At 38.9% G+C, this 288,358-nt stretch overlaps 1 long non-coding RNA gene and 2 pseudogenes across 1 annotated transcript; 2 read left to right on the forward strand and 1 right to left on the reverse strand.

The window, feature by feature from the left end:
* Nucleotides 1–22,400: 22,400 nt before the first annotated feature.
* On the forward strand, nucleotides 22,401–157,576 carry LOC149119677 (uncharacterized). Its single transcript, XR_016228020.1, has 3 exons — nucleotides 22,401–22,563; nucleotides 151,825–151,895; nucleotides 157,157–157,576. It is a non-coding gene; the product is annotated as an uncharacterized LOC149119677 (long non-coding RNA).
* Nucleotides 126,627–127,329, forward strand: LOC100350781 (ankyrin repeat domain-containing protein 49 pseudogene; annotated as a pseudogene).
* A 119,433-nt stretch (nucleotides 157,577–277,009) lies between the features above and the next one.
* Nucleotides 277,010–277,123, reverse strand: LOC127485077 (U2 spliceosomal RNA; annotated as a pseudogene).
* Between the last annotated feature and the right edge of the window lie 11,235 nt (nucleotides 277,124–288,358).

The raw sequence follows: 288,358 nt of genomic DNA on the forward strand, positions 1-288,358 counted from the left end.
TAGTATATTTTGAGTTTTTAACAGATTCAATACAGTTCATAGGACAATTCTAGATATGATGATATTCCCTTTCCCCTTTCCCTCCCTCCCCTATTTTTCCTTTTTCCTGTCTTTTTAAAATATTTGAGGTATGGGGTTAGCACTGTGGCTTACTTGGTTAATCCTCCACCTGTGGTGCCGGCATCCCATATGGGCGCGGGGTTCTAGTGCAGGTTGCTCCCCTTCCAGTCCCGCTCTCTGCTGTGGCCCAGGAAGGCAGTGGAGGATGACCCAAGTGCTAGGGCCCCTGTACCCGCATGGGAGACCAGGAGGGAGCACCTGACTCCTGGCTTCTGATCAGCGTAGTTCCGGAGGTAGCGGCCATTTGGGGGCTGAACCAACGGAAGGAAGACCTTTCTCTCTGTCTCTCTCTCTCTCTAACTCTATCTGTCAAATTAAAAAAAAAATTTACCTTACAGTCAAGGACCTATGTTAAAAACTTCAACAGGAGGCAGCATTGTGGCTTAGTAGGCTAAGCTTTCTCCTGCATGCTGGTATCCCATATGGGTGCCAGTAGGAGTCCTGCCAGCTCTACTTTGAATCCAGGTCTCTGCTATAGCCTGGGAAAACGGAAGATGGCCCAAGTCCTTGGGCCCCTGCACTGACGTGAGAGACCTGGAGGAAGGTCCTGGCTTCTGGCTCCTGGCTTCAGATCAGCCAAGTTCTAGCCATTGCAGCCATTTGGGGAGTGAATCAACAAATAGAGGAACTTTCTCTTCCTCACTCTGACTTAACTCTATCTCTCAAATAAATAACATTAAATCTTTATTAACATTTAACAAGTAAAATGCAAAAAGACCCTAGTTTATCAAGAATATAGGCAAGGTCTATAAACACTAATCAAATGGAAAGACTATTTCACCCACATCTAGCCCTACTTTAATCCCTCTATTGCATTTCTTTCTTTTTCTTTAATTTTGCAAAGACATAATTTCACTTCAATCTATAATTACAGGCTTAATGCATCACTAACCATAATAGTCAATAAGTAAAAAGTAGGAAGACCATAGTTCCACAAAAGTATAAACAATGGTTAAAAATAAACAATCATTTCATTTCATTTCATTCCCATGAATTTTTTGTATTCTATATTAACTACAACATATCATAATTTGATTGGGCTCTCATTGAATCTCTAAGTTGCTTTAGGTTGTATGTACATTTTATATTAATTCTTCCAATCCACAAACATGGAAGATTTTTCCATTGTTTTATATCTTCTTCTATTTCTTTCTTTAATGTTTTGTAATTTTCATATCTTTTGTTAAATTTATTCAAGGTATTAAAAAATTTTGAAAACTATCAGGAATGGCACTGATCTAAAAAGTTCTTATCAGCCATGGCACTGTTTGTGTATACAAAGGCTTTTAATTTTTGTGTGTTGACTTAATATTCTGAAATTTTATCAAATGCTCTTATTAGTTTGAATGATCTCTTAGTGGAGTCTTTTAGTTCCCCTATATATAGGATCGTGTCATCTGCAAACATGGATATTTTGACTTCTTCCTTTGCAATTTGTATCCCTTTGATTTATTTTTCTTGCCTAATGGCTCTGACTAAAATTTACAAAACTATATTAAATAACAATGGTGAAAGTGGGCATTCTTATCTAGTTCTGGGTGTTAGTGGAAGTGCTTCCAACTTTTCTCCATTCAATATTATGCTGGCTGTGAGTTTGTCATATGCTGCCATGGTTGTGTTGAGGAATGTTCCTTCTATACCCAATTTGCTTATGGTTTTCATCATGAAAGGATATTGTGTTTGATCAAATACTTTCTCTGCATCTATTGAGATAATCATATGGTTTTTATTCTTCAATTTGGTAACGTGATGTATCAAATTCGTTTATTTGTATATCTTGAACCATCCCCGTACACCAGGGAGAAATCCCACTTTGTCCTGGTGACTGATGTGTTGTTGGATTTGATTAGCTAATATTTTGTTGAGGATTTTTGCATCTATGTTCCTCAGGGATACTACTGTACAGTTCTCTTTCTTTGTTGTATCTTTTTGAGGTTTTGGAATTAAGGTAATACTGACTTCAAAGAAGGAGTTTGGGATGATTCCCTCCCTTTCAGTTATTTTTAGTAGTTTGAGAAGAATTGGAATTAGTTCTTCTTGGTGGAATTCAGTAGTCAATCCATCTAGCCCTGGGCTTTTCATTGTTAGGAGGGTCTTTATTATTGATTCAATCTCCATCTTGTTTATTGGTCTGTTTCAGTTATCTCTGTCTTCTTGTTTCAATTTTGTTACATTATATAATTCAGGAACCCATCCATTTATTTTATATTTTCCATTTTACTGGCATATAGCTGTTTGTAGTAATTTCAGATGATTCTTTTTATTTCTGTGGTATCTGTTGTTACATCTTCTTTCTCTTTTCTGATTTTATTAATTTGGATCTTCATGCCTGTTTTGGTTCATTTGGCCAATGGTATTTCAGGTTTTGTTTAATTTTTTTCAAAAAAAAAGCTCTTCTTTTTGCGCATCTTCTGTATCTTGTTTTCATTTTTTAAAATTTCAATTATTTCCTTCCTCCTACTAATAATTGGATTTGGTTTGTTCTTGTTTTTCTAAGTCCTTCAGATGCATTGTTAGATCATTTGATGTGTTTTCAATTTCTTCCTGTAGGCACTAATTGCTCTAATATTTCCTCTTAGCACCGTTTTTGCTGTTTGCCATAAGTTTTGATATGTTATGTTATCTTCTTCATTCCTTTCTAGGAATTTTAATTTCCTTTCTGATTTCTTCTATTGCTCATGTGCATTCAGCATCATGTTGTTTAGTCTCCATGTTTTCTAGAGTTTCAAAGATTTATCTTTAATCTTGGGTATTATTTCTCTGCCTCCCCATGTCTGTTGCTAATACTTTGAACTAGGGGCCAGCTCTGTGGTGTACTGGGTTAAGCTGTCGCCTGCAATGTTGACATATCATTTGGGCACCAGTTTGATTCCTGCCTGCCCCACTTCCAATCCAGCTCCCTGCTAGTGTGCCTGGGAATGAAAGGGAGGATGGCTCAAATTCTTAGGCCTCTGCATCTTCATGAGAGACCCTGAAGAGCTTCCTGATACTGGCTTTGGCCTAGCCCAGCTCTGGCCATTGCAGTCATTTGGGGGGGGGGGTGAACCAGTGGATGCAAGATATCTCTCGCTGTCTCTCTCTCTCTCTTTCTCTCTGTAACTCTGCCTTTCAAATATAATAAATAAATTTTTAAAAAATAAAGACTTTACATTATAGTTTTTGTTTGACATTTTGTAATCTTAATTTCTAATATTTCAGTTTAATTTCATTTCATTATCTATCCCCTTGCGGAATATTTAATTCATGTCATTTGTGAATTTCTTTAGCTCATATATTTGCTTCTCTGTGTTTTGAAGTGATAATCATTCTTTTGAATTCCTTTTCAGGCATTTCCTCAATATCTACACATTCTAATATCGAAGCCTTTTTGCCTTCCATCTGGGGAGTCATATTTTCTTCCTGGATCATGTTTCTTGTATTTATATGTGGTGTTTTAGGCACTTGTAGAAATACTTGTTGATTTTCTCCTCTGGTGGCATTTACCTTGGAAATATGCTTCAGTGGCTTAGTGCTCCTCCAGTGGATATCCAAAGCCATATGTTGGATTTGGACATGGAGCTCAGACCAGAGCTTGTGGGTCAGGCAAGAGCCCAGGGTGACACCCAAGTTGGGCATGATTAAGCTCATCTACCTTCAGCTGAGGCAAGCATATGATCCTGTCATCTGGCATGATCACAGTGTCAGCCCCTTTCTGCCAAGGTGAGCCAAAAACACAGGGTGATCCACAGTGCCCAGGCACCTCCCCCATGCATGCACATGAACTACTCTAAGGATATGTGAGCTCCTTAGTATGAGCACAAAACCCTCTGTCTCTGAAGCCATACACAATGATTGCCCAAAAACCCAGCCACATCCTAATGTATGGTCACAGCATTCCCATATTCACAGGGCACAGGTCTCCCACAGTCACAGGGAACAGAGTCCACTCTCAGCCCCGTAATCCTCCCTCATACAGTGAAAGAGCCGTGGTATACCCTGAGCCAGCTGCCTGATCAATAGAGGTTGGTTTGTGCCCCACCTTGGCAAGTAGAATCTGGGTGCCTTAATAGAATGAGGAGGAAAGTGCTTCATGGGCTTAAGTGGGCACCCTGCAGCCTGCCAACCTGCAAGCCAGACCTAGAATCAGGGGGTACCGAAGATTTATCCCTCTGCTGAAATTCTCCAGTCATGTACAGACCACAGCAGCTTCTTTTTGCTATATTAAGCTGGCATTTCCTCTTGGCTTGTTGCTGTGTGCCTTGGTCCAAGAAGACGGTATCCCCTGCAGTTGCGAGCTGCGGGAGTCACTGGCAGTGTCCTGCTTGCTGCTGTGTGGTAGAACTTTACCCACTGCTCCACAGCATCTCTTCTTTTTTGTAGAATTTCCACTGCAAACTACTCTCTGTCCCCTGGGAAGGCAGTTCCTACTCCTTTCTTTTGTTATCTTCCTGTGGTTGGAATCAGGATATCGTTTCCCTATTCAGACAACTTAGATTTCTCTAGAATAATGAAATTAGATCCATACTTCTCAACATATGAAAAATCAACTCAAAATGAATGAAAGACCTAAAGTTAGGACCTGAAATTCTGAAGTTGCTGGGAGAAAATGTAGGGGAAACACTCCATGGCATTGGTGTAGGGGATGACTTCTTACACAAGACTCCCACCCCCAAAGCAAAGGCAACAAAAGTATAACCAAACAAATGGAATTATAACAAAATCAGAAGCTTCTGTGCAGCAAAGAAAATGATCAATAGAGTGAAGAGACACACAAAAGAATGGTACAAAAATATTTGCAAGCTACCTATCCATCAAATGATTAATATCCAAGATATATCAGCAACCTAAAAAAAACAATAATAAATCTACCAATGCTCTTCAGCATTACTCTATAGCACAGGCTGTCAAAACTTCCTTCAAAGGACCTAACAGAAAATATAAAATATGTCACCCATACAGTCTCTGCCAAACGTACTCAATTTTGCTATTGCATGTGTATATGAATGGCTGTGGCTGTGGTCCATTAAGACCTTATGGACACAGAAATTTCAACTTCAGATAATTTTTATGTGTCATAATATTTTTTGATTTTTTTTTACCAGCCATTTAAAAATATTAAATGCTTCCCTATTTTCTGGGTGTATAACAGACATTGGCCCTTGGATAGACACCTTCCTTTTTTTTTTAAATCTTGTAAATTTTTGTTTATTTTTAATTTAAAATATTTTTATTTATATAAAGTGAAATTTCATGTATTTCATATACAGTTTCAAGAGTATAATGATACGGCCCACCCTATCCTTCCTCACTCCCACCCTCCCTCTTCCTTCCTGTCTAATTTTTCTTTCAATTTTTACAATCACATACTTTGAATTTACTTTGTAATCACAAGCTTAACCCTCCACTGTTTAAAGACTTATGCAAGTAGTAAGTAGAAAAACCACTGTTCCTCAGGAGTATAGAGAAGGGTGAATAGACTACTTCCTATGCTGCCACTTAATATAATACAAGGGTATCTTTTAAAGTTTTCAGGAAAATGGAATTGAAATGTAAGTCTACTTTAGTAAGAAAATGAATTCATGCATGGATTTATCATAATTTTCATTTTCTATGAAGTTTTAAAAGACCCCTCTATGCCTAAAGTTCAAAAAATTTAGAACTGAAATAAGCTTCAATTCTGTTTTCCATGATATTTGAAGTTTTTTGATATAATTAAGTGATCAATAAACACATGGAAAGATGATCAATTCACTATAAATAAAAGGAGTATGAATAAAAAAGCACTGAATACTCATTAAATTGAAATATGTTAAGGTAAGAGGACAAATTTGTGTAAACTTTCTGGTGTGGGTCAGGGAAAAAATTGACAGTTCAAATAGTTCAATGTGTTTTTGTTTTTGTTTTTTGTCTTTTTTTTTTTTTTTTTTTTTTTTTTTACAGGCAGAGTGGACAGTGAGAGAGAGACAGAGAGAAAGGTCTTCCTTTGCCGTTGGTTCACCCTCCAATGGCCGCCGCAGCCGGCGCGCCACGGCCAGCGCACTGCACTGATCCTATGGCAGGAGCCAGGTACTCATCCTGGTCTCCCTATGGGATGCAGGGCCCAAGCACTTGGTCCATCCTCCACTGCACCCTCTGGCCACAGCAGAGAGCTGGCCTGGAAGAGGGGCAACTGGGACAGAATCTGGCGCCCCGACCGGATCTAGAATCCGGTGTGCCGGCGCCGCCGCAAGGTGGAGGATTAGCCTAGTGAGCCGCGGAGCCGGCCAGTTCAATGTGTTTACACTTTCACTCAGCAGTCCCATTTGTAAGCTTTATTTTGAAGAGGAAATTTGTCTGCTATACAAAAATGTCTGTAAAAATGCATTTCACAGATCTTTGTTTATAATAAAACAAAACTAGGAGCAGGAAACTCCCTTCAATAGGATTCATTAAATTATGATACATCCTTACAGTGGAACATCTATTTAAAATGATTCGTATTTACTGATAAACAAAAATTCCTAATATATTCAGATTACTGGGGAACATCAGGTTAAAAAAGCATGTTTTGGATAATATTTTTAAAAACTTTTTAATTAACAAATAAACAATGTTTATATATACATAGTATACAACATGATGTTTTGAAATTCCCACACATTGTACAATAGTTTCTTGGAGCTATTAACATGTGCAATATACTGAACTCTTTTTAAAAAATTGCTTTTCATACTTTCCTAAAGAAATATCAGAAAGTTTGCTCATTGAAATGTTTACCATGTTCATCATCCCTAGGCAGTTGAGTTTGAAGTTTTCTTTTTCCTTTTGGCAGGGAGAGGGTTACCTTCTTCAATACACATTCTGTATTATTCCCATTTTTAGCTTTCAATAACTATTCTCTTTCCATTTAGACATAAATAAAGGTAAATTGATATTTATCTTGAAAAAAGTAGTAAGCTTGGACATGAAACATCTGTTCTAACTTTTTTGATCCATAATTTCAGCCTATAGTCATGTCATGTGCATCAATTCTGCCTCCTGGTCCTTAGTGCTCCTCTCTTTCCATCATTTGTTCTCATTCCTTAACTAAGAAGCCTTAAAACTATTTTATGTTTCCTTTCCATCCCCATGGCCTCATCAGTTCCATGTCCATGCCTTTATTTCTTGGCTTCTTCTACTGACCTTGTAGAAAAAAATCCCTCCCTGTCCCAATACTTTGGTGATGGGGCAAGATTTCAGAGACTATTTCTTGCAATAACAGGGAATAAAAGTGATAGAATGTGGTCATTATAACCCTTCATTGCTGCTTGTTGAACCCACTCCATCTGCCTTTGTCATCAAATCAATGTGACACTTTCTTTTAACCTCCAAGAATACTTATATCCTCCCAAAGGACTTGTGCACTTGGCTCGGCTATGTATCTTACATTCTGAACCGTAGTTTCATCTTTTAAAAATATTTATTTATTTTACTTATTTGAAAAACAGGGCATCAGAATGGGAGAGGTAAAGGGTGGTAGGGAGAGAAAAAGATAAAGATGGTCAGAGAAAGAAAGAGAGAGAGAGAGATCTTCTGTCTGCTTGTTCGTTCCCCCTGTTGATTCCAACAGCTGACACTGGGCCAACTTGATACCAGGAATTTGATCCTGATCTGCCACATGGGAGGTAGGGGACCAAGTACTTGGGCCATCTTTGCTGCCTTCACAGGCACATTAGCAGGTAGCTGGATTGGAATCAAGGTAGCCAGGACTCAAACCAGAGCTCCAATATAGGATGCCAGCATCACAAGCAATGACTTAACCCACTGTGCCACAATACTAGCCCCTAGCTTCACCTTTGATGTCCTCAAACTTTATGTGATAATTCCCATGAGTCATTGATTGCATGAGCATTTTCATGGCCTTATGTTCACCTAAACAGCAAGTATGTTTGAGTTCTCCATTGGCCCAGGGTATTCTGAGGTCAGAGAAGGTCTATTCTAGAGTGGATCTCAACACTCTCCTCAAGTGAATCCTATGTTTACACTACCCCCTTTACTCTAGGTTTCTTGGGCTCAGGGGTGACTAGATTTCTGCTAGCTGCTACAGATTATAGGGCAGTATTAGTTTGTGTTATGGTTAATATCCCCTGACAAAGAATGATAAAATGCACATGAAAGGTAGAGAACTTGCATTGCTTTTGCTGCCATTTGATTTTCCATAAAACCTGCCAACTGTGATATTTGCTTTCCTACTCTATATTCTCTTGACTTTCCCCTTTTTGTCCCATATTGCGTTCAGCTTTATCTTTGGTGCCTTCAAAATCCAGGTCCCTGAAGTATTAGAGATGTTTCTATGCTTATTGTTAATCCTTTTTAGATTTGATTCTGTTAAAATATGTATATAGCAGGGCCGGCACTGTGGCGTAGTAGGTTAAGTGCCATAGGGTGCCAGTTCAAGTCCCAGCTGCTCCATTTGTGATCCAACTCCCTGCTGGTGGCCTGGGAAAGCAGCAGAAGATGGCCCAAGTCCTTGGGCCCATGCACCCACATGGGAGACCTGGACGAAGCTCCTGGCTCCTGGGTTCAGATCATCTCAGCTTCAGCCATTGTGGCCATCTAGGGAGTGAACCAGCAGATGGAAGACTTCTCTCTGTCTCTCCCTCTCTTTGTATCTTTGTCTCTGAAGTAAATAAATCTTTAAAAATAGGTATATAAAAAACAAACAGGAAGAAATGACTGCTGTAGAAGGTAGACTACACAAAAATGTAATATCATCATAGAAAAATGCTTCATGGAAAATATAGTTGGAAAATTCCCGAGAACCATAAAAGCTAATAACACCAGCACCATTTTCTTTCCAAGCATGAAATGGTGACAGAAGACTCACTAATCCAAGCTGAAAATCACTGTGTACAGCTGCAGGGGAAATGACAGTGACCACTTAGCACTGTTGTTTGGTGACCTCCAATCTTCCATCAACTGTAAATGGCCCCTCAAAAAGAGAGATGGGATTGCAAGAGTGCAGTCTGGCTTGTAAGATCACCTGGACTTCATCACAAGCACACAGGAAATGAGAAGACCTAGGCACTGAGCCACTTGAAAGAGAATATACACACTTGAGGAGGGCTTTGTTATCTCATCAGAAATGAGGCTGTTTCCTTCTGCAGTCTTGCATTTACAACTAAGCAGAATCATTAGGTATATCAATGGTATTAAATGATAAGACTCTGAAGATAAAAATCTTTCCCACTGATGCAAGGAATCCCACTTGTAATGATTCATTGCTTTGTTTTAAACATGATCACTTCCACAAAGACTTCATTTTAAATAGAATTGTCACTGAGAAAGGAAATACAAAAATAATAAATAAATTTTTCATAATTTATTAACCATTTATCCACAATTCATTCCTTAAAAATAGAAAGAAAATAGAAGTGGATTTATACAGCAGTTAAGATACTACTTTAGATGCCCACATCCCATATCAGGGTACCTGGGTTTGAGTCTTGCCTCCACTTCCTATCCAGCTTTCCTCCTAATGCACACTTTGAAAGGCAGCAGGTGATGGTTCAAGTACGTAGGTCCCTGCCACCCACAGGGGAGGCCCAAATTGAGTCCCAGGCTCCTGGCTTCAGCGTAGTCTAGTCGTAGATGTTGCAGGCATTTGGGGAGTGAACCAGAGAATAGAAGATAGATCTCCATCTCTCTACCTCTCTGCCTTTCAAATAAAATTAAAAGAAAGAAATAAATATAGAAAAAATAATCACACCTGTTATATATCAGACATTATGCTAGTCACCTGGATCATAATGATAAAAGCCAATCTGTGTCTGCAACAATTACTCAGTCAAGTAATGGGAACAAGACAATGCTAATCTAAAGTGTGGCCTAAATCTATAAATTACTTTCAGAACAGAGAAAGAGATAGGGAGATAATGATTAATTGACGATAGAACCATACAGGACTAAAAAAAAAATTCATAAACAAGGGAAATAACTTTTCATCAGGGACTTGAAGTATAGTGAGATGACAAGATACAGAAGGCCAGAAGGACACTCCAGGCAAAAAGTACACTGTGAGCAAGTGCCAAGGCACTGGTATACAATGACTGGTGGGCCCATGTGCTGGGCAATCATGAGAGTGGAAATGCAGCCAATGTGCAAATTGCAAAGGGCCTTTGTGTGGAATTTTTTCTGTAGGCCATTAATTTTCAACAATACTGATGCCTCACTTCCACCTACAAAAATTTCGACTTAATTAACATGAATCAGGACTCTGAATTTGATTTTTTTAAAGCTTTCTTGGTACCCCAATATGTAGCTAGGATTAAAAAGCATTGTGAGAACAATAAGGGGTATAAAACAGAGGCATTACTTAAAGGAAATGTTAGTAACTTTTTCAACTTCCTTATACTTGACTATAGAGGGTAGCAGGAGAGCCCTGGACTCTGTGATTAGGTGGTGGAGGAATGGGACCAAATGTTCAAGGAGGGAAACACTATGACATCATAGCGATGAGTCCAAAAATAGATCTATCATTTATCTATTGATCTATCTATAGTGAACTCTTGGCTCCACCTGATTATAACAAATACACATTAGATAAGTACTTTGGGCCAGGTTACACTGCTGCCTGCAGCCCATATGAGTGCCAGTTCCAATCCAAGATGCTCCACTTCCAATTCAGCTCTCTGCTAATGCACCTGGGAAATTAGCAGAACATGGCTCAAGTGCTTAATACCCTGCTACCCACATGGGAGACCTAGAGTTCCTGGCTCCTCATTCAGCCTGGCCCAACCCTGGCCATTGTGGCTATTTGAGGAGTGAACCAGTAGATGGAAGATCAATATCTATCTATCTATCTATCTATCTATCTATTTATCTATCTATCTATCTCTGCCTCTCTCATTCTGTATCTCTGCCTTTCAAATAAACAAATAAATAAATATTTAAATTAAAAAAAACAATACCCTTCTCACAATCTTGATGGGTGGCTTCAATGAGATAAAAACCATAAAAATGTTTAATAATGGACCTGGTATCCAGTAAGAGGCCAGCACTGTTCGCAGTCATTTTTGCTTAAAGCAATAAGAAAAGATCATATTTTTTTTATTTTTTTATTTTTTTTAACTTTTATTTAATGAATATAAATTTCCAAAGTACGACTTATGGATTACAATGGCTTCCCCCCCATACCGTCCCTCAAACCCACAACCCTCCCCTTTCCCACTCCCTCTCCCCTTCCATTCACATCAAGATTCATTTTCGATTATCTTAATATACAGAAGATCAGCTTAGTATACATTAAGTAAGGATTTCAACAGTTTGCTCCCACACAGAAACATAAAGTGAAAAATAATAGATGATTTTTCTTAAATGATGATGAAATCAGATCAGACCTATTGTCATGTTTAATCCCAGTGAGAGTCAAGTTGGGAATTGATAATTTCTTTTTTTTTTTTTTTACAGAAGATCAGTTTAGTATGCATTAAGTAAAGATTTCAACAGTTTGCACCCCCATAGAAACACAAAGTGAAATATATTGTTTGAGTACTCGTTATAGCATTAAATCTCAATGCACAGCACATTAAGGACAGAGATCCTACATGAGGAGTAAGTGCACAGTGACTCCTGTTGTTGACTTTACCAATTGACACTCCTGTCTATGGCATCAGTAATCTCCCTATGCACCAGTCATGAGTTTCCAAGGCTATGGAAGCCCTCTGAGTTCTCCGACTCTTATCTTGTTTAGACAAGGTCATAGTCAAAGTGGAGGTTCTCTCCTCCCTTCAGAGAAAGGTACCTCCTTCTTTGAAGACCTGTTCTTTCCACTGGGATCTCACTCACAGAGATCTTTTGCCAGAGTGTCTTGGCTTTCCATGCCTGAAATACTCTCATGGGCTTTTCAGCCAGATCCGAATGCCTTTAGGGCTGATTCTGAGGCCAGAGTGCTATTTAGGACATCTGCCATTCTATGAGTCTGCTGAGTATCTCACTTCCCATGTTGGATCACTCTCCCCTTTATTTATTCTATCGGTTAGTGTTAGCAGGTACTAGACTTGTTTATGTGCTCCCTTTGACTCTTAATCCTTTCATTATGATCAATTGTGAACTGAAATTGATCACTTGGAATAGTGAGATGGCATTGGTACATGCCACCTTGATGGGATTGAATTGGAATCCCCTGGTATGTTTCTAACTCTACCATTTGGGGCAAGTCAGCTTGAGCATGTCCCAAATTATACATCTCTTCCCTCTCTTATTCCCACTCTTATGTTTAACAGGGATCACATTTCAGTTAATTTTCAACACTTAAGAATAACTGTGTATTAATTACAGAATTAAACCAGTCATATTAAGTAGAACAGACAAAAAAATACCAGGAGGGATAATGTATTGAGTTGTCCATTAGCAGTCAGGGCTATGCTGATCAAGTCACCGTTTCCCATAGTGTCCATTTCACTTCAACAGGTTTCCTTTTTGGTGTTCAGTTAGTTCTCACCGATCAGGGAGAACATATGGTATTTGTCCCTTTGGGACTGGCTTATTTCACTCAGCATGATGTGTTCCAGATTCCTCCATTTTGTTGCAAATGACTGGATTTCGTTGTTTCTTACTGCGGTATAGTATTCTAAAGAGTACATATCCCATAATTTCTTTATCCAGTCTACCGTTGATGGGCATTTAGGTTGGTTCCAGGTCTTAGCTATTGTGAATTGAGCTGCAATAAACATTAGGCTGCAGACCGCTTTTTTGTTTGCCAATTTAAACTCCTTTGGGTAAATTCCAAGGAGTGGGATGGCTGGGTCGAAGGGTAGGGTTATCTTCAGGTTTCTGAGGAATCTCCAGACTGACTTCCATAGTGGCTTGACCAGTTTGCATTCCCACCAACAGTGGGTTAGTGTCCCTTTTTCCCCACATCCTCTCCAGCATCTGTTGTTGGTAGATTTCTGCATGTGAGCCATTCTCACCGGGGTGAGGTGAAACCTCATTGTGGTTTTGATTTGCATTTCCCTGATTGCTAATGACCTTGAACATTTTTTCATGTGCCTGTTGGCCATTTGGATTTCCTCTTTTGAAAAATGTCTATTGAGGTCCTTGGCCCATCTCTTAATTGGGTTGTTGGTTTTGTTTTTGTGGAGTTTCTTGATCATATTTTTTTTAAAAAAAGATTTATTTATTTATTTATTTATTTGAAAGGTAGAGAGAGGGAGAGGCAGAGAGAGAGCGTGAGAGAGAGTGAAAGAGAGAGATAGAGAAAGAGAGAGAGAGAGAGAGAGAGAGAGAGAGAGAACTTCTATCTGCTGGTTCACTCTCCAAATGGCTGCCACAGCCAGGACTTAGCCAGGCTGATTCCAGCATCCAGGAGCTTCATACAGGTCTCTCACTTGGGTGCAGGGGCCTGAGCACCTAGGGCCATCCTCCACTGCTTTCTCAGTAACATTAGCAGGGAGCTGTATTGGAAGTGGAAGAGCTGGGACTCAAACTGGAACTCATATAGAATGCTGGTACTGTTGACTGCGGCTATACCTGCTGCACCACAGTGCCAGCCCCAGGAAAGATAATCTTTGCTTTATTCAGTTGTGCTCATCGCTGATTTTACCAATGAGTGTAGGATAGTCATCTTTTCCCTCGCTACTGAAATTTGTAGTAATGAAATACTTTCCACTTTGTTATAACTAAACTGGCTTTCCCATTCGCCTAAATTTATAAAAATAGACTGTAGAAGACTTGAGAGGGATACGTACAGAAAACCTAGTAAAATTTATGGTTCCACTCAAGTATTCTGTTTGAAATGGGGAGATGTTGGTCAGAGTGTACCAAGTTTCAGGGTGAGTGAGTTCTGAAGATCTAATGTATAGCATGATAAATACAGTTAGTGTTGTATGCTGAACATTTGGTAGGGAGTAAATATTATTTATGTTGTAAATATGCTAATTAGCCTGATTGTGGCAATTATTTCATAGTATATACATTTGATATACATGGTGTATATCAAAATATCATGTACATCTTAAATATATACATTTTTTTAAATTTACAAATTATACCTCAATAAAGCTAGATAAAGAAAAAAAGAGCAGTGCTCAAAAACAACATTTTCAGGCCAGCATTGTGACACAGTGGTCTAAGTCACCACCTGACACCAGCATCCCATATAAGTGCCAGTTTGAGTCTCAAGTGCTCCACTACTGACTCATCTCCCTGCTAATGCGCCTGGAAAAGTAGTGGATAATGACCCAAATGTTTGGGTCCCTGCCACCCACATTGGAGATAAGAATTGAATTCCAAGCTCCTGGCTTCAGCCTGGCCCAGCCCTGGCCATTGTTTCTGCTTAGGGAGTAAACCAGTGGATGAAGATTGATCTCTCCCTCTGCCTCTCTTTGTCACTCTGCTTTCAAGTAATAAATAAAATAAATATTAAAATCAAACCACTTTTTACTTGAATAATTTTATTGACAGGAAGCTCATCTTCACTAAAAAGCAAATCAATTTTTTTAAAGATTTATTTATTTGAGGCCAGCGCCGCAGCTCACTAGGCTAATCCTCCGCCTTGTGGCGCCGGCACACCGGGTTCTAGTCCTGGTCGGGGCGCTGGATTCTGTCCCGGTTGCTCCTCTTCCAGGCCAGCTCTCTGCTGTGGCCAGGGAGTGCAGTGGAGGATGGCCCAAGTGCTTGGGCCCTGCACCCCATGGGAGACCAGGAGAAGTACCTGGCTCCTGGCTTCGGATCAGCGCGGTGCGCTGGCCGCAGCGCACCAGCCGCGGCGGCCATTGGAGGGTGAACCAACGGCAAAGGAAGACCTTTCTCTCTGTCTCTCTCTCTCACTGTCCACTCTGCCTGTCAAAAAAAAAAAAAGGAAAAGAAAAAAAAGATTTATTTGTTTAAAAGGTAGAATGACAGAGAGAGAGGAAGAGACAGATCTTCCAAACACTGGTTTACTCCCCAAATGCCCATGACAGCTGGGGTTGGGCCAGGCACAATCCAGGAGCCTGCAACTCCATCCGAGTCTCCCACATGGGTGGCAGGTGCTCAAGAACTTGAGCCAGCTTCTGTTGCCTTCTCAGGTGCATTAGCAGGAGCTGGATCAGAAGCAAAGTAGCAGGGACTTGAACTAGTGCTCCGATATGATATGCCAACATTACAAGTGGCAGCTCAACGTGCTGCACCATAATGCTAGCCCCAAAGCAAATCAGTTATATTCTTTAGATCAAACCAGTTTTATTTTTAAACTCATAAAAATTAACCATTACCTATAAATGCCAATTTAATTCATATATACATAACTTGAAATAAGAGATGATCAATATATAGTTTAAAATTCTCATTTCATGACTTCCTGATGTTCCTTATAGGCAAAGAGCATAATAAATGTCTTTTCCATTAGATTATTTATAAACCAAAAGAACCCTACTCTAGTATGCTGTTTTATAATAATGATAACTTTCTATCACAGGCTTATAACCACAGTCATATGTAAAAGGATTTAAAATGCATCATTAAGGCCGGCGCCGCGGCTCACTAGGCTAATCCTCCGCCTTGCGGCGCCGGCACACCGGGTTCTAGTCCCGGTCGGGGCGCCGGATTCTGTCCCGGTTGCTCCTCTTCCAGGCCAGCTCTCTGCTGTGGCCAGGGAGTGCAGTGGAGGATGGCCCAAGTGCTTGGGCCCTGCACCCCATGGGAGACCAGGAGAAGTACCTGGCTCCTGCTATTGGATCAGCGCGGTGCGCTGGCCGCAGCGCACCAGCCGCGGCGGCCATTGGAGGGTGAACCAACGGCAAAGGAAGACCTTTCTCTCTGTCTCTCTCTCTCTCACTGTCTAACTCTGCTTGTCAAAAAATAAATAAATAAATAAAAATAAAATGCATCATTATCTGTCTCTTGTTAGTATCATCTTGTGTTACACCTAAGAATCTTCAGGTACCCAAACCTTATGTAGAGATTTATTTTTAAGTGATCTAGGGCACAGCAAGTATATAATGAGTTTGGAGAATAGTCTGATTTTTTCCCACAACGTTTGGAAGATGGGTAACTGAAAAAATGTAGTCATTTCTTTGAAAGCTGTCATGAAATCTAACATTTGAAGAAGGTAACCACTCTAATGCAAACACCCATCTTATTGATTTCAAATTAAAAAATAAAATTATTTATCATCTGTAGATATATGAAATATTACATTCAGTTTCACCAGGATTTTTTTTACAATGACTCAATTATGTAATTATATATGTTATGACTGATTGCATGTACTTACCCTAATTAGGTAATAAAACATAATTACATTAATCATATAAACATATCAACTAAAAATCAATTTTTCTATAACTCAAAGATATTCTCAGATAACAAAGGTAAGAGAATATTTTGTAAGACTACCAAATTAGAATAGTCTCTAATCTCTGATCATTAACATTACAGGGACTTAGTTTGTAACATTCTCCCCATGAGGAAAATGAGCTGGAGAAATATTAATTTGCCCCATTGCCAAACAGTGTTGGAATGAAGATGCAAACCCCTCTCATACTTATACCCAGAGTTTTTTACTTCCTCCATTACACTTTGAAGGAAAGGATACTTATATATTTGTATGACAGTTTTCTTCATTTCTCTGAAGCATCACTTGACTTGTCACTGAACCCACCACGTGATCTCCTTAGAGTAGTGGTCACCATGAAAGTCAGATTTTGCTGGTATTTCTGTTAGATTGTCTAGACTTGGGTATCAGCCTTTGGTAGAACCTCCACTTGGAATTGTGACCTTAGGCAAAGTCCAGCTGGGCTGATTCTCTCTCAGGGAGGTTGCAACCCAGTTAGTTCGCCTGGGACTTGAAAAGCCAACAAAAGAATGCTGCCTGTGTGGTAACTTGGCATGGTTTATTAATCTACCTTAAAATAAATTTAGATTTTCCTTTAACCTAAATGAATTATGACATCCTTCAATTTCTGAAAAAAATTAGCCAAAACATAGATTGAAAGAGGAGAAAATTTTTTGTGTTGGCCAAGTGCTTAACAAGAGGGACAGAGAAAAAAGAATGTTAGAGTTATAAGGTAATGTGGAAGTCAATTATTCCAAATCCTTTCTTTCAAGCCCAGGAAAAAGGAGACCAAGGTCCTACCTAAGGTGTTTCTCATATAGTTAATGAATATAGTAATTCTTTTTGGATAGCTCTATGCAAAACTGGGATATCACTTCTGTTACTTTTAAATCATCTACCATTATTATCTCGTGGATATTAAGACATATTTTCACAGTTGTTTGAGTTGGGTTAATATGTAGTGCTTTTTCATGAGTTATTTTTATTTTTGTTTTAATTAATTTGATATTTTCCCACTAGTTTATGCTTTTCCTATTCCCAGGGAGGATTTAAGCTAACTTGAAACAACAATATAATAAAAAAAGAAAGTATAAATAGCAAACAGAATCTGTTGTGGTGGAACCCAAACCAGAACCCATATACATCCACTTTCTTATTACTCAAAGTGTGATTCATCAGCTTTAGCCTCACATGGGAGCTATTTAGAAATGCAGACTATCAGTCTCCACTCCAGTACTTCCTTATAAGAATCTGTATTTTGACAAATTCCACCAGGTTATTTGTATATATCTTAACGTTTGAGAAATGCTGCTTTATAGCATGCCATAGTTTGCTGGTTAACTATCTCTAAATTTCTCTGTGGCATATATATGTTGCTCTTTCATTATTTCCTATTCTGTAGATTTCTATGAGATGTAAGACGTGTACAGGTCAGGGATTCTTTTGATACAGCATGTCTACATGCTTTTGATGTTCTGAAGAAGAAAAAAAATGCTGCAACAACTATAGCTAAATGCAAATAAGATGTATTGACCGATTTTTATTTAATTAAGTCAAAGAAGATGATTTTTTCAAAACTACAAAATTTAAAGGCAATTTAGTTACTGTAATAAATGCCTAATTACCAAGAAAACTTTCCATCTTTCCTAGAAAAAACTGAAATAATAACGCCAGTTTATTTTTGTATGTGGTATCTGTCAAATACTGGTCCCCCCAAATGTATATGGCTCCCACTATCAGCTCTCACAGGTTCAGTTGCAAATTATCTTGGTAAGTGGGTTAGCTTCTCTCTTTGTTAGCTCTTTTATCAGAACATAACCATATTAAAGTAACCCACGGATTTGATCAAGTATTTTTTAAGGGATGTTGAAACATTTTCTAATGAGGCATATTTTTTCTTTCATTCATGCTCCATCCTTGCAGGTGTTGTAAACTTTATGATAAAAGGATAAAGTTGGTGTTGGATTAGTTAGCTTGAACCACTATGCAATGGAGGCCAAAGTTCTAGGTTCTATTCTTATTAGGGCAATTAAACTTGGGATTTCTCCTGACAGCTATGCTCAATGTATCACCAAGATGCTAGATATGAAAATGTGGATGGATAAGTGTAGACTCATTACTATACTAATAAATTCTACACGTGTGTATTAGTAGCATAATGTCAGTATACAGAGGATTATATTTAGTAGGTGTGTTAGAGAGGGAGGGAGAGGGAGAGGAAGAGGAAGGCAGAGAATCTTTCATGGAAATGTTCCATAAGTAACTATGCCATCATACATGGATGATATTTAGTGTTCCAGTTACATGAATGTATTTCTTTTTGATATGATATGGAGACAAAATATATGTCGTCTTAGGAGAGTTTGGAAGATTCAAGTCACAGAGGAACACTGAATAATAACTTTCACCACAGTGAATCACTGCAGAACTTCAGGATGGTTAAGTAATGACACCCATAAATGTGTTTTTCCACATAAACACTGCAAACTTAACTTTAAAAATAAATTTTTTCAAAGCTGTGGAAATTTGGAAATGGGGAAATTCCAAAAGTTTGTAATAATTTGAAGTCTGAGGAGAATTTCTTTCAGAAAAATGACTGAATCACAGTAGGAAGTTCAGGGTTATGGGAGCAGCATTGTGGCATAGCAGGTTAAGCTACTGCCTGCAACGCTCACACCTTATATGGGTGCTGGTTTGTGTCCTAGCTGCTCCATTTCCAATTCAGCTCCCTGCTAATTTGCCTGTGAAAGCAGTGGAAGTTGCTCCAAGTGTTTGGGCTCCTGCATTCACGTGGGAGACCAGGAAGAGGATCCTGGCTCCTGGCTTTGGCTTGGCCCAGCCCTAGCTGTTGCCGCCATTTGGGGAATGAACCAGCAGATGGAAGTTGGTTTAAATCATTTTTAAAAGGTCAGGATTTATGATTTTTGCTTAACTAATTCCCTATCTCCCTCTGTATTGCTCTGTGGTGCCCTTGAATATCAGAAGCCTCACAAAATGGTAGCTATGAAAATCAGCAGGTTTGCAGTAAAAGGTGGAAGCAGAGATTCTCACATACCTAGAATATTACCATTTCCAGAACTTTGCCATTATTTGATATTTCTTGTAGTTCTCTGAAAACAAAAAAAAAAAACACTGCAAGTATTTTGTAGTTACTCTATTTGATTCAGAGTTTATTCTGCAGACAATGCTATCCCAGAACATTTGTCAATAACTAACAGTGGCAATTGTTTACCATTACTTCTGCCTGAGAAAGCAACACCAGCTGGGGAAGATGATCTACTCATTGAACACAGTCTGTATCAAAACCCCAATGACAGCTTTTTGGGGGCAGATACGGAAAAGCTGATTATCAAATTCACATGGAATTGCAAGAGACCCAGAAGAGATAAATAAATCTTGGAAAAAAAATAGAGAGCTCTCATACTTCTCTCCTATTTTATTCCAAAATCTACAGTAATCATAAAAGTGTGGTACTGGTATCACTAGAGACATACATCTACACAATGGAATGGAAGTGAGAATCCAAGAATAAACCCCTGTCTGTGGCCATATCATTTTCAACAAGTGTCCCAAGACCATTGAATGGGCAAAATTAGTATCTCTGTTTAATGGTACTTGGACAAATCCCTACAAGCAAAGAATGAAATTAACCCCTATTATGCCATATATAAAAATTAACTCAAAATTGATCAAAGATCTAAGTGAAAAAGCTAAAACAATAGAGCCCTTAGAAGAAAATGGGTAAATCATCATGACTTTGCATTTGGCAATGAATTCATAGATACAACACTCAAAACTCAGGCAGCAAAGATAAATTGATCATCTAAATTCAAACGTTTTATACTTCAAGGAACACTTTCAGAAAATTGAAGACAATGTTTAGCAAGGCACAAAATATTTGCGAATCATATTTTCCTAAGCATATATTCAGAATATATATAATTACATCTAAAAGACAATCCAACTGATACAAAAGCCAATTACCTCAACAGTCATTTGTCCAAAGAATATAAACAAATAGTCAAAACTCATTGGTAATGAGGGAAACAAAAAAATCAGAACTACAATTAGAATGTAGTTATACCTAATAAGATGGCTATAGTAAGCAATAAAACAAACAAAACTGGATATAAAAAAGGTTGGAGAGGATGTGGGAAAATTGGAACCTTTGTACATTGCCTGTTGAATGTAAAATGGCACAGATACTTTGTTAAGCAGGTTGATGCTTTCTTAAAAACTTAAACATATAATTACCATACATATTCAGCAACTCTACTGCTAGTAAATATTCAAAAGAATTGAGAACAAGTATTTGCAAAAAAACTTGCAGGTGGAAGAACATAGAAGTAGTAGCTATTTGAATAGCCAAAAGATGGAAGTAACTCAAATGCCTATCAACTAGTAAATGATAAAAATACAGTATATCCATACAATGAAATATTATTGAGCAATGACAACTAAAAATATTGATAACTGCTAAGTTATGGATGACTCTCAAAAACCTTGTACTAAGTGAAAGGAACCAGATATGCATGTCACATATTGTATGATTTCTGTTGGTATGATAGTGTTTATCAAGTCCCCATGCCTTTATGCCCCCTTGTCTGTGCCTTTATGACAAATGCTTTCATAGTAACCAACAGGCCCATCTGCTTAGCTAGCTGCCTACAATTCTGTTATGTAACTGCTTGGCATTGAACCACTTTTTTATGTCAGCCTATATAAGCAACTGGGGGTGGGGAGAGTTAAATGTGGATGTGAATGTGAAGATCTCTATGTGGGTCTGACCGCTGCCACAGACACAAAGGCAGGTATTTCCTGTGACTCCATTGCAGTAAGGGCTGGTAGATTTTATTGTTTATTTCTCACTGCCACTGTGAGTAAAGAGGGTATAAAACTACAAACAACTCTGAGTTGTTCTCTGAACTGCCAGAATCTGTATCTGCTTGGCCTGGGAGCAAGCCTGGGCATACAATTCCCTTTATGTAAAATGTCTAAGATCTATAGATCCATAGAGTTATAAAATGTATTGGAAGTTGTGAGGGGTTTAGGAGGAGAGGATAATGGAGTATGACTGCTTAACAGCCATAGAATTTTATGTTGAGATAAATTATTGAGGATCCGACTAGAGTTATAGTTGTATAATATGCTGAGTGCACATGTTGAATGTACTAAGTACCACTGAATCGTATGCTACTTTAGAATGATTATTTTTTCTGATGTGAATTTTACCTCAATAAAAACAATCCTCTAGTGAAACAACAACAAACTTTGTGGTATGCACTAGAGGTAAAAGGCAAACTCATCTTGCCTCCTACTCGGCATTTGGTTTGGGTTTGCTCTCCTGATCATCTTGCAGGTGATCACCATGTTTAAAAGATTTTGTTTGGCCAGCTCCGTGGCTCACTTGGTTAATCCTCCACCTGCAGTGCCAGCATCTCATATGGGTGCTGGGTGCTAGTTCCAGTTGCTCCTCTCCCAGTCTAGCTCTCTTGCTGTGGCCCGGGAAGGCAGTGGAGGATGGCCCAAGTGCTTGGGCCCCTGCACCTGCATGAGAGACCGGGAAGAAGCACCTGGCTCAGTGGCGGCCATTTGGGGAGTGAACCAATGGAAGGAAGACCTTTCTCTCTGTTTCTCTCTCACTGTCTATAACTCTACCTGTCAAAAAAAATTTAAAAAATTAATAAAAGATTTTATTTATTTTGAAAGTCAGAGTTAGAGAAGGAGAGACAGAGGAAGATCTTCCATCCTCTGATTCACTCCTCAGATGGCCTTAGTGGCCAGTGCTGGGATGGGCTGAAGCTAGGAGGCCAAGAGCTTCATCTGGGTCTCCTATGTGGGTAACAGGGGCCCAGGCACTTGGGACATCTGCTGTTGCTTTCCCAAGCCATTATCAGTGAGCTGGATCAGAAGTGGAGCAGCTGTGACACAAACCAGCACCCATATGGGATACTGGCATCACAGATGGGGGCTTTACCTGCTATACAACATTGATGGCCAGGTGGTTGCAATTTTAGTGTTTTCTTGTTCTTTCAGCAATGCTTGCTCTCAAGGTTTGTTACCCAGGGATACAAGTGTAAAAGGTTAGAAACTATGAAGGCATGTAGTGCAAGCAGTCATATATCCTCATTCTTCAGCAGCTTTATTATGGCAGATCAATTGTTTAAATACAGACACAACGGATGTGACAGGTACTTTCTTCATAACCATTTTTCATTTTTATGAATGAATTGTATTACTGTAAATTAAACTCACTGGAAGCTACAAAGATTTTGTCTAGGCTCCCTGGTAAAACAAAACCTACCCTCTTAGTTTTTTATGGTGGTATTGATACTCAATACATAAACTGATAATTTGGGATCTTTTTTGTAGGAATATTTAGGCAATACATAAGCTGATAATTTTGGAGCAGGGTCACAATAGAGAAAAGGTGCATTTCAAAATGGGTAAAAAGTAAAGACATTCGAAGAGCTCATATTGAGAATTTTAGATTTAACCTATATAAGTGAGGCTTTCAGATTCCTTTAGTTTTTCAACAAAACTGAGTTTAAAATGTTCTTCCTATTTTACAACTGAGAGAAGTTTATATTTCCACTCTAAGATGAATATTCTGTTAGAAAGTGAAGCACAGAGTACTTTAGCAAGCAGCTGAATTCACCCAGTAAGCCAAATCAGGAATTAGAAGTTAAATGAAAGCATGAGTTAATGGAAGGGGCAACTAATCCTGCACTGGGAGCAGACTATGGGTGACTCAGCTGACTTTTCTGGACTTAGTTTTCTCACGTATTTTTGAAATGGTTGACCTAGTGGTCCCCAAGGACTCTTGCGGATATTTTTATGTTTGACTCCACTGTTTCATATTCTGAATGATTCTGTTTTTTTTTTTTTTATCACAAATATCTTAATCCTTCTGACATATCCCACAACAATGTTTGCCAAAAATACTTTTTCTCCCCTTAAGCTTTTTCTAATTAAACTTAAGGTAATAAGACATATGTGTATGGTAACAGAACTATCATGTAACATTAAATCTAGGAAATGGAAGCATGTGGCTGTTCATTGGTGTAGCTGCTGAATCCAACCACTACCAATAAGTGGACAATAAAGGACATTATGGCTTAATCCACTAATGAATTTTAAAGACACAAAGTTTTTTTTTTTTTTTTCTGATCCTTCATAGATTTGAAAAAAAAAATCCAACATTGGGTGTTTAGAAAATATTTTCAAAATAAATGTTTTATGTTAAAAACTGTTTGCTTAAAACTTCACAGGATAAATAATTATCTTGGGTAAAACTCGTGAAAACATAAATTTAGGAGTATAGCAGTCAAAAAGCATCTACACCTATAAAATGTGATTTAAAGTTTACTATTCTAAACATTACATTTTAAAACCCAAGCTGTTCCCTTAATTTGTAACATGATTTGTAGCAGAACTATTCTCATTTATATTTCATTTTCAATTTCCAATGTTTTTAAAAAATGTTTCATTTAGTTTTAATTTTCATTTAAACTAAAAAATGGAAGCAAGTTTTGTGCATGCATTTGTAGTAGAGATAGTCTAAAGGGTATAAAGAAACAAATTCTAATTTTAAATGATGCATATTAAGGCATTTAGGCATACTCCTTTTTCCCCAGATTCCTTGATCACAATTTATATTAATTTCAATAATTAGAAAAATAAAAGGAGATTGATATATGGCCATAAAAATACATTTTATTAGATGTTATTTTTCCCTTACAAATACAGCATTAGCTTTAAGCAACACATGCAATCCTGCTGCTCCAAGAAATTTGGCATTTGAATTGGTTTCACTCGTGCAAGCACTAAAACATTGCTTGTCATGGTTGGTTTCCCTGTCTTTGAAGGAATTATTACAATACCTTAAATCAGTAGCATCTGTGGCCACCAAAAGATTTGTATGGTCTGCTCTGTCATCGATTTAAGGAAAATTTCTTCAAGTAATTCTCACATCACAGACTTGGTAAATATGGGAATCTTTTTCACACTTTGGAATTTGGAACTATTAAGAGGATCCATCTAGACATAGAATTTCTATTGTTTTCCCAACATAAATCCTTCTTGCAGAATTTTTTTTTCTTCATGTGTGGGGAAAAGTTTTCGAACTTCTGGGACCAGTTCCTCACAGTTGAAGAGTAAGTCATGAGCTGATTAACAAACAGGATTTAACACCAAACACTTACTCAGCCTGCAAAAAATTCACAAACTGTTTTGTGGCCCCTCTGGTCAGGTGGTAAGAATGGATGTTGATGGCTTAATGCAATGTCATCCATCCTTGCCTTATTTAACAAATATGTTACCAATATGCTTAGTATTTAGAAAATTTTGAAGATCTGTTTCTAACTCCTAAGGAGTATAGATCTAATTAAGGAGAAAAAGAGCTGCATTGCTTGGCATGATTGTTTGTCTTTCATGTGGATAGACTAGGAGCCAAAGCAGGATGGTGGAGAGAGAGGAGATTTATATTGGCAAAAGGAAAAGGGAAAACTTATGACATACCTCATGGCTGTGAGATGCAAGTGTGTCTAGACTACTCTTTGAGGAAATGGGGAAGTCATCAGCAGTCTTTCATCAGGTTTGTGTTTTATCAAGTGTTGTTGGCAGCAGGGTAAGAATGATTGAAAAGAAGAAACATAAGAATTAGGGAATCAGGTAGGAGGTCATTATAGTAATCCAGCCATAAAATGATGGACATGAAAACTGTGGCCTTTATGAGTGATGTTGGAAAGAAATACACGTGTAAAGAAGCCGTTTGGAAATAGAATAATCAAGTATTTTGGCCTTTTTGACTGGAATCTAATAGCTTAAAGGAATATAATAGATGTATCTTTGAGATTTTCAGTTTGAATAGTTGGAAGAAATTTTTTCCACTAGTTAAAAAATGGCAAGCCCAATTTAAAAGCACTATGACTTTATGCTTTAGGGGCCAATGAATAAGAAGCAGACCTCATTCAGTCCTTGTAATCCCTAGGGTTGCTTTCAAATTTCCTTGAAGTAGCTTTTACTTTTATAACAGAACTGTTGCAGAATAGTTGTTTTGGAAGGATAGTTGCTTATGACTCCTTGGAACACCCTGAATGAATTTCTAAGAAAGCTTTTAGGTTTTTTTTGGTAAAATAGATTAAGAGGTGGATTTCAAGACTGAACAGGATCCCAAATTCACTCCAGTGAAATAGCACTTAGATTATGCTAGGACTGTGATCCCCATACTAAGAGTGGGCCTCACACAAACAAATGAGCCAGAACATCAGTAATTTAGATCTGTCTGTAGCAATCCAGGTTACAGACACCCCACGATATTCTAATGCAGGTTGTCCTGAAGTGAGGGTGGTGGGGTCTAGTTTTTTATTCTAGGTCCTTGCCTACTACTTACAGAAACATTCCAAGCATTGACACATATGGCATGCACAAAGTAATAAAGTTTATTTAAAAGGTAAGAAGGCAAACACTTGTGTGGGCCTAGTTGAGAAATGGGGGAAAAGGGGTCGGGGAAGAGAAGCAGAGAGAAACCAGCTCAGCACCTATTTTGCTATCTTTTAGTCTTGGTCTCCAACAAAACAGGGACAGGTCCTTCCTTTTATTGGTAATATGGTCACCTGGGAGTTTTATGACATCCGCAATAATATTCAACATGGAGCTTAATATACTATTTGCATAGTGACTTTTCCCCAGGTCCCAGATGAAAATAAGACATTCCAGGAAAGAGGGTGTTCTGATAGATACGTAGCATAGATGGGGCAGGGGCTGGTGGTTTGTGACCTCCAGTTCAGCTAGTTGCCTTATCCCATATCATTCCCCACTTGAAATTTCAGAACCTTAATCTTAAAGAAATGATGAAGGATGCTGATCCATCATATCTTCTGTATCTACTTGCTGTTGATAAGGGGTATGGGCTTTGCCTATCCTAGGTCTGGACTTCTCTTCCTGTCTTATCTAAAGGCTCCATCTCAGGAACTGAATAATTTGCATCAGTCACTGCCAATGGCTGTGGATTCCACATGGTCATCATTAGTTTGAGAAGCTGAAACACAAATTGATCAATCTGAATGAGCATACTTGGACAAAGACAAATTGCAGGTAGAATCCCTTTAACAAAGGACAATTAAATTTTATTGTTTCCCAAATAGCGGTCATTGGTAGTCCTCTTTTACTCAAATTACAGAACCAGTTAGCCTAGGTATAAAGTTTCACAATGTCTCTTTTAATGAACATATTGTTGTCAGGGTACATATTAGATGTTTTATTAATCAATGGACATGTTCCACTTTGTTCTGTCAGTGTATGTTTTACGGTTACTTGGTTGTCCACGACTACCTTAGAGCATCCACAGACTTGAGTACTTGCTGTAAAAGCTGGCCTGAATTGTAGGCTAGGTTCCCCAAAGCAATAGACAGAGTTTTGAAATTAGCTTCATGAGGCATAGCAGGACATTTTAGCATTATGATAGAAGAACACACTAAACAGTTTCCCTATGAATAGCAGCTTCCTGAGAGAACCAAGAGAAGAGGAAGGTAAATCATGCCTGCCATAAAGTGAAACAGCCTTGATATGACAGAAGCAAAGGCTTATCTTTTTGCCTTTTGAAGAGGTATTTGAGACCTTTGATTGGTTCACAAGAGTAGGCAGTCTTATCTTGCATGTGCACCTGTGAATTCTCAAGAGTTAGTTTAATCCTTGACAGACGTACCCGTCTTGTGATGCCCTGTAATTTGACTGTGGTATGCGTACTCAGTAGCATCTGGTATGGTCCCCTATGATTAGGCTTCAATTGGTGAGGGGAATCCTCCTTTCCAAGTCTTTAATAAAACTAGGTATCCTGGGGAGACAGGCTGCTCATAACTTGGGATCTGGAACTGGGAGAATTTTATTACCATACTCCATTACAGCCTTTTGTACCTGACCTAGATTAATAATATACTTTATCTGATACTGAGTCTCTGAATCAAAGAAAATATCAGAGGTGAAGAAGGGCCTTTCATATAGCATTTGAAATGGACTGTTTTACAGCAGTCTTAGGTGCCATTCTCATCCAGAGGAGGGCGATAGGCAATAATTTAAGCCATGTTTCTTAGGTGTCTTCGCAAACTTATACAAAATTTAAGAATATAATCAGGTTTTTTGACTTTACCTGATGACTGAGGTCACCTAGAGACATGGAAATGATAAAATCCCTGGAGCAGTAGGGTCCATTGTCACCCTGAAGTGACTTTGGAAGTCCAAAGTCTGGAATTATGTCATTTGGCAGGGCTTTGGATCTTTGGATACCTCTTTTGTCTTTTGTGTTCAAGTTGGAAAACCCTCCATCCATTATGTGAAAGGACTAATAAAGACCAAATAGGTGTATGTAATAATTTGCTGAGGGTATATTAGTGAAGTCTATTTGCCAATCTTCACCTAGATATGTTCCTTTCCTTTGAGCAGAAGTGAGCCAAGGAGGTGGTCTAAACTGCATCCTTAGAAATGAGTCCATAGGAATGAATATAGACTCATACAGCTGAAGTTTTTCTGTAGAACCTGAGAAGACAAAAATAGACATGGCTATCCATGAGCCCAATTATGCTTAAGCATGCAACATTAATCCCTTGTAGTACATGTAACTTGCTGCTTTATGTTCCTGTAGTAACCAGTCCACTGAATGGGTGGGTGGGTGGTCTCCCTGCAGGTTGACATCAGGTAATAACTACCCAGCACCTGTGTTTGTGTGTGTGTGTGTGTGTCCACCACCACACATGGAATCAGCTGGCCTTTGTGGTGTTATCATTGCCATCACAAAGATACCCATCCATCTGGAGGCAAATATATGTGAAATTGGGACATTTCCACGGCATCTCAAATTTCCTTCCAGGCCATTACCGCTACCCTTAGAGCTTTCAACTTCCAAAGGGTACAACCTCTGCCAGGAGGCTAAGTTCCTGGTTGAGAAAAATCCCAACACATGGCTGAAATCAGCTGCCAGAGTTTTAGCTCAAACTCTGGAGCTCCCATGTCCAAGCATCTTTGGATGTTGTAGCTGAAAAATTCCTTTACTTGAGAATGCTAGATGATCAGGCAAGCAGCACATGACTGGCTATGGGAGCCATCATATAGGGGCAGGGTCTACTGCCCATCTTCCCATAAGGGCAGAAGTACCACTGGGGGCCATCATATGGAGGCAAAAGCCCCACCCTCTGTGGCAGGAAGTGGAGCTTCCACCATATTTGGAAAGCTCCACCTCCTGACATGGAATGTGGTTACTAGGTAACAGAATTGGTTCCACTACTCTTCCCCACCAAGTGGAGAACAGAAATCATCAAGTGAAAAGCTTGCCTGATTTACATCAAAGCTTTTAAAGAAGAAACTGGTCTGCCACATAAATCTGTCAGCAAAACTGAACGTTATGTACCACCTTGACCACAGTAAACATTAACCCTAAACACGCACCAAAAACAACCTGGAAATGCTTACAAATTTTTCTTAGTTGTTCATGAACTGACCCACCCTCTACCTGTTCCTCTGTCCAAATCTCCTTAACAGCTCAGTTCATACTGACCTTTCCTCCCATGAAGCTACCAAAATTAAGAACAACAAAGACATCCACATTTGCACTTTAACAGCTGTGCCTGAACTGCAAAAGCATCGAGACATGGGGAGAGAGACATTTGGATTTTCACTAGGAGGTAGAAACTGAGTACACCTAAGATGGAGACTGATTCAATTCCACCTACCCCACTAACATTAAGTGAATTTCTCCTAACTGGCTCACCAAAATAAAGTGGGGTAGGCGAGGTGTACTTTTCTTATTTCAAGTCCTTGCCTTCTACTTACAGAAGCATTCTAAGAATTGGCACATAAATGATGCACAAAGTAATAGAGTTTATTTAAAAGGTGAGAAGGCAAACACACACTCGTGGGCATAGTTGAGGCGTGGAGAGGGAGAGAAGAGGTGGGGCAATGAAGTAGAAAGAGAGAGCAGTTCAGCACCTCCTTTGGTCTTGGTCTTTTATGAAAGAGGGACAAGCACCTCCTGCTATGAGGCAATGTGGTCACTTGGAGTTTCATGGTAATTCCATAAAATTCTATGAGGAGCTTAGCATACATATTTACATGGCAACTTTTCCCAGGTCCTGGATGAAAACAAGGCATCCCGGGAAAGGGGGCGTTCTGAAAGACAAGTAAGACAGAATTGCATGGGGTGGGAGCTTCTGGTTTGTGAGCTCCAGCTCACCTTATCCTGTATCAGTCCAAGGACCTTACTGAGAATTACTGCTTTAGACTGCTGCTTGCAGGTTTTTTGTGCTTAATCTTGTTCCCAGGTGTTATGTATTTAAGCTATTTCTGCAAAACACAGAGTTCGAATAGCCCATTGGGGTGTGTGTGTGTGTGTGTGTGTGTGTGTGTAGTAAGCGAAACCAGGAGATTTTCTACCTATTTGAGATGTACAACCACTCCAGCTTATTCTTAGAATGGTTAGGACATGACTACTGGTCAGGATATTTGAAATGAAAACAGGACTTTCAAAATAACATGAAAAGCCCAATGTTACAGAAGAAATCTTTGTTTGGTTTTCCATTTGTATTTTCTTTGTTTTAAAAATCACTTTCTTCCTGCTCTGTTTTTGACCAAAGTCTCAAAGAATCCTACTTGTAAGATCCACAAGCATTGAGCTTCATTATACATAATAAAATTCAGTAAAAATGAACCTCTGAAAGAAAACTTTAATCTTCACACTTCACAAAAAATAGAATTAGCAATTTTCTATTATAAAAAGGCAGGTGATGGAATCATTTGGTAACCCTGAAAGATACCTTAGTGACATCCTTTAAAAATAAACGTCATATGGTCCTTATTTCCAATCTGGAGGAAACGGCTGATTCTCTACCACCCTGAAAAGGTGTATGACATGCCTTTTTGGTGCTGACAGCACCCTGGCTGGAAACCCCTTCTCATGGTGACACCTGCCAGGGAAGCCTGCGTCAGGCAAACATCTGTGAGTGCTCTGATGTAAGGGAGAGTGTGATTGTTTCCAGACTTGCTTGGCATGCTCTTGCAAGGAGAACTGTTCCAAGATGATTAGCATATGTCTAGAATGGATAGCTGAGTCTCTGTACTTCAGGAGCTTGAAATGTATCATTGGAATGCCAGCTAATTTTAGAACAGTTCCAATGTATATCTAGGCTCTAATAATCTTAATGTAGAGAGCACATTTTTTAACTCATGTACTTATTTATTAAACATACTTGGTTCTGGTATGTATGGTAAAGGCTAGCCTTCTGTGCCATATGAAAAGGGAATAGTTGGGCACTTTTGTGATCATTTTGCTTTACAGGTTTCAAAGGCCACTTTTGAAGAGTTTTTACACACCTGTTCATCATACTGAATTCTGGACTGCATTAATGGTTATGAGGCATGAATGAATACTGCCTTAGTTGATCAAGAGACACTTGCTTGCTGCCTTTTGGCGGGTATTATAGGGAAGTGTCCATCTAACTGTCTTGTCTCTGCTCAGAAAATTCTCATTGGAGTTATTGTATGTAGAAACATTCCAAGGATTAGTAAAATAACACGTGCAGCTACAACAAATGGAACCACTTTGCTATTTTTAAATTATTATTTTGTTGATGACATCGATAAGAGCAAAAATAACAACAAATGAATTTATCCACATAGGTCTGTAATAAAAAAAGCTGTGAGCTCACCAGGAACAACTATATAACGATGTGTTTGTGCAACAAGAGAGCTACCTTCATCTTTTTTTTGTTAAAGATTTTTATTTGTTTGAGAGGTAAAGTTACAGAGAGTGAGAGGGAGACAGAGCGAAAGGTCTTCCATCCACTGGTTCACACCCCAAATGATCGTAATGGCTGGAGCTGAGCCAATCCGAAGCCAGGAGCTTCCTCCGGGTATCCCACATGGGTACAGAGCCCCAAGGACTTGGGCCATCTTCCACTGTCTTCCCAGGCCATAGCAGAGAGCTGGATTGGAAGAGGAGCAGCCAGGACTAGGACCAGCACCCATATGGGATGCCAGCACTGCAGGTGGAGGATTAACCTATTGCACCACAGCGCCAGCCCCAAGAGAGTAACCTTTAAATGAAAAAAAATATTTATTTATTTATTTAATTGAATGTCAGAATGAGAGAGAGAGAGAAAGAGAGTCTTCCATCTGCTTCACTCCCCAGATGGCCGCAACAACCGGAGCCAGAGGCCAGGAGTTTCTTCTGGGTCTCTCACGCCGGTGCAGGGGCCCAAGGACTTGGAGCATCTTCTACTGCTTTCCCAGGCCATAACAGAGAGCTGGATCAGAGGAGGAGCAACTGAGACTTGAACCAGCACTCATATGGGCTGCCTGCGCTGCGGGTGGCTGCTTTACCTGCTATGCCACAGCACAGGTCCCAACCTTCATCTTAATAAACCAGTAAGCATGCAGCCTCTTCCCCTAAAGTCTCAAGATTATCCTGCTATGTGGTCTATCACAACCACTGAGATCAGTGACAAGAGATAACTTTGAACAATTGTAGAGTTTCATTTCCCAACAAAGAAAAGTCCTAAAGCCAAGGCAGTGCTTTGTATTTTTCCTATGTTGTCAAATCACCAACAGCTTTCCTACTTCTGTTTGTTACATAACTGCAACCCTGTGATATGTCATTTCTCAAAATATGAGAGCCATTTCTTAGAAATTTTATGAATCTAGATGGGTACCATGAGACAAAAATCAGGTGGGAGGTAAATTTATCTCAGTTTATCGAGAGCATAAGAAATAGCTAAGAATTCCTGATGAAAGTGAAACAAATTATTTAGATAAATTTTGGGGAAAATAAAATGCAATAGTGCCATAGAATTAAAAGTACAATACTGAGAAAGTGATTTTTAAAATTAGAATATTATGACTTTGGTCAAAACATGATACTTTCTTTTTATATGCTAATAGTTAGTAGACCAAAATTGTTTAATACAATGAAGTTATATGACTAATGAATGTGAATCTTTAATATGGTATGGTATACTGAAACATTATATGCTTGGAATAATGTCTGTGTAGAGCTGCACAGGTGACTTTGAGAGCAGCAGCCCTTTTTGCATTACTTAGAGATCCTTAAACTGAAGTCCAAGATCTTTAAAGTTAAGCACAAAGGGAAAATGTCATGGCCTATTCAAATTAACAACAAAAAAGAATCCTGATAGAATTGGGAGACCTTTTCTTGTACTAAATAACCTTAAGAGTTTAGCAGAAATTACTATTTTTAATAAAATTAGGCCTTAAGGACAGGAAAATTGAGTCTTATAGCAAAAAACTATTGTTGGAATATTCAATTGTGATGTAAATTTGCATTCACTTATGATGTTTCTTTTGCTGTTGATGTTTTTGTTTTGCCTTGTAAAGGGGAATAGAATAGAAAGTTAATCTCTTTGTTAATCAATTTGAGAAAGAGCTGGTCTCTGGTACACAGAGTAAGAATATTTATAAACAAAATATTTTAATGTTAGTGTTGGACCAGCACTTCAGCCTTGAGTGTTGGGGGCAAAAAGCTGGGTCATGACCTCATCATCTGAAGCAGTATCACTAAAGAGTTGAGGGTTTCCCTTTATATTAGGGGTCTTCAAAATATTCATGGCAATGCATATTAATAAACCATTTAAGGATTTCAACATTTTTGTACCAAAGTAGATTTATGTTTTAATTTAGTTTTCCTGTGAATCTCTTGAAGTGCCCTCAAAGGAGAAGACTAGAAAGCAATGAGTGCTGAGGACTAACAGGTGCTACCCACCTTTCTTCATAATTGAATCCCTAACCCCTAGTAAGAGGGTACTTGGAGACTGGAGATAGGGTCTTTGGGAAATAATTGGGTTTAGGTGAGATCAGCAGGGTGGGGCGCTCATGGAAGAGGCACCAGAGACAAAGAACTTGCTTTGCCTCCATCTTGACCTTAGACTGCTCAGCTTGCAGAACTATGAGCAGTAAATGTCTGTTTTTAAAGCCACCCAGACTATGGTGTTTTGTTACAGCAATATGAGCTAATACCGGAAGGTTAAAGGAAAAGGAGCTGACAGTGTAGATTAGATAAGGAAGCTAATTATGCCTCAGGGCACATTTCTATATACCGGCATCTAAATTTTATAGTTCTCAAAGAAGATTGTATGATTCAAATGGTATGTTCTTTACAACCTTACTTGAGGATTATATTATAGAAGTACCTTTAAGTTTTTAATTGTTTTCCATAACTACAAGGTATACCAGTATTTACAATATAAGCAGAACCTGGTATCACCATTTACTTCTGATATCTTCTGTGAATTGCAAATAGTGCAGCCAGGAAAAAAGCAAAGCACCATTAAAGGCACACCTTGAAAAATGGATACAAGCAATGATATCATTTGACTGAGGATTATTTTGTGTGTTACTCTAGTATTCCTAATCAGATTGAAGACTGCTATCATATGCCCTCTGACTTATGTTTTCCTTTACCTTAAGGCATAAACCAAAGTATAAAGAAGACACTAATGATTTAGTGCTGTAATCACATTGTTGCATACATCTTATGCTTGTTTTGAACTTAAAATAGCATAAAAATGAATATTTTAAAGATTCTGGTGGTGGTCACATTAAAGAAATTACAAAAATCAAGATGAATTCAGTTGTGTAGCACTTTGACTTTTGAAAGGGGAAGGAGGAGGGAATGCTTATAATCTAAGGTGGAAAGGTAGAACCACGACTGTAGATAGAGACATCAATACCTGTCATTCGGTGGGGTTAGTTTAAACAGACATAAGGTATGAGATAAATATTTCTCAGATTTAGTAAGCACCATTCATCCGGGATAAGACAAAAAACAGTTTCCTTACAATAATTTCACAGAACCACATCATTTATCAGAACAGAATTTACTTTGTAAACACAGACAGAAGCTATTTTGTTAGTCTTTTTGTCAGTAATAAAGTTTATTGGGTGTTTATAACATGAGGATAAACATGTATGTCAGGGGACTGCAGAGAGGAGGAGTAGAGAATGTGAAGATGTAGGCTAGAATAGGGAAAATTCAGACAAAATGCATATGACTATAGAAGAGTTGCTGAGCCCAGGGATCATTTTCCTTTGCTTCTTCCAGTAATTTGGGTTCTCCATTTCAACCCAGATTTTGCCTTTCTGGGTTGCATATCGAGCCTGTCCATGTCCATCTATTACTATTTAGACCAGTCTTCACAATTCTGGCTACCCAGTTCAGAGACAGTATTGGCTCTTTGACTCTAGGTAGTCCCCCTCAACCTGTAGGTAGCTAGATTGTTTAATTGGGAACCCTTGCACTGGTCCTGCAGGAATTGAGGCCCAGGTTGTGTATTCAGTTACTCAATCAGGCTTTCCCTCTCCTACCACTTCCCCACAGGGTGGCAGACTCCTGTCTGCTGGAGCAGGAACCCTGTTGTCCTGAGCCTTCATTGTCCTTGCATTACAGAGCCTTTTGTGGCTGCCTTGTGCATCAGCACCACCTCCCCCCTTTGTGTCCAAGTGGTTCTCTGCCATATATCACCAGAATCCTTCTTCCTGTCTCTGATCCTCCTGAAAGTTGGGAGCATACCATTGGCCCAAAGTTTCCAAAGCATCTTGTGTATTAGTCTTAGACTCTGCCTCCTGCAACAAGCCATTAATTGTACATACCTCCCCATGCTCCCTCAGAGGACATCAGCCCTAAAATCTATCACAGACATCTTGATACCATTCATAATGACATGTCTTCTTATGAGTACAAATATGAATGCCAAACTCCTAAGCCCATAACTTGAATTTAAGAAAAGGAATGGAAGTGAAACTAAAACATATGCATGCTGATTTTCATATAAGTATTTCTTTAGCACAGGAGATATTAAATTTCTAATATTTCTCTATGGTTAAATCAAAAAGTAATTGAGAAGTTGATGACAACTACTGTATTCTTCCTTAACTCCACCTTTTGGCACAAAACTGTTTTAACTCTCTGCTATGGAAGATCAGTGAATTCACACAGTCACACTTCTTTCCAAATCACCTTATCTCAAAAATTTTCACTAGTTCTATTTTTTAATGTTTACAACATTATGTTCTAAAGCCATAATTCTGACATTTTTTAGTCTTGAATCTATAGTCAAATGAATTCAATCCTTACTGGTAGTACTTTTTTAAGATATTCTTTAAGTTTTTAAGAATATATTTTATTTGAAAAGCAGAAGCACATAGATGTTCCAATGGCTACAACAGCCTTAGCTGGACAAGGTAGAAGCCAGGATCCTGGAACTCCATCTGGGTCTCCCACATGGGTGGCAGGGACCCAAGTATTTCAACCATCACCTATTGCTTTCTCAGGGTGTATTAACAGGAAGCTAGAATCAGAAGTGGAGATGGGACTCAAACCCAGGTACTTTGATATGGTATGTGGATGTTCTAAGCATCCTATTCACCACTGCACCAAATAGCTGCCTCCCCCATAAGATTTTTTACAAGTTTATCATGTGATTCTGTACAGTGAGGGTTTGGACATGCTGCCGATTTAGTCATTGGTGAAGACTTTGCCCCTCCCTTCCTTTCTCCTTCCACAGGAGATCACCAAGCACCAGAATTTAGAATATTTTGCTATGGGTCTATGCAAATGACTTAGCAAATAGCCCTTTGATTTTTTTTTTTTATATGAGAAGAAGAAGTCTGTTGTCTGGAGTTCTGGGTAAGAGAAATAATTAGAAGTGTTTTATACATACTGGTTTGTAATTAATATTTGCAGATCATAATTTTCTGCAGAGTTTAGGAAGATGTACTGATTTCCTTCTAAGCTGAACATATTATAAAACTGATTCTCAAAGTGTGTTCCGGTGCCAGCATCATCATCACCTGCAAATTACTTAGAAAGGAAATTGGGGAGGGGGTTATACTCTCCCAGATCAACAGAGTTAGGAACTTCATGGGGAAACCCAGCGATCTGTTTTAACAAACCTTCTGGGGGGCAGGTGCCGCAGCTCACTTGGCTAATCCTCCACCTGTGGCACCGGCACCTGGGGTTCTAGTCCCGGTTGGGGCGCCGGATTCTGTCCCAGTTGCTCCTCTTCCAGTCCAGCTCTCTGCTGTGGCCCGGGAAGGCAGTGGAGGATGGCCCAAGTGCTTGGGCCCTGCACCCGCGTGGGAGACCAGGGGGAAGCACCTGGTTCCTGGCTTTGGATCGGTGCAGCGCGCCGGCCGTAACAGCCATTTGGGGGGTGAACCAATGGAAAAGGAAGACCTCTCTCTCTCTCTCTCTCTCTCTCTCTGTAACTCTACCTCTCAAAAAATAAATAAAAAACAAAAAAACCTTCTGTGGGATTTTAATGCACACTCAAGTCTGAGAACCACTGAGAATCAAAGTATGATCCGTGGACCAGCAGTAACGTCACTTGGAGCATGTTAGAAATGTACACCTAGTGCAGCCCAGACCTACTGAATCAGAGTTGGCAATTTCTTTTTTTTCAAGATTCATTTATTTGAAAGGCAGAGTAGTGGGGGTGGGGGATCAGAGAGAGACATAGAGAGAGACAGAAAGAGACAGAGAGGGAGAGAGAGAGATATCTTCCACCACTACTTCACTCCCTAAATTGACTCAATGGCCAGGGCTGGGCTAGGCTGAAGCCAGGAAACTGAAATTCCAATCAGGTCTCCTACCTGGATGGCAGGGTCCCAAGCACTTCAGCCATCTTCTACTGCTTTCCTAGGAACATTAGCAGGGAGCTGGATTATAAGTGGAGCAGCCAGGGCTCAAAACTGCACTCATATGCCACACTGGTGTCTGAAACAGCAGCCCAACCTGCTGTACCACAATGCCTTGACCCAGGGCGTGCCTGGGGCTTAGGGCCCAGGACGAGCAGATTCAGATGATGACAGGTCAGAGAACAACCCAGAAACATTTGTTGGTTTACATCCCCTTTACTTTGTGGTGAGAAATGCACAAAGAATTGCCACTTGTACCTGATGGTCGCAGGGCCGCAGGATATCCGCCTTTGTGTCTGAGCAGCAGTTGGATGCAAAGAGACATCCACACATAGCCATATATACCAATAGCCACATATCCACACATCCACAAGCAGCTATGCCTGGCCATGCCCTCCCGTACTCCCCAGGTGCTTTTATGGGCTTCCAGACAATAGTGGCCTAGAGCCAAACAATTACATAACAGATCTGTGGGCAATTAGCCAAGTTGGTGGCCCTGTCAGTTACTATGACATTGGTTACCATAAAGGCACAGAGAAGAGGGAGCACAGAAATAAGGGGGCAAGGGTAAAAGTCATGGTAACTTGATAAACACCATATTCCCAAGTTCATCTCCTCAATACCAAGAATCTGGGTCTTATTAAGACCCTATCTATGCACATTAACATTTGAAAAGCACTGCTCTGTCCAGGCCAGTGTTTCGAACCACTAGTAGCATCTACTGCCTTATGTAAGTAGCTTTAAAATCTCTGTGGGCAGAGTTTTGGCTTAGTGGTTAAGATATGGCATGGGATGCCCACACCCCATATCAGAGTTCCTGGATTTGAATCCTGCCACCACTCTAAAATCCAGCGTCCTGCCAATGTGCACCCTGGGAAACAGCAGGCAATGGCTTAGTGTTAGATCCCCGCAACCCATGTGGGAAACCCAAATTGTGTTTCTAGAGCTCAGGACTGATAGAATTTCTGGGGCCAGGGCTGGGCATTAGTTGTTACTACATATTACTAGGTGATTTCAATGTGAAATTGAGGTAAAATAACCTTTCTTCAGGCTGTGGTTCATTTAACCTTGTCTTAGAATAATCACCACTCCTCTGTAAGGATCCGGGAAATTATTGATTATGCTGTTTTGCTCCTGCCACTTGTTTGTCTCCTTGTATTCTATTGAATGGCTTATACTAAGGAAAAACAAAAGTACATGCCACAGTTTAGACATACTTCAGGGCCAACTGCTCATAACCCACTAACCCAAACATAAGTCATCCTGATTTCTCTGAAACCTATCTAATTATAAGGGAAACAAAACAATCTTTCTATCATTGGCAGCATGAAATTCAGTGAAATTAAACCAATCAAGCATATGAAAATTGACTAAAACAACTCTATTTGCCATAAAAAGAGTGTTAGTTTATAACAGCCAACCACATAAAAGGTCAAAATATTTCTTCTTTATGCTTTCTTAGCTGCCCTGTGTCTCATATGGAATGAGGATTCTTACCAGTTGGTTTGAAGTTTCCTGGCTTGTAAAATTCTTTACATGCACAATAAACTTCTACACTTTTTCAGTTTGATCTGATTTTATTTTTGACATCTGTTTATACATTGTTTTTCATTTTTGTCATTGTAATGGAGTATTTGGAGGTAGAAAAAGATAAATGCCTATAGTCAGCCTGCCTATGAAGTCAGAAGATTTTATCTTTAATACAAAAAGTTAGTAACTATTTTCTGATGAAAACTTGGAGAAAGTGTGCAAAAACATCACTCATAATCTTACAACACAGAGAAAACCACTGTTAATCTTGCTTTGTTATCTAGTCCTTTTCTTTCTGTGTATTAAATAAAATTGAAATCATGTGTATATAGAATTTAGAGATGTAATTTTGCCCATCACATTTCCTCAGCTAAATTTCATTGAAAACACACATTTTAAAATGTATGCATATAGGGGTCAATGCTATGGCATAGTAGGCTAAGCCTACACCTGCAGTGCCAGTATTCCATATGGACTCTAGTTCTTGTCCCAGCTGCTCCTCCTGCTCTTCTTTTTTTTTAAAATATTTATGTATTTATTTGAAAGTCAGTGTTATAGAGGCAGAGGTAGAGAGAGAGAAGGCTTCCATCCACTGCTTCACTCCCAAATTGCCACAACGGCTGGAGCTGGGCTGATCTGAAGCCAGGAGCTTCTTCCAGGTCTCTCACGCTGGTGCAGGGGCCCAAACACTTGGGCCATCTTCTACTGCTTTCCCAGACCATAGCAGAGAGCTGAATCAGAGGTAGAACAGCCGGGACTCAAACCAGCGCTCATATGATATGCCAGCACCACATGCAGAGACTTAGCCCACTGTGTCCCAGTGCCAACCCCTGCTCCTCTTCTGATTCAGCTCTCTGCTAATAGCCTAGGAAAGCAGCGGAGGCTCCTGTGCCCAAATAGGAGACCGGAGGGAGCTCCTGGCTTAGGATTGGCCCAGCTCTGTTCCTTGGGCCATTTTTGGAGTGAACCAAAGGATGGCAGACCTTTGTCTCTCCCTCTCTCTGCAGCTCTACCTCTCAAATAAATAAGTCTTTTAAAAATGTATGCATATAATCTTTAGAATGCCTGTGATATTTTTTTTTAACTTTTATTTAATGCATATAATTTTCCAAAGTACGACTTATGGATTACAATGGCTTCCCCCCCATACCGTCCCTCCCACCCACAACCCTCCCCTTTCCCACTCCCTCTCCCCTTCCATTCACATCAAGATTCATTTTAGTAATTGAAAAAAATTGTATTCCTCTTGTTCTACATGATGTTTAGAAATATAGATACTTTATAGAATAACTAAATCAAAGTATCATGAATTACCTCACACACTTAAGTGAGAACACTTAAAATATCAGCAATTTAAAAGCATGTAAAAGCATGTAATTTGTTGTTATTTACTGTAGTTACTATGTTGTAAAGTAGATCTCTTGAAGTTATTCCTCCTATCTATCTGAAAGTGTGTATGCTGTGACAATATGCCCAAAAGTCTCTTTCCCCCAGGAATTTGTAGCCATCATTCTTCTCCTCTTCGTTAAGATCATTTTTTTAGATTATGTATTTAAGTGATATAAGTCAGTATTTGATCTTAATGACTGGCTTATTTCATTTAGGACAATGTCCTCTAGGTTCAGCCATATTGTCACAAATTATAGAATTTCCTTAATTTTAAAAGCAGAGTTGTATGAAGACGAGGGTATTTCAAAGAGTTCATGGAAAAATGGAATCAAAGAATACAATTTGGGGCCAGGCATTTAGCCTAGTGGTGAGGCTAATGCAGACCTTGGGAAGCAGCAGTAATAGCATTAGTAATTGGGTTCCTGCCACATGGTAGACCTGGATTGAGTTCCTATCTCCTTGTTTCATCACAGCCCTGCCCCAGCATCCCAGCTATTGTAGGCATTAGGGAGCAAACTAGTAGATAAGATCTCTCTCCCCTTCAGCAAATAAATACATAAACAATACATTTATTTTGAGGCAAGAAATTGTGAAATGCATGCATAATTTATATATAGTACATGCTTCCATGGACGTTTTAAGATCTCAACCACATTTGCTATATCCATCATTCATGTACTAATAAAGCTCATCTCATATCTTGGCTATTGTGAATAATGCAGCCATAAACAAGAGAATGAAAGTATGTTGGTCATTTGTATGTATTTTTAGGAGACGTGATTTGGGGTCCTTGAACCATTTTTAAATCAGTTTATGTTTCCTTGCAATTGTATTGAGATCATAACATATTTTGGATATTAGTTCCTTATCAGAGGTTTGGTTAACAAAATTGTTTTCCTATTCCATAAATGTCTTCATTCTGTTGGTTGTTTCCTTTGCAGACACAACTTTTTAGTTTGATATAATCCCACCTGTCTTTTTTTATTCAGTTACTTATGCCTTTGGGTGTCATATCAAAGAAATAATTGTCCAGTGTTAGAGGCATTTTGGTGCCTGAGACTGCGGGGGACAGCTTGGTGCTGGGTTTCTGAGGGCTTCTGAGCATGGGGCTTCTGAGATTGAGTTGGCAGTGAGATAGTCTGAAGATCAAGTCTGCCACATAGCCTTTGAGCCTAGAGCCATGAAGGCCTACCTATCTCTAGGTTTTACTGGGGACGAGCAGCAGGTTTAGAGATCTGAGGCAAAATTCAGTGCTACTTTTCCTCTCCTTATCTCTTCTTGTCTGGTATTGGGAGAGGGATGACATGAGTAATGTATGTTTTCCTTCCTGCCCCCTTCACTACATCTGTTTAAAAAAAAAAAGATTTTTTCTTTATTTCAAAGAGAGAGAGAGAGAGAGAGAGAGAGAGAGAGAAGGAAGGAAGGAATCAATCTTCTACTTGCTGTTTCACTTCTCAAATGGCTGGAACTCCATTCTGGTCTCCCATATGAGTTCAGGGGCCCAAGTAGTTGGGTAATCTTCTGCTGCTTTCCCAGACATATTAGTAGAAAGCTGGATCAGAAACAGAGAAGCCAGGACTCAAACCAGCACACTGGCCCTTTCACTATTTCTTTTCTTATTTCTGTGCTACACTTGGGTACTGTGATGTCTCACTTGACTCCTTTATTTATTGGGAAAATATTTTTGTGTGTGAAAAATAGATAAAATAGATACTTTTTCAGTTTCACATTTCTGTCTGGGGATGAGCACTGGAAAGTCCTATTCTACCATTTTACTGACCTGTTTCATTTATTATTTTACCCACAGTCCCAAGCTCATAGCATTTGACAAATATTGCTTGAATGCACAATTAATATTCATATTTATAAGCATAATGCGCACATCAGATTATATATATATATATATTTAAATACCAACTTAATCTCTATGGATAAACTTAAGCATGCATTTTTTATACTTGTATAGGTGTTGTAAATAATAAATTTTATAAAATCATAGTGGGGCAAAAATCAGGTTATAAATTAGAATACATCTGTCCAACGTTTCCCTCAATGTAAGACTCTAAAGTGACCTTTCCAATTTAATTTCTGTCACATTTTGTACCTCTTATAATAAACTCCTTCATACCATTGCTGCATGAGCACATGTTTCATCATGAGCTAGATCGTAATGCATTTTAAGATCAGAGAGCATGTGTTAAGCAGTTCCTTATATTTTACCCTGTAGCACAATGCCTTAAGTATATGAAATAGTCTCTAAATAGGTGATTGATTAATTGCTTATTTACCACATTTATTACCCTTATATGGGTTTCAGAGAATGATTCTGTTTCTTCATCTGTGCAAGAGGATGGAGCAAACCATATCTAACACATTTCTAGCTCTGATTCTCATGGTTCTATATGTGATACACCATATATATATATGGTGTGTGTGAAAGCTTTTCTTTGAAAAGCTTTCTTTTGCTTCAACTATGATAAGTTGGAAGCATTGGTACTTAATTCTTAACAAAGGACGTTTTGTTAAATTGGTTAAAAATTAGCAACTGTCTGAGATGTCAAGCTGAGTGTAATGAGCTGAGTTAAAAATAATTTAATGAATTCATGCATCCTTTTAACACATATAATTTAGAATGGGCTAAAAATTACTTCCATGAAAATGGACCATGCTAAAAAATCCCTACCATATAACTGCTAATATTTCTACCTTGTTAGATTAGATCTATACTCAATTGCAATGCCATTGGAAACATTTTTGAATTTTTTAAACTTAGATAGTTTTAATTTCAAACACTGAGTCTGGTTTATGCTTACTCTTCTATAGTCTCCATTTCAGATGTTATGCCATTTCTTTACAGAAATACATATGTGTTCTACTCAGTCATGTCTTGGTATGTTTGTGTTTTTATTCAATCTCATTTTCTCTTCTTCCTCCAACTCCTGGGCAGTATTTAAGGCTAAAACGTATAATAAAGAGCCACTGACCAAGTAAGTTTCTCTCCAAAGTAAGACACCATCTCTAGGGCTATGTTAATTCTTTCTTCTACATTGCTTTGTTAGGGAGAATCAAAATTCTCTCAATGCTTTGGAAGGTGAGAGTGATGGACTATATATCAGGCCATCAGCCCTTTTGTTAAGACATTTTAGAAGGTTTGCCTCAATAACTATAACAAAAGCTGAATATTGTCTTCACAGGTAAAACTTTATTTTACTCCTATAGTAATTTCAAGAGTAATTTCCACTATTTTTTTCACAGGCAGACCTCAGAGATATTATAGTTTGGATTCCAGATGGCTGCAGCAACACAACCATCACAATTAGTTAGTCACACAATTTTGTAGGTTTCTCAGTGCAAATAAAATTTATCCTTATACTATATTGTAGTATATTAGGTGTGAAATAATATCATCTCTGAAGAATAATACACATAATTTAACTTAAAGATACTTCACTGCTAAAAAGTACAAAAATGACACTGATAGACTTGTTCAACAAACAGTGTCACAAACTTTCATTTTGTAAACACACTATGTGCGCAATAAAACAAAGTGCAACAAAACAAGTTATGACTGTTTCAGCTCCATTTTATAGTTGTTGGAACTGAGAGATAGGTGACTCATTTTTAAAAATGATGGGTGACTCAAGCATTTGATCTATCAGCCGCTATTGCCCAAGTTGCATTGGCAGGATGCTGAATTAGAAGCTGGTTAGGTAGAACTCAGAATGGTGCTCCAATATGAGATATTAATGTCCCAAATGGTGGATTAACATGCTGTGTCACAATGCCTGCCCTAGGGTCACTCCTTTTAACATGCAAGTAATACAAGAAGTAAACAAATCCTTTCTAATGGAACCCTGACACCCATTTTATTAACTACTAATCTGTTAATAGTTAAGATGACAAAGGAAGAAGACCAACACAACAGTACATGTTGAGTACTCCTCTTGGCAGGTAGTTTTCAAAAGTTGATTGAAGGGGTTGGCTCTGTGGCATAGTGGGTAAATCCACTATCTGCAGTGCCACCATCCCATGGGCACCAGTGCAAGTCCCAGCTGCTTCACTTCTGATCCAGCTCCCTACTATGGCCTGGGAAAGCAATGGAAGATGGTCCAAGTCCTTGGGCCCCTGCACCCACGTGGTAAACCAGGAAGAAGCTCCTGGCTTCTGGCTTCGGATTGGCCCAGCTTCGTCCATCACAGCCATTTGGGGAGTGAAGCACTGGATGGAAGATCTCTCTCTCCTTCCCCCTCCCCCTCCCCTCCCTCTCCCCCTCCCCTCCCCCTCCCCCTCTCTGTAGCTCTGCCTTTCAAATACATAAACACATTTTTTTAAAAGTTTATTGAAGCCCTGTATTGAGAACAGATGTTTTGCATGGTGGTTAAGATGCCATCTGTTATGCCTGCATCCAATATCAGAGTGCCTAAGTTTGAGTCATTACTCTTCTCCCAGTTATGGCTTCCTGCTAACACGCACCTTGGGAGGCAGTAGATGATGGTTCAAGTACTTGTGTTCTGCCACCAATGTGGAAGACCTAAATTGAGTTCCAGGCTCTTGACTTTGATCTGGTCCAGCCCCAGCTGTTGTAGGCATTTGAGGAGTGAACCAGTAGATGGAAGATCTCTCTCTCTCTCTCTCTCCCTCCCTCCCCCCTCACTCTCCCTCTTCCTCTCTCTCCCTCCTTCACTCCCTTCCTCCCTCCCTCTCTCTCTCCTCCTCCCTCTCCCTCTCCAATAAATATAAATAAGAATAGATAAAAAATTAAATATACACCTACATTAGTTACCTTAACTACTCATTTATCATTATAAAAGACATGAGCCAACATACCCTGCAGAAAGAAACTTTGCTATATAATAAGGTTTATAGAATACTGGAAAGCATTTTACTAATTCTTCCAAATAAAGTTTTTTTTTCTATAGTTAAGTATATATGAATATATACACATATATGTATTTATGTGTTAGTGAGGAGATGGGTATGGGTATATAATTACATAATAGTCTAATATTTTTATGATTTTTCTATTTTCTCATTTAAAAATTCTATTAAGGGAAAAACAAAACAGTAGCCTGATATCTCACTAATAAAAATAACTAAAAAATGTATGATGCTTTTCTGAACTGCATCTGCTATAGGGCTCATTTACTGTTTATTTTTGGAAATAGACACAGTATGACTATAATGCCTCCCACACCATTTATATACCTGTGTCCATACTATTTCAGACCCCGTAGAGGCCCAGTGTTTCGATTATGCCATATTCTTTCTTTTTTTTTCTTTTTTTAACTTTTATATAATGAATATAAATTTCCAAAGTACGATTTATGGATTACAATGGCTTCCCCCCCATACTGTCCCTCCCACCCACAACCCTCCCCTTTCCCACTCCCTCTCCCCTTCCATTCACATCAAGATTCATTTTCGATTATCTTAATATACAGAAGATCAGCTTAGTATACATTAAGGATTTCAACAGTTTGCTCCCACACAGAAACATAAAGTGAAAAATAATAGATGATTTTTTTAAATGATGATGAAATCAGATCAGACCTATTGTCATGTTTAATCCCAATGAGAGTCAAGTTGGGAGTTGATAATTTCTTTTTTTTTTTTTAATTTCTTTTTTTTTTTTACAGAGGATCAGTTTAGTATGCATTAAGTAAAGATTTAAACAGTTTGCACCCCCATAGAAACACAAAGTGAAATATATTTTTTGAGTACTCGTTATAGCATTAAATCTCAATGCACAGCACATTAAGGACAGAGATCCTACATGAGGAGTAAGTGCACAGTGACTCCTGTTGTTGACTTTACCAACTGACACTCCTGTCTATGGCATCAGTAATCTCCCTATGCTCCAGTCATGAGTTTCCAAGGCTATGGAAGCCCTCTGAGTTCTCCAACTCTTATCTTGTTTAGACAAGGTCATAGTCAAAGTGGAGGTTCTCTCCTCCCTTCAGAGAAAGGTACCTCCTTCTTTGAAGACCTGTTCTTTCCACTGGGATCTCACTCACAGAGATCTTTTGCCAGAGTGTCTTGGCTTTCCATGCCTGAAATACTCTCATGGGCTTTTCAGCCAGATCCGAATGCCTTTAGGGCTGATTCTGAGGCCAGAGTGCTATTTAGGACATCTGCCATTCTATGAGTCTGCTGAGTATCTCACTTCCCATGTTGGATCACTCTCCCCTTTATTTATTCTATCGGTTAGTGTTAGCAGGTACTAGACTTGTTTATGTGCTCCCTTTGACTCTTATTCCTTTCATTATGATCAATTGTGAACTGAAATTGATCACTTGGACTAGTGAGATGGCATTGGTACATGCCACCTTGATGGGATTGAACTGGAATCCCCTGGTATGTTTCTAACTCTACCATTTGGGGCAAGTCAGCTTGAGCATGTCCCAAATTGTACATCTCTTCCCGCTCTTATTCCCACTCTTATGTTTAACAGGGATCACATTTCAGTTAATTTTCAACACTTAAGAATAACTGTGTATTAATTACAGAATTAAACCATTCATATTAAGTAGAACAGACAAAAAAACTACTAAGAGGGATAATGTATTAAGTTGTTCATTAACAGTCAGGGCTATGCTGATCAAGTCACCATTTCCCATAGTGTCCATTTCACTTCAACAGGTTTCCTTTTTGGTGTTCAGTCAGTTGTCACCGATCAGGGAGAACATATGGTATTTGTCCCTTTGGGACTGGCTTATTTCACTCAGCATGATGTGTTCCAGATTCCTCCATTTTGTTGCAAATGACTGGATTTCGTTGTTTCTTACTGCGGTATAGTATTCTAAAGAGTACATATCCCATAATTTCTTTATCCAGTCTACCGTTGATGGGCATTTAGGTTGGTTCCAGGTCTCATATTCTTTCTATGAAGTAGTAAAACTTTATAACATTTCAAAAGGGAAATATTTCAGAATGTTTAACATGCAAAAAAAGAGAACTTTAGAAAGAGAGAAAGTCCAGACACATGGGATGAAAATAATCTTGATATAGCCCCCTCTAATCCTATCACACCATCACAAACCAGTTCATTGTAATTTACCTATTGCCCACTGTTTGACCTTCTGTTCTGTCATTCTGCAGATGCTAATAGCCTAAAACGGTGTTGCCCATGAGATTCTGATTCAGGTCGTTGGGGGTAGGTCCAGGAATCTATTTTAAACTAGCATTTTGGGTAAATCTGAGGTTGAACCAACTTTGGAAATATTGACCTAAAATATTCTAATGAATGACCACAGTTATTGTTAGATACATGCCCAAATGTATGTTATCATGAAGAATAAGTGCAATCAATTTACCAGATGCAATACTTAAACTTTCAGAAAAATTTCATTCTTTTCTTGTCCATGATGCCAGTGAATCATTCTTCCATTCTGAATTTCAGTCATCTTGATTAGTTTGCTACTCTATATTATCAAATATCTGTATTCCTGTTTTCTGGTGTGAAGGGAATTCGATATTCCTTTGTCAATAAAGAGCTTACATTCCTATTACCATATCTCACTTAGTATAATAGGAAATGGCCTATCATTTGTTTTTAATGGAGGTTAATATAACAAGAAATATTTAACGGCAATCCAGACACTATTGCATTTGATAGCTATATTCTGATTTATCTAACACTATTCTAAACTTTTTTTCACAGGAAAACATTTATTTTCTGCAGTGGGCATCATTAATGATATAATAATGTAAAATATGCTATTAAGTCAAAATAGCATTTTATATAAAATAAAGGTATTGAACCACAGCTATCAATCATATGTTGGTGCTATTATGGCATGCTGAGACAGATTTTATACCATTCAAGTGTCTTTCTTTAATCTAGCTGCAGAAAGGAAAACACACAGGCATACACACAGAGAGACTATAGAAGCCACTTGTCTCCCAAACCAGCAACTGCATTATTTGTTTAAATGTAATAAAGTACATTAAGCAATTCCTTTATTGTCCCTGAACCATTTCATACAATTTTGAGGAGTTAGTAGTTATTAGGTAAATAGCAATTTATTGAACAAAGGGTATGCCAAATTTCTATTGTTACTTTCATTTGGTACATGTTGTTTAAGAAATCCACAGGAAAGCTCAGTAGAAGAGACAATTCATTCTATCAGATCTTCTGCCCCATGCTTTGGCCATGGAAAATCAAGTTATGTTACCTTGAAAGTTTCCTTTTTTTACATTCAACTTTAACAAAATGATATACAAAGCTCTCACTTAAAATACTTCTTTGTAGAAATAAATAACCTTAAAGGAATGAGAAAATCATATCTTATACTCTTTTATCATACTTTAATACTGCATTCTAGGATGTCCTCAAGGTTTATTACACACCACTTCTGGGGAAATTGTCATGCTAGACAATGGGTAAGAGAGGTGTATCAGCCAGGCTCCTGCAAGAAACCTGAACCAATAGGAAGTATGCATGAGGGGACTTTTCAACAGTTTGTGGAAAAGTGGAGTTAAAGGATAATGCTAGTTGTCCATGACCTTTTAAAAGACCTCTCATGTATCTATAATTCTCTATGTAGATAGACCTATTCCTATCTATCTATTTATCTTTTTCTTGCCACTTTTTCTCTCTTTAGACTTGTCTATCATCTATCTAAACTAGTCATTATGGAAAATAGTACTGAAGATTCCTCAAAAATCTAAAAATAGAACTATCATCGGATCTAGTAACCCCACTGTTGGGTATATATCAAAAGGAAATCAAATCAGTATGTTGAAGAGATTATCTGCAAGTGCACGTTCACTATTCACAATAGCAAAGATATGTAATCAAAGCAGGTTTCCATCAATTGATGAGTAGATACATAAAATGTGCTACATATATTATATTTATATATAATGAATAATATTTATCCTTAAAAAAGAAGATAATCCCTTAATTGGTAACTACATGGATGAAACTCAAGGACATTATTCTCAGTGAAGTAGGCCAAGCACAGAAAGACAACACTACCTGATGTCACTTACTTGTACAATGCTGAATTCAAAGAAGCAGTGAGTAGAATGCTGGTGACCGGGGACTGGGACAATGTTGGTCAAAGGATCTAAACTTTCAGTTAGATGGAAGTAAGTTCAATGGATGTATGAACATGCTTACTATAGTTAATAATAACATATTACAGCCTTTAAAAAGTTGAGAGTACACTTTAAATGATTTTGCCACAAACAATAAGTATGTAAGGTAATACATATGTAAATTATCTTAATTTAGCTATTATACAATATATACATATTTTAAAATACCACGTTATACATGAAGAATCTACATAATTTTTGTCAATTTAAAAAGATAATGAATGGGAAAAATGCCTGTCCTCACTTTACTTACAATCTGATCAAGGGAGAAAGTCAATAAAAAATAAAAATACATAAGAACACATAAACAACCACATATTGTTTCTGATTGTGGCAAAACCTCTGAACAAAGGTGCCAGAGAGTGATTTATGAGTTGAGGGGAAGGTGTAGCTATGGTAATACAAGAGGGCCAGGGAAGGTTTCTCTGTGGAGAAGAGACCTGAAGAATGTAGGAGAAGGAAATACCCAAGTACTAGGGGGAAGAACATTCTATGCAGAAGAAACAATAAGCAAATGTCATTAAAACATTTTATTGGACTAACATAAAAGACATTTATTAGTGAAGTCTGCTCTTTGTCTTGATTCAAGCTAGGGGAAAAACTTTTATTTACCACCGTAGCAATATCAATGCAGGGGGGGAAGAAAAGCGATATTGCAGTATAGATTGTTTATGGAGGCTAGGAGGAAAACTAGAGGCACTAGAGAGGAGAACAATAAGGGGGGAGGCAAGATAGAGCTGATAAAGCCTTGCCATAGTAATGCATGTGCATAACACACAATCAGTTCTCTTTAGGAAAGGAAGGACTGGAGAAAGGAGACAAGAAAGAATTATGGTAATGGGTTTAGTTCTCAGTCTTAGTCTGTTCAAACAAATCTTTCTATCAGAAACCTTTGTCTTACATCCAAAGCACATCTGCGATGTGTTAGTCTCTTTAAATTTGCTCAGGCCAATAACACCCTTTTGTAAAACACAAAATTATTATTTAAGTTAATCTATTAAACAACAAAGACTCTCTGATTCCCAGTGTATGTCTTGACCTGGGATAGTGAAAAATTACAGAAGAATGAGAAAGCAAAAGTGACTATTTATATATTCATTGTATTTTTTGCTTTATAGTGTATTTTTCCTTGGATTTCTCTTGTATACTTCCAATATTACACAAACCCACATGTGTGCACATACACACACACACACACACACAGGTGGAGATGTGGAATTTGATAAGGTTGTTTTTCATCTTTTATGAAACCTGATGTATTTGAATGATACAAACAACTTGCTCAAGTATCAGTGACTCATAAAGGCAATTATTATAATAGTACTGCTTCATAGATTCTGATCTGACCCTAGAACATAAAATGTTTCCAACCTTTGGATGGTGGAAGTGATAAAAAGGATGCCTCAGGTCTCATCTGGCTGCTGAGGAGAACAAACTCTGGGCACACTAGTAATTCCTTCTAGGAAGCCCTTGCTGAAGAGAGAAAGCATGTGTTTTGCATTTTATATTCAATTTTATTTTTATATTTCTCTATTACACTAGCCTCCTCAGTGTATCTTTTATAGGCCAAACCTATTTGAAGATGCTGAAATACTACGAATTCACACAGATATAAAAGTCCCACCCATTAATAATGTGATTATTTTTTCCACTTGAGGACAATGTTAACTTAAAGATCAGTTGCTAATGTTATAAATGATAGCTAATAGAAAATGGATGAACCAGGGTCCTGTTGTGTTTTGGTTCACGATTATTTATTGACTTAATTTACAACTAAGGCTGTTTTGAAAACTAAAGCCCATGGCATAGTAACAAATGTGAATGAAATACAATGGAGTCGCTGTAGGAAATGCAAGCCATGCATTTCACATCTTGTCAAATTTAAGCTTATCATTAAAGATTACCCCTTCTCAGGTATAAAAATCTCTTCTCTTGAAATGAATGATTAGAATTCATGACAAATGTAGATAGGATGCTAATTAATGAAGGTGCTCACAATTATGTGATGTTAAATGGAATCCAGCTTTAGTTTTCTGTCAGAAGGTTTCAGTTTATAATTGTATTCCTATCTTTTTTGAACAAGTGCTTGAAAATAGCAAGTGAAGACAATTTCTATTATTTATATGGCAAAAAGTGTACCGATGCCAGTTGTTATGCGGTCTAAAATAGTTTTCAGTGAAGAAAAACACAGTATTTTAAGACCAAACTTCCTTTCTTCTTGCTGGCAGTCCTACTATTTATTACATGTAGCAAGATAGTGATTAATTAATAGGAAGGAGTTAGGAAACAGTGATCTTTGCTGTAATGGAGGAAGTTGCTGACAGAATGGATTTCTGAATATAATGAAGACTTGAAAATGAAATCTACCTTATCTGGAGAAAAGCTCTCCCATCCGCTGAAGAGATAAATAGGGAAAAATCAATTAGCACAGACTAGAATTGAAAATCATGTGGTTTATTAGATAATGAAATTGTTTTTGGTGAAGAAAATGCAAACGAAATCCAGGACCAAGGATGATAACACTAATATCCTTCTCTGGAGGGACTTTGTAAAAATGAATGCTGGCAAAGTGATACCTTTCTTTCCTCATTAATTTTGCTTTCTACTAGCATGGGGGCAAATATGTAATTTTCATGCCCAGATAATAATAGAAGGATTAGGTTAAAGCCTGTTCTGGAACAGAGGAGAGGAAAAAATGTGCAATATAATGATTTAGCTCAAGGCAAATGTTTTAAAGAAGCAGGGACTGCAAAACTGGAAGTAACAAAGGAAGAAGGCAGTAAAAATCCTTTATTTGCTGCTCTCGCAGGTCATATATAGCCTGAGGCCATGATGAACCAATATGCCTTTCCACATTATCATTTCAAGGGAGATTGTGGCATGTAAAGTTGTTTCTTACCCATCCCGATGTACGGTACAGTCAAATGACAAGTATAGCCAAATATGTCGTAGAGATGGCTCTGCATGCCCCATCCACACATGGAGATCCATTATTAAGTACAGGAGATGGACCTCTCCCCAAAAGTGTTAAGACTTGAGATTTTCAGAGCACAAAGAGTGCAGAGAAGTTACCTAATTTAATTCTCTCATTTCACAGATGAGGAAACTCAGGCAAAGTAAATAAAGAATTCTTCCAAGGTCACTTATTTAGTATAGCTCTTCATCTTTCCTGACCTCTAAACTTTTCTATTAACCATGCCATTTTTCTTGCTGAAGGTTAATTAAAGAAGGGATAAAATAATTACACTTCCTCCTTCAATCTCTCATTTGATGAATCAACTTGGTTTGTTGGTTTAGCAACATTTTTTCCCAACATAAGTGTGTCCCAATTATTGCAGGGATTTTAATTATACTAAAATTTATTTGTTGTTTATCTCAAATAGAAATTTAACTGGGAGTCCAATATTATATCTGGCAATCCTACATTCAACACACATATTTCATTCTTATTTTATTGCCAGGCATTTCATTACTGGTCATGCCAGTAAATTGGAGAGAGTGGAAAAAATATTCTTTCTAGGCTGAACTCACACAGACTTGAGAGAATCAGTGTATTTAGTGCCTTTCCTCTGTTTGCTGGGACCTGAGTAAACCGCTTCTGCATGCTGATTCATCCTTTCAAAGGACTCTCTTCTGCATGAAGTCACTTATTGGAGACTCTCTCTTCTTTAGAATATATATGTTATTGAACTGGAAAATAACAAAGGATGGGTAGTAAGAGATACTTTACATGGAAGATTACTGTATAAATACCAGCTCTCTTCTCCTAGAATATTGCAAAACATAATTTTGGATGCTAAGCCTAACAATTACTACTAGAGTATTAGAGAATTAGTACTACAGAAGATATCTAGGAAATCTAGCCCAATGTTTATCAAACATGGCTAATCAAAAATACTTGGGAAATTTGTTACAAACTGTGGGTGTTTTGGCTTAATGCCCAAGGAGTCCAATTTAGTAGCTCTAGAATGAAACCCACAGTCCAGATCGTGTTCCTACACATGACCAAGAAACTGTACATTGCAAAATGATCATTTAGAATATATTACAGCAGCCTTCACTATCCCTCCCACCCTAACTTTGCTCTGCTCTCCTCTTATTCCATCATAGTTAAGTCTTCTTCAGTATTTGTTACTACCATGCCCATTTATTGTACTTGTATGGTAGTTTATTTGATATCTACTATTTTCTCTTTTTAAAATATAAAGTTCAAATTATAAGGTAACTTTCAATCTACCCCCCAAAATAAGAGTGCAATGTAGTTTGTATCCATACTTTCACATAAAGCAGAGGCCTACAACCCTGCTATCTATCCAAGTGCATAAAATTTCATGCAAAATAGCAGAGTAAACTTAGAGATCTTCTCTCTGTTCTGTCCTGGATGTCATTTCGCAGTTGCCTCCTATGCTCTAAGACACATTGCCTCCCTTATCTGTCCCTATAGATATTCCATCAAGTAAGGCACCACATTGGTGGTTGAATCTGAACTGTGCCTTGAAGTATGAGATAGATTTTAACATACAGAGAAGGAAAGAAAAATATTCTAGAAAGAGATATCATCACTAACAATTTATTCTAATGCTTCTGAAACTTGAATTATAATCAGGAACATCTGGAGAGGTTGATGAAATTTATTTGGGGAGTATTTTAAAAATAAACTGGATTAAATATTATGGAATCGAGTTCTAGACTTTACCTTTGTAGCAAACCACTCAATTAATAATCAGTGTTAAGTGCTTTTTGGCCTAACATATGGACACTTGGATAAAAATAAAAAAAGGACTCTGGCTAGACTCGAATCTTTTTGTCTAATAATAATCAAGAAGCAACTGGCATCATGCTAAAATTTCCTTTTATTTCTACTATCTTGCCATTATGAAGTCAGACATGGTTTAGGGGAATGCATAAACATGTTTTACTCTCCATACACAATAGCAAATCTGCTTAAGAGAGAAGAGTGTGAAAGTGAAATGCAGACCTACATTAACTTAAACAATAATAAATGACACATCAGCAGCCATTACTTCAACGATCAGAATCAGTAGAGTGCCCAAAAATACTAAGCAATCTAGATGTGCTTTGAAAAGCTCCCATGATGGATTTGGCTCCCTTTAAGTGTGATGGATGGCTCAGAGAAAGAGATTTGATTTATATCTAAGGAGATGATTCTAGTACTCTGATGATACTTACACACACATAAACACCCAGAGAGATATACCATATATATAGTAACAAGGATTTCATTCTTATGGTTTTAATTTGGAGCAAGACATGATGTTCTGGAGTTTAAAGACCAAAATGACTAATGTAATTAGTGAGCTTAAATTGTGTCTATTGTTGAAGATGGGAACAAATTATTGTGTATTTGAGACACCTTCAGTGAGGTTCTTCCCATGATGTTTGTATTTGTAAATATAAATTGAGTCCATTTAGAATAATAACAATGAGAGCTATGCCTACTGTCACTTTTTGGGTGCCTATGTGTTCCTGACACCAGTAGGCCCTTTATATATGTTATTTTGATCACTTCCATAAGACCACATATATATACATGAGGTTGAGAGATTTCTTCATCCACCCTTACACCAACTATATATTGAGCATGCCCTATGTGTTAGTTACTGCTCTAGGTGCTGGGGATACAGCAACAAAGCAGGTAAAATATCTTCCTTCATAGAGCTGATGCAATAATGGAGCAATATAGCTCAACATCAAATGAACAAATATTTGTAGATGATGATTAGTGCTAAGAAACAAAAGGATGCTGGGGAAAAATTAAGATATGATAAGTGGTATAGAGAGGAGGAGTACTATTTGTGAAAAGGTGATTGGGGAGGGCCTATCATAAAGTGGTATTTTTGCAGAGATCTGAATGAGGTGAGGGAAGAAGTGATAATCTAATCACCACTGCACTGCCAGAAGGTTCTACAGGGTCTTGTCCCTCTCACTACCAAAAGATGTCATTGTCCTGGGGCCACCATAGTAGCACAGGGTGTTAAGCCACCATGCACAATTTCTACATCCCATATGAGTGCTGTTTCAAGACCTGGCTGCTCTGCTTCCAATCCAGCTCCATGCTAATGCACCTGGTAAGGCAGTGGAAGATACTCCAAGTGCTTGTGCTCCTGCCACCCATGTGGGAGACCCAGATAGAGTTCCTGATGCCTGGCTTCAGCCTGGCCCAGCCCCAGCTGTTGTGGCCATTTGGGGGGCAAACCTTTCGTTTCCCCTCTCTCATCCCCTATTTACTTTTGAAGTAAATATTTTTAAATACCACTGCCCAAAGTTCTTCTTTTTTGTAAGGGTAGCTCTGAGTCCCAAGAAAGATACAAAAACAGTTACTAGAATAAATAACCTCTAACTACAGAGAAAGGCCATTTTCAGAAAGAAACCTCCAAAAGTTCAAGTTATTAGGTTAGCTCTGTAAATCTGTTTCTCATTTTGTTACATATTTGCAAATGTGAGGGGCTAAACAGCTGAAGGTCTGGAATTATCCACCTGTGAACAGTGTGTATCTACTATTTTTTTGAGAGACAGAAGTGAACAGCAGAATTTTGATATTTGTAAAGATTTATTTGAAAGAGCTGTATACACACAGACACAGAGACACAGACACATACACACACACACACACACACACAAACACACATATCTTATATCCACTTGTTCACTCTCCAGATGGTTACAACAGCCCAGGTTTGGCCAGACTGTTGTCGGGAGCCTAGAACTCCATCTGGGTCTCCCATGTGGATTGCAGAAGACCAAGAACTTGGGCCTTCTTCCAATGCTTTCACAGGTGTATTAGCAGGAAGCTGGACTGAAAGCAGAGCAGTCATGCCTTGAACCAGCACTCTGATATCTCTGTTATGTAATATTGTTATCACAAACAGCATATTAACTCACTATACCACAACACCAGCTTCAGCAATCTTAATTTGAGTCTGTAGGTATATTTCTACAACTCAAGCCAAAGAAATTTCTGTTTGGAGAGGAAAGAGAACAGAAAATATGAATATCTCAGGCAAGGGTGTATTTGTGAGTTTGTCTTGTAAGCCAATGTGGCTGAAGCAGAACAAAGAAAGGAAAAGTGATAGGAGACAAGGTCACAAAGATGACAAGGGCCAGACAGCATGAGTCACAGCACAAGGGAGTGGGAAATGAGCATTCTTTTTCTACTTAATGCTATTGGTCGAACTCTCTAATTAACACGCAATTATTCTTAGGTGTTTAAATCCAATTGAAAATTGATCCCTGTTAAAAATAAGAGTGGGGATAAAAGAGCGAGGAGATATACAGTTTGGCACACGTTACCTGGGACTTACCCCTAAGGGTAAAGCTAAAAACTTGCCAAGGGACTCTAAATCCCATTAAACTGGCAGGTACCAATGACATCCTACTAGTTAAAGTGATCAGTTTAAATTCATAACCGATCATAAAGATAGGATTAAGTGTCAAAGGGATCACATAAATAAGACCAAGTGTCTGCTAATAATAATAGATAAAATTAAGAAGGAGAGAATGATCCAACATGGGAAGCAGGCCACACAGCAGACTCATAGAATGACAAATGCCCGTGGGGCCAGCACTGTGGTGTAGCTGGTAAAGCCACCACCTGCAGTGCCAGCATCCCATATGGGCACTGGTTCGAGTCCCAGCTGCTCCACTTCCCATCCAGCTCTGCCCTGGGAAAGCAGTAGAAGATGGTCCAAGACCTTAGGCCCCTGCACCCATGTGGGAAATCTGGAAGAAGCTCCTGGCTCCTGGCTTTGGATCGGTACAGCTCCAGCCATTGTAGCCAACTGGGGAGTAAACCAGCGGATGAAAGATCTCTCTCTCTCTGCCTCTCCTCTCTCTGTGTAACTCTTTCAGGTAAATAAATAAATCTTTTAAAAAAAGAATTCATTAGAATAACAAATGCCCTAAACAGCACTCTGACCTCAGAATCAGCCCTTAAGGCATTCAGATATGGCTAAAAAGCCCATGAGAGTATTTCAGGCATGGAAAGCCAAGACACTGTGGCAAAAAATTTCTAACTGTAAATCCAGCCTTTTTCTGTGATACTTCAGAAACGTATATGTTGCCAATACCATTATTTTTCTACCATTAAAACTCCCTCAACCTGCATCTTTTAGAATGGATGCCTAGCTCTGTATAAAGGGCCAGCTTCTCAATATGGGTTCCAAATCTCAGCCCTCTTATTTTCAATTACACCTGCTATTCTCCCCTCTCAATTTCCTGAAACACCAATGTCCTATGCTTCATTTTTCTCATTATTATACATGTATCTCCTAGTGTTTGAGATCACAACCAAAGAAGAAAAAGTATCATTTATCTCCATGTGTTGTCTAGCAGTCATCCTGTTTGTCTTCAAACCAAAGGATAAATCAATACATTTACTTATTTCCTTATTGTTTCCTTAAGCCAGCTTCTCAACTCAACTTATATTGCCATAGTCAAATTCACCAATGACTTTCTTTACAAAAAATCCTTTGCTTATCTGTTTTTATCTGATTTTGCTACTCGATATGAAAAAAATGACCACTTTATTCTTACAGCTCTTTCCCCTCTTCTTCTAAAACCTCACACTCCTGTTTCCCTGGCGTTTTTCTCAGATTCTTTGCTAGATGCTCCTTATTTTTCCAATATATATATATATATATATGGATTGCTGTCTTGCTCTAAGCTTTGTTTCATTTCTTGTTCCACCAATGCTCCCTTTCCAAGTTATTTCACCTAGTTTCTTTTATTCATTGCAATCTATACACTGTTGAATTTCCAAATCTCTATCTGCATCCTGTACCTCTTACCTGAGCTTTATACTTATGTATTCTATTTTCCACTTAGTATCTCAACTTTATTGTCTAATGTAAATCTGTACTCTAACATGTTTTGATGTTTTCCCTTTAACCTAGTATTTCTCCATGTTCTTTACCTCAAAATATGGTATCTTCCTCCTCCCAGTGGTCCTCATCCAAAGACTAGGAATCTTCCGGATTCCTGTTTTTTATTCCTTCCATTAGCAAGGCCTACTAACTCTGTCTCCCAAACATATCACAAATGCATCCACTTCTCTTCACCTCTATAGCTACCAACAGTTCTTGACACTAGTCTTGTGCACTGGGGTTTTACTACAATGGCATCCTATTAGGTCTCCCTGCTTCCAGGCTTGCCTCCCCCCAAGAAGACATCTTCCCATGAATCAGCTAGCTATTTAAAAAACATTTTGCAAGATAATTGTGCTTCCACACCCAGTTGCAAGAAGCAATACAGAGAGATCCCCTGTATACTTTACCTAGAGCCTCCTAATGGTGTCTTGCACAACTAGAGTATAGAATCATAACTACAGTATTGACATTAATAACAGACAAGAAGCAGAACACTCCATCACAAGGATATTCTTTCTGCCCTTTGGTAACCATACCACTTCTATCCTGTTTGCCCTCCCTCCTTAACACCTGCTGACAGCTAATCTATTTTTCATTTCTGTAATTTTATCATTTTAGAATGGTATATACATGGAATCATGTAATATATAATCTTTTTTGGGAAATATCTAAGGATTTATCCAAATTGATGTGTGTATCTATAATTTCATTACTTTTTGCTAAGGATTATTCCATTTTAACATTGTATAATATTAATTTGTTTAAGTACATTAGATTGTTTCCAGTTGTGGAATGGTTTTAAATGACGGTGTTTTAAATTTCAGTTTCTACATGTTCATAGTTTTTTAAAGATTTATTTATTTCAGAGGCAGAGGTACAGACAGAGGGAGGGAGAGACAGAGAGAGAGAGGTCATCCATCGCTGGTTCACACCCCAAATGACCGCAAGGGCCAGAGCTGGGCCAATCTGAAATCAGAGGCCAGGAGTTTCTTCCAAGTCTTCCACATGGGTGCAGGGGCCCAAGCACTTGGGCCATCCTCCGCTGCCTTCCTAGGCCATCAGCAGGGAGCTGGATCAGAAGAGGAGCAGGCGGGAATCAACCAGTGCCCATATGGGATGCTGGTGCCACAGGTGGAGGCTGAACCTACAACACATGGCACCAGCCCCTACATCATCATATTTTGCATATTGAAATACAATTGTGTTTTACTTGTTAATGTTGTATCCCAAAAGCTTTCTAACCTCATTTATTAGGTCTAGGAGTCAGTTTTGGTAGGTAGATGCCTTGGTGCTTTCTTCTTGGACAATGATGTCATCTGTTAAGTATGGATTCATCTCAGTATTCTGAGTGTTGCTGACAGTTTTTTCTTTTCTCATTCAAGTTGTGATTCTCGTCATTTCTTCTTTGTATGCTAGGCATTTTGTCTATAATGTTAGGAAACTCAAGGTCCTATTCAAATCCTATTTTAAGTAGGCAGTCACCTACTTCTTTAATGGGTTATGGTTTTAATTCCAACCTTATCTTCAGAGCTTTTGCAGTGTCATTTTAGGCTATTTTCTTTCCACTTAGACAGCTGGGCCTCTTTCTGGTCTCTGTTGATGCTGCCATGAGGACTTTTTTTTTTAAAAAAAACTTTTATTTAATAAATATAAATTTTGAAAGTACAACTTTTGGATTACAGAGGTTTTTCCCTCCATAACCACCCTCCCACCCGCAAACCATCCCATTTCCTACTCCCTCTTCAATCTCATTCTTCATTAGGATTCATTTTTAATTATCTTTATATACAGAAAATCATCTTAGTATATAAACTAAGTAAAGATTTCAACGGATTTCACCCACACAGACACACAAAGTATAAAGTACTGTTTGAATACTAGTTTTACTATTAATTCTCATAGTACAACACATTAAGGACAGAGATCCTACATGGGGAGTAAATGCACAGTGACTCCTGTTGTTGATTTAACAATTGACACTCTTGTTTACGATGTCAGTAATCACCCCAGGCTCCTGTGATGAGCTACCAAGGCTATGGAAGGAAGCCTCTTGAGTTCACAAACTCCGATCTTATTTAGACAAAGCCATAATCAAAGTGGAAGTTCTTTCCTCCCTCGGAGGAGGAAGGCACCTCCTGCCATGAGGCATTTTATGAGCTTCTTTGGCTAAGACTCCTTATGCCTCTAGGAGGCAGAAGAAGTTCCTATCACCTGGAATGAAGAGAGCTTCCCAACCAAGTGCTTTTTGTTGTAGATTGTCCCTTTTCCAAGGAGATAAAGAGCCAATCCCACGTAGGTAGCTTGCTTGTGACAAGACCTTGTTTTGTGGGTGCTGATCTAGTGGAGAAGGGGAGTCACAGCCCATTTCTGGCCTAGGGACTTGTGGTGGCTTGTCATTTCATGCCCTACATGGGCAACTGGGCATCTCTAGCTTGGAGAGAAGAGACTATGAATATTTGAAATTTTTTTCAACTTTTATTTGATATGTATAAATTTCCAAAGTACAACTTTTGGATTATAACGGCTTTCCCCCCCATAACCTCCCTCCCACCCACAACCATCCCATCTCTCACTCCCTCTCCCATTCCATTCTTCATCTAGATTCATTTTCAATTATTTGTATATACAGAAGATTAACTTAGTATATACTAAGTAAAGATTTCAACAGTTTGCACCCACACAGAAACACAAAGTGTAAAATACTGTTTGAGTACTAGTTATAGCATTAATTCACATTGTACAACACATTAAGGACAGATCCTACAGGAGGAGTAAGTGCACAGTGACTCCTGTTGTTGACTTAACAATTGACACTCTTGTTTATGGCATCAGTAATCACCCTAGGCTCTTGTCATGAGTAGCCAAGGCTATGGAAGCCTTTTGAGTTTGCCAACTCCTATCTTATTTAGACAAGGTCATAGTCAAAGTGGAAGTTCTCCCCTCCCTTCAGAGAAAGGTACCTCCTTCTTTGATGGCCAGTTCTTTCCGCTGGGATCTCACTCACAGAGATCTTTCATTTAGTTTTGTTTGTTTGTTTGTGTTTGTGTTTTTTTTTTGTTTTTGTTTTTGTTTTTGTTTTTGCCAGAGTGTCTTGGCTTTCCATGCCTGAAATACTCTCCTGCACTTTTTACCCAGATCTGAATACCTTAAGGACTGATTCTGTGGCCAGAGTGCTGTTTAGGACATCTGCCATTCTATGAGTCTGCTGTGTATCCGGCTTCCCATGTTGGATTGTTCTCTCGTTTTTAATTCTATCAGTTAGTATTAGCAGACACTAGTCTTTTTTATGTGATCACTTTGCCTCTTAATCCTATCATTATGATCAATTATAAACTGAAACTCATCACTTTTACTAGTGAGATTTTTTAGATTTCTAATTTCCTCTTCTTTTCTTCGGTTTGTATACTTTCCTGTGTTCTGTCTTATAAGTCCGATATTTTCTCTTCTGCCCCACTGATTCTGTTCTTAAGGCTCTCAAATATGTTTTTCATTTGTTCTATTGAATTCTTCATTTCATTTTGATTTCAATACCTCAATTTCATGTTCTACTAAATTCCTCATTTTATTTTGAATCCTCCTTAAGATTTCATTTTCACAAGAGAGATTTTCTGTCATGATCTGCATGGATTTCTGTAGTTCATGCATTTGTTTTTGATTATTTCTAAATATTCTTATCATAAATTTTTTGAGTTCCATTTCTTGCATTTCTTCTATCTCAATGTCTTCATAATCTTGTATTGGAGTATCATGTTCTTTTGAGAGTGTCATGTTGTCTTCCTTGTTCTTGTTTCCTCAGTTTTTGCATTTGCTGTTTGGAATTGTGGAGATATTCTTTGGTTTCTTCTTTTTTTTTTCGCTGTGGTGACTTTTCTCCTTATACTATGACTCTAGATTAAGTGGACTGTCTGCTTTTGGTGATTCTCTAGAGGCTTGAAGTGGGTGTGCCCAGAGAGCTCTGTTCAGTTCTTTACTGTTAAGGGTGTTCCTAAAGTGATACACCCAGGTTTGGCTTGGTAAAACTTCTCTTTCTCTCTCTCTCTTTTTTTTTAATCAGAAGGAAAATAATTCTGCTCAGCTGAGCTCTTCTTCTCAATGGCTATCAGTGCCTGAGCACTAGCCCCAGTGGGTATAATATTTTTCTGCTCTGTCCCAAGGAGCATACAATGGATCTGTTCAGTCCTCAGTGTAAGCTCAGATTCCCCTGCAACATCTTTCACTGGGTAGTTAGGCCACTTGAGCTTGTGGCATCTCCCACCAAGATTACTCACACTCATGTCTCAGCCACACCATGAGTTCTCCCACACACCATCAGTTTTTTTTTTTTTCACAGTCCTGGTTCATAAGCTCCACACATTCATTAGGTCTTAGTCTCCTGTTATTACTCCCCACCAGAGTCAGGTTTTTCTGCTTGGCTGAGGGTGAGTGCAACCCCAAGCTGGCACAGCTATTACGTATGTACAAAATGGTACCTGCTCTATTGGCTCTCAAGCCTTTGTAAGGTGAGTTGAGAGAGAGAATCATGTCGGTACCTTCCCTTTTATTTTTTCTATCCTCTAGTTAGGCTGCTGTACTTTCCCCCATGGGGCTTCAAACCTCATTCCCTCTAGGCTCTTCCTGCCGCTTTTCCACCAGTGTCTTGGGCTACTGCAATTTCGTTACACCTCTTTCCAACGCTGGTGCTGGGGTCCCAAGCCATGGGCACCCGTACCCTCCACATAGATCCACCGTGCCCTCTAATTCTGGAAGAGTTTCCTCTGCTGTTTTTTTTTTCCTAACTCTTCCCTGAGACTACACTATCTCCACTTTTATTAAACTACCTTTTCCTGGACTATCAGTGAGTACCCTCCATATTCTACCATCTTGGAACCGATCCTGAATATTTGAATTTCAAGTCAAGCTGTGATGCACATCCAAAAAAGCCGCACATGGAACCCTGGAATTAAAATGATCCTTTAGAATTGTCACAAATGTGATTGAGATGGTTGTGCTTTTATATCCCTATATGAATTCGTTACTGGACAGGGATCCCTAAAGATGGAGTATGGCCTTCTTTAAGACAGCTCGGTGCATCAGAGGCTATATTCTAATAGCAGTCCCAGATGCTGGGATAGCTCCTTCATTGAAGTAGGGTTTATGCTGTGTATCAATTCAAAAACTGTCACCCTTTTCATGGTTTATTTTAGGTGTGAACTTGACTGAATTAAGGAACAACTAACAATCTCTGAATCATTATTTTTAGTGTGTCTGAGGGTGTTTCCAGAACAAATCAATGTGTGATTCTTACTGGATTATATGGGGGAGATTCGCCCCTCAAGGTGGGCAATCACTATCCAACCAACCAGGATCCAGAATAAATACAGAAGATGAATTATCTCCAAGAACTAGGATAGACTCCTTTTTCTCTGCTGCCCTGGAATTTAGAACTCCAGGCTCTCTGGCCTTTAGACCCGAGGACTTATACTAGTAATCCCTCATTTTTCAGGATTTCAGCCTTAAACTGAGTTATGCCATCAGTTTCTCTGTTTCTAAGACCTTCAGAATTTGACTAAGCCACATTACCAGCATCTCAGGGTTTTCAGCCTGTAGATGGCCTGTCATGGGACTTCTCAGCCATCATAATTTTGTGAACCAAGTCCCATAGTAATCCTTTCTGATGATCTATCTATCTATCCATCCATCCATCCATCCATCCTACTGATGTGTAACCAAACTCCAAACCATATGGGCCTTGTTAATCCTATTGTGGTCACATTGCCCAGCACAGGGTATTTCCAGTACTGAATGCTGTCAAGAGATTTCCTCCCTAGCCTACCTGCCAATTAGGAGTCATCGGCCTATACCAAGGTGTACTCTATGGCCAGTGTTTCTTCATTAGCCACCCATGTGATGGAGGAGGATTTTTTCCCAGGCACCAGTGTTCAAGCCCACCTGTGCTTCACTTTAGCCCCTGTGTATGCTCAATGAAGAGCCCTCTTCTTAATATTTGAATTATGTTTCTGTTCTCTGTATGTGAATTGTGAAAAAATGATATAGAATAAATATGTTTTATATGTTTTCATGTTCCCCTATTGACTATTTTTACTATTCTTTTTGAGTTTTCTGTTCCTTTTTTTGCCCAGTGTTTGGGAATGCTGTTTGCTATTATTGACTTGTATCAGATTTTGAATTTTGTAGAATTTTACTAAGTTTTATGGGATTCTCTCTCTATATAACATATATTAGGAGAGAAGAGGAGAGAAGATTGGCCTATTTTTAAGTTATTGGCTTTTCTTCTCTGTTCCATGCTCCTTGAAAAACTTGCCTTCTCTTTTGAGCTAAGATTAGCAGTGGAGAAGCTAATTAGCCTGTTTTTCTCTCTAGGGGAGAACTCATTTGAGATGACTTAAAGGGAACAATTGTTATTAATTTGGCTACAAACAACACTATAGTCTTTTTGTGTAAAGCTTCTGACTAGCACCAGCAAATATAAGTGTACGCTATATAATTTTCTAACATGTATTTTTTCTATCATTTGGTCGCATAGTACATTCACCATGCTACTTTATATCCCAAACCTAAGTGCAAGCCTGACAATTTGATTCATAAAATGATACCACAACTATAAACTCACACCCAAATGCGTTGCTTGAAATCCTTATTGCTTGAAAAATGCAGTGTCACTCCTCCTCAAACAGTGATCACCCTCTTAGAGGAAAGCACAAACAAAAATTATAAATTGTGCACAGCTTTCATACAAAGCAGAAGTTAGGAATTTACATTTTATGTTGAGAGATTTAGAGTTCCAATATGCAAAGATGAGGAACAAAAAAAATTGAACTGGAAATGTTGAATTGCTCAGTTTTTGTTTTACCTCTATTATACATGCTATCAAACAAAGCAGATGGTTGGCCTCTTTGCTACTGGAACCCAAGAAATGCACTCCTATCCTGCAACTGCAGCCCCATCCTCAAAGAGAATATGTATTCAAGTTGAACCTGAATCACAGTGTCCATAGAAGACCAATCTTGGAAGCTGCATAATCTTGACCCTTCAGTTCATAAAAGGTGAAACTGCCTAGTAAGAAAAAGAGCTTTTGATTTAGTTTATCAGAGTACCAGTTAGAGATACTTTCCTATGCACCAGTTATTTAAATTGCATTGCTTATGAAAGTGCTGTTTGGTTTGTGTTAGAAATGAGTTTTGAATCTAATTCCTAGGGCTGCTGTCCTTCTGAAAAAGAAACGGACATTGCTGATATCTCATTGCCTTCCAAGCCAGTTTCCTGTTGCTTCCTCCTCTAGAAATTTTCTTATTTTCTGTTCTCTGGAGTTCATTCTGTTTTTAAAATTTTTCTATTTGAATTTGTGTTGCTAATGTCTATCACTAGACTGTATATCCTTGGAGAACATTCCATTGTCACTTTAGAAAAGCAGTTCAGCTAATGAAAGGTGTTTACAATAGAGTGTAAGAGGACAGCACTGTGGCACAGCAGGTTAAAGCCCTGGCCAGCTTTGTGGGTTAATGCCCACAGCGCCGACATCCTATAATGGGCCCTGGTTCAAGTCCTGGCTGCTCTACTTCTGATCCAACAGTCTGCTATGGCCTGGGAAAGCAGGAAAAGATAGGCCCCTGAACCTGAGTGGGAGACCCAGAAGAGGCTCCTGGCTCCTGGCTTCGGATCGGCTCAGCTCTGGCTGTTGCAGACATTTGAGGAGTGAACCTGCAGAATGGAAGACCTCTCTCTATGTCTCTACCTCTCTCTGTAACTCTATCTTTCAAATAAACATAATAAATCTTAAAGTATACAGGGTCTGAGGAGGAGGCTAATCTTATAGAACTAAAATTTGATAGGATATAAAGACATGCTTTCTGTTTTTATACAGGGTTTTTTCTATGTGTATTTAGAAAAAAAGCAAAACAAATAGAATCCCTCTTTTGTTAAAAATATTTATTTGAAATGCAGGGAAAGGGTAGGAGGTACATACTGAGACATCTCATCTGCTGCTTTACTCCCCAAATGCCTGGCAATAGCCAGGAATGTAGAAGGCTGAAGCCGGGAGCCCAGATTCCAATCCAGGTCTCCCACACAGATGGTAGGGACTGAAGTGCTTGAGCCATCAGCTACAGCCTTCTAGGGGGTGCATTGGCAAGAAGCTGATATTAGGATTGGAGCCAGAACATGAACTCAGACACTCCAATATGAGATGTAATTGTCCCAAGGAGCATTTTTTTAAACTGTTATTTGACAAATATAAATTTCCAAAGTACAGCTTAGGGATTACAGTGGCTCTCCCCCCCTCCCCATAACTTCCCTCCCACCAGCAACCCTCCCCTTTCCCTCTCCCTCTCCCCTTCCATTCACATCAAGATTCATTTTCAATTATCTGTATATACAGAAGATCAATTTGGTATATATTAAGTAAAGATTTCAACAGTTTGCACCCACACAGAAACACAAAGTGTAAAATACTGTTTCAGTACTAGTTATAGCATTACTTCACATTGGACAACACATTAAGGACAGAGATCCTACAGGAGGAGTAAGTGCACAGTGACTCCTGTTGTTGATTTAACAATTGACACTCTTGTTTATGGCATCAGTAATCACCCTAGGCTCTTGTCATGAGTAGCCAAGGCTATGGAAGCCTTTTGAGTTTACCGACTCCTATCTTATTTAGACAAGGTCATAGTCAAAGTGGAAGTTCTCTCCTCCCTTCAGAGAAAGGTACCTCCTTCTTTGATGGCCAGTTCTTTCTGCTGGGATCTCATTCACAGAGATCTTTCATTTAGTTTTTTTTTTTTTTTCCCAGAGTGTCTTGGCTTTCCATGCCTGAAATATTCTCATGGGCTCTTCAGCCAGATCCAAATGCCTTAAGGGCTGATTATGAGGCCAGAGTGCTGTTTAGGACATCTGCCATTCTATGAGTCTGCTGTGTATCCGGCTTACCATATTGGATCGTTCTCTCCCTTTTTGATTCTATCAGTTAGTATTAGCAGAAACTAGTCTTTTTTATGTGATCCTTTGACTCTTAGTCCTAACATTATGATCAATGGTGAACTGAAATTGATCACTTGGACTAGTGAGATGGCATTGGTATATGCCACCTTGATGGGATTGAATTGGAATCCCCTGGTATGTTTCTAACTCTGCAATTTGGGGCATGTCCAATTGAGCATGTCCCAAATTGCACATCTCTTCCCTCTCTTATTCCCACTCTTATATTTAACAGGGATCACTTTTCAGTTAAATTTAAACACATAAGAATGACTGTGGTTTGATTACAAAGTTCAACCAATGGTATTAAGTATAACAAAAAATACTAAACGGAATAAAATAGTAAGTTGTTCTTTGACAGTCAGGACAAGGGCTGATCAAGTCATTGTTTCTCATAGTGTCCATTTCACTTCTCTGGGTTTCCTTTTTGGTGCTCAGTTAGTTGTCACCAATCTGGGAGAACATATGATATTTGTCCCTTTGGGACTGGCTCAATTCACTCAGCATGATGTTTTCCAAATTCCTCCATTTTTTTGCAAAAGACCTTTTTTACCGCTGTATAGTATTCTATAAAGAACATATCCCATAATTTCTTTATCCAGTCTACTGTTGATGGACATTTAGGTTGAATCCAGGTCTTAGCTATTGTGAATTGAGCTGCAATAAACATTGAGGTGCTGACAGCTCTTTTATTTGCCAATTTAATTTCCTTTGGGTAATTTCCAAGGAGTGGGATGGCTGGGTTGTATGGTAGGGTTATATTCAGGTTTCTGAGGAATCTCCAGACTGACTTCCATAGTGGCTTAACCAGTTTGCATTCCCACCAACAGTGGGTTAGTGTCCCTTTTTCCCCACATCCTTGCCAGCATGTGTTGTTGGGAGATTTCTGAATGTGAGCCATTCTAACTGGGGTGAGGTGAAACCTCATTGTGGTTTTGATTTGCATTCCCCTGATGGCTAGTGATCCTGAACATTTTTTCATGTGCCTGTTGGCCATTGGGATTTCCTCTTTTGAAAAATGTCTATTGAGGCCCTTGGCCCATCTCTTAAGTGGGTTGTTTGTTTTGTTTTTGTGGAGTTTCTTGATCTCTTTGTAGATTCTGGTTATTAATCCATTATTGGTTGCATAGTTTGCAAATATTTTTTCCCATTCTGTTGGTTGCCTCTTCACTTTCCTGGCTGTTTCTTTTGCCATACAGAAACTTCCCCAAGGAGCATTTTAATCACTGTGTCGAATGCTTACTCCAGAATCCTTCTTTTCAACGAGTTTTGTAGCTAACTGTGGCAGGATAAATATGTTCCTGGAATGTGTGGCAGCTATTAATATTGGGACTATATCTATATATCAACAATTTATATTTCTCAGCAAGCACTGGATAGTCCATTTAGGCATAGAGTTTGACTTCTGTACTAAAAGATTCCTTGAAAATTGAACTATTCAATCACAGCAGCAAATTCTCTGTTGACATAGGATGGGGTGGTGTTCATAATACTCCAGTAGTCTTCAATATTTGGTAATGGGACATAGAATTTTAAATTTTAACAATTCTCAAGTGCTTCTCATGTGTAAACTGGGTTGCAAAACACTGAACCCCAAGAGTACATTGCTGGTGTTTGACCAAAGTTTTTATTTAGATGAGGTTTCTGTTGTTTCAACAATGAGGTATCGTTTTCATGCATTGAAGCAGATTGTTTTTAAGGAAACAAAATTAATTTTGACAAAGTTAATATTTGTAAGACCAAGTTCTCTCACGTAAACTGTTTTGATTTTTCTTACCATAAATTAGTTTGACTTGTTATAGTACCCCATGTAAATGCAAGCATACAGCTTTCATTTTCTTGTATTTGGCTTCTGGCAATCAGCAAAATATTGATATGAGGCACCTATGTTATTGTATGTATAGTTTATCCTTTTTGAGTTGTACTCCATTGTATGAGTACCACAATGTGTTTACCCATGTTCTTGTTGATAGATATCTGTGTTCTTTCCAGTTTTGCTTGTTTTAGGAGAAAGTTACTATGAGCATTCTTGGATAAGTACTGTGTTGTGTATGTGCTTTCATTTCTCTTGGGCAGATATCTAAAACTTAGTAGCTATATGCTTAACTTTATGAGCAAAGGCTAGACAGTCACCAAAGTAATTATATCAATAGGAGGGTTCTGATTGTTCAACATCCTTGTCAACATTTGTTATTAGAGACATTTGAGCCATTCTAGTAGGTTGTGAATTACTATCAGAGAGTGGGTTTAATGTGCATTTTCATCATGATTAATGTCATTAAACATTTCTTCATGTGTTTATTGTCCACTCATATATAGTCTTTAGTGAAGAGCCTGTTGAAATATATTGCCCATTTCAAAAATCAGCTTTAGTTATAATTCGCATAGAATACATTATAAATGTACACTAGGAATTTTGGCTATCATTTACACATATAAGAATAAAAAACAAAATATCAGATTTTTCTTTTACACTACTATAGTGATATGTTGGAAAATGCTTAACTACAGGATCTTCAAGGAAAAAACTTGACTTGCAGTTTTTACCAAAATCTATGATGTAAATACTCCATCATGGGTAGTTTAAAGCAAACAGTGACATTGTTGAATGGGAAAGTAGGAAAAGATTCATAGAATAGACCCTTTTAAATTCATATATGCTGGCTTCAGCATACCATTGTCTCAAAAGGTTACCTTGTGCACCTTTCCAGTGAATCCTCATCTTAAGCAATCCAAGATAACCATTGTTCTGCATTCTTGCATTAGAGATTACATTGGTCTTTCCATGGCTTTTATACCAAGCAACTCCTACAATATGTGCTCTTTTATGTCTAGCTTCTTTGCGCAGCAAATATTCAATCTGTTGTTGCATGTATCAGTAATTTAGTTACTGGGTTTTACTTTTCAATTGTTGACTAGGGCCCAGTTGTGTGAATATATTCCTTTCTTTTAATAATCTCCTGCTAATGGAAATTTGGCTTGCTATTTTTTGAAGACTTATTTGTTTATTTGAAAGTCAGATTTATACAGAAAAAGAAGGAGAGGCAGAGAGAGAGGTCTTCCATCTGCTGATTCCCTCCCCAATTGGCTGCAATGGCTGGAGCTGAGCCAATCTGAAGCCAGGAGCCAAGAGCTTCCTCTGGATCTCCCACATGGGTGCAGGGGCCCAAGGAGTTGAGCCATCTTCCACTGCATTCCCAGGGCACAGCAGAGAGCTGGATTGGAAGTGGAGCATCTGGGACATGAACCAGAGCCCATATGGGATGCTGACACTGCAGGAAGCGGCTTTACGCATATGCCACAGTGCTGGCCCCTGGGTTGCTATTTTTAATAAGGTTCTTATAAACATCCATGTACAAATATTTGTATATATATATATGTGCTTTATTTATCATATTTAAGTATGTCAGAAGGAAAAGATTTAGGTCATATGATCAGTGTATTTTAAAAGAAATGTCAAAGTCTTTGCCAAAGTATTATATAATTATATAACCATATCATAAATATATAAGAATTCAAGTTATTCCATATATAATACTTCAATAATAAGCCTTTACTTTTATTTTTTTAATTTATTTGACAGATAGAGTTAGACAGTGAGAGAGAGAGAAAGGTCTTCCTTCCATTGGTTCACCCCCAAATGGCCGCCACAGCCAGAGCTATGCAGATCCGAAACCAGGAGCCAGGTGCCTCCTCCTGGTCTCCCGTGTGGGTGCAGGGGCCCAAGCACTTGGGCCATCATCCACTGCCCTCCTGGGTCACAGCAGAGAGCTGGACTGGAAGAGGAGCAACCAGGACTAGAACCCGGCGCTCATATGGGATGCCGGTGCCACAGGCGGAGGATTAACCAAGTGAGCCACAGAGCCACCCCAAGTCTTTACTTTTAGACATTAGATTCATTGATATCCCTTCGAGCATTTAATGGTCATTTCTTTATGACTACTGATATTGAGCATCTTTTCCATTTTTATTGGCCATTTATAGATAAAAAATTTCTGGGACCAGCACTGTGGCATTGCAAGTAAAGATGCCACCTGTGATGCCTGGCATCCCATATGGGCACTGGCGCTTGTCACAGTTGCTTCACTTCCCATCTAGTTCCCTGCTAATGGAGTGGGAAAAGCATCAGAGGATGGCCTACGTACTTTGCCTCCTGCCACTTAGGTGGGAAACCCAGCTGTAGCTCCTGACTCATGGCTTTGGCCTAGCCCAGCTCCAGCCATTGCAGCCGTCTGGGAACTGAATCAGAAGATGGAATATTTCTGTCTCTTTGTCTGTCTTTCTATCTCTGTAACTATGTCTTTCAAATACATAAACAAATCCTCAAAAAAGTGTCTGTTAAAGTACTTTGCCCAGATCTTAATTGGATTCTTTGTCTCCTTCTTATTCACATGTAAGAAAATTTGTATATTCTAGATTAAGTCTTATACCAGATAGAAGTACTGAAAATATTTTCTTCTAGTATGAGGCTGCCTTTTTCATTTTCTTACAGGTATCTTTCAAAGAGCAATAGTTTTCAATTTTGATGAACTAGGTTTATTGATTTTTCTTTTATTATTCATGCCTTTTTGTTCTATCTTAAAAAAAACTTTGCCCACTATAAGATTACAAGGATTTTCTTTTATGGTTTAGAAATGTTATTATTCTACCTTTCCCATTGAAAACTATGATCTATTTTTAGTAATTTAATTTTTATGTTATAAGCAAAGAATCAAGGTACCTTTCCATGTATGTATACATGGTTATTAGAGATCCATGCTTTGAAAACATTTTCCTTCACCTGTGGAATTTCTTTGTCTTTATGGAAATGTTGACTATTTAGGGCTAGCATGTGGCATAGCAAGTAAAACCACCAGTGCTATATTGGCAAAGGCTCCTTTCCCAGCTGCTGCACTTCCAATCCAACTCTGCTAACGGCTGGGAAAGACAGCAAAAGATGGCCGAAGTTCATGAGTCCCTGACACCCATGTGGTAAACCGAGAAGAAGCACCTGGATCCTGGCTTTGGCCTGACCCAGCCCTGGCCATTGCAGCCATCTAGGGAGTGAACAAGTAGATGGAAGATCTCTCTCTTTCTCCTCTCTGATTTTCAAATAAATAAATAAGCGCATCTTTTTAAAAATATTAATGGGGCTGGCACTGTAGTGTAGTGGACAAAGCTTTCGCCTGCAGTGCCAGTATCCCATATGGGCACAGGTTCGAGTTCCAGCTGCTCCACCACCCATCTAGCTCTCTACTGTGGCCTGAGAAAGCAGTAGAAGATGGCCCAAGTCCTTGGGCCCCTGCACCCACATGGGGGACTTCGAAGAGGCTCCTGGCTCCTGGCTTCAGATCTGTGCAGCTCTGGCCATTGCGCCCTCTGGGGAGTGAACCAGCGGATGGAAGAACTTTCTCTCTCTGCCTCTGCCTATCTGTAACGCTGCCTTTCAAGTAAATAAATAAATATTTTAAAGAATTTTAAGACTTTTTACTGTAATACAAATTTAAAATTTTATCTCAAAAACTAAGACAGAAAGGGAGAAAAAGGTAGGGAAATACAGGGATAGGAAGGGAATATCATACATTCTTAGAATTGTATCTACAAACCACATTGAATCTGTTAAACACTAATTAAAATTAAAATAAGTTGACTATATAAGAGAGAACTTCAATGAGTTTGAGGAAAACATATATTCTGAGAAAGATATGCATGAATTTCATTATTTTTGATAGTGTGATGCTTTTTATTTTTTATTTATTTATTTATGTATTTTTCACAGGCAGAGCTAGACAGTGAGAGAGAGAGAGACAGAGAGAAAGGTCTTCCTTCCATTGGTTCACCCCCAAAATGGCCGCCATGGCCAGTGCACTGCGCCGATCCGAAGCAAGGAGCCAGGTGCTTCCTCTTGGTCTCCCATGCGGGTGCAGGACCCAGGAGCCAGGTGCTTCCTCTTGGTCTCCCATGCGGGTGCAGGACCCAAGCATTTGGGGCATCCTCCACTGCCTTCCCAGGCCACAGCAGAGAGCTGGACTGGAAGAGGAGAACCAGGATAGAATCCGGCACCCCAACCAGGACTAGAACCCAGGGTACCAGCATTGCAGGCAGAGGATTAGCCAAGAGAGCAGCTACGCTGGCCTTATTTTTTATTTTTATTTTAATTAATTTTTAACAGATTCGATATGATCTGTAGATAAAATTCTAAGAACAGAACAATATTACCCTCCTCCCTCAGAGCCTCCTTCCTTGTGGCCTTTTGTAATTTTTTAGTTTTTGAGATAACAAATTTTAATTTAACATTAGAGTAAAAAGGCTTAATACTTTACCAAATAAGAGATTTAACTAGTAAAAAGCAAAAAGATCCTAGTTTAGTAAGACTATATAGATTGGCTGTAAACAATGATTGAATGTATAAATGACCATTTCAACCATACACAGCTTTTTTTTTTGTCAATTAGTCATTCATAATTTCTTTCATTGAAATACAACCAATGACAATGTAACATCTAAATATTTCCTGTGTGGTTATAGGATAAGTAAGTATATATATACTTTAAGATGTTTCTTCTCCACAGCTTATGTACAGGAATTATTTTATGTAGATTGAAATGCAAATAATTGTACATTATATTTTAGGTATTCTACTAGTTATCACAAATCAGAAAACATGATATTTATCTTTTTGGGACTGGATTATTTCACTAAGTATAAAGCTTTACAGTTACTTCCATTTTGTTGGAAAAGGCAGGATTTCATTATTTTTATGGCAGTGTAATATTCCATAGTGTATATATACCACACATATTTGATCCAGTCATTGGTTCAGGGGCATCTGAATTGATTCTAGTTATCAGATACTGTGAATTGGGGGTACAGGTCACTCTTTCATATACTGACTTAATTTCATTTGGGTAAATACCCAGTGGTAGGATTCTGGGTCATATGGTATAACTATTTTCAGTTTTCTGAGAAATCTGTCCACAATGACTGTACTAGCTTACATTCCCACCAACACTGGATTAGGGTACCTTTTCCCTCACATCCTTACCAGCATTAATGGTTGATTTCTATATGAGGGCCATTCGAACTGAGGTAAAGTGAACCTCATTACAGTTTTTATTTGCAGTTCCTTAATGGCTACTGATCCTGAGCATTTTTTCATGTGTCTATTGGCCATTTGAATTTCCTCATTCAAAACATTCCTGCTCAAGTCATTTTAACTGGATTGTTTGCTTTGTTGTTTTAGACTTTCTTAAGCTCTTTATACATTCTGGATATTACCCCTTTATCAGTTGCATACTTTGCAAATATTTTCTCCCATTCTTTCAGTTGCCTTTTGAATTACCTGTTCCTTTGCAATGAGAAGCTTATTAGCCCGATGCAATCTCATTTGTCTGTTTTCACTTTGATTGCCTGGACTTCTGGGGTCTTTCCAAGAAGTCTTTGTCTATATCCATGTCTTCCATGTCTATATCCATGTCTTCCAGAGTTTCCCCAATGTTTCCTCTATTAATTTGATTATATATCAGGTGAGTTTTAGATCCTTCATCCATTTTGAGTTGATTTTTGTATAAGGTATGAGGTAGGCATCTAGTTTCATACTTCTGCACATGGAAATCCAATTTTCCCAACACCATTTGTTGAAGAGACTGTCCTTTCTCCAAGGACTGATTTTATCTCCTTTGCCAAAGAAGAGTTGATTGTAGACATGTGGATTGATTTTGGGGGTTTCTATTCTGTTCCAATGGTCTGAATGTCTAATTTGGTGCTGAAACCAGGCTGTTTTGATTATAGCTGTTGTGTAGTATGCCTTAAAAACTGGTATTCTGATGCCTCCAGCATTATTTTTTGATGTTATTAATTCTTCCACTCAACAAACATGGAAAATTTTTCCATTGTTTGTGTCTTCTTCTATTTCTTTCTTTAATGTTCTTTTTAATTTTCATTGAAGAGATCTTTTACCTCCTTGGTTAAATTTATTCCAAGGTATTTAATTTTTTGCAACTATTGTGAATAGTACCAATCTCAGAAGCTTTTATCAGCCATGGCACTATTGTGTATACAAAAAATATTGATTTTTGTGTATTAATTTTATTTTTATAAAGATTGATTTTATTTATTTGTACCCATTTGGTTTATTTTTCTTGCCTAATAGTTCTGGATAAAACTTCCAGGAGTATATTGCATATCAATGATAAGAGTGGCATGGAAATCAGTCTGGAGATTCCTCAGAAAACTGAATATAACCCTACCATTCGACCCAGCCATCCCACTCCTTGGAATTTACCCAAAGGAGTTTAAATTGATAAACAAAAAAGCGGTCTGCACCCTAATGTTTATTGCAGCACAATTCACAATAGCCAAGACCTGGAACCAACCTAAATGCCCATCAACGGTAGACTGGATAAAGAAATTATGGGATATGTATTCTTTAGAATACTATACCGCAGTAAGAAACAACGAAATCCAGTCATTTGCAACAAAATGGAGGAATCTGGAACACATCATGCTGAGTGAAGTAAGCCAGTCCCAAAGGGACAAATACCATATGTTCTCCCTGATCGGTGACAACTGACTGAACACCAAAAAGGAAACCTCCTGAAGGGAAATGGACACTATGAGAAATGGTGACTTGATCAGCATAGCCCTGACTGCTAATGGACAACTTAATACATTATCCCTCATAGTATTTTTTTTTTGTCTGTTCTACTTAATATGACTGGTTTAATTCTGTAATTATCACACAGTTATTCTTAAGTGTTGAAAATTAACTGAAATGTGATCCCTGTTAAACATAAGAGTGGGAATAAGAGAGGGAAGAGATGTATAATTTGGGGCATGCTCGGGCTGACTTGCCCCAATTGGTAGAGTTGGAAACATACCAGGGGATTCCAATTCAATCCCATCAAGGTGGCATGTGCCAATGCCATCTCACTATTCCAAGTGATCAATTTCAGTTCACAATTGATCATAATGAAAGGACTAAGAGTCAAAGGGAGCACATAAACAAGTCTAGTATCTGCTAACACTAAGCGATAGAATAAATAAAGGGGAGAGTGATCCAACATGGGAAGTGAGATACTCAGCAGACTCATAGAATGGCGGATGTCCTAAATAGCACTCTGGCCTCAGAATCAGCCCTAAAGGCACTCGGATCTGGCTGAAAAGCCCATGAGAGTATTTCAGGCATGGAAAGCCAAGACACTCTGGCAAAAAGATCTCTGTGAGTGAGAGCCCAGTGGAAAGAACAGGTCTTCAAAGAGGGAGGTGCCTTTCTCTGAAGGGAGGAGAGAACCTCCACTTTGACTATGACCGTGTCTAAACAAGATAAGAGTCGGAGAACTCAAGGGGCTTCCATAGCCTTGGAAACTCATAACTGGTGCATAGGGAGATTACTGATGCCATAAACAGGAGTGTCAATTGGTAAAGTCAACAACAGGAGTCACTGTGCACTTACTCCTCATGTAGGATCTCTGTCCTTAATGTGCTGTACACTGAGGCTTAATGCTATAACGAGTACTCAAACAGTATATTTCACTTTGTGTTTCTATGGTGGTGCAAACTGTTGAAATCTTTACTTAATGTACACTAAACTGATCTTCTGTAAAAAAAAAAAAAAAAGAAATTATCAATTCCCAACTTGACTCTCACTGGGATTAAACATGACAATAGGTCTGATCTGATTTCATCATCATTTAAAAAAAATCATCTACTATTTTTCACTTTATGTTTCTGTGTGGGAGCAAACTGTTGAAATCCTTACTTAAGGTATACTAAGCTGATCTTCTGTATATTAAGATAATCGAAAATGAATCTTGATGTGAATGGAAGGGGAGAGGGAGTGGGAAAGGGGAGGGTTGTGGGTGGGAGGGACGGTATGGGGGGGAAGCCAATGTAACCCATGAGTCGTACTTTGGAAATTTATATTCATTAAATAAAAGATAAAAAATAATAATAAAAAAAGAGATAAAAAAATGATAAGAGTGGCAATCCTTATCTGGTTCTGGATCTTAGTGGAAATGCTTCTAACTTTTTCCAATTCAATATTATGCTGGCTGTGGGTTGGTCATAAATTGTCTTAATTGTGTTGAAAAATGTTCCTTCTATGCCCAATTTGCTTAAGGTTTTTATCATGAAAGGATGTTGGATTTTATCAAATGCTTTCTCTGCATCTATTGAGATAATCATATTGTTCAATTCCTCAATTTGTTAATGTGGTAGCTAACATTTATTTATTTGCATATTTTGAACCATCTCTGCATACCAGAGATAAATCCCGCTTTGTCTGGGTAAATAATCTTTGTGATATGTTGTTTGATTAGATTAGCTAGCATTTTGTGAGGATTTTCACATCTACATGCATTAGAGATGTTGGTCTATCGTTCTCTTTCTTGATTGTATCTTTTTCTGATTTTTGAATTAAGGTGATGCAGGCCTCATAGAAGGAGTTTGGGAGAATTCCCTCCCTTTCCATTGTTTTCAATATCTTGAGAAGAATTGGCATTAATTCTTCTTTAAAGGTATAGTAAAATTCAGTAGTGAAGCCATCATGTCGTGGGCTTTTCTTTGTTAAAAGAGCCTTTATTACTGATTGTATGTCCATCTTGGTTATTGGTCTTCTTAGGTTTTCAATGTCTTCGTGCCTTAATTTTGGTAGATCTGTGCAGTCCTCAGTGTCAGGACAGAATCCTCAGCAACGACACACCCCAAGCTGTCAAGGAGCAAGTTCTGAGCCTCTCACCACTAGACACAGTGATTTCTCAGAGACCCAGGTATACCCCATGCCCCATTATGCAGTTGCAATGTTTCTATAGTCACAGCACGCAAAGTTCCCACAGATCTTCTCTCTGCCTTATGAGCCTGCCCTGTCCATGGAAACAACAGTCATTTCCAGGGCTAGCTATCTGAGGATGCTCCACCTTGGCAATTTGAGCACTAGACCATATGATAGGTTGAGAGAATGGGAGCACTTCACAATCCTAAATGGGCTCCCAGCCACCTTGAATCCTCCCAGCCACTCAAACGTAGTGGGAAGTGCAGATTTCTCCCTCTGCTAAAGCCCCCTGGTTGCATGTGCAAGAGCCACTTCAGCATCTACTTGTATCATGATGGCTCCTTCTCCCCTCCTGTTGCCAGGCACCTCTGAGAGGGCATGGGGAGAAAGAAATGTACCTTTCTGGCTGGCACCACTGCTCACTAGGCTAATCCTCTGCCTGCGGCGTCAGTACTCCAAGTTCTAGTCCTGGTTGGGGTGTCGGATTCTATCTCGGTTGCTTTTCTTCCAGTCCAGCTCTCTGCTGTGGCCCAGGAAGGCAGTAGAGGATGGCCAAGTGCTTGGGCCCTGCACCTGCATGGGAGACCAGGAGGAAGCACCTGGCTCCTGGCTTCCGATCTGCACAGTGCGCTGGCCATGGTGGCCATTTTGGCGGTGAACTAACGGAAGGAAGACTTTTCTCTCTGCCTCTCTCTCTCTCTCACTGTCTAACTCTGCCTGTCAAAAAAAAAAAAAAAGAAATGTACCTTTCCTTTGCCAGATTAGGGGCTCCCCTGCCCCACACTGGGGCTCCAGGCCAGACTCAAAGACAGTGCAGTCTGTGAGGTTCTCCCCCAGGTAATATCCCCAGTGGCACCAGCTGTCATAGTCCACTCTCACCTTGCTCTCAGAACCTGGTGTCTCCTCCAGCCTCCAGCTGCAGGAGTCATGGATGGTGTTCTGGCTCGCTTCTGAGTGTCCACACTTTTGATGTTGCTGCATGGCATTCATCTTCCTTCTGCAGAATTTCCACTGTGAACTTTTCTCCAACTCTTTCCTGGGAATACACTTCTCAATCTTTTTCTGCTATCTTCCCCTGGTCAGAATAAGCACATAACTTTTCCTTAATCAGCTATCTTGGAATCCCCCAATGTCCATTACTTTCACATCAATATAAATTTATCTTTTAGTTATATTTTCTGTAAATTTTTTGAAATGCCTTGTATGTGTACATCTATTTCTGACCTCTATTTGGCTCCATTGATCCATCCCATATTTTTATCCAATGCCTATCTTTACCAGTTGGCTTTTATTAAAACTCTTAAATTCAGATGGTGTCAGTCCTCCATTTTTTTCTCATTTTCATGCTATTTTCTAGTCTAGCTGTTTAAAAAGCAAATTTTTGCTGTACAAGCTGGTATTACATTTTTAAAAATGGTTTTAGAACTAGTTTGCTTACATTTGACTAAACCAAAAAAATTGCTGGATTTGACTGAGTTTGCAATCAATCAAAATTTGGGGAATATTGCTATTTTAATCCTCTAATCCAAGGTTATGATTCTTTTCCCTATATTTATTTTTTAATTTTCTAACTTTTCTGATAATATTTTTGGTTTATTATACCTAAGTATTAGACTTATTAAAATTATTCATACAATTGTTAAAATATTATAACACTATAAAATAACCCAACATTTTGTAAAATTTATTTCTAAGTATTTTATGTTGTCTGCTAGTTATGTAAGTTATATTTTTATTTAAATTACTTATTCTAAAGGTTTGTTGTCATTGTCAAGAAATACAAAAGAGTTTTACTTGGCTTTGTATCTTTCAAAATTGCCAGTCTGACTTATGAATTCAGATGTTTATATTGTATATTAGTCAAAATGTTCTAAGCAATCATCTCATCATGAAGAAAGGTCCTTTTCTGCTTTCCAAAATTTGTTATTTGCTTATTTTTCTTGCTTTATTGCACTGGGTAGAGCAAACCATACTGTGCTAAATACAGATGCTTCTCAGAATGTTTGAGCTTGTGGCTTTTAAAAAGACTGATATTAGGGACAAATACCATATGTTCTCCCTGAACTGTAGTAACCAATAGAATATCTAAAAAATTATCTAGAGTGAAACTGACACTTTGAACTGTGATAATTTTGAACAATCCTTGTCTCAACTGTTGAGGAGGAGGGGTTTTTGGTTTTTGTTTTGTTTTGTTTTCACACTATTTGTTGTACTCTTTTTCATTTTTTTGTTTTTTTTTTCATTTTAAAGAATAGTACTTTATTGAATAAGGATTATTCACAGAAAAATAAGCTTTAATCTATGATGATTACCAGATTATACAGCAGAAAACAATTTTCGTAGTTTTCACACACTGATGGAATGATTTCTACTAAATGAGAAACAGTCATAATATTATATTCACAAATATAGTAATCTGACTCAAAATATTTCACAATTATTCATAATGCTAATACAATAGCATAAGAATCATTTACTCTGTCAGGTTAAAGTTTAAAGTTTAAGAAAAATGCAAAATCTTGTTTAGCTCCCTTATTTAAACTGTTCACAGTTTCTCCTTGTCTTAAGGTGATAGTGGTTCCGAAATTATGGCATCGGGGACCACTGGAAGTTTGTAAAGTCCTTTCGTTTCCATATTCAAAACAATGTTCATAAAGTATTAAGATACTATTTTGACAATTTTGTTTTCATTCTCATGTAAGTGTAGAGTTTTACAGAAATTATATGTACTGTGGTCTTACAACAAATTGATTGAAATTGAGTGTTATGATATTAAATAAATAAGTGTTTTTAAAATATTCCAGTTTCAATTTCTAGCATGACAAAAGTATTGATAAATGTAACACATGAAACAAAAAAGCTCTTTGGTATCTGCCAGAAGTTTCAAGATTATAACATGATCCTGAGAACCAAATGTTAACTCAAATATTAATGCCATTGCACCTGTATCTCTTTTGGCAGATATCAACCTGCATTATAATTACATGGTTTATTATTTTTTCCTTATAGATCATAAGGAAATAGATCATAAACTGCACAAAGGCATGTACTATGCTATCCATAGTGTTTTTTTCTTGTGTTTGGGACAGTAATGTATTAGATGCTTTTTTTTTCGTTTTGTTTTTTTTTTTATTTTATTTTTTTTAAACTTTTATTTAATGAATATAAATTTCCAAAGTACAGCTTATGGATTACAATGGCTTCCCCCCCATAACGTCCCTCCCATCCGCAACCCTCCCCTTTCCCACTCCCTCTCCCCTTCTATTCACATCAAGATTCATTTTCAATTCTCTTTATATACAGAAGATCAGTTTAGCATACATTAAATAAAGATTTCAACAGTTTGCTCCCACACAGAAACATAAAGTGAAAAATACTGTATGAGTACTAGTTATAGCATTAAATCTCAATGTACAGCACACTAAGGACAAAGATCCTACATGAGGAGTAAGTGCACAGTGACTCCTGTTGTTGACTTAACAAATTGACAATCTTGTTTATAGCCTCAGTAATCACCCTAGGCTCTTGTCATGAGCTGCCAAGGCTATGGAAGCCCCTGAGTTCACTGACTCTGATCATATTTAGACAAGCCCATGGTCAAAGTGGAAGTTCTCGCCTCTCTTCAGAGAAAGGTACCTCCTTCTTTGATGACCCATTCTTTCCACTGGGATCTCACTCGCGGAGATCTTTCATTTAGTTTTTTTTTTTTTTTCCCAGAGTGTCTTGGCTTTCCATGCCTGAAAATACTCTCATGGGCTTTTCAGCCAGATCTGCATGCCTTAAGGGCTGATTATGAGGCCAGAGTGCTGTTTAGGACATCTGCCATTCTATGGGTCTGCTGTGTATCTCACTTCCCATGTTGGATCATTCTCTCCCTTTTTCATTCAATCAGCTAGTATTTGCAGACACTATTCTTGTTTATGTGATCCCTTTGGCTGTTAGTCCTATCATTATGATCAACTGTGAACAGAAATTGATCACTGGGACTAGTGAGATGGCATTGGTACATGCCACCTCGATGGGATTGAATTCGAATCCCCTGGTATGTTTCTAACTCTACCGTTTGAGGTAAGTCAGCTTGAGCATGTCCCAAATTGCACATCTCTTCCCTCTCTTATTCCCACTCTTATATTTAACAGTGATCACTTTTCAGTTAAGTTTCAGCACTTAAGAAGAATTGTGTATTGATTACAGTATTCAACCAAAAGTATTAAGTAGAACAAACAAACAAAAAATACTAAGAGGGATAACATGTCAAGTTGCTCATCAACCGTCAGGGTGAGGGCTGATCAAGTCACCGTTTCTCATAGTGTTCATTTCACTTTAACAGGTTTCCTTTTTGGTGCTCAGTTAGTTGTCACCTATCAAGGAGAACAAGTGGTATTTGTCCCTTTGCGATTGGCTTATTTCACTCAGCATAATGTTTTCCAAATTCCTAACAGGGATCACTTTTCAGTTAAAATTTAAATACCTAGATGCTTTTTAAAATGAATTCAGAGCAAATTGCACTGTACGTTCAAAGAGTTTCAGTTAACTAATACAGGACAAAGGATCCACAGAGAACAGGTTCCTCTTTTCATATAACAAGTCCAAAAAATATTTTTAACAATTGGAGTTGTTTTGATTTTACTTTCAGTATTCTTATAGGCCAGGCTCAAAACAAATGGAGTTGTTGGTTAATCCAATTCTGAAACCTGCAGTTTCATGCAGATATATTCTTCAGTTCTAAAACTTCTCTTTAAATAAGTGTCAGCAAGACTGTGTAAAAATGATAATCCTATACATCTAGGACCACCAACTTACACGATCAAAATTAGATGAATACAATTAAAAATCATTTAACAAGACACTTCCTTTGTTTGCACATGACCTGGTCTTGTACATAGAAAAGCCTAAAGACTCCACCAAAAATCTGTTAGAACTAATAAATGAATTTGGTGAAGTTGTAACATAAGAATCCCAGTGGAAAGAATAGGTCTTCAAAGAAGAAGGTACCTTTCTCTGAAGGGAGGAGAGAACCTCCACTTTGACTATGACCTTGTCTAAATAAGAGAAGAGTCGGAGAACTCAAAAGGCTTCCATAGCCTTGGAAACTCATGCCTGGAGCATAGGGAGATTACTGATGCCATAAACAGGAGTGTCAATTTGTAAAGTCAACAACAGGAGTCACTGTGCACTTACTCCTCATGTAGGATCTCTGTCCTTAATGTGCTGTACATTAAGATTTAATGCTATAACGAGTACTCAAACAGTATATTTCACTTTGTGTTTCTATGTGGGTGCAAACTGTTGAAATCTTTACTTAATGTATACTAAACTGATCTTCTGTATATATAGAAAATTGAAAATGAATCTTGACATGAATGGAAGGGGAGAGAGAGCGGGAAAGGGGAGGGTTGTGGGTGGGAGGGAAGTCATGGGGTGGGGGAGCCAATGTAGTCCATAAGCTGTACTTTGAAAATCTATATTCATTAAACAAACGTTAAAAAAATAAAGGCAATAACACCTATGGGAAAAAAAAAAAGAATAAGTTACGGCCGGCGCTGTGGCTCACTAGGCTAATCCTCTGCCTCGCGGCGCTGGCACACCAGGTTCTAGTCCCGGTCGGGGCGCTGGATTCTGTCCCGGTTGCTCCTCTTCCAGGCCAGCTCTCTGCTGTGGCCAGGGAGTGCAGTGGAGGATGGCCCAAGTGCTTGGGCCCTGCACCCCATGGGAGACCAGGATAAGTACCTGGCTCCTGCCATCGGATCAGCGCGGTGTGCCAGCCGCAGCGCGCTGGCCGCGGCGGCCATTGGAGGGTGAACCAACGGCAAAGGAAGACCTTTCTCTCTGTCTCTCTCTCTCTCACTGTCCACTCTGCCTGTCAATAAAACAAACAAACAAAAAACTTAAAGAAAAGAATAAGTTATAAAACTCAGTAGTGTATTCACTAACAAACTCAAAAAAAGGTCCCATTTACAATAATGTTAAAAAGAATAAAATATTTAGTAATAAATTTAACCCAGGAGGTAAAAGGACTTGCAAATGGAAACCTATAAAACACTGATAGAAAAATTGAGTAAGATTCAAATAGGGGTAGAATTTTGACCATAGTTAAGATGCCATTTGGGACACCTACATCCTATAATGGTATTCCTGGGTTCAAGACTCACCTTTGTTTATGATTTGTTTCCTGCTAATATGCAACCAAGGAGGTAGCAGGTGACGGCTCAGGTAGTTGGATCCCTGCCATTTATGTGGGAGACCTGGATTGAATTCCTAGCTCTTGGCTTCTGGCTGTTGTGGGCATTTGTAGAGTGAACTTGTAGATGAGAGATATATCAACCCCCTGGCTCTTAAAAAAATACATAAATGGGAAAATGTTATATTTTGGGGTCAGAAGAATCAATATTGTCATAATGCCCACAGTACCAAAAACAATCTATAAATTCAACACAATCCCTATCAAAATTCCTATGGCATTTCCCATGGAAATAGAAAAAAAAATCCTAAAACACATTTGGAACCACAAAATACTCTGAATAGCTAAGAAAATTAATGAAGAATGACAAAGCTTGGAGCATCACGCTTTTGATTTCAAATGATGTTACGAAGCTATAGTAATTAAATTAATAATGGCATTAAAATAGACATATAGCCATGAAAGAGAATAGAGGACCAAGAATAAACCCACACACATACAAGAAGTTTTAGACAAGGGCTTCAAGAAAAAACAATAGCAAGCAGATAGTTTCTTCAATAAATGGTGTTGAGAAAACTGATATCCACATGCAAAACATTAAAAATGGATATTATCTTTCACTATTCATAGAAATCAACTCAAAATGGATTAAAGATTTGAATGTAGGACCTGAAATTATAAAACTCGTAGAAGACAACATAGCAGAGAAAGCTCCTTGATATTGATTTGTGAAATTATTTTTCAACATGACAGCAAAAGCACAGACAATGCTATATTCCAGGTGAACTATAGTCTTTTTACTTATTACTTGAGTTCTTTATTTAGTAGAGCATTAAGCCTTTGACTATAATGTAAATTAAAAATGTTATTTCAAATTTTTTAAAACATAGAAGGAATGGAAGTATCATTTTTAGAATTGTGTCTGTGGACTAAAATAAATCTCTATATTAATAAAAAGTAGAGGCAAAAGATAATACATTTATTTTACATGCACATATATGTATATTTCAGATTTCATTTTATAGTAGTCATACATAAGTATATATATATATGTTTTCTTATATATCACATTATTTTTCTCAATTTTTAAAATTATTTTACATTTTTAAACATTTGTCACATTTACTTCAATTGCAGACATTATATACATATATGCTATTTTTATTGAAGACAGCAATATTAATATCACAGAGGTTTCATGACAATGGTCATAATGTAGAGAAAGAAGAGTATATTGTCATTTACATGGTATGATTCTGTGAAGCAATATTTATAACTAAAAACCAAATGATACTGCATTCACATAATTTTATACTCTCTATATAGTAACTCTCAAAAATAAGAGAAAACACATTATTTTCCTTTCTATGTTTGGATTATTTCATTTAGCATAATCTATAGCTGCATTGAAAATTTAGGGATTTCATTCTTTTTTATGGCTTAGTAATATTTCATTGTGTGTACATGACCCATTCTCTTTATCTAATCATCAGTTGATGGACATCTTAGTTGATTCCATGACTTTGGGATTGAGTTGAGGCTCTATAAACATTGTAGTGCAGGTATCTCTTGCATACATTGATTTCATTCCCTGTGGATATATTCCCAGGAGTAGAATAGCTGGATCATCTGGTAAATCCCTTTTTTAGTTTTCTGCAGGCATTTTTGAAAAGTTGAAATACAAATGGTCAACAGACAAAGGGAAACATTTTCAGGTTCACTAGTCATCAGAAAAATGCAAATAAAAACCACAACCAGTTGTTAGAATGGCTACTATCCAAAAATTTAAAAAGAACAAATGCTGGCAAGGTTGTGGAGGAAAAGATATCCAATAAACTGCTGGTGACAATGCAAGCTGGTACAACCATAATGGAAAACAGTATGCAGATTTATTTATTTGAAAGTCAGAATTACAGATAAAGAGAGATAGACACACACACACACACACACACACACATACAGGGATCTTCCACCTACCAATCCACTCTCTGATTGGCCACAATATCCAGGGATGCACCAGGCTAAAGCCAATAGCCAGGAACTCCATTTGAGTCTCCAAAATAGATAGCAGGGACCTAAGCACTTGAGACATCTGCTGCTTTCCCAGGTGCATTACCAGGGAGCTGGATCAGAAGTAGAGAAGCCAGGATTTTAACCAGTGTTCATATGGAGTTCCGACATCGTTGGTGGTGTTTTAACCCATTGCACCACAATGCAGGTCCCAAAAAGCAAGATTACGTTAAACTACAAAGCTTTGTCCAACAAAAGAAACAATTGACCAAATGAAAAGGCAAACTAAGAAGTGAAAGGATGTATTTTCAAGCCATATATATGTGATAAGGGATGGCCATCTAAAAAAAATACAGAAATTTAAACTCAAAGGCAATGCAACCCAATTAACCCAATTTTTAAAATGAATAAAGGACCTGAATAAACATTTCTAAAATGAACAAATACAGTGGGAAAAAAGATACCCTAATCCCCTGTTTGTGGGAATGTAAACTAGTACAGCCATTGTGGAAGACATTATGGAGATTCCTTAGAAAGTTTGAAATATATCTATTATAGACCCAACAATCTCACTCCTGGGAATTTACCCAAATGAAATGAAATCAGCATATGAAGGAATTATCTATACCCCAATGTGTATTGTACATAGCTCAATTCACAATTGCTAAGATATGGAATCAACCCAGATGTCCAGTGATTACTGGATAAAGAAATTGAAGAAATTGTAGTATATGGAATACTACTCAGCAACAAAAAGAATGAAATCCTGTGTTTTGCAACAAAATGGATTCAATTGGAAACCATTATACTTAGTGAAATAAGGTAGTCCTAAAAAGGCAAAGAAGAGTACCAAAAAATATAATGTATAGGAGTGAAACTGACATTTTGAGATTTGATGGTTGTTTACAGCCCTTGTCTCTACTATTGAGGAACACTGTTTTTTCCCTTCTTGCTATTCGTTGAACTCTTTACTTAGTATATGGTTAATCTTATGATTATAAAATAAACTGAAATTAGATCCTTGTAAAAATTAAGAAAATTAATAGGAAAGAGGAGGAAGGGTGGGTTTGTGAGCAGGAGGGAGGGTAGGATAGGAAGCATCACGATGTTCCTAAATCTGCATGTATGAAATATGTTCACCTTATTTTTTCAAAAAAACTGTATACATGAAAAACTATTAGCTTAGGAAATTAAAGTTAGTTTCTATTCTAATTATTGATTATCCTACCTCATTGTAATCCTACAATGTTCAGGGTATATTTCTGGTGTAACATTAAAGAGTTAATCCCGATTTTTATTTTAAAAAAGAGGAAATACAAATGGCCAACAAGTATATGAAAAAATGCTCAATATCACTAATAACCAGTAAAATGAAAATCAAAACCATAATGAGACATTATCTCACATCTGTTGGGATGGCTGCTATTAAAAGAAAAAAAAACAAACAAACAAAAGATGGTAGGTATTCACTAGGATGTGGAGAAAATGTAACCCTATATACACTGTTGGTGGGAATGTAACATGGTGTATTCTTTATGGAAAATACTACGAAAGTTCCTTTAAAACAAATAAAAATGAACTACATGATCAAGCAAATCCACTTCTGAGTATATATCCAAAAGAAATAAAGTCAGAGTCTCAAATATATATCTGCACTCCTGTGTTCATTGCAGCACTATTCACAATAGTGAAGACACTTAAACAAACCAAATGTCTATCAGCAGATGAATGGATAAAGAAAGTATAGTATATACACCTAAGGGAATATTCCTTAGCCTTTGAAAAGGAGGCAGTCTAGCCATCTGTAACAACATGGATGGACCTAACTGCAATAAACCAAACACAGAAATAAAATAGCACAGGATTTCACTTATATCTGGAACCTAATATAATCAAACTCACAGAAGCATACAGTACAATGGTGATTGCCAGGGGATAAGTAGTAAAAGAAATGGGAAAATATTTGCTAAAGGGTACAAAATTCCAGTTATGCTAGAAAAATACGTTCTAAAGATCTGCCAAACATCATAATGCCTATAGTTAGCAATACTATCTGGTATATTTAAAATTGTTTAAGATGGTAAATCTTACAAGCATTAACTTTTTTACTGCAATAATAATAGTAATAATAAATGAAGTAGAAAATGAAGGGGATTAGTGGTGACAGATATAAGGACACTTCAAAGAGTTTGTCAAAAATGGAATTAAAAGATAAGTTTACTTTAGTGCAAATTTTCTTTTTATTTCCTTTTCTATTTTTTTAAGGTTTACAAGCCTCATATACTTCATAGCTAAAGATTTAGGAACATAATGATACTTCCCACTCTACCCTCCCTCCCATCCGCATCTCCACACTTCCTCCTCCTTGCTCTCTTATTCCCTCCCTTAATATTTACAGTGATCTAATTTCAGTTTAGTTTATACTCATACTATTAACCCTATACAAATAGAATACCAAAAAATGTAATGTATAGGAGTGATATTGACATCTTGAGATTGGAGATTGGATGATTGTTTACAAAACTTGTTTCTACTGTTGAGGAACTGTGATATTTTTTCTTATTTTTTTATTATTATTTGTTGAATTCTTGGTGCCGATTTTCTTTAAATCCATGCATAATTTTTCATAATATGCCTTTTTCATGAACTTGCTTGTATGCCTTTGACCTCATATGCCTTTGGCCTTCATAATGGTGATGTTTAAAAGGGTATATACTTCTTCCCAAACTGAGGTTGTATATGTTTTATACACAGACACACACACACACAGTTTTTTATATATCAATGTTACACCAATAAAATAGTTAAAACTTATTTTGAGAATACTAGTCTATATTGAACAAAACCAAGAAACAATTCTATTTTGCCCATCTAATTTTAATATTCTCAAGTGTAATCATTAAAATATTGTTATTTATAATATCTTCTGTGAGTAAACTGGATTGGACTGAATTGATAAAAATGGTAATTACCTCTATGTATTATACTGCATATGATCATATATGGATTCAAGTTTCTTGCAAGATTAGAAAATTGAAGGGATATCATACTAATTGGGAATAGATGTCTGGAGGGTGTTGTTGTTGTTGCTGCTGCTGTTATTTGAAAGGCAGAGAGACACAGATAGGGATATAGCCCATCTATTGGCTCACTCCCCAAGTACCAGGATGAAGCCAGGAGCCCAGAACCAAATGTCATATGTGGCAAGAGCCCAGAACCCTCCAACGTGTGTGGTAGGGACCCAGCTACTTGGGCCATCACCTGCTAGCTCCTGAAGTATTAGGGACCAAAAATAGAGCTGGAACACAAAACCAGGCATTCCAGCATGGATTGTTGGTGCCCCAAACTGGGACAAATGCTAGCCCCAATATCTAGAAGTTGAAGTGGAGATTTCCCACAGAAGTCACATGAGAGTCAACTTGAGAAAACAGCAGTCATGACCAGGGATTAGCATTCATTAAACTTTATGTTTCGGGTTGAATACATAATCATAAAAGCACACACAGGTGCACATCCCTAATGTCCATTTTCATTCTGAGTCTTACAGTGGTTTTGTTATGGTTTCTTGATAGTCACAGTGTGGACATGTGTCAGGTCCTGCCCAAACTCAAGGGGAGAGGATTATATAGGCCATGTACATTGAGGGACAGGAATCTGGGGAGGCATCATAGAATCCTCCCTATTACAGCTTCTGAATCAGAATTTGCATTTTATGAAGATTTCAGGCGATTCACATGCATATTACATGTTGAAGCATTGTGTACTAGCACTTTGTGAGTTAGGAAAAAATAAAAGCAGCCATAGGTTATGTAATTTACAATAATGACCTGGTTGTTTACTAATGGAATCACTTAAATCTGGATCTTCAGTTATTGAAGAACATAGGTTTTATTTCATGTTGGTCAGGCCCCATATGATTAGAGAGGAGAATAAAGCTTCTGGGATTTGAAGTTTATGAGAAGACACTGTAAAAGAGAAGAAGCTAATATTTATTGAGCATTACTATGTAAATACACTCTAATTGGCACTTATACATGCTATTACATTTAATTTTCATAATAGCTCTATCAGTTGAATGGTAACATTATTGTTTTAATGAATTAGAAACTAAGGGTATAAAATATCAAATAGTATGATATACCTAGTAAATGGAGTCAGGATTTAAAGCAACTATAGATGATTTCAGTGCCTGACCAGTCTCTCTACCACTTTATACTGTCTCCAAAGTAGGATAAGTGGCATTTCTCTTGCATTGGCTGCACAAACTTTTTTGAGTAATGAAAATGTTCTGAAATTGATTTTGAAGATGGATATACAACTCTGTGATTATAATAAAAGCTATTGAGCTGTACATTTTAAATGAGTGAATTGCTTGGTATGTAAATTATATCTCTATACAACTATTTTAAAACAAAAATTTGCTTTGCATTGAGGTTTAGTGGAGAACGAACCTCAAACTGAGATCAAAACACTGTATTCCAAATGATAATCAAACACACAGTCTAAGTTTTAAATTAATTTTATAGCAGTGTGGTTTCAAACCTTATTTGTACATTTTCCCTTCAGTTTCTTCTTTCCATGAGGAAGAAAATAAATGATCTGCTCCTCAAGAAATATCGCTGTGACCTAACCCCTGAATGAATGGAATTAATTACTTTTGGCAGAGCTGAAAAAGCAACTGCCAAAGACTGTCATGTAAACCATTGTTGCATAGTCTCCTGTGCTCACCTGAAAGTTCAGACATGTTATAAAGCAGAAATATCAGATTTTATTTTGATGCAAAGAATCAGTATTAGAATGTTATATCAAAATCAGTTGATGGACGAAAGTAGAGTCCTTGGCTTTTATACTCTCCTCTCTATTCCCCCCCAGTCTTCAACTTTTGATGTTTCTCTAGTGCCCCTGGACCTCAGAGTTCACTTCTCTAACTCCTCTCCACAGCTAACTCCATTATTTTTGTGTGGCAACTAAGCATAGTAGAAAGAGCTCTGGCTTTGGAATAAGACCCATGATTGACCTCTGGCTGTATGAGCTACTGTACTACCCCAGGAAAAACATTTTAACTTCTCTAAACTTCTCTTTTTAATTACTAAAAAATGTGAAGATAGTATTCATAGTTTGCATGTTTTCCTTGTGCTCAGCAATAAATAGTAGTTTCACTAGATACATTGCTCACTGAATATTAATCTGAAACACTTAAGGTTTCATATTTTTAAACACAGCTTTATAGAAGTGGCTTGCAGCTCCCTGTTTTGTGACTGTATGTCAAAATGCTGCTATCACAGCATTCTACATCCCAACCGTGCAATGATATAAAAATGAGGCAATTAAATAGGATATCATGAGATTTCTAGAAATGTTGGGGAGGTATAATTAATTCTTCCTCTATGTCTTTTATGAAGAAAGGCATAGGTGGATACAGTCCATGTAAAAATACACATCAGAACAGAAAATGCCTGAGACATTCAAGATGCTCACTCTATTTAAAATTTCAGAATCAAACAGCATAATCTATGTCAGCATTTTACAAGGTGATAGAGATTCAGGTGCACTTTTCTCATTCTATTCAACTTGTCCCTAAGCTTGATGGATATGGTTGCATCATGTAGCCAGCACTGCAGTTATATCTGTTCTGTTGTTATTTAAAACCAAACAGTCTTATCAATTTTGTCTGCCCATATGGTAGTAATTGCCAGTGAGTTTGTTATGCCCTATTCGATTCAATTCCTGGATTAAAAATTGAGAGTTTTAGATATTAAGGGTAGAGGAAGGAACAATAGTAAGCCCCCATGAAGTCAAAGCTTCAGATACATTCTTGAAAAAATAGGACTAAACCAAACCAACCCTTTTACCCTTGGAAGAGTAATCTCCTCCTAGTGTTGTCTCCTATATGTTATTATTTCCAGAAAAAAAGTGTCATCATCTCAGCCTCAAGTTATGTCACAAAATCTCCATTTCATAGCCCCTGGCTTCCATCTTCTCCAAGAAGACAATTTTGAGGAGAAAATCAATCTTGCTATACCCAAGAAATGATACAAACAGGGAGTTCAGGAGGCATGTTTCATAGATGCATACTGTTTTATTCCATTCTTTTAAATGTAATGTATTTAAACATCTTTGCATGAAGATATAAGTAATTTTATTATTTTCATGGCATTTTGTAAACATATTTAATTTATATACCTGTTTAGTTGTTTGAGATTTGGGCTTTCTGTCCTCCGCACAAATCCAATAAAATAAAAACAAGTGGAAATAACTTGGTGCAGGACTCCCAGGACCACTTTCTACTTCCTGATACTCTGTTTTATTGTGACTCCTTAATTTAGGCATCTTTGTTTTGATCACATTGACTTCTGAGTTTTTATTGTGATAGAATAGATGTAAAGAAAAACTTGCTGCTGACAAAAGCAGAATCATTAGTGGTGCAATTTCATCATCCAACACAAAAACAAGTAACATGAAGTAAAATACATCAGGCAGTGTTTTTGCTGTTGTTTTTTTTTTTTTTTTTTTAACCAGAATTCAACACATCTCTCAGTGCAAAGCTAGCACTTTAAATGGATCTGTGCAAAGTGACTTAGTAAAGCAGCTTATGACTATACATTAGGTGTAAGGCCCAAATGAGAAATTGTCATCTATGTAACTTTCTTTAAAAAAAAAAAAAGATTTCTTTATTTGAAAGGCAGAGTTACAGAGAGGCAGAGGCAGAATGAGAGAAAGCAGTCTTCCATCCGCTGGTTCACTCCCTAGATGGCCACAATGGCCGGAGCTGTGCGGATCCAAAGCCAGGAGCCAGGAGCTTCTTCCTGGTCTCCCACATGGGTGCAGGGGCCTAAGGACTTGGACCATCTTCTACTGCTTTCCCAGGGCAGAGCTGGATCGGAAGTGGAGCAGCCAAGACTCGAACCTGTGCCCACATGGGATGCCGACACTGCAGGTGGCAACTTTACCTGCTATGCCACAGTGCCAGCCCCCTAAGTAACTTTTAATGTGAATTTAATATAAAGACTGTGATCAAGGAATATGGGGAGAAAGCAGAGGAGAACTGTAGCATAATCAAATTCTAACCACAGTTCTTTGTCCTAAACTTGATATCTTAGTTAGATGAATCTTTTCTTAGAATATCTTCATGATATTACAATAAGAAATGTACCACTTTATTCAAACTACAAATCTGATGAATAAAGCCAAAAGGATCAGCTGAGCCTTGTTTATGAAAATTGTCATGAACATTCATTTTTTTTGTGTGGTTGGAGTGTATACAAGATTTAAGAAATGCATCACTTATCACAAAGATGCTCCAGATATTAGGGCCCAAACAATTGGTCATTCCTATACAAATATTTTTTAAAGATTTATTTATGTATTTGAAAGGAAGAAAGAGGGAAGGAGGCAAGGGTGGGGAGAGAGAGAGAGAGAGAGAGATCTTCCATCTATTGGTTCATCCCCAAATGGCTGCAACAGTTGAGGCTGGTCCAGGCCAAAACCAGGAGCCCAGAACCCCATCTGGATCTCCCATGTGGGTGGCAGAGAGTCAAGCACTTGGGAAATATTTCACTGATTCCTCAGGTGCATTAGCAGAAAGCTGGATTGGAATCAAAGGGGCTGGAACTCTAGCTGGCACTCCCATAAGGAATGCCAGACCCTGCACAAATATGTTATAACTTGTAGTTCTCATGATTAAACCCAGCTAAAGCTCTCATTTGAGATTTTTTTGGTTTGTGTAATGAGTATTTAATTCAAAATAACCAAGATGTTTAGATCCTACTACACAAACATCCCAAGTCCAAGGCTCCTCTAAGCGTTGACAGAGAACAACCAAGCATCTTATAAACTACCTGTGAGCACTGTGGAAGTAAGGGTTTGTGGGAGCAGATATGACAAGACAAGGACATAATGAAGAAGACTGCTATTAGTGCTATTAGTTAAATACATATATAGTTAGAGAAGAGGAAAGAAGCAAGAGTGGAGTTGGGGACAGGAAAGGCAATGCAACAAATAGAAGTTCAACATCAGACAAGATTCAGGTACTGTGATAAACAGTGGGGGCAATAGAGGATAAGCAAAAATGTGGTGTCTGGCTTGAGTCCATAATAGAATGGGAGAAGTAAATCAGAGCATGGCATGTACATGTGTGCTTGCAGTTACACGCCATTATGATTTTAGCCAGAGCCTGGAAGGCAGAATCTAATTTGTGCAAGTTCTTTCAATGAGTTGGATTTTGTACTTGGCACTATATCTATTATCAAATAGCCCTGGAAGTTAGCTATGATTTTCTCGAGTTAATACATGATGAAACTGAGTTTCAAAAGATTAAAAACCTCATTCAAAGTTATCTGGTTAACAAATAGCAAAGGAAGTAATTTAACCAAAGATCCTCAGTCTTTTAATAGCTACCATTTGAATGCTTGCCATGTGTATAGTAATTTAAATCACTTGATATGTACTATGTTTATATTTTATATTATTCTGCAAGGCATATATTATAACCACCATTCTACAGATAAATAAACTGAGTCTCAGGGAAGTTTAATTGCTTTCCCAAGATCTTAGATATTATTTACCAATTAAAATTCAATTCTGGGTTTACCCAATTCTTTACTTTTAAAGATTTATTTTATTTACTTTAAAGGCAGAGAGAGAGAGTGAGAGAGAGAGAGATCACCTACATCTGTTGGTTTTATCCCAAATGAGTACAATGTCTGGGGCTGGGCCAGGCCAAAGGCTAGAGCCTAGAATTTCATCTGGGACTCCTACATCAGTAGCAAGGCCCCTAGTACTTGGGCCATCTTGTATTGCTTTTCCCAGGCATGCTAGCAGGCAACTGAATTGGAAATGTAGAAGCCAGTACTCGAACCAACACTCATATGGGATGCGAGCATAGTAGCTGGCAGCTTAACACACTGCATTAAAATACTAGCCCCTCTGGTTATTTTGCTTTGTTTTTATAATGCCAACTGCTCACTGAAGGGATAGAAGAGAATAATTTTGAAGCAATTGGGGATGGATTTTTTTTAAGATTTTATTTGAAAGTCAGAGTCACACAGAGAGAGAAGGAGAAGCAGAGAGAGAGAGAGAGAGAGAGAGAGAGAGAGGTCTTCCATCCACTAGTTCACTCTCCAGATGGCCTCAATGGCCAGAGCTGCACATATCCGAAGCCAGGAGCCAGGAGCCTCTTCCAAGTCCCCGATGTGGGTGCAAGGGCCCAAGGACTTGGACCATCTTCCACTGCTTTCCCAGGCCACAGCAGAGAGCTGGATTGGAAGTGGAGCAGCTGGGACTAGAACTGGCGCCTATATGGGATGCCGGCACTGCAGGAGGAGGATTAACCTGTGCCACGGCGCCGGCCCCAGGGATGGATTTTTGAAATGGTAACATTTGAGTTATTTTTTTAAAGATTTATTTATTTATTTGAAAGGCAGAGGAGGCAGAGTTACAGAGAGGCAGAGACAGAGGCAGAGAGAGAGAGAGAGAGAGATATTTTCTATCTGCTGGTTCACACCTCAGGTAGCCACAAAGTCCGGAGCTGTGCCAATCCGAAGCCAGGAGCCTGGAGCAAGCTTCTTCATAGTCTTCCATGCGGGTGTAGGGGACTAAGGACTTGGGCTATCCTCTACTGCTTCCTCAGACCATAGCAGGGAGCTGGATCAGAAGTGCAGCAGCGGGGACTCGAACTGGCACCCATATGAGATGCCAGCACTGCAGGCGACAGCTTTACCTGCTATGCCACAGCCCAGGCCTGAGATGTTTTTAAAATGGCTAAAATTTCAACAGATAGACTTGGAATACAAGCGTGTTTAAGGTAGAAGGACTAACATAGTTTCATGTGTGGTGCGAGGCATGTTTTGAAGAATGAGTTGAAATGGTTTTGTATGGCTAGATTTTAGGCAACCACAGGGAGAAGACAGGATAAGTAGCCATATACTGGAATAACTACATCCGAAAGAGTCCTTTTTATAACTTTTAATGACAAAATGTTGGAAGTGTTTGAGCCTGGAACATCAGATTTGTGCTGCTGCTTAGTTATTGTCTGTCTCTTACCACTAGACAGAATTCCAAAGAAAGCAAGGATGTTTTCTACTTAGTGTGCTGCTGTGTCTCTGGTAGCTATGATAGTGGCTAGAATATAATTATGGCTACAGCCTATAGCCATGCATTTTATAACCTGTGTAACTTCAGTAGGTTACATTCACGTATGCAACAATGCAATAATGTTCCCTAGAACTGTACTATTTGATAAGAACTGAACATAACAGGCTCTCAATAAATACTTTTCAATGAATGAATGGTTTCCTTTAGGACAATGAGTGAAAAGGGCTTATAGGCTGCACTACAGAAGGAAGAGAATCAGGGACGAGACAATGTTAGGATCATTTTAAGTAGACTAAGTGGGAGATAACTACCTTACAAGAAGTAGAAAGGAAAGGGGAAGGGTAAGACATGCTTCCATGATCAAATCATATGGTTGGGTAATGACTGGACATGAGAGGGTGACAGGAAGAGGGAAAGTTGAAGATAATTGGAAGAGTTTTAGCCTGAGTATCTGGGAGGATAATGACACTAACTTAGGAAAGGAAAATAAGGAAGAGAAGAAGGTTTGGTAGATTAAGTAAGTGTGTAGATGATGAACTCAGAGATGTAACATGTTGAATTGGATATAGGTACAGGAATTTGGATAAACTTTTCTGAAACTCAGTGGAGCAGTAAAGAATGCGAAAACATATTATAAAGAATCTGAAATCATAGAGGGAACTAAGATGTAGAAAAGATGTAGAATGAAAAGATAGGGCAATGATAAAGGAGTGAACAGCAAAAGTGAGCATGAACGAATATTGAAAAAATATGGCCAGGGATGCATAAGAATAATAGCATTAAGTACCTAGAAATCAGGAGAGATAGAAGTAGCCATCTGTGCTGACCATTGTCAAGGTCAAGCAAAATGCTAACTGAGAAGCCACAAGACCTATTAATTAGAAGACCATTTTTATAAAGAGTAAATCACATAAACTAATGAAAGTAGGGGCTAGATTGAAAATTATTAAAGAGTGAATGTGAGGTAAGAAAATAGAGACAGCAAAAGCAGATTACAAATGGAAATATTGAAGAAAAATAGAAAGATGGTATTCCAATTTGATAGAGAAGCTAGGATAAAGAAAAGTTTTATAGGCTAGAAAATTTACATATGTCTATCGAATTCTGGGAAGGAATCAATGAAAAGAAAAATATTGAAAATGGAGATGCCAGGAAAGACAGGAAGAGATGAGAACAAAAGCTTAGCAAAAAGGTTAGTCTTGGAATGTAGGAAAGATGCTTCTTTCAAGATAGGAGGAAGCAGGAAAGGGTAGGTATTGACAGAAAATAGAAAATGGAGGCAAGGCAATTTTGAGAAGTTCAAGTTGAATGGCCTCAATCTTCTCTATAAAGTAGGGGGCAACTCCATCCGCTACCTATGGAGTCATTTTTAGATTAAAAGGCTTAAAATATTAAAATAAAATTGTCCCTACAGTTACTTGCATTTTGACAGCATATCGGGTGAACTATCTCTTTACGTGTTTCACAACCTCACTAAATTCTGTTTAAATATGTTTTAAAAGTTTTGTTTTAGAAGGCTTAGTTTGGCAACTCTAAGTCCTTTATAAGAAATCAGTCATATCACAAAGTAGGTTTTTTTTTTAGATCTAATCCTATGTGTGATGGTTGCTATGGAAACCATTGAATGCAAACTTTATTTTATATAAAACCCAGCTAAGCTATTGATCAGGCAGGAGGCAGAAAGCTTCAAGCCATTTCACTTAAGGAGAAGAAAAAGGAAAAAAAAAAAAAAAACAGACCTATTGTCAGGTGAAGGGAAACTTTTGGGTTGAGAAAAACACAACTGTGGTTTTCACATATATAAACATAAGCCATCCGTGATTGGATTTTTGTCTTTCTGCTTCTAACAAACAAAAGGGTTGGAATCTTGATTTCTTCCAGAGCAGGATAGATGACAGAAGGCCTTTGCACGCAGAGAGCAGAATAGATAAGAGAAAGCTCACAGATGTGATGGAAGCAATAGGACTGGATCATTAAGTCCAAGTGAAATTAGAGCAGAACCAATGTCTGTACTTCAGCATTCAATACAGCAGCTAAGTGGAGAAGAGCTTGAGAAATGGATACAGTTCAGAAACATCTTGTTTAACTGGAACACAGTTAATGTAAATCACTCAAATTACTGAACCTTTAAACATACTTTCATATTGTAAGAAGAAATCAAGTAGAAAGAAATTAGTAAAATTGGAATTTATACCTGACTGCAGTTGAAGTCTATACAAAGATAACTATAATTATATTCTTTGTACCTTTTCTATTTCTAGTCCCAGAAGATGTTAAGGTTGTTTATGGCACAGTATAGTCAGGAAACTGCACTCCCATCTCTCTGTGTCCTTGAAATAGAATATCTCTAAGGCCAGAAAAAGCTGAATATAAATTTAATACATTATTATAGCCCACGGGAAAACATCAATCATAAAGGGGTTTGATCAGCAATATCAGTATAGAAACAAAAAGTCACAGAAGAAACTGACCAAGGAAGTCACAGTAATTTTAATCCCTTGAATATCTTAATTCCACGTCACTATGTAAAATTTTTGATTACCATTCTATCATTACATTGTTTTCACATTTTAAATGTATTATGTAAAAGTAGGAAGAATAAAATAAAAATTGACTATAGCATTACCAACCAGAAATGAATTGTTAATTTTTTGGTGTCTTCAATCTTCATTTAGTTCTTTTAAAATTACCTTGATTGATCTTCAAATAAACATCTTTTAATTCAATTTTACCACAAACTTTTTGAAATGCATTCATATAACTTAATATGGAGAGAGATTTGCCCAGATATACAGAAATACATGTTTGATGTCTATACTGATGGAACAAACACATAAGTCTCAGCCATTCTAGCTCATCACCCAAAAGATAGATAAAATTGGAATTTATCCCTTGTTCCTGAATCCCAATTCAGTCTCCAACCTACCCCCTGCATTCTTCCCCAGGTTTGGAAGCTGGAGGTGGGGTGGGAGGGTGGCAAACTCAAAAAATCTGTATAGAGAAGCTCTAGCCAACATGATATAAAAAAGCCTAGCCCCTGGGGTCTGGGCCCTCTGCCACGTGTTTGGTCTGTGTGCACACTGGCAGTTGATCGACCTCTGTGAGTTTATTTTCTTGGAATAAATTCGGTCTGGCTCTGAGTCCGTACCCTGTCCCCTCTCTGTTCTGCTCCCTTTTCCTTATATTTGATGTCTCTTTTGAAGAGGCACCAATCTGTGCCCCTTTTCCTTACATATACAAGTATCATGAAATTGAAATAATACCACATGTATATAAATAACTATGTTCTAGTATTTTTACTTTATATAAATATTGTATCCTGAAAAATCTTTAAATACTTCTTGAAAATTTGACTTTTTAAAAGATTTCTTAGGAACATGTAGAATGGATATATCATTTAACAATTCCATCTTGTTTGAAAACTGGCTTCTTCTTTTTCTTTTCTTTTTTTTTCTTTTTTTTTTTTTTTTTTTGGACAGGCAGAGTGGACAGTGAGAGAGAGACAAAGAGAAAGGTCTTCCTTCTGTTGGTTCATCCTCCAATGGCCGCTGCGGCTGGCGTGCTGCAGCCAGTGCACCGTGCTGATCCAAAGGCAGGAGCCAGGTGCTTCTCCTGGTCTCCCATGCGGGTGTAGGGTCCAAGCACTTGGGCCATCCTCCACTGCATTCCTGGGCCACAGCAGAGAGCTGGACTGGAAGAGGAGCAAACGGGACAGAATCCGGCTCCCTGACGGGGACTAGATCCAGGGGTGCCGGCACCTCAAGCGGAGGATTAGCCTATTGAGCTAAGGCGCCGGCCCTAGTTTTTCACATTCAGAAATCTCTGATTAATACATTTTCACATAAATATTAGTGGGTATTTATAGAAGATTTTTAGGTCAACGTTTATGTACATTGTTAAGGCTTTTGATAAATACAGTCAGACTGCCTTAAAGGATATATTCTTAAAAATAGAGATTTTCGATTACAGGTTTTGCAAACGTTAAGACTTTTGATTAATAGTGACAAACTTCCCTCTACAAAGAGTTTATATTTCTGTCAATATGATGCCCCCTATTTTCATCAACTAGATATCAACATTCTTTTATGTGTGTTAGGTTTCACAGGTTACCAGAAAATGGTATGTTGATTTCACTGATGTTTTACATAAGTAAGGTTGGGTGCTTTTTTACATGTTTACCTTTTGTATCTTGTAAATGCAACTTTTGTCAAAATTTCTTTGATGATATACATTTTTACTTGCTGTATGTAAGAAATTCTTTATATATAAAGCATATATATTATTTATATATTAACCCTTTATGTGTAACATATGTAACACATATATTTCCTGGCTCTCATTTCTCTTTTTTTAATTAATTTTTATTTTTACAATTTTGTATATTTAACAGATTCAACATAGTTCATAGATATAATTCTAAGAATATGATGATATTCCCTTCCTCCCTCTCTCCTTCCAAAACTCTCTCTGTCTTTCATTTTTGAGATAACATATTTTAGTTTAAGTTACAGCCAAGGGCTTAATACTACACTTACTTAATAAGGAGTTAACAAATAAAAAAGCAAAAGGATCCTAGTTTAGCAAAGATATAGGCAAGGGCTATAAACAATAATCAAATGGAAAGAAGATCATTTCATCCACATACAGCATATTTCAAAAAAATTAGAGATCATTAAAACTATAGTATTTTAAAAATGTTTTAAAGATGCATTTTATTCATTTGAAAGTCAGAGTTACAGAAAGAGAGAGACAGAGAAAGAGTGAGCGAGATCTTACATCCGCTGGTTCACTCCCTAAATGGCTACAACAGCCAGGACTGGATCAGTCCGAAGCCAGGAGCCAGGAGCAGCCTTCAGGTCTCCCATGTGGCTACAGGAGCCCAAGAACCTGAGCCACCATTTGCTGCTTTCCTAGCCACATTAGCAGAGAGCTGGAAGGAAGTAGAGCAGCCAGGACTCAAACTGCTGCCCATATGTGATGTGGGTATAGCAGGCAGAGGCTTAATCCATTACACCACAATGCTGGCCCCTAGTTTAGAACTCTTAACCATTGACTTTATAATAGTATAAAGAATTTTGAAAAAAATACATTTTCAGCTATACTGATATACATAATTCTTTTTTAATTTTTTACAATTTTTTGCTTATTTTAAAAAATTTACCTTCCTTGTGCTTGTGTATATCTATCATCTACAGAGAGTTTGGTGTCAGTCACCCTGGGGATTGTGACACTAGGGTGTTGTTCTTGATGCTGAAGCAGACAAAGGTGGCTGCCCCACTGGTAAGCCTGAGTGATTCTGGGGCTTGTGGAACCAATTGCTTGTGGCTCTAAGGTAGTGTCATGTGAATGGGCCCTTTCTCAGGTTCTTCTAGGAGGCTGCAACTGTTGCTGTGGCTTATAATGCCAACAGCACCAGTCCCAGGACTGAGAGCTGTGAACTGAGACCTGCTCCAGGCCTATAGGATCACTACAAAGTATACAGGCGATCAGGAGATTTTGCTGTAGCAGGTATGAGTACGGAGAGATGGACTGCAGGTAGATCATTCCATGCATCCATCAGGTAGATTCCAGTGGAATTCAGGAAATTGGAACTGTTACAGCCATGGTGTTGCAGGGTACAGTGGAGTCATTATCCAGATCTCTCAGGGTGAAAGCAGATGTTTTTTATAGGCTTCTGCTGGGTGCTATCTCTCAGAAGCTAAGGAGAACCCCTTGGGCTCACATAGAGTAAATGAGCATGGCTCTGGGGCTAATGCCCCCAAAAATCCCACAGTTGTAGGATACAGGAGAACTGCCCTCTACACCACAAGTTGTACTGAATCTGACTCTGGTTACTTCTGGTAGTACCAGAACACAGATCTGCTGCGTGACTGTTTTATAATGCAGTAGGGTACTATGTAGGGATCAGGGAGACAGGCAATATGACTTCCTTTCTGGGGGCCAAGCTGTTGCTCAAACCCCAGTTAGCTATGTAGACTGGAGTAAAAGCCAGTGGGTGACTGTGGAATTCTCTTTCAGATAAACCTGTAGGTGGTGAGTATGCAGTAATTGCTTGCTACCTTGCCTAGGTAAAATAGCAGCTCCCAGGCAGCAGCTGGCTGCATGGAGTGGGGTGGCCAACCACAGCAAGGAGCACTATCTCTGTCCTCCCTCCTCTTGTTCCATGGAATCTTTTCTGTTTTCTCACTCTGTACTGAAAAATTCCATCATTCAGATCCCTGGAAATGTGGTCCTCCCTTTGTTCTTTTAGTGTCCCAGGGCAGCTGAAGTCAGTATGGCTTTACCCTATTCAGCTACGATCATTTGCTTTTCAACTTATGAGGTTGTAATGTATAACAGTTTATTGTTTTTAATATAGTTAAGTTTATGAATTATTCCCTTTATGGCTTCTTTTAGTGCTTTTTTATGCTGAGTGAGACTTTTTTAACCTATTATTCTACTTTTCTACTTTTTGTGGTTTATTTGTTATATTAAATTTTAATATATTTGGAGTATGTACATACATTTCTGAGGCCCACCCTTGGAATCAAATATTAATTCAAAGACAATTTAGAGGCTATATTATTAAATAACATAGAATAATTTGTTATTGAACATATTATTTCTTAGTTATCTGGAAACAATATTTTCATCATTTTACATAATAGAGGGGAAGTTTTACTGTATTGTAGTTTTATTTTAGGAAACCATTTGGGGATTTCAGATTAAGATTGCACTGTTATTTTTTCCTGCTTAAATAATTAGAAAGTTCTAGGTTTGTCTGTCTGTCTATCTATGTATCTATCTATCTGAAAAGCAGAACAACATAGGGAGAGGATGAGGGAGAGAGAAAGGGAGATTGTGGTCTCTCATCTGCTGGTTCATTCCCCAAATGGCTGCAACAGCCACATCTGGGCCAGGTAGACACCAGCAGGGGTTCCACCTTGGTCTCCTACATGGATGATAGGGGCTGAAGTATGATATTTGATTTTCAGAAATGGAAGTTGCCTATAGCTCCTCTATCATTCTTAGAAACACAACCAAATATGCCATTTTGGGGACACTTAATTCTGTTTTTATTCATTATCTTTAGAATATGTCAATATAACATATTTTGATAAATTTTTCTTTTATAATTTATTTAGAATCTGGTACTCTTTTCTTCTAAATTGTTTTAATTTTACTATTTATCCTTACAAATACTTTAGTTCTCTGAATTAAAAATAAATACATAGTTTTTATTATAATTGAATGAATTTATGTTACATATCAGAAGAATTGCAATCCATACATTTATTCTTCCTATAACATTAAAGAATAATAAGCTGGAGCTGCAGGATTGCTTGAAACATAGTAGGACAAATGAAGTTAAAGTACAGAGAATAACAGCCAAGTCAAACTTGATCAAACAGGGGAATAAAAAACTTCTTCCTATTGTCATGAATGACAAATAAAATATTTTGTGGCACACTGAGCTCAACAGGATATTTGGCTTTCCCATACACTATGTGGATGTGGCCAACTTGGGCCACGGTGCCAGCCAGAAGTTGCTAGGGAGGTCCTGGAGTATGCCTTTCACCCAACCCCCCACCCACCCACTGAAGGACTACTTTGCCTGTGAATAATTCCACCCAGGTGTTTTTGGGACACTGAGATGTGGGCAGAGCCAGGAGGAGTGATTTCTGGGAGCTCTCCAGTACCCCAGGCTCTGTCCTTCCTCTGCTCGACTGTGTGTGTTCTCACCCCATTCCTCAGTTCTATTCTACTTGGTGAGAGGAGAGGGACCTGACCCTCTCTCTTGCAGGGGGAGCCTGAGATGCAATCTCCTACGCATACTTCAGACCTGGCCACCTAGAGCAGCCAAACATGGTGCTCAGTTTCACTTCTAAAAACTAAAAACTTGAAGTAGGTAGTAAGATGGCATTTACCCCACTTCTTGGTTACCACTCAGAGAAAATGATGACTAAGATACCAAAACCACAATGCCAACAGCTCTCCAATTCTAGGGTTGATGCTGGCAGATCACTGAAGATAGTTATTATAAAATGATTTTTTAAAAAAGCCTACGCCTCCATGTAATAGGAGCATGCAGTTTTAGAAATGTAGTGAAGGGACTCTTCTTAGGGATGTTTTTCCCCCTAGTGCTCAGTGAAGAGGAATTGATGTGTGTGTTTTCTTTAATTTTACCTAGTGTGTACTCCCCTTGCAATGGGCACAAGGGCTGGAGGCTGCTGTCAAGGCTGTCAGGCCCTATACTATTTCCTACAAAGATGATGTCAGTAGGGGTGGCATCATCATCACTTTAAAGGCTATTTTCCCCTGTAAAACCCAAGGGCAGAGGCCATGCTTAACTAAATCCCTGCTAGTAAATGCGCTAGAACCCTCTGGGGAGCTCAGGAAGGGATGGGCTGTGTTATGTAAGATGCCATACATTACATAGACAAGTCCTGCTGTCTTCTTCTCCTTATAGGAGGTGCATGAAGGAGGGAATGTAGGTAAGACCCCATTCCTTCTCCAAAGATGCAACCCGTACTTGCACAGCTCCCTCAAAGGGAACTATGATCTCCTCATTCCTCACCCTTGTTCTAGACACAGCGACAGACAGGGACAAAAGCACGTTTTTCTCTATCCCCTCATTTAAGAGACGGCCAGGGGAAAACTGCAACAGAAGCTCATTCTTCCCAGTGGGGAATTAAAATCCTTTTTATTATATGTTGTTGTTATGGAAAAGGGGAGGGGGAAGCAAGCTGCATTTCAGAAATGCTGGCATAATCATTTTGAACACTCTTTCCTGTTTTTGATGGTGCTGTTTCACAGAATAAGGAACAATGTTGGTAAGTTTTGTGGAACTTCTTATACATCTCTTAAAAATCTCAGGCTTGTATTTTTATGTTCAACATTTTGATTTAAGTTTTTGTTTTGTAATTGGAGCCACAGAACAAGTATGGGGAAAAAACAATGCCTAGTTTCAAAATTTTTTGCTCATTTTTTAAAAAGATTTTATTTATTTATTTGAGAGGTAGAGTTATAGTGAGAGAGAGAGACAGAAAGAAAGGTTTTCCTTCCGTTGGTTCACTCCCCAAATGGCCGCAATGGCCAAAGCTGTGCAGACCCGAAGCCAGGAGCCAGGTGCTTCTTCCCGGTCTCCCATGTGGGTGCAGGGGCCCAAGGACTTGGGCCATCTACCGCTTTCCCAGGCCACAACAGAGAGCTGGATTGGAAGAGGAGCAGCCGGGACTAGAATTGGTGCCCATGTGGGATGCCAGCACTACAGGCAGAGGATTAACCTACTGAGCCATGGCGCTGGCCCCAGTTTTTGCTGATTTTTAGGCTGGAAGATGATGATGCCTAGTTTTACCCTATTATGCTTAATTAAAATCTGTATTTCTCTAAAACTTGTTTTTGATTCACAAGTAGTATGTGTACATATTTGTGGAGTACAGTGCAATATTCTAACACATTTGCACAACATAAATCAATCCAACCAAGTAACTAGCCTTTCCATTTCTTTATATTTTCCTTGTGTTCAGGGACTACTGGTCTCCTCTTTTAATTCTTTACATTGTAATGTGAATCTCTATCTCTTGTAGGAAAATTTTAAAGATTTTCTCATGTAGCCATTGTACATTTCTAATTTTCTTACTAACTTCATATATTAAATTTATATTTATGTGGAGTCTTCAGAAAGTACATGGAAAATACACACTATTTTTTAGTATCATTTTCCACAATTTTTAAGTACCCTTGTCTGTATACACACACACATAATGGAGTTATGAATATGGAATACCTGTACAAATGTATGTAAAATAAATGGGGTTTTCTTCCCTATATCTTCTATTTCTAGCACTCAGGATAATGCTTGATGTTTTTGAATTATTATTTAGAAACTGACCTCAGAATTGAATTATTGGTACATCTGAATCTGATACTAGTTCAACGGATTCTTTTTAGTTTTCTAGGTAAACATTGTTATCAATAGATAATGATAATCTCACTTCTTTTACAATAATTTCTTTGCTTTTTTGTGTCTTATACAAATTAATTATATCAGAACATTTGAAAACTCAGAAAAGGGTCTTCAAATTTATCAGTACCTATTGGACAGCTATCAAGATTTTCTTCTTTTATACAATATGCTAGTGATGTACATTATATTAATATAAGTCTAATTACAAACCACAGATATATTCATTGCATAGTCATGACAGAGATGTTATTTGCTACTACTATATAGTTTTGGTGTGTATTAATAAGTGTGATTATTTTATAATTTCTATTTTGTTCTGAAATTGTTAAGTTTTGACATTGAAATGTTTAAATTTCATGGAATCACTTGAAAAACATCTCAGTTTTATCTTTGGTCTTATATAATTTCTATGCCATGGAAATTATATGCTTTTTAGAGATTATAATTAGAGATAGTTCCAGAATTATCTATTTGGACCTGGAAACATTTTGATGATAATTCTTTCTCAACTTTTCCATCTGTTCCCATTATTATTGATATTTTCAGGTATTTTGGTTTTCTACTAATTAACTTTGGAATTTCATATTTTTAAGAAAATTATTCATTTGAGTTTCTCACATTTAAGTTTTACTTTTATTTTTAAGATTTATTTATTTGTTTGAAAGGCAGATTGAGACAGAGAGAAGGAATAGGAGAGAGAGAATGAATATAAGTATCTTCCATTTGCTGGCTCACTCCATACATGGCCACAATGACCAGGACCGGGCCAGGCTGAAGTCAGGAACCAGGAGCTTCATTTGGGTCTCCCACGTGGATGCAGGGGCCAAAGTACTTGGGCCAGCTTCTGCTGTTTTCTCAGGCACATTAGCAGGGAGCTGGATCATAAGTAGAATAGCCAGGACTTGAACCACCACCCAAATGGGATGCTGGCATCACAGGCAATGGCTTAAACCACTATGAAACACCAGCACCGCATTTATGTTTCTAAAGTGTTAAAAGGTGATTATTATATATTATATCACTTTTTATCTATGCCTAAGTCCTTTTGTGATGCTATAACAAGATTCCACAGACTGGATAATTTATAAATAATAGAAATTCATTCTTTCATAGTTCAGAAAGCGAGGAAGTACAAGATCAAGGCATTGGAATCTTAGGTGGACCTACTTATTGTGTCTTCACATGGCGGAACACAGAAGGAAGAAAGGGAAAACCCACTCTCTTTTTTTTTTTTTTTGACAGGCAGAATGAGTGGACAGTGAGAGAGAGAGACAGAGAGAAAGGTCTTCCTTTTCTGTTGGTTCACCCCCCAATGGCCGCTGCACTGATCCGAAGCCAGGAGCCAGGTGCTTCTCCTGGTCTCCCATGTGGGTGCAGGGCCCAAGGACTTGGGCCATCCTCCACTGCACTCCCGGGACATAGCAGAGAGCTGGACTGGAAGAGGAGCAACCCCGACTGGGACTAGATCCCGGGGTGCTGGCACCTCAAGTGGAGGATTAGCCCAGTGAGCTACGGCACCAGCTCAGAAAACCCACTCTTGCAAGCCCTTTTACCATGGCATTAAATCCATTCATGAAGGCAGATTCTTCATGTCCTTCACACCTCTCACATGGCCCTAACTCCAGTCACCACTGCATTGGAGATCAAGCTTCCAACTAGCAAACTTGCAGGGCAATTTCAGATTATAAAAACTTTTATAAGTTTTTGTTGTGGATACTTCTTTTTCTCCTCCTCTCCATCAAAGTGTTACAGGCTGCAATTTCATAGTTTTTTTTTTTTATTCCTGTGCCCAAGAGGCTCTGCATTTTTGTATCTTATTAAGAAAGAGAAGTGATTTAAAATAAATTTCCTGTTTCTTATATTGAAATTTTTTAGAAATATCTTTGTTTTTATACTTATAATAAAGTACAATTATTCTTTACCTATGGCATTTTTACCCTATAAATAAGACAGGTATTTTTTACTTGATTTGTTTCTGTTAGAATTAGTTACAATGAAATAATGAAAGATCTCTTTAGAAGAATTGCTTGCCAATCAACAAGCATATGGCTTGTAATTTTACTTCCAAATATCCATTTGAGCAGGGTTACCAGATCATTTCAAAAGAAATACTATATAGTATAGGTCATACACCTACTAATCACACAGCAAATTGGCATAGGGTCAAATGGTACAAGCCTGTAGGTGTGAGGAATGCTTGTACACAAATCCCTTCAGAGTACTTCATTTCTGTCACTAAGAAAATATCTAGAATAAGGCAACCATCCTCTTTTTAAAATTTTTAAAGATTTATTTTTTATTTATTTGAAAGACAGAGTTATAGAGATAGGAGGAGAGAAATAGAGTGAGGGACCTTCCATCTACTGGTTCACTCCCCAAATAGCCACAATGGCAGGAGATGTGCCAGGCTGAAGCCAGGAGCCTGGAGCTTCTTCTGGGTCTCCCACGTGAGTACAGGTGCTCAAGCACTTGGGCCATGCTCTGCTGCTTTCCCAGGTGCATTATCAGGAACTAGATTAGAAATAGAGCAGCTGGGACTTGAACTGGTGCCCATATGGGATGCCAGCCTTGCAAGCGTAGGCTTAACCTCCTACGCCAAAATGCCTACCCAGCAACCATACTCTTAAATGTCAGTATAATCCCATTCTCTTATCTGCTCTTGGAAGGAGGCTGACTTGGACAATTTAGGATATAATTTCCAGCTCTAACTAGTGGTTTTTTTTTGTTTTTTTTTTTTGTTTTTTTTTTTTGTTTTTTTTTACTGTGGCCCTGCTGAATTGAGGTTTAGTTGCCTACCTCCTGTAGGGGGAATACTCACAACATAGTATCCTTCGTATCATATCTTTCAGATAGCCACATAGGCTATACAAGCAAAGAACTGTGCAGAAACTTACCTGACTCTTGGCAAATATCTTATTAATCGAAATGTGAGAGGGTGGGAGATTGGTGAGCAGCTGCTGCCCTATCTATCTATCCTGTGAAGAACATGAACAGATTCTTATTTCTTCCCATGTTCTGATTTGGTATTGGGCTTTTTGCCACTCAGCATAGAGTGGCAGATTATACAGTGACTTAGCTGCAATCTAGAATTGGTTGTCCAGCAATCGAGTATCTCCAACTTGTGTTGCCCTCACTTGGCCCATTTTGTTTCAGTGTTTTTTTCATGTGTGAGACTGGCACCTTTGGCTACTCTTCCCTTTACTATATACATAGGCAATAGACCATCTGAATTTGAAAGTGACTCTGTGTAACTTTACCAGCCAAATCAGTCAGCCCTTGAACTTAGTCTTGTATTGGCTGCCTTGGGTGATTGATACTTCCATTACCACTTTCTTTGATGCAATGAATTAAAGAATACAATAGAAATGTATACCTAATATTTGTGCAATACAGTGGTGACTCATAATTTTCTGGTTGATATAATCCTTTGAGTTATAGTCAGGGAGGAGACAATATGAAAAGAGCCATGTGTGTCCTTATTGTCTATTAGGACATTCAGATTGCTTTATCTTAGGTGACAGTGCATAAGTCAGCATCTAGTGATGTTTATATGCTTTCCATGTTAAAAATAATATGCTTTGTAATTAGCATAAATGTCTCCTCAGGTATGGTAATAGACAGGCTGTTGATTTTGGTTTTCACAGTGTTTACCAGTTTTGCTTTTGCTGAATCTTTATAAAGGTCTCAACTAGGATAATTGGAGCATCAGATGTTATCTCAAGCACAAGGCCTCACTAAGCAATATTTATATTATAATAATGCATAATAATAATAATAGTAATAACATATAGATAGGATTTATTGAGGACTTAATGTGTGCCAGGTGTTGTATTAAGAGCTTCACATGTGCTCCCTCATTGAGCCTCTCAAGAACCTTGTGAATGGTAGTTGCCATTATTGTCCCTACTTTAACTATGAGGAAACTGAAGTTTCACATGATATGCCTGAAGGCCAAGATTTGATAGCACTAGCCATGCCAAGGAAATAATTATGCTCTTTGGAACTGTTTTACTTTTAAATAATTGATACTTTGATGTTCTAATTTTATGTCACTATCCATGATACTGGCTTGATATTACAACTTTTTACTTTAATTCAAAATTTAATAATTTTACTTCCAGTTAATACGAGAATACATCTCGGACAGTGGTAAAATCAGTCAGGAAATGCCCGATTAGGACCTTTGTGGGCAACTAGATGGCATTCTGTGGCACTACCCCAATGTCTTCCTTATTGGGCACATTTCCAGTGGAACATCTATAAACATTGACTAATGTGCATAGGATCATTAAGTATGTACCCTAAAATAGTCTCACTGCAAAAAGAAAGAATGTTATAGTTCCAGTACAATACTTGGCAAGGAAATTGCATACATATTGTTGAATTAGTGCTATAATAAAGGCTGAAGCCAAACAGGTATTTCAATCAGCGTTCAATTACTGCAAAAGACTAGTGATGAGAACAACCTCATTCCATTTAAATGAGGTGTTAGTGTTCATACCACTTGACTGTAGTGCAGCTGGAGAGACAAGCATGCCACACAGCAGTGAGGCCTGGAAACCTCTGTCCTTCACTGGTTTCCCCAAAGATTTCTCTTGTTAGTTGTCTGCCATGGCATTCAGTTTAGGGGTATCTCCAGTCCCAAATATTTCCAAACAGGGTGCCACAAAGGTATTTTTGCTTAAACTTATATTTTACTATACTCACAGCTATTTAAGACATTACAGTGTGTCAGATAGATTCTCAGGCACCCGCATCCATTGCTTTGAAGTTGAAACTTTAATTTTGATGTAAATGTCAGAGGAATTGAATTAACACACTTATTTCCTTCCCATCAAGTTTGCCCTTCACTTGTTCACCTTGCCCAGACAAGCAGAAAAGACTATTTACAAAAGATAATAACCTGGCAGGGTCAACTTGGGTCCCTGAAGTGTCAATGACGCATCGTGCTAATCTTCTCAAGGTTCATTGCCCTTTATATGAGGCTCTGGGTGAGGGATATCTTATCCCAATGGAATGTTTCCTGAAACTACTCTTGCAACACGGTTAAGAGCACAGAATTTGGTGTCAGAAATTGTGTGTTCCAATTTCTGCTGCATCACTAACAAATGTCTACTATATAAAAATACTTAACCTCTTAGATCCTTAGTTTCCTTATCTATTAAATGAATGTGACAGCTTTTACTACCTCATGTGATATCAAGTGTTTATCATAGTGCTTGACAAGTGGTAAGTGCTCAAAAATTAAGTATTATTATTATAAAAACATTTTCTTCTTAATACATCTAACAATGTTGCATATACTCAGAAATAACAGCGGATCACATAGTGGCAATGATTGAATTAGTGGAAGTGGCTTATAATGAAGAGGAATGAAAGTCTTAGAGACAATGCGGAAAAACAAAGCCAATAATAACACAGGAGATTTTTTTTTGACAGGCAGAGTGGACAGTGAGAGAGAGAGAGAGACAGAGAGAAAGGTCTTCCTTTGCCGTTGGTTCACCCTGGCTGCCGTGGCCGGCGCGCTGCAGCCGGTGCACGCGCTGATCCGATGGCAGGAGCCAGGTGCTTCTCCTCGTCTCCCATGGGGTGCAGGGCCCAAGTACTTGGGCCATCCTCCACTGCACTCCCTGGCCACAGCAGAGAGCTGGCCTGGAAGAGGGGCAACCGGGACAGAATCCGGCGCCCCGACCAGGACTAGAACCTGGTGTGCTGGCGCCGCAGGTGGAGGATTAGCCTAGTAAGCCGCGGCGCCGGCTAACACAGGAGATTCTGAAATGTTCTGCAAAGGAGGTGTGCCATCACAGAGGGAAAACCACTGCACCGATGGCAAAATTTCAGACATGACAGCACTGAGATTATTTAAAAACTATGAGATAGCTAGATCATGGGAATGCCAGTTTCCCAAAATGCAGTCTGTGAGTCATCTTCATCAGAATTGCCTAGGAAACTGTTAAAAATGAAAGGTGGACTCCTAAGATTCTACCCACTGTGAAGCTACTGCTGTGACAAGCATCTTGGCAGGTAGAACACAGAAAAGTTCATAGTAAACTCTATCTTCTATTTCCATCTTTTTCTGTCAACTTTTACAAGAGCCTTGAGTTTCTTTTCTTTTTTAAATTTATTTCTTTGAGAGGTAGGAACACAGAGAGGGAGAAACAGAAAGTCCTTCTATTCACTGGCTCAGTCCTCAAATAGCCACAATGCCTATAGCTGGGCTGAACTGAAACCAGGCTTCTTCTGGGTGCAGGGCCACACCCGTGCAGGGGCCCAAGCACTTGTGCCATCTTCCACTGCTTTCCTATACAATTAACAGAGAGCTAGATTGGAAGAGGAGCAACCAGGACCTGAACCAGTGCATTTATGGGATTCCAGCACCACATGTGGAGGCTTAGCCTACTACTGTATAGTGCTGGCCCCCTTGTCATATTTTTTGTGTTGTTGTTGTATTTTTGATAAGCTTCTCTAGAAGACTATGCTGCACCAAGGTCTGAGAATCACTGAACTGTTTAGCTGTATATTCTGGCTACAGGAAAGGTCAGAGTGTAAAACCTTGGAGGAAATGATTAATTGTCTCCAGTGATAATCAATGTAGCAATAATGATATATTTTTGCAGGGCTCTTTGCTCTAGCATAGATGGTGGAAGGAAAAGAGACTATCATAGAAATCACAACTGAATATTCTATTCACTTTGCATCTGATGGAGTCCCAACCCCATGAGGGTACTTCCTTCTCAATTATAAATCTCAAAGTGACAATCCCAATTTGGCTCTTCCTTCCACTGAAGATTTGACTTGGGCTTCTCTCCCTTCAAAACCACCTCAGAGGATGGTTAGTCAACTCTACCATGTGTTTATCATCTCTCTTTATATTTGTGACATTAAGCTACTCTATGCCTCCTCCTGAAAGCATTTCGGTCTTGTTGGGTGACAACTTATATAGCAGTGCAAACCCACCATTATCTGCACAACACTGACAATACTTCCAAGGCTTTATTTTTTCATCATCATTGCTAATACAGACAACACTGCTGGCCACCACACTCTTGATCCCTCTTTTAAAAAGTAGAGTTTCATTTTTCTCCCTTTTTTTCACAAAAGTAACCACAAGAATGACCAATGGCACAAAAGTCAAATAGAGTCCTCCCATGACAAGCATCTACTTCATATTTAACAATCTCTGGAGTTACTTAAGAAGGTGTTTGGGTTAAGACAATTATTAATACAGAAATTCTAGATGCTACCCATAATTTTGGATTCATGTCTCAAGCAAACTCAGAGCAAAAACTTCTATAGATGTTATACTAACACTATTATTGCTATTACTTTTGATATTATATTTATGAGTAACATACTAATAGCATCACTATTTGGCAGGGGGAGGCTTAGATCCAGGTTCTTGTCTCCACCACACAAAAGAATTAAAGGATGATATGTAGATAAAGGTGGAATAAGGTTTACTATCAAAGTAAAAGTACACAATCAAGAGGAAGAGCAGGCATACATGAGGGTGAGTTGAAACTCCTGAGGTTCAGTGTCACCCTTTGTGTCATCCAGAGTCCTAGGTGGTGGTGCATTGGGTGGAGTTTTCCGTGAATGTTCAGGTATGTCCAGGAATTTTTCTAACCTTTTAAAGAAGTCTCAGAAATGTCATGGCATCGAAGTATATTATGGGAACAGGTATATCAAGGTATATCATGGGAACACATGTCATCCACGGTGCTTTTATTAGAATCATATTATAGTAAGCTATAGGTCTTCACCAAGATACAGTCAGCAGCCATGTTGGATGTTTTTGGTCAGGGCTGGTTCTTGGCAGTGGCTTTGCTACAATAGTGATTTCAGGTTTCAACTATGGGGGAAATTTTAGAGGCAACTTGGAGGGTGGTGGTGATATATTTCCTTTAGCTCTTTTTCTGTTATATAATTGTCTCTATTTCTATTACCACCAGTACTGCTACTGGTTAACATTTACTGAGTGCTTACATTGAGCCAGGTGCTGTTTAAAGTGCGTTACGTAAAGTACAACATTTAATCCTAACACAGTAATGTATGATAGGTTCTACAATTTTCCACATGTTGTTAAAGATTAAGGAAACTGAAGTATAGAGGTGTTATATTAGTTGTCCAAATTCATGTGGCTTGTAAATAGTTGACTTGGATTTAGAATCCACACATTGTGCCTTGATTTCTACTAGCAATTAATCTGATTCTCCATCATGTGAGAAATTTTTCCCCTGTAAATAATCTTTGCCCATGTGCATTTCCTATATGAGATCTCCATAATGCCTGATACTTTTGGTCAGTGGGATCTCTTAAGCATTGAGTAGATTTTTATAATTTATTTCATTTTTGGATTAGGAGATTCTTAGATATATGATTTCTTGGTGAGGAAAACAAGATAAGGGCTTTTAAATAAAATTTTAATATTTTGAACACTAAGGATTGGAAAGATTAACTCAAATTTAATCTCAAATCTGCTAAGACTAGAACCAGAAGCTAGCGAAACCTTCATTATTCCATTGTCAGACCAGAGGTTAACAGACATAGGAAGAGGCTACAGGGTCTTATGGTAGAACTGGAAGCTCCCAGCCATAAGAATATTTTCTAACTACCCATTCAGCAGATACAAATATCACAGCACAAAATCAGGTTGCAACAATTCATTTCCTTTCATCTGTACTGAGCTATTAATTGCATTTATCATGTTAAAATGGTTAAAGAGTTTGATGACATTTGAAAATGCAATTCATAAGACATTGATCTGTGCCTTAATATCCCAAACACCTTGCTTCTTCTGGCCAAATTGTGACTTGTGTTGTTCCCAAATCAATTAATCAAAATAAAACTTATTTGGAAGAAAGGACATAAGAGGTGAAGAGACCAGATAGAAATACAAATTTATATTCATTTTCTTTTTTAAAATTATTTATTTATTTATTTATTTATTTGAAGGCAGAGTTACAGAGAGGCAGAGGCAGAGAGAGAAAAGTCTTCCATCTGCTGATTCACTCCCCAAATGGCTGCGATGGCTGGAGCTGTGCCTAACTGAAACCAGGAGCCAGGAGCTTCTTCTGGGTCTCCCACACAGGTGCAGGGACTCAAGGACTTGGCCACCTTCTATTGCTTTCCCAGGACATAGCAGATAGCTCAATGGGAAGTGGAAGAGCCAAGACTCAAACCGGCACTCCTATGGGATGCTGGCACTGCAGGTGACCAGCTAAACCACAGCACTGGCCCCTATTCATTTTCAAAACAAAATAAAAATAATGGGAGCAACCTGATTTTGGAACCAGAATATATCATGTAGAAATGGTATTCTTTTTTATTTATTTGACAAGTAGAATTATAGACAGTGAGAGAGAGAGAGACAGAGAGAAAGGTCTTCCTTCCGTTGGTTCACTCCCCAAATGGCAGCTATGGCCGGCACTGCACTGATCTAAAGCCAGGAGCCTGGTGTTTATTCCTGGTCTCCCATGTGGGTGCAAGGGCCTAAGCACTTGGGCCATCCTCCACTGCCCTCCTGGGCCATAGCAGAGAGCTGGACTGGAAGAGGAGCAACTGGGACTAGAACCTGGCTCCCATATGGGATGCCGGCGCTGCAGGCAGATGATTAACCAAGTGAGCCACGGTGCCAGCCCTAAAATGGTTAGCACACAATATTAACCAGAAGAAGTAAATTCCTGATATTAATATCAGTGCTTCAAATCAATATGATTTACTTTGGAATATGAATGAGTGGTGTTTACAGAAAATAATTTTAAAAATTATAAAGTCAAAAATATCACAATTGTCTAATATTCATAATTTAAGACATGGATAAAGAGAACATAGAATCATGCATTTCTTTATGTTAGTTATCTTCTAAAGAAGAAAGAAGATAGCCATGTTTTCATGATCCACTTATCCACATAAAAAGAGAACATTACTTTGAAAGTGGACTGGAAGAACATAGTGCTTTAGAACTGAGAAAACTTTTTTTTTTTAACTTTTTTTTACTTTTTAACTTTTATTTAATGAATATAAATTTCCAAGTTACAGTTTATGGATTACAATGGCTTCTCCCCCCCATAACTTCCCTCCCACCCACAACCCTCCACTTTCCTGCTCCCTCTCCCCTTCCATTCAAATCAAGATTCATTTTCAATTCTCTTTATATACAAAAGATCAATTTAGCATATATTAAGTAAAGATTTCAAAGGTTTGCACCCATACAGAAACACAAAGTGTAAAATACAGTTTGAGTACTAGTTATAGCATTGAATCACAATGTACAACACATTAAGGACAGAGATCCTACGTGGGGAGTAAGTGCACAGTGACTCCTGTTGTTGACTTAACAATTTGACACTCTTGTTTATGGCATCAGTAATCACCCTAGGCTCTTGTCATGAGTTGCCAAGGCTATGGAAGCCTTTTCAGTTCACCAATTCTGATCATATTTAGACAAGGCCATGGTCAAAGTGGAAGTTCTCTCCTCCCTTCAGAGAAAGGTACCTCCTTCTTTGATGACCTGTTCTTTCCACTGGGATCTCACTCACAGAGATCTTTCATTTAGGTCATTTTTTTTCCCCAGAGTGTCTTGGCTTTCCATGCCTGAAAATACTCTCATGGGCTTTTCAGCCAGATCTGCATGCCTTAAGTGCTGATTCTGAGGCCAGAGTGCTGTTTAGGACATCTGCCATTCTATGAGTCTGCTGTGTATCCCGCTTCCCATGTTGGAATATTCTCTCCCTTTTTTGTTCTATCGGTTAGTATTTTCAGACACTAGTCTTGTGTATGTGATCCTTTGACTCTTAGTCCTATCATTATGATCAATTGTGAACAGAAATTGATCACGTGGACTAGTGAGATGGCATTGATACATCTCACCTTGATGGGATTGAATTGGAATCCCCTGGTATGTTTCTAACTCTACCGTTTGGGGCAAGTCAGCTTGAGCATGTCTCAAATTGTACATCTCTTCCCTCTCTTATTCCCACTCTTATATTTAACAGGGATCACTTTTCAGTTAAGTTTCAGCACTTAAGAACAACTGTGTATTAATTAAAGAATTCAACTAATAGTATTAAGTAGAACAAACAAAAAAAAATACTAGGAGGGATAAAGTATTAAGTTGTTCATCAACAGTCAGGCATCACAATACAAGATTTCAGGCCATACTACAGGGCAGTTGTAATCAAAACAAAATGGTACTGGTACAGAAACAGATGGATAAACCAATTTACCAGAATTGAAACACCAGAAATCAACCCAAACATCTACAGCCAACTTATTCAAGGATCCAAAACCAATCCCTGGAGCAAGGACAGTCTATTCAATAAATGGTGCTAGGAAAACTGGATTTCCACGTGCAGAAGCATGAAGCAAGAACCCTACTTTACACCTTACACAAAAATCCACTCACCATGGATTAAAGACCTAAATCTACGACCCGACACCATCAAATTATTAGAGAACATTGGAGAAACCCTGCAAGATATTGGCACTGGCAAAGACTTCCTGGAAAAGACCCTAGAGGTGCAGGAAGTCAAAGCCAAAATTGACTATTGGGATTGCATCAAATTGAGAAGTTTCTCTACTGCAAAAGAAACAGGCGAGTGAAGAGGCGACCGACAGAATGGGAAAAAATATTTGCAAACTATGCTACAGATAAAGGATTAATAACCAGAATCTACAAGGAGATCAAGAAACTCCACAACAACAAAACAAACAACCCACTTAATAGATGGGCCAAGGACATCAATAGACATTTTTCAAAAGAGGAAATCCAAATGGCCAATAGGCACATGAAAAAATGTTCCAGATCACTAGCAATCAGGGAAATGCAAATCAAAACCACAATGAGGTTTCACCTTACCCCGGTAAGAATGGCTCACATTCAGAAATCTACCAACAATAGATGCTGGCGAGGATGTGGGGGAAAAGGGACACTAATCCACTGTTGGTGGGAATGCAAACTGGTAAATCCACTATGGAAGTCAGTCTGGAGATTCCTCAGTAACTGGATATAACCTTACCATTCAACCCAGCCATCCCACTCCTTAGAATTTACCCAAAGGAAATTAAATTGGCAAACAAAAAAGCGGTTTGCACCTTAATGTTTATTGCAGCTCAATTCACAATATCTAAGACCTGGAATCGACCTAAATGCCCATCAACAGTAGACTGGATAAAGAAATTATGGGATATGTACTCTACAGAATACTATACAGCAGTCAAAAACAATGAAATCCGGTCATTTGCAACAAAATGGAGGAATCTGGAAAACATTATGCTGAGTAAAATAAGCCAGTCCCAAAGGGACAAATATCATATGTTCTCCCTGATCGGTGACAATTAACTGAGCACCAAAAAGGAAACCTGTTGAAGTGAAATGGACACTATGAGAAACGGTGACTTGATCAGCCCTTGCCCTGACTGTTGATGAACAACTTAATACTTTTTTTACTTTTGATATTTATCATGAAAGATAACTTAGTTCAAAGTCCAATTGCCTTGGTGCATCCAGCTAACGTAGGAGTTATGTATTTAGAATCACAGATACAACATTGCAACAGTTTAATTTATACAAAACTTTGATACTCAGATGACAGAATGCAGTACTATACTGATGATTATAGAACTTAAACAGAATTTTTGGAGACCAAGGCCTAAGTCTGCCATTATACACAGAGACAGCTGAGAAATGTAACAATGACTGATTAAGTCATATAATTAAGAAGAAATACAGAATTATTTAATGGAATACATGGAAGAAGGATTTGAAATCCCTTTGTCACAGTTACTGCATGAATTACTATGTGTTATCATTCTGGGTTGAATAGTGTTCCCCTAAAATTCAGGTTTACTTGGAACCTGTGAGTGTGAGCTTATTTGGCAATGAGGTCTTTGCAGATGTAATCAAATTAAGATGAGGGCATTAGGGTGGGCACTTACCAATGATGGGTTTCCGTATAAGAACTGAGAAATTTAAACACAGACACACAGAGAAGGATGATGGCCATATAAAGATGGAGATAGAGATAGGAACATACTTCCATAAGTCAAGCAATGCCACAGATCTGCAGCAACTACCAGATGTTAGAAGAGGCAAGGAAAGCTTCTTCCCTAGAGACTTTAGACAGGAGCATGGTAAGCTGACACCTTTGTTTCAAACTTGGAGACTCCATAATTGTCAGATAATAAATTGTTCTTTTTTTAATTTTATTTTGTTTGTTTTCCATTTCTAAGCTGTTTTGTTGTTTTAAACCACCATTCACTTTGCAGTATTCTCTTATGACAGCCCAAGAAAACTAATATAGTTAGGTTCCTTGAATTTGGATTACAATGGGATGATATATATATATATCAAAGTGCTAGAGGATGATTTAATTTGGTAAAGTGGGGTTTTCATAAGGAAAAACTCTTGAAGATTTTCATCCCAGTGGTGGCAAATGGAACAAATAACTCAAGAAATGATTGCTTTCCCTGTTTTGCTGCACGAATGAAATGACAAGACCATGCAAGCGAAAGAAATATAGTCCTGGAAAAACATTGTCAGGATAGGATGGGAGGCTAATGTTTCAACTCTTCTGCCTGGAACAGATGTTATAAATGTTAAGTAAGTACTTTTAAAGGTAGTATGACTAACTATCCCCAGTTAGCTAGACTGGAATTTTCCCAGGACATGAGCCTTGCAGTGCTAAAAACTGAGACAGTCCCTGGCAACTCAAGATGAATTAATGACTCTATTAAAGCTGTGTACAGAAGAAATAAGATGGCTACAAAAGAGGTTTGCTTGCTGCTTGGGGGGCAGAGCAGGTAATGTTTATGAATGACAGAGAACTCACAATTATTTGGCACACTTCTATGTTATCTGTGAAGTAGGGTTATTTTCACATAGAAAGGGAGAGAATTAACATGGCCCTGAGGAACTTAAACTTAGTGGATACAGAGCATATAGTGGCATCATATTAGGTCACAACATTCATTCACCACTAAATGCACTGGATACCATTTTTTTAAATCTTGGAGATGCATAGTGAACAATGTTTGTCACTGTCCATGTGATTCCCTACATCCAACAGTGGGAGAATCTCAAGCCAATCATTGATATTGTCTATCCCCCTCTCTCTTCCAGATACCCTGCAGAACCTCTGCAGCCCCACACTACTCTGCAATGATTCCATCCTTTTCAGGATTCATAACTTCCAAGATACTCAGCTCTAGAAGAGTCCAATTACTTGCTATCTCTAGCACTCCAAATACAATTAACTTCTCCCTCCTCTGGGATTTTCTCCTAGTCAAAGCTCACACCTGCATTGCGATCTTTGGATTTGAATCCAGTCCTTCTTTTGAAACTGGCTAAAAACTCAGCTCCTCCAAGAAGCATTTTTTTAGTTGAGCTCCCTCTACTTTAATCTCTCTACTTTAAACGTGTTACCTCACATTCCTAAATTTCTAGGTACCTTAGTCAATAAGTATGTTAAATTCAATTGCTTTAATTACAATTACTTTATATTAAAATTATATACAATATTTCTATTATAATATGTAATTACATAAACATATTATTGTCACAATTATCGGATTCATGATCTAAAGGATCTCCACTGATATAAGTTGTCTAGGACTATGAATCTGATAGGAACCAAGAAATGGATTGATAGAAGGTAGAATGACCATCTCTGTTCAATAGTGTTCTCTAAGTAGATTTCACTCATTCACGGAAAAATAGAATTAAAAGACAAATTTATCTTTGTGTAAAAATTGAAATCAATGCTTAGATTTTAAAAATATTTGATGGGTTGATTTGCTTAATTAATTTGAGAGGCAGAGTGACAGGGAGCAAAAGGGAAAGACAGATAAGGCAGGTTTTCTGTCTGCTGGTTCACTCTCCAAGTGGCCCCAACAGTCAGGGCTGGAACAGGTTGAAAACAGGAATCTAGATCTCCATCTAGGTCTATCACATGGGTGACAGCATCCAAGCACTTGGGCCCATCCTCTGTTGTATTCTCAACTGCACTGACAGGGAGCTTAATTGAAAATGGAGCAACTGGGGACTCAAAGACTTGAGCCAGCACTCCTATATGGGAAGCAAGCATTATGAGAAGTGGCTTAACCCACTAAACCACAAAGCCAACCCAAATGAATTTTTATAACACATATTTTCCAAAAACTTTTTGAAGATAACTACTATATCTTCTGATTATTCCCTCTCAAGAGAGTAAGTAGGATTTGCATAATCTTTATCTGGGTTCTGGAAGTATGGGAGCTCAGAATCCTGTCTCGTACGTGGTGTTGTGAATTGACTGGCTAATTCATGAGAGATGATGGTTTGAATCAATCAGAATTTCCTTACCTGAAAGATCCTAGGAATACCTTACATGATTCACTACACTGCCTCAGGCTTAAATAACCGATATCTTCAAGTCATTAACAGGCATAGAACTGCTTAACAGTTCTAAATGTTACCAGAGTTATCTAATTCTGGTTATCATTGCTGTATTGACACCTTAGTCTCTTATGTACGTGAAGATTTTTATGAACATGTTTAACAAAATTAAATGTTTCAGTATCTGCCTTTTATAAATTATATGATGGAAATTAGACATAGGCCAAAAGCATTTCAATTTTTAATAAAAACAGAGATTTTCTGGTTGTCTGGGTGCACAAGCTGACATTTACCCTAAAACATATTCTAGATTGAATAATTAAAAGCATAGTTTGTGACCCGCTAGATGCAGTTATCACAAGGGTCCAACTTGAACTTACTAAAAACATACTAGCATTACTTAATATTCTTTTTTGGACAAGGTAACTAGTTACCATGGCCAGTCAAGCTAACTAGACTGGAATGCCATGGAAATTCATTCCACTAGTGAATCTAATTCATCAGTGAGATATGATATGATATTTGATTAGATATGTATTGAGATACATGTGGGAGATTTCACAAATAACACCAGTGTAAGCAAATAATGAAGGATAGAATTAAAAGGGAGAGAATGATCCTGCGGGGGAAGCAGGACACACAGCAGACTCATAGAATGGCAGCACTCCTGCTTCAGAATCAACCCTTGGGACATTCGGATCTGGCTAAAAGGTCCATGAGAGTCTCACAGGCATGGAAAGCCATGACACAGTGGCAAAAAACAATCTAAATGAAAGATCTTGGTGAACAAGACCCCAGCAGAAGGAACAGGCCATCAAGGAGAGAGGCGCCTTTCTCTGAAGGGAGGAAGGAACCTCCACTGTGATATGACCTTGACTAAACAAGTTCAGAGTTGGTGAACTCAAGGGGCTTCCATAGCCTAGACAGCTCATAGCAAGAGTCTTGGGTGATTGCTGACGTCATAAATAAGAGTGCCAATTGTTAAATCAACAATGGGAGTCACTGGGCACATGCTCCCCACGTAGGATCTCTGTCCTTAATATGTTCTACTATGAAACTTAAAAACAACACTACTAGTCAAACCATACCCTATACCTTGTGCGGTTGTGTGAGTGCAGCCTATTGAAATCCTTGCTTAGTATATACTAAGTTGATCTTCAGTATATGAAGGTAATTGAAAATGAAACTCGATGAAGGGTGGGATGGGAGAGGGAGTGGGAGAGGGGAGGGTCACGGGAGGGAGGGAGGTTTGTGGGGGCAAGCCACAACAATACAAAAGTTGCACTTTGTAAATTCACATTTATTAAATAAAAAAAACTATATAACAAACAAAAAAAGGAAAAAGAAAAAAAAAAACTTAATACTTTACCCTTTTAGTATTTTTTATGTTCTACTTAAAACTATTGGTTGAACTTTGTAATTAATACACAATTACTCTTAGGTGCTTAATTAATGCTATAACTAGTACTCACTTTGTGTTTCTGTGTGGGTGCAAACTGTTGAAATCTTTATTTAATATATGCTAAATTGATCTTCTGTATATAAAGATAATTGAAAATTAATCTTGATGTGCATGGAAGGGGAGAGGGAGTGGGAGAGGGGAGTGTTGTGGGTGGGAGGGAAGTTATGGGGGGGAGCTATTGTAATCCATAAGCTGTACTTTGGAAATTTATATTCATTAAATAAAATAAAATGTAAATATTAAAAAAAGAGATCATGTGGAACAGTTCTTCCTGCAATATATTTGCCTTTGTCTGGTACAGCCTTTATTTTGCCTTTATATTTCAAAAAAAAAGCTTTGCATGATATGGGATTCTTGGTTTGTACTGTTTTTTATCCCTTTGAGCATTCTGAAGATGATATCCCACCCCCTTCTGAATATCATTGCTTTGACTAGGTATGTAGTTGTTAATCCTATTGATATTCCTTTGTAACTAATGAATCATTTTCACTTCCTGCTTCTAAGACTTTCTCCCTATCTTTGATTTTCAGTATTTATAGTTTGATATTTCTATATATGAATCTTTTTTAAGATTTTATTTATTTATTTGGGAGGTAGAGTTACAGACAGTGAGAGGGTGAGACAGAAAAGTCTTCCATCTGATGGTTGAATCCCCAAATGGCCACAATGGCTGGAGCTGTGCAGATCCAAATCTAGAAGCCAAGAGCTTCTTCTGGGTCTCCCACATGGGTGCAGGGGGCCAAGGACTTGGGCTATCTTCTACTGCTTTCCCAGGCCATAGCAGAGAGCTGGATCAGAAGAGGAACAGCCAGGACTAGAACTATTAACCTACTGCATCACAACGCTGGTTAGAGTGGTTAGATTATTTCAGTTAAGTGCATTCTCTTTTTCCAACAAAGTTCATCTTCTCATATTGTTCTTCAGGTTCACACAACTTTACTTACACCCACGGGTATCTTGTGATTTTAATGAGTTTTATAGGGTTAGCTCCCTTTTTGAGTGCTCACCAAATGCAGCTATTAAAGTCCCCTAATTGAAGACTTGCTGCTGTATTGTTTTCAACAATGACTTGGGGTGATAAATATCTATATGAACTATTCTGGCCAAATTCTAGTTCCGTTACAGTTTTGTTTTCCAAACTCAGTGTGTGAGTTTTGTTCTGAGACCAGAAGAACTCCCCCATCTTTCTTCTTCCCTGCTGCTCTCCTGAAAACTACCTCGGCTGCAATTTAACCTGTATCTTCAATCTGCGAGTTGCTTTTTTTACTACATACTCTTCTATTTTTCAAGTGCTTTTCAGTCTGAGCTTCATTCTCTCTTGCAAATGAAATCAGTTCTCTTTTGGAAATAGATTAGAAACTAATTTATGGCTGATTCTCTCCAAGGCTAAATCTCTGAGTCAAGGTCCTAGAAGCTGGGACAGTCATAAGCTTCTCTTTGAGTGATCTCCCTGCCACTGTTGCTGGGATCACTCAATGGAGGGAATAATCAGAAGACAAGATACTTCAACTTGCCTCTTCTCTCACAGATTTATTGTTATTAGAAGGGAAGGCAAGGTAGATTGGATCCCCAGTGTTCTTGGAGTGTAAAACAAAGTAGAGCTTCTGTCCAGTGAGTGAGGGGTGGGTACAAGGGAGACCCAACCTCTCACCCACACTTTTCAGGGACTTAGTTTCACCACCAGGTAGTAGAGATCAGGATTAAGAAGCACTAACAACATCGTGTTCCTCCTAGGTAGAGGCCCTCTCTAGGCACTGTAGGGAAAAGGAATTACTTGTTCTTGGTAAAAACAATCTGAGTGGAACATCTGTCTCAATAAACTAGGACAGGAAGGAAACTAGTGGTCTTAGCACAAATACTATAATTTCCTTCCTTTCTTATTGAGTTTTCATAGACATTCTTGAATTTTTTTAATGTGCTATCTGCCTTTAGGATCATTGCAAGAGGCTTTAAAAGTTTTTCTTTCTTTATTTGTTTGCTTTTAGTCTCAGCCATTTCAACAGGCAGTGAATCAAGAGTGCTCCTAAATGCTGTCATGCCAGAACTAAATCTCTGATTAGGATTTGATATACAGGCATATCTCCTTTTATTTTGCTTCAATTTTTTTGTACTTTGCAGATACTACATATGGTACAATTTGAATACTGACAGCAATCTTGCATTGAGCATGTCTACCATTACATTTTTTCATTTTGTATCTCAGATTTTGGCAATATATGTAATATTTCAAATGTTTTAGTAATAACATATGTTATAGTGATCTATGACAGTGATTTAAACTTTTTATTATATTTTCATTTTATTTTATTTTTGTTAAATATTTTATTTATTTGAGTGGTAGAGATAGAGAGAGGGAGAGAGGGAGAGAGTTCTTTCATCCACTAGTTCACTCCCCAAATGGCTGCAACAACCAGGGCTGGGCCAATCTGAAGCTAGGAGCCAGGAGCTTCTTCTGGGTCTCCCACGTGAGTGCGGGGGCCCAAGCATTTGGACCATTTTCCAATTCTTTCCCAGGCCACAAGCAGAGAGCTGGATTGGAAGAGGAGCAGCCAGGAACCAAACCAGCACCCATATGAGATGCTGGCACCACAGGTGGAGGCTCAGACTACTATGCCACAGCGCTGGCTCCTTCATTTTATTTTAAAGGGAGGGAGGAAGGGAGTGACAGAGAAGTGGGGAGGGAGAGGGAGAGGAAGAGGGAGGAACCTCTCATTTTCTGATTCACTCACCAAATGCTCACTATAGCAAGCACTGGGTCAGGCCAAATCCAGGAGCCTGGAACTCAATCTGGCTTTTCCACATTGAGCCATCTCATCTGGTCTCCCAAGGTGCACATTAGCAGAAACCCAGAGGCAGAAGCAGAATTGAGACTTGAACCTATGCACTCTGATATAGGATGCCAGCATCTAAAGTATGTCTTAAGCATTGCACAAAATACCCACCTTAATCTGTTTATTTGATGTTAATAATGCAGTGTTTTGAGGCACCTTGAACTGTATCCATATAAGGCAACAAACTTAATTGATAAATGTGTGTGTTCTGACTGCCATGCCACCTGTTCATTTCCCCATCTCGTTCCTCCTCTTTGGGCTTCCCTATTTCCTGAGATAAAATAATATCAAAATCAGGCCAATTACTAACCCCACGTTGGCCTCTAAGTACTCATGTGATGTATTTCTTATCTCAGATAAAAAACTAGAAATGATTAGGTTTAGTGAGGAGAGGATGACCAAAATCTAGGCCTCTTGTTGTCAGTTAACCAAGTTGTGAACATGAGGGTAAAGTTATTGATGGAAATAAAACGGTGCTATTACAGTGAACATCTAAATGATAAAGAGAAAAAAAAATCTTATTGACAATATGGAGAAAGTCTTAATGGTCTAGATAGAAGATTAAACCAGTCACAACATTCCACTAAGGCAAAGCCTGAACCAGAAAAAAATCTCCAGTTTTCTTCACTTTTATGAAGGATAAGAAACATGAAGAAGCTGCAGAAGAAAAGTTTGAAGCTAGCACAGGTTGGTTTATGAAGTTTAAGGAAAGAATCTGTACAACAGAAAAATGCAAGTGAAGCAACAAATGTTAATGTCGATGATACAGCTATATTTTTTTTCAGAAGACCCAGCAGAGATCAGTGATAAAGCTGCTACACTAAGCAAGAGATTATCAATGTGGATGAAACAGCTTTATAATTCCATCTGGGACTTTTAATAGCTAGAGAAGAGAAGAAAATGCCTGGCTTCGGATTTTCAGCTCCATAAGATCTTGATGAATGAAACAAAGCAGACATAATTCATCTCTAGAAGATTATTTATACCTTGGCATTTGAAATGTCTTTTACTTAGAATAGTAGCAAAAATGGAAAAAGATAATATAAATGACAATGGAAAACCAGACAAAGAGTTCCTTGGACTCTTCTAAACAGGTTAACCAACTTGAATTACTGGAAACACATTGACATTGTATTTCCACTGGCACTCACAGTCTCTGGATTAGCAATTCTGATGAAGATGAAAAGCAAGATGAGAAAAAAGAAGAGTAGAATCAACTACAAGGGAAAAAATGGAAAAAGATCCAAGCAAATTGCTTCTTTGGGCTACTGAAAAAAATGGCTTACCACAATACAGAGGATACTTTGTGAAAAGGCCACTCCTGTGAACACCCGGGATGAAAATCAATGTACCCCCCTTCATCAAGCAGCCCGCAGTGGACACTTGGATAGTGGACCTGAGCTCAAGGGGCAGATGTGCAAGCAGTGACTGTGGATGGCTGGACACCCCTGCACAGTGCTTATAAGAGGAGAGACCAGCGCGGCTTCTTTCTTACTTCAGCATGATGTGGATATCAATGCCCAAAGGCCTCTTGACTCCCTTGTATCTTGCTATTGGGAACAGAGACAGTAAAGACGCCCTTGAACTCATCCTGATGAACCATTATATGAAAACCAGACCTGAAAGACAACCTCAGAGAAACTGCACTTGATATCTCCAGTAGGACACATATAGATCACTACTAGCTTGAAACTCTGGAAGGCTGTACAAATTCTTCACCTCCATCTTAATGGTTCTAGTAATTTTTTAAGTGTCTAAGTACTGGTGCCTCCTTTGTGTGAATGCAAAATATTCCCCTAATACAAAGTTTACATCAAGTGTCTTGCTGAAGAAAAAATCATTGGTACTCACATTAATGTTCATCCAAATAAACTGCCTGATACTAATTTCAAAACATATTTGAGGGTTGTTTGCATATATCTTTAACAATTTCTGTGGAATTTCTGATTTTTTCTCAGAAATAGTTTCAATTTACTTATACTTAAGAATTTGATGTGGATTATACAAAGACTAAAAGATATTCTTGGTTCTGATCTAAGAGAAATGCATCTTTTAAATATCCCATATCCTGGGGCCGGCGCCGCGGCTCACTAGGCTAATCCTCCGCCTAGTGGCGCCGGCACACCGGGTTCTAGTCCCGGTCGGGGCGCCGGATTCTGTCCCGGTTGCCCCTCTTCCAGGCCAGCTCTCTGCTGTGGCCAGGGAGTGCAGTGGAGGATGGCCCAGGTGCTTGGGCCCTGCACCCCATGGGAGACCAGGAAAAGCACCTGGCTCCTGGCTCCTGCCATCGGATCAGCGCGGTGCGCTGGCCGCAGCGCGCCGGCCGCGGCGGCCATTGGAGGGTGAACCAATGGCAAAGGAAGACCTTTCTCTCTGTCTCTCTCTCTCTCACTGTCCACTCTGCCTGTCAAAAAAAAAAATATCCCATATCCTGGATTTTTTTCAGTATTTAGTATACTGACAAGTATTTTTCTAAAGTATGATAATTCAGAATATAATTAAAAATTTTCAATATACTGGTGAAGTTCAACTGTCTTCTCTACATTACCATCTCTAGTAGCTTTCATTGTAGACTAATAAAACAAACATATTAGTGACTTGGATCTTCACACAAGCTAAAGATAAAAAAAACATAGATTTTGTTTTTTAGAATATTAACCATATTCAGGAAAGCAGTTATCCAGATGTTTAATCAATGAATGTTCTATATTGCCTCCCACCACAATTCACTAAATCATGCTTATGGTCTTACTTAACCCTACAGGATCCTTATACTTAAGGGGAGTTAGTATGACCTGTTAGACATGCACATCATTGTAGTTTGGCCCAAGACATCATAGTATATCTGCTCTCCAACTGGGTTTATCTTCTGGGTTGGCTCTGCTCATACAATGTATCTAATTCATAGGAAATGTTGATTTTTCCAAGGTCCTCATTTTATACAAACCATACAAAGGCATATCGACGAGGGGAAATGAATCCTAAGAATACAAAGGATGATTATTTTATTGGGACTAAAATCACAAAGAGGCTCAAGCTTTTTTCTTTTTTTAAACCCATAATGTGGATAGTAACAAAAAGAATAAATGTAAATATTCAGTAAAACTAAAGTACATACTTTGGTAACAAAAAAGAAAGAATATGCCTGGCTTCAAAGCTGCAAATGACAGGTTGACTCTTTTGTAACAGGATAATGCAAGTGGCTACTGTAATTTGAAACCAATGCTCATTTACCATACTGAAAATCGTAGAGCCATTATAAATTATACTAAATCTACTCTGCCTATTTTCTACAGAAACACCAAACCTAAATGGCAACACATCCATTTACAACGTGGTTTATTGAATTCTTTTAAGCTTACTGTTCAGTCCAACTTCTCAGACAAAAATATTCCTTTGAAGATGTTCCTATTCATTGACAATGTGCCTCGTCATCCAAGAGTTCTGATGAAGATGTATAGTGGGATTAATGTTTTCATGTCTACTAAAACACCATCCATTCTACAGCCCATGGATCAAGGTGCAATGCCAACTTGCAAGTCTTATTTGAGAAATACATTTCATAAGGCTATTGCTGCCTTAGATAGTAATTCCTCTGATGAATCTGAAAAATGTAAATTGACAATATTCTGGAAAGGATTTACCCTTCTAGATGTCATTAAGTACACCTGTGACTCATAGATAGAAGTTCAAATATCTATTAACAGGCGTTTGGAAGAAGTTGATTCAAAAATTCTTAGAAGCCTTTGAAGGATTCAAGAGTATAATATAGAAAGTGACTGCAGATGTGGAAATAGGAAGAGAATTAGAAGTAGAAGTAGAAATAGAGGCTAGGGGCCGGTGCTGTGGCATAATAGGTTAAGCCTCTGCCTGCAGCATGGCATCCCATATGGACACCAGTTTGAGTCCTGGTTGTTCCACTTCTAATCCAGCTCCCTGCTAATGCACCTAGGAAAGCAACAGAGGATGGCCCAAGTGCTTGGTCCCCTGTACCCATGAGGGAGACCCTGAAGAAGCTCCTGGCTCCTGGCTTCAGTCTGGCCCAGCTCCCTCTTTCTGTCTATAACTGCCTCTCAAATAAATGAATCTTTAAAAAAACACACCTATGTCATCCACAATGATAGTAGCAGTTGAATATTTTGTGTATGACATTATAGACAGTGCTTCCAGATAAAATTCAGGATAATCACTTACATTAGTCCATTTTCTGTTGCACATGGTATAATACCATGGACTAGGTAAGTTAAGAAGAAAAGAAGTATATTTTGGTTTACAGTTCTGACCCAAGATCAAGGAGTTGCATTTGGTGATGGCCTTCTTGCTGGTGGTGTTGTGAAGGCATTACATGATGTAAGAGAGGGAACATAAGAGAGAGCTAGCCAAACTGGCTTTTATAGCACACTCTCTATCAAGATATTCAGTTGATCCATCAATACATTAGTCCATTAAAGGTATTACCTCTTATTGATGTCATCTGGTCCTAGTTATTGCAATATCATAATGGTAATAAGATATCAATGTGAGTTTCAGAGAAGACAAAATATTCAAATCATAGTACCAGTTAAATTTACCTTTCAGATAACTATATTCTTTAGTCTGGGTACATCCATAAAATTTCATGAGCTATATATAAAATAAATTCATTTTTTCTTAAATTCTGCAGTTTTATTTACTAAATCCGGAAAATGTGATATATTTTAATATTTTTCCAAGACAAAAAAAAATCATGTCCATGCTCTATTGATCTTCAAGCTTGTAGCCAACTGCTAATACATGAAAATTTTTTTAAACTTTTTTTTTAATTTTTTGCCAGGCAGAGTTAGACAGTGAGAGAGAGAGAGACAAAGAGAGAATTATAGACAGTGAGAGAGAGACAGAGAGAAAGGTCTTCCTTCTGTTGGTTCACTCCCCAAATGGCCACTATGGCCAGCGCTGCGCCGATGCAAAGCCAGGAACCGGGTACTTCCTCCCGGTCTCCCATGTGGGTGCAGCGACCCAAGCACTTGGGCCATCCTCCGCTGCCCTCCCAGGCGATGGCAGAGAACTGGACTGGAAGGGGAACAATGGGGACTAGTAGCCAGCGCCCCAACGGGGACTAGAACACTGGGTGCCGGTGCCGCAGGCGGAGGATTAGCCAAGTGAGCCACAGCGCCGGCTTTTTTAACTTTTAATTAATAAATATAAATTTCCAAAGTACAACTTTTGGATTATAGCAACTTTTCCCTCCCATAACCTCCGTCCCACCTGCAACCATCCCATCTCCCACTCCCTCTCCCATCCCATTCACATCAAGATTCATTTTCAATTGTCTTTGTATACAGAGGATCAATTTAGTATATACTAAGTAAAGATTTCAACAGTTTGCACCCACACAGAAACACAAAGTATAAAGTACTATTTGAGTACAGTTATACCGTTAATTCACATAGTACAACACATTAAGGACAGAGATCCTACATGGGGAGCAAGTGCACAGTGACTCCTTTTGTTGATTTAACAATTGACACTCTTATATATGACATCAGTAATCACCCTAGGCTCTTGTCATGAGCTGCCAAGGCTATGAAAGCCTCTTGAGTTCGCCAACTCTGATCTTATTTAGACAAAGCCATAGTCAAAGTGGAAGTTCTCTCCTCCCTTCAGAGAAAGGTGCTTCCTTCTTTGATGGCCAGTTCTTTCTGCTGGGATCTCACTCACACAGACCTTTCATTTAGGTCATTTTTTTTGCCACATTGTCTTGGCTTTCCATGCTTGAAATAGTCTCATGGGCTTTTTACCCAGATCTGAATGGATTAAGGGCTGATTCTAAGGCCAGAGTCCTGTTTAGACATCTGCCATTCTATGAGTATGCTGTGTATCCCGCTTCCCATGTTGGATTTTTCTCTCCTTTTTAATTCTATCAGTATTAGCAGACATTAGTCTTGTTTATGTGATCCCTTTGACACTTAATCTTATCATTATGATCAATTATGAACTGAAACTGATCACTTTGACTAGTGAGATGGCATTGGTACATGCCACCTTAATGGGATTGAATTGGAATCCCCTGGCATGTTTCTAACTCTACCATTTAGGAGTAAGTCTGATTGAGCAATACATGAAAATTTAAAATATAAAAACCACTAGGATACACATGTAAGAATTCTTAAAATATATTTTTAGCTTTGACTTAACATGTAATAATTGCAAATTTGAGGACTATAGTGCAACAAAGTATTTTTTTTAATCATGAAATACTATCACATATTCACTATATATATGCTCTGGTACAATATCCCTCATAAGCAGTCATCATTTAAATTACTATACATTTTCAATGGCAGTAATTTGCAATAACCTAAAAGAAAGCTCATTTGATGGTTTCAGTGATCATTTAATAAAACATTTTTAACTTTTCTATTTATATAAGCTGAACAAATTTCACATATTTCATATATACAGATTTCAGAGGACAGTTACAAATTTTCCTTTCTCGAATATTCCTCCTATTCATCCGAGTCATAGAGCAAGTTAAATTCCTTTTCTGTGTGCCAATACTTCAATTATCTCACAACAATGAGACAATGCTGATATTATTTTTCTCTTTGATATTGATAATATTCTTAGTTTCTTCAGCTATCGGTATTGTTTCAAGTTCTCTCACACACTGGCAAATACTGACTTTTTAGCTTCTATGTGTCAACATACTGTGCTAGGTGAAATAACGCTGTAATGCACTTTATTTATCAAAAATACTAGTAATTATCTGAGCCTTCATCGTGAGTCATAATCTTCTTGCCTTAATATTGATGGCTACTGGGGTCAGTGCTGTGGTGTAGTGGGTAAAGCCACCACCTGCGGTGCCAGCAACTCCACTTCTGATCCAGCTCTCTGCTATGACCTGGGAAGGCAGTAGAAGATGGCCCAAATCCTTGGGCCCTTGTATCCATGTGAGAGACCCAGAAGAAGCTCCTGGTTCCTGGCTTCATATCAGTGCAGCTCCGGCTGTTGCAATCATCTGGGGAGTGAACCAGTGGATGGAAGACCTCTCTCTCTCTCTACTTCTGCCTCTCTTTAACTCTGGCTTTCAAATAAATAAATAAATAAATATTTTTAAAAATATTGATGGCTACTGACAGATTAGAATGGTAGTGGCTGAAGGTTGGAGTGGCTGTGGTAACTTCTCCAATAAGACAATAATTAAATTTGCGTATTGATTGACTTATTGTCATGTCAGCAATGTTTATAGTATTTTTCAAGGAGTCGATTCTATCTCAAGAAGCCACTATTTTTGTTTATTCATAAGAATTGATTCCTCACTCATTAAACTTTTTCATGAGATTGCAGCAATTCAGTCATATCTTTAGGCTCTACTTTTTTAAAATAAATTTATATATTTATTCGAGAGGCAGAGTTACAGACAGAGAGACAAAGAGACAGAGAGAGGTCTTTGGCATAGGTTCACAAATGGCTGCAACAGCCAGAACTGGGTCAATCTGATGCTGGGAGCCAAAAGCTTCTTCCGGGTCTCCCACATGGGTGCAGAGGCCCAAGCATTTGGGCCATCTTCCACTGCTTTCCCAAGCAATTTGGAAGAGAGCTGGATGAGAAGAGGAGCAGCCAGGACATGATCTGGTGCCTATATACCTTTCTGTACATTTAATTTGCAGGTATCTTTTTGTAACGAGACCTGATAATTAAAGCTATATTAAGGAGCTGACATAATAAAGTAGAATAGCAGTTTAAGCCACCACTTTTGATGCTGGTAACCTGTTTTGGAATGCTGCTTCAAGTCCTGTCTTCTGTACTTCCTATTAATGTGCCTGGGAAAGCACTGGATGATGGCCCGACTACATGGATCCCTGCCACCCATATGGGAGATCTAGATGGAGTTCCAAATTCCTGGCTTAGTCTGGTCCACTCCTGGATGCTGCAGGTATTTGGAATGTGAACCAGAAGATGGCAGATCTCTCTCTCTCTCACTCTCTCTGTGTCAAATTTGCCTTTTCAACAGATAAATGAATAAATCTTTTTTAAAAACTATATTAAAGTACCATTTGTCCCCTATCAGATTGAGCATAGGCTACTCAATCTATGACATGGAGAAGAAATGCTCACATATTGATTTGAATGCAAATAGCTAACCTGTTTTGAGTTCAAATGGTGACAATTCTCAATATTCAAATACATTGATATCAAGGCAATTAATGTAGACATTCTCAATGTGCAAAATAAAATAGGTTTCGATATATGCCCATGCTTACATGCAGCTTTTTTGTAATATCCAATGTAATGTACATCACTACCGCTAGGGAACTGATTAAATCAATGTGGTATATCATAAAATGGGCTATTATAGAGCCACTAAAAGTGAATACAAAAATTCTCTATTTCCTGATAAAGAATGTTCTCCAAGATAACTGAGGGGAAAACGGCATAAAAATATGCTTTGAATGCCATCAATTTTCATAAAAGGCAAAGGCCAATAAGAATAATTATTCTTATCTTTACACCAGACAGCTATACAGGAAACTAAAAATATCATTTACCTCTTTGAAGATACGGTTGGAAATTGGGCAGAGCTACAAAAGTTAGGAGAAGGAAACTCTCCAATTCATACATTTTTACACTTAAAGTTTTATACATTTGAATGAACTTTTTCAAAAATGAAGGATAATAATACCATGATAATTTTCTTTGGTTGAATAATACATCATATTTAAGAAATGAACACTTCTTCTTTTTTTAACAGGTAGAGTTATAAACAGAGAGAGAGAGAGACAGAGAGAAAGGTCTTCCTTCTGTTGGTTCACCCCCCAAATGGCCACCATGGCTGGCGCTGCGCTGATCCGAAGCCAGGAGCCAGGTACTTCTTCCTGGTCTCCCATGCGAGTGCAGGGTCACAATCACTTAGACCATCTTCCACTGCCCTCCCGGGCCACAGCAGAGAGCTGGCCTGGAAGACGAGAAACCAGGACTAGAACCCGGCACCCATATGGGATGCCAGCACTGCAGGCAGAGGATTAACCAAGTGAGCCACGGCGCTGGCCCCCAAGAAATAAACACTTTTCATCACAACCTCATTGACCTATCCATCCAGAAACAGACACATTTATTCTTGAACATCATGTTAGGCTAGATTACTGCAGTGAAACTGACATTTGTACACACTGAGAAGGGGTCATTCTTTAACATGTGTAAATACCCAAAACATTAATATATTAATGCAAAGCTTTAACTCGTTTCTCTGTATACACATGTGTGAAATTATGAACTTTCTAATTATTTTGCTCTGCAATATCACCATTTTTTCCTCATAATGATCCCTGTGGAAATGATATTATTGACTTTATATTTCAGTAGCTGCCATTTGAAAATGTCTTTGTTAGTTCTACCTCATCTTACCATCTCTCTTCCTGCTTCATCTCCCTGCACTATGACAGTAAATATCATCTCTGCTAACCTATCACTTTCAGTATGTGTGTACATACATATGCAAGCATTCCCAATTTTATGGGATTGTGCCTGCTTCTTTCCTACTTCTGTGAATCATCATTGGAGGCATCAACCTACTTAAACTTTCATTTTCTCTTTCATTTTTCAACTACCTTCCAGTTTTAAAAATACCAATACACTATCATTACTTTTATAACTTACTGCATATAAGAAGTGATAGCCTGGTAGCTTGAAGTATGTATTGATAAACTAATATTATTATTTCTATTTCATATTCGTGGAATTAGGCGAGGAGGGGGTAGATACTGATAATATGAATCCTGATGCTATTAGTATTGGTTCAGCAAAGGGAGATCATCAGTATGCAGATGGGTCCAAAAGATCAGGAAAATGAGTCTTGAGAGAAACAAAGCAGGGTCTTGCAGGCTGTGAGAAATGGGAGCTTAATGGTAACCTTCCATAGGCTTTTACCTAAACCAAGGGTCATATTCTTGAATCAGGTATTGAACTGTAAGCTTTCTGCCATGAGCTTGCAGGTAGGAAACCTTTTTTTTTTTTTTGAGGATAGGGAAAGAGCAAAGTGTTTTGTTTTGTTTTTTCATCCTTCTGATAGTCACCAAAGTAGGTGCCTTTATGAAAGGTCATCTTATTGACCTCATCTTTGTTTTTTTTTTAATTTATTTTTAATTTTTTTTATTTATTTGACAAGTAGAGTTTTAGACAGTGAGAGAGAGAGAGAGAGAGAGAGAGAGGTCTTCCTTACATTGGTTCACCCCCTAAATGGCCTCTACAGTCAGAATGGCACCAATCCGAAGCCAGGAGCCAGTTGCTTCCTCCAGGTCTCCTATTCAGGTGTAGGGGCCCAAGCACTTGGGGCCATCCTCCACTGCCTTCCCCGACCACTGCAGAGAGCTGGACTGAAAGAGGAGCAGCTGGGACTAGAACCGGGGCCCATATGGGACGCCGGCACCACCAGCGGAGGATTAACCAAGTGAGCCACAGCACTGACCCCCTCATCTTGTTTTCTCAGTTAAATAAAAGAGGCCAAATTGAGATCTAAAGCTGCAAAGAGACAGTTTCCTGTTCTCTGTCAAGAAATTTGCATTGTCTACCTTTGGCTCTAGATATCTCTGCTGGATACTGACTATATCCTTCAAGTTATAAAAGTACTTTTCAATAAATATCTTAGAATTTGTTCAATTGGACCCTGAAATGCTAACCATTCATTCTGAAAGTGAATACCACTCACAGAGTACCAGGGAAGCATAAATCCCTCTAAGTGAAATTACACCCCTACAGATTTGTGGCCATAAAGCTTTCTCCAAACAGATGCAGCTATTGAAAGTGGAGCATGGCTTTCTGTAATTAAGAATCACTAAAGGCCACAGCCATTTTAGGAAGAGATGTTGAATTATGTATCAGAACATTTTTGACTTCACTATATTTCTGAACCCTCTGTTCCTCTTCCTTAAGTATTAGCAACTCTTTGTAGGTACTGATTGGACTTTTCTGCAGTGGCAAGTAAGTAGCAGGCATGAGTCTGCAGTATTTTTTCTATATTTAGATAGGCAGTGCATATAAAAATAAAAATTAATATATGACCTGAGTCATCATGTGCCTTTTTTTAAGTTGAGTTATAGAGCACAAAGATAGGCTGAAATTAGCACAGTTCCAAAACCCATGGGGTGTCTGTTTTGTCACTTATTCAGCAATCAGCTAATGGGCAGACTTTGCACAATAACTTGCTCACTAAGGACATTTTTACTTCTCACAGAGCACCAGTCCCTGTAAGTTGAGAGACAAAAATGAGACAATCTCCATAGTTAGGAACTTCAAGTACCTTTCTTCCTTAGAAACTTTCCAAATTGTTATAGTTTGTCTTATTTGATAGTTGCCTTGAGAGGTGACACTATTGATAGGTGATCCAGTCAGTTTTCAAGGAAGAAACTTAGCAGCCATCTCACTGTCCTTTTGCAGTGCTCTCCTGACAGATACAGAAATCATCTTCATTGTAGTGGTTATCGGTCAGCTGGATGCTCTTGGGGGACAGGAAATAAGAAATCACACTGACAGATGAGTGAAGAAAGACCTTCTCAAAGATCACTCACTGCCCATGGGCAGCCAAGAAAAACCAGTGGATACAATGACCTAGAACTTCTGCAAACATAAATCTGAAGGTCCTTGTCAATTGCTTTATTAAAAAATGCCCCTGCTTTGTTAAAATACAAAAGATCCATATGGAAGTTAATCCTGAGATAATCCTTTCCTTAAAGATTCAAGACCCCACCTACCAGGATAGAGTACTGAAATCCCTATTTAAAATGCAGATTTGAGTGGGTGTTATAGTAGTATAATTCAGAGTCTAAATTTGGACAATCCATATTCGAATCCTAGGACACAATTTGTGAGTTTAACTGTAACAGTGCCTTTTCTCCTCCTTTCCTTGCCCATGATTCCTTTTACCCACCAATTGAAGCCACATCCATAATCTAAGATAATGAGTTTACTCTGCTAATACAGCTTCAAGACAGGTCCCTTTGAACTTCCTTCTTTTTACCACTTCTAAATTCACCCTTTACATAAATTCTAGTTATTCTCTGGCCTTGGTTAAGGTATTTAAACTTTCATTTAGAAAAAGATGTAATGACTTACTAACCTACATTTCAATGTGGGAAAATTAAATAATATATATATATGAAGAATCATGTTTGAGATATATTCACCATTCAAAAAATGGTAGCCTATTATGTTTTCAAATTAACAGTAATAATATTAATAACAATAAAAAAAATAGCAATGCTGTTTGTTTAATTACTAGACATGCTGAACTTGATTCAAGGGATGACCTTATTCCTGGTTCTAAGTTGCTTCTTGATATTGCCTTTCTTTCTTCCAATGATACATATGCCAAATAGAGGATATCCATATCTCAAACTGTTTAAGTGATTAAGACTCACTGAATACATGTTTTTAAATGCTTCATATTAATGTGGACAATTAATTTGATTCCAGGCTCTTGTCATGCACAAAGATAAGCATTCTAAGTGCTGAAAGATAGACGATACAAAAAGTGATAAATTTTAATCAAAAGGTGAGAAAGCAAACACACATAAACGAATGACTGTGGGCTGCCCCACACAGAATAATACCCACTATGAATGTGCCTGAAGGTTGCCCTAAAGGAGAAGGGGTGAGGAGGGGAAACAGAGAAAGTAGCAGAAAGCAGCTGAGCAGCACCTCCAGTCATGGTCTACGTTGGAAGAGAGAGAGAGAACCCTTTATGACATGGGGACAATGCTTCTCCAGGTGTGAATCCACTTGGGAATTATTTGGCACCTCCACAAGTTCTATGTGGAGCTCAAAATCCATATTTTCACTGCGTCCCTTGTTAGGTCCCAGATGAAGCAGATGTATCCTGAGAAAGTGGGCACTTTGATTGGCAAGTAGGAGGATAGAATTATATGGGGGGCTTGTGACTTCTAGCACAGCAAACCTCACTAGCTGCCTGTCTATCCCATATCAATACTAACAATTTACCTTCTTATACCCATCTCAAATATGAATTTATCCATTCTGTGTGCCAAGTTCTATACCATATAGTATCATATCTTGACTAGGCTTGATTTCTTAAATCACATTAAAATGGGAAAGATTAAGGGGGATCAGGACTACTAAGGTGGGGCAAATATAGGTCCTGAAAAGAAGTCAAATCCAACAAACAAAATATGATATTCATATAACAGACAATTAGTTCACTATCACAGTTCACATCAGTAAACCCATCAGGAAGCAATAAAGTAGGTTGTCTGAGGATAGCAATAGGCAACTCCAGATGAATAGGGACAATAATTGAGGCTGAGAATTGGAATAAGCAATATCTGTTACATGACTATGTAGCATGTCTGGTTTTATGAGTCAGTCACTAGCCTAGAATATGCTATAAAGAGCTAATCTCAGGTGTTGAGAATATAGAAGAGTAGAAGAGACAGGGTCTCTGGAATGACATGAATATGGTTAAACCTCCAGTTCTCTCAATTATTTGTTGGATGATTTTAGATACATTGTACAATCTCCCTGAGTTTCAAGCTTCTTATATTTAAAATAGAAGTAATATAATAAATGACTATGAATTATTCTGAGAATTAAATCAGCTAGATTATGTCTGGCATTTAGTATAAATACTTTCACATTATTAATGTTTAATAAATCTATGCATAGGAAGTTGAGGCTCCATTTTAGAGCTTTGGTTTTGAAAGTCTTTAGCTCCTGGGAAGGAAATTAATAAAGGCAAAGTAGAGTTAACTCTTAGAAAAACTATGGTCATAGTCTTTTATAAGGCAGGTAACTATACTCTGGCATAGGAAACAAAGGCAAATAGGAATACAACTACAAGAACAGGGACTCAAGATTGGCACTTTGTTCTAAAACAAGTTAGAAGCAGAGTAATCAGAACAGAGCACATGAATGTAGCATAATGAACAAGAATAAGTCAATTCTGAGTCTTGTGCTTAGAGTTCCAAGATGATTTGTTCTAGAAACAAGGCCAAACTCAAAGGTGTGCATGTTTCTGCATGCACATGCCTGTGCACATGCATGTTAAACAAGAGGACTGGAGAGATTCACGTACTGCAAACTAGAGAAGACCAAATATCAATATGTAAGACCCTAGCTTAACATGTTTAGGTCAGTCCCATCCAATAGAACATTCATCAGTTACTGAAATTTTCTTTATCTGCAGTATCTAATGTGGTAGCCACTAGCCTCACTTGAAAATCTGGCCACTGCAACTAAGGATTTACTTTGAAATATAAATTACTCTGTTTAGAGTTCATTGAGATTCCTAGATATGTAATATATTCTCATCAGATTTGGAATATTTTAGAAATTTTTTCAACTATTCTTTCTGCTTTCTGCTCTTTCTCATCTCCTCCTGGAACTCCTGCCATGGGTAACTTAACTTAATATCTCTATGTTGTCCAACAATTATCTGAGGTTTTATTCATTTTTCTTTCTATTTTTCATATTATATAATCTTTTTAAAACTTATTTCAGAATGGCTTTAAATTTACAAGACCAAAATTGTGAAGAAGTACAGAGTCCCTTTCTCCAATCCTGGCTTCCCTTATTATTAGAATCTTATTTTTTAAGAATCAATAAACCATACCCATCTGCCCTCATTATGAATATCACATAGTAGTGTATATTTCATAATTTTTATCAACTAATTTTCAAATTTTGTGATTTGTTTTATTCTTGCTCACACCTACTGTTGACTCCTTCTAGTAAAATTTTCACTTTAGAAATAGGCGTTGTAATGTATGGTTCAACTGCAGCTTGGGACGCCTGCATCCAGTATTGGAATGCTGGTTTATTACCCTAGTATATAGCACTTCCAATCCAGATTCCTGCTAATGTGTTTGGGAAATACCATGTGATAGTCCATGTACTTGGGTTCCTGCCAGACATCTGGGAGACCAAGATGGAGAGCCTGCCCACTCTTGGCTGTAGTGGGCATTTGGGGAGTGAACCAGGAGATAGAGGATGTCTTTCTCATTATCCCTCTCCCTGTCACTCTGACTTTCAAATAAATAAAGTTTTCAAAAATTTCATTTTAGTTAGTATAATTTTCTATATCGTTTTCTAGAATTTCTATTGTTATTTTAAAATAATTTTTACATGTTTATTGCTATTCTCCATGCAGTAAGACATTGCTTTCATACATTAATGCAGTTCATTAGACATGATTTCCTTTAGTTATTTGACTATATTTTAAATAATCAATTTAAAGTTCTTGTCAAGGAAATTCAATATCTAGGCTTTCTAAGGGATAACTTTTATTGACTGATTTATCTCCTATGTATAGGTAAAACTGGTTGCTTTTCTGTGTGTCCCATAAGTTTTTTATTAAAAACTGTAACTTTTAAATAATAATATGTGGTGACTTTGGAAATAATGTCTCCTCCACCTACCCAGTGTTTCTTGTTGTGGTTGCTTATGTGTGTACTGGTTTTTCTGAAATAATTCTATAAAGTTTATATTCTTTGTCCTATGTGGCCATGGGAATCCCTACTTGGTTAGCCTAGTAATCAGGTAATAATCAGTCAAATTACACTAAATTTAATTTAATTTAGATCTAAAAAAATCATAAATACTCTATTGAACAGTGCATCTCTAGGTTTATATGATAATTTGGATAGACTTACACACATATGAAATGGTAATTTACAAGTATAAAAGAGTTGTCAACTTACTGTTATCTCACATTAAAAAAGCAAACTCTTGGGGCCAGAGCTTTGGCGCAACAGGTTAATGCCTGGAACACTGGCATCCCATATGGGCGCCAGTTTAAGACCCAGCTGCTCCCTTCTGATCCAGCTCTCTGCTATGGCCTGGGAGAGCAGAAGATGGCATAAGTCCTTGGGCCCCTGCACCCACGTGGGAGACCTGGAAGAAGCTTCTGGCCCCTGGCTTCAGATTGGTGCAGCTCTGGCCGTTGCAGCCATTTGGGGAGTGAACCAGCAGATTGAAGACCTCTCTCTCTACGTCTCCTCTCTCTGTGTAACTCTGACTTTCAAATAAATATTTAAAACAGAACAAAACAAAAACAAACTTTCAAACTAAACTCACAAAAGAGAAGTTTTTCACAAAGTGGTAGTGTTTGGTTTGTAGAGTTTGAAAGATTTATAGAGTTTGTTGTGAAGAGGAATAAAGATTTTAAGTGGTCAGGCAAATGATGTGAAAACAGAAAGCTACAATGAATGGCATGTTTCAGGTTAATTTGTCTTTCACAAAGTGTCTACAAGATGATTTATCAATGACAATTTTGGAATTTTTGTTTAGGACAGATCATAGAGTGCCTCAGAAACCATGCTATTTTTTTAAGCTTGGCAGAATGGGAAGCCATTGGAGTTTTTATAATATATAGGGTTTAGTATGAAAAATACTAAAATACTACTCTGTTTGTTTACAGAGGTAAATTCATTCATATTGATTTGCTGTTAGTTTTCAAGGGACAGAGCCTGCTACTTTCTTCTAGGTATTTATAAAATGTTCATTTTGTGCTTATTTATTTGAGAGTCAGATAGAGATAAAGAGAGAATAAGAGAGTTAATTCACATCTACTTGTTCACTCCCCAGATGCTGACAGTGGCTGAGGCTGGACCAGGACCAAAACCAAGTGTGAGGAATGCAATTCATATTTCCCACATGGATGGCAGGATTCCAACTACTTGAGTAATCACTATTGATTCCAAAAGTTGATATTAGTAGGAAGCTTGAACCAGGAGATAGAGCTCAAAATTGAACCCTGATGAGGGATGCAGAGATCCTGACCTCTATACTGAACAACTCTTCCTATAACATTTTTTTTACAGGCTGAGTGGACAGTGAGAAAGAGAGACAGAGAGAAAGGTCTTCCTTTGCCATTGGTTCACCCTCCAATGGCCGCCACGGCCGGCGTGCTGCGGCTGGCGCACCGTGCTGATCCAAAGGCAGGAGCCAGGTGCTTCTCCTGGTCTCCCATGCTTTGAAATATATATTAATAATTATAGTCACCATGTTGTATAAAGATCACCAATAATTATTCCTACTATGTAACTGAAAATTTTTACCCTATGCCCTATCTTTCCCTATTCCCCACACCTCTACCACATTGTACCCCATAAATATATACAAATTAGTATCTGTCAGTCAAAAATAAAATTATACACACACATACACATACATACATTCAATAGAACATTTGGAAAACACAGAAAAGCATTGTGATATTATGCTAGGTATATTTTGGTTTCCTCCCATGGTTCTTGTTTCACAATTCTATTTCCCAAGGCAAGTCATATAAACTCTAACCTTCCCTGCCTTCTCTGAGCTACCTTGCCTGATAGTAGGTCTTAATACCCTCCTCATTCCAGAGGTGTCATGCCCCATAACCTGGAAGAAGGAATGGGGTACACAGAAACCAAGGAGAATCTGAACACACAGTCCATGCTGGATTTCCTACCCAATATATTAACAATCATACATATGTAGTGAAACTACCATAAAAATTCCAAAGGAAGGAGTCTCATGAGTTTAAAAACATCTGAACACATGGAGGGTCCTGGAAGGTGATATCTGTGAAGAGGGCATGAAAACTCCACAACCCTTCATCCATACCTTGTCCTATCTCTTCATTTGTAACCTTTGTAATATCCTTTATAATAATACCATAAATTAGTTTCTCTGAGTTCCATGAACCACTCAAGCAAATTAATCAAATGGAAGGAAGGTTTGTGGGGACTCTGATTTATAGCCAGTCAGAAGCATATGTAAGATAATCTGGGACTTGCAGCTGGCATCTAAAGTAGAGGAGACAATCTTGGAGACTGAATTCTCAATCTGTGGAATCTTACGCTATATTCAGGTAGATAGTGTCACTCCTTAATTGAATTAGGGGGCACTCTGCTGGTTTTTCCTTCAGAATTGATTCACTGATTGCTGGTGGGGAGAAATTCCCACACCCTTTGAGTGAACAGAAATTTTCTGGGTTATTGCTGTGTGAGGACACCGGAAAAACAGTTTTGTTTTCCTCATGGAAGTATGAAGAAGAAAAAAGTCCACACAATTACAGATCAATGCAGGTTATTCAATAAGAAATTAATATGATTAAAAGAGTGTTAAAAGATGCTGTTAAAAGATGCTGGCAACACCAGCATCCGATATGGGAGTGTCAGCACAAGTCACAGCTGTTCTACTTTCCAATCCAGCCTCTTGCTAATATTCTTGGGAAGGTAGTGGAAGATGGCCCAATTTCTTGGATTCCTGCTACCCATGTGGGAGACCTGGATGGAGCTTTGGGATCCTGGTCTTGGCCTGGAGCAGCCCAAAGCCATTGCAGCCATTTGGGAAGTAAATCAGTAGAGAAAAGGTCTCTCTCTTTCTCTGGATCTCCATCTCTTTCACTCTGCTTTTGAAAAAGATAAAGAAATCTAAAAACAAAAAAGATGGTTTCGGGTAGATTGAAGGGAGTAGGTGTTATCTAGTCTCTTTTTAAAGCAGAGAAATTGGGCGAAACAAAAAACATCATGAAGGATGTCTCTTAGAAACCAAAAGCAGGGGCTGGTGCTGTGGCACAGTGGGTTAAAGCCCTGGCCTGAAGCACCGGCATTCCATATAGGTATCAGTTCTAGTCCCGGCTGCTCCTCTTCTGATCCAGCTCTCTGCTATGGCCTGGGGAAGCAGTAGAAGGTGGTCCAAGTGCTTGGGCCCCTGCACCCACATGGGAGACCGGGAAGAAGCTCCTGGCTCCTGGCTTCAGATTGGCAAAGCTCCAGCCATTGTGGCCATCTGGGAAGTGAACCGGAGAATGGAAGACCTCTGTCTCTGTCTCTTCCTCTCTCTGTAACACTGATTTTCAAATAAATAAAATAAATCTTTAAAAACAATCAATAGAAATATTTTCCTCTTCAGGCTCATGTATAGTTAGAAACACCATACAGGTAGATAGACAATCTTCCAAATAGGCTCCTCAAAACATAACTCTTACTAGAATATCTTTTTAATATGGTGTGTTCACAAACAGAAACAAAATCTTATATTTGGCAATATAAACACAATGTTTTTATATTTGGCACATATTTTTTGACCCAACAATTATTTGTCTAGTTTATCTTAAATATATTTTTACAGAAGTACCCAAGTTTTTATGTAATACATGCCCAGTTAACATTGCTTAATGGCAAGAAATGTAAGAAATGTTGCACACTATTAATATCTATCAAAAAGAAATGCTTAAATAAATACAATATAATACTATACACTGTTAAAAAGCAATAGTGTGAGGACATTGTGGTGCAGTGGGTTACACCTCTGCTGGTGATGTCAGCATCCCATATTAGAGCACCAGTTCATGTTCCAGCTACTCTGCTTCCCATCTACTTCCTTGCAAATGCACCTGGGAAAGCATCAGATGATGACCCAAGAACTTGGGCCCCTATAACCCACATGGAAGATCAGGATAGAGGATATGGCTCCTGGATTTCACCTAGACCAACCCTGGCCATTGTAGAGTGAACCAGTGGGTAATAGATTCATTCTCTCTCTATCCTCACCCTCCCTCTCTCTCTCTGTCTCTCTCTCATACACGCTCATTCACTCACTCAGCCTTTCAATTAAGAAAAGCAACAGTGGGGCCAGTGCTGTTGTGTAGCAGGTAAAGCTGCTGCCTGCAGTACCAGCATCCCATATGGGCTCCTGTTCTAGTCCTGGATGCTCCTCCCTCGATCCAGCTCTCTGCTATGGCCTGGGAAAGCATTAGAAGATGGCCCAAGTCCTTGGGCCCCTGCACCCATATGGGAGACCCAGAAGAAGCTCCTGGCCCCTGGATTTGGATCGGTTCCCCTCTGGCCATTGCGGCCATTTGGGGAGTGAACCAGCAGATGGAAGATCTCCCTCTCCCTCCCCCCTCCCCCTCGCCCCTCCCCCTCCCCTCCCCCTTTCTTCTCTCCCTTTCCTCTCCCCCTCTCTCTCTCCTCCCTCCCCCTACCCCCCACCTCTGCCTCTCTGTAACTCTTTCAAATAAATAAATAAATCTTTTAAAAAAGAAAACAATAGTTCCTTATGGACTAATTTGGGAAGATACAGAGCAGTATGATTAATGTGATCTGATCCATTAATTCAGCAATCACTTACTGAGTCTGACATCATGATAAGCAATGAGAATCCAACAGAGATAAACACAGATATGGTCACTGCTCCATAAATTTTGCCATATGGAGGAGTCATTCTAAAGTTCATAATATAAGAAAGTGTTATACTAACAATCACAAGAGCTTTCCTTTCTTAGTAATTCTTAACATTGTTAGTAATAATCATTTTCACTTTAGGAATCAGAAAATATGTTTGATAACTGAATTAACTGCAATTTGTATAATAAAGAACAAAGAAGGGAAAGAGAGGAACCAAGAAGTTAAACAACAGAAACAGGACAGGCTGTTTGGGAAAGGAAAATCTCTGAGTAGGTCATATGGAAGCTGAGTCCTAAAGGATTTAAAAGAGAGTAATCAAGAATATTAGAAGATTTAGTCTGACGTGGTTTTTTAAAACATGGATGTATACTGTTTGTATACTTAATATCAATAACCAATGAGCTATTAAAATGATAACCACCATACTCATTATTGTGTATTCTATATTATTCTAAGATTTTTGTATTCAGTATTTATTATTCAAAGTTGTAACAATGAAGTAAGTTTATCTAATATCATGTATGAACCTAAGGGCCTATCCAAATGTCAGATTGCTTGTGGGTTCAGCATCTGTTGCTGCAAGAGTTTCAAAGGAACTTGAAAGAACTGCTTCTTAGGGCTTTTTATATTAGATTTAAGATACCTGGCAATGCAATACATCAATACCATGTGCTGTTTGATGAAGTTGAACAGCTTCTTATACTTTCAATGCCTGGCATGTAGTTGGGTGGGACAGCACCTTCAGGGGCATAATCAAAGCTTTTGTTCTCAGTGACTTTTAACTCCCTGAGGAGACATAGTGAATTTGGAAAATAAGCTTCAGTTTTTTTTTACTTTTCTTTTGTTTTCCCCGAAGGGTGAGTTGATGGTTGGGTATTTGGGAGACAGGACTTTTTATTCTAAATTATTGAGTCTAAGTACTGAAAAGAATCCTTGGGGCTGAGTTTTGCACATTCTCAATCTGATTCAGTTTGCCACTGTTCCTCTGGCTTTGCTGTCCACAAGACAACTGTACTTGTTTTCAAGGATCCTAAGTGTGGAATAAAAATAATACTTGTGGACTTGTTAACTTAGCTTGGGAAGTGGTACCACAAACTTTGAATGTCTTTTTGAATCAGCATATAGCATCATTCGGGGGAGGGAGGGATAATGTTGTTTCTATGCTTCCACTGCTCCTCTGAATGACTTCAAGTTGCTAAGTCACTTCGTTTTGTGCTCCTGTCCTGCTGAATTGTCCCCATCAATTGTTAATGTTATTGTAGCTGTGCAGTCCATTGCTAGAGCCAAATTGTTATCAGCAAAGAATCAAGAAAGGTGAGTTTTCTTTAAAACAAACTGTGGGAAACTAAGGATGTTGATGAGGTTAAGTATATGGGAAAATATTTGTATGTACTAAGGTCATCAAATTTCTTAGCTCTTTCCAAGACATTTGTAACTATTCCCAATTCAACCTTTGCTGTACCTAAGAAATACTATGTGGGCAAGATTCAAAGTATCTTTCTCTTAATTCAGTTATAATAATAATATGCTGGTAAATGTTTACCAATTGGTTGGAGGGTATGGGAGAAGCTGATAATAACATTCACTGATCTCTGTGGTATAACTGCTCCACTATCTTTGATTTCTGGCTACCAACATTATATCCCTGTATACAGAATTAGAAAGAGATGTGTACAGCTTTTAAGATCACCATTAATTCAATTAAAACATAGTGGGAAATGACCCTCAGATTGCCACTGGTATTAGCTTCAAATAATCTTCATCACAGGCTCTCCTTGTAGGGAAGTCAGCATAAGGGAGCCCCCCAAATATTTTTGCCTTTATTTTTTAAGATACTTGATAAAAGGTAACTTCTAATATTTATTAAGCCCTTACTATGAACCAAACATTAGGCGAAGTGCTATTTACATGCATATGATTTCACATAACCCACACAGCAACCTATTGTATGGTTCTTATGATTTATAGTTGAGAGGGATAAGGCTTTGAGAGGTGAATTCACTTGTTTACTGTCACATAGTTTTTACATAGTAAGTTTGAGCTCCAAACATCACAATTCAGTCTGCCTACAATGCTCCTGTGTTCAATGTCAATGTTATGGCAGATTGCATGCCTCTATTTCCTGGGTTAGTGCTTAGGTGCTTGCCTTTCCTTCATCATTTTGCAGAAACAGACTCAGCCTAGGGGCCTGGAAGTTGTCTCATTAGCTATCCAACTGAGCTTTCCAAGTTTTCTCTTCAGACACAATATGTTAGTCCTGCACACTTGCCTTAACCTGCCTGAATGTCCTGGCTTTCCATTAGAGGAGGCAAATACAATTAGACTTTTCATCACACAATAGCCATCTGCTCACCAATACCTTTTTAGCTGTTTAGGAGCCAAGGGCACTTTGAAAACCAGCATTCAGCTACCAGGGAGATGTTTGAGCACCGTGATGCTCTGTATTAATGCCATGATATCTGAATATGCAAATTAGGGAGGCTGGAGACTATCATATCCTCATTAGGTAGCCACTCGAGAGGCAATTTCTGCTTTATTGTCCACAAGGAAAAAAAAAAAAAACACTGTATATAGAAACTGTTTTTCCTTCTGGTTCCCTAACAACCCATATGTTTTCTCTCCTTCGTTTGCCTTTAGGACTTCATTTTAGCCTTTTGAAAAACTCTTGATTTTCTGACCAAGAGCTCATCATTTCGTCAAGAATGATTTTGTCATTGATCAAAGGGTAGCTGGTTTGACCTTCAAGCACGGGTGAAAATAATTTAAAGACTATGCTGTCAATAAGCAATATATCCAAGCCTTGTACATTTAATAGCATCTATCAAACATTTTCCCTTAAGAATTTGCTGACCATTCCGTAAGAAATTAGTCTGTAAAACCTATAGGTTCTACTCATTACACTGATTCAGGAAGACTGACATCTAAATCATTTCACTAACTCATAAATTAGGTCAACAATTAGTAGCAGCAGCAGTGAAGTTTCTAGGTTCACTCTTTTGTTATTATATTAAACACAATGCTTCAAGTCATCTTTTCAGGTCCCAGATCATTATTTTTGCATTCCTTCTTTTGGAGTTACCATGTAGGAAAAAAAAAGGATCTATGAACCAATATTGTTGTAATCCTTGCTTTAGTATCAAGGGCCAGTAAATAAATAAATACATTCTGCAATATTGAACATTAGTAATAAAATACATTATACTGAGGTAGTCATTTTGTAACTAACATACTATGGATAAAATGTCATCAACATTTCATATTTTGTGATCTGTAATGAGAAAGATTACAAAAATGGATTTTCTTAAAAATCTATACTTTCATCCAATTCATTTGAATTTCATACCTTTAAGGGAGAAGATTTTTAGCTCCAGAAACAGACATATTACTTTTTTCCAAGGGAAATAAAGGAGATTTCAAAAAATAACTTAAACATGTAAAATAGAAATCACAAAATATTCCTGTCAAATAAATTCTGGCATCTAAAAGCTAATAAAGAATCAGCTCCAAATAGAAGCATGCAATCAAACCATATTTGGGGTCTTTTGATTAATAGATTAGAAACTTTGATGAGATTCACAGTGCTGTCTGTAAAGTGTGTTAATAATTTCAACTAGAATGCCTGATGAAGAAAAGTAATAGACATGATTTCTGAGTTGCAGTAAATTATATCAGGAAAGCCTGCAGTGGCTGCACAAATATTACTTCACTTCATTGACTAAAATGCCCACATTTTATAGAACACACATCATGAGACATTTTAATAATAGTATACTTTTCAAATACATCAATATTTCAATGCTTTAAACAAATTCTAAAGCTGTACAGCTTTCCAATCTCTGTCACTGAGATAGAACCTGCAGATGCACTAAAAGACTGAACAGATGGTATGCTGCAGTAGTTTGAATACTGAAAGGCCTTATAGAATAAAAAGTGTTTTTATGAGTCCACTATGAATTAGCTGAAAGGGCAATTAATTTTCATTTATCTCAAATTCTATGTAAATATAATGAATTTCTATTTAATGTCATTTTGTAAGAGGTGCTTCCAAAACAAGTTGAGACATGCAATATAGATGTGCATCCTTACATCAAAGCCTGTATAATAAGTTAAACTAAATTCTCCATCCAAAACTAGTCTTTCAAATATTTTTGCCACCCTATTATGCTGCTTTGAAAAACTATTCATTTTTATCTCCTTTTGGGGTTGTCGTTCAAACTCCTTTATTTGCCAACTGCATATTAAGTTGTCTTTTTCAAGGCTATCTCACAAAAACAGGGAAAACATTAGAGAAGGCAACTTTTTCTTAGAAATGATGGGAGCTAATTGGTATGTTTCTACTACAGCTGAAATCATGAGTCATATGTCTGACAGCATGCAAAATTTTATTACTTTGATTCCAAAGGACTAACTTTCTAGAGTCTGTAATATAGACTCCTGAGGCATATCTGAATTACCTGTGTATGCCTTTAAAGGCAGATTCTTGGATGCTGTTCTCAGAGATTATTTTTCATTAGAATTGGGGTTGACCTGTGAAATACACATATTAAAAAGCATCACATTATAAGAAACACTCAAATGATGTTAATAAAACAACTAGCTCTGTACATTTTACCAATTTATATCATTGCTGACTTTTCAGGATTCATCTTGAATTTGGGCTCTTTTTGAAGCCTCCCATGATTCCTGTCACCCAGCCAGAAAGCTCTGACCTGTTTGGATGAAATACAATGAGGGCCTGAGGTGGAGGGGAGAGGTGAGAGAGTGAGAGTAGAGTGGTCTGAGTGTACAGAGAAACATTGGATATCAGAATGAGATAGTTTGGATGGATCTGGAGTTTTATTCTGAGATTTTATACCTGAGGTTGTACAAAAATTTTAATGCTGATTACCTGCTAATAATCACTCTATCTCTGATTTATTGTAATTGTGAAATCCAGCCACATAGCTTTCATGTATGAGAGTAGAAGCTTAGCAGCTATTTTATAGGAGTGTTTATGAAGGAAACTAAATGGCTGTCGCTCCCCCTCTTCGTGGAGGAACGACACTAAACCCTGCCTAGGCTTCATATCCGAGTCACGGCACCATTATGTCGCTCCCCGTCTTCGTGGAGGAACGACACAGGACCCTGCGCTGTTCTCTCGTCTGCTCGGCCCTCCCCGGGTTTGCTGCTGGTTCTTCCCGGGTTGGCTACTGTCCCTTCCACCTCCGTGGAAGGGCAGTTCCCCCTGGCCACATTCCCCACTTCCGCAGGGGAGCGGCACACCGACGGCCGGCTCTCTCGGGGGCTGCACAGGTGTTCCCCTTAGGTGTTCCCCTTAGATGTTCCTGGTGCATGCCGTCTCTCTCCTCCTTTATAGTCCTCCTCCGCCAATCCTAACTCGGCTGCCCACACGCCGAGTACGCTGCTCTCCAATCAGGAGCAAGTCCTACAGTTTATTGGTTGAACTGGAGGCAGCTGTGTAAAAGCTGTTTTCTTCTCTCCCAGCGCCATATTGTGGGAGAGCAGATGCATAGAATAAGTCCTAATTCCAGTAACTCAGTCCAGTCCGAGCTGCTCCCCACAAATGGCTACCCATTAGATAATTATACAAGTACAATGAAATGGAGCAGGTAGCACACAATGACTTAAATAGAATATACCAGGGCAAAGAATAGGAAATTCTAACTGAAAGCTTTTTCAGGTTTGAGATATGAGAAATGTATCAGAAGGACTGAGGGTAAGATGTAGAACAAATAGCTAAGAAAGGTGAGAATTAGGAATTGATGGGATGTGACTAGGGTGTAGGCCACTAAGGTAAGGTAAGTAAGTGATACAAATGAAATGTGAAGTGCATCTTATTCCAAACAGTAGAATGTTAACATTTGTATCACTGTTCTTACCTTTAGAGTATACAACAGTCACTGTATGTAAAAGCACCATTTCTCAGGTTCTATAGATTATTTCGTAGGTTTGGTGTGGCGGCTGGGAATCTGAACTTTAATAATTAGTTCATATGATTATAACAGGTGAGTCCCAAGACTGTCTTTCAGCAAAACTAATGTCGACATTGTTTACTTCTTGCAGATGATCCCTGTTCTCTTACCAGCCATTATATTTAGAATTGTAGAGATCATACTTTGGGCCCATAATATGTGGTAAGTTTTACTTGATCTTCCTGCTAAACACTATTAATGTGCTTGAAAAATACCAACTTTTTGAAACAGTAACCATTTACTTTTAAGTTCAAATAATGACATCAATAAAACTACAACTCTAAATTTTAGGAAATAAGTTTTCAAAATGTAAGTGTTTTACCTTGGCAGAGACACACAATGAAAAATGGATTGAGGAATAGGAGGTGCCTAAGTTGCTGCACATTTAACAAGAAAACCATAATTTATCCCAGTGAGAAACAATGAAGCTTGTAAAGCAATAGTTATGAACATTTGTTTAATCAGTGGGTGGCAGACAATTTGTTGTACTGTCAATTGTTATGACTTTCTTTAAAATGTTTTAAAATACAAAATAAATGCCTTACTATATTTCAAGAAAATGAGATAGCACACTTTCTTAAAAAATATTTTGATGCAGATTCATAGGACTATCTACCCTTCTCCCCACATACACACATGCATACACACACACACACTTACAAACTTACATTCAGAGGTGGGCATTGTGGCACAGCGGGTTAAGAAACCACCTGCAGTACCAGCATCCCATAGGAGTGTCAGTTCGAGTCTTGGCTGCTCCACTTCATTTTTTTAAACTTTTATTTAGTAAATATAAATTTCCAAAGTACAGTTTATGGATTACAATGGTCCCACCCCCCCCATTACTTCCTTCCCGCCTGCAACCCTTCCATCTCCCACTCCCTCTCCCATTCCATTCACACCAAGATTCATTTTCTTTTTTTGTGTGCTCAATTTTTTATTTATTTTTTTATTTAATAAATGTGAATTTACAAAGTGCAACTTTTGTGTTGTTGTGGCTTCCCCCCCAACCTCCCTCCCTCCTGCGGCCCTCCCCTCTCCCACTCCCTCTCCCATCCCACCCTTCATCGAGTTTCATTTTCAATTACCTTCATATACAGATCAACTTAGTATATACTAAGCAAAGATTTCAACAGACTGCACTCACACAACCGCACAAGGTATAGGGTATTGTTCGACTAGGAGTGTTGTTTTTAACTCTCATAGTAAAACACATTAAGGACAGAGATCCTACATGGGGAGCATGTGCCCAGTGACTCCCGTTGTTGATTTAACAATTGGCACTCTTATTTATGACGTCAGCAATCACCCAAGACTCTTGCTATGAGCTGTCTAGGCTATGGAAGCCCCTTGAGTTTATCAACTCTGAACTTGTTTAGTTAAGGCCATATCACAGTGGAGGTTCCTTCCTCCCTTCAGAGAAAGGCGCCTCCCTTCTTGATGGCCCATTCTTTCTGCTGGGGTCTTGTTCACCAGGATCTTTCATTTAGGTTGTTTTTGCCACCGTGTCTTGGCTTTCCATGCCTGTGAGACTCTCATGGACCTTTTAGCCAGATCCAAATGCCCCAAGGGCTGATTCTGAGGCCAGAGTGCTGTTTGGAGCTTTTGCTACTCTGAGTCTGCTGTGTGTCCTGCTTCCCCCGCAGGATCATTCTCTCCCTTTTAATTCTATCCTTCATTATTTGCATACACTGTTCTTATTTGTGAAATCTCTTCGACACTTACCCTATCTTTTTGATTGGTTATGTACTTATACTTTTCACTTTACCAAGTGAGCTGGCATTGGTACATACCTCCTTGGTAAGACTGAGTTGAAATCCCCTGGCACATTTCTAGCTCTACCATTGGAGGTAAGTGCGAGTGGGCTGCTTCACTTCAGATTCAGCTATTTGCTAACACAGGTGACAGCAGTGGAAGATGGTCTGAATGCTTGGGCACTGTAGACATTTAGGGAGCAAACCAGAGGATGGAAAATTTCTGTGTTTCTCCTTTAATCTGTTACTCTGCCTTTTAAATAAATAAATAAATCTTGAAAAATTTTACATTCTGTTGATAATCACTACCCTATAGAAACCACAGTGGTTCTAAAAATAGTATATTCAGGCGACTTCCCCAGCCCCCCCCCGCTCTGTTGGGACCAGGGAACCTCACCCGGGAGCGGAATCCCAATAAAAGCTTGTGAATTAATTGATTCATCTGCCTGGGAAGATTTGTTATGCGCTGGACACCTTGCGGATGGTACTGAAACCTGGGAGCTGAGGGTGCGCACCTCCCCTTTCTGGGTTCGAGGCCCCCTTGCTCCTTGAACCTGTCTGGTGCCCCAGGCTGACAATGGACCATGCTCATCCAACTGTAAGTAACTCCTCCTCTGCTCTCCCTCCCTCCTCTGGGTTGGCCCAATCTCTGCAATCTCCGGCTAGCTCTCCATCCAGAGACCTCCATATCATACACACGTGGGCTCTGTTCTCCGCTGTTTAGCCTCCCAGCAGCTGTGGAGATGTCCCGCCGCTGGTTTGGCCCCATAGAGGACTGACCTCTTATCCATCTACTGAAGTCCAGGACAGGAGACACCTTGCCTGAATTCCAGTAGATCCCGGGCTGCCGGGGAGACCAGGGGATCTGGCCAATCCCGAGGGTGGAACTCAAAATGCCCCCTGGCCTGCCTCCTAAAGAACTTCAAGCAACTGGGACTGGCCCAGGACCTATGGCGTAAACGCCTAATCTTCTCCACTCAGGCATGGCCTAATTATGTACTTGACCATGGATCTAAGTCGCCCCCTGGGGGAACCTTTGATCCCAATGTCCTCACCAACCTTGAGAATTTCTGTTGCAGGGAGAGAAAATGGTCAGAAGTCCCATATGTCCAGGCTTTCTGGGACCTCCGCTCCTGTGCTACTCCCTTCTCCCCTACTTTCCTCTCTGCCTGCTCCACAGCCCAGGTCTTACTGGCCAAGATTGGGCCCCCACCGCCTAAGGATGTCTCTAATGTGTTACTGCCAAACTCTCCACCCACCACTTTTTCGGACCCTCCTGAGTTCCTGGGGACCCCACAGCTAGCCAGGAACCTCCTGCCCCCATATATGCATTCTTCTGTCCCGCTGTCATGTTCTGCCTCTCCCTTTGGTTCCCTGCCGCCATTGTTGAAAGCCAGGTAGCCACGTGGCCCAACCACTGGTGTCAAGAGAAAGCCCCAGAGGCCTAAAGAGTTAAATGTTTTGTAAAATCCTACAGGTGCTTTCAAAAATACTGTGTTAAGTAAGCAAGAGCCTCTTGTTGGTTAATGAGTTTATAATTTTAAACGTGGCAACTTAAAGTCTTTTTTCACCCACAGTTTTATATATCAGATTTGCTGCTCACAAAACTAAAGTTTGTTGGTTCTGTATTTAACTGTCCTCCTATAGGTTCTGATGGACTTTTTCCAGCCACTTCTATTGTATTCAGTATTTTGGGATGGCTCTGTAAACAGATGAAGCCAATAATGTATTATAGGTACCAACTGAAAGTATGGTTAACTGAGGTTACTAAGAGCCGAAAGTAATTTGAATCAATTGGTAAATTAAAAAACAGTTAAAGAGTTTAAAAAGCTATTATTGAATCTGCTATTTTATTATATGTGTATACATACTGTATTTCTACATGGTAAAATTTATTAAGAACTCTTTTAATTGGCTTGTAGATAAAAGATTGCCCAAAAATTTAAACAGGTAAAATTAATCAAAGTTACATTTGATTCACGTGTCCTGAATCTCTGTATCAGATGTTTTAAACTTGTTGGTGGAAAGAAACTAAAAACATTTTATATGTTTTTGCTTAAGTTTACCATGATAGATGTTTCCAAATACATCTATTCTAAAAGTTTATAGAAGGCATTGGACCGTCTGGTAAATGTTTTCTTAAGTTGTTATCTAATGGTTGAAATCACTTGCTAAGTTTGCATGTGATATTGCTATTCTCAGTAGGAAATCTAGGACTTGCTCCCTCATTTCTCTATTCTAAGTCCAACTTGTTCTCTCATTTTTCTATTCTCTTTGAGGTAGGAAACTAATTCTATTCTGATGGACTCTCCAAGATGCAAATTTTGATTTTCAGATATTATGAAAGGGATAGCTAACATTTTCTGTAATACTGGCATAGAAAAAATAAAAGCTTAAATTATAATTTCACAGCTAGATCTACTTTGCCATCAGCACAGTAAACAGGGAAAACCTCCCTTTCAAACCAAAAGGAAAGAAAGTTTTAAAGTAAGGACATAGCTTTCCTCATGGGCAGGTCTACTTCAGAAAAACCACTATCAGAACATGCCTGTGACTATAGACTTCTAGTTTAGGCCACAAAGATTAGAAATGGGACTTGAGCACCCCCTTGACTTGCATCCTCTGGTCTGCTTTAGCAAAAACCAGGAGGAAGAGAAAGCTAGGCATCAGAAGCAATGTAAAGATAGGTGGCAGGCCTATTAAAGGCAGCTCTGTACAGTGATCTGCCATCACGGAGACCCAACAGGCCAGTCCACTGCAGTGGCTTTCAATGTGGTAAGCGTGGGCTTCAGCAGATATCAGCTTGTGAAGAGCCCTGGTAGCTCTGCCAGCCAAGAGTTGGATCACTGTAAATGGACCTGCCCTGGAGTAGAAGGACTTCAGGTCAGAGCCACAGATCTTATTGGCTCTAAGCTGAAAAGCTCTTCACTCAGCCCAGCTTCCAAAGTGACCACCGCAGCTGAGGGTTCAGCCAAGTAGGGTCAGCAACATTGCAGGCAGAGCTGTAGATTTCCTGTTAGAGATGCCACCTGCTTTCACCTGGCCAGCTCTCCTTCCAGGCCAGGTGGGTAATGGAAGTCAACAGGGTGCCTTCCCCAAGAAGGTTCACATCTCGCTTAGGATGTACCCTATGTGAAGAGATAGATGGGTCTGGGCCTCTTAACTTACAAGGCCTAAAGCCCACCAAATTATTATCAAGCCCCTTCTGTCAGTTTCTATTTGTCTCTCAATCATAGAACTTATTCGTGGCTTAGACAGCACTTTTCTTGGGTCCTCTAATAATGACTCTGTCCTTTGTTCTAGACTCTGTCTAGCCCACTTGGGTCTCATTCCTTTGTAATCATAACCTTTACTCTAACATCAATGGCTCTACTCCTAACCTGTGTGTACTGATGGTCCTCTCCTCCACTTAATGTTGTATGATTATTCAGAATTCCTCTACAGACAAACCCCTCTACCTGCAAAAGTTGAGTGGCCTTTCTCCTGGTCTTGGCTGGGATCAGATTTAAACCACGTCCATCAAACAATCTTCACAAGGGTCCAGAAATCCCCCTCATTTCCTCTCCTCTATGAAATCCTTTCATTACCTGGTTAATGCCACTCTTAGGATCATTGGTTGCTATTCTCACCCTGACTTGTATACTACAGTGTCTGTTTAACTGTTTACAGCAGGTGATAATGGAACGAACCAAGGCCGTCAGCAATCAGGCGGTCAACCAAATGCTGCTACAGGGATATATTTGGCTCCCCACCCAAGAGACAGCGGCTTGAGACATTGCCCCATGCCAGCAAAGAGTACCTCATCATCCCCAATCAGCAGAAAGTATCCAGAGAGACTCATCATCGCCCCCTTTCCTGTCATCAAAAGGTCAGGATGGTAGCTTTGGGATCCGCAAGGAGAGAAGGCCTACACTTCCGGGAATCGCGAGTCCCTACCCATACTTCTGGGGAAGAAAAGTCCTTGTCAAGGTTCCCACGGGTGCCTAAAGATCAACCAATGAGGATCAGACCTGCCTCAACCTTTAATCCCCATGCCCTGTATCTATAAAAGGAGCCCTCCCAACCTCTGACATGCAACTTCCCTGGCCCCTGCCCTGTTGGGACTGGTGAACCTCACCTGGGAGCAGAATCCCAATAAAAGCTTGTGAATTAATTGAAAAAAATAGTATATTCAGATTATGAAAGCAATAAATCATGACCAATATAAATATAATATCTGCAGAAAGCTGTATAAATAGAGGAGTAAGAAGCTGGAAGACCAAAATCGATTATTTAAATAAATAATTACTGAGATGTCATATGTGCTTGTTGGAAGAGGTAACCCCCCTCAAGGCTGAAGATTAATCTGTTACAGATATTTTTAGTATTTTAATTTTAAAAAAAATTTAATATGAGAGAGAAACACACAAAGACAGATCTCCCATCTGCTGGTTCATTACCCAAATACCCACAAACTGGGGCTGTTTTGGGTCATACCTGAGAGCCCTCAACTCAACTCAGGACTCCCACATGGGTGACAGGCACCCAATTGTTTAAGCCATCTTCCTGCCTGCCATGCTCTGCATTAGTAGGAAGCTGGAGTCAGGAATCAGTGATGGGAAACAAAGCACTCCAATGTGAGAGATGAATGGCTGCTCCCAGGGATTTTTTTTTTTAATTTCTATTTTGACTACTCTGTACTACATACAAGCAGAATCATAGAGTATTTATCCTTTTATGACATATAACTTAGCACAATGTCTTCAAGTTTAATCCATATTGTATCCAATATCAGAATTTGTTTCTGTGTATAATATCCCATTGTATGTGTATATAGCTTTTGCTTATCTACTCATTGATGGACTCTGCTTCTACCTTTGTGATGTTGCTATTATTGGGTTTCTTCTACTTGAGCTTCTTGTATTTGGCTATCTATGTTTGTCTTTAAATTTGGAAAGACTTTGGCCATTATTTCTTCAAATAATCTCTCTCTTCCTCATTTCTCTCTTATCTTTCTAATATTTCATAAAGCTTATATTGATTTTCTTAGCAGTGTCCCATTATATCCTATTGACTATATTAAATCTTCTTTATTCTATTGGCTCCTCCAACTCACTAATTTCAAATGACCTGTCTTCTGTGGGGAGCAGCCCGGACTGGACTGAGTTACTGGAATTAAGACTTATTCTATGCATCTGCTCTCCCACAATATGGCGCTGGGAGAGAAGTAAACAGCTTCCGCACAGCTGCCTCCAGTTCAACCAATAAACTGTAGGACTTGCTCCTGATTGGAGGAGAGCAGCGTACTCGGCGTGTGGGCAGCCGAGTTAGGATTGGCGGAGGAGGACTATAAAGGAGGAGAGAGACGGCATGCACCAGGAACATCTAAGGGGAACACCTAAGGGGAACACCTGTGCAGCCCCCGAGAGAGCCGGCCGGCGGTGTGCCGCTCCCCTGCGGAAGTGGGGAATGTGGCCAGGGGGAACTGCCCTTCCATGGAGGTGGAAGGGACAGTAGCCAACCCAGGAAGAACCAGCAGCAAACCCGGGGAGGGCCGAGCAGACGAGAGAACAGTGCAGGGTCCTGTGTCGTTCCTCCACGAAGAGAGGGAGCGACATAATGGTGCCGTGACTCGGATAGGAAACCTAGGATGGATAGCAAACTTAGGAGGGAAGAAATGGGAAGAACTGGGAAAATATCGGAGAGAGAGACTAGCAAACAGCCTAGGGAAAATATCGGAGAGAGAGACTAGCGAACAGCCTAGGGAAAAGCCGGACGAAAATGGTGCCGGAAGAAGCTATTGAAAGCCTAGGCATAGACTCAGATACGGACTACGGGGGGAAGCTGGGAGAAATCTCTAAGGTCGAAGGCGAAAGTGAAAGCTAGAACAAACAGACTCGGATGCGGACTGTGGGGAGAGGCCAGGAGAAATGAGGGAGGAGTATTGTTGGAGGAAAGTTTGGGGAAACATACCGGGTAGAGAAAAATGTTAGGGAAATTGAAGCCGCGGGGGGCAGGCCAAGGCGGAGACGAAAGCCACTTTGGGATTCTCAAGTTAGCCCGGGAATGGGGGGCGAAAAGTTGAAACCAGAAGCGGAAACGTAAGCCAGATTGGGATCCGTCTGATTAGCCCGGGGAGCAAAGGACGGGAAGCCAAATCGTGGGGTGGAGACGTGAGCTGGGTTGAATTTGCCAGGCTAGCCCGGGGAACTTGGATTGAATGCTAATGGCGGAAAAGTAAGCTACGCCAGCTAAAGAGCGTGCGGGGCTCAAGTAGATAGGGAACGCTGGGCTAAGTGCGAGACCGCGGAGTGTGCGTGCAAAGCCGAGCCGCGCAGATGAGAGAGGCGTGGGCTGAAGCGGCTCAGAGCCGGAAAGGTGCCGAGAAGCAGCTTCGGGGCGGGCGCCGGCAGGGCGAGGCACCGGGAGGCCGCGGGGATAAGAGAAACAGAAGTTTAGAAGTAAAAGGAGAGAAATAGGAATGCTGGAAGATAGAAGTAAAATGGGAGAAATAGGAATGCCTGGAGATAGAGAAATAGAGAAATAGAAAGGCCTCCCTACAATACTGCAATGAGAAAGCTTGGATTCAGTCTGCCTGATTAGGGAGGCGGTGAGCACCTACGGGCGGCTAGCAGCTTATGCGCCGCAGGTCACCGAAGACAGGCACGAATTAACATCAGTAAGGCCTCCCCACAACACTGCAATGTGAGAGCTTGGATTAGGTCTGCCTGATTAAGTGAGGCGATGAGCACCTGCGGGCGGCTAGCAGCTTATGCACCGCAGGTCACCGAAGACAGGCACGAATTAACATCAGTAAGGCCTCCCCACAATACAGCAATTAGAAGGCTTGGATTCGGTTTGCCTGATTGTTAGGGCTTGTAAGCCCCTGCAGGCAGAGCAGAGCATGCGCTGCAGGGCACCGAATACAGGCACGCATCAGCGCCTAAAAACCTCCTCACAACATGGCGAAGAGAGGACCCGGATTCGGTTTGCCTGATTGATAGGACTTGTAAGAACCTGTGGGCAACTCTAGCAAGTAGAGCAGAGTGTGTGCCGTGGGACACCGAAGACAGGCGCGTATCAACGCCAAAAAATAAAAAGAAAGGGGGATCTGTGGGGAGCAGCCCGGACTGGACTGAGTTACTGGAATTAAGACTTATTCTGTGCATCTGCTCTCCCACAATATGGCGCTGGGAGAGAAGTAAACAGCTTCCGCACAGCTGCCTCCAGTTCAATCAATAAACTGTAGGACTTGCTCCTGATTGGAGGAGAGCAGCGTACTCGGCGTGTGGGCAGCCGAGTTAGGATTGGTGGAGGAGGACTATAAAGGAGGAGAGAGACGGCATGCACCAGGAACATCTAAGGGGAACATCTAAGGGGAACACCTGTGCAGCCCCCGAGAGAGCTGGCCGTCGGTGTGCCGCTCCCCTGCGGAAGTAGGGAATGTGGCCAGGGGGAACTGCCCTTCCACGGAGGTGGAAGGGACAGTAGCCAACCCGGGAAGAACCAGCAGCAAACCCGGGGAGGGCCGAGCAGACGAGAGAACAGCGCAGGGTCCTGTGTCGTTCCTCCACGAAGAGGGGGAGCGACAGTCTTCAAGCTCTCTGATTCTTTATTCTGCCTGTTTGACTCTACTTTTAAAACCACTGTTAAAAATTCTCATTTCAATTATTATATTTTCAGCTCTGTTTGGCTCTTTTATTATTTTTCCTACCTCTTTGTTGATACTCTCCTTATTGCATTCCTGATTTACTTTATTTGTCCATTTTCTCTTAGCTTTTCGAGCATATTTAAGACAAATATTTTGAAGTGTTTGTCTAATAAATCCAAAGCCTGTGTCTTCAGGGATGGTTTTGAGATTATTTTGTTTCTTTGAATGGAACATGTTTTTCTGTTCCTTTGCTTTGTGATGTTTTTGTAGAAAATTGCACATTTGGAAAAACAGTCCTCTCTCAGTCTTTGCAAATTGATCCAGAGCAAGTGAAGACCTTCACTATTCAATGTTGTCGCTCCCCGTCTTCGTGGAGGAACGACACAGGACCCTGCGCTGTTCTTTTGTCTGCTCGGCCCTCCCCGGGTTTGCTGCTGGTTCTTCCCGGGTTGGCTACTATCCCTTCCACCTCCGTGGAAGGGCAGTTCCCCCTGGCCACATTCCCCACTTCCGCAGGGGAGCGGCACACCGCCGGCCGGCTTTTCTCGGGGGCTGCACAGGTGTTCCTTCAGCTAGATGTTCCCCATAGATGTTCCCGGTGCATGCCGTCTCTCTCCTCCTTTATAGTCCTCCTCTGCCAATCCCAACTCGGCTGCCCACACGCCGAGTACGCTGCTCTCCTCCAATCAGGAGCAAGTCCTACAGTTTATTGATTGAACTGGAGGCAGCTGTGCGGAAGCTGTTTACTTCTCTCCCAGCGCCATATTGTGGGAGAGCAGATGCACAGAATAAGTCTTAATTCCAGTAACTCAGTCCAGTTCGGATTGCTCCCCACAAATGTAATTTTAAGGCTTAAAGTATTCTCAGGCATTTCTTGGCACGAATTTTCTCTATGAGTCTGTATGTGAATATCACATTCACCTATTTATGTGGTTGTTTTTAAAGTCTTAATTTTCCTAAAAGTATCACCATTGCTTCTTCAGGATCCTTAGCTGACCTATTGTATTCCTCCCTCAATATTCTCTTGCCTATGGAATTTGCGAATCTGTGGTACCTTCATAGTTTCACAAGCCATGCCTGATGTTTCCTAGGGCTTCTGTTAGCCGAAGTTCAGCTGTGGCCATCTGAACTCCAAGTTAATTTAGATATCAAATCCTTTGATTTGATGTTGAAAATTTATATACTCTGCTCTCTCCAGTTCATAAATAGGAATTGAGTACTAGGTACTGTGTATTAGGCCACCAATTCTCCCAAATTGCACCCTATCATGCCAGGGGGAATGGAAGGCAAGGGTGAGTAAAAACATGTCACAAAGTTCTCTATGATTTTGAGTATGACTTTTTTGTGATTAAGTGTTCACTTGGTTATTTTAAATCTTTATTTGTTTTCATAAGCTCCATTATATTCAAAATTTTATTGATGATTTAATGTTTCTCTTTGGGAACAAGTGACTAGAGCTTTTAGTCTACTATCTCATTGATGCCACTCTCTCACTAGCTAACTTTTAAAATTGTTTCCAAGTATAATATTTGGTAACTTCATAGAAAAAACTATGTCAATAATTCAATAAGCCACATCTTAATGAGATATAATGAGATATAATCTTATATAATTAATTTTCTAATCTATAAATCTTTTTAATAACCAAAGTCTCTCTAGAGGGTGCCTGCCTAGCCATACTTAAAGAAGACTGACTGTTCCCAGTGTACCCAAGAATTTTCAGAGGCTTTAGTAATTTCAAGAGGAAAATCTCTGTGGTAGTGGATTACTTCTTTTTCTGAAGAACAAGGAGTCATTAATTTCACCATCTCTTCCAATCATGTCACTCCTATACTTCAAATTCTTTCATGAACTTCTGTTTCCTTTTTTTGCCTTCAACACAACAAAAGTCATGTTCCTTCTTTGTTAAATAGCCTTTAATGAATTTCCATCTCATTCAGAGATGAAGGTCATTATAGAGCCTGTAAGACTAAGGTCTACTCCCTCATTATGACTACATCACCTTAGTATCTTTCTTCACTCACTCCAAAACAGCCATATTACATTCCTTGATATCCTCAAAGTACTATATTCATTCTTTTTTGAACTCATTTCCACATCCTTTTGGAACACACGATTTAAAATGAACTCGAATAGGAACCAGTATTGTGGTATAGCAAGTTAACCTACCACCTGTGATGCTGGCATCCAATATGACCACCAGAGTCTCAGCTATTCCACATCAAATCCAGTTGTCTGCTAAAGTGCCTGGGAAAGCAGTGGAAGATGGCCCAACTTCTTGGGCTCCTGCATACATGTGGGAGACCCAAAAGAAGCTCCTGGCTTCGGATTGGTCCAGCTCCGGCTGTTTGGGGAGTGAACAAGTAGATGAAATAGCTTTCTCCCTCTTTCTGTCTCTCCCTTACTCTTTGTAACTCTGCCTTTCAAATAAAATAAATCTTTAAAAAGTCAGCCCAGTTAAGTCATAATTTTGTACAATTCCATTGCGTGAGTGCATTACTGTGGGTAAAAACCCACAGTAATGGCAGAGTGTTGATAGTAGGTGGAGAAAGGATCACATGTTGAGTTAAAAAACAGCAGCGAGGCCCAACGCCAGTTTTATAATCAAACCTCTTGAAGAAATGTCTTCCAAGGGCATGTCCTCAATGACCTAGGGATTTCCCACTAAGCATACTTCCAAAATGCCATAATCGGATTATATCTACCATCTTTATACCATTAATTTATGGCTTTGGGGTTTAAAGTTCTGCACGAATTCAGGAGCCAAATCACATTCAAACCACAGCAGGTACACAGCAATAGGTAACTAATAAAATTCTCATGGATTCCTCTCCTATCTCCCTTAAGCCTCTTTAAGTCTCTTTTTTGTTTTCATCATCCCCTTCTCTGTCTAACCTATTTAAAATTTCAGCACCTTCAAAGCACTTTATTTTACTCCATGGAGTCACCAGCATATGATGGATTATATATTTTACTTATTTACTTTTTTTATATCCAGTCTCTACCCTTTATAATATAAACTATGTCAAAGCAGATGCATATTATCTTCAGCACTTGGGAGGGTGACTGGAATGTAAATGCTCTATTAACATTTCTGGAATGAATCAAAGAATGCATTTCTTAAATGACATATATGGAATTCTCAATATTTTCCAAAAACATGCATATTTAGGCTCTCTCAACTTTTCCAGCCTTCATTTGTTCACCCTATCCCTTTGTCCTTTCTTCAACCATATCAACATCTGTTTACCACTTTTAATATAGCATTCCTAGGACTTTTGCATATATTCTCCCCATTTTCCTAGATAATTAATTCTTTATATTTGATTTTTAATGCCACTTCATTTGGGGAAAATTCCCTGAGCTCTTCAACTAAGTTTTGTGGGTTTTTTGTTATGTGTTCCCTTAATATTATACATTTTTCATAGCTTCATCTAAATTTTAATTACTTTTTAAATTACTTCTATGATGGCTTCTCTCCCAGAAAACTGTAGATTTCTGAGGAAAGGTACACTGTCTGTTTTGTTTCCCTCTGTATCTCCAGAATCCAGTACATTGCCTATCACTGTGAATGAATAAATGAAGTTATTTTAAAGAGCAATTTTCCCTGTATGGTAGGATTTCTACTCACTTTGCTGTAGTTATTTGATCTACTTCTGAAAGCATTTTAAAATACATGTCTCAGAAGTATTGAAAGAATGTGTTCAATAAAGGAGTTAACCTTGCTTATTTATTCATTAATAAAAGTATATATATATGTATGTATGTATATATACACACACACACACACACACACACACACACATATATATATATATATATATATATATACACAGACATGCTTTTCAGTCAGAAGTAACACGCTTCTCACTGCGGTTACCTTCCCATCATCTCAAAGTTGATTTTCAATATATTTTGAAAAGAAAAAAAAATATTTTCTTTTGAAATCCTAGGAACATAGTGCTTTCCTTCCACTATTTGGTAATTTTTTGTGCATGAAAATAGCTATCCACAATGTGACTGAAACCAACCAGTGATGATTACATATTAGAAGCCAGAGATAAAAAGATCTCAAGCAAAATCCTCAATCCTCAGAGTGAAAGAAATTAATAATTGCCTGGAATCAAACAATAATTAACACCTCCATTTTTTATATAAAGACCAGTTCTAGATACTAAATATAAAGTGCATGTTTCTGTCTGTATGTATAAATTATATATAAAGTGTGTACAACACTATTCTCAATATAGCCACTCCACCTGGAGACTTACTCATTGCCATATTTGGGTTCACAGAAAGATTCCAATATTGGCTATATTACAACATTTAATATGGTATACATATGTACATTTTATTGCTAAAACAGATAAATATGAGTATACTTCAGATTTTTTTAGCACCAGTGGCTATCAGGAAGTGATTTCTGGAATTATAAATCATCAACATCATCATTTATATACATTAAAGACATTGGTGGCTCTTGTTTTCTTATACACACAATTGGTATAAATTGATAAATCAATATGTTTAAGAGCTCTCTGTATTCCCATATTATTTGCAGCACTATTCACAAATACCCAGAATCAACCTAGATATCCACTGATGGATGAATTAAAATATGTGGTATATATTTCTATATACAATAGACTATATTCCAATCATAAAAAGAAAGAAATTTTAACATTTACAGTACTACTAATGTTCCTAGAGGACATTACATTAAGTGAAATAAGTCAAAAATACAAACATCATGTTCAACTTATATGTGGAAGCTAAAACAGTTGATCTCACAAAAGTAAGGTCAAATAGTGGTTACCAGGGGCTAGGAAGAGTGGGGAAGGGAAAGGGGGAGAGAGAGAGGATGGTTAACAGGTATAGGGGTGCAATTGGATAGGAAGAATAAATTCCAATGTTCTATAACACAATATGACAACTATGATTGACAGCACCTAATTGGATATTTCAAAATCACTACCAAAGATGATTTTGAAATGATAAATGTATGAGAAGAACAGTATGCCAATTATACGTAACTGGTCATTACACACTGTATACATGTACTGAAATATCACATTGTACACCATAAATATGAAAGTATTTCAAAATATTTGTGGAAAGATGGAATTAAAGCAAGTTTATTGTAGTGCAGAAACCTTTTGCAATACATGCATAGTTTTTCAATAATATGTATATCCACAAACTTTTTGGAAGATCTCTCATAGGTACAATAATTATGTACCAGTTAAAAATAAAATTAACACATTGTGTGCCATAAATATGTGCAATTAAACTAATTATTTTTAACTTTTATTTAATGAATATAAATTTCCAAAGTACAGAATATGGATTACAATGGCTTCCCCCCCATAACGTCTCTCCAACCCGCAACCCTCCCCTTATGCACTCCCTCTCCCCTTCCATTCACATCAAGATTCATTTTCGATTATCTTTATATACAGAAGATCAGTTTAGCATACATTAAGTAAAGATTTCAACAGTTTGCTCCCACACAGAAACATAAAGTGAAAAATACTGGTTGAGTACTAGTTATAGCGTTAAATCTCAATGTACAGCACACTAAGGACAAAGATCCTACATGAGGAGTAAGTGCACAGTGACTCCTGTTGTTGACTTAACAAATTGACACTCTTGTTTATGGCATCAGTAATCACTCTAGGCTCTTGTCATGAGCTGCCAAGGCTATGGAAGCTCCCTGAGTTCACTGACTCTGATCATATTTAGACAAGGCCATGGTCAAAGTGGAAGTTCTCTCCTCCCTTCAGAGAAAGGTACCTCCTTCTTTGATGACCCATTCTTTCCACTGGGATCTCACTCGTGGAGATCTTTCATTTAGGGTTTTTTTTTTCCCCCAGAGGGTCTTGGCTTTCCATGCCTGAAATACTCTCATGGGCATTTCAGCTGGATCCACATGCCTTAAGGGCTGATTCTGAGGCCAGAGTGCTGTTAGGACATCTGCCATTCTATGGGTCTGCTGTGTATCTCACTTCCCATGTTGGATCGTTCTCTCCCTTTTTGATTCAATCAGCTAGTATTTGCAGACACTATTCTTGTTTATGTGATCCCTTTGGCTGTTAGTCCTATCATTATGATCAACTGTGAACAGAAATTGATCACTGGGACTAGTGAGATGGCATTGGTACATGCCACCTCGATGGGATTGAATTCGAATCCCCTGGTATGTTTCTAACTCTACCGTTTGAGGTAAGTCAGCTTGAGCATGTCCCGAATTGCACATCTCTTCCTTCTCTTATTCCCACTCTTATATTTAACAGTGATCACTTTTCAGTTAAGTTTCAGCACTTAAGAAGAATTGTGTATTGATTACAGTATTCAACCAAAAGTATTAAGTAGAACAAACAAACAAAAAAATACTAAGAGGGATAACATATTAAGCTGCTCATCAACAGTCAGGGTGAGGGCTGATCCAGTCACCGTTTCTCCTAGTGTTCATTTCACTTTAACAGGTTTCCTTTTTGGTGCTCAGTTAGTTGTCACCTATCAAGGAGAACAAGTGGTATTTGTCCCTTTGGGATTGGCTTATTTCACTCAACATAATGTTTTCCAAATTCCTAACAGGGATCACTTTTCAGTTAAAATTTAAACACCTAAAAATAATTGTGTGTTAATTACAGAGTTCAACCAATGGTACTAGAACAAAAAAAATACTAAAATGGATAAAGTATTACATTGTACATCAACCGTCATGACAAGAGCTGATCAAGTCACTGTTTCTCATAGTGTCCATTTCACTTCAACAAGCTTCCCCTTTGGTGCTCAGTTAGTTGTCGCCAATCAGGGAGAACATATGATATTTGTCCCTTTGGGACTGGCTTAATTCACTCAGCATGATGTTTTCCAAATTCCTCCATCTTGTTTCAAATGACTGGGTTTCGTTGTTTTTGACTGCTGTATAGTATTCTATAGAGTACGTGTCCCATAATTTCTTTATCCAGTCTGCTGTTGATGGGCATTTGGGTTGGTTCCAGGTCTTAGCTATTGTGAATTGAGCCGCAATAAACATTAATGTGCAGACAGCTTTTTTGTTTGCCAATTTAATTTCCTTTGGGTAAATTCCAAGGAGTGGGATGGCTGGGTTGAATGTTAGGGTTATATTCAGGTTTCTGAGAAATCTCCAGACTGACTTCCATAGTGGCTTAACCAGTTTGCATTCCCACCAACAGTGGATTAGTGTCCCTTTTTCCCCACATCCTCTCCAGCATCTACTGTTGGTAGATTTCTGAATGTGAGCCATTCTAACTGGGGTGAGGTGAAACCGCATTGTGGTTTTGATTTGCATTTCCCTGATTGCTAGTGATCTTGAACATTTTTTCATGTGTCTGTTGGCCATTTGGATTTCCTCTCTTGAAAAATGTCTATTGAGATCCTTGGCCCACCTCTTAAGTGGGTTGTTTGTTTTGATCTTGTGGAGTTTCTTGATTTCTTTGTAGATTCTGGTTATCAACCCTTTATCAGTTGCATAGTTTGCAAATATATTTTCCCATTCTGTTGGTTGTCTCTTCACTTTCCTGACTTTTTCTTTTGCAGTACAGAAACTTCTCAATTTGATTCAATCCCAAATGTTAATTTTGGCTTTGACTGCCTGTGCTTATGGGGTGTTTTGCAAGAAGTCATTGCTGGTACCTATGTCTTGCAGGGTTTTTCCAATGCTCTCTAATAATTTGATGGTGTCAGGTCGTAGATTTAAGTCTTTAATCCATGATGAGTGGATTTTTGTGTAAGGTGAAAGGTAGGGGTCTTGCTTCATGCTTCTGCACGTGGAAAACCAATTTTCCCAGCACCATTTATTGAATAGACTGTCCTTACTCCAGGGATTGGTTTTGGATCCTTGATCAAATATGAGTTGGCTGTAGATGATTGAATTGATTTCTGGTGTTTCAATTCTGTTCCATTGGTCTATCCATCTGTTTCTGTACCATTACCATGCTGTTTTGATTACAACTGCCCTGTAGTATGTCCTGAAATCAATTAAACTAATTTTAAAAATAAAATATGTAGAAAGAAAAGTTGCCTTTGGCATGTTATTAGGTTGTGATCTACAATATTGCTAGAAATTCCTGAACTTCATCATTTAGCCAAATTCTGCTGATATTAGAATTTTACAAAAGAACTTTGAATGAATAAACAAGATGCACAACATTGAAAGTCTATACAAGAGAAAATGGAAAATAGTGAATCCCCAATGTATTTTCAATTCCATATTGAATTCTAAACACATCATTTGCACTTAAGTCTCATTTATAATTCCTGTAGGTTACAGTTCATAAGATTTGTTTTCTGTGTTCTCCTTTTTGATTATTAAGGAATAAAGACAGATCCAAATAAGGGTTCCAGGCCAGAACTTCTCATTTGTGTAAGTTCATCTTTCAATGCTAATGTTTTTCTCAGCTGAACTGGATGGTTAGTCTTTTTACTTCCCCTACTCCCACATCCTTGCTTAAAAGCAGCTGGTTATGCTTAAGACCTAGCTACTTTATTTTATTTATCTTCCCACATCATACTGGCCAGATTTAGGAAAGCAAAATGAAAGAATTATGATGTACAAAATTAAGACATATTTGATTTCCTCCTTACCAGTTTTCTTTTACTCCTTTAAGGAGATGCTTCCTTCTAATTCTGTCCTCCTATCAAGTGCTCATTCTGGTTTTCATTCATCCTCTTTTTTTCTAAAGATTTATTTATTTATTTGAAAGTCAGAGTTATAGAGAGAGAAGGAGAGGCAGAGAAAGAGAGAGGTCTTCCATCCGCTGGCTCACTTCCCAATTGGCCACAAGGCTGGAGCTAAGCTAAGCCAAAGCCAGGATCCAGGAGCTTCTTTGGGTCTCCCACGCGGGTGCAGGAGCCCAAGGACTTGGGCCATCCTCCACTGCCTGCCAAGGCCATAGCAGAGAGCTGGATCAAAAGTAGAGCAGCCGGGACTGGAACCAATGCCCATATGGGATGCCAGCACTGCAGGTGGTGGCTCCACCCACTACCCTACAGCACTAGCCCCTTCATTCATCCTCTTAATTGCAAGTTAGTTCCTCCCTACTCTATTTAATTCAAATTTATATTTGTGCTCATTATAGCTCCTTTTTTCAAATAGGATTATTTTTATTAACCCAGACCTCAGATACCAAGTTAGCAATGGGATAAAGTTCACTTTCAAATACTCTGAAAGTAAACTGTGCATAGTAGAAAATCAAAATACTCTTACCTGCTAAAAAAGTAAATGAGTTCATGAATATACTATCTTAGCATGTGTACCTATACAAGAATAGTGCTGTTTTAATAAGGAACTCAAGCAGACCAGAATGTTCAGGCCCAAAGAACAAAACTTCTTGACTAAAGCACTATATGGCTCCTCTTAGGCATACTCATTAGGCTGTCTCTAGTAATCACTATATAGATTAGCACAATCAATAGCTCAATTTCATAAATGGCTTCTTGCAGAGTTACAGGGATTTACAACCTATGAAACTAAAGTAGCCTGTCAAGCATTCGTGCTCAATGACAGAACACATCAATTTCAAAGCCATTTCACATTCCCAAGTGGAGGTAAGATTTCTATGATTTCAAAGAGAACAACATTGGCATTCCACAGTGTACAATCTTAAATCTTTAAATTTCTAAGAATTATACAAATATATTTAACAGAGTCAACTGAACTGAATTTAAATTAACTCATGTTCTCAAGCTGCAGGATGAAATATGTTCCTTTATCAAAGATTCATGATAAGTATTTTCTCTCTTTATTTCTCTTTTAAAAATGAATCTTCGTTGTGTAACACATGCGTACATTGTGGTGATGAATTATCATTTATGAAGGTTGATCATTTTGTGTATAAGCAAATTCATCATCCTATCTCATTTTGAATTTACTGCCTGTAAATTTTAACATGCAGTGTATGTATGTGGCGGGGTAGAGAGTGGTGGTGCTTTAGGACACACTCATTATCATTTATTATTTTCTGTTCGAACTAAACAGTTGAATATATGGATCTGAAAGCATCTTAGTTTGGTCTCAACGTCCCACAGTTTTTACTTATTATTATTATTATTATTATTATTATTATTACTGACAGTGTTCTGTAGACACAGCTCTGTAAAATGTATCTTTCCTGGAGATTTCCAGAGATAAAGAGAACCCGGCTTTTCATGGCCATATGGAATCTCAGAAACTTCACCTCAGAGTTGTTGAGAGAGACAGACTTTGAGAAAGCCAGATCAAAGAAAATAAATTCAATAAACTTGTGTGCTTGACAGAGTAATAATCTAACTGAATGTTTCTTTCGGGTGGCTGAACTGAAAATCTCATGGATTAAGTGTTTTTCAAAGAGACATAATTGTTATATTTAAGACATTTCCTCAAACTAATCACTGTACTTTAAAAGCCATTTTGTTTCCTTTCCTTTAACCTATGAAATCAGATAGAAATCACATGGATCATATTTTTTAAATAACAGGGGCTGAGATCACAATTACTTGTGGCTCCCTAATCGATGTGCTATTAGTAAGAGAACAAAAACTGAATAAAATGCCCAAATAAGTTGTCTTAGGGAGTTAGTCCATCTGTCAAACATATATTGTCATAAAGGAAATAGAAAACTATACTCTCCCACCAGGAAAATCTTGGTTTAGAATTTTGAAGAGCTGGCTTGACAAGGAAATTATGCACCCAAATATTTTCACATAAAAGATTGTTGGAACTCTTATTATGGATGTGGTATGTCAGACAGGTTACTGTTATTGTTCCATTCCATCAACATTAACTTGAAATCTTAGATCCTGTGCTGGTACTCTCTGGTTCTATTATTTATTTTCCTCTCTATTATCAGATACCCTTTCTCAACCACTTGGCTTTTACATCACTAGCAAAGAGTTCTATTTCAGTGTTAACAGTGGGATCTCATCATTTCCTTATGAAAAATGAAAAACCACATTATGCTTCCCAGTTCAGCTGTGGGGATCTTATCCATTCTTGGGTCTCAGTCATTTTGTGGCACTCATTTTGTTGACAGCCAAAAAAGTCAAATTAATGTTTGGCAAGTGGCCCTGTCTATAAAATGAGAATGTTTGATTCAGTAGAATGCATTTTGGGAGACTTCCATCACTTTACAGATAAGGGCTAGAGAGTCCAATCATATATGGAGAAGGGCGGCTCCTTCTGGATCAATCTTCCCCAGTTAAACTTTGAAGGTGTGCCTGGGAGCCAGGCATATCTATCACTTACTCCCAACAATAAAAGCAGGCTTAATAGAAGCCTGAAATACATGAAAAATAACTGGTTTTCTCTACCATACTGAAACTAAGACTCTCCTGTTTAAATGAAAGCAAACCTCTTTCTCTCTCCCTCCCTTCCTTCGTTTCTTCTCCCACCTTCCCTTCTCTACTTACACCCGTTTCTCCCTCTGTCTCTTTCTTCTATGTTTACACATAGGGACAATAATCAATAGAAATAGTCATGGGGAATACTGAAAATGAATGGTTTGAGAATCTCATTGCCCTCTGAATCAACACTGCCACAGGGTCTGCTTCTTTCTTTCTTTCCACTTTTAAATCAGAGTTTTCTGCTAAATAAACACACTACCTTTCCATCCTGCTTTATTGAAAATTTAGGAAATTTTGAGAGATATTTTAAATACTTTTTATTCATTTGTCTATTCATCTTTTTTTTTTTCAAAATAGTGCCTTTTAACTAAATATTTGTTGATAAAGAGGAAACAAATAGTGATTACAGGTTACAGTAAGGTTTTACCTGTATCACTAAGAGTTAGTTTAGGCTCTGAGTATTCAGGAGGTTTTATGGCTTTTGACACCCTAACACTGTAATTGTATTAGACTTCATAACCTTGTGCCTTCTTTTCTATCATGAAATATTTGGGGAACACCTTGATTTGCCCTTTGGAAAAAGTGGTAAACTGTCCCATTGTCCTTAGTTTTGTCTCGTTACTAAATATCTGAATGAAGAATGAAAAAAAATGCAACCAATTCACCAGTTTTCTACCTAAACATCTGGATGTATAAATTCACAGATAAAGTCTACCTTTCTCTTTATAAAATTAACAGGTTTATGTAGTCTTTTCATGGTATTCATGCTCAGATAGGCTTTTTAGTTTGTTCAGATAATTACAATAAAGGTGTAACGCCCTGGAATTATTTAAAAATCACTTCAGATCCCTTCGCTTTGGTTAGAGACATCCTTTGCCAATATCAGTGCCAGCTGCTAGAATGCTTTACATATTTGGCTTTTTCCCTCTCTGCATTAAATTCAAGCTCTGTGATGTAAAATTTGTTTCCATTTAAGAACAGCAATTTTCACTTTCTAAAAGAGGAATGTAATGCTTCATCAAAGTTGCAGAAGATGTTTTAAACTATTTAGATTATAAAAAAGCAAGAACTTTTTGAAAGAAAAATATTAGCAGTATAGGTAACCCACATGGAAATGTTAGATACATAAGTGAGTAGTCAAAGGAAATCTCTCTTTGCAGGACACACCTGCCATCCAATTTGAATACCTTTTTGCAGAAGCCTACTGTAGGATATTCTGATAGATCAAGTTCAGACTATGCCAGATGCTTCCCCTATCTATTGAAGGTCATCTCTCACAAGATTTCAGAGATCTAGTATTAGATGAAATTAATCTCTTATCTCTGTGTGATATTTATTAGGTGTTGTTTTTCCCCAAGATACAAACTGAGGTTCTTCACCAACCTGTCATTTGAAATATCTAAGTATATGCAAGTTCTGGTCTCTACCATATTAAATGTCATAGAGTGTATCCTAAATCTGCCTTTATCCAACATCTGTGCTCCTTGTACTGGCATTTCTAACTATTATCTGGAATTATTGATCAAGTATTAACCTGATAGTGTTTCTTACATTATGGATTAATAGACAAATATAGACTCAAGACAAGGGTAGGAATTGCTTATCATGGAATTCCCCTATATAGCAAACATTCTTTTCCTGAGGGTCACAATGGATTTGAGCCCAGCTAGAAATTGAGGATTTGGCCTGAAACTAAAATCTTACGTATCAATTCAGAGTTTCTCTAGTATATTGATTGCCTATATGGCACACAAGAGTTTTCAAATGTGTATGAGATCTTCTTGGCTAGAAATTATAACTCTGGCAGTGAAAAGTTTTCCTAAATAACACTGAACAAAGAGTGGAACTGAAGAAGACATTGGGCAAAACACTGTCGGTGGAGGGAGGAAGTGGTAATTAGTTCACAAAAATAAAAAGAAGCATAAAGTTAAATAGGGGAATATCATAAACAAAAGGAAACATATAAATAAAATAAGTGCATATAAGCCATCCTTTTATATTGATTTGTTCATCCAACTAGCAAATATTTATTGTCTGTTTTGTGCCAGGCACTGTCATTCATCTTGGGGGCTTAGTGATATGTAAGATACCTTAGGATACTTCCATATTCACTCAGAGAAGCTGCCTGTGAGTGGAGTGTACACATAACTTTGAGAAAGGTCTAATAGACATTTCTTTCAGAGTGTAAGTCACACCATTTGAGTCAGAATTGATGAAGAAGCAAAATGGGAAAAGAAGTGTGAGAAATTTTTGCACTTAAAGCTCAGGGAACTGAATTGAAACAGAGCCAGATTTGCTAGGACTTTAGGTAGCGAAGTCAGGAAATCAGAAAAATGAAGAGATAAGCAAATAGAAGGTAAACATACAGGTTTGGACTTGAACATATAAAAAATTAATGATTTCAAGAGTGATGGCTCCACAAAAGGGCCTGCACATGCAAAAATGTCTCAGGTAAGAAAATGGTTCTATATTTTAAAGCTGTGCCAAATTCAGCATTGTGAGATCATGTGCTTTGGCATTATTTTAAAAACACATATAGTAGGGGACAGCATTTAGCAGGTTCAGGTCCAGTCACTCTGCTTCTATACTCAGGAAAGCAGCAGAGGATGGCCCAAGTAACTGGACCCCTGCCACCCACATGGGAGACATGGGTGGAGTTCAAGGCTCTGGCTCTTGTCTGGCCCAGCCCTGGCTGTGTGGTCATTCGGGAAGTGAGCCAGTGGGTGGAAGATCTTTTTCTCTCTCTCTAACTCTAACTCTAACTCTGACTTTCAAATAAATAAATCTTTTTAAAAAACACAATGTATTAACAAGGCCATTAACGTATAATAAGTAGGTAAAACTAATCTGATTGCTTTGTAGTTTCATCTCACATGGCTTTTACCCTAAGAATTCATATATACACTATGGAATACTACTCAACCATAACAAAGAATGAAATATTATCTTTTCCAAAAAAATGGATCCAATTAGAAACCATTATACTTGGTGAAATAATCCAGTCCCCAAATGACAAATATCATGTGTTTTCCCTGATCTGTGATAACTATTAGAGTATAAAAAATGTAATGGATGTGAGTGAAATTTACATTTTGATATTTGATTATTGCTTACAGCCCTTGTCTCCACAGTTGAGGAACAGTTTTTTTCTTTACTGTTTTTTGAATTATTTACTTAGTGAAGAGTTAAGATTATCATTATAAAATAACTGAAAGTGTGACATTGTAAAAATTAAAAGAAAGAATAAGAAAGGAAGTAGGAGGGTGGGAGCATAAGCAGGAGGGGGATAGGGTGGGGAGTATCACTATGCTTCTAAAACTGTATACATGAAATACATGTATACTATATATCCACTTTATATAAAAAATTATTTAAATTTTTTTTAAAAAGAATCCAACATGTTGTAGCAGACATTATTTGATCCTCTAGAATAAACTTTGAACAAAATGGTAGGTAAGGGTTACTACTCATTAGAATATGTGGAAAGGCCATGAGCCAAAAGCATAATAATATCAAAAACATCCTCCAGTCTCTACTTATGAACAAGAGCATTTCAAAAGTTCTTGGAAAATGGAATTGAAAGATAAGTTTAATGTGTTATAAATATTTGAAATCCATACACATATTTTTCATAATACAGAGTTTCCATGAATTTTTTGAAGACCTATTATATACTTTTAAGGTACCAGGCATTATTTTAAAAACATTACCTACATAACTTCATTTAATCCTCAGAAACATCAATGAGGAAAGTTCTAACCCCACTGCAGGAGGTAGAAATTGAGGTAATGAGAAGTTTCATAAGTTTCTAGGGTTATATAACTTGTAGGTTGCAGGTTTGAGATTTAAACTCAAGAATTCTGACTCAAGTCAGACTTCAAACTATTTTATTAAATTTACTGTCTTCATTGCTATGTGGTAGGAAAAAAAAGCTACCCAAGAAATGCTGTCACACCATTTTATAATTCATTTATCTTGCATCTTTTGACAGTATTGAAGTCCAGATATCTTAGTGTTACCTAAGGGTGGAGAGTCAAAGATATTTTTGTAGTGGGTTAATTCATCATAAAGCATGAGTTTGCCTCAATCTTATAAACAATTAAGGTGCTTTGTTCTGCTCTTAACTTTCCGAATATATGGGTGTGTCCACATGCAATATTTGCATATGCAGAGGTTTAACCCATTAGTAATGAGGTCAATCATAACCTAGTTCCTGCCCCCCCCCAAAAAAAAGCAGTCAGTCTGATTTTTAGCTTGAGGAACAACTGTTTAAACTAGCTATGTTTGCAGGAACAACTTGTGGAGAGGAGAGTAAATGTTAACATTTAGATACATTAAATGGGGGGAGGAAGATAGTTATTACAGACTGTTGAATCCTCACTGGAGAAAAGCTTAGTGCAGGTATTTTAATTTTAATTAATGAATAAATTTCCTTTATTTGAAGAACAGAGTGACACAGAGAGAGCACTCTCATGCATGCATGCATGCACAAACACACACACACACACACACACACATTCAGATCTCCCATCTGCTGGTTCATTCCTCAAATGCCCACAATAGCCAAGGTTGGGCCAGACTGAAGCCAGGAGCCAAGAATACAATCTGGGTCTCTCAAGTAGGTGGCATGGACACAAGTACTTGAGCCATATTGTTATTTCCCAGGGTATGAATTACTAGGAAGCTGGAATGAGGAAAGGAGCCAGAATTCAAACTCACACACACCAATATGGGATTGTGAGAATCTTAAATGCTATGTCAAATGCCGTCCACTACTTGGATCTTATTATAATACTCATTGGCCTTATAGGATTTGGGCAAATGACAGGTTGATGTGGATTAAAATAATTAGATTTCTCTTGTCAGAACACTCCTCCACACTTCTCTCTCATTCCGAAGTTTGCTCTGTCATTTCCATGCCTACGATTCAATGAGTCATTTTCCCACAGTGCTTTTATTTTAAATGAATGTAATTAAGTTAATTGTTCTCTACTTTCATAATAATTAATGAAAATGGATGCAACTGGAAACCATTATACTTAGTGAAATAAGAAGTCCCAAAAATACAAATATTATATGTTTTCCCTGATCTGTGGTAACTAATAGAGTACAAAAAACATAATGTACATAAGCAACATTGACATTTTAAGATTTGATTATTGTTTATATCCCTTATCTCTACTGTTGAAGAACAGTGGGCTTTTTTCTTCTTACTATCCGTTTAATTCTTTATTTAGTGGAGGGCTAAGCTTATGATTATAAAATAAACTGAAAGTATGTCATTTTAAAAATTAAAAGAAAGAATAAGAAAGGAAGGAGGAGGGGCGGTGGGAGGGGAGATAGGGTGGGAAGTATTACTATTCTCAATCTGTATACATGAAATACATCAAATTTGTTCAGCTTATATAAAGTTTAAAAGTATATTTTAAAATTTCATGAACAATATAGCATGAAATGCATGTTAAGCAAAGAAGTGTTAACACAATAGTCCAGAGAGGGTCTTTTGAATGGTTACAGCACAGCCGTGCTCTAATATTGAGTATGGTCATGAATGAATGACAGGTAAGGTATTACTGTGATCCAAGTAGTCATGATTCCTGCATTTATATGAGAAAATCAGTATATTTCAAAGTGTGGTCCCTTGCCTTGAATACCTGCATCAGAATTATCTGAGTTGCCTGTTACAGGTATACATTCTGTGGCCAGGATTGTGGGGCATCAGATTAAACCACCAGGCGGCATCATATATGGGCAATGGTTGGTGTCCTGGCTATTCCATTTCCAATCCAGCTCTCTGCTAATGCACCTGAAAAAGCAGCAGAGTATGGCCTGACTACTTGGGCCGCTGACACCCAGGTTGGAGACTCAGATGAATTTCCAGGCTCCTGGGCTCCTGGCAACCCAGGGAAGTTGGGTAGTAAACCAACAAATGGAACATCTCTGTCTCTGTCACTATCTTTTCCTGTTTTTCTCCATAACACTGCCTTTCAAATAAATACATAAATTACCTTTTTTTAAAAAAAGTTGCAGACTTGTTGCCCTCATTTTAGAACAGGAGAATTGGAATTTCACAGGATGTAGCATGCAACTCAACATTTTAAACAAGTTTCCCAAATGATTGTTAAGGGGAATGAAGTTTGAAAACCATTGCCTTAAAAATATATGCTTATATCTATGCCACATATACCTATAGCATGCCAAGGTAGTCCTGTGATAGAAAAACAGATGTTTCTGGCTTTAAGTGACATTAGAAGTTACCTGTATTAAGGACCTCCTTTTTCAAAAGAGTTTTTATTTATTTATTTGAGTGGTAGAGTTACAGACAGTAAGGAGAGACAGAGAGAGGTCTACCATCCACTGGTTAACTCCCCAGATAGACACAAGGACTGGAGCTGTGCCGATCTGAAGCCAGGAGCCAGGAGCTTCTTCCAGATCTCCCTCGTGGATGCAGGGGCCTAAGGACTTGAGCCATCTTCTACTGCTTTCCCAGGCCATGCCAGAGAGCTGGATTGGAAGAGGAGCAGCTGGGACATGAACCAGCGCTGCAGGCGGAGGCTTAGCCTACTAAGCCACAACACTGGCCCCAGAAAACCCTTCTAAGCTGGCATTTTTCTGTAGTGTTGCTAGATTTAGAGAATAAAAGTACAGGGCTCTCAGTTAAATTTTATTTCAGATAAAGAATAATTTATTTTGACAAATATGCCCTATACAACATTTGGACCCTATTTATACTTAAATAAATTTTAGTTATCAAAAATAAATTTATCTGGAAAATTATGATGAGGAAATTGGGTTCAGAGAGGAGGACTGACATTCTATAATGATATGTTGTTACTAGAACTTCTTGTTTTTATTCACTACGTCATCGATTTATGTTCTATTGAAGACTTTCTTCTCTGACATGTATATACTCTTATAAAAATGCATATGTATAGTTCAAAATACTTCAAATGCTTAAAAACCCAAAGTTTCTATTTTATAACAGAGGAATCCCTATATATCAAAGTATCTTCTTTTCATAAATCACCCGGTGCTACTTAATTTGTCATAAGGAAAATGATAGAAACATGTTTATGCACAGTTAAAATTATTTTACATAGGTCTCTTCTTAATGAGAACTTGCTAAAAGTTTGCCTCCCATTTATCTACCCTATCTTACCTACCTCCCTATGTTCTTGTATATCTCTCTCTCAAATAGCCACTGGCTTAGATATCATGGGTGGAATTCTGAGACCTCAATACCTTTATCTAACTGCAAGGATCATGAAGTCCCAGGAAATAAGGCAAGTTAGGCTGAAGATGAGATCCAGAACTTCAGTAGTTTGAGCATAGAAAGAAAAGCTTGTGTTTACATTAAAAAAAAATTAGTGACAGGGAAAGGGAGTGATGGTTGGGAGGGGATGTGATTCCACCACTCTCTACTATGTTAAGATTAGAATAGTCCAGAGAAGTTGTCAAAAATGTTTTCTCCTAAAATTCAGTTTGTATAGGTAACTGCCTCAATTTATTCATGGGCTATATCTTAGAGTGCTAAAATTATGCCAATTCATTAAAAACTGAAAAAAAAGTTGTTTGATTTATTTGACTTTTTTGCCCTAGTTTATGTTTTAACAATCATGTAAGGAAGCATTTATTTGATGTTTAGCATGAAATCATACAAATAAAATTAATATAAATAAAAATCCACATTGTGTCATAACACTGATAGCAAAGTAAAATCAGAGCACAAAGTCTGACACCTATTGTATAGTTAGACACAATTGTGTCTTGAACACTAAAGTGTCTTTTCTTTTTAATTTAATTTTTTCATTTTAAGATTTAATTCTTTTAGCATTTGGCCACATTCAATTGAATTGATTCCCACAGCATTGGATCTAGTTTCATACATTCTTCAAAGCTATTTTGTCTCCCAAGGAATTCATATAGTTTAAGGCAGTGTCTCTCGTGGACATAGGTAGGGTTATTCACTTTATACAACAAACACCCGACCCACTCCACAACATCTTTCACAGACAACTCCACCTCAAATACAGTGCTCTATTTTGCTGATAGAAAACCTTCTATGGAATAGTTAGATCATATCTTCTTCTCTAAGCCCAATTAAATTACATATACATGCTCTGGAACTATCTAAATCGCTTTGCTTCCAGCAACATTCTATTTATTACACATTTGTACAATATGCACTACATGGGCTGTTCTTTTTTCTATAGAAAGTCTTATGGGTTTCTTTTGAAATCAGTATATATCAAAATAACTTCATATTCATTATCTTATTTGCTTCTTACAACAGTTCTCTGAGTATGTATAGCAATTATTATCATCAGATTTCAGATTTTACTCATTACAAAACTAAGGCTCACATACATGAACTAACTAGATTGAGGTTACACAAGCACTGTGTCAGAAACCCATCTTCTTAACCACTGTTCTGCTACCATCAAAACCACATTACCATTGCTTCTTACTTGTACTTCTCTTCTATTTCCTTCCCCATCGTCTTTTCCTTTTCTTCCTCTACTCTCTCAACCTCTCAAAAGATTTGTTGAACTCACTAGGTTCCAGGAATGATTTGAAATAATTTAAATACATGTTTCTCATTTATTTAATATAATTAATTTATTATTATGTTTATTAAACAAATGCGAATGATATTTGGACTGTTCCTATTCAACAGATTTGGAAAACTGAATCTAGAAGAGTAAAATTTTTTAAAGTTAATATGTAATGACACATAATTTCAACATAGGCCTTCTAATGACAAGTTTGTGGTTCTCAAATCTTTGATATACCTGATCCACCAAGCATACTACCTAAATATAATAAGGCATGCCCTAGCACTGGAACCGGGTGAATAAAAGTGATGTAGGAAAAAAATGCAGTTCTGGAATTTTGGTTTCCTTTGTTTTATCTGACTTTTTTTTAACTTTTATTTAATGAATATAAATTTCCAAAGTACAGAATATGGATTACAATGGCTTCCCCCCATAACTTCCCTCCAAGCTGCAACCCTCCCCTTTCCCACTCCCTCTCCCCTTCCATTCACATCATGATTCATTTTCGATTCTCTTTATATACAGAAGATCAGGTTAGCATACATTAAGTAAAGATTTCAACAGTTTGCTCCCACACAGAAACATAAAGTGAAAAATACTGTTTGAGTACTAGTTATAGCATTAAATCTCAATGTACAGCACACTAAGGACAGAGATCCTACATGAGGAGTAAGTGTACAGTGACTCCTGTTGTTGACTTAACAAATTGACACTCTTGTTTATGGCATCAGTAATCACCCTAGGCTCTTGTCATGAGCTGCCAAGGCTATGGAAGCCCCCTGAGTTCACCGACTCTGATCATATTTAGACAAGGCCATGGTCAAAGTGGAAGTTCTCGCCTCCCTTCAGAGAAAGGTACCTCCTTCTTTGATAACCCGTTCTTTCCACTGGGATCTCACTCGCGGAGATCTTTCATTTAGTTTTTTTTTTTTTTTTTTTCGCCAGAGGGTCTTGGCTTTCCATGCCTGAAATACTCTCATGGGCATTTCAGCCAGTTCTGCATGCCTTAAGGGCTGATTCTGAGGCCAGAGTGCTATTTAGGACATCTGCCATTCTATGGGTTTGCTGTGTATCTCACTTCCCATGTTGGATCATTCTCTCCCTTTTTGATTCTATCAGCTAGTATTTGCAGACACTATTCTTGTTTATGTGATCCCTTTGGCTCTTAGTCCTATCATTATGATCAATTGTGAACAGAAATTGATCACTGGGACTACTGAGATGGCATTGGTACATGCCACCTTGATGGGATTGAATTGGAATCCCCTGATATGTTTCTAACTCTACCGTTTGAGGTAAGTCAGCTTGAGCATGTCCCGAATTGCACATCTCTTTCTTCTCTTATTCCCCCTCTTATTTTTAACAGCGATCACTTTTCAGTTAAGTTTCAGCACTTAAGAAGAATTGTGTATTGATTACAGTGTTGATGAACGACTTAATATGTTATCCCTCTTAGTGTTTTTTTTTTTGTTTTATCTGACTTTATTTTTGATTTTCTCATGAGTTGACCATCACCTAATGCTGTAAGGGTATGATATGAATAATGGTTCAGGCAAGGCCTTGAACATTAGGGATACAGGTAGTGTTCTGGTATCTACTCAAACTAGGAGGCAGGTCAGCATGAACAGCATTATTTCTGACTTAATGCTGAACCTTAGATCCTTTGAGTCTGTGAATGCACTTTTAATGCTTCCCTCACCTAAGGGCAAGGTTTTCCCTACAGCTATGAACCAGGCTGAACCATCAGGCAGGAGCTAAATAGCTTCTGAAGATCCTGAGAATAGAGACAGTTAGCCAGGATCACCATTATCATATGGTGATTAAGGGCTTCTTTCATGCTCTGAGAGGTGAGAAAGTGCTAACCTGCAATAAACTCAGAGAATTGGAAATTATCTTTATTCTCTAATGCCTACCTGAAGCCTCTATGGAGATGTAATAGCCTGTTGCAACTTCTACCAACTTGCTTTGCATGAAATCTGATGCTAAGATTCCATATAAATGCCAGCATATATTCCTACATTATCAGTAATATTATATATTCTTAATTATACTCAGGAATGCCTTCTGGAAGCTTATAACTTTCTGTAATAAATTAATGTGGACAAATAGCAGACCATTTCTAGGCAAACATTTGCTTTGCAGGTTCTAGAGGACAATTATGCATATTGGAGAACAGGGCCTTGACAGCAGGAAGTAGCTCTAAAGACAGATCATTGTCCCTCTACCACCCCTGGACTTTTGGGGCTAATGTAATCCCATACAACTCTTGGGTATCTAGCATGTTGTGGCTTGTTGGGCCAGGAAACTCAAGAACAAACTTGTGGAAGTGTTTTTGGTTTCTTTCTACCAACAAATTTGGAGCATCTGGTGCAGAGATTCGGGTCACATGAATCAAGGTGTAGCTTTGATTGATTTTGGCAGTTGAAATTTGTGAGCAGTCTTTTATCTATAGGCCAGTTAGAATGGAGTTCTTGGTGGACTTTCCCACGTAGGCATGCAATTTGTGTACACGTGTGACATGGCATCCAGGGTGGAACAGTGGGGCAGTTATGGTGGTGGCTTCTTGCAATCTTTAACTGTTTTTTGGGGGGGGTTGTCAATTGGTTCAGATAGCTTTCTGCTCTTGGTGATCTTGAATGGCCGTGCTTTCTCTTGGTTGGAACCCGTGGTGCATTGTTGGCTTTGTCTGTTTGCAGAGCCATCCCGGAGTGCTGGGTGCAGTGAAGGTGGCTGGAGGGTGTCCATTGGGGCCTATGGGGGGACGGCTGAACATAGAGCCAGTGGTGTTTGGTTTTGTGAGCAGCACATCTGATGTGCAGGGCTGTAGATGGCAGGGGACTTTGAATGGACATGTTTGGAATTGTAAGCTCACTAGCCAACCAGAGGTGCTTGCTTGCTCCACACGGTGTTTTCAGGTGCACCTGTGGGATTTTGTAGGGCATTTGTCCCATTTGGGCTTCTAGGCCTTTCTCATTAGGATGGCCATCATGTCTGGTGGCAAGGGATCACTGGAGTTTTTGGCTTTCTAGCATTTATGTCGGTAGCATTTTATATTATCAAGACTTGGAGTTAGCTCTGCTTCACATCTTGGCAGTGCCTGTGGTAAAGTCTGGATGACCTGATTGGTTGGTATGCAGGATGAGGGGCATGTCCTTTAACATTCCCAGGGGCCCAACTGGCGGTGTTGGGGACCAGAAAATTTGAAACTTTGCTTTTTTGGGGGATGCCTCTTGGGGATGCCAGGAAAGCTTGGAATGTCTGGTTGAGGTGGGATCCCTTGGCATCATGGCATGGTGTGGACCTAATTTGATCATTGTTGCAGGGTGATTACTTAAGTGTTTTGGAATGGGCATATATTCAAACAAATCAGAACTCGGGGTTCAATTCTGAGGAAATGATTCCCACTGAGCCTGCAAGCATTAATAAATTGCTTTTGTTCCTCCAGAGAGAGAGAGAGAGAGAGAGAATAGGGGCTTGAAAAGCATATGCAATATTACCATTAATTGGCTGGGATATAGTCTTCATATAATGTAATCCAGAGTTGGGCATGTTTGAGGGAATTTTCATTCTCATATAGGTAAAAGGGCTTCTCTTTCTGAGACATGATCAACATTTGAGCTTCTTGGATTTTAATATTACATATGTACCATCTTGTTAGATTTTCTCTAATTGTTGTTTCCACCCAGTGTTGTAAATACTCATAAGAATCTACCTACACTCCTCCTCTCTTTACTCATACCCTCCAGAGAAAAATCTCCTGTATACCTTGTCACCCTGTAGGATTGGAAAAAGGTCCAGTTCACATGTCCTAGTCCTAGGAATAGAGCGATTGGTATTATAAGCCAAAACATCTGTTAGACTCTCCTAGCAGGACTTGAGGAAGGGTCTATCCATATCACACAGTCTTAGGGCCACAAAAATTCATGTCACGAGCCATAGCATCACTCAGGCTTATGAGTAGGACAAGGGGGCAGCCATCCCTATTCCCATCAGCACCAAGAACAAGGCCCTGCCTATTGCATTCTCCAGGGAGACTTACACTGAACTCTCTGTGGGCCAAAGATGCACACCCAAAGAAACCCTTATTCATCTCAAAACCATTCTTCTATCCCTACGGACTGCAGCAGACTAGTTAACTGTGTCACTTATAGACAGAGTTGACATTGATTAAGACAAAAGAAATCACTCAGAAACTATACTCCTGGGCTCTCCTAGAGCCAAAACCAAAGCAACAAACCAAGTGATAACATGAATTCTAGCTAACCCATAAACTCTTCTACAATAAAACCTACCCAATAAAAAATAAGGGATGGGGGCTAGCACCGTGGGATAGCAGGTAAAGCCACCGCTTGTAGTGCCAACATCCCATATGGGCACCGGTTCGAGTCCCAGCTGCTCCACTCCTGATCCAGCTCCCTAATAATGGCCTAGGGAAAGCAGCAGAAGATGGCCCGAGTACTTGGGCCCCTGCACCCATGAGGGAAACCTGAGAAGAAGATCCTGGCTCCTGGCTTCAGCCTGGCTCAGCTCCAGTGATTGTGGCCATTTGGAGAGTAAACCAGCAAATGGAAGCTCACTCTCTCTCTCACTCTAACTCTGCCTTTCAAATTAATAAGTAAACCTTTTTTTAAAAAGAATAAGGGACAAATACACCAGGTAGGCAGAGGTCACAGAGACATGAAGAAGCAAGGTAGTATGACACCTGCAAAAGAACACAATACTCCTCTAGAATTATGTACTTAACTGAAGGAAATCTATGAAATGACAGATATAGAATTAAAAATAATGATTGTAAGGAAATTCAACAAGATGCAAGAGAATACAGATAAAGAAATGAGGGGCCAGCGCTGTGGTGTAACAGGTAAAGCCGCCACCTGCAGTGCTGGCATCCCATATGGGCGGTGGTTCGAGTCCCAGCTGCCCCACTTTCAATCCAGCTCTCTGGTATGGCCTGGGAAAGCAGTAGAAGATGGCTCAAGTCCTTGGGCCCCTGCACCCACGTGGGAGACCCGGAAGAAGCTCCTGGCTCCTGGCTTCAGATTGTTGCAGTTCTGGCTGTTGTGGCCAACTGGGGAGTGAACCAGCAGATGAAAGACCTCTCTCTCTGTCTTGACCTCTCTCACTCCTCTCCTCTCCTCCTTTCTGTGTAACTCTGACTTTCAAATAAATAAATAAATAAATAAATCTTTAAAAATACTATTAGACCTAAAGGGAGAGATAGACTCCAATACAATAACAGTGGATGATTTCAACAGCCCACTCTCATCAGTGGACAGATCATCCAGACAAAAAAAATCAATAAAGATACATGGGAGTTGAAACATACTATTGAGCAAATGATAACAAACATTTAAGTAACTGACATTTACAGGACTTTTCACTCAATGGCTATAAAATATACATTCTTGTCATTAGCACATGGAACACTTTCTAAGATAGACCACATATTAGGCCACAAATCAACTCTCAGCAATTTAAAAATATTGAAATCATATCATGTATCTTCTCAAATCATAAAGGAATGAAACTAGAAATTAACAATAAGAACAACAGAACACTCATAAATACTTAGAAACTGAACAACATGCTACTGAATTATCAATGGGTCATTTGAGAAATTAAAAAGAAAATAAAAAACTTTCATGAAATAAATGAAAATGAAAACAACATAAACTTGTGGGTTACAGCAAAAACAGCATTAAGAGGAAAGTTAATCACATTAAACACTTACATTTTAAAAAGATAAAGGTCTCAAATTAAGGATGTAATGATGTATCTTGAACACTTAGAAAACCATGAACAAACAAAACCCCAAATCAGCAGGAGTTGAGAAATAATAAGGATCAGAGCAGAAATAAATGAAATTGCAACTAAAAAATACAAAATATCAACAAAACAAAAAGTTGGTTTTTTGAGAAGATAAACACAATAGACAAAACTCACCCAGACTAACAAAAAAGAAAAAAATAAATAAATAAAATAAGAGATGAAAAGGTATCCATTACAACTGACACCAGTGAAATACAACGGATCAAAGAAACTACTCTTAAGGCCTATATGCTAATAAACTGTAAAAACTCGAAGAAATGAATAAATTCCTGGAATTATATAACCTACCAAGATTAAATCAAGAAGGTATAGACGATCTGAACAGACCCATAACAAGCAATGAAATTGAAGCAGTATTCAAAAGTCTTCCATCAAGGAAAAGTCAAAGATCTGATGGCTTTACCATTGAACTCTATGAAACATTCAAGGAGGAAAAAAATCCAATATTCTTCAAACTACTCCAAAATATTGAATTGGATAGAATTCTACCAAACTCTTTTTATGAGGTCATCAATACTTTGACACTGAATCCAAATAGAGACACGACATAAAAACTACAGACCTATATCCTTAATGAACATAACTGCAAAGATTCTCAACAAATACTAGCAAATTAAATCCAAAACCACATAAAAAAGATCATACATCAAGATCAAGTCGAATTTATCCTAGAAACACAAGGGTGGTTCAACATTTGTATATCAATAAGAGTCACAAATCACATTAATAGAATGAAGAACAAAAACCGTATGGTCTTCTCAACAGATGCAGAGAAAGCATTTGATAAGATTCAACATCCCTTCATGATAAAAACACTTCACAAATTAGGTATAGAAGGAACATACCTCAAAATTATAGTGTCTGTATATGACAAACCAGCAGTCAATATCACACTGAGTGGGGAAAAACTGAAAGCATTTCTGGAAATGGACAAGAATGTCCACTTTCACCACTCATTAAATATAGTACTGGAAGTTTCAGCAAGAGCAATTAGGGAGGAAAAAGAAATAAAAAGCATCAAAATTGGAAAAGAGGAAGTCAAATTACACATGTTTGCAAATGACAATGTTGTACATGGAAAAACCTAAACATGCCACCAAAATGTTGTTAGAATTGATAAATCAATTCAGTAAAATAGCAGGTTACAAAATAAACATATAAAAAAGCAGTAGCTTATTTGTATGCTAATGATGAACTCATGGAAAGAGAAATAAAGAAAGAAATCTCACAATAGCCACAAAAATCAAATATTTATGAATAAATTTAATGAAAGAAGTGAAAGATCTCTATAATAAAAATTATCAAACATTGATGAAAGAAATCATCCAGAACACACACACAAAAGTGGAAAGATATTTCTTGCTCATGGATTGGAAGATTCAATATCATCAAAGTATCTATACTACCTAAAGCAATTTATAGATTCAATGCAATACCTCTCAAAATACCATTGGAATTCTTTAGAGTTAGAAAAAGCAATCCAAAAATTCATATGGAATCACAAATACCCCAAATAGCCAAAACAATCTTGAGCAAAGAAAATCAAGCTGGAGGCATCACGCTACCTGATTTCAAAGCATACTACAAAGCTATAGTAATTAAAACAAGTTGGTAGTGGCATAAAAATCAATACAGATAGATGAAACAGAATAGGGAGCCCAGAAATTAATCCACGTACATACAACAAACTGATTTTTGACAAAAGCACTCAGACTATATAGTGGAATAAGGAAAATATACTCAACAATGGTGCTGGTAAAACTGGGTGTTGGGTCCTGCACCCGCATGGAAGACCAGGAAGTGGCACCTGGCTCCTGGCTTCGGATGGGTGCAGCGTGCTGGCCGTGGCAGCCATTGGGGGTGGGGGGTGAACCAACAGATAAAGGAAGACCTTTCTCTCTGTCTCTCTCTCTCTCTCTCACTGTCTAACTCTGCCTGTCAAAAAAAAAAAAAAACTGGATGTATATATGTAGAAGAATGAAATTAGATACATACCTCTCACCATATACAAAAACCCACTCAAGAGGGTTTTTGAATTTATTCAAGACCTGAGACTATGAAGTTGCTGGAAGGAAATGTAAACACTCCAAGACATTGGACAAGACCCCCAAACACAGATAACAGATGCAAAACTAAAAAAATGGGACAACGTCAAACTCAGAATCATTTGCACAGTAAAGGAAATGATCAATAGAGTGAAGAGACATCCAATAAAATGGCCAAAAATATTTTCAAACCACCTATCTGACAAAGGATTAACATCCCAGATATATCAGCAACTTAAAAACCTCAACAGGAGCTTCCTCCGTGTCTCCCACCTGGGTGCAGGGGCCCTAGTAGTTGGGCCATCTGTACTGGTTTCCCAGGCCATAGCAGAGAGCTTGATTGGAAGAGTAGCAGCCAAAACTAGAACCAGCACCCATATGGGATGCCAATGCCACAGGCAGAGGCTTAGCCCACTACGCCACAGCATTGTCCCCACAAATGTAGTTGTGTGAAACTTTGTTTTTAAATAAGACCCTACCAAATTCAAATGGCCAATAGACAAACACACACAAAAATGCTCAGGATCACTAGCCATCTGGGAAATGCAAATCAAATTCACAATGAGTTCTCACTTCATCTCACCCCCCCCCCCGCCCCGTTAGAATGGCTCGCATACAGATAATCAACAAACAACAAAAGCTGGTGAGGATGTGGGAGAAGGGTACCTTAATCCTCTGTTGGAGGGAATATAAACTGGCACAGCCTCTGTGGAAGACAGTATGGAGATGCCTCAGAAATCTGAACATAAACCTACCATATGACCCAGCCAGCCCACTATTGGGAATTAATCCAAAGGAAATGAAATCAGCATATGAAAGAGTTATCTGTATTCCCATGTTTGTTTCAGCTCAATTTACAATACCTAAGATATGGAATCAACCCAGATGTCCATCAGCTACAGACTGGATAAAGAAATTATGGTACACATAAACTATGGAATACTATACAGAGGTAAAAAAACGAAATCCTGTCATTTGCAACAAAATGGATGCAACTGGAAATCATTATACTTAGTGAAATAAACCAGTCACAAAAAGACAAATACTATATGGTCTCTCTGATCTGTGGTAATGAATAGAGTACTTAAAATGAAATCTGTAGGAGCTAAACTGACTCTTTGAGATTGATGGTTTTGAACATCCCTTGCCTTAACTATCAGGGATCAATGATTTCCTTGTTTGTTTGTTTGTTTTTTGTGTTTTTTTTTTCTTCATACTAATTGTTGAACTCTCTACTTAGTGTGGGGTTAATCTTATGAGTATAAATATTAATTGAAAATTGATCTTTTTTTTTTTTTTTTTGACAGGCAGAGTGGACAGTGAGAGAGAGAGAGACAGAGAGAAAGGTCTTCCTTTGCCGTTGGTTCACCCTCCAATGGCTGCCGCGGCCGGCGCGCTGCGGCCAGCGCACCGCGCTGATCCGATGGCAGGAGCCAGGAGCCAGGTGCTTTTCCTGGTCTCCCATGGGGTGCAGGGCCCAAGCACCTGGGCCATCCTCCACTGCACTCCCTGGCCACAGCAGAGGGCTGGCCTGGAAGAGGGGCAACCGGGACAGAATCCGGCACCCTGACCGGGACTAGAACCCCGTGTGCCGGCGCCACTAGGCGGAGGATTAGCCTAGTGAGCCGTGGCGCCGGCCCGAAAATTGATCTTGATAATAAATAAAATGGGAAAGGAAGAGAGAAGAGGAAGAAACGTGGGAGTAGGGTGGGAGGGAGGTAGGGAGAGAAGAATCATCATGTTCTCAAGCTTGTAAATATTAAGTGCATGAAATTGTATCCTTTAAATGAAATAAAAATATATAATAAAAAACCCTACCATTTAATCTTACATATACAAAAAAAGAAGTTAGGTGTTTGGGACTAGAACGTGGGCCAATATAATAAGTAAAACCTGTGATTTTTATAGGTTTTAGTTAAAATTATTATTTAGTGTAAGCAAACAGAAAGGAGATCGCTTTCAGAGTTACAGTATTGATGTTAGAGGACAATTAAATAGTCAACTCAAATTAATTTTATGGAGTAGATATTGATGTATGTTTACATGTGTTACTTCAATTAAAATGTTTAAAGGGAAAAATTTTTAAAAATATTTACTTATTTGAAAGGCAGATTTACAAGGCAGGGGTAGGGGAGAGTGGAGGAGGAAGGGATGCTGGTCCATTCCCCAAATGGTTACAACAGCCCTGTCTGTGCCAGGCCGAAAATAGGAGCCAGGGGCTTCTTCGAAGTCTCCCACGTGGGTTCAGGGGCACAAGGATTTAAGCCATCTCTGCTGCTTTCCCATGCACATCAGCAGGGAGCAGGGTCAGAAGTTGAGCAGCCAGGAAGCAATCTGGCACCCATATGGAATGCCAGCAGTGCAGTCAGCAGCTTATCCTATTATGCCACAGAGCCAGCCCCAAAAGAAAAGCTTTTAAATTTCCCTCATTGCTTGAACAAATCCAAACATGAAACAGTGGTCTGTAAAGATAAAATTTGCCTTGATTGTCTAATTTTCTAATCCCATATAGCCCCCTTTCTTACATCATTATAGGCATGATCACCAACTTCTTTTAATTATCAAATAACTTCCCTACTTGTCCAACTCTCATTCAAATCAGAATTCAAATTGTTATCCACTTACCTGATCTTTCCTCCACTCTCCACTTCATTCTATTATGATGTCTCTCTCTCTCTCTCTCTCTCTCTCTCTCTCTTTTTTTTTTTTTTTTTGGACAGGCAGAGTGGACAGTGAGAGAGAGAGAGAGAGAGAGAGAGAGACAGAGAGAAAGGTCTTCCTTTTTTCCGTTGGTTCACCCCCCAATGGCCGCCGCGGCCGGCGCTCCGTGCTGATCCAAAGCCAGGAGCCAGGTGCTTCTCCTGGTCTCCCAGGCGGGTGCAGAACCCAAGCACTTGGGCCATCCTCCACTGCCCTCCTGGGCCACAGCAGAGAGCTGGACTGGAAGAGGGGCAACCGGGACAGAATCCGGTGCCCTGACGGGGACTAGAACCCGGTGTGCTGGCGCCGCAGGCAAAGGATTAGCCTATTGAGCTGTGGTGCCGGCCATGATGTGTCTATAAGTTCATGGAGGGGCCGGTGCTGTGGCGCAGTAGGTTAAAGCCCTGGCCTGAGGCACTGGCATCCCATATGGGCACCAGTTCGAGTCCAGGCTGCTCCACTTCCGATCCAGCTCTCTGTTGCGGACTGGGAAGGCAGTGGAGGATGGCCCAGATCCTTGGGTCTCTGTGCTCACATGGGAGACCCAGAGGAGGCTCCAGGCTCCTGACTTCGGATTGGTGCAGCTCCAGCCATTGCAGCCATTTGGGAGTGGACCAGCGGATGGAAGACCTCTCTCTGTCTCTGCCTCTCTCTGTAACTCTGTCTTTCAAATAAATAAAAATTAAAAACAATTCATGGAAAATGTGTATTATTATAAAACAATCCAGGGATTTCCATTTTTTGTACCAAAATGAATATCTTTTAACCTTACTGAAGTACTTTTATATTTTTTTCTCTTAATTTTTTTTTTTGACAGACAGAGTGGACAGTGAGTGAGAGAGAGAGAGAGAAAGGTCTTCCTTTGCCGTTGGTTCACCCTCAAATGGCCGCCGCGGCTGGCGCACTGCGCCGGCGCATCACGATGATCCGATGGCAGGAGCCAGGTACTTCTCCTAGTCTCCCATGGGGTGCAGGGCCCAAGCACTTGGGCCATCCTCCACTGCACTCCCTGGCCACAGCAGAGAGCTGGCCTGGAAGAGGGGCAACCGGGACAGAATCCGGCGCCCCGACCGGGACTAGAACCCGGAGTGCGGGCGCCGCAAGGTGGAGGATTAGCCTAGTGAGCCGCGGCGCTGGCCCTCTCTTAACATTTTAATAGCTTTTGATTGTACTGTTTTATCTGGTTCTTTAATAGCTTTTTATGGTGTTATTCTATTTGATAGCCATGTTAGTGGGAAAAGGCAATTCATTCCTTGAAATGCAGGTTGACCTTTCACAGTAGGCTCAAACATGATCAAGGCTAACAAGAGAACTTCCTTGGAAATACAATGATTTCCTCAGAATGTTAGAATTATCATCCATATCATCAGCATATGCCATACCTGATCTCTGAAGTGAGGAAAAGTAAAAAAAAAAAAAAAAAAAGCCTTAGAATTTAGCCACCCTCTCCTAAAGGGGAGCAAAATAGACAAATGTCTTCCTGATGCATAGTATGAAAGAAATACAAATCCTAGTGGGAAATATTTTGCTCTTTTTTTGCTTTTGATTATGATATTTCTGAAAATAAATTCTATTACTGGGATACAGCATTTTTAAAATAAACTTTTAATAATAGGTTTAAACTTACAGAAAATTTACAATACTACAGAAAATGTCAGTACACTCCACATCCAGTTTCCCTTATCATTAACATCTTACATTTAGATTACATACTTAATTACAGTTAACGATCCAATATTGATACATTATTACTAGCCAAAGTCCATATTTTATTCAGGTTTCCTTAGTTTTTACCTAATTTTCTGTTCCAGATTCCCACCCAGAATGCCATATTATATTTAGTTGTCATGTCTCATTAATACATTTTTGTTGCTGTAACAGAATATCTAAGGCTGGGTACTTTATAAAGAAAAGAGATTATTTAGATTACAGTTCTGGAGATTCAAGAGCATGACACCAGCGTCTGCTTGGCTCTGGTGATGGCCTCATGTGAATCACATCACTATTATGGAATTCTATTCAGAAGAAAATTGAGTTCTCATGTGAGACAGGAAGTAAAAGACGAGGTTACCAGCCAGGCTTGCTCTTGTAATAACCCATTCTTTCGATAACCAACCTACTTCTAACAGACTTACCTACCACATAGAGACAGCACTAATCCATTAATGAGAGTACAGCCTCCATGACCTAATTACCACTCAAAGATTCCATCACCTTTGTATGGTTTCCTGACTTGTGGTAACTAATATATAGAGTATATGTAATGTATATGAGCGAAAATGACATTTTGAGATTTGATTATTGCTTATAGTTCTTATCTATACTCTTGAGGAACAGTGGTTTTTCTACTTACTACTTGTTGAATTCTTTATTTAGTGGAAGATTAAGCTTGTGATTATAAATTAAAATTATGTCATTTTAAATATTAAAAGAAAAATAAGAAAAGGAGGTGGGAAGGTTAAAGTGAAGGAAGAAGAGACAGTGTGCTGGGAAGTATCATTATACTCTTAAAACTATATATGAAATACATGAAATTAGTTCCATTTACATAAATAAATAGGGAAATGAAATGAGAAATTTTCATTTAAAATCATTTTATCAGATTAATACATGTACCTATTTTTTAACAAAAAGATTTATTCATTTATTTGAAAGTCAGAGTTACACAGTGGAGAGGGTCTTCCATCCACTGCTTCACTCCCCCAGTTGGCTGCAATGGCCGTAGCTGAACCAATCTGAAGCCAGGAGCCAGGAGCTTCTTCCAGGTCTCCCATGTGGGTGCAGGGGCCCAAGGACTTGGGCCATCTTTTACTGCTTTCTCAGGCCATAGTAGAGAGCTGGATTGGAAGTGGAGCAGCCAGGTCTCGAACCAGTGCCCATATGCGATGCTGGCGCTTAAGGCTAGGGTGTTAACCCGCTGCATCACAGTGCCGGCCCCAGTGTACCTAGTTTTGAAAGTTAAACAGCTCTAATAAATCTCATGAGTATTAGTAAAAAAAAAAAAATTCTGACATTTCAACATTGACACAATGGGAACCAGGCTTCCAGCACATGAACTTTTGGGAGACAAATCATACCCTTAAGTTCCTGTAGCCTGTGAAAGTTTCTAAAACTTCTCTTGTTTTTGATAGCCTTAACAGTTTTGAGGAGACTTATTAGATATTTTGTAGATTCTTCTTCAGTTGGAATTTTCTGGTGTTTTCTCATGTTTAGACTGTGATTTGGGAGAGGAGAACCACAGAGCTAAAATGCCATTCTCATCATACCTTACCTTTAGGGATGTGATAGTCACCTGGCTTTTCGCTGATGAGGTTAAATTTGATCACTTGGCTGAGGTCATTTTCTGCACTGTGAACTTATTGTTTTATCCCTGTCCATATTGTATAGCCCACACTTAAAAATTGAGAGTTAAGGTAAACAACCCTGATGGAAGAGTGTGTACACAAGTTGTTTATAATTATTTTTCATGGGAAATTTATCCCCTATCCCCATTTATTTTTATTCACTCATTTATTTATATCATTATGGACTCATGGTTATTTAAGTCATATTTAGGGCTGTAATAATACTTTATTAATTTTGCTACTCAGTTGTTTCCATAAGACCTTTCTCTCTGCCTCTCCCTCTCTTTTTCTGCAGTTCTGCCTCTCAAATAAATAAAATCTTAAATATATATATATAAGCTTATTTTGTTACAAAAAATTCTGAAATCTGTGCATAGTTTTTTCCATAATGAACATTTTCTGTGAACATTTGAAGGTTGCTCAGTCTGTGTGTATATTAACCTATGTATACACACGCACATAAATACTTATATATATTTAAATTAAGCTAAATATGCAGATTAAGTTAACAGATTTAAGTTAATGTTTCTAATCCTAATCCATTATCATGTGGCTCATTCTACATTTCTCCCACTCTTATCTGTAACTTCTCATTTCAATAGCAAGAAATCTAGCTCTGATTGTTTGCCAATATTTACTTTACTGTTAATTCCACGATATATGTATAGTGGTGTCAGAACTGTTATCAGTATCCCTATGGGAAATAATTTTATCAGCCATTATACAGTGCTTATGTACAGGTTCTTTTGTCTTTAGTCTTACAGTTGCACTAATTTCCAAAATTATTTACATTAGCACCTCCCTGAAAGAACCTTCAGTGAGGCTGTTGCACACATTTAAAATAGAGTTAAAAATTTTGGTCACTCTGTATCCATCTGATACTCCTCTGATCTCCTACATGATTTATTTTAATTTTGTATACATTAAGGTTAATTTTTCTGCTGTAAAGTTCCACGGGTTTTGACAAATGTGTGATGTCATATATGTATAAATGGAGCTTTCCTGAACTTAATCATATTAATGCAAATGAAAGTAGGATGTATTGTATGTGGAAGAAATTTTTCCTAACTGATGATTTTACTGAACATATTTATAAGAATGGCTTTAAAACATTTCATGGAATTTATTTTCCTGTTATTATTTCAAATTCATTATTTTTACAAGATATTTTGCTGCTGAAAGGATTGTGGATTAATTAACTGTTAATCATTTTGTAAAATAATGCCTTATGAGACTATAAATGTTTCATTTTTATCCCCTAAATGTTTTTCATCCCTTCCATTTTAGTGCCCCAGTGGTGTACATCTCTGTACAGTAGATAGCAGTCTACTCTGCAACATCACACTTTGTTAAGCCAGGTTTTGTTTGCTATGTCCTTGTTTTCAGGAATACATAGCAAGAAATTCTCTTGAGATACCTAAGATCATGAGATACCTTGATGTTGGCAGCTGTCTACATTATTCAAAGTCTGCATTATAATAAACAAAGCAAGCTCTGTGTGCTTTATTTTGAAAGATTTATTTATGTATTTGAAACTCAGTTACACAGAGAGAGGAGAGGCAGAGAGAGACAGAGAGGTCTTCCATCCACTGGTTCACTTTCCAGTTGGCCGCAATGGCCAGAGCTGCGCCCATCCGAAACCAGGAGCCAGGAGCTTTTTCCAGGTCTCCCATGTGGGTGCAGAGGCCCAAGGACATGGGCCATATTCTACTGTTTTCACACGCCATAGCAGAGAACTGGATCGGAAGTGGAGCAGCCGGGTTTCAAACCACCGCCCATATGGGATGGCGGCACTGCAGGCAGCAGCTTTACCCATTATGCCACAGTGCCGGCCCCGTGTGTGCTTTTCTTTTCCTTCCTGTCTTTTGTCTTCTTGCACTTGCTCCATCCTGCCTGATTCTAGCACAGCAGATATCACCAAGATATCACCAAGATAACTAGGAGATTAACCAGAAAGTCAGTTTGTACTCAGCCAGTCTTAACCATGATAGATACATAGATATGATAAACAATGTTTTCAAAATAATTTTTAAATATTTATTTTCTTTAAAGGCAGAGTGACCGAGAGGGAGAGACACAGTTGGCAGGTTAAGGGGGAAGAGAGAGAGAGAGAGAGAGAGAGAGAGAGAGAGATTCCATTTGTTTGTTCACTTCTCAAATGGCCACAGCAGCCAGATCTGGGCCAGGCTGAAGCCAAGTGCTCCATCCAGTCTCCCATACAGGTGGCAGAGGCCCAAGTACTTGGGCCATCTTTTGCTGCTTTCCCAGGTGCATTAGTAGGGAGATGGATCGCATGCAGAATAGCTAAGATTTGAACCAGGACTCTCATATGGTATGCCAGTGTTGCAAGCAAAGGCTTAACCCATTACACCATATGTTGGTGCCTAAACAGTGATTTTTGGGGCCAGCACAGTGGTGCAGCAAGTTAAGATGCTGTCTACGACACTGGCATCCCATAAGAGCACCAGTTCCTGTCCTAGATGCTTCAGTTCTGATCCAGTTCCCTGCTAAATGGCCTGGTAAAGGAGCAGAGGATGGTCCAAGTGTTTGGGCTCCTGCTCCCACTTGGGAGACCAGGATGAAGTTCCAGGATCCTGACTTTTTCCCAGCCATTGTGGCCACTTGGGAAGTGAAACAGCTGATGTAGACCTCTGTCTCTCCTTTTCTCTGTAACTATGCCTTTCAAATAAATAAATAAATCTTCTTTAAAGGTAAATATAATGAAACTCGTTGTGAAACAAGAAATTTCTTGAAAAAGCAAATGTTCATGTCCCACCCTTTACAATCTGTTTCTTAACTGTTCCTCTAGGTTATGCTCAATCTTCAGATGCATCGAACTAGTGTATATTATTACAGAGCAAGTCTGCTACCTTTTCACTAAGACCTTACATTTATTTTACTACAAAACCCTTACATCTGTTCTTTTACTTCCAGTAAGTACTAGTTAAGCCCCTGAAACATTCAAATACCTACCTCTTAATGACATTGTTCTCTATTTAGTGGTGGATACAAGCCTTCTATTTCTGGAATGGCCATAATTGAAAGAGGAGGGATGCCTACATGTAGTTCCAGTAGCAGATCACTATGGGCCTAGACATCAACAATCATTCTCTTCATTCTACCCTCTCAGGTTTTTTCCATTGGTCATTATCATTTAGTAACAAATACATTAGGTCTAAAGTGAGTTTAATCTCTTTAAGTACTATAAAAAAGACTTGAGAGTTGTAGGTAGCCCTCTTATGCCAGGTGTAGAGAAAAGCAGTGACAGCCAGTATAGGAGAGAAAATAAAGCAAAAATAAGCAATGAGGAAAGACCATGGAGCCACAAGAAAAGCAAAGACAAGCACACACGTTGAAGCATTGTAAATGGCAGTTCAGTTCATGCCTCTAGTACCGTACAGGTCCTCACATTTTTTTCTCTCCTTGAGGTCTAGGAATAAAGAAATGTATCTTTATAACAAAACCTGCCTTCTGCTTGTGCTAGAAGTTTGAATTGCATACAATCAAAACTTCCTTGGCATGGACATTCTCTGTTTGTACTTGAATTTCTGTTTCATGACTGTTCTCACACTACGACTTATAATTATTTTGAATATACTATACTAGTAGCTGGGAAGTGCCTCTGAGTAAATGGCATTACTACATTGCAATAAAAATTAGGAAGTGATTTCTTATTATCGTGACACTATGGATCAAAGCTAATAAAGAAGAAATGTATTTTCCCCTAAATATTAATAGATGTATAGATAATATCCTCTCATATGACTTCAAAGACTCTTAGACAAAAAAAGAATATTCTACAATTTTTGAAATGACACTGCTATTGATCATTTAAAGTCTATAATTAAAGCTCTTGTTTCTCATCAAATGTTTTCTCTAAAATACAAAGTGAAGTTCTTGGTTGCTGTATGAGAAACGCCCCTCGTTAGAGTTTTGTGTCAAGGTTCCATGAGATGCAAAAGTATATTACAGTCACGTTAGTTTTATGTTATAATTTAATTTAGGCAATTGAATTGTAGAATTAAAGATGAAAAAACAGTGCTTGAAATTACTCAGTTAAGAATAAAAGCTAAATCTTGGTGAAGCAGCAGAGGCCACCCTCATTATTTTGCTTCAGCAACCAAAGTGCTCCATGGGGCCTGAGTCTCCTCTTCAGCTTATAAAGTCTTATAAAAGCACTACTCTCCTTCCCATGCCATACCGCCTGCCATTTCCTACCATAAGTACTAAATCAGCTGGAATAGTTAAGAGTATAAGAAATTAATATCACAGAGTGAGAAATTTTCAGCTACAGAGAGACTGTCAGGGTAGTTTACTGGCTGCATCTAAGATTTTAAGATTCTTTTAGATGCAGTTTACCTTTAGCCTCATATTGAAGATTTTACTCTTCTTTTAGATATGTTTAGGGGATGGCACTGTGGTGGAGCAGGTAAAACCACCACCTAAAGTTCTGGCATCCCATATGGGTACCAGTTTGAGTCCCGGATGCTCCACTTCTGATCCAGCTTTCTGTTATGGCCTGGGAAAGCAGTAGAAGATGGCCCAAGTCCTTGGGCCCTTGCCCTGGCATGGGAGACCCTGAAGAAGCTCCTGGTTCCTGGCTTCGGATTGTTGCAGCTCTGGCTGTTGTGGTCTTCTGGGGAGTGAACCAGTGGGTGGAAGACATCTCTGTCTCTCTGCCTCTACCTCTACCTCTGCCTCTCTCTATCTCTGCCTTTCAAATACATAAATAAATCTTTAAAAAATGTTTATTTTTAATTAAATTGAGAGAGAGAGAGAGAGAGCAAGAGCACACTTTCATCCACTGGTTCACCTCCCAAATGCTCACAACAGCCGAGGCTGGGCTAGGCCAAAGCTAGGAGCCAGAAACTCAATCCAGATCTCCCACGTAGGTAACAAAGACCCCATTACTTGGGCCATAACTGATGCCTCTCACAGCCTGCTTTAGCTGGAAAGCTAGATTGGAAGCAAATAAATCAGAACTTGAACAAGGCACGCCAATATAATTCACATGTTCCAAGTTGTGCCACACCAAACAACCACTCTGAGATTTTAGTTAATTATGCCTTTTCACCTTTTTTTTTTTCTTTTTTTTTTTTAAACTTTTATTTAATGCATATAATTTTCCAAAGTATGACTTATGGATTACAATGGCTTCCCCCCCATACCGTCCCTCCCACCCACAACCCTCCCCTTTCCCACTCCCTCTCCCCTTCCATTCACATCATGATTCATTTTCGATTATCTTAATATACAGAAGATCAGCTTAGTATACATTAAGTATGGATTTCAACAGTTTGCTCCCACACAGAAACATAAAGTGAAAAATAATAGATGATTTTTTTAAATGATGATGAAATCAGAGCAGACCTATTGTCATGTTTAATCCCAGTGAGAGTCAAGTTGGGAATTGATAATTTCTTTTTTTTTTTTCTTTCTTTTTTTTTTTAAAATATTTATTTATTTATTTGAAAGGCAGAGTTATAGATAGGAAGAGATAGAGGGAGAAAAAGTCTTCCATCTGCTGATTCACTCCACAAATGGTTGCAATGACTGGGGTTGGGATAAGCAGAAGCTTCTTCCAGTTCTACCACGTGGGTACAGGGCCCCAGGTACTTGGGCCATCTTCCACTGCTGCCCCAGGTGCATTAGCAGGGAGATAGATTGGAAGTGGAGCAACCAGAATCTGAACAGGCACCCGTATGGGATGCTGTTGCCACAGGTTACCTGCTACATCACACTGCCGGCCTCATGTTTTTTCACCCTTTAGGTCAGGTAGATTCCACTTACTCAGCTCTTCTAGATACAAACGAATTAGTGTCTTTTCTATCTGACCATCTAGGCAGAACTGGCTTCTATATTTTGAAGCTTTATTAGTCCATATTTCACTTTTGCATAAAATTGGAAAAAGTAGCTATTCTTCAGTAAATAGATGCTGTTAGATTCAAAGCATGATGAGTCTGATCTTGGGCTAGATTCGGGCCCCCTCTCTCCCCTTGTGTGGGCACCTTGTGCAAGGTACAAGCTGTACTACACTGCCTGGCAACTGCATGCAGCTTGCACAAGAGGTTTCCCTAGGTAGTCACAGAACATGTGTATATATATATATATATACACTTCAGGAAGTTCTTGGGAAAATTGAATTAAAACATAGGTTAATTTTGGTGCAAAGATTATGAAGACAGCTTGGATAGGTAGAATAAAAGGAAGACCTACATTTAACAGAATTCTAGGCCATGACTTCACAGTTTAAGGTATGTCCTCCTTTTCTTTGGTCTCCCAACTCAGAAATGTCTCTTGATGAAAGAGATGTATGCCTTGATTTGAACACTCACTGGTAGCTCTGCTACCTCTGTTACTTTACACTTTTTAAACCTTGGATAAGTTCTTCAATTAAAGTTTCTTTTTTTCTAAAATAATATTATTTATTCAATCAGCTGTGAGGATTAAACAAAATTATGTATGCAAAGCAACCTAAAACAGTATTTGACATACTGTAGTTTATTGGTATTTATTACTTCTTTTTATTTTCTCTCTCCTTTAGAGCCATGCTTTTTCCACTTACTAGGATAGCTGTTTTCTAGAAATAGAGCCTAAATCTCCATTATATTCTCTTCTGATTTCTCTCAAGTAATAAATATCACAATATTAGTTAACATTTATTAATTGCTTACAGTATTCCTGATACTATTCTAAGAGTTTCCATGTATTCTCTCACTTAATGCTTACAACAGTCTGTTGAGATAGGGACTAATGGAGTCACTATTTTACATGTGATGAAATGAATCTGAGAAGAATTATGTAACTTCTCCCCCAGTTACACAGATAGCTGTTGGTTGAGGTAGTTTTGAACATAAGTTCTCCTACTCCAGAGTCCTCATTCTTGACCACTCAAATTATACTATCTCCCAGGGTGTCTCTGGTTCACCACAAGTTAAAATTTATGCTTTTAACATGTATATCTGCCATCTAAATTTTCTGTTTTGTGATCCCATGGAACATAAAACTAAATACAATGAATGCAGTCCCTAAATTAATACAGGTTCATTGGAGAACAGCATACTATTGTGGTTGAGACAGTAGGGTCTGGCTTTTGAGTGATGGAACAAGGACTTAAGCCTCAGCCATTTTAGCTCCATGCCTGAAAACAGATAAAATTCCCCAAAGGACCCCTTAACCCCTGTCTTCTTTTTTTTCTTAAACTGGCAGAGTTAGACAGTGAGAGAGAGAGACAGAGAGAAAGCTCTTCCTTTTCCGTTGGTTCACTCCCCAAATGACAGCTATGACTGGCGTACTGCGCTGATCCGAAGCCAGGAGCCAGGTGCTTCCTCCTGGTCTCCCATGCGGGTGCAGGACCCAAGGACATCCTCCACTGACTTCCTGGGTCACAGCAGAGAGCTGGACTGGAAGAGGAGCAACAGGGACAGAACCCAGCACCCCAACTGGGACTAGAACCTGGGGTGCCGGCACCGCAGGCGGATGATTAGCCAAGTGAGCCGTGGGGCCAGCCAACCCCTGTCTTCTTTCAAAAAACCAGCTCAGTCTCATGCCCTGTACGCCCTGTGTTGTTTCCCACCCCACCCTCTGCATTCTTTTCCAACAAACTGGCCAGCAGAAAGGAAGGCTGAAAAGCCAGCAAAAAAACTATCTCAGCTCCACCCTGCTTCATGGCCCTTACCTGGCTTATTGCTATATAAATCCAACCCATCACAAAATTCTTACTCTCTTCCATGAGTTCAGACTGTGTGCATGCCAGCAGCTGGCCATCTATATGAATTTATCTTCTTGAATGAAATTGTTTTGGCTGTGAATTGGTATCCTGTCTCTTCTTTGTTCTGCTCTCCTTTTCCTTACACTGACAGTCTGACTTTGAATCTTCTTGCTGTGTGAGTTTGGGCAAGTTGCTTAACTCTCATTCTCTATATGCCTCAGTTCATGTATTATGCAAGTAGAAAAACATCTACTTAAATAGCTTTTTATGAGAATTAAATATGGCAATACTTGTCAACAAAAGTACTTTGAACAGTGCCTGACATACAGTAAGAACTAAGGAAAGCTTATACACTAGTTTGTATACTTCCAGTTATGACCAAATTATCATACTTCAGGTTATAGTATGCATCCTAAAATGTGCCACATACTATGGATTATTTTTATAAGAAAATTTAACAAAACTAATAATTGGGTATAGTTATATTTCAATAAATTACTTTTTTAAAGATTTATTTTTATTTATTTGAAAGACAGAATTACAGAGAGGTAGAGACAGAGAGAGATGTCTTCCATCCTATGGTTCACTCCCCAATTGGCCGCAATGGCTGGAGCTGCGCCGATCTGAAGCCAGGAGCCAGGAGCTTCTTCCACTCCCACGTGGGTGCAGGGGCCCAAGCACTTGGGCCATCTTCTACTGCTTTCCCATACCACAGCAGAGAGCTGGATTGGAAGAAGAGCAGCCAGGACTAGAACCGGCACCCATATGGGATGTCGGCGCTTCTTACCAGGGTGTTAACCCACTGTGCCACAGTGCTGGCCCCACTAAATTACTTTTTATTTAAGAAAAAAATATCACTTGTATTTTTTAGAAATTCTATCCTGGAGTGGGCATTATGGTGCAATGGTTAAGCCACTGCTTGGGATAACCACATCCCATATCAGGATGCCTAAGTTCACATTCTACCTCTGCTCCTGATCAAGCTTTTTGCTAATATGCAGCTTGGGAGGCCACAGGTGATAGCTCAAGAACTTGGGTCCCTGCCACCCACATAGAAGGCCCAGATGGAGTTCTGAATTCCTGGATGTGGCCTGGCCTGGCCTCAGCTGTTGCAGGCATTTGGGGAATAAACAAGCAGATGAAAGATCTCTCACTCTGGCTGTCTCTCTCACTGTGGCTTTCAAATAAATAAAAATTCCAGCCTTATTGATGTCTAATTGACTAGTAAAAATTGTATATACTTGAGGTGTACAACGTGATCCATATATATAAATGTTTTTACATATAATTGAAATATATGCTTATATACATATTATACACAATTACATACGCACTATCTAAAAGTGTGTGTGTATACATATATATATATATATATATGTAAGGAAAGGTCACCACTGTCAAGCTTATTCACATACCCATAACTTCATATGTGGTGAGACCATTTAATATCTACTATTTTAGGAAATTTCAATAGCATACTACAGTATTATTAATTATTGTCACATGTTGTAAGTTAGAGGAGCTCATTCCTTATACATATAAAACTGGATGATTTGTAAAACTTCAAACTGAACATATTTTTGTCAGAAAAAAAACCAATGCTCTATTATTTATTGCTGCATAATAAATTAACCTAAACAGTGGGTTTAAACAGCAAACATCTATTGCACAGTTTTTGTCAAGAATCTGGTCTCAGCTTAACTGCATGCCTCTGACTGAGGGCCTCTAATAGGGCTCCAATGAGGGTTGACTTGCTTTCAAACTTATTCACTTGGAATTCCACAGGCTTTAAAAGATTCACTTCCAAGCCCACTTGCATGGCTGTTGGCCAGAGATAGAAGCTCTTTACCAATTAACCTCTCCACAGAGCTACTCACAACACAGCAGCAGGCTTCCCCTAGAACAATGGCTCCAAAAGAGAGTGAGAAAAAAAAGTCCAGGGCAAGCAATATGCAAATCAGTTTTCTTGTGACTAGATCTCAAGGAGTAACTTCCTACCACTTTTATCATTTTTGCCCTGTTCTCTTAGGAGCAAGTCAGTAGGTTCACTCCACATTCAAGAAGACGGGATTTTACAAGGCTGTTAAACCCAGAAGTCAGCCATCTCCCAGGTCACCTTAGACTGCCTACTACAACTGAATGGGGAAAAGTAAGAAATACCTATTAATCCTTGTTGGAAAATACAAATTATTCCCTATGAAATTAAGCATTTGCTTTTGAAATGCTATCAGTTAGAAATTTCTTATTAATATTTTTCCATGCTTAGGCCTAACTGTGATCACTATGCCTCCTTTAAAATCATTTTCTTTTCAATCTTTAATATCACATTTCTTTATAATATTCATCTTTTCTCCCCTTCATATTAGGTTGCCATGTACCGTTTCCATCAAGAATGTTCAGGAAAAAGAGACCTAATCAGCTAAACCGGCTGTATTAAATCAAGAGCATAATTATTCCCATTTCTCCAGATGTGTCACATATGGCTAGGAAATAGTCCTTTCCTTGAAGTGAATTTAATTAAAAGATGATGAAATTGATATTAAGCTGGAGGTCAATTTTTAATATTACTGTGAGACTCTAGATTAGAGCAAGAAAAAACATGTCCAGACATGACTTTATGGATGTCAACAGGGTAGCCTACATGATACTTGAAACAACTCTCCTGGCTTGCTATTTTTCTCTGCTTATATACATTGGAAAAATTGTCAAAATGTGTCAGAAACATTTCTACTTACTCTTTTTTGCACACTAACAGTGATCAAGTTGGAAGTGGAATAGTTTGAACATTAATATACATTTCTGAAAGTTTTAAAAGCTACTTATGATTTCCCCTGGCTTTTCCACATGCCCCTGTGGCAAATAATTGCCATTCCATTAGGGAAATGGGAAGGTTTAATGGCCATATAATATGCCTTATCTTCTACAATTCTATTTCAGTTTTCAAATACAGCCTTGTCACTGCCATCCAGAAATGTCAAGAACATTCTAGGGCCTGTTATGTAAGTATTGAACTAACCTGAGTTTTGTCATAATCTGGCACCATAGACACAGAGTAACCTAGAACCTGTTTCATCTTTATTTTTCAATAATCATTGAAAACTGACTTCCTAGCCATTTATATTGGCAGTAGCAAGAATGCAGTATGGAAGCTAGTGTTTTATTTTTAATATCTACATGTCCATGTTTTTTAAAGTGTTACATAGATTATAAAGGGAAAAGAAAGTAAAGTCCCAAGTTCAAGGCCGCCTGTTTTCCAGAAGCCCCACTTTATTATTATATATATATGCTTATGAAGTAGTTCCATATAAGGATGTACATTGTGACACAGTGCATTTCATTATGGATTCACTGAGGACAAATATGGTGGTAAATGTTTAATAACTGGGAAAATGAATGAATGCTGATATATACATAATTTGTTATGTTCTACTAATACAAATGATTATAGTATATAATTTACAAATAATTATAAAATGTAATAACTTTCTGGGTCCGATGCTGTGGTGAAGCAGGTGAAGCCGCCACCTGCAGTACCCGCATCCCATATGGGTGCTGGTTTGAGTTCCAGCTGCTCCACTTCCGATCCAGTTCTCTTCTTTTTTTTTTTATTTTTTTGACAGGCAGAGTGGACAGTGAGAGAGAGAGACAGAGAGAAAGGTCTTCCTTTTGCCGTTGGTTCACCCTCCAATGGCCGCCGCGGCCGGCGCACTGCTACCAGCACACCGCACTGATCCGAAGGCAGGAGCCAGGTGCTTCTCCTGGTCTCCCATGGGGTGCAGGGCCCAAGCACCTGGGCCATCCTCCACTGCACTCCCGGGCCACAGCAGAGGGCTGGCCTGGAAGTGGGCAACTGGGACAGAATCCAGCGCCCCGACCGGGTCTAGAACCCAGTGTGCCGGTGCCGCTAGGCGGAGGATTAGCCTATTGAGCCGTGGCGCCGGCCCCAGTTCTCTTCTATGGCCTGGGAAAGCACTGGAATATGGCCCAAGTCCTTGGGCCCCTGTACCCACTTGGGAGACCCAGAAGAATCTCCTGGCTCCTGGCTTTGGATCAGCCCAGATCTGGCTATTGCAGCCATCTGGGGAGTGAACCAGCGGATGGAAGACTTCTCTCTCTGCCTCTGCCTCTCTGTAACTCTGCCTTTCAAATAAATAATTAAATCTTTAAATATATATATATAGTTTTTTAAGATTTACTTATTTATTTGAAAGTCTTAATGAGAGAGAGAGAGAGAGAGAGAGAGAGAGAGAGAGAGAGAGAAATTCATCTGCTGGTGCACTCCCCAGATGGCTGCAACCGCCAAGGCAGGGCCAGGTAGAAGCCAGGAGCCATGTGAGTGGCAGGGGCCCAAGCACTTGAGCCATCTTCCATGCTTTTGCAGGCACATTAGCAGGGAGCAGGATTGGAAGTGGAGCGGCCAGGACTTGAACTCATACCCATATGAGATGCCAGCATTGTGGACATTGTCTCACTATGCCACAGCGCTGGTCCCTGTAATAGGTTCTTTATCATAAATTCCATATAATTATTGATTCTCACTAACTACTTTTTAAAAAAATTTGTTTTCAGCCAGCGCTGTGGCTCGCTAGGCTAATCTTCTGCCTGTGCTGGGTTCTAGTCCCAGTTGGGGCGCCGGTTCTGTCCCCATTGCTCCTCTTCCAGTCCAGCTCTCTGCTGTGGCCCAGGAAGGCAGTGGAGGATGGCCCAAGTTCTTGGGCCCTGCACCCGCATGGGAGACCAGGAGAAGCACCTGGCTTCTGGCTTTGGATTGGCGCAGTGCGCCGGCTGTAGCGGCCATTTGGGGGGTGAACCAACAGAAAAGAAAGACCTTTCTCTCTGTCGCTCCCTCTCTCTAATTATGCCTGTAAAAAAAATTGCTTTCATTTTATTTGAAAGACAGAGAGACAGAAAGAGAAAGAGATCTTCCATCCATTGGTTCACTGCCCAAATTCTTTCAACAGTCAGGGCTGGGCCAGGCCAAAGCCAGAAGCCTATACCTCAGTCTGGTACTCCCACATGGATGGCAGGGACCCAAGCACTTGAATCATCACCTCCTGCCTCCATCAGGATGTGCAATAACCTGAAAATGTATCAGAAGTGCAAGAACCAGGACTCCTTCTAGGCACTCTGGTATATAGTGCAGATATCCCTGGGGGGGGGCTTAACGACAGTGCTAAATGCCCAATTCCTACTGAATACTTTTATTGTTGTTGGAAAACTTACATATTTTTGGCCAACCTATGGTGTAACTGACAAATGAGTGTGATTCTGACATGAATATTGATGGGTATTTTAGGTTCTTATTAATGAGTAAGATGGAACTGAAAAAATGAAAAGGTACATCAGAACTTGACAAGTCTGTCAGTGATTATGGACTCTTTTGTTAATTGCATTATATCTTTTGAATACAGGAAAATATTTCCTCAAGTTTTAGTGATGTTCAGAGTATAAGAACTACAGACACAATTTTTAATTTTAATCAGCAGTATTAAGATTTTCTTAGAGTAGGCAACTGGCATAGAAGTTGTAACTTGGGGCACCTGCATCCCATATCAGAATGACTGGGTTCAAATCTCAGTTCTGCTCCTAATTACAGCTTCCTATTAATGCTCACCTAGGGAGGTAGCAGGTGATAGGTGATGGCTCAAGTACTTAGGTTCCTAACAGCCTCATGGGGAGTCCTTGGATTGAGTTCTAGTGGGGAATGAATCAGCAAATCGAATATCAGTCTCCCTCTCCCTCCTCCTCCCTCTCCCTTTCCCTCTCCCCTTCCCTCTCCCCTTCCCTCTCCCCCTCCCTCTCTCCTTTTCAAATACATTTGACAACTTTCTCGAAGATTCATCTATGCAGGTTCATGTACATTTGTTTATTACTTTGTAGTAGTCCATTGTATAGATACAAAAAAAGTTCAACCTTCACCTGCTGATGGATATTTGTGGTGTTTCCAGTTTCAGATTATTACAACTAAATCTAAAATGATCACTCAGGAATAAATCTTTATGAGTACTTCTTTCTATTGGATAAACAGAAGTAGAATGGCTGGTATATATGACTACTGTATTGTTAATGTTAAGATAAATAACTGTTTTAAAGGTGGCTGTATAATTTTACATTCCCACCAGCAGGGTATCTTATTTCTATATCCTTACCAACACTTGGAATGTTCAGTCTGTTATATTTTAGCCTCGCCAGTGTATGTGCAGTAGTATCTAATTGTGGTTTGAATTGATATTATTACATCAATTACAGTAGTTTTATATCAATTATATAATGACATTGAGCATCATTTAATATGCTAATTTATGCTCTGAATTCTTCTTTGGCTAATTATTCAAATGTTCTGTCCATTGTATATTTGATTGCTTATATTCTAACAATTAAATGTTAAACGTTGTTTTTGTATACTAAATAGATTTTCTCAGATAGCTTTTCCTAGTCTATGAGAGTCATATTTGCATCAGGGCCTTTTAAGAACAGAAACTTTGAATTTTCATGACCTGCGACTCACTTATTGCTTTCTTTAATCATTTGTGCGGTTTTTTTTTTTTTTTGTATTTAAGAAATCGTGTTCAAATCCAAGATTCCTAAGATTATTGGCTACTTTCTTCTGAAATTTTTATAATTTTCATTCTTGTATTTGGGTTTATGGCATATTTTCTGTTGATTTTTATATATGGTGTGATGCACAGTCGAGATTCAATTTTTCTTTTTTGTGAATTAATCTATCCAATTCTCTAGCACATTTGTTCAAAAGATTATGCTTTCCACCTGAGTTGCCTTGGCAAATTCATCAAAAATCAATTGACTATATACTTGTGAATATACATCTGGAATCCGTTCTGTTCTGTTGATTTACGTGTATACACGTCCACAAAACAGTATAATTCCATGAACTGTTATCTTTAGAATAAGTCATAAAATCAGGTAGTAACTCCTCCAAGTATTTTTCAAAACTATGTATATAGTAATAGGTTACTGAAGGAGCACACAGAAATAATGATCAGGATAATTCTGATTATCCTCCATATTCTGTTGTTGGCAATAGCTGTTGTTCAGTGTCTTCAGCGGATTTACTTTTCCACTTTATTTTCCTAATGTAGCGATGCATATGAAGTTATGTAGTACAAAAAATGACATGTGGAAATCTCTCACTTGGGATACTAAATTGTATTTACACAAGGCCATGATTAAGAAATTGAGCTTGGGCATTTATCTGTCATGGATATGGCTTGGGAATTGTCGCTCCCCCTCTTCGTGGAGGAACGACACAGGACCCTGCGCTGTTCTTTCGTCTGCTCGGCCCTCCCCGGGTTTGCTGCTGGTTCTTCCCGGGTTGGCTACTGTCCCTTCCACCTCCGTGGAAGGGCGGTTCCCCCTGCCACATTCCCCACTTCCGCGGGGGAGCGGCACACCGCCGGCCGGCTCTCTCGGGGGCTGCACAGGTGTTCCCTCAGATGTTCCCCTTAGATGTTCCCGGTGCATGCCGTCTCTCTCCTCCTTTATAGTCCTCCTCTGCCAATCCCAACTCGGCTGCCCACACGCCGAGTACGCCGCTCTCCCCCAATCAGGAGCAAGTCCTGCTGTTTATTGGTTGAACTGGAGGCAGCTGGGTAGAAGCTGTTTTCTCCTCTCCCAGCGCCTTATTGTGGGAGAGCAGATGCATAGAATAAGTCTTAATTCCAGTAACTTAGTCTAGTCCGAGCTGCTCCCCACAGGGAATGTTACCTAAATGAAATTCAAGAGATTCTATACCAATATCAAATTATATTTTGTTAATTTCCACAGCAATTTCACTCAAGATTTTCATAGTCTCTAACTCATATGACAAAAGTGAATACTAATGCGTATCTGTATTGTGCTATCCTCTTACACCTTCTCAATATGGAATCTACTTTATCACTATGTCTATACAAGTATAAAAGCAACCAGCTGCAATCTGAATAATTCATTCAATGAAGTAACTGTATTTTTATCACATCAAATGACCAGTTTGACTTTGACTAAATTGACTAGTTGGTTGGCACTTTGAGGAGCATTAACTTGTCATCATCATCATTACCATGAAATAGTATTTATTAAACATGCACAGTCACAAGAGAAATAAAGTTAGCCAAATAATCATAGACTCTGCCCTTTAGGAGTTTATGATCTGGAAACTCAACACATCCAGATGAGCTGGATGCCATTTAGCAGAGTACTGCTATAGGATTTTGAGATATGGTACTAAGTGGCTGTAAAAGATCAATTTTCTTCCCAAAGCACTAAACTATTGACTAGAAAGTAAAGTAGTGCACATGTTGGGTAGGTATATGATATCTTCTCATTTGAGATGATATGATTTGGGTCAAATTTGAACTAGAGATATCATTTCTCCTCAAAAGATTGAAGCAGCACTATACAGAGAGAAAATTACATGTCTGAGCTTATCGAAAGCAAATTAGGCCTTCAGGAATCCGGGAGCATGCACTGATGGTGGGGGAAGGCAGCAGGGAAAATGGAATTTTTGACATCAGAAAAACTATGCTCTACTCCAGCTTTGTCCCTCATGGGTGGGTGTCGCTCCCCGTCTTCGTGGAGGAACGACACAGGACCCTGCGCTGTTCTTTTGTCTGCTCGGCCCTCCCCGGGTTTGCTGCTGGTTCTTCCCGAGTCGGCTACCATCCCTTCCACCTCCGTGGAAGGGCGGTTCCCCCTGCCACATTCCCCACTTCCGTGGGGGAGCGGCACACCGCCGGCCGGCTCTCTCGGGGGCTGCTCAGGTGTTCCTCAGGTGTTCCTGGTGCATGTTGTCTCTCTCCTCCTTTATAGTCCTCTTCCTCCAATCCCAACTCTGCTACCCACACGCCGAGTACGCTGCTCTCCTCCAATCAGGAGCAGGTCCTGCTGTTTATTGGTTGAACTGGAGGCAGCTGTGTAGAAGCTATTTCCTCCTCTCCCAGCGCCATATTGTGGGAGAGCAGATGAATAGAATAAGTCTTAATTCCAGTAACAGTCTAGTCCGAGTTCCTCCCCACAGGTGGGCATTGGGTAATTGATTTAACTTTCTGCCTCCTAGTTTAGTTATTTACCTGTAAGATGATAACATTTTAATCATACTTATGCCTTCATGTTTTTAATACTTGTAAAGAGATCCTGAAATGAAAAGTGAACTGGAAATGAATTTATATAAGAACAGTCATGATAATTAATGTTTCTTTATAAGTAGGCTGAGAAGTCTATACTTTTGAATAAGACACAATTCTAATTTCTGGACATTATGGATGGATTGTAATAGTTTTACTTAATAAAAATTACTTCAAATCAGGTAATTATATTTCTTACATAGCTCAATTTAGAGCATTTTTTTTTTCAGAAAGAAAAATAAATTTATTTATTTATTTGAAAGCCAGCGTTACACAGAGAAAGAGGGAGAGACAGAGAAAGAGATCTTCCATCCTCTGGTTCACTCCCAAATGGCCACAATGGCCAGGACTGGGCCAGGCCACAACCAAGAGCCCAGCACTCCATCTGGGTCTCCCACATGGGTGGCAAGGCCCCATCTTTTGCTGCTTTCCCAGGTGCATCAGCAGGGAGTTGTATTGGAAGCAGAGCAGCCAAGACTCAAATCAGCACTCAGATATGGGATGCCAGCTTTGTAACCAGAGGCTTAATGTGCTGTGTCACAATACTTTACTCAAGCTTAGATTTTCCTATTACAAATGAACTATGTACAATCAATAGTTCATCTTTTATAATTTTCTTTTTGTAGGAGGACTCATAGAATATATTTGGGAAGCCTCTTAGAAATAATGTGATTCTACCTCTTTATATAAAAACATAAGAAACTTTTAAGAGTAAACTTGCTAAAGGTCAAGCCACAGGCTAGTAAGAAAGTCAATGCTAATGGCTGGCATTGTGGTGTAGCAAGTTAAGTCACTGTTTGTGATGGCGGCATCACATAAAAGAGCACTGGTTCAAGTCCTAGCTGTTCCACTTCTGATCCAGCTCCCTGCTGATGGCCTGGGAAAAGCAGCAGAAGATGGCTCAAGTGCTTGGGCCCCTGCTGCTCATGTGGGAGACCTGGATGGAGTTCCTGGCTGCTGGCTTAGCCTAGCTCACACCTGGAAGATCTCTATCCCTCCATCTCCCTTTCTTTCCCTCCCCTCTTCCTCCCACATAGTAGTCCTCCCACACACATGCAAATACTGGCTATCCCTTTTGAGTTCACAAAATTTGCCTTACTACAGTGATTAGAGTTAGGTAGTAAAGGTTCACACCTATCTGACCTCAAAAACCTATCATGTTTCTACTATACCATTCTTGTTCATATTCTCTCTCTCTCTCTCTCTCTCTCTCTCTTTCATCCCAGTTTCATCTTGAAAATTCTTTCTGGCCCAACCTAAAGAGTCAGCTGTACTGACCAGAGACAACACTGGAGAACTGAACAATTCTTAATCAATACTCTATTTTCTATTCCCATGGTCTGCATCCACATTTCAGTGACTGGTCAATTCTTAATCATCTAGTTCTAGTCACACTGCTCTTAGTATTCTTTTGGGGACTGGCATACTCAGGTAATATTCATGCTATGTAATTACCTTTCCTAATTCTTTCCTCCCATTTGTCTCTTGCATGACCTTTTCTAATATATTTTCTCCATTTAAACTCTTTATTACCTGAGTAATTTAGTTTAGTATTAATTTGGAGGAATGTAAGTTAATTTTTACATTATGTAGGACTGACAGAGGCTTATTGAATTTTTCTTTTAACTATTGTTCCTTTTGACCAATGACACTTAATGATTGCTGTGACAATTTTTTCATAACCACTAAGTAATAACTGGGTCCTATTGATCCATTTTCCATGTCTGAAACTCAAACAATGACTGAAATAAACAGAATTGAATTAATTATGGATCAAATAACCTGAGAGAAAACTTTTACTTAATTATCATAACAGAGAGAACTGGGAGACAGTATAAAATAATAGGTATTATAAACTCTTCATGATCTTGTTTACATTAAATAAGATGATGGTAAAGTGCTTAGTCAATCTGTAAATGCAAATAAGGATTAGTATGGTAGGGGCTATTGTGGTATAGCAGGTAAAGCCGTCACAACACCAGCATCCCATTTGGATGCAGGTTCACATCCCAGTAGCTCCACTTCCAATCCAGCTCCCTGTTAATGGCCTGGGAAAGCAGCAGAAGATGGCCCAAGTGCTTGGGCCACCACCATCATTGTGGGTGACCTGATTAAGCTCTTGGCTCCTGGCTTCAGCCTGGTCTAGCCTGGGGAGTGAACCAGTGAATGGAAGACCTCTCTCTCTGTCTCCATAACTCTGACTTTTAAAAAAATAAATCTTTTTTTAAAAAAAAATTAGGTATGATATATTGCCTTATCTTACAACAAAGATGGATAAAATAGAATCTGTCTTAGTTTGGAGTGAGAAAGATTAGTTCAGGCTTTAGAGTTATTTTCTGAGTCAATAGCTAGAAATTGATAGTTCAGGGGGTGGAGGGCTAGGTAATTATGTAGATGTAATGTATTCTAGATTGACTTGTAAAATAGACTGGCATGAATTTAATTTTTCTTTTATATTTAGGATAAGTTAATAAAAATTATACTTATCTAATGATATAATAACTAAACCCGAGGCCCTTAATTGTCAAAGATCAAACATTTTCCCTCAGGCAGATATGTATGAGATAAAATATCATCACTTGTCTTGCAATGAAATGTGTTAAAATGTAAGGATGAAGCCTGCACATTTGCATGCCCTGATTACTCATAATAGGAGAATACTCTGTATTTTAATATATAATTAAATACAGCAAATAAAGAAGGATTGCTTAATCTCATTCTGGTGAAAAATAGTTTCCAAAAATACCCAGGATTGAATCTGCCTTGAGATATGCAATGAAGACCTTTATTTGATTTTAAAAATCAGCGATATGATTTGGAGCTATCGGGCAGATATGTTACCACAGGCTATACTACTGGCCAGAGTACTATCTGTATTGCCTGAACAGACTCCTCTGCCCTCGTTACCTTTTTAAAAATGAAGATAGCACAGACTGGATGTATCTGCAGGGCAAAATATTGTTTTATCTCCACTGTAGGGTTGCATATTAACCTGGAAGTAGGAAGCTATTTTTTCCCACAACGTACTTTTAAAACAAATGCACAAAGCTATTTCTTTCCTGAAAGCTACTACCAGGTTACTTCATATTCAGGTGATTGAATATGTAATTGATTCCTACCTTTAAGGGTGTTTTGCTACCTCTAAAGCTCAGAATTAATAAAATTAGGCCTCTGGTGACAAGTAATATAAAATGATAGATTAGATTTCTTTTTGTAAACACTTGGTACATCAAGTAAGAGAATATCAGAAAAATAGGAGGTTCCTGAGACAAACTGACATTTTATATAGTCATTTTTATACAGTGGCTCTGACAAATAGTTATGTCTCACTCCTTCGATAGAAATTCTGAGTGTATATCACTAAACACAGTGATCAGACAAAATAGTAATTTTGGAAATGATCTGATTTAATTTTATGAGTTATGTTATTCATTGATTCAAATTAGTGGTGTACTTTGAAAATCTTTTTGAGGGAATAAAATTGCACATAGCCTAACTATGTTCAGCTAATCAGATTCCTTTAGCATGATTTTGAGGCATATTTGATGATTTGTTAATCTATATGAAAATGACAAACTGGTAATTTGAAACAAGGTCTGACCTTGGAAAGGGAGAATTCATGTAATTCAAAATGTGTGTTTTATCATCAGCAGAACTCAGTCTACCAATAAGCATTTCCTGAAATACTCCAGTTTGGACAAAGGTATTGTGTGACAGAAGATGCAGTGGAGTTTGTATGAATTTGTCTTTGTAAATGTGTATGTACTGGGAGCTAATATAGGAATTGATGTTATTATTAATGTAAAAAAAACTTGAAGACTATCACTTCAGTAAGACACTTCTCTTATTTAGCCGCTTCTTCCTTTACTTCCAGTATCATGCTGTTTTAACACAACAGAGAAGTAAGAGGGAGACTGGCTAGTCACAGTCAAAAAGGTTCCTGTTGATGCTAATAAGTTAATGAACAGACAAAAGGGCTTTCTGGGCCTTCCCCTTCATGCAAGGCACACAAAACAGGCATTATAAAAAGACAATGAAAAATAACCCCTGACTTCAATCACTTTTCTTCTTTTGACTGGTCTTTTTGTATCAAAGAACTGTGTCAAATCTGGCCTGGTTTTTCCCACAATGTACATAGTGTGTGGAGTCAGCATTGTGTAGTCAAAGAAAATGGGCTTTAGAAATAGAAAAATTCAAGTTCAGCAGTGTATGATCTTGGGCAAGTTACTTTTTTCTTTTTTCTAGAGGTGTAGTTTTGTGAGGTTTTTTCCCCATTTGTAAAATAAGAGGGAATATATAATTATTTCTACACAATTAGTGAACCCTGTGTGAAATTCTAGTGTATGTAAACTTTGGTTTCCCTTTTCCTCAGTGTAGTGTACTGTCAGTGTAGTGTACTATCATGGCTTTAAGATTGATTATAGTTATAAGCCTCACTCAGACGTCTCACAGGGCCTTTACTACACGTCACTTAGTGGTAACATATAATCTGACCCAACAATTCCCAACCCTGGCTTGGGGATTACTAGGTCTCTATGACAATGGGACCTAAAAATCCCAGTGTTCTAGAGACAAGGCCACTTCAGCACAGATGCAACTTTCATGAACCTTACAACAAAGATTACTTTTGTAGAAATACTTTAATCTCCTTTATAAAAACAATATTTTCCCCTGATCTGATGTAACTAATAGAATACCTGAAATGCATTGGAGTGAAATAGACATTCTAAGAATAGATAATAGTTTATAGCCCTTGTCTCTTCTATTGAGGAACAGTGTTTTGTTTTGTTTTCTTTCTCTTCATGCTATATGTTGAACTCCTTTGCTTAGAGCATGGTTAACTATACGATCATTAAATATACTGAAAATAGATCATTGTAAAAATTAAGAATGGGAATCTGATAGGGAGAGGGAAGAAGGGTTGAAATGTGGGCAGGAGAGAGGGTGGGGAGAAGTCCCTCTATGTTCCTAAATCTATGTATATGATATATATGAAACTTGTATAACAAATAAAATTAAAAAAAAACACCTGGCCATTTATGCAGCCTGAATAGTAGTATAAGAAAGTGGGAGGAATCCTCCAAACTCTGAGAATGTTCTCTAAATGGAGACCCTTAGGGTCAGGTGGTTATCTGGTTTCTGACTCTATTTGGCTCATGCTTTCAGCCTGCTCCTTATATATATCTTCTAAGAGTGCTGCCAGAATAAACTGTTTGGGTTGTGGATATATGTGACTAATAAACTACTGTTGAGTTCATCTGTTCAGTATCAAAGTCATCTGTTTATCTATTACCCTAAATATGAGAGAAATCCTTCTCTCCTCAATGGAGTAAAGAATTGGCATCATGAACAAGGTAACCCAACGATGACCACTGAAACCTGGTCAGCTTCAGTTAACTGCTCTGGACTTTGCAACTGGTCTTGTGATTTGGTAAAGGTCAACTAGGGTGGAACTGCCAATTGCTTGGAAGGCTTGCTCTTTGGCTTGAAGGAACATTTGCAGGGGGGTCCTCTATCTTGTATCATCATCTCTTCCTATCATAAAAAGTTCTGGTTCCCAAGACAAGTCTTATTGTTAATTGGCTTTAATTGGCTTCAACTTAGTGGCTGGCATTAAATTCAGCCTTTGATTGGCAGGTGGTCTTTGAGTCCTGTAGTGACAGTGATAACACAGGGTCCTAAATAATTGGTTTTTGAGTCTCACTTACCAAAGGTTGGATTGGTCACCACACAAACATAGCTTGTGATTGTGCAACCTGGGATTGGCCCAGTTAAATCCTTTCATGAGATTGGAGGGAAAGAAGGAGAGTAAAATGCCACCCCAGGTGAAATTAAGCATACCATCCAAGCTGTCTAATAGTTGTTATTGAAGTAATGATAACAATCTTGCTCATCTCCTGTGCTGCCCCCTTCTGCTATTATCTGCCATCCAGGCCCCCAAGACTATCAAAGTTCAAATCCATGGGAATCTGTAACCCAAACATTAATAAGAAAATAAAAGCATTTCGTCTCAGCTCCTTCCAAACCACTGGAAGTAACTCAACCACTCTCACCATTCAATCTTTCTAGCTAATATGCCAGGGCTTTGTGCAACACCCACCCCCTAGCTAATATGCTTAGTGTTTTTGCTTACCAGCATGCCAAAGGGCTAATCTTGAGATCACTACTGGGCTATAGACAAAATAACTTTACTGGATGTATACCCCCAACCCATGGAGATTGGAGAAAGAGGCGTCTGCCTACTAGATGGGCTTCTAATCCTGCACTTTTCCCTGTAATTATTCAGAAGATCTACACCATGGGCAGACTGTAAATGAAAGCTTCAACTTCACATGGATAAAAATCTAAAATATTAGAGAGAATTTTTTGAGGGAAGTTGAAATGGAAAGAAGGAAACAAGAGCAGGGCAATGCAGAGCTGCAACAAACCAGCGAAAGCAGAGGCTTAGCAAAAGATGGTTGTGACCCATTGACCTTGGGATTATGGGCCCAGTGCTCTTCTGCACCACCAGTCTGCTTCCCATGCTTTTTTTGCAACAACTATCTTGAATCATAGAAAATAACACACAGAGTACCTCAGTGACACATCAAAGAGGTTCGGTGACATATCAGAGAGGTTAATTCATACCACTTTCAGCCCTTTGTCCTAAAACTGTATAGCCATTGGCATGGGGGGGGGGGAGACAATTAACTTTGACACACTGATTTCAAGTTCTCTGGAGGAAGGAATTTAAAAAATTCAGCAGAATAAAAACTCCTCAACTCTGAAGCATATTCAGTGATAAACAACAGTAAAAGCAGGATAATAAAGTAAAGGAACCTGGATACTAGAGGAGGAAACAAAAAATTTCAAAAGGTCCTAGCCTAATTGAAAATCCAAAATTCAACAAAATAATGTATGCAGAAAAATGTGTTGATTGACTCTTATACCTCCACAGCATAGGTTCCAAGTTAACTGTTAACATTAAGATATACTAATTAGAAAACCTTCAGGAACTTAACAATGGGTCCTCAATTACAGTTATACTTGGTCATCTGTGGGGAGCAGCCCGGACTGGACTGAGTTACTGGAATTAAGACTTATTCTATGCATCTGCTCTCCCACAATATGGCGCTGGGAGAGAAGTAAACAGCTTCCGCACAGCTGCCTCCAGTTCAACCAATAAACTGTAGGACTTGCTCCTGATTGGAGGAGAGCAGCGTACTCGGCGTGTGGGCAGCCGAGTTGGGATTGGCGGAGGAGGACTATAAAGGAGGAGAGAGACGGCATGCACCGGGAACATCTAAGGGGAACATCTGAGGGAACACCTGTGCAGCCCCCGAGAAAGCCGGCCGGCGGTGTGCCGCTCCCCTGCGGAAGTGGGGAAAGCGGCCAGGGGGAACCGCCCTTCCACGGAGGTGGAAGGGATAGTAGCCAACCCGGAAGAACCAGCAGCAAACCCGGGGAGGGCCGAGCAGTCGAAAGAACAGCGCAGGGTCCTGTGTCGTTCCTCCACGAAGAGGGGGAGCGACATAATGGTGCCGTGACTCGGATATGAAGCCTAGGCAGGGCTTAGTGTCGTTCCCCCACGAAGACAGGGAGCGACAGTCATCCACTAAATTTGAGTATGGTGCCTCTGTAATCTTAGGGCAGTTATAGAACATAAATTAGAGAACAAATAGATGTGCCTCATCTTAACCATCAGCACTATTATTTAAATTCCCCCACAGTCATAGCAACCCATCACCTAACATCCCATAGTTTCATGGACACTCTGACCCAATTAATAATAAATTAAAAGTAAATGATGAAGTGGCTGGCACTCACAAATTGGCTTAACAAAATGAGACCACATGGATAGTCCCTCCTACACTAGAATAAGTAATATGGCTCAATATACTATGCATATTATATATTATAAAGTGATTTATAATATAAATATTATAATTTAAAATAATTTATAATATAAAACAAGGAATTCAATGATGAAACATATAAGACTTAATTAGTGAAGGGATGACTGTCCTCATTGCTTCTCCATTTAGCAGCCCAAATTGGCCTACTTTAAAATCTGGACAATATGAATGAGTCCTCATGATGGATTACTACAAACCTAATGCTGCAGTCCTGTCCATTAAGCTCCCATAGTCAACACCCAATATTATTGAAATTATTATGTCCATCCAATTGAGATTCAATGATTGTTTATATCCCTTGTCTCTTCCGTTGAGGAACAGTGTTTTTTCTCATCATACTATCTGTTGAACTCTTTTTCTTAGTGCAGCGTTAACTATATGATAATTAATTAACCTGAAAATACATATTTGTAAAAGTGGGAATGTGAGAGGGAGGAGAAGGAAGGGTTAGAGTGTGGGCAGGAGGGAGGGTGGGGGGGAAGTATCCCTACATTCCTAAACCTGTACATATGAATGAAATTTGTATAACTTAAATAATTTTTAAAAAGTAACAAATATCCTGTTACTATAGAGTTGGTTAATACATTGTTTTGTGCCTATTTCAGTAGCCTCTACATTTTAGTTTTCTTTTACGTGCAATAGGACATAGCACTTTTACTAGGCTACCCATGGCATATTTCAACAGCCTTGCCATTGCACATTGTCTTTACCAACAAGACCTTTACTGTGTCCACCTTTCTCCAGCAGCACAGGTATTGCATTAAATTAATGATGCCCTCCTCTCAGGATACTCCTTTCACATACTCACTATGGACACAGACACATAACTCACAAAGGAACTATCCAAGAAGGGATGAATCATCCCCCTACACATACTCGCAAGACCCCAACACTTGTAGTAAATTCCGACATTTATCTGGTAAACCAAGGACTACTCCTTCCCTAGCAGGATCATGGGATAGCTATTAACCCTTTCAGTACCCACAGTGTTAATAGAAAGCCAGTCTTTTTTTTGATTCATAAAGAAAATACTTTCTGTTTATAATTTTACTTACCCTCATTGCTTCTATTACTTGCAAACAGGCCTATGTTGAATGGAAATTCCTCCCCACCAAATAGCTCTCCAATCTGTCCAAATGGAAATCAATAGAAACTTCTGTTACTACCCTCAGAAACTCCTTCGTTGTTGGGGATTTAACAACCTCTTCTCATGCCATCTGGAATGTCTGAACTATCTATGATGACTATATATTGCCTATGAGCATCTGATGAAAAAGAAGCTACCCTTCTCAGCCCTGTACTATTTACCACTAAAGTGACAAATGCTGATCTTATAATGGGCTTTCCTGGAAGTAAAAGTTCTCAAAGACCATGCATCATGGAAGGAGCACCCTAAAAACTCAGCACAAGAAGTGAGGCCTCCTTGTCCTCAGTCCCTTACCAGATATCATTGTACTGGAGAAGGTCACTACTCTCCCAGAAGCCTTGGCTTCTTGTAGAGCCCCTTGGGACCAACCAAGTGGATAATAATGGGAGTTTACATATTGTACAGCTGATGTCATCATCACCATGCATAATGGAGCTCAATGATAAGAGCTGCTTTTCATCCTTTAAGCCAGATGCCCCTGGTAAAGGATGAGACCTAAAGCGCAACATAATTGACTACATATCAGACAGGCAGGCATTGGCCGCATTTATACATTTTTACAAATTCTTGGGCCTTTGCCTAATAGTGACCCATTTTGGGGAAAAGTACTCTTGGAGTCTCTTGGCTCACAGTAATCTATGTTGCAAATCAAAATAACAGATGTCTCTACAAGTGCTAAGGCCACGATACCTGGATTTACCGGACATTGCTTATCTCTTGGAATTCTGACAATTATTGATAATGATGGAGGCACTCATCTCACTTCTCAGATTACAAGACATAATACTCTTAAATAAGCCATTGAAGGGATCTTCTAACTCTCCTGAGGCTCCAGAATGCTAACTTAACTGAGGCATACTGGGCCCCTCAAAACCTTCTTATTTATATTACAAAACACCACATGAACCTCATCTTAACTGTCACTATTGCCTCAGGTACTGGTTACTCTAATTCCTTGCTCCCTGGGGACAGGCAGGGCCACACAGATCCCTCAGTTGCCTTACTGGCCATAAAGGGTGGCACTATTAAAAATCTTTCACCATGTGGTCATTTCCCTCTGCTTGCTTAGCTTTCTAGGGAGGTACTCCTCCTGTTCCCTAAATATTTCATTAATCACCAAAGTTCAAAATTATGTCAAGGCATCAAAGGACTAATTGTGATATGAGGCCTAAAAGTCCCAATATGTGAACTTTGACATCTGGAAAAACCGGAAGAGACTTGAATGGCTTAACTAAAAGTTCCCTTTCCCATTTGCTCCAGTGGATAAGGCCCCCTAGTTAACCTTCATAAAACAGGGACCATGCACACCGCCTGCTTGTGGAGGCTTCGGTTCCTGCTAGCCAGAAGAATTATTTAAACAGGACAAATACATATTAGCACAAGAAACAGAGTGTAATTTATTGTTACTGCAAAGCCTGCCTTCCAGAGCTGCTGGTGTTTCAATTTTTCACCAGCACAACCCTTGTGCGGTCCTGCATGGCAGAGTGTCCCCCCAGGCTTGGTACATATGTAACTGATAAACTTGCAATGGATTGCACCTGTCAATTATCAGGTGGCCTGTGTTTGACCATCCCCATGACCATAGGCAGGATTCTCAGCCCTCATTAACAGGGTAAAATGGAGGTATAGCAAATATTTCCCCCCGGCGCCGCGGCTCACTAGGCTAATCCTCTGCCTGCGGCGCCAGCACACGGTGTTCTAGTCACGGTCGGGGCGCCAGATTCTGTCCCAGTTGCCCCTCTTCCAGGCCAGCTCTCTACTGTGGCCAGGAAGTGCAGTGGAGGATGGCCCAAGTGCTTGGGCCCTGCACCCCATGGGAGACCAGGGTAAGTACCTGGCTCCTGCCATCAGATCAGCGGGGTGCGCCAGCCGCAGCGCGCCGGCCGCGGCGGCCATTGGAGAGTGAACCAATGGCAAAGGAAGACCTTTCTCTCTGTCTCTCTCTCACTGTCCACTCTGCCTGTCAAAAAAATAAAAAAAAATATTTCCCACTCTAGGGTCAAAGAGGTAGGAATTCATTCTGAAAGATCTAAACTGGGAACAGAAAGGGCAGAACATTTGTGAAAAAAAATAGCAAGGTGGGAAGTCTTCACCTAACCAGATATTAAAATTTACTGTGTAGGCACAGTAAATAAAACTGTTTGGTACTAGCACATGAAGAAATAGGTCAATATAACAGAAAACTTCAAAAGTGGGCCCAAGTAAATATGGGAATTGAGTATATGATAAAAACACTACCCCAAAGTGAGAAAAAATAATAATAATATTTAATGAACACAAAACAAATAATTTTAAGGGAAACAATGATGAACTTGAATCCTTACCTCACTCTTATAAAAATATGCTAGGTGGCTCAAAGATTTTAACATAGGCTGGATTTCGAATATTGTATAAGAAAGCATGAAAAGACTATTTATAGCCATGATATGGAAAAGATCTTCCTAAAGTGACATAGATCCCAGAAGCTTTCAAGAAAAGTAATGATAATTTAGTGAAACATTTTATTTTTTGTAGTTCTCAGCAAAAAACACTCTAGAAAAGTCAAAAGGTGAATAGAAACTGGAAAATATATTTACAACACATCATGTCAAAGAAAAAACTACGTTTTTTTTTTTTTTCATTTTTAAGATATGAAGAGCATTTCCAAGTCAGTAAGAAAAAGAAAAACCAATCTAAGGATTGGAAAAGTATACAAAAAAGGCAACTTACAGAAAAATGTAAAAAATTACTTTTAAATATGAAAAGATGATTGATCTCACCCAGAATTTTTAAAACCTAAGTTAAAATAAGTGTATAATAGTATTTCTCTTATCAGATTGCTAAAGATACAAATATCTTGATCCTGTATAGAAAAACACCCAGAGTGAGAGAAGCTGTTAGACACTCTAATATATTGTTGGTTGAAGTGTATATAGATGAAAGTACTTTGGAGGCAGTTTAGAACATTATCACAATATATGCATCCTTTGATACATAACTTACATTACTAGAATTTTATCCTGTTCTGTATTACATGCTAAGCTATAAAAACATACACACACAGGGATATTTACTGTAGCTCCATTTATAATAGCAGAAGAGCAGAAACTGCATGCCATCCATTGGGGCAAATGTTTAAATAATTTCTGGGCTAACCCTCTGCCTGCGGCGCCAGCACACCGGGTTCTAGTCCCGGTTGGGGCGCCAGATTCTGTCCCGGTTGCTCCTCTTCCAGTCCAGCTCTCTGCTGTGGCCCGGGAGTGCAGTGGAGGATGGCCCAGGTCCTTGGGCTCTGCACCTGCTTGGGAGACCAGGAGGAAGCACCTGGCTCCTGGCTTCGGATCGGTGCAGTGTGCCGGCCGCAACGCTCCAGCCATAGCGGCCACTTGGCGGGGTGTACCAACAGAAAAAGGAAGACCTTTCTCTCTCTCTCTCTCTCTCTCTCTCTCTCTCTCTCCCCCTCTCTCTGTCTAACTCAGCCTGTCAAAATAAATAAATAAATAAATAATTTCTGTACAGTGTTAAGCTGTTCAGAGAATGTAGAAGATTTATACGTGCCCATAAAAACATTTCTGAGATATATGATTGTACAAAAGCAGGATGCAGAACAGTGTTGATACTCTTCTATCATTTGTGTGAAAGAAAAGTAGACAGATACAACTTTATATGAAAAGATACATAGACTTGCTCACAGTGGATGTCTCTAGCGTCCACAGTGAGAGGGAGATATCTTTTATTTTGTATACCCTTATTTATGGTGAAAAATTTTACGACATGCATTTTTTACTTTTCCAATAGGAGAAAAAATAGTTTTAGAAAGAAAAGAAATCATGGGACATTTGGATTAAGAACCAGAAAAAAAATATTCCTTTTACATATATATTACCTGAAATAAAAGGACATACATATAGAAGCGTTGCTTTGAATCAATATGGAGGGATGTAGGTTTAAAAATTTCTAGTAAGCAAGGGATGGTAAGAGGAAATTAATCATTCAAATACTATTATTACTAATTTAAGATTTGTAGGAAGTCAATGGCATGCTCCTTGTTTAGTGTGCTGCTACGTTGCTTATTTACTATGAAGGCCCGCATCAGTTTGTCCAAGTTTATAGTTCTCCAACACTTTTCCCAAGTATTTTGCCCAACATTGATATAACAGTTTTGGTATTTTTATGGTTATCAAAGTGACATACATTCATTATAAAACATTCAGATACTTTTCATACAGGAATGTGTAAACAAAATTATAACATATCTAGAAACATGTCACCTAGACAAAACCAATGTTGTGTTTTTATTGGTCCTTCCAGAATTATACATATGGATCAGCATGTTTTATAATGAATATTATAAATTAAAAATTTTAACAATGTTACACATACCATTTTATAACAATGTAGCAATAAACCATAATTATTAAATCTATTAATATACAAATTTTACATTCATTAGTAAGAATATACATAATCATAAATAATAAATGAAACTGTACTGTGGTATTGAAGTTTTGTAATTTATTTGCCCAATTAATTATTTAGTGAAAAAATGAGGTTTTTCATTCCTTAAATAGTATCTCACCTATGACTGAGATTTGCAGAGGAGCTGCTTTATAACCCACATAGCATTTTTTAGAAAAAATACACATACACGAGGCTCTTCCGGCAAGATGGCGGAATAGGAAGGGAGCACACTGATAGTCTGGGGAGAGATAGTTTAATAAAAGTGGAGATACTGCAGGTTCAAGGAAGAGTAGGGGAGGAAACAGCAGAAGAAACTCTTCCGGAACGCGTGACTCACAGCGGACCTGCGTGGAGAGCGTGGGAGCCCACAGTTCGGGACACCAGCGGCAGACTCAACACACCAGCGCTGGAACGTGAGGTGAGCCGAACCTCAATAGCCCGAGACACCGGCAGGCAAGCGGAGAAAGGAGACTAGAGGGAACGACCCCCGGGGGGGAAGTTCACAAGGCTAACTGGAAGAGAGAGAGAGAGAGAGAAAAAAAAAAGGGTGACTAGTACGGACATGGGTTTCTCTCTCTCCGCTCACCTCTCAAGGGTGAGCAAGACAAAGAGCAGGCACCATCTTGGACATACGCCATAAGCAGAGCGACCTCAGGTCTGCACCGGCCCTGAGCCTAGCAGAAAAACCTGACTCTGGGCGGGGCAAATTAACAGGAGATTAGGACCTAATAAATTTGTGGTGCTACTGAACTGAGACTGTGATGCTGGCGAGGATGTGGGGAAAAAGGGACACTAACCCACTTTTGGTGGGAATGCAAACTGGTCAAGCCACTATGGAAGTCAGTCTGGAGATTCCTCAGAAACCTGAAGATAACCCTACCGTTCGACCCAGCCATCCCACTCCTTGGAATTTACCCAAAGGAATTTAAATTGGCAAACAAAAAAGAGGTCTGCACCCTAATGTTTATTGCAGTTCAATTCACAATAGCTAAGACCTGGAACCAACCTAAATGCCCATCAACGATAGACTGGATAAAGAAATTATGGGATATGTACTCTTTAGAATACTATACCGCAGTAAGAAACAATGAAATCCAGTCATTTGCAACAAAATGGAGGAATCTGGAACACATCATGCTGAGTGAAATAAGCCAGTCCCAAAGGGACAAATACCATATGTTCTCCCTGATCGGTGACGACTGACTGAACACCAAGAGGGAAACCTGTTGGAGTGAGGTGGACACTATGGGAAACGGTGACTTGATCAGCATAGCCCTGACTGTTAATGAACAATTTAATATATTATCCCTCTTAGTAGTTTTTTTATCTGTTCTACTTAATATGACTGGTTTAGTTCTGTAATTGATGCACAGTTATTCTTAAGTGTTGAAAATTAACTGAAATGTGATCCCTGTTGAACATGGGAGTGGGAATGGGAGAGGGAAGAGATGTATAATTTGGGACATGCTCAGGCTGACTTGCCCCAAGTGGTGGAGTTGGAAGCATACCAGGGGATTCCAATTCAATCCCATCGAGGTGGCATGTACCAATGCCATCTCACTGTTCCAGGTGATCAATCTCAGTTCACAGTTGGTCATGGTGGAGGGACTGGGAGTCAAAGGGAGCACATAGACAAGTCTAGTACCTGCTAACGCTAACCAATGGAGTAAATAAAGGGGAGAGTGATCCAACATGGGAAGTGAGATACTCAGCAGACTCATAGAATGGCAGATGTCCTAAATAGCACTCTGGCCTCAGAATCAGCCCTAAAGGCATTCGGAGCTGGCTGAAAAGCTCATGAGAGTATTTCAGGCATGGAAAGCCAAGACACTCTGGCAAAAGATCTCTGTGAGTGAGATCCCAGTGGAAAGAACAGGTCTTCAAATAAGGAGGTACCTTTCTCTGAAGGGAGGAGAGAACCTCCCCTTTGACTATGACCTTGTCTAAACAAGATAAGAGTCGGAGAACTCAGAGGGCTTCCATAGCCTTGGAAACTCATGACTGGAGCATAGGGAGATTACTGATGCCATAGACAGGAGTGTCAATTGGTAAAGTCAACAACAGGAGTCACTGTGCACTTACTCCTCATGTAGGATCTCTATCCTTAATGTGCTGTACATTGAGATTTAATGCTATAAAGAGTACTCAAACAATATATTTCACTTTATGTTTCTATGGGGGTGCAAACTATTGAAATCTTTACTTAATGCATACTAAACTGATCCTCTGTAAAAAAAAAAAAAAAAGAAATGATCAATTCCCAACTTGACTCTCACTGGGATTAAACATGACAATAGGTCTGATCTGATTTCATCATCATTTAAAAAAAAATCATCTATTATTTTTCACTTTATGTTTCTGTGTGGGAGCAAACTGTTGAAATCCATACTTAATGTATACTAAGCTGATCTTCTGTATATTAAGATAATCGAAAATGAATCTTGATGTGAATGGAAGGGGAAAGGGAGTGGGAAAGGGGAGGGTTGTGGGTTTGAGGGACGGTATGGGGGGTGAAGCCATTGTAATCCATAAGTCGTACTTTGGAAATTTATATTCATTAAATAAAAGTTTAAAAAAATACACATACACACATATATGTGTATATGCATATGTATGTATACATATATGACACTTATTGATTGCTCATGGAAATTATTTGGTTGTTTTCTTCCAGGGACTATGAAAATTCATAGACATCATAAGAATCCAAAAATAATTTTGAGAGTACAAAGGAGGGAACAATTTATCTGTAATGAAACTGGGAGAGAAAACCTTACGGAGCAGTTAACATTTACACTGGTACTCATAGGAGGGAAGAGGTAGGGCATCCTATAAGGAAAGTTTAGAATTTTTGAACCAGTGAGTAAAGAGTCAGCACCAGGACCTGGTTAACTCTAAACATTCTCAGAAGCTGGCAATTAGCTTGGTGAATTCACTGTATCAGAAACTGACCATTAGATAGGACAAGAGTATTATTTATCATCTGTATTATGTATATATTTATTGTGTGTATGTATATAATGAAGGATTAATAATAACTTGGTAACATATTTCAAAATATGAAAAAAAATTAAAATGTTATCAAAATCATATAAGCCAGGGCTGGTATTGTGGCACGGCAAGTTAAGCTGCTGCTTGTGACAAAGGTATCCCTTACTGGTTTGAGCTGCTTCCATCCAGCTTTCTAAAAATGCATTTGAGAAGGCAGCAGCCTGCCACCCATGTGGGAGATGAGGGTGGAGTTCCTGGTTTCTGGCTTCAGCCTGGCCCAGACCTGACTATTGTGGCCATTTGGGCAGTGAACCAGTGGAAGGGGATTGAGGATCCATATCTACCTAGGGCAAGCACTCTCTCTCTCACTCTCACTCTCACTCTCACTCTTGCCCTCCTCTAGTGATTAGGCTGCTAGTTAGGACACCTGAATCCCATATCTGAGTGCCTGTCTTCAATACCCAACTCTGCTCCTGACTGCAACGTCCTGCTAATGAAGAGCCAAGAAGGCAACAGGAGGAGGCTCAAGTTATTGGATTCTTTCCACCAATCCAAGAAACCTAGATTGAGTTCCTGGATCTCAGCTTTGGCCACAACTAGGGCTATAGGCATTTGTAATGTAGCAATCAGGGGCTCGCTCTCTTTCTCAATGCCTTTCAACTTAAATATAATGTTTAAAAACCATGAAAGTAAAAAAAAAATAAAAAAAACATGAAAGTGCTCAGTTAAAACCAGAGCAGGTAGAGTGGGAAAATAAACATAGAACATGTAATACACACAGAATCACATAAGTAGTATATTTTTAATGTATGGGGGGAAGAACCGCTATATTCCTCAAGCTGTATCTATGAAATTTGTATTTATTAAATAAAATCTTTCTTTAAAAATGAAGCATAGGCATGGGAAAAAGATTATTATTTATTTGAAGGGAAGAGTAATAATGTATGCATACACACAGAGAGAGAGAGAGAGAGAGAGAGAAACAGAGACATAGATCTTCAAGCCACTGGTTCACTCTGCAAATGGCTGGTCTAGACCAAAGTCAGGAGCCCAGAGCTTCATTTCCTATGTGGGTTCAGGGGTCCAAACACTTATGTCATCTTCCACTTCTTTCCCAGGCACATTACTAGGGAGCTGGATCAGAAGCAGAGCACCCAGGACTGGAAATGGCACTCATATAGGATGCTGCATTGCAGGTGGCAGCTTAGCTCCCTGAGCCACAATGCTGGCACCAAATAATATCTTGAAATATACGATAGAAGTCAAATTAGTGTCTGCCTCATTTCTCCCTTTGTTAAAAAGGGATAATAATTGCTTCTAGGCCTTTTGGCTAAGATCAAGTGCAAAAAGAGATGATAATTTCTTCAACTGTAAGACACGTACCACAGTAACAACTCCCTTACAGGGTTTTCTTGGGAATTAAATTAGAATAACAGTTTTCAGGTGCCTATTACAGTGTATAGGGTTCTTTTTCATTTTATTTTTTAAGATTTATTTATTTATTTTGAAAGAGTTACTGAAACAGAGGGAAAGACAGAGAAATCTTCCATGTGCTGTTTTACCTTCCCAGATGGCTGCAATGGTCAGGGCAGGGCCAGGCTGAAGCCAGGAGTCAGGAGCCTCTTCTAGGTCTCCCACCTGGGTTCAGGAGTCCAAACACTTGAGCCATCTTCTGCTGCTTTTCCCAGGCAATTAACAGGGAACTGGGTCGAAAAATGGAGCAGCTGGGGCTCGAACTGGCTCCCAAAAGTGATGCAGGCATCAAAAGCTGCAGCTTTTCCCATGGCTCCTCACCAGTCCCTTCATTTTGGTTTTAATTTGCCTTCCCCTGGTAGCTAGTAATATTGAGTGATTAAATTTTGACATTATTTTATTGTTTAAAATTTAATTTTATAATTCAAATATTAAAATATATTTTAAATATATTAAAAAAGAAACACTGTGCTTTGTACTGTAAATGTGCACCATTATTACATGTTAATAAAAACTTTTTAAAATTAAAGCTTTTTATTTATTTATAGTGTGACAACAATATCTGCTTCTTTCCTTACTTTATGATCACTGTCATGAAACCTACATCTTGTGGTATTAATATCCTGTATTTTCAAGAGAAAATAGTATACATGTATACAATATCTTCATATGAAGTGAATTTGGCAAAATTTAAAAACTAAAAATGTTCTAAAAAGTAAAAGCTGTCACAATATAAAAACTTTTTAAATGTTTAGTGAAACTACTACACTTAGTAAGATTGTAGTAACCTCAGCATATATTGAATGGAACATGCTCTATAGGGGGAGTGTTGCTGAAACTGAAGTGTACTGAATTAGCAAAGGTTGGTTTAAAATTTGGACCCATTTTAGCCTTATTGATTGACCGAAGGATATTCCTAAAAAGAGATGTGGGAAGAGGTTGCTACGTGTGTGTGTGTGTGTGTGTGTGTGTGTAGGAGAGAAGGTGGGGGCAAAACTAGAAAGGGGATGTGATTGTGAATCGAAACTGATATATAAGTGAGCAAATCCCTAGTGCAGTTCTAGTAACAAACAAAAACAAGGCTGAATATTTTTAAAAACATTGAAATATCTTTTGTTTCATAATGCAATTTAAAAAAATGAGGTTCTCTGTTAACTCTTATAGATGAAGAAATGGAATGTGTACCAAGAAAATCAGTCTTGGTGCAATTTAGACCTGATGATGGGATGGTGGTTGAGTTCAGGCAGGAGTGGTAAGAGGTCATCAACTACCGTTAGCTAACAAAGCCATTTTGAATCTAGAAAAACCAACATGAGTACTGTAGCAGCCATAATATTGAAGACACCTGGGATTATATTCATGGAAAGCTTCAGATTTGCTCATATCATTATTTAGACCCCAAAGTGATGATAAAATGTAGAAGATCTTCAGGGAACTGCTGCATTTGGAGACTCCAGCTGCGTCTATTTCTATCTACAAGCTCCTGGCAAGCACCCTATGGCTAGTCTGCCTCTGTGGGATGAAAACGTGCAGAAGAACAAAATGGATAATCTCTAAATGTAAAGCTTTTCAAAATGAAAACAATGCAAAGGATCCAGTAGTGTCAATACAGGAAAACATCACTTTTGTATTAAAATCACCATATTGCAAATGCGACTAGTCAAATGAGGCTTTGGTTTACTTGGTTTCTACCTGCTGAGCCTGGTGGAGATGGAAAGACACCTAGCTAGTGTGATGCCATAAATGCCAGAGAGCACAAGACAGCAAACTAGATCCTTGATAATGGAGAAGTAGAAAGGTAGATTCTATTCTGATGTTGACTTATAAAAAATTGGGATAAAAGTAGAAAGAGAAAATAGGAATGAGACGTGGTTTTTTTTATTATTTATTTTCATTTTTAATTAGTTTTTTTAACAAATTCAATGTTATTTGTAGATACAATTCTAAAAACATAATTATATTTCCATCCTCCCCATCCCTCTCTCTCCCACACACTTCCTTCTCTCTTCCCTTTTAGTTTTTGAGGTAACTTATTTTAAATTTGCATTACAGTAAAAAAGCTTAATACTTCACCCAAAATGACCCTAGTTTAGTGGGAATACAGACAATGGCTTTAAACAATAATTGAATGGAAAAATGACCATTTCACCCATTTATAGTAAGTTTTAAAATAATCACAGATCGTTGAAACTATAGTAGTATAAGAAAGTCAGTTATTTCTTGAATTCATGAGAAATGAATTATGATTATAATGTGAAAAAGGTTGAGCCATTTACCACCTTATTCATTAACTCTCTCCTGATCCCCTGACCTGTTTTAACCTATCCCTTTCCATCTTCCACCCTGACTTTTCTTAAGGCAAATCTGAGCATGCCATTCCCTTACCTAAAAACTTTCAATGGCTCCATTACCAATTGTTTTTAATCCCTCTGAAACGATCCCCATTTATGTAATTTATATATATCAGAATGCTTATGATTTTCTATACCTACTCTACTGGTGGCATGATCTCATATTTTGTACGTGCTCTTCCTTTACTCTAGAATGCCATTTCTGCACCATTCTGCCTGGTTAATTTCTACTCCATCTACTGTGATCCAAAAGCTTTTCATTCTCTCTGATATTTCCTCCAACCTCAGAGAAAAATGATCATTTTTCTAGTGCTGCCAGTGTTACCTGTGCTTATTCCTATTGATGTACTTATTATATTATATTGCAAATTTTTTACTTAAATATCTTCCCAAATAGACTGAAAATTCATTGAGTACAGGGATTTACTTCTGAATACCAAAGAACTAGTGTTTAACAGATATCTAGTGTATGTGTTCCAAAATGAATCCGAAGCTATAAGAAAATAGAATTTGATATATTCAGTGAGGAGTGGTATCAGCACGTAAAATATTTGTTCATCAGAACATATCACATGGAGAAGACATGTATAAATCACATTTCATAAAGAGTTAATATCCAGAAAATACATAGAACTAAAACTCAACAAAAAATGAATAACGTGATTCAAACATACACAAAGGAATAGACATTTCTCCAAAGAAGATATTAAAATGGTCAATGAGCACATGAAAAGATGTTCAGCATCACTACTTATGAGAAAAATTCAAATCAAATTACCATGATAGAAGATGGCAGAATAGTGAGGGCGCGCACCGATAGTCCGGGAAAATTTAGTTTAATAAAAGGGGAGTTACGGTAGCCGCAGAAAAAAGAACCAGGAAAAAATTGCACGGGAATCGTGAATCGGAGGACCTACTGGGAGAACAAGGTCGCTCACCGCGCAGAAGCCAAGTCGCCTGACCGAGCCGCAGAAGCCCCAGTGCTCCAAGGGGAGTGCATGCCACACAGACAACAGCGGGGAGACTTGGGATGCTCAGGGCTCCGAGTCCACACATCGGCGCTGGAAGGGGAGGTGAGCTCAATAACCCGAGACATTGGTGGGGAAACGGGGGTCAGAATCTAGAGGGGGGCCAGAAAGTGCAGCAAACTCACTACCGGAAAGAAGGAAAAAAAAGCTTCGGGGTTTCTCTTCCCCCTAACCTTGCAAAGGTTACAAGGCTGTGAGGCTAGAAGAATTCCCAAGAGACAAAGAGCAGGCCTGCTCTCTGGATTTACATATCAATGGGGGAGAGCTAAGGAACTGAGTCACTACAATTCAGTAGCCTAGGCAACCCAGTGGGAGTCCAGAGGAGCCAAAGACTGGAAGCTAAATACCATCAATTCTGCACAGCCGTGCCCTGCGGTGTTACTTACCCCCTGAATAAATAAAATAAATAAATAAATAAAAAGAGAGAGATTTACCACGCATAACCTGAGGGTGTCACCTTTGCACACCCTTAACCTGGAAGAACCAGGCAGAGCTCTCAGGCCGCACCCATCTCAAGCCTCCAAGGCTCCTCCAACAGCAGGCAGTCCACTTAACACGGACACAGTATAAAAAAAAAAAAAAAAAGAAAAAAAAAACGCACAGTGACGCAAGAAGAATTAACTATGCCGAGTAGCAAGAGTAACAAACACAGAAATAGAGGGAGCAAGATCAACGATGACACTATGATGCCTCCAAATAAGCAAAACACCCCAAGCCAAGAGTATGAAGATGATGAGATAGAAGAAATGCAAGATACGGATTTCAAAAAATTTATGATAAGAACATTTAGAAGTTTTCAAAAGCAAATCCTTGAACTACAGAAATCCTTAATGGACAAGATTGAAAATCTCTCTCGTGAAAACGAAATTTTAAGGAAGAGTCAAAATGAAACTCAGAAACTAGTAGAACAGGAAAGTGTTATAGTGAAGAGAAATCAAAATGAAATGAAGAGCTCAATAGATCAAATGACAAACACATTAGAAAGCCTTAAAAACAGAATGGGTGAAGCAGAAGAGAGAATATCGGACTTAGAAGATAGAGCACAGGAAAACATACAGTCAAACCAAAGAAAAGAAGAGGAAATTAGAAACCTAAAAAATATTGTTGGGAATCTACAGGATACTATTAAAAAAACCAACATTCGAGTTCTAGGAGTTCCTGAAGGCATGGAGAGAGAGAAAGGATTGGAAGGCCTTTTTAGTGAGATACTAGCAGAGAACTTTCCAGGTTTGGAGAAGGACAGAGATATCCTAGTACAGGAAGCTCATAGAACCCCCAATAAACATGACCAAAAGAGATCCTCACCACGACACGTGGTAATTAAACTTACCACAGTGAAACATAAAGAAAAGATCCTAAAATGTGCAAGAGAGAAACGTCAGATTACTCTCAGAGGATCTCCAATCAGACTCACAGCTGACTTCTCATCAGAAACCCTACAAGCTAGGAGGGAATGGCGAGACATAGCACAGGTGCTAAGAGAGAAAAATTGCCAGCCCAGAATTTTATATCCTGCCAAGCTCTCATTTGTGAATGAAGGTGAAATAAAGACCTTTCATAGCAAACAGAAATTGAAAGACTTTGTGGCCACTCGTCCGGCCCTGCAAAAGATACTTAAACATGTGCTACACTCAGAAACACAGAAACACGGCCATCAATATGAAAGAAGGGAAAGGAAGAACACCTACCAGTAAAAGAGCATGGGAAGCTCAAAGCATATACTAGAAAATATTTCCGGGAAAATGGCAGGGCAAAGTCACTACGTATCAATAGTCACATTGAACATTAATGGGCTGAATTCTTCAGTTAAAAGACACCGTTTAGCTGACTGGCTCACAGAACACAACCCAACTATTTGTTGCCTACAAGAAACACATCTCTCTAACAAAGAGGCATGCAGACTGAAAGTGAAAGGTTGGAAAAAGATATTCCATGCCAACAGAAACCAAAAAAAAGCAGGTGTAGCCATATTAATATCAGAGAAAATAAACTTTAATACAAAAACTGTTAAGAGAGACAAAGAGGGACACTATATAATGATTAAGGGTTCAATTCAACAGGAAGATGTAACTATTATAAATGTATATGCACCTAATTACAGAGCACCGGTCTATTTAAAAGATATGTTAAGGGACTTAAAGGGAGATTTAGATTCCAATACAATAGTACTGGGGGACTTCAATACTCCACTCTCAGAAATAGACAGATCATCCGGACAGAAGATCAACAAGGAAACAGCAGATTTAATTGACACTATTGCCCAAATGGATCTAACAGATATCTACAGAACTTTCAACCCTACATCTACAGACTTCACATTCTTCTCAGCAGCGCATGGAACCTTCTCTAGGATTGACCACATACTAGGCCATAAAACAAGTCTCAGCAAATTTAAAAGAATTAGAATCATACCATGCAGCTTCTCAGACCACAGCGGGATGAAGTTGGAAATTAGCAACTCAGGAAACCCCAGAAAGTATGCAAACACATGGAGACTGAACAACATGCTCCTGAATGAACACTGGGTCATTCAAGAAATCAAAAGAGAAATCAAAAACTTTCTGGAAGTAAATGAAGACAACAACACAACATATCAAAACTTATGGGATACAGCAAAAGCAGTATTGAGAGGCAAATTTATAGCAATAGGTGCCTATACCAAGAAATTGGAAAGGTACCAAATAAATGAGCTTTCAGCGCACCTCAAGGACCTAGAAAAACTGCAGCAAACCAAACCCAAATCTAGTAGGAGAAGAGAAATAATTAAAACCAGAGAAGAAATTAACAGGATTGAATCCAAAAAAACATTACAAAAAATCAGCCAAGCGAGATGCTGGTTTTTTGAAAAAAATAAACAAAATTGACACCCCATTGGCCCAACTAACTAAAAAAAGAAGAGAAAGGACCCAAATCAATAAAATCAGAGATGAAAAAGGAAACGTAACAACAGACACCACAGAAATAAAAAGAATCATCAGAAATTACTACAAGGACCTGTATGCCAGCAAACAGGAAAACCTATCAGAAATGGATAGATTCCTGGACACATGCAATCTACCAAAATTGAACCATGAAGACATAGAAAACCTAAATAGACCCATAACTGAAACAGAAATTGAAACAGTAATAAAGGCCCTCCCAACAAAGAAAAGCCCAGGACCAGATGGATTCACTGCTGAATTCTACCAGACATTTAAAGAAGAACTAATCCCATTTCTTCTCAAACTATTCAGAACAATCGAAGAAGAGGGAATCCTCCCAAATTCTTTCTATGAAGCCAGCATCACCTTAATCCCTAAGCCAGAGAAAGATGCAGCACTGAAAGAAAATTACAGACCAATATCCCTGATGAACATAGACGCAAAAATCCTCAATAAAATTCTGGCCAATAGAATACAACAACACATCAGGAAAATCATCCACCCAGACCAAGTGGGATTCATCCCTGGTATGCAGGGATGGTTCAACATTCGCAAATCAATCAATGTGATTCACGACATTAACAGACTGCAGAAGAAAAACCATATGATTATCTCAATTGATGCAGAGAAAGAATTTGATAAAATTCAACACCCTTTCATGATGAAAACTCTAAGCAAATTGGGTATAGAAGGAACATTCCTCAATATAATCAAAGCAATTTATAAAAAACCCACAGCCAGCATCCTATTGAATGCGGAAAAGTTGGAAGCATTTCCACTGAAATCTGGCACCAGGCAGGGATGCCCACTCTCACCACTGCTATTTAACATAGTTCTGGAAGTTTTAGCCAGAGCCATCAGACAAGAAAAAGAAATCAAAGGAATACAAATCAAGAAGGAAGAAGTCAAACTATCCCTCTTTGCAGACGATATGATTCTGTACTTAGAGGATCCAAAGAACTCTACTAAGAGACTATTGGAACTCATAGAGGAGTTTGGCAAAGTGGCAGGATATAAAATCAATGCACAAAAATCAACAGCCTTTGTATACACAAGCAATGCCATGACTGAGAAAGAGCTGCTAAGATCAATCCCATTCACAATAGCTACAAAAACAATCAAATACCTTGGAATAAACTTAACCAAGGACGTTAAAGATCTCTACGATGAAAACTACAAAACCTTAAAGAAAGAAATAGAAGAGGATACCAAAAAATGGAAAAATCTTCCATGCTCATGGATTGGAAGAATCAACATCATCAAAATGTCCATTCTCCCAAAAGCAATTTATAGATTCAATGCAATCCCAATCAAGATACCAAAGACATTCTTCGCAGATCTAGAAAAAATGATGCTGAAATTCATATGGAGGCACATGAGACCTCGAATAGCTAAAGCAATCTTGTACAACAAAAACAAAGCCGGAGGCATCACAATACCAGACTTCAGGACATACTACAGGGCAGTTGTAATCAAAACAGCATGGTACTGGTACAGAAACAGATGGATAGACCAATGGAACAGAATTGAAACACCAGAAATCAACCCAAACATCTACAGCCAACTTATATTTGATCAAGGATCTAAAACTAATTCCTGGAGCAAGGACAGTCTATTCAATAAATGGTGCTGGGAAAACTGGATTTCCATGTGCAGAATCATGAAGCAAGACCCCTACCTTACACCTTACACAAAAATCCACTCAACGTGGATTAAAGACCTAAATCTACGTCCTGACACCATTAAGTTATTAGAGAACATTGGAGAAACCCTTCAAGATATTGGCACAGGCAAAGAATTTCTGGAAAAGACCCGGGAGGCACAGACAGTCAAAGCCAAAATCAACTATTGGGATTGCATCAAATTGAGAAGCTTCTGTACTGCAAAAGAAACAGTCAGGAGAGTGAAGAGACAACCGACAGAATGGGAAAAAATATTTGCAAACTATGCAACAGATAAAGGGTTAATAACCAGAATCTACAAAGAGATCAAGAAACTCCACAAAAACAAAACCAACAACCCACTTAAGAGATGGGCCAAGGACTTCAATAGACATTTTTCAAAAGAGGAAATCCAAATGGCCAACAGGCACATGAAAAAATGTTCAAGGTCACTAGCAATCAGGGAAATGCAAATCAAAAGCACAATGAGGTTTCACCTCACCCCGGTTAGAATGGCTCACATACAGAAATCTACCAACAACAGATGCTGGCGAGGATGTGGGGGAAAAGGGACACTAACCCACTGTTGGTGGGAATGCAAACTGGTCAAGCCACTATGGAAATCAGTCTGGAGATTCCTCAGAAACCTGAAGATAACCCTACCGTTCGACCCAGCCATCCCACTCCTTGGAATTTACCCAAAGGAGTTTAAATTGATAAACAAAAAAGCGGTCTGCACCCTAATGTTTATTGCAGCTCAATTCACAATAGCCAAGACCTGGAACCAACCTAAATGCCCATCAACGGTAGACTGGATAAAGAAATTATGGGATATGTATTCTTTAGAGTACTATACCGCAGTAAGAAACAACGAAATCCAGTCATTTGCAACAAAATGGAGGAATCTGGAACACATCATGCTGAGTGAAGTAAGCCAGTCCCAAAGGGACAAATACCATATGTTCTCCCTGATCGGTGACAACTGACTCAACACCAAAAAGGAAACCTCCTGAAGTGAAATGGACACTATGAGAAATGGTGACTTGATCAGCATAGCCCTGACTGCTAATGGACAACTTAATACATTATCCCTCATAGTATTTTTTTTTGTCTGTTCTACTTAATATGACTGGTTTAATTCTGTAATTATCACACAGTTATTCTTAAGTGTTGAAAATTAACTGAAATGTGATCCCTGTTAAACATAAGAGTGGGAATAAGAGAGTGAAGAGATGTATAATTTGGGGCATGCTCGGGCTGACTTGCCCCAATTGGTAGAGTTGGAAACATACCAGGGGATTCCAATTCAATCCCATCAAGGTGGCATGTGCCAATGCCATCTCACTACTCCAAGTGATCAATTTCAGTTCACAATTGATCATAATGAAAGGACTAAGAGTCAAAGGGAGCACATAAACAAGTCTAGTATCTGCTAACACCAACCGATAGAATAAATAAAGGGGAGAGTGATCCAACATGGGAAGTGAGATACTCAGCAGACTCATAGAATGGCGGATGTCCTAAATAGCACTCTGGCCTCAGAATCAGCCCTAAAGGCACTCGGATCTGGCTGAAAAGCCCATGAGAGTATTTCAGGCATGGAAAGCCAAGACACTCTGGCAAAAAGATCTCTGTGAGTGAGATCCCAGTGGAAAGAACAGGTCTTCAAAGAGGGAGGTGCCTTTCTCTGAAGGGAGGAGAGAACCTCCACTTTGACTATGACCGTGTCTAAACAAGATAAGAGTCGGAGAACTCAAGGGGCTTCCATAGCCTTGGAAACTCATAACTGGTACATAGGGAGATTACTGATGCCATAGACAGGAGTGTCAATTGGTAAAGTCAACAACAGGAGTCACTGTGCACTTACTCCTCATGTAGGATCTCTGTCCTTAACGTGCTGTACACTGAGGCTTAATGCTATAACGAGTACTCAAACAGTATATTTCACTTTGTGTTTCTATGGGGGTGCAAACGACTGAAATCTTTACTTAATGTACACTAAATTGATCTTCTGTAAAAAAAAAAAAAAAAGAAGAAAGAAATTATCAATTCCCAACTTGAAACTCACTGGGATTAAACATGACAATAGGTCTGATCTGATTTCAGCATCATTTAAAAAAAATCATCTATTATTTTTCACTTTATGTTTCTGTGTGGGAGCAAACTGTTGAAATACTTACTTAAGGTATACTAAGCTGATCTTCTGTATATTAAGATAATCGAAAATGAATCTTGATGTGAATGGAAGGGGAGAGGGAGTGGGAAAGGGGAGGGTTGTGGGTGGGAGGGACGGTATGGGGGGGGGAAGCCATTGTAACACATGAGTCGTACTTTGGAAATTTATATTCATTAAATAAAAGATTAAAAAAAAAAAAAAAAGAAGTGGAGCAGCCAGGACTGTGGGATGCCAGCACTGCAGGCCGGGGCTTTAACTCACTTCCCCACTGCACCGGCTCCCCAAAAATGGATTTCAAGTATTCTAGGAAATGAAAACCAAAATGAATAAAATCCGGTCAACTGAAAAAAAAAAATTACCATGATATACCACTTCACACCCATTAGAATAGCTACCATTAAGAAAAAGAAAATAGAAAATAACAAGTGTTAGTGAGAATACACAGAAATTAGTATGCTTGTACACAATTGTTGGGAGTGTAAAATGATATAGCCACGGTAGAAGACAGTGCAGCAGTTCTTCAAAAAAACTGAATACAGGGTGAGCATTGTGACACGGCAGGTTGAGCCACTGTTTGCAACACCCACATCCCATATTGAAGTACTGAGGACTGAGTTCCACCTCCAATTCCAATCCACATTTCTGCTAATTGGAACCTTGGGAGGCAGCAGATATACTATTGGGAGGCTCCAATATTTACCCTGCCACCTATGTGGGAGACCCAGATGGAGTATGGAGCTCCTGGTCCTGGCTTTGGCCTGGCCCAGCCCTGACTGTTGTGGGCATTTGGGAGTGAACCAGCAGATGGATGATCTCTCAGTGTCCATCTTCTTCCCTCTCTGTTTGCCTATCTTTCAAATAAGTAAAAAGAAACATTAAAAATAAAATTACTATATCATCTTATAATTTTACTTTTGGTATGTGCTCAAAATGATCTAAAACAACATCTCAACATATAACTGTAGACCCATGTTCATAGCAACAATAGTTAAAACAAGGAACTACCTATTGATAAATGAATGAATAAGCAAAATTTAGCATATACTTATAATTGAACACGATTCATACTTAAAAAGGAAGGAAATTCTGACATATGCTACAACATGGATTAACTCTGAGAACATTATCCTAAGTGCAATAAGCATGTCACAAAAAGACAAATGCTATGTGACTCCACTTGGATGAGATAATTAGGATAGTGAAAATCATATGGACAAGGAGTAGAATGGAAGATGTCACAGCTTGGAGGAAAGAAAGATGGGGAGTTAATTTAATGGGTATATATTTCAGTTATAAAAGATGAAAAATTGTGGAAATGAATGTTGGTGGTGTTTGTACAACATTATGAATATATTTAACACCACTGAATTACACACTTAAATATGGTTAAGAAAAATTAGGAAAAAAAAGACTCATAAGTATAAGATGATTATGTGAGCCTCATTGTAACAAGAAAGCAAAAACCTATTGTAGATTCACAGAAGATAAAGAGGAAGAAATCAAAACATGCCACCATGGAAAGTAATCAAATCACAAAGAAGAAAGAAAGAGAGGAAGACAAGAGCAATAAGAACAACCAGAAAAAAATTAATAAGAAGACAATACTAAGTCTTTACCTATCTATAATTAATTTAAATACAAATGCAATGTGCTCTATAATTGATAAATATAAAGTAACTGTGTAGATAAAAGAAACAAAGTTAAAATTATACGCTGCCTTTAGAGAATATAGCATATAAAATAGTTTCAAGGACATAGAGAGTCTGAAAATAAAGGAACAGAAAAAGATATCCCAGGCAAATGGGAATGAAAAGAGATTGGGGGAGCTATATTGATAATCAGAGAAAATTGCCATTAAGTAAAAAACTGTAACAAGAAATAAAGAAGGTCAATATACAATGAAAAAAGGGTTAATTAATCAAGAGAATATAATAATTTTAAATGTATTCACCCAACATTGAAGAATGTAAATATATTAGACAAATATTAATAGATGTGAATTCAGAAACAGATGACAGTGTAATAGGAGTTCAGTACTCCCAGTTTCAGCAATGAATAGCTGTTCTAGGCAGAAAATCAGTAAAAAAGTATTGAACTTGAACTACATTTCAGAACAAGCAGACCTAAAAGGCATATAAAGAATACTGCATCCAACTGCAGCAGAAGACACATTCTTTTCAAGTGTGCTCAGAACATTCTCCAGGATAGATCATGTGTTAGATCACAAAACAAGTTTTAATACAGAATTCAAAATATGTAGAGGAATGAAATGGACATCTTGTGATATGACTGTTGTTTTTAGTCCGTGTTTAGACTCCTATGGAACTGTGGTTTTCCTACTTTTAACTTGTTAAATATGTTGGTTAATGGTGATTTAAGCATATACAGTATATTGAAATTATATCTTTGATGGGGCCAGCACTGTGGTGCAGCAGATTAATGCCTTGGCCTGAAGCACCGGCAACCCATATGGGCACCGGTTCAAGACCCGGTTGCCCACTTCCAATCCAGCTCTCTGCTATTCCCTGGGAAAGCAGTAGAAGATGGCCCAAGTCCTAGGGCCCCTGCACCCGTATAGGAGATGTGGAAGAAACTCCTGGCTCCTGGCTTCAGATCGGCGCAGCTCCGGCCGTTGCAGTCAATTGGGGAGTGAACCATCGGATGGAAGACCTCTCTCTCTCTCTCTGCCTCTCCTCTCTCTGTGTAACTCTGACTTTCAAATAAATAAATAAATCTTTTAAAAAAAAGAAATTATACCTTTGCAAAAACTAAAAAAAAAAAAAGGTAGGAGGGAGGGGCGTTGAGTGAGGCAGAGGGGGAGGAAGGGACGTATGTCATCTTCTTGTAACTGTGCTTATGAAATACATGAAATCTGTTCTCTTCATAGTAATAATTTTAAATGTCTATTCTATTTATTTGAAAGACTGAAAGTGTACGTGTGTGTGTGTGTGTGTGTGTGAGAGAGAGAGAGAGAGAGAGAGAATCTTCCATCCACTGGTTCACTCCCCAAGGAGCCAAAATGGCCAGGGCTGGGTCAGGCTAAATTTGCTAAAGCCAGGAGCCAGGAGCCTCCTCTAGGTCTCCCTTGTGGATGCAGGGGCCCAAGCAGTTGGGCCATCTTCCACTGCTTTTCTTGGCCATTAGCAAGGAGCTGGATTGGAAGCAGAGCAGCTGGAATTTGAACCTCCACCCATATGGGCTGCCAGCACTGCAGTCGGCATGTTTACCAGCTATGCCACACCGCCAAAAATCTGAAAAGACTGAACAGCTAGCATGTCTCTTTCTCGTGACTAGAAATTGATAATAGGAGAAATATTAGAAAATGCACAAATAAATGAAAATTAAACAAAATGATCCTGAACAACCAATGATGCGAAAAAGAAATGAAAATCCACAATGGCTGTATAGTGAAAAGCCACACTGACCTCAGCCACAGAAACATAACCAAAAAACAAAGGAAGGACCATGTTCCCAGGGAACTGACTGACAAATTTTTGGTGAAGTGACAACAGAAAAGGACTCTGTGGAGCAGTGAGGAAAGAGGACAGCCATGCTGCCATGGCCAGCCACACCACCAACTAACGCTTCATCTACACAGCTGGCTACTGGCTGGGAAACGCCATCTTCCCAAGACAAGATAGGAAGAAGCTGCCATGACACCCCACCACCAGCAGCTTTAACTGAGAGAGAATTCCACGTTCCTCACTTTAAGTCCAGTCTGGAGAGCTGACACTGACTACTTTGACTGGAAAAAGGAAGCTGCATTGTCTCCTTCCTCCCTCCCTGAGCCCCCTCTGCCTCCAGGTTCAGTTGGCAGTATGGAGTTCCAGCTGATATCTGTACTTACTCATCAAGCACCAATAAATCATGCTGCTACTAGAATTAATGCAAGCCAGAGTCAGGACAGTTTATAGGCTAGAGAAGATACCTCCTGCATCCTGCCACTGTGGAGTTTTAGGCATGAGCCTTGCAGCTGCTCACACTCACTCTACATGATCCAGGGAGGTTCTCCTTACCTTCTTGTGGGCTAGCACCAGCAGCAGCCCATAAAATATCCAGACCCAACCTGAGGAAATTCCATGTGTACCTCCTTCCTGGGAGCCCTAGGTACAAGCCCTAGCATCACCCTTGCATACCACATAAGAACTGGGGACAATTTCACCTCTGTCTTGCAAAACAGGGATAGATGAAGTTGGTTTTACAGTCTTTGGAGTAATTCACACTCACTTGCAGTATCTAAAGTGCTCTATCTGCACTCCTTTGCTTCAGGAAGGTGACCACCACCATCCCCAACACCTGGCTTCTACCCTGGGAAATTTGTGTGAATACCTCCCTGTATCCTGCAACACCAGAACTGTAACAATCAGTAATAGTTTCCACAAACCCTCTGGAAACTACCCGATGGGACCTAGGGAAGAAGCTGCCAGGGTTTCACCTCTCTGTACCCATATCTGCTGGTGGAAAATTTCTTGTATATCTTGTAGTCAATATGTAGGATTGGAACATGGTTCAGTTTACATCCCCCGGTTCTGAGACTAAGGTTTTCAGTGTTAGAAGCTGCACCATAAGTCACATTCTCCCACCAAGACTGAGGAAGGACCCATCCACATCACACAGTCCTACAATCACAGCTATTATTGTTGCAAGCCCCAGCATCACTCAAGTTCGCCAGTGGGCTGAGGGAATGAGCTCTGTTTATGTCCTTCAGCACCAAGAACGAGGCCCTGGCTATCATAATCTCTATGGTAACTGACACCCAACTCTCTGTAGACTGAAGATAACCTAGGAAGCCCACATTCACCTGAAAGTCCTACCTTTTTCCCAACAAACTGCAGCAGTCTAGACAAATTAGTCATTTAAAAGCATAGTTGACATTAATTACAAAAAAGGAGAAAAAAAAGAAATCACTTAGAGGTTACACTTCTGGGGTTATCTAGAACCAAAGCAAAAACAATAAGCCAAGTGATGTCCTACATTCCATCTAAACCATAAACTCTTTTCAAATAAAACCTACTCTATGAAGAAGATGTGCAGACATCAACACCAAAAGTGCAGACATCAAGATAACAATACAGGACACATGAAGAATGAGGTAGCATGAAACCCAAAAAGGAACACAGCGTTTCTCCAGAAATAGATCCTGATCTTAAAGAAATCTATGAAATGCCAGAAATAGAATTCAAAATCATGATTGTAATGCAATGCAAGAAAGTACACATAAACCTTAAAGAAATGAGGAAAATAATAGAAGACATAAATGAAAAACTCAATAAGGACAATAAGGAGATAGAAATGACTAAAAAGAACCAAGCCCCCCCCCCCATAAAAAAGAAGAAAAAGAAGAATCAAGCAGCAATTTTGGAGATGAAAATTTCAGTCAATGAGATAAAAAATAAGACTGAAAGCTTCAACAACAGAATAGACCAAGTGGAGTAAAGAATTTCATATCGGAAGGACAAGACTTTTGAAATAACCCAGTCAGATAAAAATAAAGAGAAAAAAATTAAAAAGAATAAAGAGAGAATACATGAAATACTGAATATCATTAAGAACCTCGTAAATGAAATAATAGTTTAAAATATCTTGATAAATGAAAATGGAAACACAACAAACAAACACAACAAACCAAAGAAGGAAGCTGAGGCCGGTGCCAGGGCTCACTTGGCAATTCCTCCGCCTGTGGCGCCAGCACCCCAGGTTCTAGTCCCAGTTGGGGCGCTGGATTCTGTCCCAGTTGCTCCTCTTCTAGTCCAGCTCTCTGCTGTGGCCCGGGAAGGCAGTGGAGGATGGCCCAAGTGCTTGGTCCCTGCACCCACATGGGAGACCAGGAGGAAGCACCTGGCTGCTGGCTTCAGATCGGCACAGTGTGCTGGCCATAGCAGCCACTTGGGGAGTGAACCAATGTGTCGCTCCCCCTCTTCGTGGAGGAACGACACTGGACCCTGCGCTGTTCTTTCGTCTGCTCGGCCCTTCCCGGGTTTGCTGCTGGTTCTTCCCGGGTTGGCTACTGTCCCTTCCACCTCCGTGGAAGGGCAGTTCCCTCTGGCCACATTCCCCACTTCCGCAGGGGAGCGGCACACCGCCGGCCGGCTCTCTCGGGGGCTGCACAGGTGTTCCCTCCGATGTTCCCCTTAGATGTTCCTGGTGCATGCCGTCTCTCTCCTCCTTTATAGTCCTCCTCTGCCAATCCCAACTCGGCTGCCCACACGCCGAGTACGCTGCTCTCCTCCAATCAGGAGCAAGTCCTACAGTTTATTGGTTGAACTGGAGGCAGCTGTGTAGAAGCTGTTTTCTTCTCTCCCAGCGCCATATTGTGGGAGAGCAGGTGCATAGAATAAGTCTTAATTCCAGTAACTCAGTCTAGTCCGAGCTGCTCCCCACACCAATGGAAGACCTTTTTCTCTGTCTCTCTCTCTCACTGTCTAACTCTGCCTGTCAAAAAAAAAAAAAAAAAAAGAAGAAGGAAGTTGATAAACACCCATATAAACAAAGAAGAGTTCAAATAACCTATCTAACCTCATATATTAAAGAATTAGAAAAGGAAGTACAAACTATGCCCAAATTTAACAGGAATAAAATAACAAAGATCAAAAATAAAATAAATTGAGATTAGAAAAATGATGGGAAAAAATAATTTAAGAGTTAATTTTTTAAAATGATAAAGTAGACAAAACTTCAGCCTAAAGAGAAGACCAACTTAAATAAGAAACAAAAGAGACTACATTACCACTGCTACCAGCAAAATAAAAAGGATCATAAGAGATTTCTTTGAGTCTCTATAAAGTCACAAATTGGATAACCTAGAAAAAAATGGATAATTATAAAACTGTACAATCTACCAAAACTGAATTTTGAAAAATAAAAATGGAAAATCTAAACAGACTAATTATAGGTAAAGAGATCAAAAAAGTAACCAAAGACCTCTCAACAAAGAAAAGCCTAGAATTGGATGGCTTCATGGTTGTATTCTACCAAACATTTAGAGAAATCAAACAAATCCTTCTCAAAAACTCTTGCAAGAAACAGGAGCAGAGAAAATACTTCCAAATTCACTATATGAGACCAGCATATACTAAAGCCATACAAAGGTACCACAAAAAAAGAAAAATATGGCAACTATTTCTGATTAACATAAATGTAAAATGCTGAATATTTCTAGGAAACTGAATTGAACACAACAAAAGATTATACACTGTCATCCAGGGGCACTTGTGATGGCAATGCAACTGTTTTACATATGCAAATAAATTTGATATATAACATTAACAAAATGAAAGATACAAGCTATATGATCATTTCAATAAATGCATTAAGCATTTGACAAAATAAAACATACTCCATGGTTAAAAAAAAAACTTTCTAAAATTTGCAAAATTTTAACATAGTAAAGGGCATATAGGATAAGGCCATGCTAGCATACTCAACAGAAAATAGCTAATAGCATTTCCTCTAAGATCAAGAACAACATAAGAATGCTCACTTGCACAACTTTTACTCATTACAGTGCTGGAAGTCCTAGTTAAAGCAATAGGGAAGAAAAAGAAATAACAGACATTCAAATCAGGAAGGAAGAAGTAAAACTTGTCTCTATTTGCACATGACATAATCTTATATCCAGAAAATTCTCCAGATTACATAAAACCCATTAGTACTGATAAATAAATTCTATAGAGTTGCAAAATAAAAAGTAAGTTACATTTGTGTATACTGATGATGAACTATCAGAAAAAGAAATTAAGAAAATTCCATTTCCAATAGCATCAAAAAGTAAAATACTTAGTAATAAATTTAACCATGAAGGTGAAAGATCTGTACAATGAAATCCAAAAAACAATGATGAAACAATCTGAAGAAGATACAGAAAAATTATATGACACTTCATATTCATGGATTGGTAGAAAAATCAATATTGTTAAAATGTCCATACTACTCCAAGCAATTTATAGATTCCATGCAATCCATATCATAATTCAGATGATATGTTTCACAGAAGTAGAAATAATTCCAAGATTCATATGAAGTCACTGAAAATATCCCAAACAGCCAAAACAATCTTGAATAAAAACAGCAAAGGTGGAGGCAAGCGTACTTCCTAATTTCAAGTTATACTTGGAAGCTTTAATAAATAAAACATTCTGACATAAAACAGACACACAAACCAATGGAACAGAATAGAACACACAAAAATAAACTCACGTATGTATTGTTAACTAATCTTTTGATATGGCCACTAAGTATACACAATAGGGAAAGAACAGTTTATTCAATAATTGTGCTGTGAAAACTAGGAATATACATGCAAAAAATAATTATCATATATAGTACAAAAAAAAAACTCAAAATGTATTACAATTGTAAAATTCCTGGAGGAAAACACAAGATTAAGGACGTGTTAATTAACATGATTGTGGTAATAATTTCATAATGTGTATGTATCTCAACCCATTATGCTATGCACTTTAAATATATACAATTTTATTTGTCAATTTACCATAATGAAATTGCGGGAAAACATATTTTGAGCACTGTCTTCTGTGGCCTGTTTAGTTTCAGACCCATCCTTCTGGATAATCACTTAGATTGAAAGAATTTTTCCTTTATCATTGGTAAATGGTTTGTTTTCTAAAAACATTTTGAGTTCATCAAATCTTTTGATCAAAGAAAGTATTGAGTACCTAAGTAGGCCTACGGGAAATATTTGCAAACTTTGTAGGATGTGCGATCTGGTTCAAAAGATAACAAAATTAGTTTCTCAACTTCCTAGACATCACTTTATGGAAACTGTCTCATATCTCTAGGTTTCTACAAGGGTGCTTCATAATTACTGGAAAATAGAATTAAACAATAATTTTGGAGGTGAGTATTGGCTTAATGGTTAAGATATCCACATCCCATTTTGAACTCCTGGTTTTCATAGCTGCCTCCAAATTCTGACTCCAGCATCGTGCTAATGCAGACCCTAGGAGGAAGTAGTGATGGCTCAAGTAAATTTCCTGCCACCTACCTAGGAGACTTGAATTAAGTTCCTGTATCCCTGCTTTGTTCTGGCCCAGCCATTGTTGGCATTTGGGGAGTGACTCATCAGATGGGATCACTCTTCTTTAGTCTCCTCTCCTCTGCTCCCTGAGTATATCTCTCTCTGGATCTCTCTCTCTCTCTCTCTCTTGCACTCGCTCTCGCCCTCTCTCTCTCCTTCCCTCCTTCCCTCTCTCCCTCCCTCTGTGTGTGTGTGCATGTGTGTCTTACTGCCCCTCAAATAAAAATGAACAATAAATAAAAGATAAGTTTATTTTGGTAAGAACAAATTTGAAATCCATGTATATGAAGGGTCTTCAGAAAGTTCATGAGAAATGTGTATTTATGAAAAAACTATGCCCATATTTCAAAAGCTTTGGTACCAAAATAAACTTATATTTTTATTTTTTAAAAAATATTTATTGATTTATTTGAAAGTCAGAGTTCCAGAGAGAGAGAGAGAGAGAGAGGTCTTCCATCTGCTGGTTCACTCCCCAGTTGGCCACAATGGCGAGCTGCACTGATCTGAAGCCAGGAGCCAGAAGCTTTTTCTGGGTCTCCCACATGGGTGCAGGGGCCCAAGGACTTGGGCCGTCTTCCAGTGCTTTCCCAGGCCATAGAAGAGATCGGGTTCAGAAGTGGAGCAGCTGGGACTTGAACCGGCACCCACATGGGATGCCAGCACTGCAAGTGGTGGTTTTACCCGCTATGCCACAGCACTGGTCTCTAAACTTATCCTTAAAAAAAACTTTAATAAATATAAATTTCGAAAGTACAACCTTAGATTATAAGCGACTTTTCCCCCCATAACCTCCTCCCACCCACAACCATCCCATCTCCTATTCCATCTCCCATCCCATTCTTCATCACGATTCATTTTTATTTACCTTTATTTTAATCCATGTTCCATGAGCTTTCTGAAGTACTCTTGTCTATGGATGGTGGTTGCCAATGATGCTGGTTTGCCTGGGACTATCTCAGTTTTAGGATTGAAAATCCTATGTCTGGGAAACCTATCAGTCCTAGGCAAACCTGGTGGCTGGTCTTCCCAGGAGACACTCATTAGTCTATCTTCTTGCTTCCTTATCCTTTATGTAAACAAAAACAATGGCAAAGTTTCTATGTGTTTCCAACAGATATGAATTATATATTCAACCTTGCAAGGATAAGTGCAGATGGAGAAAGGAGGACCCAAATAAAGGGGCCTCTCTAATCTGAAAATTAGTTTCTTCTCAAGGAAAACAGTGAGTAGAGGTCCTATAGATATTAGTTTCAGTGACAAAAATAAAAATTTATCTTATTAAAGGGAGCGGGAGATGGGAGGGGTGCGGGTGGGAGGGGAAGTTATGGGGGGAAAAGCCATTATAATCCATAAACTGTACTTTGAAAAATTATATTTACTAAATAAAAGTTTAAAAAAAATAAAGGAAGGCATTAAAGCTGTTTTATATTTTTTGGAGAGAGGGAAAATAATTGTTCATTGTCTTGAGTAGTTGGAATAATGGAGGAGATCTCTTTCACAGAGAGTCTTGCTTGTAGTCCAGAACAAAATAGTCCAAAATGTCAAGTGTTAGGAATAAAGGGGAAAGTGGATTGTAGGGATAAAGAAGTTTGTTAGGATGAAAAGAACACCAATTTAGGGAACCAGAATATATTGGTTTAAATGTTTATTCTACTGTTCTTAAACATGAGGCTTTGTGTAAGTGATAATCTCATGTTTTAGTTTTCTTATCTTTTGTGTGGAGTGTGATGAAGAAAAATTAAATAATGAGAGTGAAAATTTTTAAACTATAAAATTAATAATACAAGCTTTCATTCAGTTTTGATAAATGGTCATAAGGCCAGTGGGATAAGAGTAGGTGAAATGGAAGACTTCCATATATTCTGGAACCTTGAGTTATTGATAAATGGTAGAAATCAGCATCTTGGGAGTAGGGGACATTTTCATCTATTCACACAATCATTGCTTTTAGATTAACATTTATTCTGCAATACTGTGTGTCAATCAGTGTGGTAAGTGTTGGGGGAAGACTGATAGCTTCTGAGGAAATCAATTACTATCTCAGTCTTAATGCAGTCAAATTCTTGGATAATGGATATGAATCTCTTTGTTACCTTTTGTACATGAGGAAGGAAATAGTCTAATCTTGGATGCATGCGGGGACAACAATATGCAAATTTCCAGATGCCAGAAAGTAAGGGAAACTCACAGTATCTTAAAAGATAGCTGAAATTACCTATGGAGTCTACCGCAGGTTATTTGAATAGGCTGAGTAGTGATATATCAGTTTTGGAGCTTCAATTTTATTTTCAGAAACAGCCAAAATTTGGAGCCAAAGTTATGAATAAAGCCAATGATCCAGACTGGGAACATGATTTTGATTTTATGAAAGAGGTTGTGACTATTGAAATAGTGATCACATTTTTCTTATATGGCTTATAAAGATACCCTGAAGATATTTTTCAAAAAGGGGCTCCAAAAGAATATGAGAGCTATGGCATAATGGTTGTTGGTTATGTGTATCTTTCTAAGGTGACAGGCTTAAGGGAACAACTTTCATTTGATATATATTTTTCTATGTGTTTTTCAATCATATTTATTTAAGAATATTTAAGACCAATTTTGAAACTAGAGAAAAATAATGCCTATAACTACCAATCAAGCAAAATTAATTTTAATGCTACATCTATTATATAATAATGTCTTAGAATGCACTATTTTTCATTTATGAGAAAAAAGCTAGAAAATAGACAAATGAAAAAATCTACTTGTCTGAGGATGGAAAGTCTGTTATTTACTGCTTTTTTAGATATAATTAGCAAATATTGAATTGCCCAATATGCTTTTTTGTTTGACAGGCAGAGTTAGACAGTGAGAGAGAGAGAGACAGAGAGAAGTCTTCCTTTTCCGTTGGTTCACCCCCCAAGTGGCCGCTACGGCCGGCTTGCTGTGCCAATCCGAAGCCAGGAGCCAGGTGCTTCCTCCTGGTCTCCCATGCAGGTGCAGGGCCCAAAGACCTGGGCCATCCTCCACTGCCTTCTCGGGCCACAGCAGAGAGCTGGACTGGAAGAGGAGCAACCGGGACAGAATTCAGCGCCCCAACCGGGACTAGAACCCCCGGGTGCCAGCACCACAGGTGGAGGATTAGCCTAGTGAGCTGTGGCGCTGGCCCCCAATATGCTTTAAATAGCTTCTGTCTTTGGCTTGAAAGTTTCAGACATGCACCTTTGAAATAGGAATATTTAGACTCTTGTTTCTTGCTGTATTCTAGCCTCTGAGGAGTAACACTGTCTGAGGAGTCTGTTGCTGGTTAAATGAGTATTACTGTATGTGACTTCATGTGACTTACCAAGGAGCCTGACTGGACATTCCAGCAGGAAGTAACATATGTGTAGGATCTGGCAGGGTAATGGAACACACTCAGGAAATTCCTAATGTTGTGTTATAAACACAATTACTAGTATATGCCATGCAATGAAAAAGCTGCTACATTCTTGGAAGCTAAGACTTAATGTTATAAAACTCCTTTGAGAACTATTGTTAAGGGATATGAAAATAATTACAGTGAATCTAGAATTCTTAGTGATAAACTTTTGAAAACTGTGCAGTAGTCTGTAGGAAAAACAACTTTATGGTTTTTTTATTTGTATGTATCTCATAAATACAACATTAGGGACATACTAATTCTTCCCACTATACCCATCCTCCCACCCTCTCCCTCCCCTGTTCTCCTCCCTCTCCTGTTTAGTCTGAGAAAGAAAAAGAAACAGAAATAAAGAAAAAAAGAAAGAATGGGATAAAAAATCCTAAGAGAATTGTTCCTCAACAGTCTAGACAAGGACTCTTCTATGTCATTGCTTATCAAAGGTGATTTCGCTTTTTTTCCCCCTTCCTCATTTCCCTTCCTTTTTTCCTACCCCTTCTTTCCTTTTAGAAACTTAATTGTCTTTAAAGAAGAACCCAAGGATGGTACATCTCTTGTGAGCTCTTAGACATAACTTTAATTTACTGACTGGAAAACTCAGGAGGAGCATTTTAGATATGGAAAACCCATACACTCTGTAAAAAAAAAGAAAAGCCCTACATTAAAGACCCCTGTGAATGAGACCCCTGTGGAAAGAAACAGTCACCAAAGAAGGATGTACTTTTCTCTGAAGGGAAGAGAGAACTTTCACTTTGCTTATTGCCTTATTTAACCAGTAGATCCAAAAGGCTTCCATAGCTGAGGCAGCTTATATCAAGAGTCATGGGTGATCACTGATGTCATACATAAGAGTGTTGATTGTTAAATAAACAATGAGAGTCACTGTGCACTAACTTTCTATGCAGGACCTCTGTCCCCCAAAGAGAGACTTAATAGTAAAACTTGCTCTCAAGAATCACTTCCACTTAGTATATTAAATGGAGGATAATACTATGTCTCATAAGTTACAGTTATGTCTAAGTGCTCACAAGAGTTGATTATGTTTTTCTTTCATAAAATACAAAGGAGTATTGCATCACTTCTTGGCACCACAAGATACTCCAGGCTCATCTTGTGTTTTCTCTGCTACAGCTGAATAGTCAACCACATTTCCAAGTCAGAAGGTTAAAGATGCCAATCCAAGTTAACTCCTATCTTAGTCTGTTTAAGCTGTTCTAACAAAGTACCTTAGATTGGGTAACATAAAAGACAGAAATGTATTGCTCATAGTTCTGAAGACTGGGAAGACCAAGATCAAGGTGCCAGCAGATTCAGTGTCTGGTGAAAGCTTGATCTCTGCTTTAAGGACCACATATGGTTGCTGCATCCTCAGGTGGCAGAATGAGGTAAAAGGAACCCTCAAACCTCTTATATCAGTACACTAATCTTATTCATGATGGCAGAGCTCTCATGATGTAATAATCTCCCTAAAGACCCTACTTCTTATTAAAACCTTAATGAGGATTAGGTTTGAACACACATTTATGAAGCACGCAAACAATAAGCAACTCCCAATGACTTAGGATATGGTTTTCATCCCCTCTTTATCCTAATAATGAGGAAGAGAGATTCCTGCACTAGGGTCATGGGGATGGCTGAACATAAGACAGTCAGCACTAAACGTGAACTTGACAACAGTTTCTTAGTCACATATACACACAGTCTGAGGTAGTGGAAACATAGTGAACAATCACAGTGAACAAAGCAGACTTTGTATAATCAAGAGGGTTGGATCATGGTTCCTGCAATATGTGATTAGCTTGTCTGAATGACTCCATGGGCTGGCAAGGAACTGAAGCCTGCTGCCAGGGATAAACAGGAATGGTGCCTTGTCCCCATGACAAGGAGGATTAGTTGGCTAGCAAACTTATCTGCAGAAGCATTGTAGGAATAGGGACTTGTAGTTAAGCCTCTTTAGGTTCTCCTCATTTCATCACATGTCAAAGCAGCATATCACATCAGGCCTTTTTAACCCTTAACCACAAATGGAATAATTTGAACAATAAAATATAAACAGTATGATTATGAGGCATAGAACAAACTAAATATCCACAAGCTCAAATTGATACAAATAAATAACTAAACTACAGGTCTTCCTTGCAGGAAATAAATATGATAAGCATAGATAGGAAGAAAATAATAGAAAATTACTATTATGAAACCACAATAATATTTGTTGCTGGCAAGATCTACTGAAGGATGTTGATATTAGTGGGCAAAACTTGAGAAATAATGTATAGTCTCAAAATACTTTTCTCAAAATATTTACTTTTTTTTTTTTTGACAGGCAGAGTGGACAGTGACAGAGAGAGACAGACAGAAAGGTCTACATTTGCCGTTGGTTCACCCTCCAATGGCCACCGCGGCCGGCATGCTGCGGCCGGCGCACCGCGCTGATCCGAAGCCAGGAGCCAGGTACTTCTCCTGGTCTCCCATGCGGGTGCAGGGCCCAAGGACCTGGGCCATCCTCCACTGCACTCCCTGGCCACAGCAGAGAGCTGGCCTGGAAGAGGGGCAACTGGGACAGAATCTGGTGCCCCGACTGGGACTAGAACCCGGTGTGCCGGCGCCACAGGCAGAGGATTAGCCTATTGAGCCGCGGCACCGGCCAATATTTACTTCTGACAAAGAGAAAAATAGCACATTTATAATGGTGAAAGCTGTCACACCACCTTAACTGAATAATCATAACCCTGATATGATGTACTGATAAGGGGATGCCACCATCAGCCCTGTGGTATTCTTCCAAAAACTGTATAACCACTACTAATTATCATAAAATACTATGGGAACTCAAATTGAAGTACATTCTAGAATTTAACTGACCAGTACATTCCAAAAGTATTTGTACATGAAAGACAAGGGAAGATTGAAGAATTTTCGCATTTCAAAGTAGACTAGGAAAACACACAACTCAATGCAATGTGGTGTTCAGGATTGTATCCTGAAACAGCAAAAGGGCATTAGTAGAAAAATTGGTGAAATGCTGTTGAAGTCTGTTATTTATTTAATAGTATTGTATAAATCTTAATTTCTTAAGTTTTATAAATTCACCATGGTTATATAAGATGTTAACATTAGGAGAAACTGCTTGAGGGGTACATGGGAACTCCCTGTACTATGTATGTAAATTTCTGTAAGTCTAACTTCTTTCTAAATAATTTTTAATAATTAAATACATAAACAAATAACACAAGTTATCCAACACCAACAGATCCACAATATTACAAGATTTGGAAGTTGTTTGTACCTTTTCCTTTTGTTGTTTAAATTGCATTACATCTGAACACTTGCTCTTTTATTCATATTCCATACAGAAAGCATGGGAGCGTTCAGAGGATTTCAAATTCTCTTGGCATGCTTCTTCTATATCCTCTGCTAGCATTAAATTAAAGTATACTTAATTAATCTTATAGCTAACTAGCATTTGCTGTGATGACCTGGGTCCCACTGTGGCCTTTAGTTGATAGTCTGGGTTCTATGTTTCCTCCATATTTCAACTCCTAGTCTTTATCTACTTGGCCTTCCTTACTGAAGTTTCCTCTGCGACCACCTGAGGCCTAAGGATTTTGAAAATTTCTGCATTGAGATAAATAGAATTCACCAAATCTAGCCCCGGCACCAACTGCTTTGGCTTTCATTCAACCATTGCCATTTGAGTGTTCCAGCACCATACTGAATGTGTGCCTTGCAATATCCTCAGTTAACAACCTGAGCAACCAGACAAAGATTCCCCTTGCTTTAGAAAATGCCTTTAACTTACCTGGGGTTTCTCTCCACCTGGGATTACTGTGGGAGCTATAAGATGCTTATTAGAAATACTTATTTTCTTTTAATTCTTTTGCTCTCCTCTGTTCTCTACTCACTCCCCTCCTCCTCCTTCCTGCTTGGTTTAGACTCATCTCCTTTTTAGAAGTGAAATTTTTTACATAATCATGAATTCTTCCCTAACTAATTTTTGATATAAATGTTATACACCTAGTCTTTTAAGCTTTGTATGTTCATATGTACATTCAGGCTACTTTAACCACAAATGTTTTCTACACCAGTGTCTAAATATAGATTCTAGAAAATCAGAAAACTACTTGGGTTTCAATAGCATTTATCACTTTTTGTGAGTTTTACAAATTTAAAAACTTAATTGAGCCGGCGCCATGGCTCACTAGGTTAATCCTCCACCTGCGGCGCCGGCACCCCAGGTTCTAGTCCCAGTTGGGGCACGGGATTCTGTCCTGGTTGCTCCTCTTCCAGTCCAGCTCTCTGCTGTGGCCCGAGAAGGCAGTGGAGGATGGCCCAGGTCCTTGGGCCCTGCACCTGCATGGGAGACCAGGAGGAAGCACCTGGCTCCTGGCTTCGGACTGGCGCAGCGAGCTGGTCATAGCGGCTACTTGAGGGGGGGTGAACCAATGCAAAGGAAGACGTTTCTCTCTGTCTCTCTGTCTCTCTCTCTCTCTCTCTCTCACTAACTCTGCCTGTCAAAAAAAAAAAAAAAGCTTAATTGAGTCAGTGACATTAGCAAGATGGTAAAGTAGCAAATACAAGACTTCTGATGCTCCCCCCCAACATACACACCAAAAACCACACAACAAATAGACAGTTACCCATGAATGACAATAGCCTTTGGAGGACTCAGGGGCCCATTTAAAAATCTGCAGTAACACTGTGAACCAAAGCAAATGGGGGATAACTGCACATCAAGGACCACTGAGATGTCTGGAGATGGCAGGAACAAAGAAAATGGCTGGAGGTTATCAGCATCAGTCATACAGCAGGCAGCACTTTGGTCCCTAATGACCTGCTGTGCAGAAGTTATTGGCATCTTTTGCCCCTTAAGTAGCCAATAACAATCCCTGCCAAGGATTTCCAAAGAGAGAGAGAGAGAGAGCTGGGTGTACCTCACTCTCCCAAGAAGGACCAGCTATTGTACAGCCACAAGGCTTAAGCCACCACCCCTTCCAACCCTGTGTGCATATCTGACTCTGGGGCATGGCTACTTGGTGCATGCCCAAACTCCAAATACCATCTGCACAGCTTCTCCTCGCTTTCCTGTGTTTCAGAACCTACCTCTGTGAGCTAAATATGCACACCCATGACTCAAACATCAGCACTACGGCAGCTGTGAGCTAGCCTCGTCTCAGATCCTAGAACCACACTCTGACTGTACCTGAATTACAGATTCCTGCTCCACAGCTGCTCCATGAGTGCCCACACCTGTGACATCTTAGCCAAAGTCACAGCAAACTCTCCACTCTGTGTATCTTGGGGCCATTTTAACTCCTTATGTGCCCATGCCATAGACCCCAGCTCCACAGCTGCACAGTACATGCCTCTGAAATAATATTAGTCACTAAAAAATAGGCAAAGACCCCCCCCCCACACACATACACAATGGCTGGGCCACAGGTGGTCCAGTGGCTGGGGCAGGGCTCCCGTGCTGCAGGGCCAAGGCAGTGGCCAGGCAGATGCATCCACAGCACAGAGCCAAAAGGTAAAGTGGCAGACTCAAGCCTTGGCTGGTAGCTTTGCTGCGCTGGCCAACTTCCTGTTCAAGAATGACATGCCCCTCATTGTGCTCATCTGCAGCTGTAAAGTAGGGTTCATGGACTGTAGCATGCAGATGCTTGTCCTGGTCTACATCATCATGTGAGTGAGTAGGACAGGGCTGCCAAGAAATGGACTCTGTTGTCCTCTCAGTTACTACCAATAGCCAAGGACATAGCTATGACTAACATTTATAAACTGCAATTCTGCATCTGGGACATGGTGGATTATGTGATCCCAGCTCAGTAGGACAACCACATCTTAATCATGACCAACAGGATAATCATTATGAACCAAACACAGGGCACCTGTCCATAGATCTGACCATGTGTGAAACAGATGCCACCTGCACTCCTGGCTACACAGTCACCCACAGAAAGATTTGTGGCTGGAAGGTGCTGGCCATTGAATACATCTATGAAGACATGCAAAGTGGCAGTCTGGTGCCAGTGGAGGACGACAAACGGTACCAACACCTCTGTTTTTTCTTAAGATTTATTTAGTTGGAAAGCAGAATTACAGGGCAGGGGGAGAATGAGAGGGATGGAGGGAGCGACAGAGAGAGAGAGTGAGAGAGAGAGAGATTTTCTATCCTCTGGTTCATTTTCTGAATGACTGGAGCTGGACCAGGTGGAAGCCAGGAGCCAGGGTCTCCCTTGTGGGTGGCAGGGGCCCAAGTACTCAGGCCACCTTTTGTTGCTTTTTCAGGTATATTATCAGGGAGCTGGATAGGAAATGGAGAAGCCGGGACAATGGGTGCCTAATTTGGAATGCCAGCGTCACAGGGCTTAACCCACTATGCCATAACGCTGGTCCCCAAGACCTGCTTTTTTCACAAAAAGAAAAGTCGTTTATTTAGCTCACAGTTCTGGAGGTTCAGGACTCACAGCTGATGTCCACTTCCATGTTGGCAGAGTCTTGAGGTGGTACTTGGTGTCACTTAGCAAGAAAAAAGGAGCATACATGTCTCTCTGTGTGTTTGCTTGCTCTCTCCTTTTTAAAAAAATTTATGTTATACAAACTTCATGCATTTCACGTATACAAATTGAAGAACATAGTGATTCTTCCCAACCTACCCTCCCTCCTGCCTGCACTCCCACACTTCTTTCTCCTCCCTCTCCAATTCCTATTCTTACTTTTTAAAAAGATCTATTTTCAGTTAACTTTATACTCAGAAGATTAACCCTACATTAAGTAAAGAGTTCAACAAATAATAGGAAGGAAAGAAAAACTGTTCCTCTACAGTCCAGACAAGGGCTATTCAAATCATCACATCTCAACGTGTCAATTTCATTCCTATAGATGACCTTTTAGGTACTCTTAGTTACCACAGATCAGAGAGAATATATGGTATTTGTGTTTTAGGGATTGGCTTATTTCACTGTTGCTCCCCGTCTTCGTGGAGGAGCGACACAGGACCCTGCGCTGTTCTTTTGTCTGCTTGGTCCTCCCCGGGTTTGCTGCTGGTTCTTCCCGGGTTGGCTACCGTCCCTTCAACCTCCGTGGAAGGGCGGTTCCCCCTAGCCACTTTCCCCACTTCCGTGGGGGAGCAGCACACCGCCAGCCGGCTCTCTCGGGGGCTGCACAGGTGTTCCTTCAGATAGATGTTCCCCTTAGATGTTCCTCCTGCATGTTGTCTCTCTCCTCCTTTATAGTCCTCCTCCGCCAATCCCAACTCTGCTACCCACACGCCGAGTACACTGCTCTCCTCCAATCAGGAGCAGGTCCTACAGTTTATTGGTTGAACTGGAGGCAGCTGTGTAGAAGCTGTTTCCCTTCTCAGCGCCATATTGTGGGAGAGCAGATGCATAGAATAAGTCTTAATTCCAGTAACTTAGTCTAGTCCGAGTTGCTCCCCACATTTCACTAAGTATAATGCTTTCCAGTTGCATCCATTTTGTTTCAAATGACAAATTTCATTTTTTACCACTGTGTAGTATTCCATAGTGTGTGTGTGTGTGTGCATACATACATATACCATATATATGTCACATATATATACCATGATTTCTTTTTTTAAAAGATTTATTTATTTGAGAGAGTTATACAGAGAAGGAGAGGCAGAGAGAGAAGAGAGGAAGAGAGGTCTTCTACCAGCTGATTCACCCCTCAACTGACCACAACAGCCAGAGCTGCACGCATCCAAAGCCAGGAGATAGGAACTTCTGGGTCTCCCATGTGGGCGCAAGGGCCATCTTCTACTGCTTTCCCAGGCCATAGCAGAGAGCTGGATTGGAAGTGGAGCAGCCCACACTAGAACTGGTGCCCATATGGAATGCCGGCACTGCAGGTGGCGGCTTTACCTGGTATGCCTCAGCTCGGGCCCCTACCGTGGTTTCTTTAACCACTCTTCAGTTGATGAACATCTAGGTTGATTCCATGTCTTAGCTATTGTGAATTGAGCTGCAATAAACATTGGGGTACAGATCACTCTTTCATATGCTGATTTCTTTTCATCTGGATAAATTCCCAGGAGTGGGATGGCTGGGTCATAGGGTAGGTATATACTCAGATTTCTGAGCTATCTCCATACTGTTTTCCACAGTGGCTGCACCAGTTTACATTCCCACTAGCAATGGATTATTGTACCTTTTTCCCCACATCCTGACCAGCACTCATGGTTTATTGATTTTGGTACGAGAGCCATTCTAACTGGGGTGAGTTGAAACCTCATTGTGGATTTAATTTTCATTTCCCTGAGGGATAGTGATCCTGAGCATTTTTTCAAGTGTCTGTTGGTCATTTGAATTCTCTTGAAAAATGCCTGTGGAAATCTTTTGCCCATTTCTTAACTGGACTGGTTGTTTAGTTGTTGTTGAGTTTCTTGAGCTCTTTAAAGATTTTGGATATTAATCCTTAATCAGTTGCTTACTTTGCAACTACTTTTCTTCAGGAGAAGAAATACAAGTTTGTGGAAGATATCTGGCAGGGTCTTGGTGGCAAGATGACCCCGTGATTCTGACCCCACACCTGGGCTCCCTGCCCTTCAGTGACACACAGCAAGAAAGAGAAAGAAACAGCTATCCTATCACCTCACAGAAAGTTTGATTCAGTTTCCACAAGTACTGGGGGTGGCCCAGAAGCCCCTGTTTTGTGTGAAGGCTTTGATTGCTCATTGTTACAGTGGGTTCTTTGTGTGTCTTTTGCTTGTACACATATGCTGTTCTTGTGCATGGGGTCAAGATGAGTGTTGGCCCAAAGTCAGGGGTGCTGCTGAGGTCTACAAAGCTGGGACCTTCTCCAGGACCTGGGTTGGATTCCCTCAAGTGTGCCTGTCTCCAGACCCTTCAGTACAGGTCTGATTTTCAAGGCACCAGGGCAGCTGTTCCAGCACTTTGTAAGTATGGGAAGAAGCCCTGGGCACTGGGTGCCAGTCTTTAGCCTGCTTGAGCTGCTATTCTTCCTCCCAGTCAGGGACATTTTTCTGTCCCTCAAGAAATGGAGTTAGCATTTCTCTTTTGAGAAGAGTTTTGTTGAGAGTCTTGAGGACCAAACATTAAAACTTTTTGTAATATTCTCTGATACCTCCCTGCTTTCCTCTCCCCAGGCAACCACTGCTCTGCCTTCTGTCACTATAGGATAGTTTTGATTTTCTAAAATTTTATATAAGTTAAATAATACAGTATTAACTCTTTTCTTGACTGGCTCCTTTCATTTAGCGAAATTATTTTGATATCCACCCATGTTGCTGTGTGTAGTGTGCTGTAACGTGTGTTCATTCCATTTTATTGCCTACTGATATCCCATGGTATGGTACACATGTACTTATATTTATCAGTTTACCTATTAATTGATATTTGGATTATTTCCAGAATCTGCTCATAACAATCAAAGCTGTTATGAATGTTTAAGTGCAAGGTTTTGCATGGCCATATGTTTTCCTAACTATTGCATAAATATCTAATAATAGAATGTCTAGATCATTTGCTGAGTGTATATTTAACTTTCAAGAAACTACCAAAGTGAGAGTTTCCATTCCTCCAGATGTCTCTAATAATTGATACCATGAACTGAACTGTGTATTTCCCAAATTCTTATGTTGAATCTCTAACTTCCAATGTGACTGTCTCTGCTGATTGTATCCTTAGGGAGTACTTAAGGCTTTTGAAGACATCTGGGTTGGCCCTTATCTGATAAGACTGGCCTTGTAAGAAGAAGAAGTGAGGGGGATCTAGTTCATGAAGCTTTTCCTTTATGGCTCATAATTTCTATGTTTTATTTAAGAGATTCTTACCCAGTGTCATAATTATAATAGCCTCTATTTTATTCTATACTTTTTGCAGTTTTGGTTTCAACATGTGTCTCTGTGTCATGCACGAGATAAGGATCTAATTTTAAAAGTATAAATGGCCCTAAAAAACATACACATATTCATCATATGGTGTCCACAGTTATCAATACTTGGCTATTTTCTTTTATTTATACTCTCAAAACCTGGAGTATACAGCTATAAGATCTAAAGCAAATCCCAAATATCTTTCTGTGTTTTGCCTCTCTATCTGAGGGTAATAAAATCCAGTAATGAATTCATATTAATATTTCCACAGCTCCTCAAAATTTACTTTTATATTTTATTTATTCACATTAAGATTCAAAGAAAGTCAGGGTCAAGATACTACAATTGACCTATCCTCATTTTATTTTTATGCCATTAATTTGAAAAACAAAGAAGTTTACCTACAGAATAACTTACAATCAGCAGTTTGCAGACTGCCTTCTTGTCTTAGTATTTAACTTGATCCTTATTGTCTAATGTAAATTGCTTTGCATATCTAAAATATACTTGATTCAATTTCAATATTTTTGGCAAAACACTTCAGAGCCACTGTTTTGTACTCCTTATTACATCATATTTTGAAGCACACGGTGTCCTTATGTCTCACATTTAGTGATTTGGGCTTTGATCATTTTATTCAGATGGTATCAATCTGGGCTCTTCAATACAAATTTTCCTCATCCAACTTTTACCTACAGTCCTAGTATCTGTTGATCAATGTTGCCTATGTTGATTATTTCATTGAGATGCAAATTGGTGATTTTGTAAGCCTGTCATTCTTTCTACACATATTAGCTTAACTTCTTATATAAACCAGAATTTCTCTTCTTTGACTATTTGATTACTCTGAAATATAGTTTATACAGGAACACAAGATAATAAATTTTTAAAACCTTACTTATCAATATTTAGAATGATGAGTTGATACTATAACAACACCCAGTGTTGACCAATTGAGATTTTACTTTTTAAATATCACTATCAGCACATTTTTAAAAAATTTGATGTATTTTAATCAATTTAGGCATTATTGATATTAAAATTTTCCATCTTTAGTTAGTGGGAGCCCTTTTAATTACTCCCATGTATACTTTCACATGACTGCATTAAATTTTGGTAATTTCCCTAGTTTGACACCACTAGATGTTACCAGCTGATTTTTTCATTTCCTTTCAAGACAGTCTGAATCTTTGATAATGGTAATAAACTACCACACACTCAATCCAGTAAACAGTTCCAATTATAGCTGCCGTGCAGCATATGATACTTTGCTAAAGCAGATTAATACTACCTTATTGACATGACATGACTTGGAGGACTATCCTCTTTGTTATCACAATCACAAAGTGTCCATTTTCTCCTTGAATGGAAAAATATACCTTTATAGTTATATATAGTCATTTATATATTTATATATAGTCATATATATATATGAAGAGTTTTGGGCAATTTTAAAATCTCATAACAATATCGTATGATCCATTACATTTATGCTATTACATTGTTCAGCCTTAATGAACAAGTGATGGTTAGCATGCTAGAGGGTTTGATGAGACACACATGTTCTTCACATGGTGAGAAATAAATTTGTGGGAGATAAATTTGCAAAAAGTTTAGAGACTTGCCACATCTATACAATTTTTTAAAATTCCTTGATCAGTGATGTGGCAATATATCCCTTCCAAAATAACATACATAGTCTTGTAACATTTATCTCCTAAAACATAAAAGGGAGTACAATGCCTCTTTGAGTTCTGGAGAAAGCATATTCTATACCTTGGAATATTATTCTTGCTGAACCCTGGAGCCAGTAACTCTGTGTGGGTCTACCACATGGGTGGCAGGAACCCAAACACTTGAGCCATCATCTGCTGCCTCAGAGGTGCATTAGCAGGAAACAGAATCAGAAGCCTGGAGTAGCCAGGACTCCAACTGGTGCTACAGTGTGGGATATGAGCGTCACACATGGTAGCTGATTGTAAGGGAAAGGGGGACAAAACAAAGAGGAGACAGGGTACAAGCTCACAGCCAAAACGAATTTATTCAAGAAGAAAAATAAATTTGTAGAGGTGGCCAACTGCTGGCGTATGCACAGGCTGAACACATGGCAAACAGCATAGCCTTCCAGCAGGTTGGGTCTTATGTACCTTAGGGAGGGCTAAGGGTCCGAAAGGGAGGGCAGTGGGAGGAGCTGAGTTAGTTCATGCAGGTTTTTCACAGGCCTTCAAAGTTGGAAAAGAATGCAGAGGGTGGGGTGGGGAAAAATACAGGGCGTGAGACTGAACTGGTCTCTTGAAAGAAGGCAAGGTTAAAGGGAATTTTATCTGCTTTCAGGCAAGGAGCTAAAATGGCTGGGGCTTATGTCCTTGTTCAACCACTGATGAGCCACAGCACTTGCCCCCGCAATTAAGTTTAAACATAGTTTTCTGGAATGGTTCTCCAGTGATAACATATTTTAAATTCTGCATCTTTATTTTTCTCTATGCTATTTAGCACTTTAGAGACCTTTGTGTTAGAAAAAGTGTAAAAAGTTTAGTTAAAATCTAGATTCATATGAAAAAATGTTTCTTCAGGAGAAAACTATGCTGCTTGGAGTCTGATTCAGTTCTCCACTTAGTTTAAAGTACCTCATTGATATACGGAATTCCCTGCTTTATTTATGTAACCAGGGGATAAGCAATTTTATGTATTTCATATATAAAACAGAACAATCAAGAATCAAAGAAATAACCACTCTTAATAATAATTGTAGGGGCAGGCGCTGTGGCGTAGTGGGTAAAGCCACCACCTTCAGTGCTGGCATCCCATATGGGTGCCGGTTTGAGACCCGGCTGCTCCACTTCCAATCCAGCTCTCTGCTGTGGCCTGGGAAAGCAGTAGAAGATGGCCTAAGTCCTTGGGCCCCTGCAGCCGTGTGGGAGACCTGGAAGAAGCTCCTGGCTCCTGGCTTCAGATCAGCACAGCTTTGGCTGTTGCAGCCATCTGGGGAGTGAACCAGCGATGGAAGACCTCTCTCTCTCTCTCTCTCTCTCTCTCTCTCTCTCTGCCTCTCCTCTCTCTCTGTGTAACTGTGACTTTCAAGTAAAATAGATTTTGAAAAAAAAATAATAATGTTGAACAGCTCTTCTCAGAGTATTTAACTTTTTGTTTGCAACAAGCATAGCTCCAATCTATTGTACAAAGTGACAGGGGAAAATAGTTCTCTATAATTTAAAGGTGATGTCTTACTACTCTTTGTATCGCTTTGCCACCTAACACAATGCCTAGCTCTGAAAAGACAGTTAAATATGTATTAGATTGTTATGTATTATCAAGTGCAGATCTTATTTTTCATGAATGAACTCTCAATTTGTAAAATATGGATTTATATAACCTGAGCAAGTTTGTGTAAACTATGAAATACTTTAGTTTAAAACAGTTATTGTACATCTCCTGTACATAGAAGGTAATGGGGGCTGACATTGTGGTGCAGTGGGTTAAGCTGCCTCTTGTGATAACAGCATCCCATATGGGTGCCAGCTCAAGTCCTGGCTGCTTTGCTTCCAATCCAGCTCTCTGCTACTGTGACTGAGAAAGCAGCAGAGGATGGCCCAAGTACTTGCGCCCCTTCCACCCATGTAGGAGACCTAGATGGAGTTCCTGGCCCAGCCCTAGCCCTGGCTGTTTCAGCCATTTGGGGAATGAGCCAGCAGATAGCAGAGATTCAATCTCAATCGCTCCCTCTCCACCTCCCCCTCCCCCCTCATCCCCCTCCTCCCCCTCCTCCAGCTCCTTCTCCCTCTCTCTCCCTCTCCCTCTCCCCGTGTGTGTGTGTGTGTGTGTGTGTGTGTGTCACTCTGCTTTCAAATAAATATTTTTAAAAGAAGGTAAGGCTGGTGATTTCTCCCAAAAATTTTATCTAATAGCTGCAGCATGGTAATACAACATACTTTATTAATATTGTGTTTATTTTTTGATGATATTTGTTAAGTATTTATTTATTTACTACCAGGCTGGACAGTCTGACACTTTTCCTTTTTTTTTTTTTAAAGTTGTATCCACCTGAGAACAGGGAGAGCCTAGGACTCTATCAAGCTTTCTCCTACAGCTCAGAAGTAACTATATTGCCTTTGCCTGTGAGCCAAACCCTCACTGCACAAGGGGGCGACTAACTGCACAAGGGAGCGATCAACTTTCCATAAGGAACTCTTGGCAGTAAAGCAAAGAGGGTCAGAGTTCAAAGTTCCAAGGCCACTTCCTGTTATTTCCTTCCCTGAGGTAAATCTGGTCCGGGAGCTCTTTCAAAATGGCTGTAAATTTTAGAGATCCCGCCTGTGGTTTTTATCAGAAGGAGGTTGTAGATTTCATAAATGAGCAAATACTTCGAAATTCCGTTAATCCCGACTTCAACACGATACAGATGTGCAAGTCGTGGAGTGATTTGGAGAAGAAGCTGAGGAACATATTGAATGACTCAGCAGTCCCTAGAGCCATTAAGAGGTCTTACACCTGGAGTGCCTTGGCCCTCGCAGTGCGTTTCGCTAAGAGGCAGAAGCAGGAGTATAAAGAAAAGGTAAAGAAGTTAGAAGATAAGCTGTATGAGCAGAAGCTTTTTACCAATGTCTTGATAGGAATGGTGGACAGACTCAGGAATATACAGGAGAGGGAAAAGCAAAAGGCTGAGTTGGAACGACAAGAAAGTCTCTCAAGCCTTCAGAGAGTAGAGGAGAAGCGAAATTTATTCAGAGATGAGCTTCTTAAGGTGCTATCTGTGCAGTTCCAGAAGCAGGACAGAGTTCAGGAGCGGGTGGGGAAGACAAAAGAGGCACAGCCGTTAGACACGTTCGCAGTTGATAAAGCTAGAGAAAGTTACTGGACAAGGGAGAGAACAGTGACAGAATCAGGCCAAGATACTGCTGCTGCCACGGTGGTTGTGACTGTGCCTGCGCCAGCTGCTGCTGAGCTGGCAGAGGAGCCTGCTGAGGAGTGGGTTGCGGCGCCCGCTGCGGCGCCCGCTCTGGCGCCCGCCCCGGCGCCCGCTGAGGCGCCCGCGGAGGCGCCCTTTGCTGCGCTGGCTGCTGCACCCGCTGCTGCTCCTGCAGTAGCAGAAGCAAAGGCAGAGGAAAACATGTGGGGAAATTACCAGGGGGTAGCCTTTTCTTTTAATTCTGATGTCCTGGGGAAGTGGTTACAGGCTAAACCAGCACCACCCCTTACTGGCTCTGAATCCTCTGGTTCCTTCGTACCAAAAATTTTTTTTCCGGGAGTAGCAGGACAAACTGCAACAGTTCCTCCTGTGAATTCTGGAGCTAGCTGGAAGGGTAAGCAGCTCCCCACGAGGAAGTTCTGGACAGAAAGGTTTAAGCCAGCGTCTGTCTTGTCTTGCTTTGAAAAATGTATCATCAAGCGTAGAGTAGGGGATTGGGACTGCGATCAGTGTTTCTGGATGAATTTCTCATGGCGAACTGAATGTTTTAAATGTGGTAAATGCCAGTACTCAGTATAAAGCGGAGGCTCTGTCCCCAAGTAGGGATCACACTGAATTCTAACAACTTCATTTCCTGAGATTCGTGTTTGATTATAAGTGGGATAAAATTATGTTCTCGACTAGATATTATATTAAAAAACAGAGCAACAAAAAAGAATAAGACAGAAAGATAATCTTTAACCTTGCCACTCAGAAACTGTTAACAATTTACATACTTCCAGCTTTGAGTATAACTACATACTTGAAGCACAATAGTTATATTAAATAGCATTCTGAGTTTTGAAAATTATATATTGCTTAAAATTTTTCTTTTGTTGGTTTGAAAACATTTGAAGAATACAAACAAAAATATAAACGGGAGACTAAAAATTGCATACAATTCTGTCACCCAGAAACAATCCCATTTTACCAATCTCCTTTTGCTGTGCAGACATGTGCACACAAACGCTTGCAGAAACTCAGTTACCCCTTAGAATAGCGGAATCCTCTTGCTCATTCATATTTTCATTTCTATAACGAGACCAAACTGTGTATATGTTGGAGATGTTTTTCTTAAATTGCATTGATTCGAATTTGAAAAATTCAGGTACATACGTATACATTCAAAATGCTAATTCAGCCACCTATAGACAATCTATATATCTCCATGGATATACTTTCCTTCCACCTCTGTATGTATAAATTTTTATATTATAACTAACTGTTTTTTTCTTATTTCTAAAGTAAAAGGCTGACGGTTAGGAACAATGGGGAAGCAAAAAGAAGAAAAGATGTTGCTTATATAATATTTTTCAGAGAACCATCATTAGTTTATTGATATTATTTTAGCAAAATTTTTATTTATATTTGTATATGAATATATACATATACATATATTTATAAGCACAACACTAAACTTAGCATTATGCTCAGTCTTATTTTTGATACTATTTAATAGGTTTGGATATTTGTTACTTGAATGCTTTTGACATAGATTAATTTTTGTTGTTCTGTTTGTTTTACTTAGTTTTTTTTTATCCATTTGAAAACAACAGAGCTGGATTTTATTTATCATTTCTATTATTATATACTGCCATATTCATTCTTTTCAAATTCTTTTTGCTTTCTTAAGTTTTTGTTTTTATTTTTGTTTATATTCTTAAATTCTTGATTTTACGCACAATTTAGTTTAGTTTTGTTTTTTTTTTGTAATAATTAAAGGTGAGTAATTTCTACCAAGTACATCTTGATCTTTATCCCATAAAAAGTATGGATGTATTGTGTGAGTGTGTTTTTTGTAATAATTAAAGGTGAGTAATTTCTACCAAGTACATCTTGATCTTTATCCCATAAAAAGTATGGATGTATTGTGTGAGTGTGTATGTATGTGTGTGTGTGTATGTGTATTTTTCTCTTTTCTGGAATTCTAATCTGCTTTAATTAAAATGGTAAAAATTGAGGAGGAGGGAATTTTATTTGGTGAATTTCTTTGGCCAAATTCTGTGACAATTTTAAAAAATGACTACATTTCAATTCAGTGGTGGCTGTGCAATTACCACAGACTACAAAATTGCGAGAACTGGCATGGATATTTTAATCCATGCAAAGATTAGGACACTTGCACGAATTTTTCTGTGTTAAGAATTTTGTGTGTTTAATTTAATATGGAAGATAAACTTTTGAAGTATATAAAATATGTATAACTACTGTGTTGTTTTTAGTTAGAATTGAATGTAAGATGAGCATATAATTACAACTTTCATATACAGCAGTTCAATGTGTGTATGTTGTGACATCAAAACTGTGACAATTTATAAGAACATGTAGAAATTAATCCACAAGAACTAGCTACGGGGGAAGTTTAAATTTGTCATAGTAAAAACATTTGTCTATTGATACTTGATATGACTTTTACTGTATTTTTTGACATTTTAGGTTGCTTTGAGAGATTTTGTGGTAATAAAATACTGTGGCATTGGATCAAATCTGTACATATCTGAGAACTACTGAAACATTAATGTTCACAGCTCAAAATTGTCTGTAGTAGAAATAATTTGAGTAGTACTAATAAAATGGTTATGACAGATAAAAGACGCACGCTCAAAAGTAGAAGCTCCAATTAAAAAAAAAGTCTGCATTTGGACCCATGAGAATTAAAATTCAGAAATTTTTAGACAGAGCCTTTAGAGTTAGTATTTTTTTTGATATTTTCCTTTCAATTCATACCTATTGAACAATGTTGGGGGACTCTTATCTGTGATATTGGTGACCTATATTTTCAGATTTATTACTATTCCTCAGGAGGTAAGGTTTACAGATAAGATAATAGGGATGCCCAGTTACATTTGGATTTTGAGATAAACATAAGAATTTTTAGTATTAATATATTCCAAATATTGCATGTCCTTTTATTTTGTTAAATCTAACAACTTTACCAGAAGGGAAATTGTCACTTATTTTCTTTCTCAAGTAAAAATAATATAGGTGATTCTTAGAGGAAAGGAATATTTGGATGTTTACTTTCTAAAATTTTTGTATTTAATTGGCAAATAATGATTGTGTGTGTGTGTGTACATATATATATACACACAATGCAGTGTTTCCATATAGATATGTACACATTATAAAATGATAAAAGTCAAGATAATTTGTGTGTCTATCACTTCACATACTTAACATTATTTTTTGGTGAGAACATTTAAAATCTACCTTTTTAGAAATGTTGAAATACATAATACTAAATTATTATTAAATATAGTCACCATGTTGTGTAATAAATTTCAATAATTTATTCCTCCTCTATGTAACTGAAACTATGTCCTTTGGCCAGCATCTCCACTTTTTCCTAAATCCCAGCCTCTGGTAACCAACATTCTACTCCCTGCTTCTTTGAGTTTGACATTTTTAGATTCACATGAGATGATGCAGTATTTGTATTCCTGTGTCTGGCTTATTTCAAACTTTTACAAGTTGGAACAAATCTCAGGATCCATAGATGAAGAACCAAATAGACAAAGGACAAAAGCTTCTACACATTGTCAATAATGAAATCTGAATGCATGAATTGGGTATGATAATATATAGCATAGAATGACACATTGAGATCAGTGAAAAAATATTTGGCAAAAGCAGATTTTATATATTGGAAATATGAGCTCTTCCCTTGAAATTGCTTGCTCTGTTGTTGCTATAGCACAAATAGTCTCTAGTCACCTTAACCGATTCCAGTTGTGTTGTGGAAAAGTCTATGCAGTATGCCAGTGCCCAGATTTTGGCTCCTTAAACTACTCTCCATGAAAAGGATCCAGGGCTCCTTAGAGAGTAGCTGGTACCAAATTTTGGGACTGAGAAAGTAAGATGAGCCTGGAACATCTTGCTATCTATGGAAAGTGAGAATACTGACTGGATAAAAAGAATGAGCAGGCCTGAAGAAGGCACTCATAGGGCAAACAGTGACAAAATGAGTATTGAAAAAAGAAGCCCATGTAAAGAAGCTTCTCACTGAGCTAAGTGGGAAAATTGAGGAGCTAAGAAAAAATAAAGGAGAAAGGAAAGAAACCAAAAGAAAAGGGAAAAGGAGCAAAAATTGTACTTAATTGAGAAGTAGATTCTATTTCAAATATTACATCAATTATGATACTAAAAGTATAAATATAAAGTATGCTAGAAGATTCATAACACATACAGGAATTTCCAATATTACTTCTAAAAATGCTATATATTGACAGACCCAATTTATACAACTCTTATACTCAGCCCTTTTTTTCAATTAAGATGATAAAACAACTGGTGAGGATTTGTATAAGGAGGTGAGATTTTTGTAAGGAGATAAATATTGAAAGACATATACAACGAGTGTGAATAAAAATGTGGTTTGGAACTTGAGACTGTTGGTTAGGAGAGTTTGTAAAAGCTTTAAAGCAGTTTGTATGGAGGCTGGCACTGTGGCATAGTGGGCTAAGACTCTGCCTGTGACAACAGCATCCCATATGGGCACCAGTTCGTGTTCTGACTGCTCCTCTTAGGATCTAGCTGTCTGCCATGTACTGGGAAAGCAGTAGAAGATGACCAAGTGCCCAAGCCCCTGCACACACATGAGAGACCTGAAAGAAGCTCTTGGCTGCTGACTTCGGATCAGCACAGCTCCAGCAGTTGCAGCCATTTTGGGATAGAATCAGCAGATGGAAGAACTTCCTGTATCCTGCTCTCTGCTTGTAATTCTACCTCTCAAATAAATAGATAAAATCTTTAAAAAGTTTGTATATTACTAGAAACAAAATGTTATAAATTAGTGGATTTAACAATATTTCTCGGTCATTGAAATATGTGAAGATACATGTAATAAGACAGATACCAGATTTTTCCATCATTGTGACCCTGTATTGAGCTTGCATGCTCATGTGTCTTCAGTATTGTCACTTTTATCTGAAGTTCATATAGCTGGTGTGACCATAGCTAACATAAATAAACCAGTTATTGTGAATCCACATTACCTTACTGTGTCCTGTGTATTATTCTTGCCACGTGGAAAGAAATGTTAGAACATGATAGGGTCAATGTATTTTTTTTACAACATTATTTCTCTTAAAAGCAAAACATCCAGGAAATAATTTTCTCTGCCTATTCCTTCCCTCAAAGAGCATTAATTGCTTCTTTGGCTTGTGGTTGAAAATAGTAAGAAGGATCAAGATTAGAATATGTGTTGGATTCTAAAATCACTAATTTATCTTGAGAAATTGTGGGAATTGATTGATAAGTTGTAAATTTATTGAAGAACACCCTGTTGTCATGGGGAATTAACTAGTTTGTCCATAATTTGGAAATATGTGGTTGGTGTTGGGATGTATTTGCTTCCTAGTAATTATAGCATTTAGACAGATTATTAGATAATTGACTTGGGGTTAGGAATAGTCAACTTTAGATATGCTTAAGAAGGAGCAAAATCATTCTCAGGAGAAAATGCCACCAGAGACAGATGATGAAAAGAGAAAGCCAAACTTGATTCACCTGAGTGAAATTCTGTGGCTGAATTCATGTTGCATTAGAATAAAACAGATCAGGTACTGTGCCTTTGAATATATAATGAGACTTAACAGGCTTTAGGAAATATTGGGGAGGATATTCTTTCTGATGTTTCTTTTGCTGAGAGAACATGAAATCTCACTGATAATGGTTACTAGGAGCGTAGTTTTATAGAGAATGATAACAGTTTGGGGTATTGTCAGCTGTGTATCATATAGATTCTTGTATTATTCAATAATTTTGATTAGGCAATATATCTTGTAATTTGACATAGAACGTGGACTAATGGTTAACTTCTTGACAAAGAATATAGAATGACATCTATAGAGGTAAATATAATTGAAATTCATCTTTATATTTTTGGGTGACTGCTAGGAACAATATCAAATATAACTTCATAAAGTATTTAAGAAGCCCTGTTGTACATCCAATTTGACTCACTTGTACATACAAGAATAATGACAAGAAGTTTGCGCTGTGGTATAGCGGGTAAAGCTGCCGCCTGCAGTGCCGCCATCCCATGTGTTCGCCGGTTCGAGTCCCGGCTGCTCCTCTTCTGATCCAGCTCTCTGCTATGGCCTGGGAAAGCAGTAGAAGATGGCCCAAATCATTGGGCCCCTGCTCCCACATGGGAGACCCAGAAGAAGCTCCTGGCCCCTGGCTTTGGATCCGCACAGCTCCGACCGTTGCAGCCATCTAGGGAGTGAACCAGCAGATGGAAGACCCCCCTCTCTCTCTCTCCTCTCTCTGTGTAACTCTTTCAGGTAAATAAATAAATCTTTTTTAAAAAAAGAATATGTCAAGTTTTGGAAAAGTAGCTTTATAATGTATAGACAGGACTTTCTGATATATCACCAATCTGCTACCCCATTTTCAGAATGTATTTTGCATTTAACTGAATGCTTGAGGAGTTAACTATCATTTTGTAAATTTGTTTGCTATTTGAATTTCATTTCCCGTGAAATGTCATGTTCTATTCTTAGCACATTTTATAGGAATTCTTTGCCTTTTTACTCATCAAATTATAGGTTTTGTTTGTTTGTTTGTTTGTTTGACAGGCAGAGTGGACAGTGTGAGAGAGAGACAGAGAGAAAGGTCTTCCTTTGCCATTGGTTCACCCTCCAATGGCCGCCGCAGCCGCGCCTATCCAAAGGCAGGAGCCAGGTGCTTATCCTGGTCTCCCATGGGGTGCAGGACCCAAGCACTTGGGCCATCCTCCACTGCACTCCCTGGCCACAGCAGAGAGCTGGCCTGGAAGAGGAGCAACCGGGACAGAATCTGGTGCCCCGACCGGGACTAGAACCTGGTGTGCTGGCGCCGCAAGGCGGAGGATTAGCCTACTGAGCCGCGGCGCCAGCCAAATTATAGGAGTTTTTTGTATAATTAAGGCTCTGTCTGAACTTGTGTCAAAATATCTTTCCTCAAACAAGAGCTTGTCTTTTCAGGTTGTTTATGTTTTATCGAATAGAAATCTTTATTTTTTATGAATCAAACATAATAATTCTTTTATATCTTTAAATTTTCTATTAGTTTAAGAATGTCTTCTACCTCCAAGTCCCTTTCTTTTTTTTTTTTTTTTTTTTCTTTTACAGTTAAATGTCTGATCTGGGATTTATTTTTTCTTATGGTGTGACATTGGTATCTAACTTTGTTTTTTTGCTATCAAATGGATAATCAAATGTACCAGGATCTATTATCTCCCATTCTCCATAGCTCAAAATAGCTTTTATTAATTACTAATCATGTATTTTTTTCTGGACATTCTGTTGTGTCCCACTCATCTATTTTTTTAAAGTTTGATTCTTTCTGATATCTTTCTTTCAATATGATTTCAATTTTTACAAAATTGTTTTTTAAGATTTATTTATTTTGAATGTCAGAGTTACAGGGAGAGAGGGAGAGATAGAGAGAGAGAGTGAGAGAGAGAGAGAGATACAGAGAGAGAAAGAGAGAGATCTTCCATACACTGGTTCACTCCCCAGATGCCTGTAATGGCCAGCACTGGGCCAGACCAAAGCCAGGAACCAGGAGCTTCATCTGGGTCTCACTGGGTCTCACTTGTGGGTTTCAGGGACCTGAAAACTTGGGCCATCTTCTGCCTTTCCCAGGCCATTAATGGGGAGCTGGATTGGAAGTGGGGCAGCTAGCTGGGATTCAAACCAGTACTCATATGGAATGCTGGCATCACAGGGCGTGGCTTTACCTGCTAACCCCCAACATCAGCCACAAATTTTATAAAAGTTTACAAGTACAGGGGCCACCATTGTGGCACAGTGCAGTAAGCCACCTCCTGCAATGCTGCCATTCCGTATGGGTGCCAGTTGAAGTCCCAGCTGCTCCACTTCCAATCTAGCTCCCTGTTAATAGGCCTGGGAAAGCAGCAGAAGATGGCCCAAATGCTGGGACCCCTGCCTTCCATGTGTAAGACAAGGATGCAGTTCCTGGCTCCTGGCTTCAGCCTGGACCAGGCCTGGCCATTGTAGCCATTTGGGGAGTGAATCAGTTGATGGACTCAATCTCTCTTTTTAAAAATTATTTACAGAGGCCACACCGTGGCTCAGTAGGCTAATCCTCCGCATTTCGGCACCGGCACACCGGGTTCTAGTCCCGATCGGGGTGCCCGATTCTGTCCCAGTTGCCCCTCTTCCAGACCAGCTCTCTGCTGTGGCCCGGAAATGCAGTGGAGGATGGCCCAAGTGCTTGGGCCCTGCACAGCATGGGAGACCAGGATAAGTACCCGGCTCCTGCCATTGGATCATCGTGGTGCGCCAGCCGCAGCACGCTGGCCGCGGCGGCCATTGGAGGGTGAACCAACGGCAAAGGAAGACCTTTCTCTCTGTTTCTCTCTCTCACTGTCCACACTGCCTGTCAAAAAATAAAAATTAAAAAAAAATTATTTACAGAAACAATATAAGTAATTCCTATTAATACTTTACCCATACTCACTAATTATTTCCTGTTGAGTTTTGGTGGATAGTGAGCAAGTCATTTCATGATATTTCTATTTTACTTACAGAGGTTTTTTTTTTTTTGTTTTATCCAGCAAAAACAGAGTGTTAAACTTTTCAAATTACCTTTCCTGGACTAATCACATTTTGTCGTTTAATTTGTTAATAGATTTTACTAAAGTTTAATTCTGTATTCCAAAACAACTATTTGTTCATAATTTATCCTTTGATGCACTGTTAACTTGATTTTATAGTTTTGCTAATGATTTTTTCAACTGTTTTTGAAAGTCAGATAGTTTTTCATTTTCTTTTTTTTTTTTTTTTAAGATTTTATTTGTTTACTTGAAAGGCAGAGGCAGAGAGAGAGGTCTTCCATCCACTGGTTCACTCCCCAGATGGCCGAAATGGCTGGAGCTCTGCTGATCTGAAGCCAGGATCCAGGAGCTTCTTCTGGGTCTCCCACGTGGGCACACGGGCCCAAGGACTTGGGCCATCTTCTACTGCTTTCCCAGGCCACAGCAGAGAGTTGGATTGGAAGTGGAGCAGCCAGGACTCGCCCCGGCATCCATATGGGATGCTGGCACTGCAGGTGGTGGTTTTACCCACTATGCCACAGCACCGGCTCCCATTTTCTTTCTCTTTGAATACCCATGTGATGTACTGATGTAAAGGCAATGAAAACTGCATAAAATAAATTTGTAAGTTTACCAGGGGGTCTCATAATGAGGGACTGTGAGCTAAGCTGTTACCTGGAATGCCAGCATCCCATGTCGGAATACCAGTTTGGAATCCAACTACTCTGCTTCAGATCCAACTCCCTACTAATGCACCTGGGGAAGCAGTGAAAGATGCCGCCAAGTACCTGGACCCCTGCCTCCCATGTAGGAAAGCAGGGTGGAATTCTGGGCTTCTGGCTTTTGCCTGGACCAGCCCTGGCTTTTTCGGCCATTTGGAGAGTGAACCAGAGGATGGAAAACTTGCTCTCTTTCTTTGTCTCTTGTTTCTCTTTATCTTTAAAATAAAATCTTTTTTAAAGGCTTACCATCATTTAGTATCCTATAATAGTATGAATTTTCATTCAAATAATGCTATTTTAAGTAGATTGTTTTAATGTGTTTCTAAGAACAAAGTTATACAGATAGGTAACATGATAACATGGCGAAGTCTCTCTCCCTCTGTCCTTCTCTACTCCTTCCTTACTGCACCCTTCAGGCCCTACAGTTAAGCACCTTTCTGTTTTGTGAATCCTTCTACTGTTATTTTTGCAAATACAATCAAATACAAACACATGTCCTTATTCCTACCATCCTACCATTTCTTACACAAACGGTAGCATCCGTACAGTCTAAAATGTACTTTGTGTTTCCATTTAATACGTAGAGGAGGTTCTTCCATTTCAGTTCCAAAAAATCTTCCTCTTTCAGCTGTATAATATTCAATCATGTGGCTATGTCAATTTCTACTGTTGAACACTAGTTATTTCCAGTACTTGCTTATTATTAAACTGATAAGAACAAATACTACACTTGATCTTAGCCAAAAGGCCGAGAAGCGATAGTACTTGCTTATTATAAAGAATACTTCATAGGATAACCTTATACAGACAGCATTTCTTATTTGTGCAGGATTATTTATTGAATAAGTTTCCTGAAATAGGATTCCTGGTCAACAGGTAAAACATTTTTATTTTGGTTGGTGTTACTAAATTCCTCTCTGTAGGCATTAAATCATCTTACATTCCCAAAAGTATCGCATTATGAGAATGCCTGTTTTCCTGTAGTCTGGAGAATGCTGAAGGAGCTCCATCAGTTTTCCCGAAAGGTAATCTAAGTTGCTGCTTTGCAGCTGTTGCAATAGTGCTGCAGAGATCAATGACACCTGTTCTAACTAGGTATTCTTCCTCCTGGGCCTGAGTAGAATAAGAAAATTCGTCTTAAAAAGATGAGAGAGATGTGCTATACATGAAGCAGGAGACTTTCCTCAAACTGTGAAAGCAAGGAAATAGAGATGGAGTTTTTCAGAAGTTTAATTTATCTCTGGAAAGAAAAGATTGGAAATCAATTGGACTCTATAGTGATCAATTTTATAGGGAGAGAAGTGCTGGACATTTTCTGTTATTTGTTGTATTTGCTGCTTTTATCTAATAAACATTTTATTATCACTTACTCTGGTAAGCTAGGTTATGTAATTGAATTGAGCATAGTTGGCGATGGAAAATAGAATGGAGATGATTTTTTTATCTAACTAGCATTCAAGGATGCACATTTTGCTGGTGTTTCCGTGATGGTGGGTGTATATCCTGAGGGAATATATTGTGACAGTACTCAGCGCTAAGAAATCTGACCAAATAGCAGTTCCATCAGAAGGCTCACCAGTTTTTTTCTTCTCGGAACTCTCCTCGGGACTGTGGATCTGCTTCTCTTTCCAAGGTCTCTTATACTCTACTAGCTCAGTTTCAGTTTCTCCTTCTGATTCCTCTTCCTTTTAACCTCTTTCTATATTTATATCCTTCAATATTTTTCAACCCTCTCCTCTTCTCACCCTGTACTTTCTCTGTAAATGGTTTCATCTCCCTTGCCCCATTTAACTTGTAAATGCTGCATCTCTAGGCACATCTCCAGACCTGCATATTTCAATCTGGAGATACCACAACTTGTTCCAAATGGAATTCATTAACTCTTCAAAATTCCTTTTTTTTTAAGATTTTTCTATGAAAAATCTGAAACCTAAAAGTCACTTGTGATTATTCTCTCTGACTTCTATATCCAATCAGTTACAAAGTCCTTATGATGAACCTCTCCTGGCCTACCTTTTCCATTCCCACTGCCCCTTCCCTACTTCAGAGCCTTATTCTAACACGATGCACCAAAATAGCTTCCTGATTAGTGTCTATGCCTCTTGACCAGGGGTAGGGCACTATTTCCAGTGAGGGTCATTTACATATTAGTCACATTATTCGTGGGTCATACAGAATTATTGACTTAAAAATCATCCTGCTCTAGATTTATTGAATTTCAAGTTCTGCCTGTGGTTGCCTAGGCAGGATTGAACCAAAAAATTTTGTGGCCCTTATACTGCCTGCCAGCTAGATGTTGCCCACCCCTGCTCTAGACTCTGCTACCAACATACCACTACCCCTCCCCCTAACCTAAAAGCACTATCCACTTTGAAGCCAAAGTAAAATTTATAAAATACATTTGAACAAGCAGATCCTCTTGACAAAAGTCTTTAATGATGTCCTACTGCTAACAGGACAGTATCCAAGGTTTTTAGCTGAACATTGAAAACCTTTATAATTTGACCCCAGTCTGCCTTTTTATGTCCATCTCGTATCATTTTTTCATACTAGAATGAAAGCCTTATAAAGCAGAACAGAGATCTTGTTTGTCAGGTTCATTTACTTATATGACTCTGGTGTCTAGAACATGGTCTGGAATATATAGGCACTCTGTAAATAATTGGTGCCGGCAAACTGTTTTCACCAGAGAAAAACTTAAAAGTGCCGTATACTTTGACATATCCAGGCCCTGGCTCATTTCACTCTGTTTGCTTGAAATACCTGCCCACATGGATACTTTTTCTCATTTTCCTTTTTTTTTTTAACATTTATGGGAAAGTCTGAGTTACAGACAGGAAAAAGATAATCTATGAGGCACTGGTTCATTCCCCAAATAGCCACAAGGGCCCAGGCTGGTCCAGGTTGAAGCCAGAAGCTTAGATCTCCATTCCACTTCCCATGTGTGTGACAGTGGCACAAGGCCCTGGGCCATCTTCTGCTACTTTCCCAGGCATATCAGCAGGAAGCTGGATAGAAAGTGAAGCAGCTGGGACTCAAATCAGCACTCACGGGGGATGCTAGCATCACAGGCAGCAGCTGAGCCTGCTGTGCCACAACACTGGCACACTTTTTCTCATTTTTCAGTGTCTATATCAAATGTTATAACTTCTGTAATGCTCACAAATCCTGCTCTCAGACTCAGAATTGCTTGCTCTCTCCTCTGATTTCCAATAGCCCATTTCTATAGAATGTTTCCCAATTACACTTGAATATCAATTTTCTAAGGGTAGTGACCTTCTTTCCCATAACACACTCCCAATGTCTAGTTATTCAAGACATTTATAAATAAGTATTTCAGTGTGTTGGAGTAAAAGAAATTCAAGTTTGTAACATTTTCATAAATTAGAAGTCAGGTTCTTAAAACCTTAATTCTATGTCATAGAACTGATATCTCTGTTTCCTTGATGACTTTCATGTAGGGCAGGGATAGGGAACCATTATTTCTTTTTTTAACTTTTATTTAATAAATATAAATTTCCAAAGTACAACTTTTGGATCGTAGTGGCTTTTCCCCCCCATAACCTCCCTCCCACCTGCAACCATCCCATGTCCCACTCCCTCTCCCATCCCATTCATATCAAGATTCATTTTCAATTATCTTTACATACAAAAGATCAATTTAGTATATACTAAGTATAGATTTCAACAGTTTGCACTGACAAAGAAACACAAAATGTAAAGTACTGTTTGAGTACTAGTTATACCGTTATTTCACATAGGAAAACACATTATGAACAAAGATCCTACATGGGGAGTAAGTGCACAGTGACTCCTGTTGTTGACTTAACAAATTGACACTCTTGTTTATGGCGTCAGTAATCACCCGAGGCTCTTGTCATGAGCTGCCAAGGTTATGGAAGCCTTTTGAGTTCGCCAACTCCAATCTTATTTAGACAAGGCCATAGTCAAAGTGGAAGTTCTCTCCTCACTTCAGAGAAAGGTACCTCCTTCTTTGATGGCACATTCTTTCCACTGGGGTCTGTCTCACAGAGACCTTTCATTTAGGTCATTTTTTTTTTTCAGAGTGTCTTGGCTTTCCATGCGTGAAATACTCTCATGGGCTTTGTAGCCGGGTCCGAATGCCTTAAGGGCTGATTCTGAGGCCAGAATGCTGTTTAGGACATCTGCCATTCTATGGGTCTACTGTGTATTCCACTTCCTATGTTGGATCGTTCTCTCCTTTTTAATTCTATCAGTTAATATTAGCAGGCACTAATCTTATTTATGTGATCCGTTTGACTCTTAATCCTCTCATTCTGATCAGTTATGAATTGAAACTGATCACTTTGACTAGTGAGATGGCATTGGTACATGCGACCTTGATGGGATTGAATTGGAATCCCCTGGCACGTTTCTAACTCTTACCATTAGGTGTAAGTCCAATTGAGCATGTGCCAAACTCTACATCTCCTCCCTCTCTTATTCCCACTCTTATATTTAACAGGGATCACTTTTCAGTTAAATTTAAACACCTCAGAATAAATGTGTGTTAATTAGAGAGTTCAATCAATAGAATTAAGTAGAACAAAAAAATACTGAAAGGAATAAAGTAGTAAGTTGTTCCTCGACAGTCAGGACAAGAGCTGATCAAGTCATTGTTTCTCATAGTGTCCATTAGGAAACCATTCTTTCTGCCAAGGGCCAGATACTGAGGTATTCTTCTGATTGTTATACATTGTCCATGACTTCCTCCAAATTCGTAGTGGAGCAACAAATCCTTCTCAGGCTAGCATTTCTCTGACTACTCTCTAATCCTTCTCTGCAGCTGGTAAAGGGTTCCAGCTTTTAGATTGAGCCACTCAGATAATCTCAGATAGTCTTGGCATTTTAAATTCTCTGATATGATTACATCTGCAAAGGCCCTTTTGCTATGTAACCTAACAGGCTCACAGATCTCAGAGGTTAGGACATGAACATCTTTGGTGGGCGATTATTCTGCTTACCACACAATGGATTGGGGGTCAGTAATTTGTGAGAGAATGTATACAATATTGGACTTGGTGGCTAACTAATGTACTAGAGTTTTGGGTGAGGCATTGCTGAAAATTATAAATATCAAGGGGGCCAGCACTGTGGCGCAGCTGTGGCAAAGGCTGAGCCAGGCCAAAGCCAGGAGCCAGGAGCTTCATATGGGTTCTCTCACATGGCTGGCAGGGGATCAAACACTTGAACCATCCTCTGCTGCCTTTCCCAGGTCATTATCAGGGAAGTGGATTGGAAGTAGAACAACCAGGACATGATCTGGTACACATGTTGAGTGCCGGCGTGACAAGAAGTGACTTTACCTGCCACATCACAATGCCGGCCACTCTCTTTCCATTTTACATAAATAAATAAATAAATAAATAAATAAAATATTTAAAAACAAATCAAGTCAGAAAAAATTACAAAAAAGAAGAGACATCCTATGGCCTCTGAGAGATGTAAATTTATTTGAATTTTGAACTTTCTGGTTTTAATCTTTGTGAGGCCCATATTCTTCCCCTGGATGCCAATTGAATTGGCAATTGTATTCATATAATACATTTCTTTTTTAAAAATACATACCTGGGTGCAATAAAAATATTTCACTACAATACCATGAAGTTAACATTATTTTAGTTCATAAACTATTATGTAGTAATACTAGATAACTATGAAAATCATGCATGAAATAAGAGAAAGCAAAACTGTGACCCAAGTAAGTAAAGTAATTCATTCAATGTTATATATACATGCACCAAAACATGAACCAAGGTACTTTGAGTCCTGAGCCTGTGTAGTACAGTATGCATTGCATTATATTACACCGCTTATGCCACCATTGTGTCTGTGGTCTGAATTCATTCTTTTCTGCTCCATTCTTTGATTGCTCAACTTTCTATTGTCTCTATAAATTAAATAATATATTCTTTAATATGCTAAAAGAAATATGCTTGGGGCTAACATTGTGACACTGCAGCCTGCAATGCTGTCATCCCATACCAGAGTGCCAGTTCAAGTCCCAGCTGTTCTACTTCCAATCCAGCTTCCTGCTTAGGTGGCTATGAAGACAGAACACGGTGGCCCAAGTACCTGGGCCCCTTGCCATCTACATGGTAGACCCAGATGGTGTACAAGGCTTCTGGTTCCGTCCTTGCAGCCATTACAGCCATTTGCAGCCATTTGGGGGATGAACCAGCAAATGGAAGATTCTCTCTCTCTCTCTCTCTAAGAAATAAAATCAATCTTTTTAAAAAATAAATGTTTTCCACTTACTACTTCTGTTGCTGAAATTGAGGTCCAAAGATGTAATGGGGTAGAATATAAAGGTTCTTAAAAAGTTTATGAAGGAGTGGCATTTGGCCCAGTGGTTTAATCACCCCTTGTGATCCCCCCATCCCATTTTGTAGTATCTGTGTTCTAGTCCTGACTCTGTTTTCAATTCCAGCTGCCTGCTAATGAACACCCTGGAAGGCAGTAGGTGGTAGCCAAAGTACATGGGAGACATGAATTGAGTTCTCAACTTTTGACATTTGCTCTGGCCCAGCTCCAGCCATTGTGGACAACTGGGGAGTGAGCAAGCAGATGGGAGATATTTCTGTCTATTCGTGTCTCTCTCCATCTCTCTGCATTTCAAACAAGCAGAAGTCTATTTGGGGGGGGGGTAGGTATTGTTGCTCAGCAGGTTAAGCCATGACTTGGGACACCCACATTTCATATCTGAGTACCAGTTCAAGCCCCGGACACTCTGCTTCAGATTTAGCTTCCTCTGATGCACCTGGGAAAGAAGCTGATCATGGCCCAAGTGTTTGGGTTCCTGCCACCACCTGGGAGACCCAGATAGAGTTCCTGAATCCTGGCTTCAAACTGTCCCAGCCCTGTCTTCTGTGGTCATTTAGGAAGTGAATTAGAGGGTGGATAATTGCTCTCTCATTGACAATCTGTCTCTTCCTCTTTCTCTGTTGCTCTGCCTTTAAATTAAATAAAATCTTCAAAAAATAAAATTAAAAGGAGTCTCATTTCATTAAATAAATAAATAAATAGCTTGTGAAGCTGAGATCCAGGAAGCCAAGCCTCCCACAGTACATATTAGCAGGCAGCTGGATTGGAAGTAGAGCCAAGACTTGTACTCAGGCATTTCCATATAGAAGGCAGTCATCCCAAATGACACCTTAACCACTATGCTCATGCCAGCTCCTTCACAGACTTTTTGAACCACCCCCATATATCCTCAACATTTCCTGAAGCAGTTCTGGCCTTCCACAAAGTAATTTTTTCTCTTCCTGTCAATTGAATTAAACCTTTATAATATTCTGGCTTCAGCTTCTCTGTGGACCAAAGGTTGTATTTGGCAAAACAGTCCTCAAAAGAATATTGTCCTTTGTCTTTGAGTAGCAAATTTCAAAGCGCTGCTGGCTCAGTACTGATTCCCTAGGTTCATAGTGGGTTATTTTCAATTTAGAAAATTGAATTAGGATGCATTGGTACTGCCTAAGGGAGAACATCACCCCTTTGAGCAGCCTCATCTTCACTCATTTCCCTTGTATCCCAAGTCCTCATGATCTGCTTGTTATTCAGTATTTGTTATTTAATTAATGGCACCAACATTCATAGAATATTTTTTCCTTTTCTTCTTCATTTACCTCATTTCTAAGTTCAGTCACCTAACCTAGCTACTTTTACCTTCTAAATGTGTCTTAAACCCATCTACTTTACTCTATTACCCCCTACCATCTGCTACCACCCCAGAACAAACTACTTACTTTGTATTCACTCCATAACTGTTCTACTTGTGTCAACTCCTTCTTTCAGCTGCATTCATTACATAGCATTCAAATATGGCATTAAAGTACATTTCTCACAATGTAATGGCCTGTTTTTAAATCATTAGGTGACTCTCTCTCCTGGGGTGATAAAAGTCCAAAGGTCTTAGCACAACTTACACTGTTGTTTATGTCCTGACTGCCTCGACACTTCATGTCAACACAGTTACACAGTCTTGCTCATAGCTCTATGCATATTTCATATAGTTTTTGGCTTTTAGTCTTTTTTTATTCCCACTGTCTGTGGTATCCTTAATTATTGAACTGAATAATTCTTAATAGTGTTTTAAGACCTAGTCAATGTACCACAAAGATAGAATTGGTTTCCTTTTCCCAAACTACTACAGCACCTGGTGCTTACATATATCTAATGTGCAACATGTTATAGAACATCTGTCTGTTTACATCACTGTTTTTATCACTGGAGGAAGGGTAACCATCCTATTTATCTTCATTTTTGCAATGCATAAATCATCCATAAAATGTTTAAAGAATGAATGACAAAATGAACAATTTAATGGAATTTTATTCACAATAACATGCAAGTGTATGATAAATAATAGCCATTGAAGTGGGAAGAGAAATAACAAAGGTTTAGATGGTTTTATTTAGATAAAATTGAATTACCTAATGAAACACTTTACTGTATCAGTATGATTACTCAGAGCTGGAGCAACTTCAGGCTGATTCTAGTATATAATTTACTGATTTAGGTGGCCTAAGGGATACTTTGGTTGTGAATTTATGCTTTTCTTTCAACATGCTTCACATTGGCTCAAATAACTTCACATAATAGTCCCACAGTGTGTCAGTAGGTCTGGCCAGAAGTCTGCTTTCATGGGGTTAGGTTCTGGGGAGCACTAATTACAAGTGGCTCAACTAGGGCCAGTGCTGTGGCTTAGCAGGTAAAGCTACAGCATATATCACTGGTTTGAGATCCAGATGCCTCACTTCTGATCCAGCTCCCAGCTAATGTATCTGAAAAAGTAGCAGAGGATGGCCCAAGTGGTTGGGGCTCTGGACCCACAAAAGAAACCTGGATGGAGTTGCTGGCTCCTAGATTCAGCCTGGGCCAGCCCTGGCTGTTGTGGCCATTTGGAGAGTGAACCAGTGGATGGAAGATCTCTCTCTCTCTCTCTCTCTCTGTGTGTGTGTGTGTGTGTAACTCTACCCTTCAAATAAAGCAAATCTTTTTTAAAAATAGTGGCTCAACTGATAAAGCTTCTTTTTTTAAGATTTATTTATTTTCCTGGAAGGCAGAGTTACAGAAAGAGAGAGAGACAGAGACAGAGATCAATATTCTAACCCCTGGTTCACTCTCAGATGGTTGCTACAGCCAAGACTGGGCCACACATGGTCTCCCAATCTGGAGCAGGAATCCAAACAACTGGGCCATCTTCCACTGCTCTTCTCAGGCAGTTAATAGGGAACTGAATCCAAGTGGAGCAGCTGGGATACGAACTCCTGGTGTTGCAGGTAGCAGTTTGCTGCATAGGCCACAACGCAGATCTCAATAATGAAGACTCTTTTATTTATTTTTTTTTTTGACAGGCAGAGTGGACAGTGAGAGAGAGAGACAGAGAGAAAGGTCTTCCTTTGCCGTTGGTTCACCCTCCAATGGCCGCCGCGGCCGGCACGCTGCGGCCGGCGCACCGCGCTGATCCGATGGCAGGAGCCAGGAGCCAGGTGCTTTTCCTGGTCTCCCATGGGGTGCAGGGCCCAAGCACCTGGGCCATCCTCCACTGCACTCCCTGGCCACAGCAGAATAATGAAGACTCTTGACATCAAGAATGCAGTTTGCCCTTTCCCGTTCTGTGTACTGCCCCCAACCTCTCCACTCCTTCCTTTCAGACCTTCTCCCTTTTCATTGCTGTTGCCCCAGATTCATGGCCATTTTGCAGCCAGATACACTCAGCGTCGTGGTCCAGCTATCCCCTCTACCACCGCCTTGTTGTGGCTGTAGGGTCTAATCAGGGCAGCCAACTAAGGGCCACGAAAGCAGTTAGCAAGAAGTGGAAAGCGGCTGTCTCACTGCCTGGGGCTAGGAGCAACACTCAGTGTCCGAAGTTTAGCTAAGACTACTGGCTTCACAAAAGAGTAAGACTCCCCTTAGGAAGATGTCCTTAGTATGTTACCTGAAGAACTCAGAAGTCAGGCTACAGAATGAAACCAACGACTGTCATGTTGTATGGGTAATACAGCACAGTGACTTCCAGCCTCCTTGAGGGGAGTTTCACTTTGAGACGCTTAATAAAGTGCTGTGCATTTCAGTGGATGAATCATAGGCAAGTGGTGTGCAGCACAAAATGCAACACCCTGTTTGTAGTGGATGTCCAGACAAGCCAAATCCCTGAGATTCCCCATTCTGAAAGACCAGGAGGCTGGAAATGTGACCCAGCAGGGACATCCAGCTGAATCCTACTGTAGAATACTATTAGCCACTGCAGGCAACCCCAACTGTCTTGCCATCTATCAACTGTTCAGACTATCACAGCAGATACTGTTTTTGGAGGGAGGGATGATGGGCCGGATCTTTACCATTGCATGAATCAGGAGTTCTATGGGACTCTGGGAGGTGACAGATGATGTGTTGACAAAAAGTGATGCAAGGCACAAGTGTCACAAGTCCTTTTGTATGCTCACATCACTCACAAAGCCTTAGAGGGCATCCCCAAGGAGAACACAAACTCTGACAACTGCAAGGTGCATGTTCTGACCTTGACCTGCAGTGAAAAGAATTAGGAATTGGGAGCAATATCTCTGGGTGTCTATTTTCATCTCTGCAATATTGAAAATACACCATCTAGGCACCTCTCCACCAAACTGCCATATTGTGATGAGAATGTGGGTCTAGCCTATAAGAGTGAATGGTCAGTCTATGCAGTGGGCTCCCAAGCCCATGTCTCCTTGGAACTGCTGCAACCATCATACATCAAGTCTGTTCCAGGTCACCAGTCTGGTCAGTGAGCTTCAACAAACATATCATCATTGTGGGCAGAGGGCAGGGCTCCCTGTTCTATGACATCCGAGCTCAGAGATTTCTGGAAGAGAGGCTCTCAGCTTGTTATGGCTCCAAGCCCAGACTAGCAGGGGAAAATCTGAAATTAACCACTGCCAAAGGCAGCCTGAATCATGATGAAACCTGGAAGAATTACTTTTTTGGACACTATTTCTTCCCTAATACTCTGTACGCTCACTGGGACAAAACTCTGTACAACTGGAATAAAACTCTTTGTGACAGGAGCTTCCTTCTCCTCAGGGATCCATGGAAACTATGCTGGGCTCTGGAGTTAATGATTAATGACAACTAATTTTCCTAAAATGCAAAAATTAACACTAAAAAGAATGCAGTGTAACACTAAGTACCTGAACTATTAAGTACTCATCATAATATAGTACTTCAGTCAATTGGACCACAGTTGACTATTACAGCATTTCTTCTAATAATTTCACTTACATATACAGGAAGTCCTCTATCCTGGACATGAAAATAGTACTGCTTGCAATGATGACACTGAATAAGCAATAAACCAAAGCATCAAGGTAACATGGCTTAGAATTTTTTAATGCTTAGTATGAATAAAATAAATCCATATGTTTAATAGGATCTGATATTAATTCATTAATGTTGTATAGCATAATTACTGATACCATTTCAGATCCATTTTTAGGAACAATGTAACACAACAAAATGTTAGGGTTTCATCCTAGGAATGCCTTTGGATAATGATAGAATACTCCGTGCTTGTGACTATATAATTGCATTAAGTGAATCAACATTATATCTCTAGGTTTTTCTTCAACATCCTGATGACCTGTTTCTCAGATGTAGGCAGTTAGTTGGAATGACTGAAATACTATGGTCATCTCTACATTCTCTTGTATTGTATAGAGTTAGTATTTGTTTCTGCTTCTGGTCCTGAGATAAACCAGTTCTAGTGCTAAACACAGTGCCATTTGTAACTGGCATAGCTAAATACTTTGCAGCAGAATGGTGAATATTGATAAGAGACCAATTATTAAGAGGTATAATTTTAGCCACAAAGTCAGAAAGCCACAAAGAAAATAATTTTTCACATACCTTCTATTGAACTCTTAAGTGTTATTTGTCAAATTTATGATCAAAGAATTAGAATTCATGTATATATGAAAACTTGGTAAATGACATT

Source organism: Oryctolagus cuniculus, chromosome X (assembly GCF_051225735.1).
Source record: "Oryctolagus cuniculus isolate XC-2025 breed Fujian yellow rabbit chromosome X, ASM5122573v1, whole genome shotgun sequence".
Taxonomy (NCBI): Eukaryota; Metazoa; Chordata; class Mammalia; order Lagomorpha; family Leporidae; genus Oryctolagus; species Oryctolagus cuniculus.